This window comes from Podarcis liolepis (assembly GCF_965112155.1).
Source record: "Podarcis liolepis genome assembly, chromosome: 11".
In the NCBI taxonomy this organism is placed as follows: Eukaryota; Metazoa; Chordata; class Lepidosauria; order Squamata; family Lacertidae; genus Podarcis; species Podarcis liolepis.
In genome coordinates this window covers 19,848,261-20,136,618 of record NC_139565.1, presented here as the reverse complement: position 1 = coordinate 20,136,618, position 288,358 = coordinate 19,848,261, and the positions used below count along the sequence as shown (strand labels likewise).

The window sequence follows — 288,358 nt, the reverse complement described above, 5'->3', positions numbered from 1 at the left end:
TTCTTTTAAAGTCAAAGCAGTCTAAATCAAGTTTGCCAAGTAAATTCCAATTTCTTTTGAACTCCTTTCAATGCTTCCGTTTTAAAAGAGTCTTTGCTTGATACTTTAGGCAGAGCCGGAAGACTGACTTCCTTTTTAACGTCTCCCGCTTTCAGCCGAATTTCACCAATTTAGTTCTGATTTAAAGCTTTAAATTTCTTACTCACGAGTAAGTTGTTTCGATCCAATTGTTGAAGGAAGAAAGGTCAGCGCTAGTCAGCAGCAGCCGCGCGGCTTCGCTTCCGCGGAAAGAGCGATGGATTCACAGCACCGCTACCCCCTCCACGTTCCGATACCCCTTACGGGGTCTCTTCTGCGTATCCGAGGTCGCTTCTGGTGCCCGCCGAACCCCACGGCCACGAGCTCACTCTACCCGTGGTTTATCTGGATGGGTCGTCGCTGTGCCGCAGCGCACGACCCTTTTCCGCGGAGCCCCTCTTCAGCAGCTGAAGAGGACCGCCATTGCTGAGCGCGCCGCCTCCGGAAGTCCCGAGGAGTCTGAACTTTGGAATTCCCATGTTTTGGAGGGAGGCGGCAAAACATGTCACTGACTGCTACATCTGCGCTGTTGATGTGACTGGGATCAACAGAAAGAACCGGAGCAGCCTCAAGTATCCTGATCTTCAATCAGCACAACATCCTGTAGCTCATTGTGATGAAATTCCAGTGCCTGTCTTCGGAGAACTTCCTGACATTAGTGACGAAGATGCCTCCAGTGTTGAAGGACATGAAGAAGAAGAAGTGGTTCTTGAAGATGATGCTCCACATCCATTTTCCCAAAAGGAGTGGAATGATCTAGTTCACAACCTCAGCTTGTCAAAGGACTCTGTCGAACTGTTGGCATCCAGATTGAAGGAAAAAAACCTCCTCTCTGACAGTGCTCGCACCAGCTTCTTCCGCAACAGGCATCAAGAGTACCTCCGTTTTTTCTCGGAAGAGAAGGACTTGGTGTACTGTGCAGATATTGCGCAGCTTCTGCTCAAGCTTGGAGTGCCACAGTACGAACCCAGAGATTGGAGACTGTTCATTGACAGCAGCAAGCTATCACTGAAATGTGTTCTGTTACACAACGGCAATCAGTTTGCCTCTATACCCCTGGCTCACTCGACTACACTGAAGGAGAACTACGAAGCGGAGAAAATTGGTTATGATCAGCATAAGTCGTTTATTTGTGTTGACCTGAAGATGGTGAACTTTTTGTTGGGACAACAGTCTGGCTTCACCAAGTACCCATGTTTTCTGTGCATGTGGGATAGTAGGGACCGTGCTCAGCATTACACGAAGAAGGACTGGCCTGTGCGGGAGGAATTGGTGCCTTGCAAAGAAAGGAACGTCATCAACGACCCTCTGGTGGACAGAGACAGAATACTCTTCCCACTGCTGCACATGAAGCTTGGCTTAATCAAGCAGTTCACCAAGGCTCTGGACAAGGATGGTGACTGCTTCACTTACTTGTGCCAGGCTTTTCCAGGATTGACCATGGAGAAGTTGAAAGCTGGCATCTTTGACGGTCCTCAGATCCGTCAGCTCATCAGAGATCCAGAGTTCGGAAACTCAATGAACGAAGTGGAACTGGAAGTGTGGAAGGCATTTGTTCTGGTAGTGAAGAACTTTCTTGGCAACAGTAAGGCCAGAAACTACGCAGAACTTGTCAACAACATGCTGACTGCTTTCAGAAACCTGGGCTGCAACATGAGCGTCAAGATGCACTACCTATTTTCACATATGGACCGGTTTCCTGAGAACCTGGGTTCAATGAGTGACGAGCAGGGGGAGAGATTCCATCAGGACATGAAAGAGATGGAGACCAGGTATCAGGGTCGCTGGGACACAGTCATGATGGCTGACTACTGTTGGACTCTGAAGAGAGACCTCCCTGCCGCTGAGCATTCCAGGAGTTCCAAGAAACAGAAGTTCAAGCCCTGAAGTTTGAAAAATGGTGAAGCAACATGCAATTTACGTGTACTTACCTTTATCAATGCCCACCATTCAGTTTACAGTAAACCTGACCTGATGGAGAGAAACGGATACCATTTCCTGATTCAGCAGTGCAAAAATACCCTAAATCAGTTGTAGAAATCTAGACAACATTCGAAAAGTAAAAAATTGTTGCCCAGTGTTATAATGTAATATGATGGTGTTAGCCCCTGTTTTCTCTTGCCTAGAAGTCTAGGCTCCAGCCTAACCTGGTTACTTCATGGAAGCAGGGTTCTTTGTGTTCAAAAGGATTGTGAAGTAGAATAAACGTATCCTTAAAGGGATTCCCTTCACAGAGATTTCTCAGCCTTCCTTATCTCCTGTAATCTGTTCTGCCTCTGTCTTTATGTTGTTCTTATCTTCAGAATATTGCCAATAAGCTGAAAGCCACTCTGAGAGAGATTTTTGAGAGCTACATTAAGGGACAGGAATTGGAACTTGGAGCTGCTGTGCTTTCACATTTCTGAAATATAATACAAGCAAACCAATAAAAAGACACCTGGCTATTTCAGTATCACGTGTTAGCTCTGCAGTTTGATGGATTCCTGCACTCCAGTATTAAATCTCAACATAACTGTGTAATAATAACCAGTTTATCACTTAGACCTTTGTGTATTCCATTCACTACCCTGTCCTAGTCTGGTTTTTCTTTGACATATATAGCAACTGAATAAAACTATGAAACATGTACAGCAAAACTAGTTTCTTTCTGTATGTAATGTCCACTTCATGAATCTCTGGTAATCTTCTCTACGGTGCCCCTGTGAAACATAACAACTTGGTTCTTGGTTTCGCTTTTTTAGAAATTGGGGATGAGGACTGGGGATGAATAGAGAACATATTACATTGGTGTACAAAAAAAATATACTTCAGAGTTTAAAAGAATATAATGCTTTGATTGTAGGGTACTAAGCATTAAGGGATAAAAATGTAAAACAATAAACATCAGAATAAGCAGAAGCACAAAAACAAAACAAAACAAAAGAAAAGAAAACAAACTTCAGAGCAAATCAAGCAGTTTTAAAGCAGAGGATTGTTTCCTGACCTTTGGTTTCATTCGCAAATTATGTTTTTCAAAGGATCTTGCCCATTTTCCTGCTTGTATATGAGATATTAGAGATGCGGGTGGCGCTGTGGTCTAAACCACTGAGGCTCTTGGGCTTGTCAATCAGAAGGTTGGCAGTTTGAATCCCCGTGACAGTTTCTCTGTCCCAGCTCCTGCCAACCTAGCAATTTGAAAGCATGCCAGTGCAAGCAGATATATAGGTACCACTGCAGCGGGAAGGTAAACGGCTTTCCCATGTGCTCTGATTTCTGTCATGGTGTTCCGTTGTGCCAGAAGCTGTTTAGTCATGCTGGCCACATGACCCAGAAAGCTGTCTGTGGACAAATGCTGGCTCCCTCGGCCTGAAAGCGAGATGAGTGCCACTCCCCATAGTAGCCTTTGGCTGTGGTTTAGGGTTTATGATAAAGAAATTTATGACATTACTGGAAATATGTTGTTGTTGTTTTGCTTAGTGGATACAATAACAGTTGGCTTAATTAGCAAATGTTTCCCAAGAAAATCCACAACCAGCCTACTATACACAAGCAACTAACCATTGCCTATGGCATGGGTTGTCAATGTGGTGCCTACATTGGACTACAAAATTTGGACTACAATTTTTTTTGAACTACAATTCTGCCTGGGCTTGATGGGAATTGTATTCCAACAAGTCTGAAGGACACCATGTTGACTAGCTCTACCTCCTTGCTCCCCATTCAAAACACTGACAGGTTTTCCATTTCTCTGCAGACCAGGTTATGGTGCCTCTTTCTCTGTTCTCTGAAAACAGCATAACAACATCGAGTGCTACGAGTCACTACTTTTATTGTCATGGAACTACAGTAACTGTTAGGAAATCTGTCGCTTTAGTAGGGACACTTATCAACAACTGTGAATATGTGTTTTTCACGCCTGCAAACTAAAGTCACCAAATTTGCAGAACCCCTTGTTTTCTCAGGTACATTTCTCATCCCGAACCCACTCACTGCATTCATGCGTCCTTCAAAAATGAATTATTCTTCGCGCAATAACATTAGTTATTTCTGGCCTCCAACAAGGTCTGCTGGTGGCTGTGGGAAAAGAGCATAGATAAGCAAGTTTCTCTCTGATGAGAGACTCTGACATAAGTAGACATAACAACTGCAATCTTTCTTTTTTTTTTTAAGCCATTACTTACTATAAATGAAATGTGATAGTGTTGCAGATAACCTATCTCAGGGTCATGTCATACATTATGATTTTAACAGGTACACCTGGCTGAGCAGAGGTAAATGAAGAAAGCTTGAGACTGCTGTATCAACTCTGTTGTAAGAGCAGATCCAATGAGCTCTTATTTTCCACCAACTGTTTCCTGGTAGAAGCTATTCTACCTAGCCGATGAGCCAAGGGAGAGATGGAGCACTGGGGGAGAATTCAGGCTTGGGAAATATTTTCCTATAATTATAGGAATACTGTCTCATTTTCTACTGTTCCTTTCTCACTGTAATACCTGTTGCATTATGGAACTGTGGCTTTTGGACACGGGTGGCGCTGTGGATTAAACCACAGAGCCTAGGGCTTGCTGATCAGAAGGTTGGCGGTTCGAATCCCTGTGACAGGGTGAGCTCCCATTGCTCGATCCCTGCTCCTGCCAGTTTGAAAGCACACATTGCAAAGTAGATAAACAGGTACCGCTCCGGCGGGAAGGTAAACGGCATTTCCGTGCGCTGCTCTGGTTCACCAGAAATGGCTTAGTCGTGCTGGCCACATGACCCGGAAGCTGGACGCCGGCTCCCTTGGCCAATAAAGCGAGATGAGCGCCGCAACCACAGAGTTGGCCACGACTGGACCTAACGGTCAGTGGTCCCTTTACCTAGCATGTCGAGCTAAATTTCATTCACACTGCTGGGCATGGTCTGACATGGCAATGAACATGACTGATCACATCCCTATTCTTTCCACACCTATGTGCTTCTGTTTCCCCATACTTCTCCCATGCAAATTCCATCACTTTACCCCTGTATTTTTCTAGGTTAATTGGGTTGCAAACATGTATTTTTTTCTGGAACCAATTAGCACAAAGATGAGCCCTAAATTTCCAGCAGATTTCCAGAAGTAGTTTTTGCATCCTATGAAAGGTCTATGAATTCCAAAAATTGCTATTTGCAAAAAGTTACCTTAAAAGGGGGGGGGGGGAGGAGACCCTTCGACTGGCAACTTAATTCTACTTATTTATTCATAAAAAATTATACCACACCATTCCAATTTGCATCACCTCAAAGCAACCATATTATAAAAAGCCACTAATAAATTAAAGGCATAGAAATCTGGCTCATACTTGCTAAAATGAGGGCCTATTGCATGAAAAAAAGATTGCCCTGAAAGACAGATGGTTTTCAGAACAAGAAAGCTTTAATTAATGGATGTAAAACAGTAAGATATATTGAAGCACACCAAAAGCATTTTCATTGAAAGCCCTTTTGTACAACTATTCAAAATTTGCAATAGGAATACATGCCCATTGAACTTCTGAATAGATAATGCATAGGGCTGTGCTGCAAAACTATATTTCGTCAGTTTGATTTGCTCCCCTCCCCCTTGACCTTGCGTATTTGGGTGTATGTGGAGATAAAGGAAGAGTGAGTGTCAGCATCTGTTTTGGCTGAGAGCTGTGAAATGCAGAACAGAATCTGGCATTGACCATGAAATGAGTTCACATGGAGCTGAGGGCTTCAGGGGGTCAGTATAATTGGTCATCAAAATCCAGTGACATATTTGCTGGCATTAGCCACTCACAGCACGCATCAGAGCGAACCGGGCTTGTCAGTCGCGGAAGGACGAATGACCAAGAACTACCTTGTGGGCTTGAAATGTTAAAGCAAATTAGATGTGATGGAGAAGCAGGCCGTGCTCTTGACACCCTGAACTGATGGAGACTAATTATTTCAAACACAGAATACAGCACAAAGCAATACATAGCAGTTCCAAAAATTGGGAGTCCTTATACAGTAGGTTCTCCACAGACAGGTTTGTGAAGCTGGTGGAGGGAGAGCTTTATTTTCTTCTTAAAAGAAGGGAGACCAGCTTTCATCGAAGGTATTTTCCTTTATAACCCCATTTGCAACTCCTCTGAGCCCAGTTAGTCATTCTGAACTAGTTATATAACAAACATTATTGAATTACATTTCAACAGGTAGCTCCACCTGGGATTTCCAGTGATATGATATCACTAGACACGTGGCTACTAATAGAAAAAGAATTTTTATTGAATTTGTATGTAGCCATTTTACTGTATTTTTAATTAAAAAATAAACAAGACCAATTATTTTAAAGGGTTCTATTTATTATTATTTTATTATGGCTTCCCAGTTTTTAAAAGTTATGTCAGTGGTTCGTTTTCTGTAAACACCAAACTGATTATTACTATTATTATTATTGATGTAGTCACAAGCTGCTGCTGTTAATTGTACATGCGCAAGCAGGGGTCAATCTACAGCAGTGTTTCCCAAACTTGGGTCGCCAACAGTTTTTGGACTACAACCCATCATCCCTAGCTAGGAGGACCAGTGGTCAGGGATGATGGGAACTGTAGTCCGAAAACAGCTGAAGACCCAAGTTTGGGAAACACTGATCTACGAAAATGAACCAGTAGGAAAGGTAAGGTCTGCAAAATGGATGGCGCTAAATAAGCAATTCATTCCTGTCTGGAAGCAAAAAAGTGAGTGTAAAATAGTGAAAATGCGACTAATGAATATAAATAACCAAATAAATACAATTAAAACTAGAGAGAAAGCCGTTGCTTGACACACAGTCAACAAAGGGGCATATCCCCCGCCCAAAATAGATGGATGGGTCTGGCGTAGAATGCTTCTAATTAATCAATATAATTAGGCCTTTCATATGACTACTTCTTTTAAAACCTCACAAGCCAGAAGAGGCACGCTCATTGTTAATCTTAATTATTGTTAGTACATTACAGAATAATTGAAAACTTCTTTGACCCTGCTATTCTCGTTTTCTCAAATATTTATCTTCATAAATGCCAACGGGGTCTTTTGCTCAGGTTAGAAAATCCTATTAAAATGCTGTGCATGGGTTTCGTGACTCGATGCTACAGTCATACCTCATGTTACGTCCACTTCAGGTTGCGTGTTTTCGTCTTGCGTCCCGCTGCAACTGGGAAGTACTGGAATGGGTTACTTCCGGGTTTCGCCGCTCGCGCATGAAGCACCAAATCGCGCCAGATGCGGGGCTTCGAGTTGCGGGCTTTTCACGTTATGGACGGGCCTCTGGAACGAGTGCCGTCCGTAACATGAGGTACCACTGTACTTCCAACCTAGCTCCACTCAAATCTATCCACAAGCAACTAGGTAAATCTCAACAAACAAATGTTTGAAGCGAAAAGAATGCAGTATACGATTGTGGAAGCCATAGAAGATGACCTTCATCTGCTTAATTTTTTCCCCCAAATGTGTTGGGGACGTAGGAATCATGTAGTATTGTAGAAGCGGGGAAAGCATATGCTCCTAATCTATTTTATAAATGCAAGGAAGGGGAAGTGTATGTGAGCAAGTCACAGCAAGTTTGCTTCATTATACAAATAGCACAAGCTGTAATATTGTTCTAAGGTAAAGGTAAAAGGTAAAGGACCCCTGGACGGTTAAGTCCAGTCAAAGGCGACTATGGGGTTGCAGCGCTCATCTCGCTTTCAGGCTGAGGGAGCCAGCATTTGTCCACAGACAGCTTTCCGGGTCATGTGGCCAGCAGGACTAAACCACTTCTGGCACAATAGGACACCATGAGAGAAACTAGAGTGCATGGAAATGCTGTTTACCTTCCCGCTGCTGTGGTACCTATTTATCTACTTGCACTGGTGTGCTTTCCAACTGCTAGGTTGGCAGGAGCTGGGACAGAGCAACAGGAGCTCACTCCGTCATGGGGATTCAAACTGTTGACCTTTTGATCAGCAAGCCCAAGAGGCTCAGTGGTTTAGACCACAGCGCCACCCATGCCCCTTTACCAATATTGTTCTAAGACACGGGAAACATGTGGCATGTAGTCAGGTCCAAAGCCCTTTCTTCCTAGAACAGCCATTGGTCAGGCAGCAGAAGGAGACAGGCACTGGGGTGGGCAAAACTGTAAACTTCCATTTATTTCATTTTCCCACTCTTAACTTCAGTTCTCCACATTCATTTGTGAATTTTTGTTGGAAAATGGTTCTCATGAAAATTCAGCAGCATTTTAGCACATTTTTCTCCTAATGTACACATTTTTGTATTTGTTTTTTTCTTAATGTATGTAATTTTGCAAGGCCATTTTCTCTTATGCAATGCTTTGTATGTTATTTTCATGAATATATGCCTCTATATGCAGATTTTATGCTCGGCTACGTGCATTTTGGTACACACTACTTGGCTGGAGAATTGCAATGCAAAATTAAGAGAAATGCAGATCTTTGGCTGTCTCAGTTCTCTTACCGTTTCATGAAGTGTGAATTGGGTAAGCTCACCTTTATTATGAGAATAGAATCAGATTCCTTCCCCATATCTACAAAGCACTTGCCACCCATATGACTGTAACTTGACTTCTTAGCTCTAAGGATCTTTTTTTCCAGAAAGGCAAGCCCAGCTATGATGTATCCTCTTACCTGGAACCATTAAAAAGATTAGAAAGTAATTTTGACCATTTGGGGGCTGCTAGGGACAAGTACGCAGATATTACAAAATACAAACCAACCCATAATTCCATCGTTTAAGAATTGCTTGAACTTCAGTGCATTTGTTTTGAATTAAATGCCACTGATACTTCCCTGCAGTAGCATTTTCGTATGCCACATTGCCCTGTGGATGGTAAGTGACCTGAAACTAATAAGGTAACTCACGAAAGCTGACTTTCAGTTACTTTGAACAGTAAACACATTTTAGGTTGTTGGCACAACAGCCAGGCAGTGATCCTAAACATGATTGATTCTTAGTGCAGAAGAGACATAATTTTAATTTTTAAACTGATATTGTTAAAATCTTGTTGTGTGTGTGTGTGTATATATATATATATATATATATATATATATATATATATATGTATATGTGTGTGTGTGTGTGTGTGAGAGAGAGAGAGAGAGAGAGAGAGAGTGAGACCCCTTTTTTACACTGGAGTCTCACTTTCCAGATGTTAAATGCATTTCTAAACGTGCTCATCAAAATATCCATGAATTATAAATAATTATTTTAATTTTGCAGCTCATAACTCCCGGTTGTCTGGTAGTTTTGGAATCACTAATTCATTAATACTAGAACGCATATGCCACAAATTTCAGTAACATAATACGTAGCCTAGCAATTCTGTGTTTAAAAATTCATTAAATGCATTTTTAGATTGGAGCAAAATTGGTTTAGCATCCAGCAACAGGGGCTTAATCTGAAAAGAAAGCTTTTCATTTTCTGGGTTGTGCATCGGCAGCGATTGTGAATAACCAATAACATCAAGCAGATAGAGCCAAATGTTGGTCTTGGCTAAATTTGGGCCTCGAATATAGTGATGGAATGATACTAATTATGTTGCAGGGCAAACACAATAGAATAGCTGCTGCCAATTTAATGTTGAAACACATGCAAAAATACAAATGTAATCATAATTTAATAAATAGAGAAAATGCCCATGAGGAAGATAGATGGAGGGAACTTTCCCAGATCCCTAGTCCATCATCTAAACCGTAATGAGGATGGAATAAGTCCAAGGCTAGAACTGTCCTAGCTTGCCCTACAGCTGTGGCCTGGATAATGAACAACAAAGGAAGGAGGGGACAGTTCCCATTCTTATATTCAACAGACTATGAGATAGGGAGCTGCCTTACAATGATGTCAGGCAATTTGCCTATTAGTCTCAGCATTTTTACTGGTAGGCAGTGCTTGTCCAGGGTTTCAGACAGGAGTCCTTCCATACCCGACCTGGAGATTGCAAAGACTGAACCTGAAACTTCCTGCATGTAGAATATTCACTCTACAACCAAGCTTCTCCTTAATAAATTGTGTGTGGTCTGTATTTCAAGGATAATACCATTCTGCTAAGTGCATGTACACACACACATGCTGTCAGATGGCTGTTGCGGTTGCTCGAGAGTAACCAGGCAGGACTCCAACCTGTCTTTTAGGCTTTATTTTGGTGCAAACTATTTACAGTGAAGCTCATGTCTGGCTCAATTGCTTGCAGAATCCGGGAGTGGCCGTCTTTTGGACCTCCCCCAACATAAGAGTTTCATTACCGCCAGCTTTCTCTTCCCCTCTTTGCACCTTAGACTACTGCGCAGGATGGGCGATGGCAAGGGCGTGTTTCCCTCCTGTCCAGATTCCCCAGGAGCGGTGTTAAGGCTTCCACTAGCATCCTCTGGTCCTTGCACCTCTTCCCCACTGGAGGTGGGGCTTTCCTCCTCCCCGGAAGAGGAACTGCTTCGCATGATTTTCGGAGGCTCCCTGTAACACAACTGCCCTTCTATTTCTCATCTCTGAGCTGATGGCAGTTCCCTGACACACACACACACACACACACACACACACACACACACACACACACTGGATCACATCAAAATACAGCATAATGAGAGAAGACCCTTGAAATCAAAGGACTTATGCTTGCCATGGCTAACGTAAGTCCATTTATTTCCATGGGTCTGCTCTGCATATGACTTAGTTGCATACTACCCTAAATCTTCATCACAGAGAGTACACAACCCATCAACCCACCTACAAATGCAATGTTATGGTTGCGCTGGTGCTAAAGCTTTCTATGGCTGTGGAGAGGGACCCTGTTTGGGTTTTTTTGTATGTTGTATGAAAAAACAACATGTGTGATTGGTTTCTTTTTCTATGGTATAATGTAACTGCATTTCTGTTTTTAAATGTTAGTCATTTGGAGACTATTTTAGGAAACAAGGTATTATCATCATCGGCCTCGGTTCAGTATATCTGAAGGAGCGTCTCCACCCCCATCGTTCTACCCAGACACTGAGGTCCAGCGCCGAGGGCCTTCTGGCAGTTCCCTTGTTGTGAGAAGCCAAGTTACAGGGAACCAGGCAGAGGGCCTTCTCAGTAGTGACACCCATCCTGTGGAACGTCCTCCCACCAGATGTCAAAGAGAACAACAACTACCAGACTTTTAGAAGACATCTGAAGGCAGCCCTGTTTAGGGAAGCTTTTAATGTTTGATGCATTACTGTATTTTAATATTTTGTTGGAAGCTGACCAGAGTGGCTGGGGAAGCCCAGCCAGATGGGCGGGGTATAAATAAATCATCATCATCATCATCATATTTTATCAAGACATTGCATATGTGTTGTGAATATCTTCTAATGCACTTTTTTCTTATCAGTTCTTAAAGATAATTTAAATAAAGATAAATATGGAAGTAAATGTGTTTACCTCTCTTTACATTGCTTACATTGCTAGATTCAGATATGATTGTAAGTTCGGCAGTTTGAGTCTGCGCAACGAGGTGAGCTCCCATTGCTCTGTCCCAGCTCCTGTCAACCTAGCAGTTTGAAAGCATATCAGCGTGAGTAGATAAATAGGTACCGCTGTGTCACTTCAGTCTGCAATCCGCTGTGGATTTTGCCAACAAATCATAAAAGTGAAACTGGCAAAAGATTTTCAAACGCTGTTACTTTCAACATGAGAGACTTAAAAACATGCTTAACTTTTTTCATTGATTTGCTATAAAATAAAATTTAACATGAACAGCTTTTAGAAATGTTCTCAGCAAAGTTTTCTTTGTCCTTTACACAATGGGTCATTGTGAATGAGAAACTGCAAACCAAAGTATGAGCTTTGTTTCAACCATATAGGTTAAATACTCTTAACTTGAAGTTTGATTCTAGAATTGGGTTTCTCACAAGTTCAAAGGTGAAGAGACATGAGAACTCACCTGTGTAGAAATTTGCTTGTAGCCAGTTTCCACACAGGAGTGATACTGTCAGTCACATCAGCTAATAGCAGAATATCCCAAAATTGAATAGGAAAATACTGTGGTTTTCAGGTGAATGGTAGAGATTGCATTCATATATATTCTTATAAACCTTTTCGTTTGGCTCAGTAAACTAGGAGAATAGATTTTATACCCTACTTTGTTTGTTTGTTTTGTATGGTGCTTATCCCTTTGTTAGGTTTCTGTTATGCCACTGTGCAGTTCTTGGAGTCACAAGACTCTGTTGACATTCCAGATTGTTGGAAGTCTCACGGGAGATGGATGGTGAAGTTACTGGTTTCCTGTTTCTGTGTCCTGTTGTTTTCTGTCTCTCACAGAGAGCAGACGCATATTCTTTTCTGTCTTGCATAGTTAGAAATAAAGTAGCAATGTAGCACATATTTCTGGCTCCTTCTGCTGCTGTCTGAGTACTCTGCGCAATGGAAAATGTGCCTGAAGTCTCATTCAAAGGCTTAGGTCATTAATCACCGTTGGAGGAGAGCCTGGATGGGGTTCCGAAGATATGGCCAGAGGAGTAGCTATTACAGCTTGGTCGTACGGTGGCTCTGACACCCTTATGGGTGTGTGTTTGTGTGTTTATATATATGAATTCATATGACTTCATATATTCATATATATTCATATATGAATTCATATATATGAATGGGTGAAAGGGTTGAGTACATTAGGTCACAACAGTTTATTGGGTGATAGCTGAAGCAAATGTTGAACAACCATCGTCTGACAAGAGGCGTAGTAATAGCGCATCATTTAATATCACAAAGTCAGAAAAAAGTTACCTTCTCGAGCCACTTCTGCCTGGTTTTAGCTTAAAGGTTATGTCGAAATCAGGTGAGTCAGCAAAATGGAAAATAAGTTCCGACACAAGCAAATGGAAATTCATCCATACATTTGGGCAGAATCTCCCAAACTAACATACTGTTAAGAAAGTTGGGTGCCACCCCTAATCTTTGCCTAGTGATTGCAAGATTCTAGGGGGGTTCCGGGTGCTCATCAGGGTCTGTGTTCCTTTCAGAATCAAGATGCAGCAGAATCTAAATGCAGGGTGTCCGAATGGAGTCCAAGGCATCTCTTTCGGCTGGCCAAAGATGGATCTCTCTCTCTGTTCTCCAGCTATCCCAAGCCTTGTGCCACAGGCCCCCAAACTCTTCATAACCAGTTACCCTGGCAACCTCCCAAATCTCCTGTCTCTCTTCACACCTCAGGGCAGGGGGGACGCCAGTTCTCTTGCATTGCCAATGACCCTCAGTAGCTCTGTATTGTTTCTTAATGACCCAAGCTCAGCCGGGTCTTTTGCATAGGCTAGACCAGAAATTCCTGAGCAGCTTGCATTTCCCCTTTGTATCCCTAATAATCAAAATCCTACCATTTATTAATTTATAGGGTTTGGGATCGTGTGTTCCTCCCCCCAGTCCCCCCCCCCAAGATCTTTATTGAAACGTAACATATATACATAATAACCAAAATCCCCAATGATTCCCTCACATAAAATATAATATCTAAATTACAACAGCTGCATAATTATACACTTAATTATAAAACCCACCACCAACCCTCTACTTCCCTCCACAGCAATTTGAATTCTTTATATTTCTACCTCCCCCCCCCCTGCATTCTATAATAAATTATTTTTGTTTAATTCTGATTTTTCCTTCTTTCTTTATTGGTTTTGTTATTGCTTACATTTTTTATTCTAAGCCTATTAGCATGTCATTTTTAGAACAATATTTTGACATATAAACTTCGAAATACTTACAACAATACTATAAGGGGATCTGCTGGTGATGACAAACCAGTCTTGGGATCACAGTAGTGAAAATTCCCTGTTAGAGACTGCTGACATTCAATGAAACAGAGCGGAAAACTCCCGCAGAACGACACAGCCATTCTGTCCACATACTATCTCAGTGAGGACCACAACACTCTGAATGGTTACTAAACAACATTTCAGTCATCCCCTCTTTGTTTAGTTGACATTAACACTGATATAATTAACTCTTAACTTACAAACTGAATGATCCCCACTGTTGCACTTTCAGCAGGTTGTTCACATTACAATAAAATATCACAAGTTCAGCGTGCCATTAAAACACAGCGTATCAAATAAAACAAAGGAATGCAGAAAGTCGTAATGCACAATAAAACAGCTACCCTGAAGAAAGTGCACCAGCAGCCAAGACTTCAGTTCTATAAATCAACCACCCCCTAAGCAAAAAAGAAGAAAGTCCTATTTTGTTCAGTGGGATTTACTCCCAGAAAGGCTGCCTGGGATTTCAGCCTAGGAATATTTTTGTACACTGAAGAAAGGGAAGGGATAACTTGACAGATTAATAGGTGATCCTCACTTTGTAAGTAATCAGGGAACTCATTACTCATTACTTTATATTTCCTATCTGATGTATGCATTATTTAACTAGCATTTCTGTGAATAATTCTACATGCTAAAACTGATTCCCATTGTGAAAGAAAAGTTCATATTTATTTTGTGTACATCAACATATTTAACATTTATTTAACGGCTTAATATAAATTCACAGAAGGCAAAGAAGTCATAATGTATTAACATATGGAAATGCTCAACTTTTTTTCTGAGATGAAGTAAGGACAGCTTGTGATTTAAGAATGTTCAATTCACAAGATGAACTCAAATTATCTGCAACAAAAATGCTTAGGTTCTTACCTTAAATCAAATTAATGCAAGGAGAAAAGAGTGCTATTATTTTAATATATCTTTTGCACTGGAAGAAAGTGTGCATATTGAGCGAGGAAAAGTTTTTAAAGTTCAGCAATACTGGTATGATTGAATTTCATTGTTAATGGAATTTTCTTCTAGTAAATTAAACAGAAATTGCTGAATTAAAATGACTTTTTGTCCTTTATTTTCATATTTCTTTCTTGCTTGGCATACATCATACATCGGGAAAGCTAAAAATAAAAATGTTTCTAATCAGTTGCTGAGCGTTCTTGCCTTTTCCTTATTGAACAAAGATATGAGCAACAGGGGCAGAATCCATAAGTATTTAACATTATTTCCAAGACTTTTCTCTCTCCTCAATCCCATTTTGGGCTTAGAAATATACTTTTTCACTTCCCTTTCTTCCCTAGGATCATATTTTCATGCATATAAATGTTGAGTCATCACAGCATCTCCTGACAGGTGGTAGTTGTATAATAAATTGGCACTCCTTGCAACTGCCTTCATAAAATAAGTTAGAAGTAAAAACTGAAAATGCAAGGTCACAAAAGAGATGTGTTTCAGCTGTCTTTGAAAAACACGAGAGCCAAAAACAGACAAAAAGTAATGCTGTTTCTCAGTCCACAAATGTGGCTAGGTAACAGCAATATCTACTCAAGGGTTAAAGAAAAACATACTTCTGAACCCAAAACACTATCTAAAGCGCAGGTATCAGTTTGTTACACATGAGGGCAATGGAACCCTTTTGGGAATGGGTGCCCTCACCCAGGTGGTGACAGTGGTCCAAAGTGCTGAAGGAGGATATTGGCAGCATGGCACTGTCTCACACTTCCTCTTTCATCTCTGTGCCCTTTTCAAGGCTCAGGTTAATTGTATTGGATCTGACTTCTATCCAGGTACTAAAACTGTGTCTTTCTGTCTCTTAGGAGGGCTGTGTCATTGAAATTCTACTCAATGTTGATCCAGAGTAGATTCCAATGTATAGTTAGCAGAGTAACAACTTAAACACATTGCAGGATTCCCAAAAAGCAGACCAGAGGCAATTAATATTTCATCCAGCAGAGCTTTACTGCTACTGAAGGCAAATGAGCATAATGGTCACAAATCCAATACATTCAGGACTGGCACTGTCCCTAAGAAATCCAGTTGCAGCAGACTTAACTTAAACTTACAATAACTTATAATCAGTCTAAATCCTTAACGCTAAGCATACTGTGTACAGAACACCACACCAGAAGGAAAAGATATAGAAAAGAATGTGAAACCCAGGCTCCTTCTGGCCCCACTTTTATAGTCAGCATGACCTTGACAGAAAGAGATAACAGAACCAGTTTAAACCAGCTGTACTCAGCTTCTCTGAAGGATCCCACCCATCCATCAGGAACCTTCTGCTTGCTTCTTTTACACAGAGAAGCTTCCAGAACCCTCTTGAATTAAATAGAATAGGAAAGATCGCTACACATCAGATCAATACTTTCTGCACTTAGAAATGCAAACTGTGAGGCTTATCCAGGTGAGTGACTCACTCAAAAACCCAAATGTCCCAATGGGCCTAAAGTGATTGTCCGCTCCTGATCTAGAAAATACCTGCCCCTTGGTAATACAGTGGTACCTTGGGTTACATACGCTTCAGGTTACATACGCTTCAGGTTACAGACTCTGCTAACCCAGAAATAGTGTTTCAGGTTAAGAACTTTGTTTCAGGATAAGAACAGAAATCGTGCTCTGGCGGTGCGGCAGCAGCAGGAGGCCCCATTAGCTAAAGTGATGCTTCAGTTAAGAACAGTTTCAGGTTAAGAACGGACCTCTGGAACGAATTAAGTACTTAAGCTGAGGTACCACTGTACAAAAGTTTGTCATGCTTGATCTAGGACCTACCCAAAATAACAAATTAAAAAGTGCATGGAGCTACATTTGGAAACTGCTTGCTACAGGCCTCTTGTTCCATTCCATTGAAGGGATTTCTAGCACTCAGCACAGGGTTTTTCCAAGAGCTGCAACTTACGTATTGTAACTCCAGCTTCTTTCCACCTGAACAATTCCTTCTTTCTGGTTACCTTCCAGTTTTATTTTACACTGGAAATTGCTAATAATATGGCATGGATGTAAACATTGCAGGCTGTTTCACGCGAGACAGGAATAGGAAAGATTGCATTTTTTTCAACATTCAACCTCATATTCTCTCCGCAACTGAGGTGAAGCTCAGTTAATAAGTCTGAGAGAGCTCCTAGCTGTGCTGGTAAACCTTTGCTGTTGTTGGAGGATATCACAGAATTATAGAGTTGGTGTCAGGAGCTCATCCTACACTTGAGTAGGACCCTGGAAGAGATACATGCCCGACTGGCATGTTCTCTCCCTCCTGGTCGATTGTTCGGGAGCTTCAAAAGCTTTCTTCAGCCCGAACATCACAGTGACTGATGCCAACAGACATCAGCACACTTAGGGATCCGCAGAGTCTTCGCAGCTCGTGTAACAGACCTCAGCAACTCAGCATTTTGGCTAATCTACTTTATTTACAGTGGTGCCTCGCAAGACGAAAAGAATCCGTTCCGTGATTCTCTTCGTCTAGCGGTTTTTTTCGTTTTGCGAAGCAAGCCCATTGACGGATTAGCGGATTAGCGCTATTAGCGGCTTTTAGTGGCTTATCTGCTGATCGGATCAGCTGATAAGCAGCTTAGCGGCTTAGAAAAAGGGGGGAAGGGAAAAAACCCCGCAGGAACTCGCAAGGCATTGTCGTCTTGCGAAGCAAGCCCATAGGAAAATCATCTTGCGAAGCACCTCCAAAACGGAAAACCCTTTCGTCTAGCGAGTTTTCTGTCTTGCAAGGCATTCGTCTTGCGGGGCACCACTGTACATATAAACACACACGGAGCACTGCAACATGGTTCCCTCTCTCTCTAGCATCAGACAGCAAAGGGAAAAAGAACAAAGGACAATAGTCCCACTTCATGGAACACAGTAACACAAACACCCTGTCTCTGTCACTTTCCACTTTGTGGAGTCAAAACATACACTGTCATGTGACAGACAACAATCCCATGACTGCAACACAGAGCAGGAATTCTAACAGTTGGAAGGGACCCGAAGGGTCATTGAGTCCAACCCCCTGCAATGCAGGAATCTCAGCTAAAGCATCCATGACAGATGGCCATCCAACCCCTGCTTAAAAACCTCTAAGGAAGGAAAGTTCACAACCTTTCCAGGGAGACGGTTTCACTGTTGAACAGCAATTACAGTCAGAAAGTTCTTCGTGATGTTTAGTCAGAATCCCCTTTCTTATAGCATGAAGCCATTGGTTTCAATCCTATCCTCCAGAGCAGGAGAAAACAAACTTGTCCCCTCTTCCATGTGACAGACCTTGAGATATTTGACGTTGGTTGTCCTATCTCTTCTCAGTTTCCTCTTTTCCAGGCTAAACATACCCAGCTTCTTCAACCATCTCAATGGAGATGGACTGTGAAGATTATTGGTGATTCTGAATGGCTAAACAACCTGAATTAGTCCAGGGGTATCCAATGTTCTGCCTTTTAGAGGTTGCTGAACTGTGACCCCCATCCTCTTTGATCATTGGTCATGCTGGCCATTGTTGATGGGAGTTCTAGTACAACAACATCTAGAGTGCACCACATTGGTTTCTGCTTTGAAAATTTCTTTAGGCTTCAAAAGAAGGGTACAGTAGCTGCTTTCAGACAACCGCAAATGGACTTGTAGAAAAAGAACTGAGCTTCACCTAACTTTTGCTATTTTAACGTCTCAGTGTGATATCTCAAACAGCACAGGCATGGTGCCAAGTTGCTGCAGTGTGTGGGAAGAGAATCAGACCAACAGATTGTCGCAGTTATCAATATAGCCGATAGGAAAAGCTGAGCAAATCCCAATGTTCTGCTGTAATATTCTTGCACAAAGGAGGTCAGCACTGTGGCTTAATCAATAAATGGCACTTAAACCCAACTGTGGCACTTCAAAACTCAGTTGCATCCATTTAAGTTAATTCTGTGTGCTCATCTGGTCAAAGTCAGGGCACACCCATATGGCTGTACAGTGCACATACGTAGACTCAATATTTGAGATTGGTTTCCTTCCCTGGAGACTTTCCACATAAGTCAAGCTTCAAGGCAAGCAAGCAAGCAAGCAAGCAAGTGTTATGTACTGAGTTGAATGGGATACGGTGGTCTGATTGGTCCTAGAACAAAAGGATTCAGAATGCAGCAGCCTGATTGGTCCTAGAACAATAGGATTCAGAATGCAGCAGCCTGATTGGTCCTAGAACAATAGGATTCAGAATGCAGCAGCCTGATTGGTCCTAGAACAATAGGATTCAGAATGCAGCAGCCTGATTGGTCCTAGAACAATAGGATTCAGAATGCAGCAGCCTGATTGGTACTAGAACAATAGGATCCAGAATGCAGCAGTCTGATTGGTCCACAGGAGCCACCCAATCCAGCTCCAGGTGGAAGTGAATCCACAACCTGATTGGCCTACAGGAGAATCGCGGAATTAGCCAACCACGTGGGGCCCATTGTGTAAATAATGTATATAAAGCAGACATTCTGGGGGAACTTCCATTCTTCCTCACCACTATGAGCTGAATAAAGAGCATGAAATCCACTCTTGACTCCGAGTATATTTAAGAAAGAGTTTGGATTTGATATCCCGCCTTTCACTCCCTTTAAGGAGTCTCAAAGCGGCTAACATTCTCCTTTCCCTTCCTCCCCCACAACAAACACTCTGTGAGGTGAGTGGGGCTGAGAGACTTCACAGAAGTGTGACTGGCCCAAGGTCACCCAGCAGCTGCATGTGGAGGAGCAGAGACGCGAACCCGGTTCCCCAGATAACGAGACTACCACTCTTAACCACTACACCATACTGGCTCTCCGAAAGAAAGAAAGAAAGAAAGAAAGAAAGAAAGAAAGAAAGAAAGAAAGAAAGAAAGAAACTAGCTGTCTGCATGGCTAGCTCCCTATAGTAAGCATGAAATTGTCCTGAGGGAACAGACTCCTGTGTTATTTTGCCGAAGAACCTGTATAATTCATCCAATACTGGGCAACAAACATCAACTCTTCTTGTTTGGTTCAGTTCATAATGGTCCTTTCTTCAAGGTCAGAAGCTGTCATAAGCTGTATGCACACAATAGCCTTTTCCACACATTCAACTGACGGCTATAGTTCTGGGACATACCTGTGGGTGGAGTTTCCCTCCCTCTTTTATGTGTTTAACAAAAGAGGCAGAATGAATAAAAATGAATTGCTGGAAGGTACTTGATCCATGTTAGCTGAAAGACTGGTATACTTAGAATCATAGAGTCATAGACTTGTGGACTCATAGGACTCAGCGAGACTGGTAAAGAAAAAGCGATTTATATGCGTTGCATATGCGATATAACATTGTGCCACCAGATGGCAATGTGGGGTCCCGTTTTTCTCTACCTGTTTTCCCTGTTTAAATTTACAACGCTTTAGACTGAAACGCTTCTTTGATGTGTCTAGATCCAGCCATAGAGTCATAGAATTGTAGATTTGGAAGGGACTCCAAGGATCATCTAGTCCAACCCCCTGGAATGCAGGAATCTCAGCTCAAGCATCCATGACAGATGGCCACCCAACCTCTGCTTAAAAACTTCCAAGGAGAGTCCACTATCTTCTGAGGAAGTCTCTTCCACTGTAGAACAGAATCTCCTTTCTTGTAACTTGAATCTATGTTGTTTTATGTACAAGTGAAACCTTAAAAGGTAAAGGGACCCCTGAACATTAGGTCCAGTCGTGACCGACTCTGGGGTTGCGGCGCTCATCTCACTTTACTGGCCAAGGGAGCTGGCGTACAGCTTCTGGGTCATATGGCCAGCATGACTAAGCCGCTTCTGGCGAACCAGAGCAGCGCACAGAAACGCTGTTTACCTTCCCGCCGGAGCGGTACCTATTTATCTACTTGCACTTTGAGGTGCTTTCGAACTGCTAGGTTGGCAGGAGCAGGGACCGAGCAACGGGAGCTCAGCCTGCCGCGGGGTTTCGAACCGCCGACCTTCTGATCGGCAAGTCCTAGGCTCTGTGGTTTAACCCACAGCGACACCCGCATCCCTAGGTGAAACCTTACCTTTATGTCATTTAAACATCACATAGGATCTAAATAGTTTTCTGAGGGAGTCTGAATCTTTATGATGACTGTAAGAAAAGACTGTACTTAACATACCATACAAACACTTAGCAGTAGCAATGACTTTCCCCCATAAATTTTCGTGTGTATTGTGGTTTGTTTGTTTTTGAAAGGGTGATGAGTGAGAACAGATTTCAAGATACTTTTAATTTAGGCATTCTGGTATTGTGACTGGTTACATTCCAGCCCAATGGGCCTAAATATTAAGATCCATGCACCTTGAATTTGATGAGCTGCTTCAGTTGCCGAGCAACTAGTTTCATGAGTGTGGCAATTCCGCTGTCCGTCTAATATTGAAGACTGGAGAGCACTGTTATCTCGAGAGTGAGTGACAAATATAGGAAGGAATACAGGAATACATATAATGGCATATGGGATGCCTTCCTAGAATACTTTGATTACAACAATATTGCCACCAAACATCAACTGCTGAGACTTGATGCTCTGACTTGATGCTCACACAGAAAAACATATTCTTATTCATCCCATCCTGTCCATTTCATGTTTCCCTTTTATCTTCACTGTCTTAGGATTTGCATATGCTCCCATTTACTCTGCATCTTGTGCCCTCCCATTGCTGGTTTGGAACAAGATGTAGACATGATGTTAGCTTAAATCCACACCTATTCTGTACATACTCTGTTGTTTTTCCAGGAAACACAGTGGTATCTTGGTTGTTGAACTTAATCTGTTCTGGGAGTCCGTTCAACTCCCGGAACCGTTTGAAAACCAAGGAGCGGCTTCCGATTGGCTGCAGGACTTTCCTGCACTCAATCGGAAGCCGCAGAAGCCGCATTGGACGTTTGGCTTCCAAAAAATGTTTGCAAACTGGAACACTCACTTCCGGGTTTGTGGCGTTCGGGAACCGATTTCTTCAGGAGCAAAGCCATTTGACAACCAAGGTACCACTGTACCACATTTTGATGAGCTTTCCCCTAAACCATGTACAATCCAAATGGAGAAAAAGAACAGCCTAGCTGTGTTTTATGCTGGTAATGTGTGCATAGCCTTATTCCTAATCTTCATACATATATGTTTGATTGCAAACAGAGCAATCAAAGGTTTCCAGTAATTCTTCAGAGTGCCAAGATTGTAAATTTATTAATTTAGTACTTTTCTCCCCAATAGCTTTGTGCCATTCAAAGAGATGATAATATATCTATTTTTTAAAAAAATCATTTACAGAGGCAGTGCTTTAGGTTCAGTGGGTGGGTATCAGGACCTGCTTTTCCTAAGCCTACCTAGGGGTGGGTTAGAGGCTATCAGAAAGGTCAATATACCTGTAGAAAAGCCTCTTCAGTGGAAATGTATAAAGAGAAACTCTGCTTCCTAGGATCCACTTGTTTTTGCCCATGGATGCAAAGGAGCAGCTGTAGTAGCTTAAGGCAGCAGAGATGCGTCTAAAAATAACACAAGCATCCTGGCTGTGTTCTTGTCAATGTCTTCATAAAGCACATCCCCCCCAACACTTTATATAAACTCAAAGAAGCAGGCAGGGAGAAGAGAGAAGGTTGTTGATCATTTCTTCACTTTTCCCAAACTGCTTGTAAAATTGTTCAGAATGTCCTGTTTAATCACCGTAATCAGTGTAATATATATGCCAGCTTTATAGGGGGAAATACACAGATGTTTCCTAGTAGGGCATCACCACCATTGTGCCAAGTGGTTTAATCGGGTTCTTCCTCTTCACAGTGGCATCTTTTACTTGTGGCAACAGACAAATGACCTGCCATCAATTTGCTCTGCCGGGAAAAGGTTTTTGCCACCTTTGGCCCCCAAAGTGATTTCTAGAGCAAGCATAAGACTATGCAACAATGCTTCCAAACCCACTTCTTTACCTAGGTATAACCTGCTTAGGAGACATAGAATGTTTGCTTATATTTTGATGTAATGGAAAGTGAATGTAACTCAACCTTGTACTGTTATTTATTTTCCTCTTCACCCCACCCTCTCCCCTCATTTATGCATTATTTTTTGGGATTGTTAGCAGTTGGGTTGTAATTGGGACCTCTCTGTTTTATTCTTTGTACAGTGGTACCTCGGGTTAAGTACTTAATTCATTCCGGAGGTCCGTTCTTAACCTGACACTGTTATTAACCTGAAGCACCACTTTGGCTAATGGGGCCTCCTGCTGCTGCCGCAGCACGATTTCTGTTCTCATCCTGAAGCAAAGTTCTTAACCTGAAGCACTATTTCTGGGTTAGCGGAGTCTGTAACCTGAAGCGTATGTAACCCGAGGTACCACTGTATAGCTGTTAGGATGTTGTCAGTGGCTACCGGCTGGTTGCCCAGGAAAATATAAAGGCAAGGAAAAGTTTCTTACCGTCCTTTTTTTATTTCAAACTTTACAGAGAGAGGCTATAGAACCCAGCTTCTTGGATAATGGCGTCCCTAGTGAATCTCCACCCCCCCCTTCTATCCCACTTCATCATCTTCTCTACGGATGCTGCTGTGCTCTCTGTCTCTGAGAGCTTTGCTCCCTACTTTTAAGGTTCACCGGGTTCTGGGAGACGGTGAGTCTGCAAAGCTTTCTAATGACAAGATGTCAGCCAGCTGCTGCTCTGGCTCTCCCATTATTTCCAAACTTTCCCCCTCGTCTGTCTCTGGGCTGTGACCTCCCTCAAACCCCTGTTGTAAATGGATACTGTCTTCCTCTTCCTCCTTCCTGGAAAGGTCAGGATGGGGAGATTATCTCTACCACTCCTCCTGCTCCTCTGACCAGCCCCTGACATCAGCTTGTATTAATTTTAAGCACTATAGTATCATATGCCCATGACTTCTGTGAAATGCTTGCATCATGTAACTGTAGTAAGAAATGCCACAACCCCACAACTGGATCTTCATCACATCATCATCATCATTTTATACACTGCCCATCTGGCTGGATTTCCCCAGTCATTCTGGCTTTGGGAGACTATTTTTAGGGATGGATAAAGCTCCCATCTGACACCTCAGAGAGCTGCTGTCAGCCAAAGGGTACAATACTGTGCCAGATGGACAAACACAGTATAAGAGTTCCTAATTCACAGTTGTGTATGGCTCCTAGCTCAGTCTGCTCATTCACACAGATGCCTGTAACTTTTCAGAGACAGTAGCGCACTGGTCTGTGTAACCCATATTTTATCCATTCCAGTTAGGCTACAGTGACTTCAGTGGGGTTTATGTGCCCAAAGATAAATCCTCGTGTTGCATCATTCATACTATATCTTCCAGCTAATAGTCTGAATGTGTGGAACTGCCTCATAATGAGGCAGATTGTCATAATGAGGCAAATGACATGGGCAGAGTCAGATCCTGACATAGCTACAAACCCTGAGGGAATTACCCATGTAGTGGCGAGGATGATGTGAAGAAACTTTATGCCAACCTTTTTCAACATGATGCCTTCCAGACATGCTGATTGCGGCAAATGGGTGCTGTAGTCAAAGGGATGTGGTCAGCACAAGCGGAAGGGGAGGAAATCTGAAGGAGAATGAGAGAGAGAGAGAGAGAGAGAGAGAGAGAGAGAGAGAGAGAGAGAGAGAGAAATCCCCTCTTCCCACCCAACCTTCAGAAGAAGCTGGTTGGACTTTGTATTCAGTAGTGCAGCTAGGTAATGTTTGATGTTACTCCGTGGTCTTATGGAAAGGTCTCTGTTGGTGGCTCCCCATAGCTCAGATGCATGATTCATAACAGCTAGAAGCCATACATTCAGTACTGTGAAATTATTTCTCCCAGTGTTAGAATGCATCACTCTATGCTACTTCATTTGCCATTTTACCATCCATTCACTCAGTACAGAGAGGAGCTCTTCGCAATCTCTTTTTGTTTTAATGATCCTGAAAAAATTAGCATTGTCGGCAAACTTGGCCACTGTCAGGGAACTGTCATCAGCTCAGAGGCGAGAGGTGGAAGGGCGGCTGGGTTACAGGAAGCCTCCAAAGATCGTGGGAAACAGCACTTCCTCCGCAGAGGAGGGAAGCCCCTCCTCTAGTAAGGAAGAGATGCTGGGCTCGGAGGATGCAAAAGAGACAAGACACCGTGCATGAGCAAAGCGGGGGGAGGGGGAGGGGGAAGGCAGGTCCCCCTTTACCCACGCCCTCTCTGCACAGTAGGTTTACGCGCAGAGAGGGGAGGCGTCGGATGGGGGTCAAGAGACTACTCTGCTGGGGAAAGTATAAGGACCGCTCACTCTCAGATTCTGCTAGTGACTGAGCAAGACATGGAATTGAGACGTTCTGCACTGTAAATGTTTTTGCACCAATAATAAAGCCTTTGAAAAAGACCAGTGGGGATCTTGCCTGTTCGCTCTCGAGCAACCACGCCAGTATGCATAACAGCCACCTCATTGCTCATTCCTAAATCTAGATCCTTTATAAACAATTTAAAAAGAATTTTCCAGTACCGGTCCTCGAAGGACTGAATTTTCTACATCTCTGAATCCACAGAAATGCCTATTTTATTGCTACTCTTTGATTTCTGCAACATGACCAATTCATGATTCACAAGAGAATCACGGCAACCAGTGTCAACCCAGGTGGGCATTGGCATGTCCATTATGACCCAGGTACAGATGCTAGTAAGCTCTGTTTACTGCTGACCCCAATATGAGCTGCTTTTTGGATGATCATTTGGATTCCCTGTAGGCGATGGGGCTATGGTCTTTGGCCCCCTGCTCCAACCCTAGCTGCAACACTCTTTAGGGAAGCAAGAGGCTGAGAGGTCCAGCAGACCGGGCAACTATCCTTGCCCTGGGCAAGGGACCAGGCATCACTATTGGTCAGTTGGTCTCACACCCAGGAGAACACCCTCTAAATTCCTGCCACCATTGGCCAATTTGGTGGTAGAAGGATGATCTGGCCTGCAATAGGCTGGTTCCCAGAGGAGGCCTGGGGCCTGTCTGCAAAGCTACCCAAGAAGGGCAAATGGGCTTCTCCTACCAGCACACAACAGAACTGAAGCCTAGCTTGGTTTTTTTTTGTAAACATGTGCTATTTAATGCATTTTAGGACTGTAAAAAAAAAAGTAATTAGAACTGGTGCATTTCCATGCTGCCCGCCTTATTTAGGGATGTGCATATTCTAACAGATTTTTTTTAATAAAAAAGAGGCAAACAATAGCAAGGTCCACAGCCTACCTACTACATTTTCATCTGTTCTGATCTAAAGCGTGAAATCAGTCAGAGTTCTGATTAATTTAAGCATGCTTGGAAGGTGATCCTGATTGGTTTTCAAAAATTAACCGCTCTGGGATTGTCAAGCGGAAGGCTATAAAGCTTTCACTTGGTAATCACTGTATATGATACTTTAATGTGTGAGCTTGGGGAGATAAGAGTAGCTGAGGTGCAGGATGTGTCTCCACCCGTTCAAGTTTTATTTCTCATTTTACTGCTGCAGATGCCTCACAATATCTAAACAACTGACAAGTTCTGTTATCAGCTAAGCTGAAATTAGAGCTGCAAGCATTTTTAAGGCGAGAAAACCACACTTTGTTCTCAACTTGCAAAGTGCAAGTGCCTTCACGATCAGTCAGATAACTGTTTTGGGGAGGAGTTTGCAGTCAACCATGTCGACCCTTTCCTTTCTATGGCAATGGTGAAATTAACATTAAGATAACATTAGCTTATCTTAAAGTGTCAGAAAAGAGCTTGGTATTTGTTATTATCTGTGCTTCTGAGAATGTTGCTTTTTCCTGGGAGATAACACATTTCCTTTTATTTATGGCTCCACATGGGGTGTTTTACAGTTGCTATGCATTGTTCAAGTTCAGGATACTACCACCTCCTTTTTATGACATTCTCTCTCATGTGAAGTTTCAGAAGTGGTGAGTCTAGTGGCATTTTCCATCACATGTTACCCAAGCTGTCTTGCAAACATGTGATGTTAGCTGCAAAGATTCCCAAAAAGTTCCAGCTAGCGAAGAATGAAAAACAAAAGTCAAATGCACTTGATGAAATACGAAGTAGTTTAAAAGAAAATGTGAAGACGTTTGGATTATTTAGATTAATGTTTTGAAGGGTAAAACTACTTTAGTTGAGATTCACTTACATCTAGAACATTTGAAAGCCAGTAATTACTCTTAAAGTATCTAGTATAGTTCAAAAATTGTCGCACTGTTTTGCCTTCAGTGTAATCTTGTTATGCAGAAGAGATATTTCTCTTTAGACCATGGGTAGGCAAACTAAGGCCCAGGGGCCGGATGCGGCCCAATCACCTTCTAAATCTGGCCTGCGGACTGTCTGGGAATCAGCGTGTTTTTACCTGAATAGAATGTCCCCTTTTATGTAAAATATGCATCTCTGGGTTATTTGTGGGGCCTGCCTGGTGTTTTTACATGAGTAGAATGTGTGCTTTTATTTAAAATGCATCTCTGGGTTATTTGTGGGGCATAGGAATTCATTCATCCCCCCCCCTCCAAATATAGTCCGGCCCCCCACAAGGTCTGAGGGACAGTGGACCAGCCCCCTGCTGAAAAAGTTTGCTGACCCGTGCTTTAGACTGTGCGGCATTATAGAACCAATCCAAAATGCCAGTTTGTCAGGATCTCAGTTAAGCGATCCTGCCTCTTTTGCTTTGTATCTACCGGTAATTCTAATTTAACAGTAATGAAAATGGTGGGGGAAGAACAGGACAAATGAATTCATAGGATAGGCTAAGACTAGGTGGCTGGCTCAAGGTTGTCACCAGGGAGATTTGTGCTTGCATGGCGATTTGAAGATGGGGCTCATCTGTCCAAGTCTGGCTTTGCAACTGGTGCTCCACACTGACTCTCTACAGAGCCACAGGTTTCTCAGAAAGAGTGCTGTGCAAAATTCCTCTGCACTAGAAATCACTAGAGCACACATTGCTGAGTCATGAAGCAAAGATGTATAGGTCCTGTCTATAAGTGTATGAAAGATTTGTGACTCTATCCTGCAGGGACCAAGTTCCAAACCATCTGGTCATGACAAAGAAGCCAAATAGCCGTGACTATTACAGAGACACAAACATATGTATCCTAGTGATGATCTCTAAATCTGAAAGCCAGTTTTAAAGCATGGATGCAGATGCTTATTTGGCATTAATCTAAACTGCAAGGCAAAACAAAATGTGTTTTTGTATATGTCTTGCTTCAATGGTCCTGTTTTGCTAAACAGCATAATAAAAACAGCACACACTGTGAAATGATTTCACTGTCTTGGGCCTGATTGGTGTCTGATTGACAAGGATATTACTTGGAGGTCATGTTGTGCTGACCCAGAATTTCAGTGTCCGCTACCTACAGTCCCAAGATGCGTGGCTTAAGGGTTCTCAGATGTCCTTCCTCCTGTTACAGCATTCTCTGACACCATAGGTTCAGAGTGTCAGTGGCTGCTTAATGTGTTTGAAAGGGGGACTAACGGATTCATTCAGTTTTGTTTCGAGCCACTTGGCAAGCAATGGTTTCTTTTTTCAGAACCCCCCCCCCAAAAAAAAAAACATATTTGGGTTGAACTTGCTTATGCATGACATTTTCACCTGGGATTTTATATATGTTGATTGTTTTCATAAGGCATCAAGGTGCTTTACCAAACAGCTTCCAATGTTTATTCCTAGTAGCATAAGTAAAAGCAGATCACAGGCTTTTTAATGCAAAGCATTGCTTTCAACGAGGGACGTGGGTGGCGCTGTGGGTTAAAACACAGAGCCTAGGACTTGCCGATCAGAAGGTCGGCGGTTCGAATCCCTGCAACGGGGTGAGCTCCCGTTGCTCGGTCCCAGCTCCTGCCAACCTAGCAGTTCGAAAGCACACTAAAAAGTGCAAGTAGATAAATAGGTACCACTCTGGCGGGAAGGTAAACGGCGTTTCCGTGCACTGCTCATGATCCGGAAGCGAGATGAGCGCCACAACCCCAGAGTCAGTCACGACTGGACCTAATGGTCAGGGGTTCCTTTACCTTTACCTTTACTATTGCTTTCAACAAATATTGCTAGTGACTGTGCTGTGATGTGTGTGCTTGTGCATGTATGGCTCTCAGAAATGAACTTTCACAGCTTGGATGACAATCTTCTTCTTCTTCTTTGGTGATCACTCGTAGCCGAGTAAGGTTGCCTTCCATAAACACAGTTTTAACAATGAGTCTGTAAGTGACTGTGGAGGCCAATTCTGGATCCACACGTCCTTCCACAGTGGGGACATTTGTTTCCAGGTAGGAGTTGATCATGGTGTGGGTATGCCAAGCGTGCCTTCCTCTTAGCACATTTCTCCCTTCCGTCCTGAGTTCCAGTGTCTTCAAAGCCCATGACACCTTTGGTAATAGCTGTTCTCCAATTGGAGCGCTCACGGGCAAGTGTTTCCCAATTGTTAGTGTTTATACTACATTTTTTTAGATTTGCCTTGAGACAGTCCTTAAACCTCTTTTGTTGACCACCAGCATTGCGCTTTCCATTTTTAAGTTCGGAATAGAGTAGTTGCTTTCAAAGACGATAATCAGGCATCCACACAACATTTCCAGTCCAACGAAGTTGATGTTGAAGAATCATTGCTTCGACACTGGTGATCTTTGCTTCTTCCAATACACTGGTATTAGTTCACCTGTCTTCCCATTTGATTTGCATTTTTTTGTGGAGACACTGTTGATGGAATCTTTCAAGGAGTTGGATAACAATGGGCCATTATCAACTAAGTCAAAACCCTTCCAAAATTTTGAATGAGCCTAGCCTAGTGCTAGCAGTCTCTCCCCTGTTTTTTGAGAGAGAGGTTCTTTTATGTGGGAGGCGTGTGTACAGTAGCAAAAATCTCATTTAAAGCCTAGGTTGTTGTACAGAGCATTCAGTGGGGCAGTCCAGGAAATGGAAGGTTCCTGTGTACAGGAGACTGGACAATTTCCTGTTCTGGATGGGGTTGCACTCTTTCAGAGCAACAACAGGTTTGGAATTTAGGGTTGCTCCAGGATTCACATGGAAGTTCAAGTGGCCTCAGTGGCTAGGAGTGCCTTTTATCTACTTTTTACCATATGTGGTGGGAATGTAAAAAAGTGAAGGACTTCTGGGAAATGATTTATAATGAATTGAAAAGAAATGTTGAAATATACATTTGTTAAAAAACCAGAAGCCCTTCTATTGGGTATTGTGGATACAGAAATTCAGATGAATGATAAAAAAATGTTTTTATATGTGATAACTGCAGCAAGGATATTGTTAGCCCAAAGATGGAAGCAAGAAGAAATGCCAGTTAAAGAAGACTGGCAAGAGAAATTGATGAACTTTGCAGAGATGGCGAGATTAATTGGGAAAATTCGAAACCAGCAGGACCAGACTTTCCTAAAGGAATGGAAGAAGTTTTCAATATATTTGGAAAGCAACTGTAACCAATTGACATTGCTTGTAGGGTTAAAAAGAGTTTTGTAAGGAGTAGATAAAAGTAGATAAAAAGGAGTAGATAAAAGTAGATAAAATAAATTATTGTGAAAAGAATTAAGAATAGGTATTAAGATTTGAATTTATAGCAATAACTATCGTAACAAAATGCATAATTAGAAAAGATTTTAGAAAACCATCAGTTGAGGTTGAAGGAAGTCTTAGGCTGTGATAGCCAAAGATTTTGAAATGATGTTTAAAAGAATGATATGCTGGAAAAATATGTGCAAAAACCAATAAAAAATTATTATAAAAGAGGAGTGCATTTTACCAGCTATGGCCAAGGGATGATGATGATGATTTATTACTTATATCCTGCCCATCTGGCTGGGCCTCCCCAGCCACTCTGGGCAGCTCCCGACAGAATATTAAAAACACAATAAAACATCAAACATTAAAAACTTCCTTAAACAGTACTGCCTTCAGATGTCTTCTAAAAGTCAAATAGTTGTTTATTTCCTTAACATCTGACGGGAGGGCGTTCCACAGGGTAGGCGCCACTACCGAGAAGGCCCTCTGCCTGGTTCCCTCTAACCTCTTTTTTTTTTTTATAAAATTTTTATTGGTTTTACAAATTTTTTAAGAAAGACAAACAAACACTTAAAATGACAAACATACACGTATAGTTTCAAACCTATTTTCATAAACCTCTTTTCTTGGACTTCCCCATACCCCCCCTCTCTGCATCCCAATGTCCATAATTCAACTAGCAACTCCCAATTGTTACTTTCCAATCTCTATCATGTTAGTCCTCTTTTATATTCTAACCTTATATCCCTGTACCCCTTTGTTTCTGGAAACCACAACATTTTAACATTCATTAAGTTTATAATAGTCCTTAAGATAGCTTTTAAATTTTCTCCATTCTTCTTCCACCGTCTCTTTTCGTTGGTCACGGATTCTGCCTGTCATCTCGGCCAATGTCATATAGTCCATCACTTTCATCTGCCATTCTTCCAGAGTGGGTAAATCTTGCGTCTTCCAATACTTTGCGATGAGTATTCTTGCTGCTGTTGTAGCATACATGAAAAAAGTTCTATCCTTCTTTGTCACCAATTGGCCGACAATGCCCAGGAGAAAGGCCTCTGGTTTTTTAGGGAAGGTACATTTAAGTACCTTTTTCATTTCATTATAGATCATCTCCCAGAAGGCCTTAATCCTCGGGCATGTCCACCAAAGGTGGTAAAAGGTACCTTCAGTCTCTTTACACTTCCAACATTTGTTATCGGGCAAATGATAAATTTTTGCCAGCTTGACTGGGGTCATGTACCACCTATAAACCATTTTCATGATGTTTTCCTTTAAGGCATTACATGCCGTAAACTTAATACCGGTGTTCCATAACCATTCCCAGTCAGCTGACATAATGTTATGTCCAACATCCTGTGCCCACTTAATCATAGCCGATTTAACTATTTCATCCTGTGTATTCCATTTCAGCAACAAGTTATACATTCTAGATAAATTCTTAGTGTTGGGTTCTAACAGTTCGGTTTCTAATTTTGATTTTTCCACCTGGAAACCGATTTTCCTGTCCTGTTTGAAAAATTCCACTATTTGACGATATTGAAACCAATTTTGTACTTTATGTTTCATTTTCTCATGACTTTGTAGTTTGAACTTATCTCCATCCTGTTCTAAAATTTCCCAATACTTTGGCCATCCGACCTCCATATTGAGTTTCTTTACTGCTTTAGCCTCCACTGGTGACACCCATCTAGGGGTTTTATTTTCCAATAGATCTTTATATCTTATCCAAACATTAAACAAAGCTTTTCTGACAATGTGATTTTTAAAGGCACTATTAACTTTGTCATACCAAAGATATGCATGCCAACCAAAAGCATTATTAAAACCTTCCAGATCCAAGATGTCCGTGTTCTCGAGGAGCATCCATTCTTTCAGCCAGCAAAAAGCTGCTGCCTCATAGTACAGTTTTAAGTCCGGCAGGGCAAAACCCCCTCTTTCTTTAGCGTCTGTCAATATTTTAAATTTAATTCTGGGCTTTTTGCCCTGCCAGACAAATTTCGAAATGTCTTTCTGCCACCTCTTGAAACATTCCATCTTGTCAAGAATCTGCAAGGTCTGAAACAAAAATAGCATTCTAGGCAATACATTCATTTTAATCACAGCAATCCGGCCTAACATTGACAGTTTCAAATTTGACCATATTTCTAGATCTTTTTTAATTTCTGACCAGCATTTTTCATAGTTGTCCTTGTACAAATTCACATTCTTAGATGTTAAGTAAACCCCTAGGTATTTCACCTTCTTGACCACTGTCAAACCTGTCTCCTCTTGAAATTTCTCCTTTTCCATATCTGTTAAGTTTTTCCCTAAAACTTTAGTTTTTTGCTTATTCAACTTAAATCCAGCTACCTGGCCAAACTGTTGTATTATTTCTAAAACCTTTTTTGTACTAGTGTTTGGCTCTTGCAAAGTCAGTACTAAGTCATCTGCAAACGCTCTTAACTTATAATGTTTAGCTCCGACCTGCACTCCTTTAACCTGCTGGTCATTTCTTATCATGTTCAGCAACACCTCCAGGTGTTGCTGGAGGGGTTCCCTCTAACCTCATTTCTTGCAGTGAAGGCCCTTGGAGTTGGACCTCAGTGTCCGGGCTGAACGATGGGAGTGGAGATAGTTTGGGGTGGATAGTTTGGCCCTGGTGATCCTGCATTGGTAATTTCCTCCCTCCCTTCCCAACAGGTGGGCGGGGTTTGCGACACTGAGTGGGCTTACCTGGTCTGGTGCCTCCCACCTGGGTTAGGGTGGCTATCATCCTGCCCCTGGCCTGGGAGGACAATGGACGGCTGGTGGGGGGTGGGGCAAAGGCCAGGGGAAAGAGGCTGACCCCTTCAGCCAAAGCTCACTTTGTTTTCTCCTCTTGTAGGTTCAGGACGTGTTCCGGTGAGCAGCCAGGTTGAGGTAAGTTTCTTTTGTTTGTTGGGCTACAGGCTGCTTGCCAGCCCTTTTTTATTGTTTTTCAGCAGCGTCGGCGCTGGGGAGGGGGCACACGGCCCCTCCACTGCTGCCGCTCACCGTGGGGCGACTCACTACCACACAGCGATGTCTGCGGGGCCCGTTAAAGGGTTGATTGCGGGAGTCCCTGGCCCTAGAGTGGCAGCATGTAGGTCAAACTCCCAGCTGAGGGAAGGTTGGAGGGCTCACTGTGTAAGTTTGTGTTTTACAGTTCTCTCCCACTGCACCTCAGTGCCCTGCACATCCTCAGTCCCGGACAGACTGAGAGGGTTACATGCCTATGCCAAGTTTCTCACATTCTGAAGTTAAATAAAGTTGTGGCCTATTTGAACCCATACTTCAGTCTCTGGTCTCATTCTTTGGGGGGTAGGCTCCATGGACAGGGTTCAGCGCGTGTGCTCGCAACTTGAAGATTCGATTATTGCAATGTGTCCTTGGGCCAGGTCTGGAGTCTCCAGCTGGTGTAAAACGCTGCAGCTGGACTGTGGGAAAATTTAAAGAGCAGATAAGAATGCTACATTTCCCACTCTCTCTTCTTGCCCCTTCTTGCACTGAATGCAGAAATATCCGCTGAGCATTTTCAGGTTGGGGGAGTTCTAAAGAGCAAAATGTTTCTTTGGTGCTGACCTTTGAAGCTCTAAATGGCCTCGGTCCTGTACACAGTACCTGAAGGAGCGTCTCCACCCCCATCGTTCAGCCCGGACACTGAGATCCAGCGCCAAGGGCCTTCTGGCAGTTCCCTCATTGCGAGAAGTGAGGTTACAGGGAACCAGACTGAGGGTCTTCTCGGTAGTGGCGCCCACCCTGTGGAACACCCTCCCTTCAGACGTGAAGGAAATAAGCAGCTATCTTCTCTTTAAAAGACATCTGAAGGCAGCCCTGTTCAGGGAAGTTTTTAATATTTAACGCTGTACTGTTTTTAACACTTGACTGGGAGCCACCCAGAGTGGCTGGGGAGACTCAGCCAGATGGGCGAGGTATAAATAATAAATTATTATTATTACTATTATTATTAATATATCATTGCTGAGGAGCCATTAATCAACTGCCTTGAGTTTGCATCTCCTATTGTGAAGGAACAGGACCAATTGATCTATGTTGTCCATAGTTTGGTTTGCTTATTATGGGGTCGATTGGTTTTTGGATGGGTTAAAATCAAATGTCAAAAGTTTTGCTAAAGTTCTAAAGCCTAATGAAAAAGACACCACAGAGTCTGGTCTAGAGGGAGAATGTGTTTCATTTCTGCAGAAGGAAAACTTAGTAGAGGGGAAAGGTGAGATTTCTTGTTTTGTTTGGTTATAAAAACTCAGGCTTTTGAAAGGAGATATTAAATTCTATGCTGGATCAGAGATGCTGCTGACTGCTGGAGGTCCTGGAATATCTGGTTTGAAGACATCACTTTAAAGAACTTGAAATAAGGGACAGTCTAGAAAGGAATAGCTGGGTGCATTTATCCTGGTTATTTTCTTACTCTTTTGCTCTTGCGGTTTTGTGTGAATTGTTGCAATGTACAATCCAACTCATGTTCAAAGTTCATAGCCTGCTGCCTGAGCTCACGCACGGCCAAGAACAGCACTATAGGGCTTGAAGAGGGCATGGATATCAGTGATCTGACAGTCCAGGTCCCTAAGGTGTCACATATAATGTAATATAAAAATTGATCCCCTTAACAATACTCCAGCTCTACATTTCCATAGAACATCCTTTGCCAACCCAGATGTTCCTTCCAGATGTTTTGGGTCGCAACTTCCATTAGCCATGCTACGTGGACCTGATGGGAGTGTAGTCTAAAACATCTGGAGGCAGTGGTGGACTTTGGCCTCTCAGATTTCAGTGGTCCCATGTTGTTGTTGTTGTTTAGTCCTTTAGTCGTGTCCGACTCTTCATGACCCCATGGACCAGAACACGCCAGGCACTCCTGTCTTCCACTGCCTCCCGCAGTTTGGTCAAACTCATGCTGGTAGCTTCAAGAACACAGTCCAACCATCTCGTCCTCTGCCGTCCCCTTCTCCTTGTGCCCTCAATCTTTCCCAACATCAGGGTCTTTCCCAGGGAGTCTTCTCTTCTCATGAGGTGGCCAAAGTATTGGAGCCTCAGCTTCACGATCTGTCCTTCCAGTGAGCACTCAGGGCTGATTTCCTTCAGAAAGGATCGGTTTGATCTTCTTCCAGTCCATGGGACTCTCAAGAGTCTCCTCCAGCACCATAATTCAAAAGCATCAATTCTTCGGTGATCAGCCTTCTTTATGGTCCAGCTCTCACTTCCATACATCACTACTGGGGAAACCATAGCTTTAACTATACGGACCTTTGTTGGCATGGTGATGTCTCTGCTTTTTAAGATGCTGTCTAGGTTTGCCATTGCTTTTCTCCCAAGAAACAGGCATGCCCCCCGCTTCTGTTGCTCCATTATACGGCATTGATGTGGTGCGACTGAACCGGTTGTGTTACCCTAAAGCAGCCTGTGGAGGGGATCAGGGTGGTGAAGGTTGCTAAAGAGAAATGCAGGAAAATTAGGTAGCAGGCAAAGATGCTTATGAGGCAACAACCTTTTGTGATCTTGCTTTCTATCACATTTTTAGTGACTTGCTTTAGGATCAATGGCACAGATTTGCTACATTTGGCCAATTAATTAGAGATACCTGGCATTTCAGATATGTGGTGAGTCATCAGTGTACCTTTTCTTCTCTTGTGAATTGTATGTACATTTGGGTTGTGAAAAATAACATGTCAAGCAGCTTTTTGTGGCTCAACTACATAAATAAGCAGCAAGGGTATGATAATGAAAATGCTGGCACAACCATCTAATAAATCTACAGGCACTCATTATCGTAATAGTCTTTGGATGAAAAAGAAACTTTATTTCCCAAAGACTGCATGTTTCAGTTGTGTTGAATGATTTGAAAATATTTATGCAAATCACTCGGCTATGCATATAATTTCATTCCAAATTTTAAAAGTTCCAAATTTTATTCCTTTATCTTGTCTTTCAGTGGATAATTACTTGTATTTAAAAGTTACTTGTGCTCTTGATCCATCCATAATCATCTCAGATCTGAAAGGCAGTTAAAAATGTGTTTTTAAAAACTGCTTATTAACATATAAATTATATGAATAAAAACATTTATTCCTAAATGGATTGGAAGAGTGAAGTTGCAATTTAATTTAATTTTTTATTATTTCACCATCTAGATTACTTTTAGGATTTAAGGGCTGGAGTTTAACCATGAAGAATGGTGACAAGAATGTGTAATCTCTTTCCTACAACAACAGCTGCTTCATGATTGAATGTAAATTTTTCAAAAAAAAAACACCATTGTCCAAGAATGATTACAAAATAAGGTCAGTGTAAGGGGGTGGTTGTGTGAGCTATCAGGTGATCGCCTGGTGGATAGGCTAAAGGATGTTAATGCATTATTTCCTTTTTACATTTCTCTTTGGAATCTTTCGTTCCTAGCTTCTGAATCGGGAACCAACTGTAGAGGATATTTGGTCCTCTTTCTACAGATAATTTCCACAGTACTTGACAGGGAGCTTCATTTTACTTCATAAATGCATCGCCTCCCCTAGAATACTGTTATACTCATGGACAGCCACCAACTGTCAGGCTGCTGCCAGCGACTCCCATGGCCGGTTGCCCAGGAACGTACAAAGACAAGGAATGTTCTTATCGTCTGCTTTTTATTCAGTATTTACAGAGAGGCTTTAGAACCCAGCATCTTGGATAATGGTGCTGTCCCGAGTGTCTCTCCCACTTCCTCATTCATCCTCATCTCTACTGGCGCTGCTAGGTGCCCTCTGTCTTTGAGCTCTTTGCTCTCCTACTTTCAAGGCTCGCCGGGTTCTGGGAAACTGTGGGTCTGGAATGCTTTCTAAAGACACTGTGCCTGTCAGCTGTTGCCACCCTGGGAACCAGGGTGCTTCCTCTTCCTCCTCCTCCTCTCCATTATTTCCCAGCTTTCCCCCTCATCTGCCTCTGAGCTGTGATCTCCCTCAGACCCTTGTTGTAATTCTGAACTGTCTTCCTCTTCTCTGGAAGGGTCAGACTGGGGAGGTGGTCTCCACCATTCCTCTTCTGCCCAGTCCCTGACACCAACTATTCCTTTGTTATGGAAATTGCTGGTTGATAGTCCAGAATGTTCTTTTGATGGCAGCTAATGATCAGGAAATTTTTCCATTACAATGAACGAAAACACATGCACCTGAAAGATACATCTGGTGCAACATGTAGTCTCAAACCCCTAGAACGTCAGTGGAGAACCTTCAGCCTACCAGTGTGTCTAGGCCTGCAAGATCCCCCCATTTAACCTGTGAGGACATTTTGGCCAGGCCAAATCTACCTCTCCTGAAATGTCCTGGGAACACATTGAGGAAACGAGAGGGCTTAGGAACATAGGAAACTGCCATAAACCAAGTTAGACCACTGGTCCACCTTCCTTAGTATCTACACTGACTTCCAGAAGTTATCCACAATTTCAGATGGGGCTGTCTCCTAGTCCTACTTGGGGACACCAGGAACTGAACCTAGGACATTTTGCATGCAAAATGTGGTCTATCACTGAGTTAAGGCTCTCTCCTGAATCATTAAAACGGGGGGTACTTTGGGGGACAGTCTGCAAAAACTTTTTGTTTCTGCTCAGCTTTTGTTTCAGGCCAGGTACTTGTATAAATGAGAATGAAAGTCACAATGACAGATTCCTCTCTCTCATCGGCTAATACTTGGGCTTCATGATTTATCACTGCAGGAAGAAGATGTAGTTTCCTTTAAGAAGAGGAGATAGAAAGGAGACAAAGACCAAACAAAGCAACAGAAGCCATCTGGATTCTGTTTATCATTTACCCAACATATGACCTTGGGAAAACCACAACTGTGATAAATTACTGTTATGTATTCAGTGGTCTGTGTTTGCCTGAGCTTGAGTCTGGACTAAAGAGTCTGAGCCCCTGTGTTCTGATTCAATACATGATATCCAACCACAGGACATTTCAGGATTGAGGCCTCTGTCATTGACCCTTAAACTCTGAGTCATGATTCGCAGCTTGGAAGTTTAGACAGCCAATCATGTTGGGAGTGGGAGTGGCCAAGGCCTTCAGAAATTTATATAAGCAGTTGCTTTGCCCCTGTTGTCTAGTTCTGTTGGTTCAATAAAGGTTCTTGCTGTTATCACTGTGTCTTGCCTTGTGGGAACCCACCTACACTTCACTACTACTACTCTCTGTTAGCAAAAGTTATCTTTCTGTTGTAGAATAATAGAATAATAGAACTGTAGAGTTGGCAGGGACCCCTGAGGGTTATTCAGTCCATCCTTTGCAATCCCCAGTGGTCACCCAGTGCAAATCTCTGGCTCCAATCACAGCAAGCTTCTCCAGCAAATGCACGGAATAACTTTCCTGCGTACTGTATCAGTGGTCAAAGACTTACCCTTATTGACTTTAAATTCTTCTGTAAGCCTGTGCTACGATTTCTCAGTACCACAATGGAGGAGGCAAGTGGAATTGCCATTTCGCTAACTGCTGTACGCAGATGGTGTAATCTTTTTACACATATAAATTTATCACAGTCATTGGGTAATAGGAAAACATTAGACAATGGCAATTCTCATATTCAAGGGTAAAAGCATAACCAAATGCTACATTATCACAAAGTACAACTATACCATTCGAAAATGACATTTGACCCTGAATGACAGGACAATTGGCAAGAAAGGAAGTGTGCTGGAAGGACGCAAGAAAAAACAATGTAAGTCCATGCCTGGTGACTGGCGGAAGTATGTAGAACTGGAGCCTTAGAAGTTCAGATAAGCTTTTGATTGTCGTGGGATATCCTGCTTAGTTTCTCACTGTGTTTTAAGGTCATACTGTGACCTGAAACAGGAATTGACATTCAAACCAAGAGCCATGCCTTGGACCAATTTTTACAAGTAGATTGCAATCCTTAACATGTCCACTAGTGGGTAAGCTCCATTGAACACAGGAACATAAGAAGATGATTTCTATTTTTGAGTAAATGTTCATAGGACTGAACTGAGATAATACATGAATTTGGATAGAACCTGTATATATCTTCTGTGCTGGGTTTACATCTTGTAGTTATTCTTGCCTGACAACACTACCCAGCTCCCAACAATCCTGGTTAACTCAATACTGTATATTAGAAATCCCGAATACTTACTTGTGATGTTTGGGTGGACATCTGTGCCAGGCAGAAAATGAGATGGTTAGCATGCCTTATCTAGCAAGGGAAGATGGAACCTGATCTTAACATATGGACTTCATTTTTGGATGGGGATTTACATGCAGAGCAGAATATCTGTATCCAGAAATCATTGTTTCATATTGTTGAGGTGCTACATACAGTCTCAAACAAAAGGTTAAGGTCGTCAGCATGAGCAGTGCCAGTTACTGTTTGGGGTTAATGGAAATCTGATCTCTCTCTCTCTCTCTCTCTCTCACACACACACACACACACACACACACACACACACACCCCACCTCTATGGTAAAGGAGGGTAGGAGACTGGTGTATGGGAAACAAAAATGCAGGGCTTCACTCTTCCCAAACAAGTGATCACTGCTTTAATGGCATTACACATGGATTTCTTAATCAATGCATACAGTAAAGGTAAAGGGACCCCTGACCATTAGGTCCAGTCATGACCAACTCTGGGGTTGTGGCGCTCATCTCGCTTTATTGGCCGAGGGAGCCGGCGTACAGCTTCTGGGTCATGTGGCCAGCATGACTAAGCCGCTTCTGGCGAACCAGAGCAGTGCACGGAAACGCCGTTTACCTTCCCGCTGGAGCTGTACCTATTTATCTACTTGCACTTTGATGTGTTTTCGAACTGCTAGGTTGGCAGCCTTTGGTACTAAAATCTGGGACAACAAAATCAGTCCAAGCATGGGACAGCTTCACATTTTTGCTTACTCACAGTTACAGGAACAGAAAATTCTGCTTTTGTAATCTTCTATCAGATATATGGAAGGTCAGTATGGTTATTTCCCACAGAATTGCATCATCTGTATGCGCTAGTAAAGTTCCTCTTGCTTCATTGGCATAAAATGGCAAATTAAGCTTCCGTTTCTTTGTTGTGCAAAAATTTCCCATAAAGCTGCATTTGCCATTCAGGCTGGTAAATGCTGTTCATAATAAGCAAAACTAATGAAGTTAAACTTTTAACAGTTGGCTATACATTAGCAAGAGTGACTGAGCAAAATGAAGCTGGGATGCATTGTGTTCAAAAAGCGTTGGAGGGCAAAGTCTTTCAGAGCACTGCTAAGAGTTATTGACTCGTCTTGCTCCATCTGAATTACCATACAGTGTGTTTTGTTCAGTCAAGGAAGAATTAATTAAAGCATTTTTATAGAGAGGCTTTTATATAGTGTAAAAGTACTCCCCATTTTATGCTCTACATTCATACTGCAACAGCATGACAGTCACCAGTGCTTCCCCCCCCCAGGGGGTACTTTAAGGGTACGCAGTATCAGCACCTCTTTTTTGTTGTTAAAAAGTGTGGCACGTACGGTAACAACTTCATGATGGGTACCGGCACCTATTTTTCTAGAAAAAAAGTCACCCAGAACAAACTTATAACACAGTTGCTAACCTTTAAGGCACCTGTGCATTGATGGCAGCCTATAAACAACGTAATTTTCTCCAATATAAACTCAGAAAAGGGCTGTTTGTGTCAAATGCTGAAGAGTAAACAAGGCATGTAAGCTGAGCTCTGATGTACGTGGCTCCCAGTACGTTTCCGAGCACAATTCAAAGTGTTGGTGCCTTTAAAGCCCTAAACGGCCTCGGTCCAGTATACCTGAAGGAGCGTCTCCACCCCTATCATTCAGCCCGGACACTGAGGTCTAGCTCCGAGGGCCTTCTGGCGGTTCCCTCATTGCGAGAACTGAGGTTACAGGGAACCAGGCGGAGGGCCTTCTTGGTAGTGGCGCCCACCCTGTGGAACGCCCTCCCATCAGATGTCAAGGAAATAAACAACTATCCTATTTTTAATAGACATCTGAAGTCAGTCCTGTTTAGGGAACTTTTTAATATTTAATGCTGTATTGTTTTTAACACTCGATTGGAAGCCACCTAGAGTGTCTGGGGAAACTCAGCCAGATGGGCGAGGTATAAATATTATTATTATTATTATTATTATTATTATTATTATTATTATTATTATTATGTTATAACTGTGCTACAAAATTCTGATGAAATCCTTTGATAGTCAAGGATGGCGACTTTTACTATGAAGCCTGGCGACCCCTAAATCTCCAGTTACTATTAAAGTGTTTGGATTTGTTTTTTGTTTTTTTGCTGTGAAATTCAACTCACTAAAGAATTGGCTTGGCCTTTGCCTTTTCTATAGACAATAACACCTTTTCAAATAAAGTGATTTGAGCATACAACTATAAAAAGTTAATCTCTAACACTTCAGTTTCTGGCTAAAGTAGTCACCCGTGTAAAAGAAATCCCCATAAACCATTTTACACTATTCCTTTTGCCATTTTATTTCCATGGGACTTCTTCTGGCAATATACCAGATGAATGGTGCCCAGTTTTCAAAGGAGAAGTGGAGGCAAAGAATGAGCTCAGGCATGATAAATGAGGAAGATAGTTAGAAGCCAGCACCTGGCAGTGTTAAACAGACTATAAAACAGCTGCTTCATCACAGTGACTTTATCAGCTTGCATGTGTATCTCAGGGGTTGGATGAGCTTAGTTCTCTATTGGAGGGATCTATTTTTCCTTTGCTTTGGCCTCCTACAGGTGGTATGGACCAAAACCCAAAGACTTGGCAGAAGGGATGGTTTCTCCCGTATCAGTTACTACCCTCCAACATCAATAACAACAGCAATCAACAATCAACATAAAAAATAATAACAATATTTTCTTCCAGGGATTGTGAATTTTGGTGTGTTATATGCCATTAATTTATAGACTCTTGATTACATTAAGAAAAATAAATGTTATTTAAAAAATCTTCCCACTTGTTAACAAGCACCATCAAACACATTATCTTTTTTTCCTGTTTACCTTAGCCTTTGACACCAGTGTTTTGTTTATTTGTTTTATTGCATTTCTATCCCACAATTTTTCTCCAAGGAGCTCAAATTGGCAATCAAACACATTATCAAGGAAAGGTCACAGACACTCCCATCTGCTGAGCTTGCCTTAGTGAAAGAAAACAAGCAAAGACTTTGCCTTTTGGCTTTAATAATAATTTAAATTCAAATGCAAATTGGAGAGAAATTAATAAAAACACTAGACAATATATTTTAAAATGTTGACATCAAAGCTCCTGCTATTTTTGAAAACACTAATTAACGGTGCTAAGTTAAAGTTTCCCTTTATCCTGCTATATATTGCCTTATCATCTTGCTCTTTTAAAGTCTTTTGAAGATAAATTATTCCAACCTGCAAGAAACCAGCACCTAATTATTATCCTCAGAGATTCTACCCAATCATATATTAGTGACTGCTGTTTTCAAGTGAAGGACTGGAACAGAAATTCAGCACTGAAATAGAGACAAATAGATTGGGATTATCAAGATAAAAGTGATATTAGTGTTATGTAATACTCTTGAGGGACCTTTCCTGTTCTTTGCAAACTGGCTAGCATTTCGCAGCTTTGAATTTTGGCTAATCAGTTGCTTGGGGGTAGCTGTCAAGCCTGCTGGGTTTGGCTGTCCTCAAGAGTTCCTGTAAGGAACTTCCAAGTACAACTGATCGCTGCAGAAAGTGAGATTTGCAGCCAGCACCAATCAGTTGAGTGCAAATCAAGCACAAAGAAGAAGAAGAAGAGTTTGGATTTGATATCCCACTTTATCACTACCCGAAGGAGTCTCAAATCGACTAACATTCTCCTTTCCCTTCCTCCCCCACAACAAACACTTTGTGAGGTGAGTGGGGCTGAGAGACTTCAGAGAAGTGTGACTAGTCCAAGGTCACCGAGCAGCTGCATGTGGAGGAGTGGAGATGCGAACCCGGTTCACCAGATTACGAGTCTACCACTCTTAACCACTACACCACACTGGCTGGAAGATAGCAAAGAATTGGGAGCACACTTACAACAGTTGCAGTTGGGTCACCTGTCTTTACGGTGACATCAAATGATTGACATTTAGGTGGCCCCACCCACTTGTCAACATGTCACATGGATTGTGTGGGAGATCAGGATACAGCCCACTGACCAGATCCTGTTCTCTATCCCTGGTGTGGAACAAGAATAGCAGGATTTATGTGCAGCAAATGCTATCTTATTTATTTGTCAGGTTTTGCCAACTTCATAAACAACATTTCGAATGTAGCTTGTAAACATAGCATCAGTTCAATATAGCCTTAATAACAACAGATGCTACTAGATGAAAAGATTAAAATTGTGTGGTGGTATTCAAGTACATTTTTGCACTAGTGCAAGGTTGCACGTGGAGATCCCCCACCCCAATTCTCCCCTGTGTGCACAATGTTCCATCCCCAAATCTTTTCTAGATTTTTGGGGAACCCCTAGAACAGACTGAGGAGGCACATGGGTGAGGAGTATACCATCCCATTGTGAGAACTATGAATACAACCAGGGGTGGGTGACCTGCTCAGAGATTATTTTTGTGATGTGGAGATTTGATGTGGAGATTTATTATTGAACTGTACTTATTGCATGAACCAGGACTCAGCTCCAGTACCTCTCAGGTGGGCTCCATTGCCATTGTAAGAGAGGTTCATGGCGAGCTTCTAGAAAAATAGCAATGGCATCAATGATAGCATATTTGCAGCAATCAAGTAGATGCCACCTTCCCCATGTATTTTGCATCTGTCAACTGTCACCTTGAAAATGCCTCTGGAGAATCAGACGTGCACGCATTTGAGCATGAGATGCAGAATTATCTTATCATGAAAATAGACACCAAATTTCATCTCAGTGTCTCAGTTCAAGGCTGATGCTAAATTACAAGTGAGCAAGAAGAGAATGTTAAGTAGATGACTTAAAGCAGACATGGCTAAACTTGGCCCTCCAGCTGTTTTGGGACTACAATTCCCATCATCCCTGGCCACTGGTCCTGTTAGCTAGGGATGATGGGAGTTGTAGTTCCAAAACAGCTGGAGGGACAAGTTTGGCCAGGCCTGAATTAAAGCAAAGGCCTCCCTTCACTTGGCCAAAAATAGAAACATAATAGAAGGAGCATCAGATAGCCAACTGTGGGGAAAGCAGACAGCGTCCCCCATGGGCAGTACTGGAGAAGTAAGAAAGAGATGGTTCTGCTCAAGCCCCCACATGAAAAAAGTTAAAGTGTATGTGTTCCTAATTTGTTGAAAGCAGGACATCTACTTGAAAGCTTTACTCCCTTACTTGTTATCCAAGAACAGTATGAAATCTTTGTTGTTCTTGCATCCCCCCCCAAAAAGGTCTGGTGTGTTTGTGTGTGTAGAAACATTAGCTATGTAGGTTTAGGTTTATTTTTGTTCAGTGTGTGGCAAAATTGCCATTTGCTTTCTTTTTAGTACTTCCTTCATTATTCTGGTAATGATGATGATGATGAATTTATTTCTTGTACCCCGCCCAATTTACTGGGTTGCCCCAGCTGCCCTGGGTGGCTTCCAACAGAATACAAAAACACCGTGAAATATCAGACATTAAAAACTTCCTGATGCAGGGATGCCTTCAGATGTCTATGGACATTTGTTTACAGTGGTACCTCGGGTTACAGATGCTTCAGGTTACAGATGCTTCAGGTTTCAGACTCCGCTAACCCAGAAATAGTACCTTGGGTTAAGAACTTTGCTTCAGGGTGAGAACAGAAATTGCGTGGCGGTGGTGCGGCGGCCCCATTACCTAAAGTGGTGTCTCAGGTTAAGAACAGTTTCAGGTTAAGAACGGACCTCCAGAAAGAATTAAGTTCTTAACCCGAGGGACCACAGTGGTTGTTTATCTCTTTGACATCTGATGGGAGGGCCTTCCACAGGTCAAGCACCCCAACCGTTTTATACAATGGGAAGTAATTTTACAGAAATCAACACTCCCGCTCTTGAGTTATGTTCAAGGCTAAGATGGAATCATTACCTCCAGACTAGCAAAGCATACGATCATACAAACAGGGAAGTATCAAAATTCATAGACTAGTGGGATGCTACTAATACAAGGATGGCTTCTTCACCATACTGTGCCAGTTTTTCAGATTGAAGAAATTGCACAGCAAGCTAAAGGGAACAACAGGATTATCTTTTTTTTTTGCCCAGGGTGTTCAAATACCTAAGTGGAGAACACAAAATTGTTTGGCGGAATTGGCACTACTGCAGGTGCCACATAATACCTATTCTACATTCATAAGAACTTGATTAGTGTGGCAGAAAATACACTTTGGAATGTCCTGATTACTGAGATCAAGCAGGTGCCTTCACTGCCCTGAGATCTTTGGATGAAGGGCGGTATATAATTATAATAAAAAATAAAGTAATGTTGGGCATAGATGGTATGTTGTCTTGCCAAAGGCAAGGTGGTTCTTTAAAAATGAGATTCAGAAGCAATGCAAAATACACAAGTGAGTGAGAAGATTAGAGATTTTATTCTAAAACAGCAAGCAGTGTATACATACCAAGCAAGCACTTCAACCTGCCACTTGGAAGCCCTCAAGAAGCAACAAAGTGACTCCTCTAGGTAGCCTCAGTTTGCACAGCCCTGCAGCCGATCAGTCCATGCACAAGCTTCAAAGAAACTCTGCCCAAACCATTTGATTTTATAGATAGACTATGTGGCTTCCAAGACTGGCTACGTGCAGGTCATCCACTAGCCACCCCCTCCCAATGCCTCACTTTCTCAAAACAATGTCCAACATCAAAGAAGTTACCCAGCATTATTCTCCACAACTGATGAGCCATCTCTATGTGTGTGGCTTTACCACCTCCCAACATTCTCAAAACATCTACGACTATTCTCACACCATCAAGAAACTTAAGTGAGTGTCTGGAAGCGGTTGGAGGATGGATGGCGGCTAACAGATTGAGGTTGAATCCTGACAAGACAGAAGTACTGTTTTGGGGGGACAGGAGGAGAGCAGGTGTGGAGGATTCCCTGGTCCTGAATGGGGTAACTGTGCCCCTGAAGGACCAGGTGCGCAGCCTGGGAGTCATTTTGGACTCACAGCTGTCCATGGAGGCACAGGTCAAATCTGTATCCAGGGCAGCTGTTTACCAGCTCCATCTGGTACGTAGGCTGAGACCCTATCTGTCTGCAGACTATCTCACCAGAGTGGTACATGCTCTGGTTATCTCCCGCTTGGACTACTGCAATGCGCTCTACGTGGGGCTACCTTTGAAGGTGACCCAGAAACTACAACTAATCCAGAATGCGGCAGCTAGACTGGTGACTGGGAGCGGCCGCCGAGACCATATAACACCGGTCTTGAAAGACCTACATTGGCTCCCAGTACGTTTCCGAGCACAATTCAAAGTGTTGGTGCTGACCTTTAAAGCCCTAAACGGCCTTGGTCCAGTATATCTGAAGGAGCGTCTCCACCCCCATCATTCTGCCCGGACACTGAGGTCCAGCTCCGAGGGCCTTTTGGCAGTTCCCTCACTGCGAGAGGCCAAGTTACAGGGAACCAGGCAGAGGGCCTTCTCGGTAGTGGCGCCCGCCCTGTGGAACGCCCTCCCATCAGATGTCAAAGCGATAAACATCTACCTGACATTCAGAAGACATCTGAAGGCAGCCCTGTTCAGGGAAGTTTTTAATATGTGACATTTTAGTGTACCTTTCATCTTCGTTGGAAGCCGCCCAGAGTGGCTGGGGAAACCCAGCCAGATGGGCGGGGTACAAATAATAAATTATTATTATTATTATTATTATTATTATTATTATTATTATTATTATAACAAGAGCGAGGGAGGGGGAAGGAACAGAGGCAGGAAGGACTCTGTGGCAGATCACTAACTCCTCAATACATTTTCTTTTCTGGATGCATTTACCAAACAGGTGTAGGTGATACTGAGCTTGATGAGTCACTGCTCTGATTTAGTGTATGGCAGTGCCCTATGACCAGTTGCCCTACATCAGGGATCCCCAACCTGCAGCCCATGGACCGGAAGCAGCTCATGGAGACCATTTATCAGCCCATGAGCTGCCCCCAAACCGAGCCGCCCACTCAGCGAGTCCCCCACGCGCTGTGCTAAACCGGTGCAGCGCGGCATGGGGACTCTCTTCCATGGTTCCGGTAATCGTTTCTGCACATGCCCAGACAATGGAAATCATGTCTGTACATGTCCGCAGTGCAGAAAATTGATTCCGTGCATGCCCAGATGCCAAAAATCACTTCTGAGCAGGTGCAATTTTCGGTGTCTGGGCATGTGCAGAAGCAATTTCCAGCGCCGCAGACATGCGCAGGCATGACTTCTGGCGTTGCGCTGCACCGGCCCGGCCCACGGGGGATTTCTGTGGGAGTGATCCGGCCCATGCCAGGTAAGCCATGTTGACCCCGGCCCTGCATGCATAATCATACTACTTATAAACTCATAGAGCATATTTTGCCACAGTTTCAAACACTGTCTCTTTTTTGATTTGTTTTGAATTTCTTCACCTCTTTCTCTTTATCTCTCTACAGAAAAAAATTAATAACATATTAATATTAAAAAATGAACTGAATACACACTTCCTTTGAAAGTGAGTATTAGGCTTCCGTAACAGTTCCCATCATGTGGTGCTTCTCAGTTGATGTAGAAAGGATTCCTTTTAGACAGGAAGTTTGAAAACTACTGTCCTAAAAGTGTAACAGCAGCTTCTGAAAGAAAATCGAGGGGTCTTTTGCCTCAAGGACTTCTGGAACTGTTAGAAATAATGAATGCTATTTACTTCACCGTGAATTTTGGCATATTCTTAAGGTCTAAAGAAGAAACCTGTGAATTACATAAAAAACTTTCAATAAATATCTATTAATGACTAGAAATTGTGGAATAAGATGATACTATGTCTATCCATTCTCTCAAGGTCTAAAGCAAGTAAAAACATTTATAATAAAATTATATTATACCAATTAAATGTCTAAGCAGCATTTTAAATTGAATGTGGAAAAGCATTCCTGCATTAAGAATGTAATTATACATGTATTCTGAGGTAATTTGACTTAGTGACTTTGCTTATCTCTTGCATTCATTCTAAATCTCAATAAGTGCTTTTTAGTGATCAATATTTAATTAACTTACAATAAAGCTGCTTTTTAAGATGCAAATTAAATACTTGTTTGAGACACTTTAGGAAGAATAATGGATGTGCTAAATGAGGAGGGCGGTGGTGGAGGGAGGAACTGTATAATTGCCAACTAAGACATGTTACTTCTTCACCAATGATGTCAACAGGATTGATACTTGCCATCGAAGCAAGTCATCAAGATCAGCAGATAGCTTGAAATGCCCCCAAGGAGTTTAGTTAGGCAGGCTAGTATCCTGGGAGGGTTTCTATGCATGGTTAAGGGACAAGCACGTATTTATTTATTTTACAGAAGCAGTTATACATCATTATCTCCTAAAATATCTGATTGGCGCATAACAATATGTGTACAATAAAACACCATTAAAAACAGGTAGGTAGCAGAACATTCAGTACAGGATCTCAAAGCGGCTGTCTTATTACAAAATAACTTCAGAAATAGTCTTGAAAGAGAAGTTGATGAATTACAACTCATTACCATACTGATGCGGGTGGTGCTGTGGTCTAAACCACTGAGCCTCTTGAGCTTGCCGATCAAAAGGTCGGCGGTTCGAATCCCCGCGACGTTGTGAGCTCCCGCTGCTCGGTCCCTGCTCCTACCAACCTAGCAGTTCGAAAGCATGCCAAAAAAGTGCAAGTAGATAAATTGGTGCAGGAAGGTAAACGGTGTTTCCATGTGCTGCTCTGGTTTCGCCAGAAGCAGCTTAGTCATGCTGGCCACATGACCCGGAAAAACTGTCTGCGGACAAACGCCAGCACCCTCGGCTTGTAAAGCGAGATGAGTGCCGCAACCCCAGAGTTGTCTGCGATTGGACTTGACTGTCAGGGGCCTTTTACCTTTACCTTTTTTACTAAACTGAAAACCAGGGAGAGACCTGGTCTGAATAGAGATATTGGATTCTTGTCTTATTACATATGTGGCAGCTATTTTTGGTCATCTGCATACTGTCACTTGCTTTTTCCTGTAGGACTAATTGCAGTCGTCAACAGTCGTCAACGGGTTTACCATACCCATTGAGTCAATCACCCATCTCCTACGACCCTTCTGAGAAAAACCCCACCCTCCCACTATATATAAGGGTCTGGTGACTTCTGTTTCAGTGTATCTGAAGAGGTGTGCATGCACACGAAAGCTCACACCAATAACAAACTTAGTTGGTCTCTAAGGTGCTACTGGACAATTTTTATTTTTATTTTTTATTTCGACAATTAAAAACAGTACAAAATCATTATTAATCAATGTTGGCCAGTCAAGAAAGTTTTTTGTCTGTGTGTTCTCAGAGTACAATACAGTATTCTCTTCATATCTTTGGTCTTCCTGCTGTTTATGCCCTGTTATCTAGGGACCCACATTGTTGCTTACACTTCATCCTGTGCTACAGATTGTGAGAAAGCTCAGCTGCAGCAATTTCTCTTCCCTGGACCAGGCCGTTAGTTGCCCGAACAGTGACTCACAGAATTGGGCCCCAAATGGTTTACAAAACCGTATCATGGTGTGAGAAATTGTTATTTAAAACTGAACCCTATCTTTCCCAGATGAAGAACGCCGTGCAAGATTACACATATTCCTTTGACTCCAAGGGAATGCTGATCTCTATCTTTATCTGTCATTGTGCTACTAAATCCTCTAATAATCTCAAATACACAATGCATACCAAGTTAAAGTAGAGCTATCGGGAGGTGTGGGAGGAAGTATCCATCTTTTCAATGGATACATGTAATTTTTGCTTTCCTCTTGCAGTAGGATGTTTTCGTTTCCCTTGGTTTTACATTTCTTATCATGCTTCGGAAAAACATACCCACTGGAAAACATTACATGTAAAGTAGAGCATCTGCCTTGACATATAAATTGTTGATTATAAATAGAAGAACATATGTGCGGGAGAGAAATTGTGAGCTGCAGTATATTTCTTAGATATTTGTCGACACCCTTAATATATAAATGTATATAGTTCCTGCTAGAGATAGGAGCAGGCTGTACAAGACGGGCAAGAAGGACTTCAAGTGTGCAAGGTCTAGTTTGTTCCCCACCCCCAGGATGCCAAGGGTACCAGCTGGAGCAGCCAACTGTGAAATAGTGACCTCAAAAGAGGCCTTACATGACTCAGGACCACAATGCCTCTCCCCATATAAACCATCCTGAACTCTGCGTTCATCATCTGTTTGCGTGTGTCCTTCATGAAAGGTCCAGAAGATGGCAACACCATAATGGGCCTTCTCTGTAGTGGCTCCCCATTTGTGGAATGCGGTCCCAAGGGAGGTTCGCCCAGCGCCTTCATTATATATATTTTTGGCACCTGGTGAAAATGTTCCTCTTCAACCAGGCCTTGGACTGGTTGACATCTGATGCCCTTTTAAAATGTGTCGTGGAAGCAGGGCTTATTGGGTTGTTTTTATTCTACAGCCTTTTCAATGATGGAGGGGGAGGTTGTTTTGCTGTTTCGCTTTACTTATTTCCTTGTTTTTATCTTGTATTTTATCCTGCGAATCACCCTGAGATCCTATGATGTATATAAAATAAGCAGATAAACAAATAATACACTTAAAATGAAGAAAGATAGCACTTCTGAATATGTCAATTCCTTTTCCAATCTTAAATTTGGGTTGCCACAGTTCCAGTTTTCCAGTTTTTCTTTCAAGGGTTCTCATGAAAATTCGTCAGCATTTTAGTGTGAATTTTTCCTAATATACACATTTCCCCTCCTGTAATTTGGCTAAATATACACATTTTTGCAAAGCCATATTCCCTCATATAATGTATGTCATTTTTACTGATATATGCATGTATATCAATATTTTACTGTAATACATGAACATAAGAATAGCCATGCTGGATCAGGCCAGCGGTTCATCTTAGACCAGCATCCTGTTCTCACAGTGGCCAACTTGAAACCTACGGGAAGCATCTAACCAGGACCTGAGAGTAACAGCATTGTTTCCTGTGGTTTCCAGCAACTGGTATTCAGAAGCATTGATGCCTCCAATAGTGGAACTTAAACATAGCCATCATGGTTGGTAAGCCACTGATAACCAAATCCATGGGTAGGCAAACTAAGGCCTGGGGGCCGGATCCAGCCCAATCACCTTCTAAATCTGGCCCGGGAATCAGCATGTTTTTACATGAGTAGAATGTGTGCTTTTATTTAAAATGCATCTCTGGGTTATTTGTGGGGTATAGCAATTTGTTCATATTTTTTTCCATAATATAGTCTGGCCCCCCACAAGGTCTGAGGCACAGTGGACCAGCCCCCTACTGAAAAAGTTTGCTGACCCTTGACCAAATCCATTGATGTGGATTTTGCATTGCAAAATTCAGAGAAGCGTAAATTTTGAAGGATGACTTTGTTTCAATTTTCAGTGTTTTGGAAAATTCCAGATGACATTGGTTTGCATTTTAATGTGAACTGAAATAAATTTCTCCTCCATCCTTACTTCTGAGAGCATCTCAGTCCAGGAATTTGTTTTCAATATCAGATCAGAGCACATAGACTTTTCACCTGAAAATCTGTTCCTGGTTTCCCCAGCAGTGCCCTTCATTTCAGCAGCCCAATTTGGGGAAACGCTGCTATTATTAAATGATTGGGAGTAAAAAATACTTGGTGATCAACTATAAATCATCTTGCTGCTTGCTCCTGCTGTCTTCATGCTGCCAGAGAGATGGAGAGGTGGGGGCCATAAATCCAGTTCTTCATACTCTCACATGGGATGGGTGGTTGTGAAAACCAATTGAACCAGTCTACTGCATGCCCATATTCATTCATTCATTCATTTCCATCAATAACAAGTTGAGGAGGGAAGAAAACAAAATACATAGGGTACATGTTTATACACAATGTTAGCCACAATCCTTATCTATTTTTAAAAGGAAATCCTGTGTTTAGATGCATTTCTCTCCAAAACCAGTTTTGATCCGAATTGAGAAAAAGAATGACCTAGCTGCATTTTAAGCCAGCAATGTATGTACAACGTTTGTTGGCATTTTTATAAAGGAGAAAATTATCAGGTGGGAGTTGAATGGGGGTGAGATGGAAAACTACGCTTGCTAACTTCTTACGTTGTTGAGTTTCTGTTCATAGCATGGACAGGTCACTTTTCTCTTGCTCGTTCATTACTCTTATGGCCAGTAATTTATGCTGGATAACAAAATTTAAAGCTTTCATAACTACCAGGTACACAGTATTTTCCCATAGACTTTTAATTCTTTTATCTCTACATCATGTTTTATTTCTAGGGCTTTTAGAAGGTTGAAAGATTTAAAGGTTCTGTGAAGGTAAATGTTGCCCATCTCATAACACTACACTAATATAATATACTCGGCCATTAAGGGAGTGAGAACGTCCCATTAAGCTTAATTGGAATTAAGTGAGCACAGCCAACATCAGATCAGCTAAATATCTGCACTCACTACACTCTTCAGGCATGCCTTCCCAAATGGGCAGGGGACTATCCTTGCCCTGCTTAACTTATATTAGTTTCAATGGAGCCCGATCCAAAAGCGAACTGGGTGGACTGGACCCATGAACAACAGAATAATACAGAGATTAAAAATGAGAACAAAAATTGCTCCAAAATTTGAGCAGAACAAATTGTATCAGCCATTCTATACACCCATTTATGCTGTGCATTAAGGACTTTCTTTCTTTCTTTCTTTCTTTCTTTCTTTCTTTCTTTCTTTCTTTCTTTCTTTCTCTCACTCTCTCTCTCCCCCCCCCCACAAAAAGAGAGAATGAGAACATGCCTCCTAGCCTTGCTCTAAACATCACTCATCTGAGCATAGGAATCAACTCCTACCAGCCAAGGTCCCTTCAGGCCCCCCCCCCCAATAAAATATTTGAGGTGGCCGGGCCCTCCCAAAGTTAAAGGGCATTGTCATTCAAAATATGCCTGTGGACCCCTTCATGTGTTCGATGATGCAGGGTGGGGATTACCTGGCCCCTCCCAATATTTTATTCAGGTTGGTACCCCTGCTGCCGACTATCCCCACAATTGTCTGCATATTGGGTGCAAGTCTGAATGACGATTTGGTTCTACATGTGTGGCAGTGTCTTTAACATGATCAATATCTGATTAGGACATGGGTGAGGAGCTTTTTTCAGCTCAAGGGCGGCATTGCCTTCTGGGTAAAAGAAGGCAAAAGAGGGAGGAGAATGTAAATTCTAATGTTGTATAGTGGGCTAGTTTCTTCATCCTCTCCTCTATTCCCCCACCCCAGGCAAGCAAGACACATTATTGCAGCCTGGCAAAAACATTCAGGGTGAGGAGCAGGGGGCAGAAAGGGGAGTGGCCTAGGGAGAGTTTCAAAGGCTGAATAGGCATTTGGCTCCAGGCTTGAGGTTCCCCACTCCTGGGTTAGGAGTAGGATAGGCCTGGGTGATGTATCAATGCACTGTCCAGGACCAGTTTGAGGGCCAAAGTGCAATGGCGCCTTCACCTAAGCGGTATATCGCAGGTAAAAATGTTGTTGTACTCTGGCCTTCAAACCGAGGGAGGAACGAGTCGCAAGGTGCTGGAGCCAGTGCAGCTCATTCTCTCTCTCACACACACACACACACACACATATATATATATATATAGTGCTCAATATATATATATATATATAGTGCTATATATATATATATAGTGCTCAACTGCTGCTTTTTAATGTAGTTAATAGTTTAATATTTGTCTTTTGATCAAATGAAATCCACAACAGTTAACAACAGAAGTAGAACAAAATATAAAGCAATTTAAACAATTTAATTCAGCAGGAGAGTAGCATCCCCATAATGAGAACATGAAATGAACTTTTATCTGGCGCCCCAAAAAGTGAATCAGTTGTCAGGCGAACCTATCTGGGGAAACTTGTTTCACATTCAGGTGCCCACAAGCAAAATAAATAATGTGTTTGTCTCTTATGCTGAAGGCAGTTATATCTTCAACACGGCTGGTGACTTGTAATGATGATGAATCGATGCAGAATTGTAGACATTTATGTAGCCACCTGCAGACAGATGCCTACATTCAAACAAAGAACAAAGTAAGGACTTTTGTTCTCTTAAAAAAAATGAAGACAGAACACAGGTGATATAAGATGTGTCACCTTTTTCAGTTGACAAAGTCTTACCACATGCCAGGTAGGAAATTGTTCCTTTTATTACAGCTGTGCAAGAGGAATGGCACGAGCTCTTCCTTTGTTTGCTGTCATTCTGCAGTGATATTTTTGAAACATCTGTGCTCAGGTGGAGAGCAAAGCCTATACCAGGTTTTTTTGGGTGAGTTATGGGTGTCGGTTGGGAGTCTTCAAGCCGTGCAGGCAAACTTTCCTTTCAGTAGGCTAAAGAATCCAGCCAAAATGGATCAAAATCTATCTCTAACAGTATAGCTTTATACTTTATGTATGTCCAGAGAACTAAGTCTGGCAAAATTCAACATGATTTGTATTCAAGGGGTTTAAATTCGGAGCCTTAAGGAAGCCCAACTCAGGTGTTCCCATGTGGTTTCGAAGCAAACTGTGTTTTACCATTGAAGCAAAGTGTGCACCCACAGCCAACCAACATACCAGCAAAGGAGAAATCAGGAACTCACTATAAGCTCCCTGTTGTTCTTTGTAGGCAACAGCCTGACCCACACCTAATGTCAGGTGTAAAGCTGATGGGGTGATGTGCAGAGAATGGTCTCGCAGTTTAGTGGGGGACCCCTGCTGGGCAAATTGCAACCCAAAGGTTGAAGTTCTACCACCCTGTATTTTAACTCGCTACAGATCTCCATTCTAAAAAAACAAAATGGCTTCAATTGCTGCTGTATTCTTTTTTACAAAAAATATTTTTATTAACCAATTTCAACATAACAATTTGTCAATCCTCGTAATCAATTACATTATTTCCCCCTTTTATTCCCCTCCCTGCCCCCCACCAAAGACTTCCCTCAGCTCCCATCCCTGATTTTTTTTTTTTACATATCTTGTTTTCTGCATGTTATTGTTTAGTCGTGTCCGACTCTTCATGACCCCATGGACCAGAGCACCCCAAGCACTCCTGTCTTCCACTGCCTCCTGCAGTTTAGTTTAGCTGGTAGCTTCGACAACACTGTCCAACCATCTCATCCTCTGTCGTCTCCTTCTCCTTGTGCCCTCCATCTTTCCCAACATCAGTGTTTTTTCCAGGGAGTCTTCTCTTCTCATGAGGTGGCCAAAGTATTGGAGTCTCAGCTTCAGGATCTGTCCTTCCAGTGAGCACTCAGGGCTGATTTCCTTAAGAATGGATGCGTTTGATCTTCTTGCAGTCCATGGGACTCTCAAGAGTCACCTCCAGCACCATAATTCAAAATATCGTTGCCTTGTCTATTGTGATGGATTTAGAGGTTGCTCGTGCGTAAGTTGCCGCCACTCCTGGCGAGGTTACCTGGTTAAACCCTTTCTGACTGAACAGCCTCCAGCATCGTGACTGTCTCAGTCGCTGGCAGAATCCGTCAGTGGGCGTTTCTTAAACTTCTTTCAGCACAAAAGTTCCTTGACGCCTAGTCTCCGCCTAGACTCCCTGCGCGGAAGCCTTCTGCGCAGGGAGGGTGTGGGCAGCGGAGGACCCGTACTCTCTCCGCTGGTCTCCGGTGAGGAGTCTTGGAGCCTCCTCTCCGATTCCCCCATCTGCCCCCCTTCTCTACTGGTGTTACGCTGATTTCCTTCCCCAGCGGACGGGCTGCCTCTCTCCCTACTGGGACCCTCTCCGCCATCCCTCTGGAGCCTTCCCTCCGCCTCTAGCTCCGATGGCAGTTCCCTGACATCTATCATAGGTTCAACTAATAAATTTGTGAATGTTTATTCAAAACCTGCCAAAGAGTCCAGTTCATTTTGTTGTCTTTCTAGATAGTTTGTAAAAAGTTCCCATTCTTCATTGATGTCACAGTTGTCCTTTTCATGCAGTTTATATGTCATTTTGGCCAGTTCTGCAGAACTCATCCATTCTTCTTGCCACTGTTCTTTTGTTGGGAGTTCCTCATTCTTCCATCCTTGTGCTAACAAAATTCTTGCCGCTGTTGTAGCAATTGCTGCTGTATTCTTTTGACCCCCCCACCACTTTCTTCTGCTGTCCTTTCGAATGCCAGCTCCAATTGCTCCTCCGTCATATCAGAGAGAATGGCTGAGTGCTAGCACAAGAAATGCTGAGATAATTGTGTTCTTTCCTCAGCCTGGTCAATCTTTTTTCTTTTCACTTTAAAGATAAGCAGTGCCGCTCATCGCTCTAATCAGGTTTAGGGCCTCCGTATCAACCTTCAGCAATTTTCTGTCCTTAAATCAACACATCAATTCTATTCTAAAATATTGTCATTTTTGTTCAGCATTGCCCAAAGTTGCCAATATACTATTTCTTGTCATTAGCTACTATCAGGGCACTGATCTATCCCTTTCTGGGCTTCTAATGAGTCCAAACTACTCTTTCTTATCTTTTCTCCCTAAATTGTGTCCAAAATACAGAGGCTTACTTAATTTGCTTCGCTTGTGATCGCATCTCCCCTTTGAGTCTTTTTTCCTCTTTTCCTGTTTTCTACCATATTCAAATTAGAATTTTAACCTCTAATACCTCTGAGAAATTTTCCTTCTGTCTACCCCCTGTCTTATGTCAGTTTTCTCCAGTTCCCTCTAGATGTTCCTGGACTATGAATCTCTTCAGCCCCAGTCAGCACTGCCAATGATCAGTGATGATGGTAGTCCAACAACACATGAGGGTACCAGGTTCATGAAGCCTGTTTTATGCTATTATTCTGCGCACAGGAGTATAAATCTTGAAAAGGTTTGTGTGAGAGGCAGCGATTCCTGAGATATGCTAGTTCCAGGACATTAAGGACTGTAAAGACCAAAGGCAGCATCTTGCATTGAGCCAGGAAATAAATTGGAAGCTGATGAAGGTGGCATGAAATTGCCTTAATGTTGTCCATCCTGACAAGCTTTTAATAGCCTCAGAAGCGACATTCTTATTTTGCCTCTCATTCAAACCAATTAGAAAAGAAATTTCAAATGAAACAGCTACTGTAGAGCCAAAAAAAAAAAAAAAAACAAGTAAAATTTTTTAAAAGATGAACTCCCTCCCGCTTCTCCTTGGCCTGCGTAGAAAAAAATTGAGAAAAATGATACATATCAGACCCTATAATAACCCTGCTAATAAGCTCCCACTGCCACAATTTAACTTGAAAATAAACACATAATCTCACTTCTTTTTCTAGTGCTTCTGCTAATATAGTGTAGGCGTGAGATTCACACCTGACATAGCATGAAAGCAAGAACCAAATGAATGTATTTATTATAAGGAATAATGCATGTACAAATGGGCTTAATTTAAAGATATTTAGATAATACAGGCCTTTTTTTTCAGCTGGAACTCACCAGAACTTAGTGCTAGCAGCTCTTAGGTGGATGCCATTGCCAATATAAGTTCTTTGTGAGGACTAGTGTGGTGAGTTCTGGTACCTCTTTTTCTAAAAAAATATCACTGGGATAATATAATGTTGTGAGATAAAATGTTACACTTTCAAATGCTTTACCTGATTTGAACTGCTTCAAACTAAGAAACGTGGGAGTCATTTTTGTCTAGTTAGCACCTTTCATCATTTCTCATAAAATATCAGGGTAGTTTACAACATGAAAACATAACATGACTGCAGAATCAGGCAGTTGAGCAGGGTTGAGATAGAAAAAAAACAAACAAAAAGGAAAGGGAAACTAAGGTCACATTCACAATATACATTTAAAGCGCTATGAGACCATGCTATAGGTAAAGGACCCCTGGACGGTTAAGTCCAGTCAAAGGCGACTATGGGGTGTGGCGTCCATCTCACTTTCAGGCCAAGGAAGCCAGTGTTTGTCTGCAGACAGCTTTCTGGGTCATGTGGCCAGCATGACTAAACCACTTCTGGTGCAACAGAACACCGTGACAGAAGCCAGAGTGTATGGAAATGCCATTTACTTTCCCGCCACAGCGGTACCTATTTATCTACTTGCACTGGCATGCTTTCGAACTGCTAGGTTGGCAGAAGCTGGGACAGAGCAACAGGAGCTCAGCTCATCGTGTGGATTCGAACCGCCGACCTTCTGATCAGCAAGCCCAAGAGGCTCGGTGGTTTAGACCGCATCCCTTTACCATGTTATACAGGCATGGCTTTCCCCAAATAATTCTGGCAGCTGTGATTTGTTAAGGGTGTGGAGACTTGTTGGCAGACGCCTGATTCCCCTCCCAGAGCTACAATTCCCAGAGTTCCCTGGTGTCAGGGTCTGGGCAGAGGAGGAGGAGTGGTGGAGACCGCCTCCCCATCCTAACCCTTCCAGGAAGGAGAAAGACAGTTTGGATTTACAACAGGGGTTTGCGGGAGGTCACAGCTCAGAGGCAGATGAGGGGGAAAGTTGGGAAATAATGGGAGAGGAGGAGCAGGCAGAGCCGGATCAGCAACTGGCTGACACATTCTCACTAGAAAGCATTCCAGACCCACCATCTTCCATAACTTCCATAACTTTTGTTGTTTCATCGTTTAATCGTGTCCGACTCTTCGTGACCCTATGGACGCCAGGCACTTCTGTCTTCCACTGGCTCCTGCAGTTTGGTCAAACTCATGCTGGTAGCTTCGAGAACACTGTCCAACTATCTCGTCCTCTGTCGTTCCCTTCTCCTTGTGCCCTCCATCTTTCCCAACATCAGGGTCTTTTCCAGGGAGTCTTCTCTTCTCATGAGGTGGCCAAAGTATTGGAGCCTCAGCTTCAGGATCTGTCCTTCCAGTGAGCACTCAGGGATGATTTCCTTCAGAATGGATAGGTTTGATCTTCTTGCAGTCCATGGGACTGGTCTTCCATAACTAGGCAAGCCTTAAAAGCAGGAGAGCAAAGAACTCGAAGACAGAGGGCACTTAGCGGCACCCGCAGAAGAGGTGATGATGAAGATGAATGAGGAAGTGGGAGAGAAGGGGGGTAGAGATTCACTTGGGACAGCGCCATTATCCAAGCGGCTGGGTTCTATGGCCTCTCTCTGTAAACTTTGAAATAACCAAAGGACCCTAAGAAACTTTTCCTTGTCTTTCTGCTTTCCTGGGCAACCAGCCGGGAGCCGCTGACAGCATCCTGACACCTGGGGGATAGGGACTGGTGGTTAAACCACACTGAGAATTATAGCTCCCCACCCTATAGAATGGCTTTGTGAATGTGGCATTGCGTTTAGGAAGTTGAATCTAACCCTCGATAAATATCACTGCATGGAAAGTGTGCAGCTATGGTAGAGAGAGATGCCTTCTGTTCTCAAGACAAAGCTGGAGGACACAACAAATTACAAGTGTTGCATTGATATTTGTCAGATACAGCACAGTCGCTTCATCATCTTTTTATCCAAGGATTGAGCATGCCAAGGAGAAAGCTTATAGGTTTTATGGAATTCGTTAACTGCATTTATTTATGAGACCCTACACTTCACCAACTGATACTTGCCAGGAAAACCAGAACCTGACTTCAACCAAACTAGAGGAGATCCCATTTATGCAATTGCAGGGGGGGGGCACAAATAGATGCTGGTGTGTGTGTGTGTGTGTGTGTGTGTGTGTGTGGAGTAGCTAGAAGGGTTTTAACCCTTTGTTCCTGACTGTGATTCCTGATCCAGATTGGGGGCTCTGTGTCTCCTGTTTGCTTTGGAATTAAAACATCTTCGGCACAAAGGACTAAGACTCTTTCCACCCCTCAAGTCCAGATTTGGGCTGTGTTTCCTGTGCCTGGCATTTGCTTTTTAAATACCTATGTCATCAGGCATCTTGGCTAGTTTTCCTCTTAGTATCATTTTCACACACACACAGAGAGAGAAAGCTCATGACATCATACTACATAAACTTCCTTTATCCCAAATGGCATTTTAAAGAATCTCTATACAGTGGTACCTTGGGTTAAGTACTTAATTCGTTCTGGAGGTCCGTACTTAACCTGAAACTGTTCTTAACCTGAAGCACCACTTTAGCTAATGGGGCCTCCTGCTGCTGCCATGCCGCCGGAGCACGATTTCTGTTCTCATCCTGAAGCAAAGTTCTTAGCCTGAAGCACTATTTCTGGGTTAGCGGAGTCTGTAACCTGAAGCGCATGTAACCTGAAGTGTATGTAACCTGAGGTACCACTGTACTCAGATGCTGTTCTCTCAGTCTTTCTTCACCCTTTCCATACACTTTGCAAGAAAAAAAGAAGGCTGTAATTAGCTCCTGAGCAGCTGTGAACTCCACACGAACACACAAAACTACTCTAGTCAGACAAACTTAGGAAAACATGACAGGGACGCTTTGTGCTGTTCCTAGTTCCAGTTGCCCATTTGCCTGCTGAGGTGAGAGCTGCTTACATCCTCCCTGCAGGAACCTCGGAATTTGGATGCAGCCCACCTTACTATCGACTGCTATGCCAGACTTTTCTGCTGAACGATACCGAGGAGAAAAGCCCCACAGTGAAGCCAATCTTCTCAACTCACAGAAAACTCTCCGATCTTTGCTCAGGCCATAAAACAGATGTGCCACTTTCTCTGTTCTGTCCCCAGAACATCAAGAGGAAGGTCTAAAGGCAGATGAGCCTCTGAATTGTTAATAACACACATGCACAAACACAAACTGATGAAAACATTTTTTGTTTTTGTTTTGCTTAGGCAAGTCTATCAAGACTTGTAATATTGACCCGTAACTTTATTTTATTGTGTACATTTTTAAAGAAACCTGCTGATTCTACTTATGTTTTGAATTTTTTAAAGTCAGCTTTTTAACATCTGATTTTATCGGTACTTTTAATGTATATTTTATAATGTTTTGCATAAGCTGCTTAGAGCTTTGGATGACTAAGCAGTAGATAAATCCTGTTAAATATCGTATGTTTTGCTTTATAAGACTCACTTTTTCCCTCCCAAAAAGTAAGGGGAAATGTGTGTGTGTCTTCTGGAGCAAATACAGGCTTCGCAGCTATCCCAGAAGCCAGAACAGCAAGAGGGATCACTGCGCAGCGATCCCTCTTGCTGTTCTGGCTTCTGAGATTCAGAATATTATTTTTTCTTGTTTTCCTCCTCCAAAAACTAGGTGCGTCTTGTGGTCTGGTGCATCTTATAGAGCGAAAAATACAGTAATTGCCATCCCTTTAAAGCCTTGTTCTATTCCCAATAAGCATGGGACGCCTTTGCCCGGTGGCGCTGTGGCTCATAGATTGCAGCAAAATACTGGACAAGGTTTTGCCCGATGTCTTGTTTGTGTGATGGGCTAATGGGGGAAAAATTGTCCCATGAGCCCTTGCAAAACCTATATAAGGCTCCTTCTGCTGGAGCTCAGCGCCATTTTGCCTTGAGAGCTTGCCACCCGCCAACCATTGGGTTAGAGCCTTCACAGAGCAATTCTGGGTTGCTGGTTGACAGGGCCGGAAAGGATTCCCCCCTCCCAACCTTATTGGCACTTGGTTGGGGTCCCCCCCCACTTTCCCTCAGTGAAACGATGGCCTTCCTTTGTTAGGTGGAAGAACATTGTTAGCATGAGGATGGAATTGGCATTGGGAAGGATCAACATGGTATAGGGGGAAGGGGCTTCCATTAGGGACCTGAGGGGATGATTGACCACGACAAACCCAAGCTCAGGTTCAGTATCTGCCAGGCTGAAATCTGCACCTTGGTCCCCAGTGAGACCTTGCTTGCTTGGCTTGCACTGTAACAAAGATCAGCACTGGCCATAGGAGCCAACTCCTAAGGGCCACAGGGCTTTTGGCCTCCACAATCAAATATTTGAGGGGCCCCTACAAAGTTGATGGGCATTCCCATTCAAATGGTAATAATAATAATAATAATAATAATAATAATAATAATAATAATAATAATAATAATAATTTATTATTTATACCCCGCCCATCTGGTGGGTTTCCTCAGCCACTCTGGGCAGCTTCCAGCTGAACATTAAAAACAATACAGCATCAGACATTAAAAACTTCCCTTAACAGTTATCTTTTAAAAGTAAAATAGTTGTTTATTGCTGGGAGGGCGTTCCACAGTGCAGGTGTCACTACCAAGAAGGCCCTCTGCTTGGTTCCCTGTAACTTCACTTCTCTCAGTGAGGGAACTGCCAGAAGGCCCTCGGAGCTGGACCTCAGTGTCCGGGCTGGATGATGGGGGTGGAGACGCTCCTTCTGGTATACTGGGCAGAGGCCGTTTAGAGCTTTAAAGGTCAGCACCAACACCGGTGTGTGCACTGCGTCATGAGATCGATTATGCGGGGCTGAACTTACCTGGGCCCCCACAATTTTCTATTCAAGTTGGCACCCCGGCACTGGCTGACTCCCATGGTACAGGTTTGGGGCAGTCCAGATCTATTCCATTTACATACAGCCTGGATAGCTGAGTTGGTTAGAGTATGGTGCTGATAACGCCAAGGTTGCAGGTTCAATGGGACAGCTGCATATTCCTGCCTTGCTGGGGGTTGGACTAGATGATTCCCAGGGTCCCTTCCAACTCTACAATTCTATAAGTTTATGATCAGTGTGGGGCTTGTGGAATGATGAACTGATCCTGGGACCCAATGCCATTCCAATCCTTACCCTGCTTGCTACTGTCAATAAAGATTTGGCCTGCTTTTATCCCAGTCTGGTTATTTTTGCTGCTCCAACGGGTCACATAATGCTCCTGCCTGGGCAGTTATGGATTATGAAATGGGAGTGTAGGCCCAGCTTCAGGTTAAATGAATGGGGAAATTTAGACACAGCTTCTCAGACACTGGAGATATAAGAACAGAACCCTCCTTTCCAAACAAGCCATGGATTTAATAACCATTCATTCTTTGTTTTAAAATGGGTGCTAGGAAAAGAACCCCAGTGCCTATCATTTCCTTTAAAAAATAATATCAACGCTTGTTCAACTTCACAGGACAAAGATTTTTGAATCATGAGTCAGAATACCAGTTTGAACAACTGTGTGAGAGAACTGTTCTCTTGCATTCTGTTTCTGGCCCTAGTTGGTCACTGTGGGAAGCAGAAAGCTGGACTAGATAGGCCTTTGATCTGTTCCAGTAGGGTTCTTATCTTATTATGAGTCTTCTGTTTCACAAGTCAGTAACTGCAGGCTAGGGGCTGGAAGCAGCAGGTCTTTCCCCTTCAGCAAAATTTAGCTCAAAGTGAAACCACGGAGTGACAGTTTTAACAGCCCAGTGAAATCCACACACTGAAAGTAAGCGATCAGAACTTCATACGTGCAGCTAAGCCTCTGAACGAAATAGGATTCTCAGTGTATTAGTGAAGCCCAAATATTCAATGGAATATCTGCTAGAACTTCTGTTAGAGTCTCAGTCAAAGCATTAAGCCAGTTCAATGCCTAGAAGAATGTGAAGCAGTTCATCACAGTGTTCAGTTGCAACTGTAGGCAAATTTCACCTTCGACGTCAGCAGTCAAACTAGAGTTGAAAAGAGACCCTGAAGTTGGGCAATGTTAATCTGAGCTCTGCTGTGTGGGGTTTGGAGGAAACCGTGCAATGGTTCTGCCCTAAAACTTAGAAGCAGCAGAAGTTAGGAAGCTTCAGTATCTGTATTTATTTGTGAACAACAGATCGACAACTTAGCATAGCGGGTAGGATTTGCTACATAGGTAAAAACCAAGGTTTCTTCCAATCAATTTCAACTGAACTGTAGGTACCAGGGAAAGCAGTTTCCATTACAGACCAGGCATCTTTCCTTAAGTGACAGGTGACACACACTACATAAGGAATCAGTTACAGATAGGTAGCCGTGTTGGTCTGCCATAGTCAAAATAAAAATTCCTTCCAGTAGCACCTTAAAGACCAACTAAGTTAGTTCTTGGTATGAGCTTTCGTGTGCATGCACACTTCTTCAGATACACTGAAACAGAAGTTGCCAGATCCTTCTATATAGTGAGAAGGTGGGGAGGGGTATTACTCAGAAGGGTGGTGGGAATGGGTGATTGGCAGATAGCTGAGATGAGCCTATTGACGACTCTTAACGACTGCAATAGGTCTTACAGGAAAAGGCAAGGGGTGAGAAGGTGAAAAATGGCTTAGTCATGTATAATGAGATAAGAATCCAATGTCTTTGTTCAGACCAGGTCTCTCCATGGTTTTAAGTTTGGTAATGAGTTGCAATTCAGCAGCTTCTCTTTCCAGTCTATTTCTGAAATTCCTTTGTAGTAAAACAGCTACTTTGAGATCTTGTATAGAATGTCCTGGGAGAGGAATCAGTAGCTTGAGCAAACAGTGGAGCAGTCCTGTTTGATCAAAACGGATGACAAGTTCATCTACGTGCCACTTTTGTGGAAGCTGCTTGGAACTTTTGCTGACTCTTAGGAACAGTCATGAGACCTTGGCGCTGGGGTGATGATAAGATTAAAGACAACATTACGTCATCAGCATAAATAGGATGTTGCTTGCCTTTTGAAAGGATGAATGAATGAAACTTTATTTGCCATTGGCCATAGCAACGAAAGAAGATTGTGGTGCTCATGAACACAAAGGGAAGAACAACAGCTTCACAATATATGTAGGGTTATAAACATTGTCTGAATGTTTCAAAGGAATGTTCTGGTAAAGCAGGGGTCCCAAGTGTTCTTTTATCCAGATAAGTGATGGCAATCCATGGTTATATCTCATGTACCTAAACTAATGCTAAGCACATGCAATTCCATTCTCCTGATCCAATTCATGGACAATTTAAAAGGTGTTCAAAGAATCATTTGTCCGCTTGCTCGCTCTACCTGCTCCCTTCTTCACATGTTCTCATCCAGTTGAAGACCATAGTATGCTAGACTACAGCTCTGCTTGCATAACTATGAATCCCCCCCCCCACCCCAGTGCTTAGTGTACTAGGAAACTTAGGAATTAGGATATGCTATGGAACTAGGTTCGTTAGATGAAGTTAGAAAGAGGAAAAAAATTCAATTATGAGAGGAAGTCTGATTGATTGCATTGCCAGTGAAATGATATTATTCATAGTATTCAATAAATAGAGTCATACCTTGGATCTCAAACGCCTTGGCTCCTGAACAAATCGGCTCCCAAACGATCGAAACCCAGAAGTGAGTGTTCGGGTTTTCAAACGTTCTTTTGGAAGCTGAACATCCGACGGGGCTTTTGTGGCTTCCAATTGGCTGCAGGCGCTTCCCAGAGCCAACCAGAAGCTGTGCTTTGGTTTTCAAACATTTTGAAAGTCAAACGGACTTCTGGAAGGGATTCCATTTGACTTTCAAGGTACAAGGGTATACTATATTGCTATGTTGCTTTAAGATTCTTTATTTTCTACAAATTTTATAATATCATTACCGTCTGTATTTTGATATCTCATAATAAAATTATCTTCTATATACTGATATCTCACCACATTTTTATATTCTACGTTGGATTGCAGCTTCCATCATCACAGATCATAGACCATCTTGGCTGAAGGTATTGCAAGTTGGTGTCCAGCAACTTCTGATGGTTCCTCATACCCAATTTATTCCCTATCCCAATGAGTTGCTGAGCAAATTCAAACCCAAGTTAAATAACCCAATTAACTGGCTGCATTGGGCAAGAATTGGTGAGAAGACACTAAAATGGATTGGCCCCCCAAATTAACTGCAACTCCACATCACAATTGCTGGTGATTATTATTCTCTGCATTTTGCATCTTCTGATATACCAGTCATCTGTGCTTGGGTTCACTGTTGATAGTTTGGTCTCCACTTGCACTGCGCTGTCTTTGCGGAGGCTGACAACTTCCCCTGTATGCTTTCGAGCATGTATCTCCAGAGGTTTTCAGGTACAGTGGAACTCTGATAGGAACTGGTCTTTTCCCCAGCTCATTGGAACTCAGTTCCAGCACCTCTCAGGTGGGCGCCATTGCCATTGTAAGAAAACAAGGTACGCGTTTATGGTGAGTTCCAGCACCTCTTTTTTTCTAGAAAAAGAGCACCGGATAGGAGCATACTTTTAAATCTGCTGGGAAATAACGGGAAATTTCCAGTCTATCAGATGGAAGAATTTCTAGAATCTGACTATAGAAACATTACAGGCAAGGATTACTGGCATTCATTAAAGTTTTATATGTGGTTTAACTGCAATATAAACATTTGGTTCATGTTCTTATAAAGACTCTTCCATCTATTCCTTTTGTTCTATTCTAAAGAAGCATGGCTTGTCAGTGAGAGATTGTTCATATTACAGTGTAAGACTTAGGGTGCATTCAAATGTGGGGTTTATTGTGTTACGTTTCCTGATTGTAATGATTTTAATGATGACACATTTTTCTGACATTCCTTTCATACTATTGCATTGTGGAACTGTGGCTTTTTGACCTATATACTGTCATGTCCCATGGACTGCAAGAAGATCAAACCTCTCCATTCTGAACGAAATCAGCCCTGAGTGCTCACTGGATGTGGAGATATGCTTCAGAGATCCAGACCACGGGGAGCTCCAAAAAATTAATAAATATAATTTGGACTATAATTTGGTCTTTTTTATTTTAGTTTTTTATTTTAATTGGAGTATTATAATTGGATATATTAATTGGATGTTTTTTATTAGAAAATTAATTAAAATGTGTTTTTTTTTAAAAAATAAAGTGGTAGGATGCTGTTTTAAATGCATCATGCAGATGGGGCCTCAGACAGACAGAAGCAGAACATGTGCTGCTGAACACACTTTGCCAATTGAGGTGAAGAAGGAAGGGGAGGGGATTTTTTTGGCTCTGTTCTGTCTTTGCCTTAGGCTTAAGCACCTATCAGGATACATAGTTCTGGGTTGGGGAGCAGGAATTGATTTCTTGGAGACACCAGTTTAAATTTCAACAACACTGAAGCCCAGCCCATGCAGTGAAAATTTAGGATATTGTTTCAAATCTAATTATAATTTGTGTCACTAAAAAGAAATGAAAACTCTTGCTGTCTCCTTTGAATTATAATCACTGCTATAAATCTATCAAGTGTGCCGTATGTCAAATATGCAGCGACAGAAACAACTAAACGCAAATTATAGTATTTTCCTTCCCTCCTGATTCCAGAAAGAACAGTTTATGTTTTTGTGTTTTAAAAAAAGAAAGCTGTGGCGGTACATTTTTGAGTTATGAAATGGAGGCTGTTAATAATGAATGAGATGCATGTTGGATAGTCACAGTGAGAATAACTGTACTAAGTGTGAAGCTCTTTAAACAATTTATAAACATGCAACCCAATTAGAAGCATGTTCACTCTGAATTCAACCATGCAGGGGCCTTAGAAGTGCAGCTTTAGAGATCCTTCATCATTTTTTTGGGATGGGGGGGGATAGGTGAGTATAGACACAGCCTGTATGGCTAGATAAAGGTAAAGGGACCCCTGACCATTAGGTACACTCAGCCCGACTCTGAGGTTGCGGCGCTCATCTCGCTTTATTGGCCAAGGGAGCCGGCGTACAGCTTCCGGGTCATGTGGCCAGCATGACTAAGCTGCTTCTGGCGAACCAGAGCAGCGCACGGAAACAGCATTTACCTTCCTGCTGGAGTGGTACCTATTTATCTACTTGCACTTTGACATGCTTTCGAACTGCTTGGTTGGCAGGAGCGGGGACCGAGCAATGGGAGCTCACCCCATCACAGGGATTCGAACCACCGACCTTCTGATCAGCAAGTCCTAGGCTCTGTGGTTTAACCCACAGCGCCACCCACGTCCCTATAGGTGAGTATAGACACAGCCTGTATGGCTAGTTATAGGGATACTGTTCTAAGAACATAAGACAAACCTGCTGGATCAGACCAATGGCCTGTGAGGAGAACCAGCTACCTGTCCTCACAGTGGCCAAGTGTATGCTGTGAGAAGCTTGTATGCTGGACATGAGGGCGACACCTGTCTTTCCCAGTTGCTGATATCCAGAGGCAAACTGCATCTGGCAATGGAAGTAGGACATAGCCATTTTGACGAGTGGCTGTTGCTGTTAACCTCTATAGTACTGTGAGCACTGTCATGAAATTCTACTCAATATTGATCCAGACTAGACTCCAATGTATAGTTAGCAGAGTAACAACTTAAACACATTGCAGGATTCCCCCCCAAAATAGACCAGAGGCAATTGTATTTCATCCAGCAGCGTTTTACTGCTACGGAAGGCAAATAAACATAATGGTCACAAATCCAATACATTCAGGATTGGCACTGTCCATAAGAAATCCAGGTGCAGCAGACCTAAACTTACGATAACTTATAATAAGTCTAAACCTTAACACTATATACAGAACACCACACCAGAATGAAGAAAGATAGAAAAAGAAAGTGAAACCCAGGCTCCTTCTGGCCCTAGCTTTATAGTCAGCATGACCTTGACAGAAAGAGATAACAGAACCAGTTTAAACCAGCTGTACTCAGCTTCTCTGAAGGAATAACCCAAACATCATGAACCTTCTGCTTGTTTCTTTCACACAGAGAAGCTTCCAGAACCCTCTTGAATTAATTAGAATAGAGCAGCAGGAACTCATCCCATTGCGGGGATTTGAACTGCTAACTTCAGATCGGCAAGCCCAAGAGCTCATTGGTTTAGACGACAGCGCCACCCTATTAGTAGCTATTGAAAGCCTTTTCCTGTATGAATTTCTCTAGCCCTCTTTGGAAATCATTATGTTTCTATTTGTACAGGAACAGGAGAGAATGTTTCAGTCCTGAACACAATTTTGAACAAGAACACTAAAAGAAATAAAGATATAACCTCTTTCTTGACTTCTGGGCTGCTCTGAGGTCAGGCTTTCTCAAACAAATTCCGTTAACTGGGTAGACAGAATGCAGACCCTGTGGGTGAAATATTTGTGTGTTCCATTAATTCGTATGATTTGCCTCAGTGTATGATTTTAAATGATGCTCTGTAACTTTTTTCTTCCTTAGGGGGATGGATAATTAAGACAAATGCTATATAGCATTCTATTAATTTTCTTTCACACTATTGGAGAATATTCCCTGATAAACAACAATACAATCTCTGCGGAATGATGAAGGGCATCACCTCAATAAGCAAAAGGCTCTGTAAAGTTAATGCAATGATGGATACAAGAGATAAAATTAGAAGGGGCACACTATGAGAGAGGAAATGACTTACAAGTAAAGTCATTGGGCTAAGCTAGGTCGTTATCCTGATTGTATTTATGTGGGAGGATCAGTAAAATCAGTGGGACTTGTCTGCATGAAATTGCCCTAAATGAGAAACTGCTTATGGTTGTAAGCACTCTGATACATGAGAAATGCCTGGGTATATTGGGTCCCATTACTGATGTGAATGCAGGATAAAGGCAAAGGGACCCCTGACCGTTAGATCCAGTCATGGCAGACTCTGGGGTTGCGGCGCTCATCTCGCTTTATTGGCCAAGGGAGCTGGTGTACAGCTTCCGGGCCATGTGGCCAGCATGACTAAGCCACTTCTGGTGAACCAGAGCAGCGCACGGAAACGCCGTTTACCTTCCCGCCGGAGCGGTACCTATTTATCTACTTGCACTTTGATGTGCTTTCGAATTGCTAGATTGGCAGGAGCAGGGACCGAGCAACGGGAGCTCATGCCGTCGCGGGGATTCGAACCACCGACCTTCTGATCGGCAAGTCCTAGGCTCTGTGGTTTAACCCACAGCACCACCCCATGTACAAAAGAGACTCATCGATGCATCTAGGCATCTTGGATGTGGGCAAATACCTCTAAAATTGCATTGCAAAACAGAAGGCTTAATCTTGCTTGTTCATAGTCCGCCTCCTCCGTACCAAGCTAAGATGATTCTCACTGATGCCCATCTCCTCTATTAGGGGCACCATCATTTTTTTTTGGGGGGGGCGTTGCTCTCTTGGCCTCCCAGCACTGCACATTGCTACCACTTAGAGAGGCAGGGACAAGTTTCAACTTGTGCCATTTCCCCATTTTACAAAAGCATATTTTAGATGTGCATCATCTCCCAATCTTGGACAATTCCTCTCATACGCCTTCTTTTTTTTCTTTTTTACTTCCATGGCTTTGCAAAATGAATGAGAGAACAAGAAAAGTTGTGATTTGTTTGTTTGCAAACAGCATCTTGCCAAAGTGTTAGCGTAAGACCATTTTCTCCTTTAATGTGTGAAAAGGAAAAGGGAACATTTCCCTCCATTGTATTTAAACTATGGGGATAAGCAGCATCGTTCAAAACCCGTTCCTACCTGAAGATGATGTCACTGCTAGGCAGACACTGAATTAGACGGCTTCTGATCATGTCATGCAGGATAATGTTCAGCTCAGGCTGACAGTGACATAATGAGAGATGAACAAAACTAGAAATACTCTGGTTATCAGGCGTAGCTTATCTTCTTTATTTTACTGTATATGAAAGCAGCCTTGCTTTGACTGGCACCTCATCCCTCTACATTCTGTAAAATCAGAGTCTTAGTTGCATTTCCCCCCAGCGTATCTTCAAGCCATCATTCTTTTCATGAGATAGCTTGCTTATTGGGATTTTTTAAAATCACAGCTAGAGCTCTTTCATGATGTGCATGGAGTATCTGTCAGTGGAAAGCAAGCTGACTGTGATAAGCACAACACACAGTGATAGCATTTGCTGCTGGAGGAGCTGAGGTGGATCCCTTAAATCTCACCCCAGCCTCAGTCTTTTCACTTCACGTTGAGAACGTGCCCCTTTAACCTCTCTTTCCCGCTACATAGGAAATGTGGGCAAAGTTGACCTATTTCTACAATGTGTTTCCTGAAGTGCAGCAATGCAAGTGGTCATGGCTGGTTTTATAGGAGTCTGACTTTTGCTTCACCTCTAGTTGCAGGCTTGTTCTGATGTGGTGGAGTAAAAGCTGGAGATGGACAAATCAATTTTGGCTTCTCTCGGTTTCTCATTTTTCCACTCTTAAATTCAGTTCTCCGTATCAGTTTGCACTAAAAAAGAAAAGAAAAAAGTCTGCATGAAAATTCACCAGCATTTTATTGTGAATTTCTCCTGATACACATATTTTATATGAAATTTTGCCAAATATACACCTTTTTGCAAGGGAATTTTTTTTTATATCATGCATATTTTGTACGACATTTTCACTAATATATGCACACTTTAGTATACAGTGTGAATCAGTTACTCGCTCAAAAATGGAAAGAAGCAGAAGTCCCAGCAAAGGAAGAATGGATACAAAAACTTATGGAATATGCAGAAATGGAGAAACTTACGGGAAGAATAAGGAATCAAGATAAGGAATCAAGATAATAAACTTTTTATAAAAGAATGGAAATGGTTTATTGAATGTTTACAGATAAATTGTAAACAGATAAGAACATTGGCAGGATTATTCCTCCATCCCTAGTGAAAGCCTTACTTGAATTTATCCCTCCATGCATTATTATGCCACTACTTATTCCTTCTGTCAGGGAACTGACATCGGAGCAGAGGGGGGAGGCGAGGCTTCCAGACTCTGCAGGAGAGGGAACGAGTAAGGGTAGAGAGAGAACGTCATCTGGGGAAGAATGTCCAGGTGACACCAGGAAGAAGGGAGAGGGAGAAAGCATCTCGGAGGAGAGGCTCTGAGACTCTGGCAGTGAAGTCAGTGAGGAGGGTGGGGGAGCACCACTAGGCACGCCCACTCTGCGCAAAAGGGTAACGCGCAGAGAGGCGAGGCGAAGGTTGTCCGTTAAGGAATTCTTATGCTGGAGGAAATTTAGGAGACGCCCACTGACGGATTCGTCGAGCGACTGAGCAGCAGCAGCACCCAGGCTGCTCAGTCAGGGAAAGACACAACCGCCCCTAAGCAGTTTGGAACAGCTAGAGGTTTACACACAAGCAACCCCAATTCCCGTGACACCTTCCTTCTTTGTTTGTTTAGATAAGTTAATGGTTAATCTGTTCTTGTTGTCTTCCAAGTTCTCTCACCCCTCCCAATAAAAACTAATAATGTTGTTGCTTCAAAGACAGAAGCAAAACCAATATCTCCCTTTTAAAATACAAAACATAGGGAAGCCCAGGGATACCAATCCTACTGCAGGTGATCACTTAGGCATCGTCAAAAAAGAAGACACAGATTTGCATGAAATTTGCATATTCATTTATATCTATAGATGCAAATTTAGAGATTATTTCTATAATTCAAATAAAAATACTATACTTCTCACCTAGTGAGGAAGACTGTGGACAGGTGAATTGTCTGTGTGCTTGCTCAGTCAGCTGTACAGGTGCTAACAAATGATGGAAATATTTAACGCTTTAAAAAATAATAATACACTGCTCTGCTTTAACAGCAGCAACAAAATCACCCAGGATTTTCAGGGCTTTGCTGGAACCATTTAGACAGCTTCGCTTCTTGCAAAGCCCATTGATTTAGAGTAGAGAAATGCAAATACATAGCTAACCATATAGATACAGTGCACAGAAAAGCAGAGAGTACAGAAAAACCGAAGAACATGAGGTTTTGGAGGGGGCCTCACCCAACTTGGGGCACTTTGTTGACATTGTGACTCAACTTGGGGAGGAGTAAAAACAATCCCAAATCTCTCCACTTCACATTATATTCAGCCCCAGCTCAGAGTGGTTTCACATTTTTTTATCAACTACTTGGGTTTCGATGTACAAAAACTATAACAGTGTCATATTGGTTGGATTTGATTGTTTTATTATAATTTACCGTATTTTTTGCTCTATAAGACTCACTTCTTCCCTCCTAAAAAGTAAAGGGAAATGTGTGTGCGTCTTATGGAGCGAATGCAGGCTGCGCGGCTATCACAGAAGCCAGAACAGCAAGAGGGATCGCTGCTTTCACTGCACAGCAATCCCTCTTGCTGTTCTGGCTTCTGAGATTCAGAATATATTTTTTTCTTGTTTTCCTCCTCCAAAAACTAAGTGCGTTTTATGGTCTGGTGCGTCTTATAGAGCGAAAAATACAGTAGTTTGTTATAATCCTGCTAAGCCACAGTGAATGGGTGACCTACAAACTTTATGTCTGTACAAACCAAATGAATAAATTTGAAAGCATGGAACGTGCAAATCTGCTTCTTTGAACTGCATTATTCTCATCCACAAATTCAAAATTGATTTTCTGCATATTGTCTTAGTTCTATGTGAGATACAGCCACTACAAAAAAGACAGTTCTGCCACTGCAGATCACTAGCATGTTGTTGTTTTTTTGTAGACAGGGCCACGTTACAGCAATGCCAAACAATGAATGAAAAACACCATAACCGAGATGGGTGCATCGCTATCAGTGCTGCTTGCAAGGCACTGTGCCAAAAACAGACCTGAGAAGCCATGCTAACCTCTTTGCAGTGCAGGCACAGCAGGTAATAGAACTGATTCATTGAAAGACGCTTCATTCCTCTTTTGTTTTTCGATAAATTGAAATATCCCTTAAGTAATGCTTACCTCTTCTTCTGTAAATAGAACTGCCACCCTTTAACTGCTCACCAGTCTTCCTCCAGGCCTGCAATTCCAATCTAACTGCCTAGAAAGGTTATTAGAGGGGTATAAAATGAGGTCGATCACTTCATAACAGAATTGGAAGGAAAGGCGCATGATCAGTTTGTGAGATTAAGGGCCAAACTAGACATGGCATTATTTGTGTTGTTTGGCTTTGTGTGGTTGCTGGTTTTTTTAAAAAGCCAGAAAAAGAGCTGCAATGTCGGGGGTGGGAGACTGGACTGGGATTGCAGCATGCAGGCCATAGGACTTTTAACTCTTTGCCGATGACAAAAATCCATTCTGAATCTTGTTCCCCATCCTGTATATGGGAAGAATGGTGTGTTGTGCTTTAAAAGAAACAGTGTGCTTAAGTGAGTTTAATCAGAGATTAAATAATACAGGACATTCAGTACAGGATCTCAAAGCAGCTGCCTTATTACAAAATAATTTCAGAAATAGACTTGAAAGAGAAGTTGCTGAATTACAACTTATCACTAAACTGAAAACTATGGAGAGACCTGGTCTTAATAGAGATATTGGATTCCTGTCTCATTACATATGCTAATCATCAACGTACTATCCCTTGCTTTTTCCTGTAGGACTAATTGCAGTCGTTAATAGTCGTCAACAGGTTTGCCATACCCATTGAGTCAATCACCCATCTCCTACTACCCTCCTGAGGAAAACCCCACCCCACCCCACCCTCCCACTATATATAAGGGTCTGGTGACTTCTGTTTCAGTGTATCTGAAGAGGTGTGCATGCACATGAAAGCTTATTCCCAGAAGGTGCTGCTGGAAATTTTAATTTTTTTTATTATATTTTGACTGCCTCAGACCAACACGGCTACCTACCTGAATCCAGAGATTAAAAAGTTTTGAATAGAAGGTATTCTTTAAAGTTTTTGCAATCTCTGCAGGAAACCATCTTTAAGACAGGATTTGGGCACAGCTGGTTAGGACAGTGACAGTAGATCCCACACATTGCTGGAGATGTGGCTCTTGCAAACCTGACATGTTATAAAGCATTTCATAGTGCAGCTGACTGGTTGCGTGATTTTGGCAGGTAGAAAACAGCGCACTTCCTGCATTGAAAAAGTACATGTGGTATTCACACTGGGGAGGAGCTGTGCTTGTTCCATCCCAAGCTTCCCATATTGGAGGATCCCTTCATTGTGGCCTCCTACATAGAAGACTCCTTGTGATTGGGAACCTTGATAATACAGGGTTCCTGATTTTGGGTAAGCTTGTAAGCATGTTCAGCTGAATGAACTTAGAAGCCCTCAACCGACCACTCCATTCAGTGTGGGAAGGTTTTGGGTGAGCATGCCTGCTGTGTACGTTGGAGTCGTCATGTCATGTACTTCCTCTGTCCCCAGCTTGTTTGTTCTTTGAAGAATTGAAAGGGACAAAGATCTAATATCACTTTAGTTTCTATCAGTATGGAATGGCTCCTGAAATCCGTGAATGTTTACAGTTAGCCCATAGATCCTAAGATAGCTTGAGCATAATTGTTTAATCTTGGAAGCTAAAATATCACACTTGCCAGATGGCTCCCTTACAATCTCTGCCCTTTGAAATGATTTGCAAATTTTAATTAGAATGATTTAATTTTAAATCATGTCAAGCACAATTGGTCTGAAGCTTGTCTCTTGACAAACAAACCCCCTCTGATACGTTTGCGTCCATCACAACTCATGAAAACTCCCCAAGTAGCTTGGCCACCCACCTAAAAGCACTATTTATGAAAAATTGTCCTAGGCAAATATATATATAGTGCATGCTGTAAATAATGACCTTAGAGTCAAACTCCCCATGTTCAGGAAATGACCCCATGGACTCTGATGAGGTGATGGAGTGGGGGAAGGGAATTATCTTTAACACCAACCTGAGATGGCCGCACTTCCCAGAAGCCTTAGTGACTGAAGATTCCATCCTGTCACCCCCTCCCTTGTCTGAGGAGATAGCACTGCCATTGCTTCAGAGTCCAACAACTCTATGGTGGACTCATAGTTTTCTCAGTATTATTGTCCCAGAGTGGCTGAGGCAACCCAGTCAGAAGCGTGGGGTATATGTAAGAAATTGTTGCTGTTGCCAATTATTGTAGCAAACAGTTACTAAAGGAGGCAAGGCCCTTTTAATCTCAAGAGGCTTCTCCCAGTTGAAGGAGAGCTAGCCACCCAGACTGAGGTACCATGCTAGTTAAGCCTCAGTGGAGGCTTCTCTGGTGCTGAAACAACAGCCCGCTTTTATGTGACTGTCCTACAGGCGAGGTCCATTTGGAGCTGTCCAGGGTGCTTCCTTGAACTGGGACTTGAACTGGGATGTGGGTGGCGCTGTGGGTTAAACCACAGAGCCTAGGGCTTGCCGATCTGAAGGCCAGCCGTTCGAATCCCTGCGACAGGGTGAGCTCCCATTGCTTGGTCCCCGCTCCTGCCAACCAAGCAGTTTGAAAGCATGTCAAAGTGCAAGTAGATAAATAGGTACCACTCCAGCAGGAAGGTAAATGCTGTTTCCGTGCACTGCTCTGGTTCGCCAGAAGCGGCTTAGTCATGCTGGCCACATGACCCGGAAGCTGTCTGTGGACAAACACCGGCTCCCTCGGCCAGTAAAGCTGCAACCCTAGAGTCGTCCGCGACTGGACCTAATGGTTAGGGGTCCCTTTACCTACAGGCTGAGGTCCATTTGGAGCTGTCCAGGGTGCTGCCTTGAACTGGAATTTGAACCTCTGGCAAAGCTTGAACCACAGTCTGCAATACAACCCTGTACAAATTCATAATAACTGAAGTTCAGACCTGGCACCACCATAATGCATGGCTGGACAAATGCTAGGTCCTACACTGCTGGTTATGCTTTTGGGGGACCCACTTTTGCCTAAACCATTATTTCCTGTACTCCCTGTACTCCCAGATGCAGCAACCACCCTTATTTCCCTGTTGAGTTCAGTTAGGATTTAATAAGAGGTAAGTGTGCTTAGGATTGCAGCCTGCAGCTAGCAGATAGAGATTTGCCTAATATAAGAGCACCTTAGAGGTGGGCAGGTGGGGAATATATATATATATATATATATATATATATATATATATATATATATATATTTCTAAACATTGGACCCATAAAACAAATGTGATATTTTGAATCTGAATTTTGTGATGTAGACATTTACATGAAAATGATCTTCCTTGTAATTTATTTACTCTTCTTGAAAAGCCAGCAATATAACTGGGATAAAAAAAATGACAACAGTTTCTTTTCTGCTTCCCTTCTGTGCAGCATGGGACATTTTTTTCCCAGAGCCAATTTGCTTTGGATGAGTGAGCACATATGATGTGTTTACACTAACCTGTTTATTTATAAGTGTATGAGCAGTCAGAATAGGAGTACAAGAAAGAAAGGAATTCTAGATTCATGGAACCAGCAGCATCCTTGAAAAAGGAAGCACTCAGTTATCCACACTGCATAATATATGGACTTTGCTGCCATAAGATATGGTGATGATCATACTAAACACTGATGAATTTTCATAAGGACCTTAAAAAAATAAAAAAAGCAATCTGATTTGGAGAACTGAGAGGAGAAAACCCTTCAGAGTTGCATTTGCTTTCTGTCTCTGTTGTTTGCTCCCAGTGCCACCCCCTCTTGCTTTCTCAGCAGGAGGAGAAAGCTTACCTGCTGGGGGAAATGAACAAAACACACCACATTCACATTCTGCTCAGTTGGAGGCAGAGGTTGTGGTAGGAAATTATGGAGCCAGCAAGAAAAGCTAGACTTGAAGGGCTTCAGTCATTCAAAGCTGATTCGTCAGGTCGTTCAGGTTTAAAGGAAGCCTTGGGATGTCCTTTCAGCTCTCTTTGCATGTTACAGCTGTCTTTGCTTTCAGTCCAAGTCAGAGTTGAAAGCAATATCTGCAGGACAAGGAATATGTCCTGAACCTTGGCAGCAGAAAGCTGATCTAATAGAGAGGAACTGCAGTGCTATTTACTTATGCTGGCTCAATCACTGCCTTTACGACCCTCAGAAGACAGTGGGCAGCAGTTTAGAGGGGTAGCATTGCCCAGCAGCATCCTAATGCATTTTCTGAAGTCTACCGCAGGGAACCAAGGGGCTTTGGAAGTTGTGGGGTTTCAGGTGGTTTGAGCTACTGGCCAAGTGCAACACTGGATTTTTCTCCAAGGGATCCATCAATTTGGAACTAATTGTAGTTGCTAAATTTCTTATGCCCGCACCTCTGGGTCCATGTCAGCATAAAGTCCTCTGAATCATTGCTTTCAGGAGGGGGAGATAATAACATTAAGAACCTGATTCTACTTGTAGTAGACGTGGTTTGAATACACATCAACTGGGTTCTCACTTAACCTGAAAGCATAGTTTAGTGTGACAAGCACAGGCTTTGGAATCTATGTGTTCCCCTCCATTCTTCTCCCTTAGCAGATCTCTCCCGCCTGTTTTCAACTAACAAGTTACTTGTTAGGTCCAAACTGAGAACTGTGATTAGTGTTAACTATGATTTAGGAGTGTTTAATCATAGTTTGTGTTTTACTATCGCAAGTAACTGCAGTTAGTTTAAGATAGAAGTAGATGCTGCTTAATTCCTGACAGCCGTGACAGAGGAACGGGGTAGGAGGTAAGAGTATATTGTTCCAAGGCTTGCTGCTACTTATGTATGTAGCACTCAACTACAGTGGTACCTCAGGTTAAGTACTTAATTCATTCCGGAGGTCCGTACTTAACCTGAAACTGTTCTTAACCTGAAGCACCACTTTAGCTAATGGGGCCTCCTGCTGCCGCCGCACTGCCAGAGCACAATTTCTGTTCTCATCCTGAAGCAAAGTTCTTAACCTGAAGCACTATTTCTGAGTTAGCAGAGTCTGTAACCTGAAGCGTATGTAACCTGAAGTGTATGTAACCTGAGGTACCACTATATGAGCCTGTCTTTAAAAAAAAAATTGCTTTGGATGACAGTGAACATTCAGACTACTTCCACCATACATTACAGCCATATTCACACTTTACTTTGATGAAATAATCATGTAGGATATGGAGAAGGAGTGCATTTTTTGCCCCACCCCCTTTAGTCCTGTTAAGGATAATTATTTAATTTCCTGAAATGGGAATGTTTACTTCTGTTAAATTACTGTGTACTTTTAACATGGGCTTTCTCCCCCCTCTGGCAGTAGCTCTCATATGATTGGCTGATTGTACGTCACATGAGAGAGGCATTCCATTCTGTTGTGACTGTTATTCCAGTTACTGTCATTTTTAACTGCTTTTTGTTTTCCTCTCTCTGTGTGTAAGGGAGAATGGCTGCTGAGAGAGGCTTCTCTGGATACTGCTGAGGATACTGTCACTGTGATCTGTCTGAAGTGAAACTGACAGAGGAAGTTCCATAAATGTTAATAGGGAGAAACCTGTGCAGGAGCTCTCTATAATGAACGAAGAGAATATTGCTGAAGTGAAAGTATATATAAAAAATAATTCATAAGAAACTCTAGTGCCTGAGTGAGATAAAACTCCGGTGCAAGTCTCAACACAGTTTTGTTTATAAGTCTAAGTAAGAAGACCTCAATATACAATTCAAGTGAGACTGTACCCATGTTTGAATAAGCATGAGATTGCAAATATTTTTTTTTCAATTAAATGTTTATGATAATTAAGTTCTTTTAAATATAAAGAGTCTGGACATTGTATAGTCTTTACAAAGAAGCTATCAACCTAGAAGAGTTATTTAGCTTCCTAGCTATAAGATACTCTGCTACTTTGCATATCATCAAAATTTATTTTACATACATAACAAGTCCCACTCTCAATATCACTTCAATAACTATGTGATGTGCCCAGTCAAGAAAGACCAGCACACTTGCACAACCAGATGTCCTGAGTTGTGTGGAGCCCCTTCTCATGAGCAGGATCTCAAATCATAGAACCTATTGACCTTTCTTTACAGGAAATTATGCACAGCACATTGCTGTTGAAAGAAGAAGATGTGATATTGGGATGAAAAGTGTGGCTCAACCAGACAAGTAGTGAGTGAGCAGGGCTTTTGCTTCTCTGGCTTTGCTCTAATATGAGAGGATAAAGTGCACATTCTCCCCATTTTCTGTCTCCCTCACTTAGAAAAAGATTCTGTAAAGATAAACTCAGTAATGGAGACATTTTAAAAATCTCGCTTGGGGAGAAAAGAAGAAGAGGTTTTCCTCTCAAAATACCAGGCAAAGTTCTGAGGGAATATTTAATCTTTAGAGCGTGAGAGAATGCCTTTGTCTTTCAGAACAATCTTTGCTACGAACCTGCTACAGTTAACCGCCGCGGCATGGCTTCTTCACCATGGTGCAATACAGTACGGGCACAAAGGTTTTGCAGAAATTTGTAATTCCATTCCCTGAAGTGGTCCAACAAACACTACAAAGATTTCTTTATCACAAAGCTCACAAAAATGGTAGGGAGCTGTCTTGATCCATTTCCAAAGAAGTAAAAATAAAAAATCCCCAAACCACAATATGGTAATACTCACTACTTTATGACACTGTAGTGAGTCTTAAAATGGGCATTAACGGCTTTGGTTTCCTTTCATGATGAATACAGTTTGGTAAGGTACACAGAAAATGAATGATAGATAATAAAGAATAAAGAAAGAAGTCTGGATTCTACATACAAATGGTCCTTATTGGATTAGTAGGTGAGCCAATCTGAATGTTCATGTTAAGATTTTTTTATGTGCTGCTAACCAAGTTGTTAGGGACGCGGGTGGTGCTGTGGGTTAAACCACAGAGCCTAGGGCTTGCTGATCAGAAGGTCGGTGGTTCAAATCCTCACAATGGGGTGAGCTCCCGTTGCTTGGTCCCTGCTCCTGCCAACCTAGCAGTTCGAAAGCACGTCAAAGTGCAAGTAGATAAATAGGTACTGCTCTGGCAGGAAGATAAATGGTGTTTCCGTACGCTGCTCTGGTTCACCAGAAGCGGCTTAGTCATGCTGGCCACATGACCCTGAAGCTGTACGCTGGCTCCCTTGGCCAATAAAGCGAGATGAGCGCCGCAACCCCAGAATCCTCCATGTGTATGGCTAATGTGTGGAGGGTATGAAAAGAAAGAGCTACACATAAGCAGTTGCTGATACATAGCCACTGTGGGGCAGGGACTGCACATGGCACAACATTGAGCAGTAGGCCCAGGAGGTGTAGCCCCAGTGCTATTTTTCTAAAAAAAAAAGAGGTGCCACAACTCATCATGTCAAGGTCCATCAGCCCCACTTGACATCCCTGCCCCCAACCTACTAAGGTGCTTCCTCTGACAGCATCAAGAAACAACTTCCAAGATGGCCCTGGGAACATGATCATGAGACAAGCACCCCAGAGAATGTGTGCCATTGCATGCCCAAGGGCAACTTTTTGCTTCTCCTCAACCACCGCAAGAGTTTGAAACCTAAGAATTTAGAGATCAGAGTTGCATATCTGGAGCAGTGTGTTCAAATTTTGCTATCCCTGAATTGATCCCTAATTCACTACCTGACAGGGACTGGGCAGAGGAGGAATGGTGGAGACTGCCTCCCCAGCCTGACCCTTCTAGAGAAGAAGAAGACAGTTCACAACTGCATCAGGGGTTTGAGGGAGATCACAGCTCAGAGGCAGATGAGGGGAAAGCTGGGAAATAATGGGAGAGGAGGGGGGAAAGGAAGCACCAGGGTGGCAACAGCTGATGGACACAGTGTCTTTAGAAAGCATTCCAGACCCACCATATCCCAGAACCCGGCGAGCCTTGAAAGTAGGAGAGCAAAGATCTCAAAGGCAGAGGGCACATAGCAGCACCTGTAGAGGTGATGATGAATGAGGAAGTGGGAGAAAAAAGGGGTGGACAATGCCATTATTCCAAGAGGCTGAAGTCCAAGCCTCTCTCTGTAAATACAGAATAAAAAGCAGGTGGTAAGGACTTTTCCTTGTCTTATCCGTTCTTGACAACCTGTCGTGGGGGTTGTTTCCTCTGCTGCCTGACACTACCCAAGGCAGAGTCTTCGTGGTCAGGATTTTACCTGGGCTTCTTGGCACATTGTTTACCTGCCTGCTGTGATTGACAGAAAACTCCAGTGGTTACTGAGAAGAGATTAGGTGAAAGAAAACTACCAGCCTCCCTCCATATCTGGTCACTGCGTTGGAGATCCAGAGCCACTAGTGTCTTCAATACAGCCAAATTGTTCTTTAGATGCCAGGAAGTATTAGTGTGTAATGAAAGAGCTTTATTATTAAGAGCACAAGAAGAACTTGGCTCTTATATATTTGGCTCAGCTTGTCCAGAATCCTGTTCTCACAGTAGCCAGCCAGATCCCTATGGGAAGCCTGTACACAGGATCTGAGCACAGCAGTGCTGTCTCCTACTTGCAGTTTCCAGCAGCTGGTATTCAGTGATGGACCATCTCCAGCAGTGGAGGTAGAACATAGCCATCATGGCTGGCAACCATTGAAAGCCTTATCCCCCACGAGTTGGTCTTGATTAACACGCGCACTTGTTGTTGTGATGGGAATTCCATTAAAAGCACTGGAGAGTTTTGTCGTTCTGTGTTTTCTCAATTAACGGAGCCTAAAATAATAACAATTAGCATGTGGACATCTGCAGAACATTTTGAGGTCAAAAAGGAGTCCTCATCCTCGTTAAGGTTGGGAACCACTGGCCTTAAAACAATTTCCCCATATGTTCCCTCAAGGGAAAAGTCCTTTTCATAATGAAGAGAAATGTTCTTTCTCAGAGAATTAATTTTTCACCACAGTGATCAAATTGTTGCTGATCGTGGCAGGAGGCTGAATAATTGTTGCTGAGGCAGATATAGTGGAACTGTCATCTTACTTGCTGTCACCTCTTCTCTTCATAAGTTCCATGTTCCACTTAGCTAATAAATTACTGTCTCCCTGAAATAATATGCTGTAATAATGCCACATCATTTTTACAAATTGAAATTCTTCCCATAAATTCTTGCATAGGAGATGCTTGCGTTTGCCTTCAGCTTTTTCTCCCTGCTTGCCTTCATATATATATATATATATAAAATTCGACTCCGACTTAATTTAAGAACAAGTTCCCTGATAAATGCCTATTATGCCTTAATGTTTTGCTTGCATTCCTAATTTATTTTTCCTATCAGCATAGGTATACATATTTGTTCCTCTTCCGTGGGTAGAATGCAATTATAATTTTAAAGTCATGGGCATTCAAAACGCACTGATTTCCATGATTAAAATGAACAAATGGCTTCTCCTCTGCAATGGAACCAGGCACTTTCAATCTAATGCAAACATTAATGATTTGGCTTTCTTGATTAATGGTTTTTATCAGGTTAGCCGACGGCATAAATGTGAACAAACGGTTTCCAACACAAATGAGTAGAGAGTTCTTAGGAAGCACTTAGAAGAAGTATGAAGAACATGTGACAAGGACTTTTCATTGACCTTAACCTGACAGTGCTTTCCTTATTTATTTATTTATTTGGTGCTAAAAATGTGTAAAGCACTTTTCATACACAACAACAGATCTCTTCTCAAGGGATTCAGTATCTGAGGGGATCAGAGGTTAAGAAGGGCAGAAAGGAAGGGCTCAAATAAATGTCATAAGTCCATTTCCTGCGGAATCAATAGTTCTTCTAATACAACATCACATAGCCCTTCCCAGCTCCTTGTTCTCAATCCAAGCACTGAGAGAATAGCCCCCCCTTTAGATGTTGTCTTAAGTTCAAGGGGGATACAGTATCTGTGCCTTTCCTGATGTGTCTAGGCCACAACTTCCATCATTCCTGACCATTGGCCATTCTGACTTGGGATGATGGGAGCTGGAGTCAAGCCGCATCTGGGGGTTGACAGATTCCCCACAGCTGTCCGACATCAACCAGGGCATGGTTCATTACCCCTTTGATTCCTCCTTTCGGCTTGATTCAAAATCAGTTTGGCGAATTTTAAGTTTTCTCTGCAGTTGTTTTGAAGAAGGTCACCTGTTTTCTGAGACTTTCTGTCCTAGCTGAAAATGTTGGTACATGTGTGCCAACACACTTTAGCCTCTGGGGGACTTTGTTCTCGATCACCATCTGTGATGGGGAGCGACTCCAAAATTCAATCAACATCACTTATATATCACATTTCCTGTCTTCATGACCTCAGATAGCTGTGGACTTTTTTGTTTTGACTCCACATTTGTTTGTTTGTTTTGATTTTAAAAAACCCCTTCATTTAGAGTGTGAGTTTTCAACTCCTTCCTTCAAAAGCATATATTTATGATACTGAGTTAGGCCAGAGGGCACAGCTCAGGGGAATTCCTGCACCTAGGTTGCAAGGGCACCGTGGAAGCCCTGATCTTTTCTGAACAATGTTTGGGAAGATACACAAAATGAATGAAATACAGTTTAGGCAGTGTCCCTTGTACCACGTGACTGCCCTACCCACTAGCTACTTAGACTGTGGAAAGGCTGGCAAACGGTTCCTTTACTCCCAAGTCTTGGGAATAAACAAGATGAGGGAACATAGTTTAAAAACCACCAATTTCCCTCAGTTTGGGCTGCACTGTGTACTGTGACCAGAACTGTGTCTAAAAGCAGAGGTACACTTTTGATTGATGTGCATTTTCTGAGCTGTTCATCGAAATGTTCTCCCACGCTGAAAATGCAACATTTGACACAAAAATTCAAACTCGTGAAAATTCAGCCCAACCGAATTGCTACCATGCTCACTAAGTAAAAGACTGCTTGGTTGGGTTGCTGCATCACAAATATCATAGCAAACAACAAGATTCACCGAGAATAAAGGTTAACATTGAAGAACTCCTACGAAGTCAAGGCCTGATCACTGATTATACATTTAGAGAATCTCATTTTACATTCTGAACCTGAGGAACAGCTTCTGAGAGAAATGGCACTCATGTTGTAATATATCCAAGCAGTACATGTTGGACATGTTTATATTCTGCACCAACTTCAACAAAATCATTAGAAAGTAAACATCTGCCCTACTCAAGGCTCTGCTGAGGGAAAGCAATTGTGTTGTATTGACACTAGTGTGTGGAATATTGGAATATTTTTTTCTCCACACACGTCTCTTCTATGAAAGCAGGCAGAAGTGAGCATATGGTTTTACTTCTTATAAATCTTTGCTCAAATGCCTAGTTAGGTCATCCATACCAAAACAAATGGCTCACTGAAAACACTAAAATAAATGTAGCCTATGTAGTTTTGCTCGGGGAGATATTTCTGAATTCATACAGTTTGCTTTTCCCTCCAGGATCCTTTTTATCATTTCAGACACTGTAAGTATTTGAACATGCTGTAAAGACAGACCTGCAAAGGGAAGATTTCCATCCAAGTGAACCAGATAAAGTATGGAAGGAATTGTTTTGAAAAGGGTAATACTGGAAAAAAATCAAACCAAATCCTTGCGAAATGTAATATTTTACGAACATTAAATGAAACCATTGACAGCTATACAACTGTTATCAGTCACAAACCTTAGTACAGCTTTCAAATACACATATAGACTTTGATCCACAGGCCAAAAATCATCCCAGCATGTCTATACTTTAAAGAAGAAATATATATTGAAAGAAATATTTTCCAGAGAAGCTACATGGTATGTCTAAGAATTTGTTGGGGGGGGGGAGGAGTCGCTACTTGGTGGTACTGAAGAGAAACAGATGTCCATTCATTACATACCTATTGTTGACATTTCCATGTTATCTCACTTATTTGTCCATTCCCAGTCCTTCCCACATCCTCAGGGGGAAACCATGGGAAACTTGGGACTGGTGCTGCCTAGGCAGGTTCCATCGCCACTAGGAGTTCTCTGTTTCAGAGTATTTTAAGCAGGTCCATCTCAGGGCAGCCTACAAAATTAAAAACGAAACAAAAACCCTAGCACATGGCATCCTTCTAAGGGGAAGGCATTCCATAGCTGGTGTGGTACCACAGAGATGTCCCCATCCCATGTCACCACCTGTTGTCACCACAGATCTAAGGCTAATATTGCCTACAGGCACTGATGCAGTACCTGATTGTGATGGTTATGAGAAATAGGCAGGGCAAGATGAGGCAACCTGCTCGGATGGCATGATCCACATGGGCCACAAATCTTGATGTACAGTAGATCTTTGCATCCCACCTCTTGTTCCTGATGTAGATCTTCAGTCACCCCATCTTCTCTGGTGAGGAGAGGAGCACCATACTGGTGATACTGTGTTCCAAATTCCTTGATGACCTCCACCAGCAGCTTTGCGCAACAGGGTAATAGGACAGAAATAGTACAAAAATAGTCTATCGGTGCCTCTGAATTAGTGTACAAGGGACAAACAAAGAATACAAGAAGCTCTGGATTCTATTCTATATCATATATCATATATCATATATCATATATCATATATCATATATCATATATCATATATCATATATCATATATCATATATCATATATCATATATCATATATCATATATCATATATCATATATCATATATCATATATCATATATCATATATCATATATCATATGGAAATATTACTAAAAAGTAATGCTTTGTCTGAAATACCTTTGCACCTGGAATATTATAAATATGTAATACTATGTATGTGATCATTTTTCCTTGCTTAGAGTTGATTTGGAAATAATGGAGAGGGAAGGAGGGAGAGAGATATATATATTAAACAGCCTTGGACCTGCTGACATTAAGAATTGTTTCCTCTCAAACGAATACAAGAAGCTCAATCTAAAAGTGCTCTTGAACTTAATGGTAATGGTGCAAAGGCAGTTAAACAGGTTGAGTATTTCTGAACAGAATTATTGTTCTGCTTTCAAAAAGCACAATTAAGGATATGATGCTTGATGCAGGCAGGCAAGATATAAATTTTAATAATATTAAGGATATAATCAAAATTTATAGATACTTTTTTTTAAGAATCAAGCTGGAAAATAGAAAATGAAGGAGAAAATGAATGTAAAATAATCTGCAGCACAAAACCTGCTGCTGCCTGCATAGTGCATTTATGACCTATTTTTAGACATGCACTGCTTTTGAAGTGATTCAGCATGTTCTTGGCCTAACCCTTGATGGTTTCTACACATTTAAAAGCCCATTAGGTCCTACCATTTTCACTTTAGCAGAATTAAACAAGTTCAAGCTTGGGCTTAATATACTGTTCTCTGAATTCTGTGGGACGTATGCCTGGCTCAGCTGAAATAATTTTAAATGACAGAATCATTTCTACAGAAGCAATAGGAGGGGTGGGGAATGTTCCTTGAGTATTGCTTCAAACTAATTCTTCAGAAAGTTCTTGTTATTTTGTTTGTGTGATTCGTGAACAAAATAGTTGTGGAGTTATCAGTACATTATTGTCTTTCGTATAATGGAGCTATTTCTTTTTCTGAAACTATTCTTAGCTCAGCTAGTAACTGATAGTGCACTGCAATAGTTTGAAATCCTCAGAGGGAGGAATAAAGAGCTCTATCCCAGAGCTCATTTTACAACCCAATCAACAGACCATTTAATTTCAATTACTTGTGTTTAGGATTATTTAAACCCATTAAAGTCAATGGGACTTACTTCCCATCCTCCAGTTGTAATCCTAAAATTTAGCAAATGTACCGTATTTTTTGCACCATAGGACGCACTTTTTCCCTCCTAAAAAGCAAGGGAAAATGTGTGTGCGTCCTATGGAGCGAATGCAGGGGGGGAGGCAGGCGGGAAAAGCCCCCAAGAGCCGCACACAAGCTCCGTGCGCTCTTGCGGGCTTTTCCACAGGAGGGAGAAGGGACTGACTGGCCGCATCAGTCCCTTCTCCCACCTCCCAGAAAAGCCAGGAGAAGCCGCGCAGCCCCTTTAAAGAGCTCACGGCTTCTGCGGGCTTTTGCGAGAGGTGAGGGAATCCCCCCACCTCCCAGGAAAGCCAGGAGAAGCCGTGCAGCCCTTTTAAAGTGCGCGCGGCTTCTGCTGGTTTTGCGGGAGGTGGGGGAATTCCCCCACCTCCCAGAGAAGCCAGGAAAGCCCTGCGCAGCGTCTCCCGGCTAGGAGACGCTGCGCGGGGCTAAAGGGGAAGGCAAAACAGCGAGCGGGATCCATCCCGCTCGCTGCCTTGCCTTCTTCCATAGCTGCGCACAACCCCTCCGCAAGGAGACGCTGCGCGGGGCTAAAGGGGAAGGCAAAACAGCGAGCAGGATCCACCCCGCTCGCTGCCTTGCCTTCTTCCATAGCTGCGCGCAACCCCTCCACAAGGAGATGCTGCGCGGGGCTAAAGGGGAAGGCAAAACAGCGAGCGGGATCCACCCCGCTCGCTGCCGCGCCTTCTTCCATAGCTGCGCACAACCCCTCCGCAAGGAGACGCTGCGCGGGGCTAAAGGGGAAGGCAAAACAGCGAGCGGGATCCACCCCGCTCGCTGCCTTGCCTTCTTCCATAGCTGCACGCAACCCCTCCGGCTGCTCTTTGGGGCTGGGGGGGGAATATTTTTTTCTTGATTTCCCCCCCTAAAAACTGGGTGCGCCCTATGGTCCGGTGCGCCCTATGGTGCGAAAAATACGGTATATCTGTTAGCCAAAAACTGAAAGGCTGTCTGGTGAAAGTATCTGTATTGTCATAATGTTAGTTCATTTGCATAAGTAGAAAGCAGAATACTGTATTTGTAAAAATCCATAGAAGAAACCAGTATATAATTCTCTCTCTCTCTCTCTCTGTGCGTGTGTGTGCGTATCCCTGTCTGGTAGAGGATGTGTAGTTTAACCTACAGCTTTTATTCTTGTTTTTTTTAATCTTTATTGCTTTGTTAATGCTGTTTGATTATTTTATTGTTTTAATTTATTGTTTCCCTCTCTGAGATCTTCGGGCGAAGGGTGAGTTAAAATATTATTTATTTGCTTATTAAGAGTCTCCAAAAGCCTCTCTTCACCTGATACATTTTTTTCTATAGTTTGAGATATGTCTGCCCCATGTGTATTTTCTACTCCACTCATAATTTTGTTCTTCTGAAGACTGAAGCTGCAACTCAACCCCAATGACTTTGAAGTAAGCCCCACTGAATTAAATGAGACTTACTCCTGAGTAGGCATGGTTAAGATTGTGCTGTTAGCAGATGAAATAACAGTGTAGTATGATCAATATTTCACTTTGCCTGTATTAAGATATTTCACACTTTAAGATCTTGTTCCAAAGACTTGCAGGGAAAGAATATGACAAAAGGTTTTAACTTTTATGTGCAAGACAACCCATCATTAATTCCAGATTAAAAGGGGGGAAAGAGTGGGGGAACATGCTATTTTCCATCAGGAAAGATATTTATATCTTCCCCTTTCCTTTGTTAGGATCACAGCTAACCAGTCCATATATTTTTATTAGCATTCATATGCAAAGGCTTCTTTATGCAGTCAGCCGCCCTTGTGTTTATTTTTATAGCTTCAGGGTGGGCTTCCCTTCACCCTATAACATGCATAACTGCTTCCTACTGCCTTGGGCATCACTTCCTAGAAAAGTATGCTAAAAAATTGATTGTGGTTCAGTATAGAGAAATTAAAAATGAGAGATGCTTTGAAATGCAAGGTGCAGGTGGAGCTAGACACGTTTAGTCTAAAAAATGTATCAGACATTATATATGCATTATGGAAAATTCTAGACATTGGACTGGTCCAGGAGAATGGGGTGCACGTATGCTTGGCCTTTGCAGGAAATACAACAGAACATGTAGTCAGGAATCACCATGGGATGCGGGTGGCGCTGTAGGTTAAACCACAGAGTCTAGGACTTGCCGATCAGAAGGTCAGCGGTTCGAATCCCCGTGACAGGGTGAGCTCCCGTTGCTCGGTCCCTGCTCCTGCCAACCTAGCAGTTCAAAAGCACCCCAAAGTGCAAGTAAATAAATAGGTACTGCTCTGGCGGGAAGGTAAATGGCATTTCCGTGCGCTGCTCTGGTTTCATCAGAAGGGGCTTGGTCCTGCTGGCCACATGACCCAGAAGCTGTACGCCGGCTCCCTCGGCCAATAAAGTGAGATGAGCGCCGCAACCCCAGAGTCGGTCACGACTGGACCTAATGGTCAGGGGTCCCTTTACCTTTAAGAATGAAAAATGGAGTGGAATGGGTCCAATTGGTTTGAATTTCATTCATTCAAGGAATAATACAGGGCAAAACAAAAGTGGATGAAATGGAATATCATTTGGAACTTTCATTCATATCTACTTGGGATTCTCATTCAAGCCAATTTAGGAATCCCATTCATCCCCCCCCCCAATTATGCGATTCTTGGGTGGAGAGGACTTACTAGCTCTGAGAGAAGTCTTCTTGGTAACTGTTTCAATGGCTACTAGCCATGATGTCAATAGCTACCTAGCCAGGAGAGGGCTATTGATGGCTACCTCCCCCAATGACTGTGCTCTGGCTCCACAAGTGGATGCAGCAAAGCTTCTGAATATCCACAGGAGGTGAAAATGCCCTTGTGGTCATATCCTGCTTGCTGGTTTCCTAGAGGCAACTGTCCAGTTACTGTGAGAACAGGATGCTGAAACAGATGGGCTATAGGCCTGATCCAGCAGGCGCTTCTTATGTTTTTATTTGTCAGGATGGTTTTCTTTATGCACAAAGCTCAAGACCTAATGTTGTTCTAAGGTAGTGTGGTGGCCATCACCAAGCATGCCACAGGTTCAGGGTAGGAGAGGGTCAGGGAAGCTGCTGACCACTCTCCTCCTGCCATCCGCCACCGGGTCCGCCTGGCTTTCAGTTTGAACTTAGCCTGATCTTTTATTCCCCTTCCTTCCCTCCCCCTTCCCTTTTTATGACGATTACCAGCTCTGGGATCCCACAGCTAATTCTCCCCTGGTCTCCTCGCTGGCCCAAACTGGACTAATTTAGCCAGCTACCCCTGGTGATCATCTAATGTTTATTGGATGGATTTCCCCCCTGAATTGATTTCTGAATTTATTGTTATTCAGGTTTTATAGTGTATTTTAGTCTTTTGTTGTTGTTGTTAATTAAGTTTTTTAAATTTGTTGTTAGCCGCCCTGAGCCTGGCTTTCTGAACCAGGAAGGGCGGGGTATAAATAAATAAATAAATAAATAAATAAATAAATAAATAATAATCATTATTATTATGGCTGGGCCATGGCTGAGGAGAGTGGGCAGCAGCTTTGCCACCCATTCTCCCTTTGCTCTCCGCCACCAGGTCAGACCTGACCCGGCAGCGGAGGCAGATCTGCTGCAGCTGGGCACACCTCACTGCGGCCGAGGTGGGATGTTCTCCGCCGCTGCTGGGTGCAAGGTGTGGCACAGGCGAAGAGCGTGGGCAGCACTCACCTGCTCTCCTCCCCCGGGTCAGGTCTGACCTGGGTGGCAGAGCTACACCAGGCACAAGCACTACAGCCAAGGTGCAGCTCCTTCTGGTATGGAGCCTGTCAGGGACTGGGCAGAGAAAGAGTGGTGGAGACCGCCTCCCCAGCCTGAACCTTCCAGAGAAGAAGAAGACAGTTCAGAATTACAACAGGGGTTTGAGGGACATCACAGCTCAGAGGCAGATGAGGGGAAAAGCTAGGAAATAATGGGAGAGGAGGAGGAAGAATCACCAGAGGGGGGACAGCTGATGGACACAGTGTCTTTAGAAAGCATTCCAGACCCCGCCTCTCCCAGAACCTGGCAGGCATTGAAAGTAAGAGAGCAGAGAGCTCAGAGGCAAGAGAGCACATCTCAGCATCTTTAGCGATGACACATAATGGAAGAGTGGAAGGGGGTGGAGACTCACTCAGAGCAATGCCCTTACTCCAAGTGGCTGCATTTCTAAGCCTCTCTCTGTGAATATTGAATAAAAAGCATTGGTAGGAACTTTCCTTGTCTTATCCATTCCTGGCAACCTACTGTGGGGTTGGATCCTCTGACACCTGACAGAGCCAGGATCCGATGAAGGAGCCTGCTGTGGGGCACCTGTTTGTGACCCTTCTCAGAATTGCACCTGGGGCCATGGCCCCCCACGGCACCCCCCCCCATGCTATGCCTCTGCCACCTCCCCAAATGACTAAAATAGAACAATAAACACCACCTACTGTTAGAAACTGAATGATACCTCTTTATTGAAAGCTCACTTCAAAGTGCCTATTACGCATATATATTTTTAAACAGATAAGATTGGCAAACCCCTTGAAAAACTGACAGGTTGAAAGTATATATGATACTGTAAGTAGATTCCAGCACCTCAGCAATAAAACAAACTTTGCATGTGTAGTGTGTGTTTTGTGAAGAAAAAAGGAGGGGAAAACACAAGATGAAACAGGCTCAATTTTAAATTTCATTATACAAATAATATTTTTGATAGAAAAAAATCTCTACTGGGGATGCTTAATTTAGTATATCTCCAGCCACACACCACGAAACCAACTACCTAGAGCACAGCAATGTGAAAAATGAGAGAGAGATTAAAGCAAGTTTGCATCCTTAAGGTTTTGTTTACTCACCGTAGGAAGACAATGTTATCAGTTAATAATAGCAGGATGTATATAAACCAGGATGGTAAAAAGTGGGAACGTGATTTTTAGGTCATTAAAATGGCTTTTGTTAATAAATGTGTGGGATTTTGTGTACAAAACAAATTAACTAGCTGTTAACTTGATGCTCTTTGGATTCAACCTAAAGTTTATACTTGTTTCTGTGAAAACATGTTCACTAGCTCCTGCCAGTTTCAGAACATGAAAACACTGGCAGCAATATAGCACATTTTTTACTGGGGTAACAACTTGGTTTTTGTATTTGAATAAAATACATTAAATTATACCTTCAGGGGAATGGAAGAACATGATTTATACTTTATAAAAACAGAATATTGCATGACTCAGACATTCACAGCCCCATGAAATAGGCTTGACATATTTCAAAAAGTAAAAACCAGGAAAACCCAAAAGTTGTTCAGTTTTTTTTAGACAAAGCCCCAAGTTGTTGAGTATTTTTTTTGATTTTACAAAAACACTGTGATTTTGGAAACACCCCCTCCCACCTGGGTGTCAATTCTGCAGACCTACATGAAATATTTTGTAACTTTCCAGCTTACCAAAATGCCTGTAAGAGGAATGAATATTTTTAGAATCCAAAAGACTTAGGCTTCGTGCTACTGGCAGGTACTCTTCTAGTTTGGAACATCTTCTGAAGGGAGCAACTTTCAAAAAGCCTATGTACCAACTTCTCTGGGGCACTGATTTTCTGGCAATAAGCAATAAGCATTTCCCCTCAAGTAGTCTTTGCAAACAGACTCCCTTCACCAATCTGGTACGCACCAGATGTGTTGCATTATAATGCCCACCAGCCTAATCCATGAGAGCTGTAGTCCAAAACATCTGGAGGGCACCAGGTTGACTAAGGCTGTGTAAGCCCTGAGGCAATTACAGAAGAAACAGGAGTAACACGTCATTTCATGGATGTCCAAAGCCACAACTGTTAACACTGAAAAACAGGGTTGTGTTTACACTGAAAATTTTTCCATTTACTCCAGTATTGTGTCTCAGTTGTTTTTGCTGGCCCATGTAGGACCAGCATGGATAGTTGCCCTGGTGAATATTTGATGTTTTCTCCCTTATGGTCTTGATCTATGGGCTACCACTAAAACGAGGCTGCATTTTAAGCTGTATTCTAACCTATATTTTAATCAACTGCTTTTAAAAAAATGTTTTTATTGTATTTTATATTTGGTGTTAGCCGCCCTGAGCCCGGTCTTGGCCGGGGAGGGCTGGGTATAAATAAAAATATGTTGTTGTTGTTGTTGTTGTTGTTGTTGTTGTTGTTGTTTTAGGTAATTCCTCTATAAGAAGGACTTCATAGCAGCCATCTTTTTGCTTTTGGTAATTTGTTCTGTCTGCATCATAGCACTTTTCAGGCATTCAGTACCCATGGATAGCAAAGATATGAAGGGTCTATCAAGGATGTGCAACTCCATCCTCACCCATGAATGCTAGCCATGTCCCCTGACATGGGAACCAGGCAGAGGGCCTTCTCGGTAGTGGCGCCCTCCCTGTGGAACGCCCTCCCACCAGATGTCAAAGAGAACAACAACTACCAGACTTTTAGAAGACATCTGAAGGCAGCCCTGTTTAGGGAAGTTTTTAATGTTTGATGTATTTTAATATTCTTTTGGAAGCCGCCCAGAGTGGCTGGGGAAACCCAGCCAGATGGGCGGGGTATAAATAATAAATTATTATTATTATTATTATTACTGACATCAATCTGAAGGTGAGAACATAAAACATAGAGATGAAAGGGACCACAAGGGTCATCTAGTTCAACCCCCTGCAATACAGGATTCTTTTGTCCAATGTGGGGCTCAGACCCATGGCCTTGAGATTGAGAGAGTATGCTTATATATGTATGGGACTCACTCTATGGGGGTAGAAGGAACCTTCGCCCATGGAAGTTTTTGTCACTATAGAGGGAGTCCTATGTGCGTACATAGTACGCCTTCAGGCTGATGTCAATCATACCTCAGCCAGGGAGCATGGCAGGCACATGAGTTAGTAGCAAGACTAGCCTGTGCATTCTCAATAAATCCTTCAGTGAACTGGGCTCTCGTTTGGCTGCGGGGGGAAAAAATCTTGTTTGCTAGGCTACCTGAGAATAACAGGCCAAGGCTCAAAATGATATGGGGTCAGTGCTAATCCAAAGTGTAGAGGTACTCTTATGTTCAATCGAATTTAGTTGCACATTTTTCTTTCTTAGGCCAGAGGGACTATAAGACATGAAAAATACATTTCCCACTCCATATACAAGAGTACAAGTAAATGAAGCTGAGACTTCCAGAGATCTGGAGAACAGGAAAGCAGGTCTCTGTGGCTCAATGAATGGCTTTTTAAATGAAAAGTTGAGTACCACACACTGGCACCAAACATGAAACAGGTTGGGAATACAGGCTGTCAGAATTTCGTAATGACTATTTGGAACCATGGATGCTTAAAGTCTTGCCAAAGGCAGCATTTTTTACCTGCTGTTCTAGTGAAGACATGGTATGGGATTGGGATTCTGCATTTTAAGCATCAGCGTTTGTTTTTTGTTGGGATAGTATGCTTCGTAGCAAAACCTATTTGGTGTTTTGCAACTTTCTGACTAGTTGCAGGACCTTAGCCAGAACTAGCAGAGTAAACTCAGAATCAACGGAAGCAATTGGCAACTTGGCTGCAGACAGGATAGACGAAGCAGGAACCAGGAACTTGTAGTTAGGTGTTTATTATGTACAGTGGATTATTTACAGGAACAGAACACGGATCTTTTGCTAGCTCTCTCTGACACAACTCACAACTCCTACACTGACACACAGAACTCTGAACCTCTGAACTACAAACACATTCCAGTTAGTAGGCCATTAATTATCACTCCCTTGAGAGAGCTTGACCAATCAGGGAGCTGTCTGCATGTCTCTGTTATCACCAGGCAGACTTACTCCTTCAGATTGCCTTCTGGCTGTCTGCCAAACCTTAATTGACTCTGTGTGAGTAGCTGCACGTACACAGATTCCCAACAGGCTGGTCCAAGTATGGCAAGGTATATCTTCAGTTTCACTGCACTGCTGCTTCAAGTGATACTATAGGAGGCAGTGCCCAACATTAGGGTGGATGCTGAAGACCTAAGGCCAGCTGGTTTGCAAGTACAGTGGTAGCTCGGGTTACAAACATCTCAGGTTACAAACACTTCGCATTACAGACTCCACTAACCCATAAGTAGTACCTCAGGTTGAGAAGTTTACCTCAGGATGAGAACAGAAATCATGTGCCAGCAGTGCGGCGGCAACAGAAAGCCCCACTAGCTAAAGTGGTACCTCAGGTTGAGAACAGTTTCAGTTTAAGAACAGATCTCCAGAACAGATTAAGTTCGTAACTAGAGGTACCACTGTAATTAGTAATCCAAGACTAAATGGGGTATGGTAAGGGAGAAACAAAAGTGCCGTCCTGTGAAGACTATAATTTATTAGCAGGGAAATGTAATTAGTCGAATACGGCTACTTCCGTCCCAATTTGGTTTCTAATTAACCTGCAGAAAACCACTTCAGGATTTTAAAAAGAAAGTACTTAATTAAAGCATCTTCGGATGTCAGGTGATATTTCAAAGTTTGCTGAGACCTTCTCTTCCAAGTGACACAATCCAAAGTTCTGTTGTGGGCAACAGAGCTGCTATGAGTGCAGTTTTGGATGGTGTAAATTGGGGCTTAGCTTTGATAATGTTTGTGGCAGATCCACTCTTTGATTCAGGACAAGATTTCAGAATGCCCTCATCACAAACTCTTCCACCTCCAGGACGTATACAGTACTTAGACCAGGGGCTTTTTGGAGCTAAATGGCTTGTTTTGAATTTTGAGGAACTGCTGGGAGCGCCAGTCATAAAATGGCTGCCATTGGGGTGTACCATAACACAAAACCAGACCCTGCGAATGTGCCTATTTTCCAGGGACAGTCCCAGATTTACAGCAGCCATCCTGGTTCCTAATTTGATCCTGGAATGTCCCACTTTTCCTTTAGACGTCCCTATTTTTATCGGAGAAATGTTACAGGTTATGGAACAGGACGTCCCTATTTTCATTGGAGAAATGTTGGAGGGCATGCAAAATTTGAGAAGTGAGGCTTTTCTCAAAATAGTATTTCCATAGGAGGAAATGCTTAACATGTTGAATTTATGCCTAGAAAATAAGACAGAAAGAGAAGTGCATTATAGGGGGAGACGACGCAGCAGCTCTTTAGGACTCCAGGGATTCCTATTCCCTGCTGTCCAAACAACTCACTCATCTATCTCAGCCCTAGTGTCACTCATTGGCTAACAGCACTGACAGCTGGGAGCAGCTGGGAGCAGAAATCACTTAGAAGACTACTTGCACATTTTGCTGAATAATTTTATTTCTAGGAGAATTACTCATGGGCACCAGATTGGTGACCCCTGACAAATAGGACTCTGGAATGAAGAGCTGATGTCTGTTTATGGTTGTATGCAAGGAAGAATCTATACAGCTCTATATCTATTAAACCTAATCTGAATCCAGATTCATATTTCCAAAGCTCTCAGGCCTATGAAGAACACAACCGTGTTCTATTTTGTTTCCAATATACCCTCTGTCTACTGGTTCCTAACTATGGCGCCTGTAAAGTTTTGAGTGGTGGATTTAGAAACTGCTGATCAGAGCTGCCTCTGATCTTTTCTGCCAAGAGTAAGCTTTTGTGTGGCCCCACAGCCTATTAACGCGAGCATTTAAATCAAGTGAATATGTGTTTCTTTAGGGTTTATGCAGTCCCACAGCAAGACTGATGCATTTCACTTGGAAGCAAAACGAAACCTATTTGTCAGGGCAGTAGGATATATGAGGACGAGTCTTACAACTTTGTATGGCCCAGGGAATTGCTTGAGGCTGAGTATTTAGAATGAGGTGGTGCTTAGACCTAATTTATCCAACTGCAAACACTTTAAAGTGCCACCTGCATGAACACTGCCCAAGTCTTAATTGGAATTGTCTATAATAACTTGCAATAATAGCTTCTGCTCTTATAACTTGCCATCAGTTAGGGTGAGCTGCTGCTAGGATATGTTATTATTCAGGACTCCACCGTGGTTTGACAATTTCAAGCAGTACACAGATGACTGCCAGATGTTTAGTAAGGTGGCACTGTAATACTTCAGTGATATAAGAGAATTGTTTGTGTCTCCCCCACCCCACCCCAGAAAGAGTTGCTTTTGTCTAGAGGTTTTGCAACACAGCCGCAGAACATTGCTTCAGGGTTAACGCTTAACACAGAGATGATTCATTTTCCATCTCCATAAACTGGAAAAAGAAAATCCCAGTGTTTGTAAAATGTTAGACGTGTTCCAAAAACAGTGATTTGTTTATTAAATGGCTCCCTTGCTTTTTCTCTTAGCGTATAGACATGAGTCTTTGCCTCAATAAGTGCTTCGAGAATTCAGCTAAAAATCTTTATTTTTATTTGTTTCTCTCTATGTATGTGTTGCATTTATGTATAGCTGTCTGTGATGCTTTTCATGGATAAATGAGGAGGGGGAGTAGAGCAGTGTGTGTGTGTGTGTGTGTGTGTGTGTGTGTGTGTCTGTGTCTGTGTACAATTTCTGGCAAATGGCCTGTGTGGGATTTTCATAACCTTCTTGCCTGTAATATACTACCTTGCTTGTCCTTTGGCAAGCTATGTCTGGCTTTATATTTTGAATTATAGGAGTTCTGCTTTACCTGATATTTGTAGTTATTGTAGCGTAACCATGACAACAACAAAAATGCAGCTGTCAATCTTTTAGACTGCTTAATTTCTGTGTAAAATTGTAAAGGCCTCTACCATAAAAAGGCCACTTACAACCAGCTACCACAGATAAGCTCACACAAATCAAACCATTGTGCTACGCACAAACACCAAGATGACCCTCCTGCCGCAAATAAAACCCCTGAGCGAAGAAGATTTCACAAGCAAATGAATCAATGGACAAGCTACAGACTAACAGACTTGCCCAGGGTCATAATCGAATCAAATCTGGTGGGGAATATTCTTTTCTGATCCTAAAACTTGATCATGAACAAAAGGCATTGCTGGCAGCCTCTTGGCAGGCTTAGTGGAGTTAATCCACTTTTGTCAGTGTAGACACAATGCCCCAGCTTTGGCACCACCTTGCCTTGCTCCCACTCTTTCCTGGGAGCTTGACTCTGTGGCGCCACCCTGCTGGCTGCTTCTGGTAGCATTGTGAAAGAAACCTTGTGCCAGGAATCCTCAAACTATTATGTGTTACACTAACAACAAAGACCAAGGGGATATTTGGCTCTTCAAATCACAGTTTAGGGGCTTTAGAGAAGTTAAGACCAGTTTGACACACGCTAAATTTGTTTCTGACCATCAGTTTTGAAAATTGTTTTTAGCCTGTGGCCATCACAATGTAACTCACAAAAACAAACAAGACAATTCAGGAATACATTTTCAGCAATGCAAATTCTCCAAATTTGCAAGTTCTCCAAATTATTAATAGGTCACATAGCATCTGGTGCCTTCGTTACATAACTTTAGGCACCAGGCATAAACATTCCTCTACTTCCATACCTTTGGCTAATTAAACAATCCCCTTTAACCCAGGAAGATATTGTTTTTATTTTCTACTATGTTATGTTTTGTGTTTTTATATTATAAACTGCTCTGTGATCCTTGGATGAAGTATAGTATGCTATAACTTTTTTTTTTATTAAAAAATTAAAATATATTTTATATGAAAAACCCTTGACAGTTGACATAGTTTGGGGGCAAAAAAGTAGCCTGTAACTTTCTCACTGCTAGTGTATATCAAGATACCGTATAGGTAACAAAGTTGTCCACACTGGCCAGTGACCATCAAATCTTGATATCATCTGGATTGACCTTCTAGAAGATTCAGAAGTGAACAGCCAAATCTATCTCTAGGCAAATTCTGTAAAGGTCAATATAGGATATTTAGCACAATGCCTTCAGTCTGGCTATGTGAATATCTTCTATCCATGTTCAGTGGGTATAATTTGAAAGCTAAAATGAGTAACTACATGTCTAACGGGGTGGGGGGAGTTAATTCTTGTAGATAAGCAGCTCTTTTATGGTCATGTTTCATGTTACTAACTCAAACTGAATTCTTCATACTGTATATTCAAAGTTCATTTAGGTATCTTAAGCAAGAATCTTCTGGTCAGAAATGTCTTGAGATGACAGGGTAAATGGAATACCTCCGTATCAAATTGTTATACCATTTTGCCCAGCTTTTTCTATTCTATGGGTCTAAAAACACAGTTTTACTAAATAGTTAATTGTGAGAGTTTTCCCCAGGACAAAACCATGGATTAAAGATGGGAAACCTACTTCACTTCTAAGTAATTTTTAATCATATACTGTGTGGGACTCCAAGCAGTGTATATAAAATTTTATTTTGGATTATATCCAGTTTGTCTCTACCATCTACCCCAGATTGCTGTTCCATGTAACAAACAAGACATACTTTCAGCAACAAACACTTTTACCGCCAGTTTCAACAAATGACTATGGCCTTAAATGAAATAAAGTCCTTATAGCTCCCAGTGAATGGGTAGACAAAATTTTAATGGTCTCAACCTGTGTGTGTCATAGAATATTTTTAATGATTTTGAGACAGGTCACAAAGCTTTGCATTGTATTTAATACAGTTGTTGGAACTTCTAAAATCTTAAATGTTTTTCCTAAAACGTAAACAATGAAACACTTTCCAACTTTCCATTTTATATCATATGGTTCCAGTTATTTCCCTGTTCTCACTCTTGCTCTTTCATACAAGTTGTTTTTTGTTTGTTTGATTTGTTTTTGTTTTTAGATTTAATAACAATCTTGAGAATCTGTTGGCTTTTATCCAAATTAGTTCCATATGCACCGTGGTTCAATTCTTAATTGGATGACCAAATACACTTAGTGAATTCTATCAACAGTTACATGTGGTTGAATTCCCAGCTCTATTCCCATGGGAACATCTTCCATATGGTCCGTTCCATGCCATATTGGCAATGTCCACCAATTGGTAATAAGGAGAGGCACAGCCTGTTTTGTTGTTTAGTCTGTCTTTTCACTGTTATCCAAAGCTTTGATGCTGGATGTTTGACAGTAAAGTTATAGTCCATATGTGTGGGCTACATCTTCTACATGCCTTATGAATATGAACATGTCATTGGTCCATGAATTGCCTTGTTTTCTTATTGCTTATATCTGTGAGAACCAAGATTCTATGAAGATTTCAAACTGATTCTCATTGTCACTTTGTTTGTGATGGTCTGTCTGTCAGTAGTAGTAATAATAATAATAATAATAATCCCTCATGTGGATTAACCTATGCCTGGGTTTCGTAAGTTTCAGGTTGTGATGGACAGAGCCTTCTATCCCCACAGCATCTTTTAAAGGTTCCACCTGACCTGTACACAGTTGCTTCACTATTGATAAACTTCAGCCCAAGCAAAACCCGAACTGGAAAAAAATAGGCACTCATCACTCATAGAATGGCTATTAAGATGAGCCCTTAATGATTTTAAAACACAAAAGGAATCAGGTGATATGTGAAGAAACACTATTAGAGAAAGATGATGAGAAACTAGTAGACAGCTCTCCATAACAGCAAATTGCCTGCCATGTTCTCCCTTCTACAAGCTAATCTGAGATAAGAATCTGATTACCTGTGTCTACCAAAGAGCAAATTTATGGACTACCGTATTTGCAAGTTCATCCAGTTTCAGTGCTTAAGGTCAATATATAGCCAAAGAAAACTTTGAACAATTTTGCATTCCCACCATTTGGATTAACTCTGTTATTGGTGTTCATATTTGCTCTGTTTCTGAGTCACTCTGAAGTACAGTGGTACCTCAGGTTACATACGCTTCAGGTTACATACGTTTCAGGTTACAGACTCTGCTAACTCAGAAATAGTACCTCGGGTTAAGAACTTTGCTTCAAGATGAGAACCGAAATCGTGCTTTGGTGGTGCGGCGGCAGCAGGAGGCCCCATTAGCTAAAGTGGTGCTTCAGGTTAAGAACAGTTTCAGGTTAAGAACAGACCTCCGGAACGAATTAATTACGTAACCAGAGGTACCACTGTACTTTATTTCTGAGGAACTCTATATAAAGCTAAGACATCAGTTCCCCCTTCACTCTTATGAAAATCTAAGAATGAATACACACACACACTTACACTTTTTGGCAGAAGCAAATGAAATTTGCAGGCACAGGAGCCCCTGGAGAGTAGATTCAGCCTGTCAAATTGCCTTTTCAAGGGTGAGGAACAAGGGGTTGTCGACATTTTATTTTTAGCCTCAACATACAGTGGTACCTCAGGTTAAGAACTTAATTCATTCTGGAGGTCTGTTCTTAACCTGAAACTGTTCTTAACCTGAGGTACCACTTTAGCTAATGGGGCCTCCCGCTGCCGTCGCAGGATTTCTGTTCTCATCCTGAAGCAAAGTTTTTAACCCAAGGTACTATTTCTGGGTTAGCGGAGTCTGTAACCTGAAGCATCTGTAACCTGAAGCGTCTGTAACCCGAGGTACCACTGTAACTAAGGGGCTGCTGAGTGGTAGGTATTCTTGATTGTACATTTTTTTAAAAGTTTGCAGCTTAGCCTTCTTAGTTTCCACATGACCCGGAAAGCTGTCTCTGGACAAACGCAGGCTCCCTCAGCCTGAAAAGTGAGATGAGTTTCATACCCCATAATTGCCTTTGACTGGACCTAACTGTCCAGGGGTCCTTTACCTTTTACCTACCTACCTTTGTTTGGAGAAGCCGTAAGACTAACCCTTAAGTAATGCTACTACTGGAACAAAAGTTTGCCATCCATGGCGTTTGGGCTCTAAATAGGTCAAATAAGCTTGATGGCTTGAAAAGGTCAGAAGGCAGGCAGAGAGAGAAAGCAAGAGAAAGGCGTGCTCCAGAGTTTTCATGCTGGGATGCACAGCTAGCGAGAGTGTCCCTCACTGACCAACACACATGGAAGTCAATCAATTCAAACTACAACGTTCTGGCCTTGTATGCCTAAGCTTTGTGCACGCAAAGATTTCAGAGCCAAGGTACTAGGGACATACTTAAAACAACCGTGAGGCAAAGCTCCTCAGCAACACTGGATCTGAAGTGAAAATTGTCCTTCCAAATTTATTCAGGTGAAATAAATTGTGTGAAGTGTTTATTGTATTTCACTTCTCTCGTGGGAGCTGTAGCTTGAGATTTATGCTTGAAGTACTATGTGCCTTCAGTAATGCTAACGTGGCAGATGGAGCAAAAAGCCAGGAACCTGTGAATACCACAGGAACGATTAATTAAATAAAGCTCTCTACTCAGTCTTTTGCCTAACCTGCGAAATGCATATTTTAGTCATTCTTACCATTTGTGTTTGCTTGGCAACTGGATTGCTGTGCTTGGAGACTTTATCTTCTCTTGGGCCTCCGTCCTCTGATGGAAACAAGCTTTTCATTTTGACATCACTGTTGGCTGCTGGGGGAATTATTATGACTTTAACTTTTATATGGTGCCTTTCAGAGGTCTCATAGTGCTAAAAATTACAAGTCGACGGCCAAATATTGCAGCTGTGCAATAATTTCCCTGCGCATGAATATTATAAAAGCAATGGAATTGCTACATCAAGAAATATTCTGTGTTTATTAATACAAATTATTTATATTCATGCCAATAGGCATGCAAAATAAATAAAAATGTTGGCACCCTTTTCGGCTGTCTGTGGGGATGCGGAAGCAACACTATGGTTGTTATGGATGCAGAAATGACATCTCCTGCTTTTCAGTTCATTTCTTAAGGTTAGAAAAGAACAAAAGATATGTGACTATTACAATGTTCTGGCTATTCCTTAGCGGTCAGAATTGTGCTAAATGAATATGTGAACTATAGTTTGTAAATAATAATAATATGAAATCCATTCACCACCCTAAGTAACAGTGGTACCTTGGTTTTTGAATGTAATCTGTTCCGGAAGACCGTTCGAATTCCGAAACGTTTGAAAACTGAGGCACAAAAGGCAGTCTGCTTATTTAATTTAGAAACACTCAGCAGAAGCCGTTTGACTTCCAAAGCACGTTTGAAAACAGAAGCATTTACTTCCAGGTTTTCAGCGTTCGAGTTCCAAAACGTTCGTCAACGGAGATGTTCAAAAACTGAGGTACCACTGTACTAGGGTAGAGTGTCATAAAGATGCACATATTAGTGAAAAAACATACAAAGTTGCATTATATTAGGGAAAACAGGCATTGTAAAAATGTGTCTATTGGGCAAAACTGGGTACAAAAATGTGTATACAGTATTAAGAAAAATTCACACTATAAACATTGTAGCTGTTGTATAAGGAATTATTACTAAAATTGGATTATAACTGAGTTAAATAATAGTTTAGAAGCAGAATTAAAGAAAATTATTAAACCTTGAAATCCAGCTAACGGGGGGGGGGGGGGGGCGGATCTAAATTGTGTAATTGCTATTTGATTGATTTGTGTTTGAATTGGTATTGTAATTTGGTATTGATATAATAAGGCTTATATTGGATTTTTGTAATTGAAAACTAATAAAAATTATTACAAAAAAGAAAAATTCACACTAGTGTAATGATTAATTTTATTGAGGGCTTTAAAAATATGGAAATATGCAGAATTAAACTCAAGACTGGGGGGGGGGGGAGAAATGGAGAGAGACTGAAATTGACATATGTGCCCATTCCTAGTATGAGCCAATGTTAAGTCCTAGTTAAATTCATTTAAATGGGGTAGTTAAGTGTGTGCTTAAATATATCCCACAGAAGCCAGTGAGGCTTACAAATGGATTGTGCTCATTTTACTTCTGGAAATATGGACTTCAGCTGTCTCATACTGTGGTCTAAATTTGATTCATTAGGAGTCACTGTAAGCCAGTGCACCATAAAATAAACTCTGTGGAAACCAGACCAACAGTGCATTATCAACTTAATAGACCATAATATTGGGGGTGGGGTGTGGGAAGCTTTCTTAAAAAAAAAAAGGTACTGCTTTGTAATTATGGAGATAACATTGAATGCAACTTCAGATAAGTGCTAGCATCATTAAGAAACTATTCCAAAAGTGCACTTTTTAATTAATCTGCCATTTATTCTACTGAACTGTGATGAAGCATTACATTTTGTGAAACCCTGGGAGAAAAGAAATGTGACTACTTTGTCCAGTTGCAGAACACCTTTCAATCCAGCAGATGTAAGAGAAGAAGCCAGGGGCATAGCGTGGGTTACCGGTGCCCGGAGCAGGGCAAGTATTATCCTCCTCTAGTGGACTGGGCAGCGATCAGTCCCTTCGCCAACCAGTGTCTAATCAAGGGAGTCTCTCCTTGCATACTAGACACAACCTGGGAGCAGAGATAAGGCAGAGAAACACAAAGCCAGGAGCCTCGCCCTCCTGTCCTAGCAGCAAGGTGCTCTGGGTAACACACGTGGCTCCAGCTGTGCTTTTCCACCTTCCTCTTCCTTCCTCTTCCTTCCTCCCTCCTCAGTGAGTGGCGTGGCGGCAGCCGCGCCCCTTCCCCTCCCTATCTCTCAGTCAGCCCGGGGGGAAGGGGGCATGAGCAGGTGTCCCTTGACCCACCACAAGGAGAAGGAGGTGCCACCATTGTCCCAGCCCCAAAGGCCTGGCTTGCCTCCCCACAGCTCTGGCTATGATGAGGGAGTCTGTCATGGAGGCGCCTGGTTGCGCCTCCTCAGAACTTTGCACCTGGGGCCATGGCCCCCCTGCCCCCCTACGCTACGCCAATGGGAGAAGGTGGTGACTGGGAGAGGCCACCGAGACCACATAACACCAGTCTTGAAAGACCTACATTGAAAGCCCAGTATGTTTCCGAGCACAATTCAAAGTGTTGGTGCTGACCTTTGAAGCCCTAAACGGCCTCGGCCCAGTAGATCTGAAGGAGCGTCTCCACCCCCATCATTCTACCCGGACACTGAGATCCAGCGCTGAGGGCCTTCTGGCGGTTCCCTCGTTGCAAGAAGCCAAGTTACAGGGAACCAGGCAGAGGGCCTTCTCGATAGTGGCACCTGCCCTGTGGAACGCCCTCCCATCAGATGTCAAAGAGAAGAATAACTATCTGACTTTTAGAAGACATCTGAAGGGCCACTACCAAGAAGGCCCTCTACCTGGTTCCCTTGCTTCTTGCAGTGAGAGAACCGCCAGAAGGCCCTCGGTGCTGGACCTCAGTGTCCGGGCTGAACGATGGGGGTGGAGACGCTCCTTCAGGTATACTGGGCCGAGGCTGTTTACTCTCATTTTCCTACTCACATTGAAATACTGCCCCTCAATTAGGCCAAACTTAGATTCACAAAATGTTTAGGGGTATGCGTACCCCTGCATCCCCCCAGAAAAAAAGCACAGTTTCTAGGGAAAATAGAGGTGCTGGAACTCACCATGAACACCTCCCTTGTCTTCTTATACAGTGGTACCTCGGGTTACGAACTTAATTTGATCCGGAGGTCCGTTCTTAACCCGAAACCATTCTTAACCTGAGGCGCACTTTCGCTAATGGGGCCTCCCGCTGCCGCCGCACTGTCAGTGCGCAATTTCCGTTCTCATCCTGGGGCAAAGTTTGTAACCCGAGGTACTACTTACGGGTTAGCAGAGTTTGTAACCCGAAGCGTTTGTATCCCAAGGTGTTTGTAAACTCAGGTACCACTGTAATGGTAATGGCACCCACCTGAGAGGTACAGAAATTGAGTTTCGGCAAGTTCGGGCTGAAAAAAAGCCCTGGGTGTTTGCATCTTTTACATGTAAAAGAACTGTTCTGGAAAGTATGTGTCTTTATGACCAATAGGCATTCCTAATCATAATATGTTTATAGCTCCAGCATATGTGCAGTCATTTAAAAAAGATGCTCCACACAGTAATTATTATTTAGCTTGACAGAAAATATTTTTGAATTAGAACACCTGAATGACTGAGTGGGAGGGGAAGCACCTTTTTAGGTCATGTTGCTCTAAGCCCTTCTTCTTTAGGCCATGCAAACAGCAAATGATATTTGCCTTTCTGAAGAACAAAATGTTGAACACGCAGAACGGAATGCTGCCTGTTTAGCAAGGAAGGTGTTAAGCAGCAATGGGGAACCTGTGGCCCTCCAGATATTTTTGGACTTCAAATCCCATCAGCCAGGATGGCCAGCAGTCAGGGTTGATGGAAATTGTTGTCCAGCAATATCCGGAGAGCCACAATTTTCCACATCCGTGGTGTTAAGGATGGCAAAGCTCATTAGTCAAAAGATCACAGACTTGTAGAGTTGGAAGGGACCACAAAGGCCATTTAGGCCAAGATGATGGCCACTGAAACACAGGCTGTGTGCACATCATAACACACCCCCCCACCCGGTATCAAGGGAATTGTAGTTTACCATTCACATAGCTACAATTCCCAGCACTCAAATAAGAATAAGAATAAGAATAAGAATATTTTATTATTTATACCCCGCCCATCTGGCTGGGTTTCCTCAATCACTCTGGGCGGCTCTGAACAGAATATTAAAAACTTGATAAAACATCAAACATTAAAAAGTTCCCTAAATAGGGCTGCCTTCAATGTCATCTAAAAGTCAGATAGTTGTTTATTTCCTTGACATCTGATGGGAGGGCGTTCCACAGGGTGGGCGCCACCACCGAGAAGGCCCTCTGCCTGGTTCCCTGTAACCTCATTTCTTGCAGTGAGGGAACTGCCAGAAGGCCCTCGGTGCTGGACCTCAGTGTCCGGGGTGAATGATGGGGGTGGAGATGCTCCTTCAGGTATACTGGGCCGAGGCCGTTTAGGGCTTTAAAGGTCATCACCAACACTTTGAATTGTGCTCAGAAATGTACTGGGAGCCAATGTAGGTCTTTTAGGACTGGCATTATATGGTCTCGGCAGCCACTCCTAGTCACCAGTCTAGCTGCAGCATTCTGGATTCATTTTGGTTTCCGAGTCACCTTCAAAAGTAGCCCCTGTCGGACACATTGTAGTTCAGTGGTGCCTCGCAAGACGAAAAGAATCCGTTCTGTGATTCTCTTCGTCTAGCGGTTTTTTCGTCTTGCGAAGCAAGCCCATTGACGGATTAGCGGATTAGCGCTATTAGCTGCTTTTAGCGGCTTATCGGATCAGCTGATAAGCATCTTAGCGGCTTAGAAAAGGGGGGGGAGGAAAAAAACCCCGCAGGAACTCGCAAGACATTTTCGTCTTGCGAAGCAAGCCCATAGGAGATTCGTTTTGTGAAGCACCTCCAAAACGGAAAACCCTTTCGTCTAGCGAGTTTTCTGTCTTGCGAGGCATTCGTCTTGCGGGGCACCACTGTAGTCCAAGCAGGAGATAACCAGAGCATGCAAGACCACTCTGGTGAGACAGTCTGCGGGCAGATAGGGTCTCAGTCTGCGTACCAGATGGTAGACAGCTACCCTGGACACAGAATTGACCTGCGCCTCCATGGACGACAAACTACAGTTCCCAGGAATCTTTGAGGGAGGGTGTGAATGTGCTTGAAATCTATGGTGCATGCAACCATTTTTCAATGTGCTTAAGGCCATCAAAAACACATACCGTATTTTTCGCTCTATAAGACGCACCAGACCACAAGAGACACCTAGTTTTTGGAGGAGGAAAACAAGAAAAAAAATATTCTGAATCTCAGAAGCCAGAACAGCAAGAGGAATCGCTGCGCAGTGAAAGCAGCAATCCCTCTTGCTGTTCTGGCTTCTGGGATAGCTGCGCACCCTGCATTCGCTCCATAAGACGCACACAACATTTCCCCTTACTTTTTAGGAGGGAAAAAGTGAGTCTTATAGAGCAAAAAATACGGTAATTCAGGTTCCTGTAACTGCATTGGGCCGTGACCACTGTTGTTAATATCCTCACTGCTGGTCTGCTTGTGAGACATTGGAAGTCATAATATTATTATGTAAAGAAGACTGAAAAGATACAGAATGCTGAATAGATCAGTCCTTTGGTAAACCAAACCCAGCAAAGATTTTGTGTACATTCCTAATGCAGCTGCTGCAAACTGTGTGAGAGACTTTTGATGAGAAAACCACCCAAGGCCAGTACAACAGTTTATGGAATCTAGTTTTACTCCACAACGACCAGTGTTTATTTACAGTGTGTGCCTGCTGTGAAGATGTGTGTTTACTTCATGCTGCTGATTTGGTTGGGGAAACAAGGCCTTATTTAAAGAACAGTAATTAAAATGAAGAGTTTTTTTTAAAAGAGAAAAAGAAAAACATAAGCAGCTACAGAAGCTAATCAATTTTCATTCTGAACAGAGCCAGATTCTGTCAGTTTGAGCTAATATGACCCCCTCACACACCACAGAAATTCACACCAATGACTTCAGCATCATCGCTTGAAATTTATGACTCTGTATTATAGTGGGGTTTGTCCAGGGCTTGTCTCTACTCCAGATAATTCAGCTAGTGCAGAGCTAGTTTGCAGGGTGTGCACAGCCTCTGTGTCTGGCCATCTGTTGGAATCTGAATTGGATTTGAATTCCCTGTTTGTCTGGCAATAGCCAATCTCATGCCAAAAGGCTTGCTGAAACACACACACGCACGCACGCACACACACACGTATGGTTTCTCCTGACCTTACCTGCATGGAGACATGCAAAATCAGGCATTTCTGCTGGACCGAAACAGCTGAGTTGCATGAGCTCATGCTTCATATTTGTCCAACTCAATAAACAGCAATAACAAAATGAGGAAGAAATAGGCTTGCCTGGTACATTAATACAGCATGACAGCTGCTTCTGGCGAACCAGAGCATCGCACGGAAATGCCATTTACCGCCCAAGCAGTACCTATTTATCTACTTGCACTTTGATGTGCTTTCGAACTGCTAGGTCGGCAGAAGCTGGGATCGAGCAATGGGAGCTCACCCCATTGTGGGGATTCAAACCACCGACCTTCTGATTGGCAAGCCCTAGGCTCTGTTTTCAGACAATGGTAGGGCAATTGCTATGCATGCAGTAGATCCTAATTTCAATCCTGGTCACCTCCAGTTTAAAGAATCAGGTAGAGGTAATGGGGAAAGTCTCTGCCCAAGACCCCAAAGAATCACTGCCAGTCATAACAATGGTAGACTAGATGGACAAATAGTCTGACCTAGTATAAGACAGCTGCTTATGCAGCCCTTCGGATACCTGACCTCTTGCCAAGCAGAGAAGTGGAGATAGAAAGATAAAGATAAAGATAAAGATAAAGATAGAGAGAGAGAGAGAGAGAGAGAGAGAGAGAGAGAGAAAATGTTCTCTCCTGCTGCCACCAGTAGATGGGAGCATTGAGCTGGGTGGGTGGTTGAGAGAGAAGGAAACTCATGGGTCCATGAGTAGAGATAGGGTGGGCAAGGTAGGCGAGCGAGTATGTGGTGATGGGGAGGGAGCATGAACTGCCTCTGGCTCACTCCACAAGTTGCCCAGTTTTTCTGGGGCTTCGGTGCATTCTCAGAACATAAAAATGTGGTCAAAAGCCACAGCACTTGGGGAATTTCATCCATCACTACCTAATACCAGCTTTAGTCAGGACTTCAAAAAGATCCTCATATGTTATGATCTCAAAGCAAGGGCAAACCTTAACTTAACACATTCTTCTTTGGGTAAACTTCCATAGCAATGTCTTTTTATTTTACTCTCATTTCACTTCCTTATTTGTGGGAAGTTTTTTATTTATTTAACCCGAAAGCAGAAATAGGGAATGGATTATAATTTCTCTCATTCTTTCCCATTGACCAAGCTGCCTGAGCATTTGGAATCCACCCCCTAGATTACAGCATCCTGGAATTATATATGAAAATACCATAATCCTAATGGATCTCTATTCCCATACTCTAAATAGCTTGCTCCTCTTCAAGGTCAAAGAGTATGGTCAACCCTCAAAGAAGTCTTCTCTTCTCTTTTCTTTCTTTTTACAAACAAATACCTGGTGAGTCTTTTTTGAGTTTGCAGAAATCACTCTCTTGACTAGGCATGCCTTTGCTTCACCTCTTTGCTATTAGAGGAAGTGATGGTGATGGTTAAGAAGCACAACATCATGATCATTCTGATAGCTGAGGGTCCAAGAAGACTATGTGAAGATGGGTATCATATCATCTCTTAAATGTCTTCTACAGATGAATATGTCCATCTCCTTCAACCTTTCCTCATATTCTCCAGTCCTTCACATCTTCTTTTCCCTCTTCTGGACCCTTTCCCAGATGGCCAGCATCCTTATTGATACTGCAGTGTCCAAACCTGGACACAGAACTGGCAAATATACAGGGTAAGTATGATTTTTCCTCATCAGGAATTAGTGTTGCCTGCACATAAAAACATTCTACTGTAGCTTTAATGGATGGTTAAAACAACGATCTGAAATGGGATGGCTATAGATCCGTTCTTAGATCTATCTTTTCTTAGCTTGTCAGAATGGGAAAATAATGGCAGCCAATGCATTATTTTGAGGGCATCTGTAACATCTGCTTCTGCTCCCTGTCAAAGAAAAGACACAGGATAAATGGATGACACATAAAATTGTTAAGGCAATTTATATTCAGTGTGAAACAGTGCCTTACTTTCTTCTTTTGTTCATGAAGAGACCTTTTATAGTTAATTCAATCAACTTTTTAAAATGTGGCTCCATTCTCCCTGATTCAGCAGTGTTCTGAATGTTCTGAGCTCTAGGATTCTCTTGACACAACTATTCATTTACAAGGACTTCCCTAATCATTTCATGGATGGCCCATCTCCACACATGCAAATAGCCTGGTTCCTGGAAAGAATCCCAGAGTAATAATGTGAATAATGTGTTTCAATTATAATAATGGTCACTGATGTATACTGACTTTTGTATTGATTTCTGACATCTGTATCGATCTCTTTACACAGTTATGGAGTATGGCTCAACTTCAAGATTTATATTGTATTCTTGGTGGGTTCTAGCAGTCTAAAGAAGTGCAACACTGGCATTATTTATTTTATTCCATGAAAAGATGGATTTCAGGAGCGGGGGTGGGGATTTTAAAGTTCCAGCGTTGGATCTGCTTCATGCATGGAAATGAATGAAAAAGGCTATTTCCTCTGAGCCAATATAAGAGAGTCTCTAGATCTGGAAGAATGACTTTTCGGGTATATATTTTTTATAAGAAAACGAGGAAGAGGACTCTTGAGAGATGAGTGGGAAGGTTATACCAGATGCACGGAGTCTGCCTGTCCCATAACTTGCCCAGACATCATTTAAAGGTCTTTGATCACACAGACATCGCTGTGGAAAACGTTTTCAGTCATTACTAGACATGTGACTCATTATTGTGTATCTGTTCATCCACTGTTCGTTGGATCTTCTGTTGATTCCGTTCCATAGACATTCATTTTTATAACTTCTTGGCCATTCCATACCTGTTTACTGAGGCTTCTGGGAATGCCGTAAAGTAATTGGTTTCATATTCTGTAGCTGGTGTATCATTTTGCAGTGGATACAAATGCTTCTCCTGTAATATGTTCTTTGCTTATGGTGCTTAACTAATCTTCTTCAAGTACCAAATTGTCCTCAGGTGTATTCTCTGTATCCACACTAGATGTGTGTCTGTGATCTTCAGGCTGAAGCACTTTGTTCTTCTTACACCCAAAGGAGAAGCTACCCCAAAAAATTAATGGTTAATTTACTCACACAAGTAATTAATGGCTTTGGTAATAAATAAATGTCCTTCCATTTCCCTTCCTGCTTCCCCTACTCTGTGAAACTCATAGATGCTTCTGCAGTCTTAGCCATGTCTACTCTGAAGTAAGTCCTACTGAGTTCACTGGGACTTACTCCCAGGTAGGTGGGTCTAGAATCATAGCCTTGTAAAAACGAAGGGAGACTTGATATAAGAAAAACCTAGATGCATGGAACAGCAGGCATTGATTCAACGCTGAAATGAACGATCACCTCAAGGGGCTCCTGATGTCCGGAAATATTTGTTGCCAGCACCAGCAGGGACATAAACCTAGGCAGAGATTTGGAGGACTGTTTGACTTGGTAATGTAACGTGCAATCTTATGAGTTTAATGGGACTTCCTCCTAAATATATTGCAGCAGTTTTGGTCAGGCTATACATTTCTCATGGGGGAACTCCAAAAAGGGGAAATTGTGCTGTGTTAGGGTTGTTGTTAGGGACACAGGTGGCGCTGTGGGTTAATACACAGAGCCTAGGACTTGCCGATCAGAAGGTCGGCGGTTTGAATCCCCGCGACGGGGTGAGCTCCCGTTGCTCGGTCCCTGCTCCTGCCAACCTAGCAATTCGAAAGCACGCCAAAGTGCAAGTAGATAAATAGGTACCACTCCGGCGGGAAAGTAAACGGCGTTTCCGTGCGCTGCTCTGGTTTGCCAGAAGCAGCTTAGTCATGCTGGCCACATGACCCAGAAGCTGTACGCCGGCTCCCTCGGCCAATAAAGCGAGATGAGCGCCTCAACCCCAGAGTTGGCCACGACTGGACCTAATGGTCAGGGGTCCCTTTAACTTTAGGGTTGTTGTTGCTGAACCCTGTTATCTCCCAGCAGTGGTGTAGCATAGAGAGTGGGTGGGTGGGGGGCTACAGGGATGGTTGCCCCAGGTGCAAAATTTCAATACCCAGTGCTGCCTCAATACAGCTGCACACTTCGGTCCGGGGCTCTGTTGAAAACAGCTTCCCCATGAGAACAGGAAGTGACCTCTCCAGACAACTTCTTTTCTGATCTCTGCACCTGTGATCTCCTGGATACCATTAGGCAGTTTAATGTGCATGGATACTCTGTCCATTTCGCTCCTTCCCACCACCATTCCCATAAGGCTCCGTCACTGTCTCCCAGTTTTATACATACACCATACCAGACTACAAAATATACCACTTTAGCAACTGGGAGGAAAATATTGAGGAAGCTCTTTCCCTTTCCCCAGTCTCACTTTCTCTGTTCTCCTCCTGCTTATCACTGCGGGTATAAGTAATAAACCATTGTGTTGCTCATTTCTTCATTAACTGGTAGCCTAGGAGGAAAAGTATTGTTATAGAAAAAAACTTGCTCCTTTTTCCGTTATGTGGTATCCAAGAGCGCGTATAGAGTCCTTAAGTAGGTTCCCTGTCGGTAGGAGAAAATAACGGAGGCCAACCAGAGAATATTGAGAAGCAAAGCAGCTAGTAAGCCTGATCTTTATTAAACTGTTGCAACAGGGTGTTCACTCACCACACGCAGGAGGGAGGAGGGACCCAGAACAATGGTGTGCAAGCCCTTATATAGACTTTGAAATTGCCCACCCTGTAGCTCAAAACCACCCCCAAAACATCATACATACATCACAGAAGGAGGCGCGTCTACAGCAGAAATATATCACAGGACGTGGTCCACAGCAGAAGTCCTGTTTGCCAGGATACTTGATAATGGTCACTGATTGCTTTACCTGGGCAGCCTGGCCATTCTTTTGTGAAGGTAAATGCTTTAGTTCCTGAATCCAGGTCACAGGCTCACCCTATTCATACATAAATACGCCCTTAAGACAGGATTTGTAAGGAAAGAGACAGTGGGAAGGCTTTCCCCATTTTCCTCCCTACTGCAGAGGAATATTTGAGGTCACTGGGAGAGTCAAAATGGTTTCAGGATTGTTCTCCTGTGCTATTTCAGACACATGGTTTAAATACTTATGTATGTGTTTGCCTTGTAAATTTATGAACATTTATTTTATATATTTGAGACCTTAAATTCTTATAACAGTACTGAATACCTGTAATCACCTAGTCCTCCTACTCCTGATAATTACCGTATTTTTCGCTCTATAACACGCACCTGACCATAGCACGCACATAGTTTTTAGAGGAGGAAGACAAGAAAAAAAATATTCTAAACAAAACAGTGGATGTATGATTTTTGTGGTTCATGCTGTGGCCACAGACATGTGATCTGACGGTGAGTTTGGGGTAGCCCAATGCAAAAATCCTGAGGATCCATGTGGGTCCATGCTTTGTAACCACGTTTTTGCACCATTGCGGCCCCATGAAACAGTGGGTGCGTGTGTGTTTTTTGTGCAGGCTGTAGCCATGGACATGCTATGTGATCTGATAGTGAATTTGGGGTGACCGAGTGCAAAAATCCTGAGGATCCATGTGGATCCGTGCTTTGTAACCACGTTTTAAGTGGGGAGGGAAGGAAAAGCACTCAAGGGACAAGGAGCACACGTGGGGGGGGGGCGTGGAGAAGGATGCTGCTAATAATGCAGGAGAGGCTCCTCTCCGGCTTTGCTCCTTTAGAACAAGCAGGCTCTGCGTCTCTCCCTCCTCCCCAGCAAGGAAACCACGATAGTAACCACTCTGAGACAAATCAAGAAAAAGTGCGACCAACACTCTCCCCCAACAAGCACAGTGAGGTCAAAACACACACACACACAGAGAGAGAGAACTGGCCCTAAAGTTGCAGGGCGCTGGAAGTCGCAGGGGCGCTGGGGGAGTGAATGGGAAGCAAGAGAAGGAGAACGATCCCTCACACACACACAGACACACAGAGTGTCAATTCTAAAGTCACAGGGAGAGTGAATGGGAAGCAAGAGAAGGAGAACGATCCCTCACACACACACAGACACACAGAGTGTCAATTCTAAAGTCACAGGGAGAGTGAATGGGAAGCAAGAGAAGGAGAACGATCCCTCACACACACACAGACACACAGAGTGTCAATTCTAAAGTCACAGGGAGAGTGAATGGGAAGCAAGAGAAGGAGAACGATCCCTCACACACACACAGACACACACACACACACACAGAGTGTCAATTCTAAAGTCGCAGGGAGAGTGAAGGGGAAGCAGAGAAGGAGAACGATCTCTCTCACACACAGAGAGACACAGAGTGTGGATTCTAAAGTCGCAGGGGCGCAGGGAGAGTGAAGGGGAAGCAGAGAAGGAGAACGATCTCTCTCTCTCACACACAGAGACACAGAGTGTGGATTCTAAAGTCGCAGGGGCGAAGGGAGAGTGAAGGGGAAGCAGAGAAGGAGAACGATCTCTCTCTCTCACACACAGAGACACAGAGTGTCGATTCTAAAGTCGCAGGGGCGCAGGGAGAGTGAAGGGGAAGCAGAGAAGGAGAACGATCTCTCTCTCTCACACACAGAGACACAGAGTGTGGATTCTAAAGTCGCAGGGGCGAAGGGAGAGTGAAGGGGAAGCAGAGAAGGAGAACGATCTCTCTCTCACACACACAGAGACACAGAGTGTGGATTCTAAAGTCGCAGGGGCGAAGGGAGAGTGAAGGGGAAGCAGAGAAGGAGAACGATCTCTCTCTCTCACACACAGAGACACAGAGTGTCGATTCTAAAGTCGCAGGGGCGCAGGGAGAGTGAAGGGGAAGCAGAGAAGGAGAACGATCTCTCTCTCTCACACACAGAGACACAGAGTGTGGATTCTAAAGTCGCAGGGGCGAAGGGAGAGTGAAGGGGAAGCAGAGAAGGAGAACGATCTCTCTCTCTCACACAGAGAGACACAGAGTGTCGATTCTAAAGTCGCAGGGGCGCAGGGAGAGTGAAGGGGAAGCAGGAGGAGGAGAACGATAGATCAAGCACACACACACACAGCCCCTACAGTGGCTAATCCAAAATCGGACAGCAAAAAACTGCAGGCAGGGACAGAGAGCAGGGGTTGTTTTAAAGCAGCCAACTCCCGCTCTGCTTCTCTCCCTCCTTCCCGGCTCCGCTAGCTGACAGGAGCCGCTTACACCCGCTTTGCTGTTTCAAAGCGAGCCATGGACTGCTCACGACTGCAGCAGATTCCCCCGCCATCTGTAGGCATTCGCTCCATAACACGCACAGACATTTCCCCTTACTTTCTAGGAGGAAAAATCTGCGTGTTATGGAGCGAAATTTACGGTACTTTGGCAGGCAACATGTATAACTGAGGTTGCAAACCTGTCTCTGCTGTTTGTTTCTCTCCTCTTCAGTGCAATAGACTGCGACTTCCTTGCTTCAGTCTGGAGAATGGAATGTTTAGCCAGGAAATTTTAATGATCATTGGCAGACTACCTTAGCATTTGCTTAAGTTGTTCCTGCTTGCAGCAGAAAAGGGTTGTCCCACCCGCTCTAATCCTGCTATCTCTAACCATGTTTATTTCACAGGGTACTGTATTTTTCTGTGTATAAGACTAGGTTTCCCCCCTAAAAAATAATGTCCAAAATTTGGGGGCATCTTATACACTGATAGAACTCTCCCCCATTTTCTTAAATCGGAGTCCCCCCAAATAGGGGGTGTCTTATACATTGGGGCATCTTATAGATGGAAAAATACGGTATTTCAGGGGCCATGACCAAATTTCAAGCAGTTGCCTGGTGGGGTGTGGAGGGAGGCGGAAAGGTTTCTGTCTCCCTCCAGCTGTCTTCTCTCTGCACTCTACACAGGCACAGGAACTCTGCCAATAGTGAATGCTGATTGACAGGAGACCTCTGCAATACAGTGCATGGCACATCACACAAACTCATTTGAATGAGAATTCAGTGTTGAGTTGTAGTGTCCAAGGACAAATAGCTTAAATAAATAAAAGATCTGTGCAAAGCTCCACAAGCCCCATCTCTGCCCTTTCTATCTGTCCCAAACAGTCCTAGAAATGCAGCCTGGAAGTTAAAAGAGCAGGAATGTAGGAAGAAACAAGCAAAGAAAGAAAGAAACTCAAAAGCGTGGGTACACACACACACACACACACACACACACACACACACACTGTCCTGGAGCTACAGTGATAAAATAAGAGATATACAAGGCAGAAGACAGATAAGAAACACAACAATGAAGACAGAATAGATTGGCTAATGGTTCCATCAACACCCCACTGAGAAGTTCAAAGGAAAGGTATAGACATTTCAGCAGTGCTTCAGTTCAGATGTAAGGAAGAAGGAAGAAAAAAACCACAAAAGCAAAACAAGCCAACCTACGGAAAGCAGGCAGCTTTTGTGAAAACAGTAATGGAATTTTAGGGGTTTCTTTGTTTTTGTTTTAAGCAAACCAAGGTACAACAAAATTCCATGATCACTTCAGTAAACAGTGACAGGGATGAACTGTGAAAGGTTTTGGTACCAAGTTTAAAAATAGAAAAAATTTCACCATCATGACTAATCATCACCATTCTGCATCAATATACACATCTTGTCAGCTGTACTATTTTACTGGCAACACTTTTAAAATGTCTTCCTCCGCTGCTGCCCCACCTTTTACAGGATGTATGCTTCTGATCTGGGGTGCCAAATTGAATAAGATATTGTGGGGTCCCAGGTAAGCCCTGCCCTGCATAATTGATCACATGACTGAATGGGGATGCCCATCAACTTTGTGGGGGCCTGGCCCTCTCAAATATTTTATGCTCCTATGCTTCTGGTGGTTGGTTGGTTGTTGGCATCCGTCTGCCTTCAGGAGTAATCCCACCCCCCAAGGAAAAATTCATACCCACCGCCTTGCAGGGCATCTTCGGGAGAAGAAACGGCTAAGGAGTAACTTCTGCACAAATATGGAGTGGAGTCCCTAAGACTTTTGGATGGTGTCTTGTATGCCTCCATCTGGCAACTCCTGCAGCCAAGCTGGTGTGCTTCAGTACTGCACAGCTTAAGCAGGAGAGTGGTCATTCAGCAATGTGATATTACATTTAAAAAGATTATTATTTATCGTTCAGCTGCTTGGGACTATACTGTTGCAGCTGGAATGGACAGCAGTGTGGCTTCCCTCTTTCCAACTCTAGCATGGTTAAGTTTCTTGCTTTATTGTAATGCTGTCCTGTTTGCTCCTTGTGATAGGAATGCACATTGCTGGAAGAAAGAAAAAACATTTGGGGCACAGATGGCTTGGTTGTCTGGGAAATCCCCATCACCTTGCTTGCTAACTGTTGAGTTGTCTGTTTCAACAGCATTCTCAATACATTTACTTTAGACGCTTTGGTGGCAATTCACTTTCAATAAAGTCAGCTTTCCCCTGTTGATTCGAATATTTCTGGATTGCACCCATTACATTTACCATTTCATCTCATGCTGAGATTGTTCAATGCCAGCTTAAGTAGTTGTTTGAATTATATGAGGTTCATTTTGTTCGGAATACGAGGACACCTGTCCATAATTCAACCTGATTTTACCCTTGCTTTTCATTCCCAATAATAGAGCACCATTATATGTGAATTGCTCTTTTTTATTATCAGATTCTAGTCTCCCGCAGGGTGTACCTGTTAGTTACACAGGCAAAAAGCACAACAACCCCAGTTTCAATTCATGTTTGAATGCAGACTAGGTTTCTGCCCTCCTGTATATTGAAAGGTCTTGTTCACCAATCTAAGTCTACCTGTTATTCTAAGCACAATTGGTTGAAAGTAATATCTATTAAGGGACGCGGGTGGAGCTGTGGGTAAAACCTCAGCGCCTAGGGCTTGCCGATCGCATGGTCGGTGGTTCGAATCCCCGCGGCGGGGTGAGCTCCTGTCTTTCAGTCCCAGCCCCTGCCCACCTAGCAGTTCGAAAGCACCCCTAAGTGCAAGTAGATAAATAGGTACCGCTTTATAGCGGAAAGGTAAACGGCGTTTCCGTGTGCTGCGCTGGTGCCGGCTCGCCAGAGCAGCTTCGTCACACTGGCCACGTGACCCGGAAGTGTCTCCGGACAGCGCTGGCCCCCGGCCTCTTAAGTGAGATGGGCGCACAACCCTAGAGTCAGACATGACTGGCCCGTATGGGCAGGGGTACCTTTACCTAATATCTATTAACACCAGTAGGATTGACTTCCAAATAACATTGCTCCCCTAGAAGGCTGACAAACCCCATAGACCCTAGCCATTTGTTATACTGCCTGGGACTGATGGGACCTGGAGTCCAGCAGTGTCTCAAAGGTCAAAAGTTTCCCACCCTTGGTATAAGTAGATTGTCTATTCCTTCCATCTGTTTCATCTCACCATTGCATAGCATGACTAGGACTCCAACAGGATCATCACTGGAAAATCCCCCAGAGCATTCAGGAACATATTCATTTCCATCAGTCTCCAAGGATGGCGCATTGAAATGGGTCCAGCACCCTTACAGCGGGAAGTGCCATCACCAGCCCAAACATAGCCAGATAATGGTCTGACCATGACAAGCAAGTGCATTGCATGCTGACAGTGTGTCCTGCCTGGTATGCTAGCCCAATAGCCATCTGAGAGAAACTCAAGGTTGTCACGGAGGCCATGCAGTTTCGAGCTAGCCTGACAGCAGCCTTCATGTGGATATTGATGTCACCCAGGATTATTGTTTTACGGTCCTCCAACAATACCTCAGAGACTACCTCGGCCAGGCTGATCAGAGATGCTGCTGGGCAGCAGGGTGGTTGGTAGACCAACAGCATCCCCAGTCTATCTCTGTCAGGGACTGGGCAGAAGAGGAGGACATTGGAGAGGGGGGTGATGTCAGGCGCTTGGCAGAGGAGAAGGAGTGGTGGAGACCACCTCGTCATCTTGACCCTTCTGGGGAGGAGGAGGAGGAAGAAGACAGTATAGATTTACAACAGTGGTTTGTGGGAGGTCACAGCAGATGAGGGGGAAAGTTAGGAAATCATGGGAGATGAGGAGTAGTCAGAGCTGGAGCAGCAACTGGCTGACACGTTGTCACTAGAAAGCATTCCAGACCTACCATCTCCAAGAACCTGGTGAGCCTTAAAAGTAGGAGAGCAAAGAGCTCAGAGACAGGGGACACATAGCAGCACCCGTAGAGGAGGTGATGATGATGATGAAGTGGGAGAGAAGGGGGGTGGAGATTCACTCAGGACAATGCCATTATCCAAGAGGCTGGGTTCTATGGCATCGCCCTGTAATGTTTGAAATAAAAAAGGACTGTAAGAAACTTTCCCCTGTCTTTATACTTTGCTGGGCAACCAGCCGAGAGCCGCCGGCAACACCCTGACAGTCTCTCTGGCCCAACACCACGTACAGGCCCTCTAAGCCCATCCCACTTATATCTGAGATTTACCACACATGTAGACCACACTTATGCATATGGAGGTACACAGAATGCATACCCCACACTCATTACCACCACAGCACTGGGCTGAGAGAAGAATTAAAAACCTCTCCTCTCAACCTAGTGCTAAGATGGAGATTTCAAGTGGAAGACTGAAGTATTCAAATGTTGGTGAATTATTGTAGAATGCAAGAGATTGATGAAGTTTGATTACTGGAGTAATCATTTACTAGCATGCTGCTTAGCAGATAGATAAATCCCCTTAAATGTACTTTAAGCATGTCCCCATTTTATTCTTTATTAGTAGATGTCTTATTTTCTTGAAAGTGACTAATGTAACATGTCATGTTGCCCATTTATTACATGTCAACCACTACTAATCTCATAGCTTAAAGACAGCAGAAAATTGTTTTGAAATCACTGACAATGGAGAACAGTTTACAATTTCATGCTCAGACTAATTAAATCAAGAGAGAGTCAACACAATAGAATATTTTAGTGCGCGTGCTCTTTTATGTTGCTATTAGCACTTGTGTCTGTCTAAATGTGAACAAGGACCACATATGACTTACTATCAGTACTGATTGGTTTGCTTTCGGTGGGCAAGATATTCTTGTTTGGTTTGGTTTTGAAAAAGCACTTCAATTTAGCCACTTTCGTTATTCATCCATTTTCCAAGCACTTATATCCTTTTATATTGGGATATCCAAAGTGGCAATACAAGTACACAAGAACATGATTGTGCACAAATGCCAAATATTCTACTTCCAAAAACCCAGAACATCCAAAAGGTGTCAGAAATACAGATTGTGCATTCAATGAAGTGGACTATAACCTCAGAAAGCTTGTATTATAAAGTATGGTCACATTTAAGGCATTACAGTACCTTTCGTTACACATGTTTTAGCACGTGAGAGGGATATGTTTATTAGAAGGTTGAGAAATGACTTATATTGGTATATAAACTGGGAAACTGGGACCCTCCAGATGTTGTTGGTCTTTGACATTCATTAGCTTCAGCCATTCCTGAATACCGATGTACAGTGGTACCTCGCAAGACGTGTGCCTCGCAAGATGAAAAACGCGCAAGACGAAAGAGTTTTCCGTTTTTTGAGTCGTTCCGCAAGACAAATTTCCCTATGGGCTTGCTTCACAAGACGAAACGTCTTGCGAGTTCTTGTGAGTTTGTTTCCTTTTCTTAAAGCCGCTAAGCCACTAATAGCCGCTAAGCCGCTAATCACCGCTAAGCCGCTAATAGCCGTGCATCGCAAGACGAAAAAACCGCAAGACGAAGAGACTCGCGGAACGGATTAATTTCGTCTTGCGAGGCACCACTGTATTTAAAAATGGCACGACATTCGTTTGGGTGCTTATAACTGTGTAACAGTGGGATGGAGTAAAAAGGTAAAGGGCATTTAATGTCCCTTCCAGCTCCATGATTCTATGATCCCCCCAGCTCTGATCTAAGTTTCATCTGATCTAAGTTGGGAAATATTTTTTCTCGCCTGACAAGCTTGATCAGAGAGATGCTCGTTTGTCAATCTGACCAGATTCCTCTTCTCAAAAGAAAAGAATTTGTTGAAAGGGAATGTTAATGAATAGCTCTATTGAGATGGTTATCCTTTGGGAACAAGCGTGAATCATGTTTATAGTTAACGGCCAAGGAAAATTCTGTTTCATCATCAGGTCGGTTCTTTACTGTATGCCACTGGGAAAAAGAAAACAACCAAGACTAAACATTTGGTTCCATTTCATCAGGTATGAATAAATGAAAGATTTCTAATGGCTTATCAAAAATAGCCAGTACCAATTCATTTTCATCCCTTCCAACATTTGTTAAAGGGCCTAAAGGTGTTTCTTTAATTCCCCCCGAAGTCTGCAGTGATCCCAAAAGAGCTCCAGATCCTGTTTTATTTTAATCATCATGATGGTGGAGGGAAAACACAAAGTACCGTCTTTTTCTGTCTATAAGACCCTGGGGGACCCTGATTTAAGAAAATGGGGGAGATGTATCCGTGTATACGACGCCCCCAAATATTTGACATTATTTTTAAGGAAAAAAACCTAGTCTTATACACGGAAAAATATGGTATGTCTTACCTAGCTGTAATCTGGCTGATACTTTGTCAACTGCAAGCGATACTTCAAATGGGATGTTTAATGCAGACCTTCTTCCTTGTCCAATAGGCTCTCAGCATTGCAGGCCACTAACGCTCTGCTAAATAAAATGGTTACTAGAGTGTTCCACATTTGTATGCTTGTGGTTGTATTTAAAAGGTAGCAACTTTTGCTTAACAACGTTGCAAGCTTATTGACCTTTTAAATCCTGAAAATGATACACTGGGCAATAGATATTGGTCATAATATCAACATGGAAGCATGGTAACCATTGTGGAATATGGATATAAAATTTACAGCATGTTATGGTCTAAGAGAAAATTATATGAAAATAATATATCAATGGTAAATACCGAGTAAATTGGCAAAAATGTATAAATCTAAAACAAATAAGTGTTGGAAATGTAAAGAGAAAGAAGGTTCTTTTTATCACATGTGGTGGTCTTGTAGGAAGTTTAAAGCTTACTGGGAAATGATATATAATGAATTGAAAATGATGTTTAAATAACGTTTGTAAAAACACAGAAGCCTTTCTTTTGGGAATTAGAAGCACAGTACTACCTAAACTGTATAGAAACTTATTCATGTATATGACTACAGAGGCGAGAATATTACTTGCCCCAAAATGGAAAGAAGCAGAAGTCCCAGCAAAGGGAAAAAGGATACAAAAACTTATGGAATATGCAGAAATGGCAAAACGTACCAGAAGAATAAGAAATCAAGATAACAAACTTTTTATAAAAGGATGGAAATGGTTTGTTGGATATTTACAGATAAATTGTAAACAGATAAGAACATTGGCAGGATTACTGTAATAATACTGTAATAATACTTATACTGTTTTATAAGAGTATATATTTAAAGTAGATGAATAAATGAACAAATTAAGTTAATTTGGATATGCAGAAGATAGTAAAAATAAATTTAAGGAACCATAGAAAGAGGGGGAAGAAGTCAAGTTTTGAAATGTTAAAATGATTGTACTGTCATATTCAACTTTAATGTAAAACTTCAAAGATGATTTGAAAATGATTGTAAAATTAGTGAAAAGCATAAATTTAATTTAAAAATATATCTGAAAACATAGTTTTAGTGCCTTGTACCCTCTATGCTGAACAAAACATCTCCTTCTGAAAGAGAAATGACCTATTTTTATTTTTTAAGCAGCAGTTCATCTGAAAAGCACCTGGGGTCTGCATTCTGATATTCAACGTGGAACAAAGGCTTTCTGAAGTGCAGCAAGCGGCTCAGATCCTGTACCTCCTGCATGCCCAAGTTATTACTATAATATTACATTTCTCTGAGTTAAACATGTTACAGAAATGATATATGCAGTGCCTATAGAATGTACAACAACTGTGTTCAAAATTATCACCCTGGTACGTTAATGGAAAGGAGCTCTGACTGATTTCAGTGATGCCAATTCTCATGAGAATTTGGACATCTTCATTGCTGAAACGTTCTATTTGTACATGATTCATCTGATAGCTACTGCTCTGTCTGCCCTTGGGCACGGATAGGACCTGGCGCCAGACCAAGACGCAGAGCATCAGTTATGCCCTTGCATCAGAGTTTAGACCCTTATTCCCCTCTCAGTTGGCTGCTGGGCTTGCAAAGTGGTTCATAGGAGTGGTCCATTAGATAGCATCTATTATTAATTGCTCACATGTTCCGAAAGGTAGCAAAGCAACCAATTCATTCCTTATTTGTTTTTCTGAGTAGTAAAACATGACTAAGATTAGCAGATTTTCTTTCGTGTATCACATTATTGCTTGCATAAAAGAAAATCGCCTGGAATCAGGAACGATTTTAACAATATTATTTTTTGAACGGCATGTTTGAAACATGTAGAATTTAATCGAGCCAAACCTAGCATTGTTAAGCCCATTGAGGTCAATGGAGGAGCGTGAAATAATAATTGATGTCAATTTTAATAACTGACATTGAAATTTGCTTTACCTAGGCAGAGGGCCTTCTCGGTTGTTGCGCCTTCCCTGTGGAATGCTCTCCCATCATACGTCAAGGAAACAAATATCTGAATTTTGGAAGACGTTTGAAGGCAGCCCCATATAGGGAAGTTTTTAATGTTTGATGTCATGTTGTGTTTTAATTTGTTGGAAGCCGCCCAGAGTGGCTGGCGTAACCCAATCAGATGGATGGGATATAAGTTGTTGTTGTTGTTGTTGTTGTTGTTGTTGTTGTTGTTGTTGTTGTTATAACTGGACTGTGCCTACTTGTATCTTCTGTGCAAATTACAGCTGCACTAATTGGAAATGTATTAGCTTGTCCCTAGCAATTGTATTTGCTTATTTGATTGCCTTAAGAATTTTCAGGTTTATTAACTTCTATTTTAAGTCTTCAGTAAATACATTGTCTTTTGATAATGAATCCTTAAAATACAACATATATATTAGCAACAGTTCTATTAACTATAAGTTGATTTCAACGTTATGCCACTTTTAAAATAAATATGCTGTAATTTGTAACTCTTAGCTATACTGGAGAATTGTTACTGAGTGGAAATGGAAATACTTTCCAATTGTTGCCTAAAATACTTCAAGGGGGATTTTGGTTGTAAGATGTGGAACAAAATGAAGAATCAACAAAACTGAAAACATCATAGTTTCACACCATCCCCATCGTGAGGGGGAAAAATAATTACAAAGTCATTATCTAGTGATATTTTAAGTTCAGTTTAGTATGGAAGTAACTTCATTAACTGTGAAGCAATAAGAAAAGCTTTTGTAGAGTGTAGACCTGGGGTCACTAATGGTGCAATGGCACCTTTGAGGACTTCCCTTAGTGCCTATGAAGCCTCTGGGTCCCTCCTCACTGAAGGAATCACAAGGTGGCGAGGTCTGATAATTCCTTGCTCCCATTGAAAGTTACCTAGAGCTAGAAGGGGAAACTGGAAGAGAAACATATTCCATTTCCCCTTTCAGCTCTATGTCCTTTTCCAGACTCAGGTTGCCACCTGAAGAGCTAAACAAAAAATGGAGAAACTGAGGGAGTAAAAGGGCAAGGTGAATGATCTGGAAGTCTTGTGGAGGGGGTGGGGAAAGTGACCAAGTGGGATGACACAGAGTCAGGGGAGAAAGAGAGAATGGAGTGCGGGAGAGAGATTAAAGAATATGCCATGGGCAGATAAGCACACAAGTCAGATCAAGTAAAACTTGAAATTGTATAGCCACCATCAAACCAAAGACCACGTCTCTCAGTATTGACTACCAGATCACAAAACAAACAAGCAAAAACAAATGAACCATAGATCTGAGGCACAGTTCCATATGGATCCTCATATTTCTTTACTAAGACTTCCCACAAAACCATCACCAAATCATAGGTCAGTTTTCTGTGTCCTGTGATCTGTTGGTGGTTTTGGTGACATCCTATGTAAAATAATTAAGGATTTGTGTATGCATACAGATGCCTTTGGGAAGAGCCAAGCTGTCTGATCATGTTACAGAAAATTGTGTTAGATATTTTATTCTGGCCTGATTTGGCACTTGATCGCTGCGTTCTAAATCTTGATCTAATTATAAAACATCCATATCGCTTAATTTTGAAAATGAGAAGACAGGACCTTGATTCTAGAAGCATGACTTCACAATCGCACTGTCTATTCCAGAAGCTCCACATAGCTCCATTGGCGTTTTCTGCTTGTAGTTTTGTAGTGAACAGTCTCAGCGTTCCATACCAAGGAAATATGTAAGGGTCCAATGCTGAAAAAACAGATTGGCAGTGAACAAACCACCAGTAGGCGAGAGGCGTCTTGTTCTTGGGTGCTCTCCCACAGTGAGAGCCACTACCAAAAGTGAGAAGTCATCTGAATATATGACTGCAGTCAGGTGGCACTTTATTCCATATTCCAGACCCTTCAAGTGTCCCTATTTTCCAGGGACAGTCCCAGATTTACAAAAGCTGTCCTGGTTTCTAATTTGATCCTGGAATGTCCCGCTTTTCCTTACAACATCCCTATTTTCATCAGAGAAATGTTGGATGGTATGGCATCATGCAACTCCCAAGGCAAGGAGATAAGTATGCAATCTTTAGAAGACACTTGAAAGCAGCCCTGTATAGGGAAGGATTTATTATCAATGTTTCATGCTTTATTACATTTTAATATATGTTGGAAGCCACCCAGAGTGGCTGGGGCTACTGGTTTCTCTTCAGATCGTATAAATCTTTCGCCTTTTACTAATTTCTGTTTTAACTGCTTCCAGAAAAATATCCATTTGCAACCCTGTAAACCTGGGAAATTGTGGGTGTTTTGTGGGATGAAATTGGGATGGCAAGCCAGCATACAGTTTGCTCCTGCTATTTTAATATTTAGTGCAACATGGCAGTGTATCAATCAAAAAGCCGCAGTTCCATAACACAACAGGTGCTTGTGTAAAAGGAACATCAGAAATTGGGACAGAAGTGCTAGCATTATCATCTGAAAAACTTAATACAGTAAACGCCAAATTTGAATGCCTGAATGGGTCAGGAATCGGCAGCATAAGAGGTTGCTACCTGATCAGCCAGTTTTCACTATTGTCTAAAGTATCTCCCATGATACTCTTTCCAAGCAAAACAGTTTTGGAGAATATGCAAGGGTTGGGGAACCAGACCGACATGGGACACTGACCACCCAATCCTCTGCATGTTTACTCAGAAGTAAGCACCTGAGGTTAATAGATGTAACATCAGTTAACCATGCCTAGCATAACAGCATGGGATAATTGGGTTGTTGTTGTTTTTTAAAAAAGATGCAGTGGATGCATTTGGATTTGGAAAATCTGTGTTCAATAGTTCCCCAGCTAGGAATTTCACTGGAAGTACATTTTGCTCTTAGAAGCTTAATTCTTAGAAATGGGACTTCTTCTTCTTCTTTGGTGATCACTCGTAACCGAGTAAGATTGCCTTCCATGAACACGGTCTTAACAGTGAGTCCATAAGTGACTGTGGAGGCCAATTCTGAATCCACACGTCCTTCTACAGTGGGGACATAGGTTTCCAGGTGGGAATTGATCACGGTGGGGGTTTGCCAAGCATGCCTTCCTCTTAGCATGTTTCTCTCTTTCGTCCTGAATTCGAGCATCTTCAAAGCCCATGACACCTTCGGTAAAGGCTGTTCTCCAACTGGAGCACTCACAGTCTAGTGTTTCCCAATTGTCAGTGTTTATACTACATTTTCTTAGATTTGTCTTGAGAGAGTCTTTAAACCTCTTTTGTTGACCACCAGCACTACGCTTTCCATTTTTAAGTTCAGAATAGAATAGCTGCCTTGGAAGACGATAATCAGGCATCCGCACAACATGAGCAGTCTAACGAAGTTGATGTTGGAGAATCATTGCTTTGACACTGGTGATCTTTGCTTCTTCCAGTACACTGGCATTAGTTCGCCTCAGTTCACAAGTGATGTGTAAAGTTTTTCGGAGACACCATTGATGGAATCTTTTGAGGAATTGGAGATGGTGTTTAGAAGTGGTCCATGTTTCACAAGCATATAGCAAGGTTGGTAGTACAATAGCTTTGTAAACAAACATTTTTTTCCATGCAAATGTCCCGGTCTTCAAACACTCAGCGCTTCAATTAGGAGAAAGCTGCACTCGCAGAGCTCAGGCAATGCTGGATTTTGGCATCAATGTCAGCCCTTGTGGAAGGAAAACTGCCCAGGTAGGAGAAGTGAACAACACTTTCTAACATTACACCATTGAGTTGGATTTGTGGCACTGCGGAGGGGTTGTTTTGTGCTTGTTGGTGCAGCACTTTGGTTTTTTGGATGTTGAGCAATAGGCCAAGCTTTTCATAAGCTTCTGCAAAGATATTTAGGATGGTTTGGAGATCATCCTTTGAGTGTGCACACACTACATTGTCATCAGCATATTGAAGCACTATGATGGAAGTTATGGTAACCTTACTCTTTGTTTTCAGCCTACTCAGATTTAAGTGCTTTCCATCTCTTTGATGTATGATTTCTACTCCGGTGGGGAGTGTGACAAAAAAGTTGGTTTTGCTGGACAGGTTGGATCAGCAAGTGTTTCTTTTTTCCCTTTCTTTCCCTGCCAGCAAATGGTTAACAATCGGCAGCCTCTGATTGGCTGTGGTTCCAGGAGGGAGAGTTTAAAGAAGAGGATTTGAAGGGAGACGGTTGAGTTGTGGGAGGTGGGCTGGAATTGAGGTTGAAGAGGTTGGTCTGTTATTGCTTAAAGTACCTCAGGAGCAGGATTGTTAAAGGGGGTGTATAACTGAAATAAAGTATCACCATATGAAGGAACCAATGGCCTAAGAACTGATGAAGAATATAAACAATATTAAAATAGAAAAGTATAAAGAATTAAGTAGAATTTTTTTTATTAAAATGGTATAGAATTCTGGCACAAATGGCGTATATAGTTTAGTCCCAAATGCTGGCATTGTGGTCAGGAAAAAGGACTATATTCACACATGTGGTGGGAATGTAGAATATTGGCAAAAGATTATAAAGGTAATTTCTGGATTATTTCAAATAAACATAGAAGTTAATATGGATTTGTTATTTTGGGGAATACTGGGAAATAACAAAGTAAAAAGTAATAAGCAAGAGTTGTACAAGATTATGATTTTAGCTGGAATGGCAGTTATTGCTTTGGGATGGAAAGAAAAGGCCAAATGGAATATGGAAAAATGGAATGATTATGTTTTTGAATACGTACAATCAGAAATATTCGCACAGATAGTGGCAGAGGATAGATGAGAAAATAAATGCCAAAGAATCACAAATAAATGGGCATTTTCAGGAACTGGATAGAAAGAGGGGAAGCCAACCCTAACATACAAGCTCGAATGAACAGACTGTGTACATGGATAAAGATATGAAGAAGGAAGGCCTGACTGGTGGGGGGGGGGGGGAGGGTTGGAGTGGGGAGGGAGGGGGAAGGAAAAGTAAAAAAAAAGTAAAAGTAAACTGGATGGTATTTTGAAGTGATTTTGTTATGTAAGCCTTTTTTCAGAAACCATATATATTAATGTTATGTAGTTATGCATTGTAGTATGAATGAATTTTGTTTTGTATTCTTTGTTTTATAGAATACATATAATAATGTTATGTTATTAAGCAAATTTAATAAAACAGTAAAATAATAAAAAAATGAAAGGACCATATGAAGGAAGCACACCTATAATGCAAAAACAACTGAGGATGAATTTAATTGAAATTGCACTGTATTCCTGAAGTAACCTAAGCTGAATCCATTTGTGTTATTTACATTCTTGCCTTAAATAAATCTTTATTGTTTATTTAAAGAAAACTGGTCTGAGATTCCAACTTACTAGTTACCCCCTCACAAAGGTCTAAAAATTTAAGGGGAAAGAGAAAGAGACCTTCAGGTAAAGAGTTGTTCAGTAAGGTGGGGGCAATTTATCTAAGTGAGAGCGGGCCCAACGGCGTGTGGGGAAAAAGTGCCGACACGCCTGTCACAGGGAGTTTCCCTTCGACAAAGTGTAGGATTATGGCAATGAAAATAATAAGTAGAGTTGGGGCAATAACACCACCCTGTTTAACACCTGGTCCCACTGTGAGTGCCCAATACATGCATTTGTTTCTTTGGTTATAAACTTCCACAGAGAACTAATTGACAGCTAGCCTGTGGATCCCAGTGCTTGACTCTCAGGTTGTTGCTACATTACAACCCTGAGGAGGATGGCGAGAGATATAGGTCATGGTGGCATGGTGGCAATCTTAACCTAGTCTGTGGGAGTCTTTGAGGCAATATTCAAACTGGCAAGTCCCTAACCGCAATACCAGCAGTTTCTTGCTCTGCCCCCTGCAACAATCACATCATTTTCTGGAGTCAAGTATTTCCAGTTTCTACTCAGCATCCATCACCAGGCTTCTGTGTTGCAAAAAAAGCCACATCTGATGTGTCACCTGCCAGAATGTTATTTGTAGAAATGTATCAAATGCCTGCCAGTAGGCGTATGTTCCTTCACTGACATGTAGCTGTGTTTGTGAGCTTTATGATGCTCATCAAAAGAATTTCTATATGCTGCCCAGTGCTGCTTCCCCTAACTTTGTCATATAAATCAAAGACATTGGCAACAGAATCGAGACAAGTGCTGAATATGACTCATGCTCAGCAGAAGTGTGGGAACTTGGGCCATGCTTTTCTTGAGGTTCCTCGCATACCCTTGGCTGCCGAAGCAGCTCTTCTCATCACACGCCCCTGCAGGAACCTTAACTAAGCATCCTCTTTCCGCATGTGGGCTCTGGAAGATGGATGTTTGGTGGCTGCTTCTGGGGGAGGAGGTAGCAGGGGAAAGACTAGTTTAATCTCATTCCAAATGCAGAACCCACCGCTTGACTATTTAAGTTAGTTGCCTGACCGATTTGAAGAGGGAAGGCTAGGTTGTTCCCAGCCATTAACTGGTTTACATGGTCTGCAGCAGAGGACTCCCATCTTTTCTCTTACATGCAGAAACCTGCAGCTCAAAGCTGTTAGTGTAGTAGCGAAAATGGTAGTTCTACCATTTTAAGGTGTGTGGTTTTTTTTAAATTTGAGACAGGGGCATTTATTCTACTTTTAAAAATTAGGTATCAAAGGAGAGGGGAGTCAAAATAAGAAACCTTCTAAGTCCGAGATGGGGAGTCTGTTTCCCTCCAGTTGACTCCAGCTCTCATCAACTGCATCCAGCAGAGCCAATGATCGGGGGGATAGGAGCTGGACTCCAACAACTTCTGGACATAGCTGTCAACCGTCCCTTATTTGGTGGGAAAGTCCCTTATCCCAGCGCTGTGTCCTGCTGCTGTCCCTTATTGATGATGTCCCTTAAATTTCCCGGGTTTCAAAGGAAGCAGCTCCTCTCCCTCCCTCCCTGCCGGCCAGGGAGGAGGGAGGCTCCAACTGTGTTGCTTGGCTGCGTTGCTCACCCAATAAGGAGTCTAAGAACGACTGGGGGGGGTGGCGCTTGCATGCTTTGTGCCAATCAAATTGGCCGCATTGCCTGGGGACTCACCTTTGCTCAGCGCTTCCCAGCGGAGAAGTGACGGTGGTTTTCCTTGCTGCATCCCCTTTGCCGGGTTGCTGAGCTGTGGGAACCACCACTTGAGGCTTCGTTTGGCTGCTGATTGACTAAAATCCCTTATTTTGGCTGCTGATCCCTTATTTTCGAGGCTGCTGATCCCTTATTTTCAAATCTGTAAGTTGACAGCTATGCTTCTGGAGGACCACGGGTTCCTCCATCCACAGGTTCCCCATCCAGGCAGGGCCTGACAGGCCTCATAAGGACTGCTGCCGTTGCTCCTGCCGCCCAGGAAAACTCCCCTGCTTGAGTGTCTGAGGGCCCTGGTCCTGCCTCTTTCCACCTGCCCCAGGGCAGGCCCTGACAGGCCTCATAATAACTGTTGCTGTGGCTGCTGTCCAGGAAGGACTGGGGTATTTTGGGGGGGGGGAGTTTTGTCTAGCGTTTTTGCTGTTGTTACTGACATTAACTGATATTACTGATGTCAACTTTTTGTATCTTTATTTTTATGTGGAAATGGTTCAGTTTGGTTATGTAGTTTGTAATGTGTTTTTATTTACTTTTATGACTACTTTGCTATGTTTGCAATCATGCAAATCTTTTCATATTGTAAGCCACCTTGAGCATTGTTTTATCTGTGGAAAGGTGGCATATAAATAATAATAAAAAGATAATGATGATCCACGTTCCAAGTTCTTGTAGTTAATAGGATGCTTCTGGTTTTAATTAGACCATTAGAATATCAGCTTCTGGTCCACCTGCCTTGCCCTCTAACCTTCATAAGGGAGATGTTTCAAGAGAGGAATGGGACTCTCTGCTGACCAGGCAAAGGCTTGTTGCTGCTGTGTATGCATCTTCCGATGAACTGAATGGAAGACTATGAGTTATGGGAGTAGAGAAAGAGTGTGTGTGAATTATTTTGTTAATGTGGTTAATACTATTTTGTAGATTATGAGTGATGTAATGCTTTGTAAATTTTAGAATATGACTTTTCTTGTGGTTGTGCTGTTTAGCTTATTTTTTAAGTTGTTTTGTTAGTAGTGTTTTATAGAAGGCAGTTGCTTTACTGGTGATTTGCCATTGTTTTGCTGATGATTTGTTAATAATTTTATATGATTTATGCTGCAATACAATAGTGGCAATACTATGCCACTATTTGTTGTCTGTAAGTCACTTTGTGATTCATGTGAGTGAAAAGTGGCTGAGAAATATAATAAATGAAATTGAATGAATGAATTACAGTGATTTAATTTTCATTTATTGTGATTCTTCGAAGAATGCAATGAACATTTGTAGGAGCCAACTTGAAGAAGAAGAGTTTGGATTTGATATCCCGCTTTATCACTATCCTAAGGAGTCTCAGAGTGGCTAACATCCTCCTTTCCCTTCCTCCCCCACAACAAACACTCTGTGAGGTGAGTGGGGCTGAGAGACTTCAGAGAAGTGTAACTAGCCCAAGGTCACCCAGCAGCTGCATGTGGAGGAGCAGCGACAATTGTCTTCCTCTTGAAGTATATATTTATTTTCCACGCACATTTATATCCCACTTTTTATATCAAGGCTCTATAAATATTGTTTCCAGGAGATGTTCAGTCACTGACCAGATAGAGACCTGGTTCGCATCAGTAAAGCAGTGGCCTCATGCACCTTCAGACTAGTTTCCCTGTGAATTTGACCAGTGGTGTAGCGTGGGTTGTCAGCACCCGGGGCAAGGCAAGTAATTTGCGCCCCTAACCTGTGGATTTGCGCCCCCTAACCCGTGGATTTGCGCCCCCTAACCCCCAGATGTTGCGTGCGGCCGGCCCCCCCTGCACCCCCCACGCTACGCCACTGAATTTGACACAGTCTGTTTCTGATTGTTTTCTACCTCTGAAATCTTGTAATTTAAATAGCATTTTTTCTCTCTCAGAGGAATTTCCAGTCAGATTGACAACACTATGATCCTAGAGTATTTGCATGTAAATCATAATGATACCAGCTATATTCACGAGACAACAGGAAATGGATAAACTTCACCAAATGTGTATGTGTTGTTGTTTTTTTAAGGTGAACAACATGGATTGAATTCACTGGTGACTTTACCTCAACCACCTTAACTCTTCTTGCACAAATTAGGGCACCCCTACTTATGAGAGCCTTTTGCATCATATCCAGTGCTGTTCTGGAGGGTTCTCCAGCTATCAGGGCCAGATTTTCAGGAGGCACAAAGTCTTTGTAGGTAGGAAAGATCACAAAAAATTGTGCTTTCTGCTAAGGCAAAGCCACCTTTGCAGACATGCCCATGGAAATGTTCTGTTGGGAAGAAAAATAGTCCTCCACAGCAAATATTAATGCAGGAGGTATCTAATCTGGAAATGTTAAGCTTACAAGGTATGCTGACTAGTGAAATTGTCCATAAATTGTTTCAACATCTTAAATAAATTAGGCAGTTAATTTTTTATTATGAAATTTTAATAGGGAATCACAAGTTTATTAGATTATTGGACTTTATGGCTCCTGTTATGGTCAATAGAGAACTGAATGGCCTAATTCAGTTTCAGGATAAAGAAGAGAATTTATCTCTTACATCTTTTTTGTCACCTATTAAAAACTACTGAATAGGAACACTGTCTCAGATTTGTTGCATCTTGGGTGTGGAAGGCATTATAGCAATCGTTCATCAAAGCAAAATCAGATTCAAATTCCTCCCAAGGTATGCCATAAAATTGCAGTGATTGATGCCTTTCTTCAAATAGATTCAGGCACACAGGAAAGGGTTGACCCTGGTGCTCTGTTAATATCTGTAAGTAAGATGCAAACTCCCCAGGAAGCCCCTGGCTCGGCAACATTGATTGGAAATAATTACAGAGGTAAACAGATCCAGCAGGTACATTATTCTAAGGATGAATTTAATCAAGCTAATACAAAGAAGACGTTGGGAGGATAGTGAGGATAAGAAGCAGTTAGTCCCAAATGAAGCACAATTTTTGACAAAATGGGAGAAATATGTTAATCTGGCCTTATCTATGAGTCTCCAAAGAGGAGATTATATATACCTGTAACAATGCAACAAGAATGAGTATTGTTTGTTGCCAATGAGAAGCTGCTGTGAAAATAACAACTGGGCTTTCAAAATTATAGAATTATATCATTAAATGAGTGAGGGTTTCCAAGAAAGGATGGAGGACTCAAAAGACAGATCATCACCCCCCTAGATCTAAGGAAATTGGGTGCATTACAATTTGGAACATTCGGAATTTATACTTGCTAATCTTTTTGTGCCCACATACTGCAGATTTTTTCAAAGTGTAAATTTTCCTTTCTGTCAACTCTATGCCTCCTGTCAGGAGAGTCGACTTGGCCCCGCGACCGTGGGTGCCTGGGGCCATAAGTGCCATGCAATGTACATGGCACTATGGCACTGACACCGGAATTTGTGGGTGCTCGGGCACCCAGGGAGTTGGCACCTATTCCTTCTTTTAAGAGAAAGTTTTGACTTAGTATGCCTCTGATCTGGATTTAAGGCAGGCATTGGCAAACCCGGCCCTCCAGATGTTTTGGGACTACAACTCCCATCATCCCTGACCCCTGGTCCTGTTAGCTAGGGATGATGGGAGTTGTAGTCCCAAAACATTTGGAGGGCCAAGTTTGCCTACTCCTGGTTTAAAGCATTTTTCTTACTGCTCCTGTTACTGCTTCCCCTCCTCAGACTTGGATGTAAGTTAAGCACAAGAAGAGGTAGCCAAATCTTTTTGACCATTTGCAGTCCAAATACGAGTCCTTTCTCTTTCTCAGCTTTTTATTTTATTTTATAGAGCCCTAGAGGAGGGAATTTCATTTGTAGCTTTCTTATCAGGGGCTTACTTTCTCTCTCTGACAGAGCCAATGTCCCTTGGCTATTTACGTTTCAGAGTTTCATCCTAAACAGATGCAGTTGCCGCCATTGCTGCCATCACTTCACAGCCAACTTGGCACTAAAGCTTCCAGTTCTATGGGGAAAGCAGGACACAAGTGGTATGGTAGGTTTACCAATTTTTGAACCAGGCACTGTGTCTCTTTCCCAGGAATTTCCAATATAGCAATCAGCAGGAGTGACGTAAGGTCATTGTTAAAGGAGTTGAACATTTATAAGCACCCCAATAAAAATTGCATCCTTCCAACTGGATATTCCAGGACTGGTAGTCCCAGTCCCATGTGGGAAAACTTACCCCACCTGTGGCCTTTCCTCCCTGTGTTCCAAGGTAAATTGGGGGCAGAGGCTGTTAGAATTCTTGCTCCATGACTGCGGTCATAGGATTTTTGTCTTTCACATGACGGTATATGTTTTGACTCCACAGAGTGGGAAGTGATGGAGACAGGATGTTTGTGTTACTGTGTTCCGTGAAGTGGGACTATTGTCCTTTGTTCTTTTTCTCTTTGATGTCTGATGCTAGAAAGAGAGGGAGCCATGTTGCAGAGCTCTGAGTGTGTTTATATGTAAATAAAGTAGATTAGCCAAAATGCTGAGTTGCTGAGGTCTGTCACGCAAGGTGTGCAGATCTCTAAGTGTGCCAATGTCGGTTGGCATCAGTCGCTGTGATGTTCGAGCTGAAGAAAACTTATGAAGCTCCCGAACGATTGACCAGGAGAGAGGGAACATGCCAGTCGGGCATGTGTCTCTACCAGGGTCCTACTCAAGTGTAGGCTGAATTCCTGACAGAGGCGACAAGGACTAACAGAACTGAGGTGAGCTCAGCTTTACAAAGTGTTTGCTTCTGTCCTGCTGCCTAGCATTCTTTCAGGGGTGCTCTCATTTTTGAGAGGTAGCCTTTCTCAAATATGCATGTCAATTCACCTAACCATTTCTGCATATCAATCCTCACTTAAAGGCTCAGGAGCAGGCCAGGTCAACCCCCCCCCCCCAATCCAACTGGTAACTGCAGAAAGCATACAACTAGGGTGGTAGTTCTCTAATAACTACCCATAGCCATCACACCATTCCATTTGAATATGGAATCTGTTCCATACATTGAAAGCACTCATACCAGTTTAACAGTCATGGCTTCCCTTCCCCCAAAGACTCCCGAGTGCTGGCAGTTTTTAGGAGGCCCCTATGCAGAAACCTGCAGCTACAACATACCCTCCAACATTTCTCCGATGAAAATAGGGATATCCTATTCAACCTGTCTAACTGGGTTGCCCCAGCCACTCTGGGCAGCTTCCAACATATACAATCATACCTTGGGTTAAATATGATTCAGGTCGAGTGTTTTCAGGTTATGCTCTGTGGCGACCCAGAAGTAATGGAACACATTACCGTATTTTTCGCCCCATAAGACGCACCGGCCCATAAGACGCACCTAGATTTTTGGGGGGGAAATAAAGGGGAAAAAATATTTCCCCCCCAGGTGCGCTGCGCTACACCAGGAGCTTGGGGCGTGCGGAGCTCAGCGCGCCCCAAGCTTCTGCGTGCCGGCAAGGTCTCCGCTAGCGTGGGAGAGCCGGGCGCCTCTCCCAGGGCTAGCGGACCCCTGCGCTAATCCAGAAGCTTGGGGCAAGCTGAGGTCAGCGCGCCCCAAGCTTCTGCGTGCCGGCAAGCAGTCCGCTAGCCCTGGGAGAGCCGCGGGGCTCTCCCAGGGCTAGCGGATCGCTGCGCTACACCAGGAGCTTGGGGCGTGCTGAGCTCAGCGCGCCCCAAGCTTCTGCGTGCGCGCAAGCAGTCCGCTAGCCTTGGGAGAGCCGCGGGGCTCTCCCAGGGCTAGCGGATCGCTGCGCTACACCAGGAGCTTGGGGCGTGCTGAGCTCAGCGCGCCCCAAGCTTCTAGGTGCGCGCAAGCAGTCCGCTGCCGCCCCAAGCCTCGCGCACCCGGCAGGAGGTCCCTGCCGGGTGCGCGAGGCTTGCAGACACTCGCCCGAAGCAGGGGGAGCCCTCCCGAGGGCTCCCCATGCTTCGGGCGACAGGCTGCCGCCCCAAGCCTCGCGCACCCGGTGGGACCTCCTGCCGGGTGCGCGAGGCTTGCAGACACTCGCCCGAAGCAGGGGGAGCCCTCCCGAGGGCTCCTCGTGCTTTGGGCGACAGGCTGCCGCCCCAAGCCTCGCGCACCCGGTGGGCCCTCCTGCCGGGCGCGCGAGGCTTGCAGGCATTCGCCCCATAAGACGCACCCCGATTTCCCCTTCATTTTTGGAGGGGAAAAAGTGCGTCTTATGGGGCGAAAAATACGGTACTTCCGAGTTTCGCCACTTGCGCATGCGCAGACGCTAAAAATGACATCGTGCGCATGCGCAGACACAGGTTGCATTCGCTTCAGGATGCAAATGGGGCTCCGGAACGGATCCCATTCACATCCAGAGGTACCACTGTATAAAAAAATAATAAACATGATTATTTTTTTAAAAAAACCTTCCCTATATAGGGCTGCCTTCAAATGTCTTCTAATAGTTCTCTAGTTACTTAAATCCTTGGCTTGAGGGTCACATAACTCCATACCCTCCAACATTTCTGCGATGAAAATAGGAACATCCTAAGGAAAAGCGGGACATTCCGGGATCAAATCAGAAACCAGGGCAGCTTCTGTAAATCTGGGGACTCAGCTAGACTGCTGAAGAAAAGGTGATTTGTTTGTATGTGCAATATAACATTTTGCCACCAGGTGTGGAATCCCGTTTTTCTCTACCTGTTTTCCCTGTTTAAATTTACAACGCTTCTGCTTAAGAAACAAGAAGTGTTTCATGCATTATTCCTATTATCCTCTCCTAAAGCTTACCCCCTTATCTGTGGGCCCTTAGGCTGCGAGGCAAAAATTCTAGAGGAGCCTGCCAGGCTAAGGCTTAATAGATTTCAGATTTACCTAGCTCTGGTGCCAGTAACCTCACTACCTAGTTTCTGGATTAGATAATGCACTACTTCGAAGTGTTCCTGAACCTTATAAAGGAATGGACACTAAACTAATTCAGATTTGGTGTAACTGAATTGGCACTGGGGCAAGATGATTTGTGCAGGCCCTTGTAAGACAAAATGGCACATGGATGCATCTACACATTTTTAGAGGCAGTTAAATAGAATATGCTCTGCAATCAACTGCCAATGAACATTGTGAAACACATTTTTAGAGGACATAGCGTTCTCCCCCTACCCAATCACTGCCTAAATTTTGTGGCTGAAACCACATCACTATGCCAGTTTCCAGTAAGTATGACAAACTGCTCTAATTAAGCCCATTTAAAATAACAGCTTTATGGAAAACATATGTGAAACCAAATGTGTTTTTAAATTAATTTTCAATTGCTCTTTTGTGCAAATGAGAGAGTTTCAATCAATGCAAATACGATTCAAGAGAACTGGAACACTGAGGACTTACTTGTTTGCAGCACAAATAAACAAAAATGGATGGGCAATGCAAGAACAGTGTAAGATGTTATTAATTCAAAAATCAAAAACTATTCTAACTACAGTACTTTGCAATTAATTTAGGAGAGGGGGAAAAGCTTGGCAACATAATATATGAAACTGTTCAATCTGCAGCACTCAATTGCAATGTTTAAAACTGTGATTTGGCTGGAATTATGGGAGAACTTGCTTATTTAAATGTTCTCTTGTTGACGTTTAGGTCCTCTGTTCTCTATTTGGGATTGCAAAATCGCAGGAGCCCTAATCCCTATTCAAGAATTCTAAATCCCTCATGCAATGAGGCAGTGTGAGGTTAAATTTGCTAGCTCTACTTTCCTCCAACCTGTGCTATCTCCATTACCCTATGTGAGTTTTAGGGGTAACATCTGGAGGAGGGAGGCTTTTCTACTCATGTAGGCTCCCTGTGCATTTTAGAACCCCAGTTTTCCAGGGTTCTAAATCACACAGGGAGCCTAAATGAGGTTCCAAACGTGTGGAGAGCAATGGTGCTAGTGAGAGAGGAGGGGGAAGAGAGCAAGCATGCTCATCCCCGTCTCCCCATTATATGAAGGATTTAGAATGTGTGCACTTGAAAACATTGGCAGCATTAAGATAAATTCAACAGTGTAAGTAAGTTTTGATGGAAGTAATAATGGAATACTGAATGGTTTAGTTTATACAGTACAAACTATGCAGGGATTTATGCTATGCAAAATGAACAATGGAAAGAGAAGAAGGGAAGTCATAAATATTAAGGTTGTTTAAATGAATACTCTAAATAGTAAAACAGAAAATTTAATAAAAAATTTAATAAAAAATTATATATATATATATATATATATATATATATATATATATATATGTAGAATGTGTGTGTTGCACTGTTAATTAAGTGGAAGTTGCATAGCTGGAGAAGTTGGTGTCTTGTGCTCTCTTGGGTTTACACTTGCTAGGCAATTGTCTGCATCAATTTGTACCAGTTGAAGTTTCTGAACCGTCTTCAGTGGCAACTCCACAGAGAATGCATTGCAGCTTTCAGTCTGTGAAAATGCAATGGCGCAGATGAAAGTTGCAGAGTCCCTGCTCTCCAAGAAAGGGCACAGCTGATGTATCACATGTAATTGCAAAGTGCACTCCTAGCAGCAGCTATTACCTGCTTATCCAGGAGCAAAGTTGTGTAAAATAGCACACCTACGTAGCTGTGAACCCCATTGGCTACAGAGAAAGAAAACTCAGCCAGAATAGGCAAACTCGCCTTTTTGATATGTAGACTTAAAGCTATTTAATAACCTATCCTGCTGCTTCAAAGCTTTAGTTTCAATGAACTAGGGAGCTCACTGATACTTCAGTGATGGGAGACGGATGGTGAGATTTACCTAACATACCCCTATGTGCCCCCCCCATACTACACAATTTCTCCTTCAGGGGTATTGCAACACCACCAGGAACCAGCCACAGGGCCTCTCTCTTACTAGAGTCTATCATCACATTCATATTCCATTAATTAGTCCTCATCCTGCCCACCACTGCATCCAGGCACTGAGCCAAGATTTGGATGGCTACATCCGATTTAGATGTAACAGAGAAATGGAATTGAGTATCATCAGTACACTGATGACAACATGCTCCAAATCCCTTAAAGCCTTGAACTGTCCCATCTGAGGTAGCCTTGGCATAGATATTGAAGTCCCCTAGAACAACTCTCCTGTGGTTCTCCAACATTATGATTGAGATCACCTCAGCTTGCTCAGTCAGGGAGTTTGCTGGGCAGCATGGTGGGTGGTACATCAGCAACATCCCTAATCTGTCTCTGACCCAACTCCAGATGAAAGTCCTCAACCCCCACCCTGGCTAGGGAAATGCAAACTGTATGGACCATGGAACCATCCTCTCCTCTTCCAGCCAATGTTGGAGGAAGCCTTGGGTGGTGGAGCTGGGTCTTCCTAAAACGTTGGCTTTCTTATCCTTGATCAAGTTTTAGATGTGTGTGGTCAAATTATGAGCTAACCTAGTTAAGTAGCAGCACTTCCAGGTCAGAAGACTTGGTGATAGAATAGCTGGATCCCTTAAGGGTGGGTGAAGAGCCAGAGGAGGAGATGGCCCAAAAATATCTAGGTCCTCTTTTTATAGACGACTTGCCTCCATCCAATGCCTTATTGCCACCTGCCTAGAATTTGCTATGAGGTATCCTCACCTTTTCTCCTCCGTCACAACTTCCGGGGCACATGTTTGCTCAACAAGCTACCCACGCAGCAATCAAGCAACTACACCTCACTGATACTTCTGAACACATCCTCACATAAAACCACAGGAGTTTCAGGCAACTCCTTTAACACCCCCCCATACAATCAGGCTCTTCACAATCACAACGCACACCACATCTCCTCAGCTACAACCAGTCGATAAATCACCCACTAACTACATAAAAATACAACAAACCTGTTAACATCAACAGCACACTCCAGATAATGGAATAGTTTTATAATTCTCTAGGCCCCAGAACATCCCACTCAAACTATTCAAGCAACAACAAACAGCATAAAACTCCCCCAACTCTCTCTCAGGATCCATACCTTTTAGAACCAGCCAAGTTCTTGTCTTGGTTGGCTCTCCACCAGGTACCTCCAGCTCTCATTAGGGGTATCAACCCACATCCAACTCACTGGGCTCTCATTCAGGGCAACCCATAACATCAACATATGGGGTGTATCTCCATCCTCATGGTTTCCCAAACGATTGACCCAAACAAGTGACTAATCTTTGCTGTCACCTTCACCTCATTATTCCTTCATTATTATCATCATCCCCTTATTATTAATTCAATTTATATACCATCTTTTATCAAAAGATCCCTGGGTGGTGTACAACACTGAAAACACACCACAGAACATCATTGATAAAAACATAATAAAAAGCATACTGACAGACAGCCTAATAATAAAGTAGTCATCATAATAACAGCCCTCTCCACCACACTGCTACAAGCCATAGATTATTTAATAGCCATAGTAAAGGTAAAGGGACCCCTGACCATTAGGTCCAGTTGTGATCGACTCTGGGGTTGCGGCGCTTATCTCGCTTTATTGGCCGAGGGAGGCAGCGTACAGCTTACGGGTCATGTGGCCGGCATGACTAAGCCGCTTCTGGCGAACCAGAGCAGTGCATGGAAATGCCGTTTACCTTCCCGCCGGAGCGGTACCTATTTATCTACTTACACTTTGACATGCTTTTGAACTGCTAGGTTGGCAGGAGCAGGGACCGAGCAACGGGAGCTCACCCTGTAGGCCTGAGTAAAGAGGAATATTTGCCTGGTTCCTAAAGGTATGTAACGTTGGCACCAGGTGAGCCTCTCTGAGGAGAGCAATCCACAATCGGGGAGCGACAAGAGTTAAGACTTACCTGTGAAACAGGAATTTGCATTCTTTTTTCTCTTTTTTTGTTTTTATTTTGGTTTAGACCTGTTTGCTTTTTATTGTAATGTATTATGAAGAGCCTTAATAAAAAGCTGATTGAAAAGAAAATACATTATTTGAAATCAGCCATGGAAGTACTCTGAAAATGCTTTTTAGTCCTTCCATTTCTTATTTTTTTAAAAAAAACTGCTCCTGCTTTTTAGATCTTTGCACTGCAACGATTACTCTTTGTTTTACTTTGCTTTAATTTTGTGTCTGCTTTAATTTGCACTTCAATTTTACATTGTGATCTGTTGTAATTTTCTTCTATTTTATGCTTTTAACCTCTGTTCTGTGAGGCACTCAGAGAGCTTCAGCTCTTGGGTGGTATAGAAAGGTTATTAGTTCATATAATAAAATAAATCTGGACTGTGCTTTGCTTCCAAAGAACTATCGTGAATGCTGAGACTCCAAAAGAGATTGCACAGATAAGCTCTCCGAGATCTTAAAGGGGAAGGAGATCTGCCCTTAAATGACATACAGCAAAACTAATTATAAAGGAATAAGTCCAGCTTTATGTAATCACTCAAGAGTCTGTTTAGACTTTGTTGCAGGGGAAATTAGTCATCTGTTCAGAGATGCCAATTTTCTGTGGGCTATATACATTTGAAATGTATATCAAAATGTGTCCTACATTTCAGAGGGAGGCCATGCATTTTGAAATTCATTTTATTTATTTTGTATAGATGCTAATCTAGTCAATAGTACAATAAACCCAAAAGTCCCATCACAAAAAAGTTATCGCAAATGCCTTAAGATATGTCTTGCAGCAGTATTCATTGTTGGCCCCCTATTTTAAGATTCCATTTCAAATACATTTTGTTGAGATTGATCCATATCATGAACAGAAGCCGGAGACAACTGTTGTACTATCACACCTAAGTACAGGAAAGGTGAGCTGGTCTTGAAACAGGTTTCTGCACTAGGATCCAATTTCTGCATCCATCCACAAACAAAGGTGATGAATGGGAACAACAAAAGCTCCTTATTGGCTGTTAAAGGGGTGGGGCCACTGAGTCAAAGCATTTCATACCCCATCCCCAGAACAGATTACTGACTCATCTGTTAAAGGGAATATCTCGTGTGCAGCAGCTCATGCACATGCAAGAGTTGGGGAAGAGAGACTTTTCATTAGGAGTCAATAATTTGTTATGAATATCTACTTATTTATTTCACAAGGTGCTCAGAGGTCCTGGCATATTTTGCGATATAAATATTTGTCAAATCTGATTTGTAAATCCTGAATAAACTCTTCAGTGATGATGTGACAGCAACCTGGTATCTCAGGACAAATTAATGAAGCAAAAAGAGGGAATTACTGATTTTGGAGATTTTCTGCAGTAAAATAATGGGCTCAATATAGAGAAAATATTCTTATGTTTGATCCATCTGGATATGGGTTGATCAAAGGTCAGATCGTCAGAAAGCACAGCCCTTATCAAGTGCGGTCAACTAATTTAGCTTGTATCACTATCAAGCATTTTAAACTTTTATTTTAAAAATTCTTAAATTTTTAAAAACATCTTTATTGAAAGTTCAGAAAGTACATAACTATATATGCACCAGACGTGGTGAGATGTAAATAAAAGAGAGAGAAAGAAAAAGAGAAACAGAACCTGTGTAGAAGGGAAAATAAAGGTGGAGGGGGGGAAACCCAAAACTGTATATTCTATAAGGTTGTTATTGTAATTCACCAGCTCTTAACCTAATACGGTATTTGTAAGAATGGATTCCAATTATCATTCAATTTGTCCATGGCAAGTCTGCGTTTATAGGCAACTTAACATACAGTATATAATTTTGATTAGGTCTCCTTTAGGCACCAGTGAGATTAGCTGGGCAAACCCAAATGAACTTTAATCCTATTACAGTGTCACAGTTGCTAATATGTCCTCTCTCCAATAGTGGACAAACAGCGAGGACGGGCACACACAAAAATCAAATTAAAACAGGTCGGAAATTATTTAACAGCTCTGAGACAAACTGAGCATAATCATAAATGTGTGGTCTGTAGTTTATGAGGATTGATCACATTTACAGTGCCGTTCTATACACGTCTACTCAGAAATAAGACCCACTGGGGACAGACCATCCTGTTTTGCCACCTGAGGCGAAATGGGAAGGTGCCACCACTACCCCTCAGCTGAAACCTTGCTTACCAAGGTCACATGACAGTGGCTGCTTCTGGAGAGATCATGGGGGAGCTTGTGGGGATCTCATGAGAGTTCTGTGAGATCTCACAAGACCTTGGTGGAAGCCACTGCTGCTACTTCTCCTTGCTTCTCCAACAGTGGTGGTAGGGGCAGGAAGGGCATTCACAGGGGCATTGCCCCATGGGATTCTGACACTCAGTACGGCTGCCTCAGCCCACCTCATGAGCAGGCTGGTCCTGTGACCCACTGAGTTCAATGGAGCATAGTCCCAGGCATCATCATCATCATTTTATTATTATTTATAGCCCGCCCATCTGGCTGGGTTTCCTCAGCCATTCTGGACAGCTTACAGTGCATAAAAAAATGTAAAACAGTAGACATCAAAAAATTTCCCGATACAAGGCTGCCTTCAGATGTCTTCTAAAAGTCAGATAGTTACTCATCTCCTTGACATTTGATGGGAGGCCATTCCACAGGGTGCCACTACTGAGAAGGCCCTCTGCCTAGTTCCCCATAACCTCACTTCTTGCAGTGAGGAAACCACCAGAAGGCCCTCGGAACTGGACCTCAGTATCCAGGCTGAACGATGGAGGTGGAGATGTTCCTTCAAGTATACTGGGCCGAGGCCGTTTAGGGCTTTAAAGGTCAGCACCAACACTTTGATTTGTGCTTGGAAACATACTGGGAGCCAATGTAGGTCTTTCAGGACCGGTGTTATATGTTCTTGGCTGCTGCTCCCAGTCACCAGTCTAGCTGCCGTGTTCTGGATTAGTTGTAGTTTCCGAGTTACCTTCAAAGGTAGCCCCATATAGAGCACATTGCAGTAGTCCAAGCGGGAGATAACGAGAACATGCACCACTCTGGTGAGACAGTCTGCAGGCAGGTAGGGTCTCAGCCTGCGTACCAGATGGAGCTGGTAGACAGCTGCCCTGGACACAGGCAAGTTGATATAAGACTCCAGACTTAGCATGGTATTTACATTTTATCCGACAAATGAAATATACTGCAAGAATATTTCACTTTCCCCTGCCTGTTATAGGTGGTATACATATTAAAGCTTGCAAATCACATGGGAGACATATTCCTAAACAGCCTGGATGGAACAGATAAGTTCCATTGAGTCATTTCTTTACAAGCAAATTTGCGTATGTTTGTGTCTTCGTGATGAAAGATGCATCAAATGCAAACTACTCATAAAACATCTCTTCCTGTTAGGTAAGACAATCTCACCATTGATGTCATGATTCTTGTTCTTGGCAAACATTATTCTCATGAAGATGTGGGACGGATGCAAGACGTTGTTCCTTCAGATCCATTTTGCTGATGATTTCTTCAAACATCAGCTCCTGGAGATGATATGAACAAGTCTGACAAGGTTTGATAACCTGAAGGTGAGAGCAGTGGGGTGTAGATATACATGCCCTGCAAATCACTTCTGAGATTGGATTCGTCCATATTTCAAAAAGAACTGCTTTCCATATTCGGCTTTGATCTCTTTGCACTTCTTACTTTCGTTACGATTTCCACATCATCCTTCTTCATGAACTGGATATAGACTATGTACCGTACAGAAGAAATGATACCAATGTTAAATGTTGACAGCTGCATATCTGTTATTCAGAAGTGGGATAAACCTTTCCCCAGTTTTATTCTACACCAACTTTCTAAACAATTTGGGGTCTGCATCTCCTTCAAAGCCTTAGGCAGATGTAATGGTTCCTCAGATCCAGAACTGAAGAGTGCCATTACGATTTGCTTAACAGGCAAAATTTCACCATCACCATTCTCTGAGAGAAGTGAAGCTACAAACTGTACATCCCGCACTGCTCCAATGACACTCTTAATGTACAAGAGGCACCATGCCGAGGGACAACAGCAGGAAATGGCTATTGCCCTCATACTCCTCTTTGAAACTTCCCATAGGTATTTTATCAACCATTGTAGAAAACAGGATGCTGAACTCAATGGACATTTGGGTGTATCTAGCAGGAGCCATCTTCTGTTCTTTTTTTCTTTCAAGATATTAAACTGGGATGAAGATAAATGTTTGTAACTACTACAGGTCAGGGTTGCAGTCCACCAGGATTTTCTGTGGGAAGAGTAGTTTGATCTGCCAAAGAAAAATGGCAAATGCAACAGCACCACAGTCGTATTAGGGCCAAACTAAAAAGTTCATGGATGCAATGAATGTGTACACTGTTTCATTGTGTAATTATTAGTTTTTTGAATAAAAAAATTCCCCTCTCAAAGGCTGCCATTTGTATTGCAGTGAAGCATCGCCTGAAATGCCAATAGCAATGCCTCAGGGTGGATTTTTGTGGTGACCAAGATAAATTCAACAAACAATCGTAATAATCAAGGGTCTGGAAACCGAGCCTTATGAGGAACAGTTGAGGGAACTGGGTATGTTTAGCCAGGAAAAAAGAGGAGTCTGAGAGAAGATATGATAGCCATCTTCAAATATCCCAAGGGTTGTCATGTGGAAGATGGAACAAGCTTGCTTTCTCCTGCACTGGACAGTAGGGGCTGAACCAATGGATTCAAGTCGCAAGAAAGGAGATTTCAACTAAACATCAAGAAGAACTTTCTGACAGTAAGAGCTGTTTGGCAGTGGAATGGACCCCCTCAGGAGGATGTGGACTCTGCTTCTTTGGATGTTTTTAAGCAGATGATGGATGCTTTAGTCAAGATTCCTGCCTTGCAATTGGTTTGACTAGATGACCATGGAGTCCCTTCTAACTCTACAATTCTATGATTCTATGGAACTTTCCATTGAATGTATGTCCCTTGGGAGAGGCTGCTGTCCATCAGATCTCAACAGGTGAACTTAGGAAGCTGCCTTATACTGAGTGTTATCATTGGCCTATCTAGCCTAGTATCGTCTACACTTATTGGCAGCAGCATCCTAGGGTTTCAGACAATGAGTAGGTTGGTTACCATCCCGCAATTATAGTTTTAACTAAAAGTTAGGGATATGCATTACCCCTGCTGCAGAACTGAAAAACAAAGTATGTCCAGGACCAAAGAGACTCTTATGATTTGTGGGGCTATTTTGACATCTACCACTTTATAGTACATTAAATTCCATTAACTTTATGAGTTTCTGCTCCTGCATTAATGTCAGTGATACTTCTGCACTTGCTCACCCTCTATTCATCTCATGTTGAGAGGGAGAGAGAAATAGTTCCTCATTGCTAAAGAGCTTATTAGGAATGAGGGTGGGCCAACAACCATGAGATCCAGCTATTTATGTCCAGATAGGAAAAATTATTGCTGCCACAGAAATGTTCTCAGAACCATTCTGTGTTGGTTTAAAATGGAAGGCCATAACCTCAAATACTAACACAACGAGACGGAACGTTAACCAAATCTGTTTTTAGCAACATGAACAACATTGATAAAAATGCAGGGCACCTCCGTAGCATCAAAGTGCCTCACATCTTCATAGATAAAACAGTGTTTACTTATGGCAAGTGTGAATGTAATAACATTAGTAGAAGCATTAGTCTTGGTAAATTCTGCGTTTAAAATGCATATAAATAAGGATTTGAATTTATTAATTTTGGTCCCAATACAAATCCCTCATTTTCATGTGATGGGCAGATAAATTGTGCCCATAGGAGTAGTTAAGTTCAAATTCCCTGCAGTGATACATTATAGAACATAAATGTATCCCTTTTACTAAATGACATCTTCAGGACTAGGCCTACCATGAGTCAGAGTGAGGTGGTGGCCTTTGGCGAAGGTTAGTGTCAGGTTTCAGGGAATCCTATCCCTCCTACGGTGGGATGCCAAGAAGCAGATAAACAAGAAGAGTTCTTACCCACTAGTTTATTCAGTATTCACAGAGAAAGACAAAGGAATGCGGTCTCTCTTAGATAACAGCCCACCAGGTAAAGTTCCACCCCCTCAGCCCAGTGCTGGATTTACGTATATGCTAAACAAGCTATAGTTTAGGGCCCCACTCTCTTGGGGGCCCCCAAAAAAATTAAAGGGGGAAAAACTGTATGTATACTTCCAAAATGTAAGATAAAAAACAAATAAAATGAAGAAGTGTGCATGCACACAAAAGCTTATACCTAAAACTACTCAGTTGGTCTCCAAGGTGCTACATTATAATTTTAAAATTCTTTTGGAAGGATTCTTTTAAAGTCTTTCTTAGGTGTTATGTACTGAGTTGAATAGGATCCAAACTGCAGCAGTCTGATTGGTCCTAGAACAATAGGATCCAAACTGCACCAGTCTGATTGGTCCTAGAACAATAGGATTCAGAATGCAGCAGTCTGATTGGTCCTAGAACAATGCAGCAGTATGATTGGTTGGCAGGAACCACCCAATCCTGCTCCAGATAGAAGTGAATCCACAACCTGATTGGCTTACAGTAGAATTCCGGAATTAGCCAATCATGTGCAGCCCATTGTGTAAATAATGTATATAAAGCAGATACTTTGAGGGGACTTTCATTCATTCCTCCTCACCACTATGAGCTGAATAAAGAGCATGAAATCACTTTGCGACTCTGAGTATATTTCAGATCATATAACTTTTTTTAAGACTTGATTCTTTTAAGGGAGTTTTTAGATTTTTTTAGAAGTGTCTTTTTAACTATCTTTTTAAAGAATTTATAAAATTTATTTTGACTAAGGCTGACCAACATGGCTACCTACTTGAATCTAGTAAGATGGCTTTAGATACCTATTAGGTCCATAAATTACCATATAGCATATATTCAACACAAAAAACAGCAACAATTTGTTGCTGACAAAGGACAGCTGGACATATAAAGGGCCCCATTACCTTCAGTAGCTTAGGGCCTCATCAAAACTAAATCTGGCCCTGCCTCAGTCCCTCCTATTCTACATCACCCCTGTGCTGGATGATCTGTGCTTTCTGCCTCTGAGCTTTCTGTTCTACCTCTCTCAATGCATGCCGGGTTCTGGGAGGGGGGGGTCAGGAACGCTTTCTAGAGACATTGAGTCTGTTGTCTGTCTCTCCCCGGTGCTTCTTCTTCTTCCTGCTGCTCTCTCAATATTTCCCAGCTTCCCTCTTCTGCAGCCTCTGAACCATGACCTTCTGCAAACCACTGTTCTAAATCTATACTGTCCTCCTCTTCTCGGGAAGTTGCAGGAAGGGGAGGGGGCAGTCCCCACCATTCCTCCTCAGTCCAGCCCCTGAAAGTCAGGGAGCAGACATTAGATGTTGTCCTGTCCTGTGCCCCTCAGTGAGCTAACCTACTGCCTTCAGGTGCAGTAGGAGGTTCTGTCCTGGCAGCCGTGTTGAAGCAAGATTTAACTGCCTGACCAGCATGTGGAGTTTAGTAGACTTTGCTGAAAGGCATATTCAACTGTTGCTGGTCTTGTTCCTACTTGTAAAATGTAAATAATGGTCTCCATAGATCAGGGCTGGAGAACCTATGAGCTTCCAGATGTTGTTGGACTCCAAGTCTTATTAACCACAGCCAGCATGGTCGGTGGTCAGAAATAATGGAATATCAGGAGAGCCTCAGGTTTCTCATCCTTGTCACATGGGAATGGCATATAAACTGTATAGTACTTTGCATACTGAGGGTTTAATAAAGACAATTAAGCTTCCATATAGAGGTTTACTACTACAGATAGGCTTGGAAGAGATGATCCTTGGGGCCCCTTCCGACTCTACAATTCTATGGTTCTGTTAAATGGAAAACAGCCCTGAGTGCTCACTGGAAGGACAGATCGTGAAGCTGAGGCTCCAATACTTTGGCCTCCTCATGAGAAGAGAAGACTCCCTGGAAAAGACCCTGATGTTGGGAAAGATGGAGGGTACAAGGAGAAGGGGACGAAAGAGGATGAGATGGTTGGACAGTGTTCTTGAAGCTACCAGCATGAGTTTGACCAAACTGCGGGAGGCAGTGGAAGACAGGAGTGCCTGGCGTGCTCTGGTCCATGGGGTCATGAAGAGTCAGGCATGACTAAATGACTAAACAACAACATGAAATGGGTGATTTAGATATCATAAATGGGTTGTTGGCAACAAGCTTTTAGAAGCTTCGAGATTTCCTGTGCAATGGGTAAATCTGGGTTAAATGAAATGCAGGGTGGGTTTCGTTGCCAGTGCTGTTGCGTGAGAGAGCAACAAGCATGAGCAGCACTGATCCCACCATAAACGCCCATCTGGAAACACTTTGCAAGACGCGATGTGATGCGCATTCTCAGAGAAGGGGATTTCCATTCATTAGTCGTCATTTGCAGAAAGTGGCCCTTACAGGAATTCCTGTGAATTTTGCATGACATCTTTAAAAATGATTTAGATGTTGGGAACTCATAGAAAAAGAAGCTGAATGGAAGTGAATGGAAAGTGTATGTTCGAATCCTTTTCTTATGTTGTGCATACTGCTGCCACGAGCTGTTCTAACAGTGAATGATGCAAAAGGAACTAAATACAAGAGATGGCATGTTTATCGACCGTGTTTGTTTTTAAGTAGAACAAACACTGTTTCCCCTCTCTTCTCTCAATAATGATTCAACGTTTTACCTTTTCTTCCCACATCCTTTTCCTGTTTTTACCCATTCAATCCTTTTTTCCCCTCCGCCTGCCCTGATTGTGCTGGTTTTGGATGGAATCCAGGCTGGGTTTCTCTGCAGAGCTCCAGATGTTTGCAATAATGTATGACTGAAGTGAATGCCAGTGGTAAAAGGATATTTTTTCACAGGAAATAGTTTGCATCTGACACCAACCAATTTCTCTTTGGGGAGAAAAAGAAGACGTTTGCTAGCTGACAGTTATGCAGTAAACAAAAACAAACCAGTGGCAAGATGTTTAGGAGATGTTTCTGTCAATTAAGGTCCTTTTAAAATTAATACACACACATACACAATCCACTGAGAAATTCTCCTACGTGGGCTCCATTGTAATAAAAGGGAACCTTGCACAGCCGCCACTCATTTTAATGCAGCTTGTGTAGTTTTTTCCCCATGAATTTGTTCAAAGGCCCACCTAATTCATCATTCTGTTTCCTATAGCAGTGAACCAGCTGCCCTCAGGAAGTCCACAAACAGGAAATAAAGGCAATAGTCCTTTCCTAGTTGCCTCCATCCCAAGAACCATGATCATGCCTGTGAACATAAAGGTTGCAGTTAGTCATCATTGCTATAAAAATAATAATAATGGTTTCACTTATCTCTTCCTGCTCCCAAGTTACATGCAGTATAGCCTGTGGGTATCTCCAGATTTCATCCTTGTTTGCTTGCACATTGGGGAGGCTAGATTATGTCCACTCTTTATTGAACATTCGTTCTAATTTGTTTGTGGCAAGTTTATATGACAATGAGCATTCATCCGGATTTGCTTGTGGAGGGGCTATACACTCTCCTGTCAATCGACCTTCAGTCTCATACTTTTTAATGCATTTTCTCATCACTTTCCGAGCTGCAAAAAATCCAAGTTTTGTAAAGTGCAATTTGTGTTGGGTGGGTCACTTTAATCAACCTTAAATGTGCAGACCTCCATTTCCAGCATGCAACTTCCAGGTAAGTGTGCAAAGGGTTGCAGGATACATGTACACCCCCCACACAAATATCTCCTTTGTCAATATCTAAGTACAATAAACAAGTACAATAAAGTTCCAATAAATAAGTGCAAGGCTGTCCCAATACATTTTGGTGCCAAAGGTGGAATAGCAAATTCTTGCCCCTCCCCGCTCCCATTGCATACTACCAAAGGGCTCCGCCAAGTTATTTAGCAAGTGAGGCACAAAATCCTTCATGAATTTGTCACCAAAACCAAGAATTCAAAAATAATAAATTTAAAAGTAACAAGTTTGCTGATAAATCAAGTGCCAGAGGTGGCTTCCTCACACCACCTAATGGCCATCTCTGAATAAGAGGATTTGGATGGGGCATAAATAGGTACCTGTTGTGTCAACACAAAGCAGGATATTTTGCCAAATTTCCAAGCAGATGTTTCAGTGTATATTTTATGATAGAGTATTAAGATTTTAAAAGCTGGGAAATAACAGAGTTAATCTATTCATGGTCCTTCAGGCTCCAACATAAGCTATTTAAAACCTGACACTTTTAGAAACTCAGGGATATTTATGTTTTACTAATATATTAGGCTGATGCTCTGTGTCGAGTTGTCAAGACTTCCCGTCAATGAACTGTTGATAAGGCATTCTTCTGGGCTTGTCTTTGGATGCTTATAATTCTTTAAGGCTACCACAATGAAACACTTATTTTTATATCTTGCGGACTCTTATGTGAGTTCAAGTGCTTTGTGTCTCCAACATTTATTTAGATGTTTTAACATACCGCCTTTTGCGCACGCTCAGGGTGGTTTACAGTAAAGTCAAAACAGGATTTTTAATTTTTTTTTTTACAAAATAACAGATCCCTTAACATGTAACCAAATAAAGCTACAAATGAGAAGATCACACAGGTAAAGGTAAAGAACCCCTGGATGGTTAAGTCCAGTCAAACTTGACTATGGGGTTGTGGCGCTCATCTCGCTTCAGGCCGAGGGAGCTAGTGTTTGTCTGCAAACATCTTGAAAAAAACTGCTAGGCTGGCAGAAGCTGGAACAGAGCAAAGGGAGCTCACCCCGTTGCATGGACTCGAAATGCCAACCTTCTGATTGGCAAGCCCAAGAGGCTCAGTGGTTTAGATCACAGCGCCACCCCCTCCCTACAGAAAATCACATAAGCATATGAAGAACAACAATAGTGAAATATCATACAATTTTTGCTGCCCAATGCCTGAGAAAACAAAAATGTCTTTACCTTGTGGTGAAATTATGCCAAAGTGCCAAACAGGCATCCTTGGGGCATGCATTCAATTAAAAAAGGGCTATTCTGCCATTGCCACCCTCTGGTACTCCCGCTGGAAAAGGGACGTGGGTGGCACTGTGATCTAAACCACTGAGCCTCTTGGGCATGCCGATCAGAAGGTCGGTGGTTTGAATCCCCGCGACGGGGTGAGCTCCCGTTGCTCTGTCCCAGCTCCTGCCAACCTAGCAGCTCAAAGGCACGCCAGTGCAAGTAGATAAATAGGTACCGCTACTGCAGGAAGGTAAACAGTGTTTCTGTGCACTCTGGCTTCCATCACAGTGTCCCGTTGTACCAGAAGCGGTTTAGTCATGCTGGCCACATGACCCGGAAAGCTGTCGGTGGATCTCGGCCTGAAAGTGAGATGAGCGCCACAACCCCATGGTCGCCTTTGACTGAACTGTCCAGGGATCCTTTACCCTTTTTTTTTTTTACCTACTCCCCCTGTATTTTGTGATTTTACCTTTGTCCTAAGGTGAAGCTGTGTCCTTTTCAAATAGCATTTGGAAAAGGAAACCCGTTTGCTGCTATTAGTAAAAAAAATATTTCCCACTTTTCCCCATGTAGGTCTCAAAGAAGCCTTTTTAAAACAAAAATTACCCTCCTTCATTTTAAATAATGTAAGATCCATTTTGGTTCAGTGTTTACCTAATGGTGCTAAATAGCTCAAGAATATAAGAATCATCCATTGGCAAGTTTTATACAGTCCATTCGAGATCTTTCTTCTGTTTCAAATTGTGGAATTTTATTGATTTGTTTTATTGTAAATTTTTACTGCATAAAAAACTCTACCTTCTGCTAGGATGAGTGGGTCTTTCAGCAGAGTCAAGAAATAGCTAGAAAAGTGTGGTAAAATAAGTAAATGGCTGCTTCCACCCCTTATACGAAAATTTATACTAATAATTCTAAACCAATCAGGGCTTATTTTCAGTTGGAACTCACCAGAACTCAGTTCTGGCACCTCTGAAGTGGGTGCCATTGCCATTATAAGAGAACAAGGGAGGCATTCATGATGAGTTCCAGCACCTCTTTTTCGAGAGAAATAGCACTGAATACAATATATATCATGATTAATTGTGAAGTCCTGTGCACTGCTCCAAAGCATTTTAAAAATAATTATTTTATTTTAAAATCACCCACATAGAAAACAGGGAGTTTGGGTTGCTTACGCACATGCAGGTTTCAGAAAAAGTTTCTGGCAGCGACATGACTCATTAGCATTGCTGCAAGATGCAGTATTGATTCTGGCTTTGTAAAAGTGACAACTAAGAAGCTACTGAAACAAACACTTCATCAGCTGGGTTGCTTTACCAGTGTCTCAAACATCCAATTACTGATGAGCAGGAACTTTGCTTAGCTTAGCTCCTGTAAGCTAATGAGATCACAGCTGTTAACGGTATGTTGTGTACAAGATATACTTAACGAGTGTTCATTAAACAGATTTTTTGGGTGAGCTTTTTGCTACATTTAGGAACCCAATAATGAAATTGCCGGATCAGGCCTAAGGCCTACCTAGTCCAACATTGTCTTGTGATTCAAATCTAATGGGATTCAGAGACATGCTGCCTCTGACACACAGCCAGAATACACCCCTTATAGCTAGTAGCCGTTGACTTACCCGCCATGAATTTCCCTAATCCTCTTTTAAAGCCATACAAGTTTAAAGCTGCCACTACAACTTGTGGGGGCCAATCACAAAGTTAAACTTTGTGATGTACTTTCTTTTGCCTGTTCTGACTCTCCTGTCGCCTTTTGCGAGACAATCTGCACGAAGGCAGTTTGGATCATGGCCGTTTTGTCCTTTAAAGATCTTTCGAGCGCATCAGGAAAAAATGTCAACGAATCAACCGGTATTTTTCAATGTCTGTTTTGTGTTCAAATTGCTACTCGGAATTTCAACATGGAATTATAGGTTGCCTCAGAAATATGCACATCTGTCTTTGTATGTGTGTGTATACCACTCTATAATGACGGGAGTCATCTAATGAAATATATTAGTCAGTAGGAGAATTGCACCCAATTATTCATACTTTCTTGGGAAAGAGCCATACTGAAGCAGCAGCAAAATCCTATACATATCTATTCAGAAGTAAGCTCTACTGAGTTCAGTAGGACTTACTTCTAACTAAGTGCAAAGAATTGAAGCCTTTGTGGGATTTACTTCTGATTTAGGGTTGCCATACGCCTGGATTTTCAATGATGGAATTAGTGTCTGAGGGGGATTTCGGGGCAACTGGATGCAGTCAGAACGACTATAGTTGTTTAAAGATGACCGCGAATACAGCGTAGCAAATTTACTAACTCTTACTGAGAACCAAAATTATGCAATTGTAACCTTTTTTAAAAAATACACGAGCCCCAGCAGACATGCGGAAGAGTCTTTTACAGTCAATTTTACTACAAATCAATACAAGCCACTGATCTCCAAAACACCTCTTTGGATTGTGCAAGAGTAAAAAAAACAACTAGAATTTGGCAATAAATGTTTAATGTTGATAATATTTTAGTAATTTGCTCTTTGCATCCGGTAAGGTGCTGGTTACTGAGCCGTCTTGCCTAAACAGAACTATTCTGTTAGGAACATAGGAAGCTTATTTGGTATTCTCAACATTGAAAAGTAGTGACTCTTCTGTGCGTCTTCAGAAATTCAGAGGGGATGGTAGTGGTGGGAGCTTTGGTGACGTGACAGCATTGGACCAAGGACCTTCTGCCTACAAGTGATTTGTTCTACCACTGAGCTAAGACCCTTCTCCAGGATTTTGTGATGAAGCTGAATACAATCATTTATAATGTAATTCTCTGACAACTGCACACACATCTTGTTATGTCTGGAGAAAAGGTTGAACCCCACAGAGGATTCTACCTTAATAAATGATCCCAACCTCCCATTTCCTTGAATTTCTGAAGTCCTGATACTTTTAAGATAGAAGCAAACTTCCCCATTGCATTTTCTTATCTTTCTATAACAGCTGTTTCATTTCATTTATCCAGGTCCTATTTCCTTGTGGTATTTTTCCAGTTTCCTGGAAGCTGTTGTCCTGTTCTCCACTTGTATCCCTCCTCTTTGCACACACAGATTCCTAGTTTCCCCTTCTGTAGTTCTCATCAGAGCACTTCAGATGTTCCTCACAGTTTTTCGGTGGCATCTCATTTGCCATTCCTTCGTTATATAGCACCATTTTTTATATTACCCATTTTTAACATTGACCAACTTTTTCTTATCTCTCCTCCACTTATAGTTCACATATAGCAGTGGTTCCCAACCTTTTTTTGGCCATGCCCCACCTAGGCATCTCTAAAATCCTGATGCCCACCCCCCCGTGACATACAATTCTTATTATTCAAAAAGTGAACCCCTATTCATGTGGAGGAAGCCTAAAAGGCCATTAACTGTTAATAACTCATTCTCGAATTGTCTCCCTTAAAAATCAAACTGCCCTCCTGTGGGGTGTGTGCCCCACATTGGGAACCTCGGACATATAGGAATTAACGTCACAGGGGCTTTCACGTGGCTACTATCAAGACTAGAGTTACTATTTTGATGCCTTCACAGCAGCCAATATTTCCTTGTAAATTCCACCGAAAAGGCTCCTTATAGGAATCCAAAATGTCATTTGTGACCTACAGAATGTGATTGGCCAGCCTTCAAGACTGGCAGGGGTGCCAACCTGAATAAAATATTGGGGTGGGGGGCAGGTAAGCCCCACCCTGCATAATCGATCACACAAACCATTTGAATGGCAATGCTCATCAACTGGGTGTGGTGGTGGCGCCCCTCAAATATATTTTTGGGGGGTGAAGACCCCTCAGAGTTGGCTCTTATGGTCCATGGGCATAGCCAGGATTTATGTTGTGTGGCAGGGCAGGACAACCCACCTGTCGTCATCCTCTTCCTGGCTTTGTCTAGCATATTCAGTATGAAACGTCTCAAGAAAAGCTGAATTACCCTGAGTGCTCAGAAAAAAAATCTGTCAAAATCTTTCTACAACTTCTGCTTTTAGTTAAGAATGCTTATTTATTTACTTGATTTTGTGGGAGGGGGCAACTTGTCCTCCTGCCCACGCCTGGGTCTTCTTTATCACGCCCTGTTCCTGAATTTCTTTGCAAATCATGGCTGTAGGCAGGATTTTTTTTTTTGGGGGGAGGCTTTATGTTGGGGGGTTGGTGAGTGCAGAACCGAGTTACCTGTGACACAATTGGGTTAGTTAAGTACTGTATTTTTATTTATTTGCTTGATGGGAGGCAGCTGCACCCCCCCCCCCGCCCCGGTTACGCCCTTGTTGCAAGTGTTGTTCCTCCCTTCCCCTTTTCTAAGGGAAATAATAATAATAATAATAATAATAATAATAATAGCCAGTGGGATCCCCCGCAGAGCTGTTGACTCGCGATCCCGGCATTGGCATCGAGAGAAGTTTTAGAGGCAGTTCTTCCCGCGATCTGGCCGCCCCTCCGGGGGAAACGGAGAAGCGTGGCGCCAAATTTGGGCGACGAGTCCAACATTTCCCCTCTCCGCCTTCTTCCCCCTTTCTCCGCCGCGAGAGAAACGCGGGAAGGGAGCCTGCGATCTCCTCCGCCCCGATCCACTCGCAAGATGCTCTCAGCCAATGGATCTAAGCGGGGAGCGCGCGCAACGAGCAAGCGAGACCGGAGCGATCCCCTCCCCCTAAAAAACAAACAAACCAAAACACGCGGGCGGGAAGCAGCGGGTCTTGCGCAGGGACGATCGCCGCCTCCTTCCTCCTCCGCCTCCCTTGGCTCCTTACGCACTTACACCTCTCCCCGCGTCGCCAGAGGAAATGAACAGTCTCCCGAGGCCTCTCCAGAGTGACTCTGGGCGAAACCATCCCGTCGCAAGGGGCGGGTGGGTTCTAGAGCCGACACACGCGCGCGCAACCCCCCCACCCCCGTTTCCCCTCAGAGGCGGGAGGCAGTTTGAGAAAGAGCCACGCTCGGGTTTTTTTTTCCTCCCCCCGCGCCACGCGCTCCGTGCAACATCCCGTCCAGAGCCGCTCGCTCGCCGTCGAGAGGATTAGGCGGGATTTGTGGGCTGAAGGCATGTGGCGAGGGCTCTGAGGGGGGTGGGAAAAAAGCCCCGCGGGGTTGTTGTTTTCCCCTTCTTCCCCGCCCGCCTCCTGGGCGAGCGGAGCGCCCTGCATGTCTGTGTCGCTCGGCGAGGGAGGGAAGCAGGCAGCAGGCAGGCGCAGGCGCAGCGCCCGCCCGTCCGCTCGCCTGCCTGCAGCCCGGGCTCCCTCGCTCACTAGTGCAGTTGCCGGGGCGTTGATGGCAGCGGCGGAGCGCGCCCGGAGCACGACGGTGGCGCCGCCGCCTTGGGGCCCCGAGCCCAACATGGGCAGCCGGCACGGAGGCAGTAGCAGCAGCAGCGGCGGCAGCTCCGGGGCCCCTCAGCGGCGGGACGGCGACGGGCGCCGTGGCCCCTCGAGGGCCAGCCAGCTCTCCTGACCTGCCTGCCTGCCGCGCTCTCCCCCTCCTTCCCCGGCGCTCCCCGCCGAAGAATGTCCGCCAAGTCCAAGGGGACCACCTCCTCCTCCGCCACCTCGTCGTCCGTGTCGTCTCCGGCCGAAGGGCTGCCGGCAGCCTCCAAAGCCAAGGTGAAGGAGCAGATCAAGATCATCGTGGACGATTTGGAATTAGTCCTGGGGGACCTGAAGGACGTGGCTAAGGAGCTGAAGGAGGTGAGAGCGAAAGAGTGGGGGAGAGAGGGGAAAAAAAGAGAGAATAAACACCACCACCCCCTCCGATCCGATCTGTGTGCCTGCGGACCGAAGGCGGCAGAGGATCGGGCAGAGTCCGGCCCCTCCCCCCCCCCAGGCGGGACCGGCCCAACTCTTGGGCAACTGTGACAGGCGGCAGGAAGAGCCGCCGTCTCCTAAGCCGGCGTGGACCGGACTGCGCCAGACTTGTTACACTTTCGAGTCTTGCCTGGCCACCACGAGCGATCAACTAGTGGCTCCGTCTTTGGGAGCGACGGGGTGGCTGTGTGTGGGGTGGGGTGGGGATGGAGAAGCCCAGCCAGTCGCTTCCTATCCTGCCTCCGCGGGGCTCGGGGTGCCGGATCGCCTTGCGCCAAGAAAGCTACCTCTCTTTGATCTTACTAACCCTCCGTGGCTGGGGGGGGGGGGTGTGTGTGATCGAGACGGGGCGGCGCGCAGGCTTTGGGGTTGCCCACCTCTTTGGGATGACTTATGAACAGCCGAGAGGACTCCCCAAACCCATCCCCGGGCGCGGATGGGAGTAGCTTGGGACGTGGGGGGAGAGGAAGAGGCTGCGATGCTTTGCCCGGCGCCACCCACCCACCCCTATTCCGCCCACTCCAGAGTTTGGTTTGTAAGTGGCGGGGAGGAGGGGGCAGGAGGAGGAGTTGTGCCTCTCCATCTTTCCGCGTAAAGGTCTGTGTGGGCATTCCTCCCCTCCCTCCCTCTCTCTCCTGCTTCCCCTCCCCACTCCAGATCTTGGGCTCCAGATTTAGCGTTTAGTCATTGCATTAACTAAGGAGATGCTTCCTTCCCTGACAGCAGCGACGCCGCTTCACGCCTTTGGTTCCCCTCCCCTCTTTTTTCCCGAGGGTGGTTATTTCTGTGCTTTCTTCTGCCGGCTGTTATTTTTAGGAGGTTGGGGCGACGTCGCCGCTTGGAGCTTGTCAAAGTAAAGTTCCTGCGTAGAGCAAAAGGGGAGATTCCTTGCAGGGAGAGAAGGGGGCAGGGAAAGCTGGCTGTCTAGGCCTGGGAGGGATTCTGCTGGGTTTTGGATACTCCTGCTTCCTTCCCAGATCCCACGGCCTCGACACAGATGGTGTCTTCTGTGCAGGAATTGACTGTGGTGATCCTCAGTGCCTTAAGGATCCGCAATCCTTACATTGCAGGCACAAGGCAGAACTCGTCTGTTTAGTCTGATGACTCCATCAACACTGTGATCTAAATACATTTGTATTTCCTTTTTCATTGCAAACATAGTTTCATCGGCATCATTTCCCCAAACTTCATGTAGTAGAATGGTTGGATGTGATCTTCATAGAATTTGAAGGTGGTGGCTGCTTTTCTTTCTAAAATGGACTTTTATAAGACTTGGACCTTTTGTTTTCGTACTGATGGTTACAGGTTGTGACAGATGATGGTGTTTTTAGTTCAGTGGAATCAGAAGAAATCTCCATGTACTTATATATTTTTTATCAACAACTGTCAAAATTCAGCAGGCTGCATCCCCTTGTCTTCATCAGAGAAATATGTAGAGGGTGAGCAGGGATCTTGGTAGCTCCGAGAGAAAGGTTGTGGAGAGCAGGAGGCTGTTAGTTCCTATTCCTCTTGTTTGATGCTATAAACTTGGAGTTCAGCATCCTGAAGCTGGTAACTGAGTTGGACAGGTCTGAATTACAAGAGTGAATTAAAAAATGAGTTGCTGGTACAACTTGAGAATTATTAGGCAGAGGCTATAACCCGTATTAGGAAGTCGGTCCCAGTTATTGGGATTTCCTTCTTAGTAAACATATATAGGATTGGACTCTCAAGGTATCAGGGGTGGAGAATGGACCAGTTTTGCAAACACCAAGAGACACTTCCCACATTTGGAAATACAATTGCCAGAAATGTCTGGGTTTTCCTTTTCAGGCCTGAAACACAGCCAGTGCACAAAATATCTATTTGTCTCATATGGTTTAGGAACCAATGTAAATATTTCCTTAGCCAGTGGCAAATGTCAGCTCCTATAGCTTAATTTGCAGGCAGAATGCAATTACTGTGTTGGATGCTCTGAAGTAGCAAAACATTGCAATTCAAATAACACAACTTATCTGTCCATTTTGGAGATTCCTCAGATCTTTATTAGTTGTGTGTGTGTGTGTGCGTGTGGCACAACTGGTGGACAGATGGTGGGATTAGAAGCTGAAATTCAAGTCTGAAGCACGTGTGTGTTGCTTTGTAATCCTGTACATTACATTATACAAGACCCTCTCTCTCCTGCCCCCGTTTCCTAATTTCATAGAGGTTTAACAAGATTTTTTTCCCCCTAAGGGAAACAAATTGATGAGAAACAAATTTTCATTTCCTGGAGAAAGCTGTATGAAGGATCAGAAATATCCTTTTTTTATCCTACCAACTCCACTTTCGCTACATTTCTCCTTGCAGATATGCCAATAGCCTGTTATCTTAATGTGCATATTCTGCCTTCCAAGTATTTGTGGGCGTTTGGTATTTTTAAACAGACACAGGTATACAATCTGTGGCACTGGAGCCTCATATTCCCCCCTCCAACCTCATTTTATATCTTCTGAAGCTGTTCTTTCTTTCATTCTGTCCCATCAGAATTCCCTTCTTCCTTCTTGCTCATTTCCTTCTTATTTTTCCTTGCCTTTGAGCATGGTTCCCTCCCCCTCTTCTCCTCCAGAACAACTGAACAGACTAGTGTTTTGTTTGAGAAATATACATTGATATAGATTGAGCTGCATTGGTTTGTTGATCAGAACTGGATGAATAGGCAGTCCACAAATGAATGGTATAAATAAATAAGCAAATAATACTAATAAAAGCACTCTGAACATTGAATGGAAAGTAACTACATCCCATGCAGTGGGACTTCCTTCTAAGCAGACCTGAACAGAATTGGGAATTCTAATCTGAGGTAGCCATGGTGAAAATCAAAGAAGGCCAATATTTTTTCTGGGTTAGTTAATCCAGAACACTTTTGTCTGAGGCTCCATTTATCACTTGAGTTTGGCTCCACCCTTTTATGGCATGCAGACCTTGACATATTTTCCCTGATGGAATGGGGCCCTTGATAGGCAAAAAACGATTGCCCTCCCCTTGGCTTACAGTAACAAGATTCTCTTTAAGGAGTCAGTGGCTTTTACAATAGTTCATAGTATTTTAGGATCCGGGAAGAGTGCCTTATTTTCTCCGACTTGGTTCTGTTTCTGGAAGTGGAACTCTTGGTTTTAGGTAAGCAGATTTGTTTAATATCATTGGCTGCGTCTCTGAGAACAACAACAATGAACAATAATTTGTGGCCTTTGCTGCTTGCTGCCAAGAGTAATTGTTTATGGCTGCAATAGTTTCATGGAAGAAGTGAAGCTACAGCGCCTGTTAGGAAAGGCTACAGCTTGTAATGACAACTTTATGCACCTAAAGCAGCATGTTTTCCTTTTTTTAAAAAAATGCTAGTTACTGTGAGAAGATAAAGAACACTGTTCATTAGTTCACAGCTCATGTCTTGTCTTATGTTTTCTTTGAAATCCTGAAGTGCCTGACTAATTTTCCTTTTTTTAAAAAAAACCAACAACACCCTCTTGCTGCACAAGCAAGACAGCAACAGAAGTGTGGTCTTAACTTCCAGATTTTGCATTTACATATTATATTTTATTTACAGTCCACTTTCCTCCATGGAAGTCAGGGACACAGTGTTTGTAAAGTGTCCAGGTGACCTCCCATCTCGGCAACAAACCCAGATTAGTTTAGCTTCAGTAAGATTGTAGCATAACTGTGCCTTCAGGCCATGCCCCAAAAGCTGGATTTGGAAGTGAAAAAACACATCTTTTACTCTTTTAAAAAATAGGCTGCCCTTCTGTTTTGTTCAAGAGGTTGAGTTGGATCAGGGGAGTCTTCTCCCAATGAAGGAAGTACTTTTGGAGCCACCCACTGGAAATCAAGATTCTGTGGGAGTGGGTAATCAACCAAGTCGTACACTGAAATTAATTAAAAGCTCAGTTAGTCTTGTCCATTAACTTCAGTGGATCTGAATAAATACTGTTCAGTTCAGGCATAGAACATCATCAGGGTATTTTGCTTCTCTCTGTAATGATAGCATCTCTGCCTAACACAGTTGAGAGGAATCAGGATCAGCCCATTCAGGGCCATAGTTCATAGAGAAGACATCCCTACGTTATTGAGAGTTTGAGACCCATTGGATACCTGTACCTGGTTTAGCTGGCCAGTTGAAGCCGTTCTCAAGGTGTGGTCACTGTCACATGCTGTAAGCTTCTAGGAGCCATAGGTGAGAGCTGAGTGCAGGATGGAGACCAAAGGTGGACAAACTACTCCAGAAGGAGCACAATAGGTACTACCTCTAACACCCCTAACATCCCTGGTTGTGGTACCACTTAGCAAAGTAGTGTTGTTGCGAGGGATAAGGATCAGCCAGACGCAGCAATGGAGAATAAGAAGGTGAAGTTTATTGCCAGGCAATAAGGACCCAGTTGGAATCTCTTCCAAAGAACTGGGACCCTGATTGACAGAAATACAGGGGTCTTTATACCTGAGCAAATCACAGCAAATCATAGATCATAAGACAATCATGAAGGACTCATAACTTGGTCAGCAAAATATCAGCCAATCAGCAAGCAGTTGTCACGCTCCTAGCTACTGGTATAGCACTGGTCCAGCACAGGGTTCAAGTTCCGCTTTCCAATGCTCCCAGTGACGCTCAGTCTAACCTTTCCCCTAGTTATGACAGGACAGGGAGCTTGGACATTTTGTGGTTTTGCTCTTCCTGTTCTGTGGATTAATTTAGCCTGTTCCTGATGGGGAATTTGTACCAGAATCTCTGATTCATGTCTTGTCCGGGGTTCACAGATGTTTCTAGGGGAAAGGTCAGTTCCTACTTGCTGTTCCAAGCAGTTTGCATTTTTAGCTAAGGCACAGCTTCCCTTTTGATTCAAGTGGATTTATAAAATACTGTAATCCTTGATTCGTGTAAGCATATATATTGAATATATTGATTATTGATAACTGGTTATATGGATAATATAGGGGTAGCCCTTCCTTCCTTGCCTCAGTGTAGCAACAGTTGTGACAGAGTGAGCTTCAGGCAAAGTAACACCAGAAATTTAGACATCTGGTTGGAAGAGAGCTGTGTGTGCTGCCTGGTTCTGCAACATAGGAGTGATGTTGGCTGCCCTTGTAGGGAAGTCTTCTGAATCTGAAGAGCTCAGCAAAGCCATGACAGATGAAATGGAGACTTCCTTAATCCAGATTGCCATGTAAACTTGACAGTGGGGTTGGGGCCTGGCATGACGGTGGCCTCATACTTCTGGCCAATTAAGAACTGACATACATTAAGACCATTTGCACATTAAAATATTGATGTGCACATTCTGTATATAGCTTAACTCCATTATACTCATTTATTGATTTATTATATGTTCCTATGAATGTAATGGACTTAATTCCTTGTCTTTAGGATTCTAGCTTAAAGGCACTTGGCTTCTGAATCCAAACCTAAATCAACAAGAGAATGCTTAGGGGATTTTTATGTTTTTTAAAAGCATATTGAGTCACCATAATTCAGGCATTTACTTTGTTTTGTTTTTCTGTTGATGTGCATTGCAGCTGGACAGATGTTCATCTTTAGCTTCAAAATAATTCCCTCTGCTTTTCCCTTCTAAAAATGTGTTAGCTGTACAGTGATACCTTGGGTTAAGTACTTAATTCGTTCCGGAGGTCCGTACTTAACCTGAAACTGTTCTTAACCTGAAGCACCACTTTAGCTAATGGGGCCTCCTGCTGCTGCCGCGCCGCCGGAGCACAATTTCTGTTCTCATCCTGAAGCAAAGTTCTTAACCTGGGTTAGCGGAGTCTGTAACCTGAAGCGTATGTAACCTGAAGCGTATGTAACCTGAGGTACCACTGTACTTTTAAAGTGGAAACATGTCTGGTTCCACTGAACAATTTTGAAAATGGTACCTACCTACCCATGAATACATACAGGAAGTATGGTTTCCTTTTTGCTTTTCCATGTGGTAAAGAAGTGAACTGACACCCTTTTAAAAAGGTCATTTGATTTTGATGGCACATTGCATATTCATGTTAGAGGATAAGGAGGGATCATAGAATTATAGAATCATAGAACTGTAGCATTGGAAGAGACCCGGAGGGTCATTCTGTTCAACCCCCTGCTATGCAGGAATCTCAACTAAAGCATCCATGACAGATGGCCATCCAACCTCTGATTAAAAACCTCCAAGGAAGGAAAGTCTGCTTCCTTCCACAGCAACCCTGAACATAGATTAATAGCTAGGAAAAGGGGATCTGAAGACCTTGGGATGCAAATGGCACAATTGTACTGCCAGGAAGCATTCCACAAGAAGAAGGAAGGGATTTACTGGGACCCAGGATGTGAGCAGATAATTAGGAAGGCAGACAGCCATTTCAACCGATCATTTTATTAGAAATGTAAGAAACTGTCTTATACTAAGTCAGACTGTTCGTTCTCCTAATTATTGTCAGCACTGACTAACAGTGGCTCTTCGGTGTTTTAAGTCCTTCCCAGCTCTACCTGAAGATGCCAGGAACTGATATAGAGACATTTCTACCTGAAGATGCCAGGAACTGATCTAGAGACATTTCTGCTGTAGACAAGAGGGGTGTACAGGCCAGGGGAGCAGCAGAATGTTTAATCCCCAAGCTACAGAAAGATGTTCACAATTTACTGCAGAGCTTTCCAAACTGTGTGTCATGAAATGTTAGTGTGTCGGTTGCAGTATGTAGGTTTGTCGCTCCTCTCACTCTTCCTGGGGCTGGAAAGGGCTGTGTGTCTAAAATGATGCATGTCCAAAAAGTGTGTCACCAACATGAAAAGTTTGGAGAGTTCTGATTTACAGGAGAGCCATGGCACAGTTTAAACATAGTTGCACAAAAAGGAATCTTGATACTGTAACTTATAATTGCATGTATAAAGTGTTGCTTCCAACTACATTCTGACTGTTACTAAGACTGTCATAAACCTAATTGAACTCAATCGCATTGACTTCTAAGTTGCAGTGTAAACCACTGATGAGAAACCTGTGGCCCTCCAGATGGTGTTGAACTTCATTTTGCATCAGCCCCCAGCAGTATGGGGAGTGATTAGGAATTATGAGACCTGTGGCAATATCTGGTGGGCCATAGGTAACCCATATCTCTTGAATGCCAATAGGATAATCTGAGTTGGGATATGGTGTAGCAGTTTGAAAAAGGTTTAAATCTCAAACAGATAGATGCCAATGCTTCGGGAAGTACTTGTCTTTGAAGGTTTGCTCCTAGAAAGGTCATGTATAGGGCAGAGAACACTTCTGAGAAACAAGGCCTATTGAGGAGGCTGAGTCTTAACTGTGGTGTCTATGAGGAACTGGACATAGAGGAAAGGGTTAAATTTCCTTCATGAGCACAAATAACCACATGTATGAGATAAGTCAACAGGCGCAAGGTCAGCCAAGCCAGTTGCTATGGCAACGGCCCAGTGCCATAGTTGGAAGCACTGATTGCTCACCCCCCCACACCCACTCAACTGTACTGGACTGCAACACAACACTCCTCAATAAACAGGGAATGGGAATTCCACCATGTGACCTGTTTTCCTGCAGCCTTCAGTCTACAACTGAGGATGTCAATCAAACTCTACATAAATCCCAGATTAAAAATTATTGTAAAAAATAAAAGAAAACTGTTGTGAAAGAAGACATTTTGTGAGAATCTACTGCAAGAAAAAGGAAAAATGTATATAAGATCTTAGGATCTTAACCCTTCAGTCTCCATTCCCTATTGAGACTAACCTTAAATATTGAACTGAATTCCACTATTCACCCTCTTCCACTTCATCCAATAGCTCTGTTTCCTCTCTCTGTGTTCAATTTTACATGGCAGGCTCCCTGTAATAACACTCAGTGTTTTTGTTCTTGCGCTTTAAATTCTATGTGCAGTCTTAAGTACATAATAATAGTTAATAGGATCTGTGTATATCTTCAAATATGAGCTAAATCAGTGACAAAGATAAAGAGTATTATGTAACTTTGTCAAAATGGAACAGTAGGAAGTTTCCATTCTGAGTTATAACTTTAGCTTTTTCAGAATTCATTGTGAATTTGCTTGACCTATTCTGTAATATGCTGTTTAGGTTTTTCCACTTTGAAACATAATTCTATCTGTCACTTGTCATTTTCCAACCCATTTCAAAAATACTTGATGGTGAAAATTAGGCTGGGCCGCATGAAGAAGTATTGGACTGATTATGCTTTCTCTATTAGGCATTTAATCTCTAAAGAGATCTGGAGTTTGTGCATGCTAAATCTCCTAGAAATCTATGTTCTCCATCAGAGGAATTAAATATAGAACGTTGTGTAAGTTCAGTTCAAAGCTCAACCATCAAAGTGTTCTGTTGGTGAAGTCTCCGGTAACGTCAGTATTGTGCTTTCTTGAAACATTTGATCTCTGTCCCATGCTGTCTGAATTGCCAAGAGCAGTGGCTTTCAAAGGTTGTTGTGATGGGCCTCCCTTAGTCGGCACTTCCAGCTGAAAATAGTTTAGAGATTTTCTAAATCAGTGTCATAGTGCAGCAGCCCCATGCTGTGTAAACTTCTTAGAGTCATAGAATTGTAGACTTGGAAGGGACCGCGAGGGTCATCTAGTCCAGCCCCCTGCAATGCAGGAATGTTTGCCCAATGTGGGGCTCAAACCCATGACCCTCAGATCTCATGCTCTACTGAGTGAGCTGTCCCAGCTTCTGCTGGCTTAGACACTTGGAGGTGCCACTAGTGCAGGGGTTGGCAAGGTTCACCTTACCTGGGCCCGTTCACTCCAGCAGAGATCCCTCTGTGGGCTGGATTGCATGCGTGCGTGAGCGAGCATGCCTGCGATTTCTGGCGTTTGCGCAGATGCAGTTTCCAGCGCAGTGGAAGTGAGGCCCTGCACCACGCTGGTTTAGCACATTGTGTGGGTAGCTAATGTATTTTTAATCTTTGTTGGAAGCCGCCCAGAGTGGCTGGGGAAACCCAGCCAGATGGACGGGGTACAAATAATAAATTATTATTATATTATCACCAAGCAGGCGGTTCGGTTTGGGGGCGGCTCGTGGGCCAGTTAAACAACCTCCGTGGGCTGCTTGTGGTTAGGTTAGGTTAGGTTGCCGACCCCTGCACTAGTGTGACTCTGTCTCAAGCCCAGTGGCAGCTCTGTTGTCCTGTCACTAAGTGTTTTGCATATGGGCTGCACTGCCCAAGGCTTGGCCCGTTCATAGAAAATGAAATTTCTTATCACATGAGTGGGGAAGCTCTGGCCTACGAGCCTGATTCATCCAGCTCTGGCATGTGTGGCTGTTTTATTTTCCAGCCATGCCTACTTGCCCACACCTAATGTCATGCCTCCAGCTGTCAAAAGTTGGTTTGTGTTGGGTGAGAGGAGCTATGGATCTAGTCCATCAGGCAGATCCATTTCCCCATCCCTGCCTTAGCTTGCAGACCTTCACATTACCATGGTTTGGGCATTAGAAAGGTCACTAGAAAAGTCACTGTCCATGGAACAATTCTGTACTTCTAGTTCCTGAGAAGAGGGACATGGGTGGTGCTGTGGTCTAAACCACTGAGCTTCTTGTGCTTGCCGATCAGAAGGTCAGCGGTTCGAATCCTCGTGACGGGGTGAGCTCCCGTTGCTCGGTCCCAGCTCCTGCCAACCTAGCAGTTTGAAAGCACGCCAGTGCAAGTAGATAAATAGGTACAGCTCCAGTGGGAAGATAAACAGTGTTTCCATGCGCTGCTCTGGTTTTGGTGTTCCGTTGCGCCAGAAGTGGCTTAGTCTTGCTGGCCACATGACCCGGAAGAACTGTCTGCAAACAAATGCCGGCTCCCTCGGCCTGTAAAGTGAGATGAACGCCACAACCCCAGAGTCGTCTGCGACTGGACTTAACTGTCAGGGGTCCTTTACCTTTTTTAGTTTCTGAGAACAGGGAAACTCTGACCTGTTTCACCAATAAACACCCAAGGTTTGTTAGAGAAAGGTGGAGTTAGGGCTCATTTTGTGGAGGGAGTAAGATGGTGCATACCATCTTCTCATCCAGTTAAGATACATTCTCAACCTCCAAGGTTCAGAACAAGGTTAGATGGTTTTGGTGCTTGGCAAAAATGCACAATTTCCCCATGCACATTTTTGCTGCTTGTGCAGATTGAATATGTACTTCAGATACTTTAGAAATATGAGCTTGTGGAAAGGACTGAATGAATTAAACAAAATAAAGTGAAATCATAGTACAGACTTGTGTTTAGTCTACTGACATTGTCATTTTCCAGGCTTTCTTCTTTCCATACAGAATTTGCTGAGAGTGTCATGCGTATTTCGGTTTTTCCATGGCAAATACTTCTGTGGATATCAAACCTCATCAGCCTGAACAAATTCTTGAAAGTTATTTGTGAAATATTTGCTTAACTTGTAATAAGCAAATGAATGAGATTTAGCTTTTTATCAAAAGGGAGCAGACATGGTAGCTGTTGCCAATAATTTACAGAGATTGATCCAAAATAGAGGATATCTAGACTGTATGGTATGCAAGAAAAATAATGGCTACTGTGCATAATTATTTTGGCTTCATGCAAGCATTGCCTACGCTTGCAATTTGTTCAGTTGACTGGCTGCCATTAAACCTGTGGTTTCTGTGCATCACTGAATTTTCCATTTCCTCCTCAAACTTGCTATATTTTGATTGATTTAGTGAATATTTTTCTATGTCTTAAGCTACTGGCTCTTCCACTTCAGTAGCGACTTAAAATGGGAAATGCTGACATTGACTGAGAGACAGGAACAGGTTGTATCTCACATGAAAAATAAAACAAATCAGTATATGTTGTTCTGGTGTGGGTTCTTCCAATGTCCAATACTTTTTATATAGACCAAATAAAATCCATTTAAATGGGTCAAAACCTTGAACCCAGATAAATAATGGAAAAATAGGTGGGGGATAGGAAAGTCTGGGATGGTAAAGCAATGAGAGGAAATGGTGGTCATTTCTCAGCAGCTGTAGTTCCTACTAGTTGTGATCACCAGCTGCAGGGTGGCGTCCTTCAGGGGAAGATAACATGGTTGGTTAGAGCATGGTGCTGACAACACCAAGGTTGCAGGTTCAATCCCCATATGGGACAGCGGCATATTCCTGCATTCCAGGGGGGTTGGACTAGATGAGCTTCGGGGTCCCTTCCAGCTGTATAATCCTATTATTCTAATGATCTTTTAAAGATAGGATGTGTTCATACTAGCACCCAATAGGGTGATTTCACCCATGGGGCTGAAATCACAGTGCTTGGCACTGGGAAATGATACATGAGGTCTTAGGATGGGATAATATGAATAGAGATATGGATGACACATTTTCTGGCTCAGAAAAGATGCCACAGGAGCGGATAGTGCTCATCTACATCAGGGGTTGCCAGCATAGCACCCATAGGCTCTCGTGTGCCTGCCAGTGCCTCCTATGGTACCTACAAAAGGTCTCAATCAATATTCCATCAAAAATCCACAATGCATGAGAGACTGTTTGGTCTTCCTGCTCAATTCCTGTTTGCATTCCCTCTCCTACATTGAAGGCACCCACAAAACCTGCCAACCTTTTATCGGATGCCAGGATTGTACATTTTGTTTTACGATGCCCTCCACGACAGCTTTTTGGTGACTGGTGCCCACTGTACTCTTTAAAAAGAATCCAAATTTGCCCACTGTTTCAGAAAGGTTGGCAATAATTGCCCTAAATTCTTCACATCTACAAATCTGAGCTACAGAAGAATTCCATTTCCCCCCAAGCCCACTTCCCTCCTGGTTTTCCTGGCTCCTGCAACTCTGGCAACAGCAAGCACCCTTTCCTGGTATGTGATGTGCTGTCATGCATTGCACCAGATTTTTTTTTCTCAGGAGCTAGGAACATCCCCATTAGTAATTTGAAAAACTACCTTTCCAGTGTCCACTTGTAGCTAGTGTGCTGTGTGGTGGACATAGCCGTGCGTCAGGCACTGGAGAAGGGGTGAGATCTGCTGCCACTATTAAAGCCAGGAGCCACAAAAACATGTGGGTTAGGGGTTTGTGAGGGTAGGGAGCAGGAAGGGACCTGGGGGCTCCAAATCGTGTAGTACGATGACAGGGGCTGCACCAGGGTTAGAAATTCAGATATATAAGCTGGGTGGCAAATGGCTCCTTAAACCAGGGTTGCAATCGCCAAAACGGAATGGCTAATTGCAGTTTATTTGCCAGGTGGCTCAAAAGTCGCCTTGGTTCCTGAAATCCATTCTGATTGTGCAGTTAAAATATAACAGTATTCTACAGGTTGGGACGCGGGTGGCGCTGTGGGTAAAACCTCAGTGCCTAGGACTTGCCGATCGTATGGGCGGCGGTTTGAATCCCCGCGGCGGGGTGAGCTCCCGTCGTTCGGTCCCAGCTCCTGCCCACCTAGCAGTTCGAAAGCACTCTTAAGTGCAAGTAGATAAATAGGTACCACTTTATAGCGGGAAGGTAAATGGCGTTTCCGTGTGCTGCGCTGGTGCTGGCTCACCAGCTGCAGCTTTGTCACGCTGGCCACGTGACCCGGAAGTGTCTTCGGATGGCTCCGGCTCACGGCCTCTAGAGCGAGATGAGCACACAACCCCAGAGTTGGACACGACTGGCCCGTACGGGCAGGGGTACCTTTACCTTTACCTTTATTCTACAAGTTGTGTTGCTGGTGTGTGAAAACTGTCTAGATCCAAGGACCCCTAGGTACGCACCTCCAGATGGCAGAGATGGCAGGTGCCATCCTGGCATCTTCACTTGGCTGCAAGTGGCCAATAGCTAGGTGCAAAATGTGCCTGGCACATTTTGAATGCTGCACTGATTCAGAGTCAATCTTACTTGAGCCATGTGTGGGGTAACTGCAATATGAAGAGCAAGTGGAGTTAATTTTTTTTAAAAAATGTTCCCCTAGTTACATTACGGAAGAGTTGGGCTAGCGATTATCTGGATGCTGTAAAATAGATATTGCCTTATCCTGCAAGCTGATGTTCTGCTATACTTGCTGTGATGCATGCCATCAAGCGACCCAGCATTGCCTGTGATTTACCTTTGCAGTTGCATGGTTTCTGGTGAAGATGACATTCTACGCAAAACAGTTGTTTATTGTGGAAGAGGAGATGGGTCAGAATGCAAGAGCACACATTTATATCACTATGGCTGCTCACAGCATAATCAAAGATCTTACAGTATACTCTTGTTCTTACTGTGTATCATCTACAACAACAGTTAGTAACAGGTCATAAGTCTGTCATAATATGTGCCTTTTCCCCAGGTATTTTATGGAAGAAAGATTTTGTGGAACAAATGTATTGGCAATCTGGATGCAACCTGCAGACCATACATTGCTTACCCTTAATGTGCAGAAATCCATGCTTCAAGTTCAGGAAGTAGTAGTTACACTGTATCATCCTGATTCTTCACTGATGTAGGCTTTGTGGACAAGTTTGAATTGGGATTTTTTTTTCTGATGCCCCAGAGAATGATCTAATTTAGCGTGTTTATTTTACATGTGTTTAGTAGACAAAATAAAAAACTTTGAAATTGCCAAGCTTTTCATCCTACATCACTTCTGATCTTGCAGCAAATCCAAATGTAAACCCAAAGTAGAACCGAGATGCTTTGGCATCAAATTTACACCTAATCGAGAGATTAGTTTACTTTTAGTTTGCACTTTATACTTGGTATTATGTAGTTTTAAGTGCACCGTTACCTTGAGATGTTTGGTTTGAAAGGCAGGAATAAATAATATAATGTTCAGGAGACGTGTGATCACACTTCTGTCTTATACACTTACATTCTGTATTCCAGTACTCTGTGGTTTTAAGAAGTAACTTTTGTCACCGCGTTCTTAGCAGCCATTTTTATTTCTTTATAGCTCATCTGGAACTGTCTCCAGTTGAAACTGATTGAAATGCAGATTATAACAGGCACGTTTTCTGCCTTTCAAGTGGATCCAGTGATGATTGGTAGTTAACTCCAATGAGGATTGTGTTTGTCATTAGCCTAGCTGTTTAAAACCCAATACAGTGGTACCTCGGGTTAAGAGGTAATTCGTTCTGGAGGTCCGTTCTTAACCTGAAACTGTTCTTAACCTGAAGCACCACTTTAGCTAATGGGGTCTCCCACTGCTGTTGCGCCGCCGGAGCACAATTTCTGTTCTCATCCTGAAGCAAAGTTCTTAACCCGAGGTACTACTGTAGTGAATTTTGTATGTGTGTAAAGATGTTGCTAATGATTACGCTTATGCACAGCCCAAGGAAGCTCATTTTTATATTCTAAGATCAATTACATGCAAAGTTTCATGATGGACTCTTGACTCCTTGTGACCTTTGTCTGAAGGACACCTCATTCTTATATGTGGTGATGTTAAAATTACCTTTCTTTTCCGCATTCCTCTACTTCTTATTAAGACGTCATTTTCTTCCTGTTCCATCAGCTAATATTATTTTTGACAGGCACCTGGAGAGCAAATACTTCCTGGGTTTTGTTGAGACCCACACATCTCATCTTGTGAAATATCTTCCGACCTCTCTTTGGACGCTTAGGGACAGCTTCATTATATGTGGAAGCATGCTAAGAGGGCAGTAGTATGAAATTCTTCCAGGTGTGCAGCAATATTAACATAAAACAGAGATCACAAACAGGCTCTGACCTCCTCATTCATATTTATGATGATCGTAAGCACATGTGTTGCTAAAGTGAAGCTGAGCGAAATCGTTTTGCCCCTTCTGTGCTTCAGTCTTCAAGGGATTTTAGTTCCACTATCATGCTATTTTGAAAGGAAAGGACCAGCGTATGTGTTTGGTGTGGCCCATGAGCATCATGTATCCTGACAGAATGGTGCATGCTGTCACGTTCGTGTTAGCTGTTTTGTTTTCTAAACATTTGTGTCAGTTGCAGTCAAGCCTTTTGTGCAACTCTAGAGCACCTCCAAGTGTAGTATGTTGTTCAACTGTGAGCTAATTAGAGCATATATAAATTCTGGTTTTCAAACAAAGCAATACTGCAGTGGCAAGACATCCTTCTGAGCTGAAATGTGCTGTGTTCATGCAGCCTGGCAGCTTCCAGCAGAGAACCAACATAAACAGTAGCAAAGCATAGGTATGACAGCATTCCCACCCGTAGAATACTGCTTACGTTATAAACCTTACCAGCGAATCATGTGTTCTCACAGTTGCCAGGGTTGAAGGGAATTAGAGATCTAGCAGCACAAATATGCTTAGACTTGTGTGATAATTGGTGATATTTAAGTATGCAACAGAGAAAGCTGTGGTTTAATGGTTTACATGTGTAGGCATGGGCAATAAATTGGCTGCTCATTTGCTGCTGCTGTTTGCATTTCAGCAGGCCTGAAAGGAAGAGTTTTCATTTTGCGTGTTTATTTTAAACTCAGCAAATGGCATAACTAACAAGTAAAGGTTAAATGATATTTATTTAATGAAAGATTTCTGTTCCACTCTTATAATGCTCATATATAAATGGTACATGTGTATATTTAACCACCCATTTGAGTGTTACACTTACACATTGCCAGCATGCTGGTGTTTGAAATATATTGCTTTTTTATTTTAAAAAGTTAACAAATACGTAGTTTCCAACCCAAAATACTTCCCCACCTCCAGTATAAGTACACCCAGTACTGTTTGCAATATTTTGTTTACACTATTGGTTCTGTCATTTATGTGCTGTTTATCTCATGACATGTAGGTCTAGGAGGTATGAAAGTCACTTTCACTTATCTCTGGATAAGGAGAGGCATATTGAATGGGTTTGGCAATTCTATCCATGAAGAACAAAGGGCTGTATATTATGGTGTTTTGTATGGTCATCATCTTGTTGGGGATCATCCAATCTTGTCAGAGCACATCCCACACTCTTTGGTGTAGGACAGTGTTTCGCAAACACGGGTATCCAGCTGCTTCTGGACTACAATTCCCATCATCCCTGACCATTGGTCTCGCTAGCTAGGGATGATGGGAGTCGTAGTCCAAAAACACCTGGAGACCCAAATTTGGGAAACACTGGTGTAGGACTTAGCTTCTAAGCAAGTCACAGCTGTCCAGACCTATTCCCTCAAAATTTTCTGTGTAACTTTGTAAAGCTTACCCTTCTTCACTTTATGAATAACACAAGTTTCTGTTCCATGGGTTTCTATTGCAACACTGCTATATTTCAAGTATTTTAAGAGACAATATTACTGCCACAGAATAACTGCATAGCAATAATGTCGGTCAAACCCTCAAGACTAGGGTCCTTAGGGTAGACTCAGGCAGAATATGGCAATCCTGTATTTTCTTAATCATACCCATTTTTGTTTAAGATCATTAAGCATTGTTCTGTGGATATAGCAGAATGAAATGCTGTTATCTTTTGGACACTGTCTTAACCCCTGCTTGGCAGGGGGTTGGACTTGATGGCCCTTGTGGTCTTTTCCAACTCTATGATTCTATGATTCTAACTATTATGATATCTCTAGAATGATTGTTGGACAATGTTAACTGATGTGCCAACATTAAATTGGTAATAAATTTTGGATTGGATCTATACCAAGGTGTGCTTAGTTCCCATGGAACTTAATTAGGCTTATGTCATAACTAACTTACTGAAGTCTGGATCCAACATACTATGTTTCACGTCTGTTTTATTTTTTATATTATGAGATATTTCCCAATGCAGTTACCATTGATGAAAGCTTGTAGGTTCTCCAGAGTTGGGCATGCTTCGGCCTATTGATCTTCAATAGGCCTAGCGTGCCTAATTCTCTGTTGGATCATGGCTTCAGTATCTTATCTTCTACTCAGCTTTTAGGTGATGGCTCTCTTGCCTAGGCTTGAGAGTTCAGGCAGAGAAGGTGAGAAGACACAGACTAGCAGGCATGCCGGCCATTTTCATAGAAAGGGCTTAGCAGCCCTGAAATAATGCAAACTTCCCATCTGATTGGTTTAAGGGTTTCACATGATCCCACTTATGATATTTTGGAATGGTGCATGACATGATCTTTTAATCCAGGCTGTAAACCCTCAACACTTTACAGGGTGCCTTGGGTCTTCTAATGAGATAAAATGTCAATGTGGCTGCATGCAGGAGAATAATTGCCAACTTTTGGCAGTTGCACAGCTGCTAATTATTTTTAATAGAACCTAGAGGAGAGGCTTTTCTACTCAGCATTTGTGTACAATTGTTACCGATTTTTGCTCTAAACCTTGTTTAAGTATTGCTGTCCAACTGTCAGTGAACTCTCTGGACACCAGAAGGGAATTTTTACAAATATAAGTTGACTGACCTTAGGCTAATTCAAACCTTAGTGGATAATCATGGCTTGCATCTACCTTTTGAATAATCGGAATAGAAGCATCCTCTTCTGCTGCTGAAAAAAGCAAAGCAAAGCTACAAATTATTGCAGTAATGATATATCTACAGGGGTTGCTGTACAAACTTCCTTCCAATTTGACCTTGTTAATATGAATGAAGTACTCCCAAAATAGATATGTGTGTTTATTCTTTATTTTCTTCCTGTGATTACATTGATATTATTTTGGAGAAAAAGAGAGATTTGAATATGTGATAAAATTACAAATAACAATTTGCTGTTTTGCAGCATTGGCCTTTGTAGTAGTTCATGTAGTTGATCATTGATTATTATTAGTCATTTTTCATTAATTGTCTATCCAAATATTTTAAAGATCTGATCTTTGTAATAACAGAGAGTTCTGCTTTCTAAGGCTGAAAATCACCTTTGTGTCTATTATTAGAAGTATTTATGTACCACTTATTTCAAACTCTAAACAGTTTTCAACTTGGTTAAAACATCTTGGATAAACAGCAACTACAAAAAATATCAGAGGACTTTCACATTCTATAAAACACAATTAACAACAGAAAAGGGCATCAAAATAAACATTGCACATAAAGGTCTGCTGGAAAAATACAAGGAAAATTCATAGTAAACAACTTCACGAAATACCATCTAAACAGGAAATACAATATTAGAAATGAAAATTAAATAAAAGGTACAAATGCCACATTTTAAAATAACATGATTGACAATTAGGCAAAAGAAAACCAAGTTACTCTTCCAACCTCCCTATGCCAATTAATCATCCAATTGAACACATCAATCCAATTAAATTCCAAGCCCTCTATGCAACAATAAACACAGCTTACTAAAGCCAAAAGTACATTCAGTTCAGTTCCACACAAGTACAGGCTTATATGATCAGTGCATGCTATCTACAGTAGCAGGCTATGAAGGGTATAGAAACTACTTTGTCCAGCTTTCTAACAGTGTCATTCTAAACAATGACAGTTTACCCCCCCCCCCACACACCCCAAAAAGCAGAAAAAATACTAAAAACATGAGTGACTCATATCAGTACTTCTTACTCCCCTTTTCTCTCATCCAAGGAACCAAAAACTATCAGAATAAGACAGACTTAGCCATCCTTTGACCCACTGAAGCTAGTGGGACTTAAGTTACTAATTTGTCCCATTGATTTTTATGACTTTTATTGATTGAGTCTGGAACCAACTTACCATTTCCAGTTAAAACACAGTTTCTTCTCTTTTTCTTTATTTTTTTAAAGAAGGAAGTTGCGGTCTGGGTACAACAATTTGTGATATGGTTTCACATTGTGGTTTGGAATCCACAATTTAATCACAGTTCCACACTTTGGAAGAAACTGGCAACTGTGCTTTAAGATAACCACAATGCAAGCCCTGAAGCCTTGCATGCAAGGAGAGGAGTGGGAGAGAGTGCAGAGGTACAGCACTCTTTCTAGCCTTGACTTGTGACATCTGAAATGGCACTTTGTTATTCAGGATTAGGGAAAGGATCAGATTCCCGCAATGCGCAAATGCACCTTTCCGCACGGATGTTGCAGTCGTGTCTTCTTTCTATAGTTGCCTTAAGCCAAGTACAAAATATCGTTTGGAGCAGTCTTAAATTTATAAGGTGAAGGGACCCCTAACCATTAGGTCCAGTCGTGACCGACTCTGGGGTTGCGGCACTCATCTCGCTTTATTGGCCGCTTCCGGGTCATGTGGCCAGCATGACTAAGCCACTTCTGGCGAACCAGAGCAGTGCACGGAAACGCCGCTTACCTTCCCGCCGGAGCGGCACCTATTTATCTACTTGCACTTTGACGTGCTTTTGAACTGCTAGGTTGGCAGGAGCAGGGACTGAGCAACGGGAGCTCACCCCGTCGCAGGGATTCAAACCGCCGACCTTCTGATCAGCAAGTCCTAGGCTCAGTGGTTTAACCCACAGCGCCACCCGCGTCCCTAAATTTATAGGCACTACTTAATTTCTGGTTCTATTTTTTCTTGGTACGACAAACTTTGTTTCTGATGTTCTGGCTCATTGTTTTCAAGGAGTGGACATCGGTTGGAAAAGTAACAAGTTTAGCTGTTGCTCTCATGTAACATGAGGCCTTTGGAATGTAGTATGTGATCTTTGCAGGAGACTTCATATGGAAAACAATGAAGAAACTTAATAGCGTTGCACTGTTTTTAATCATGGGTGTGTGTGTGTGTGTGTGTGTGTGACACTTGAACTTGAGTCCATGTGATTTTCAAATGCATCATTAAAGCACTAGTATGCTATGTGTAGGATAAGTAAATTATTTTAGGTCTAAATCAGTGCCAGATAGATAATTCATTGCTTAATGAAATTGATAGTTTCTAAATTGGAGATGATAATCTACAATGTGTGACTCTCCAAATATATCTTTCATTGTTCTTGTGTTATTCCAGTTAGTCCATTTTTCTCTGAAGGGAAACTGTGTTACATTTCACTTTACTAGGAAATGAGATACCTTTCTAGATTTCCATGCCTTTCCATTACCAATATTTTTTTAAACTCCTCCGAAAGATTGGATTTCTAGTAGCATGGTTTGCTCATCCTTTGAAAAAAGAAATCTAATAAAAAGTAATGTGATGGCTACGGTAATTCTAAATGGAAGGGCTAGACTAGAAAGAGATTTTGCTTGTGACTTGAGTGACAGAGAGGTGGTAGAACCCATTTTCTAGTGATGAAGAAATTAGATTAAGGGAATAATACAATATTGCCATTTTGTAAGATTTAATAATCTCTTAGTTACTGAATAATGTGCAAAGCAAAAATCTAATGAGAGAATGTTCATCGCACCATAGGAAAGAGCAAGAAACCTCAAATTGGTCACATTTATTTCCAATAAAAGTTTTTTTTTAAAAAAAGGCCTTTATTGACCCAGTTTGAAGATAACAGTCTGCTCTGAAAGACACCGTTGTCAGCAGCTGAAGACTGAGAAGCATCAGGAGAGGAAAAACTACAGCTAAAGCAAAATATCCTAAAAGCTCAATGCATAGATTTTAGAAATATACAAGAAATGACAGTTATGAGCCCTTACATGGTTTTGAAGCCACTTAACTTGTAAAATGTGCAGAATGTACATTATTTTGAACAGCACGTGCTTTCCTTCTATTCATTAACATTTTGTATCTTTGGAAAATGGCTGTTTATTTGTTGGATCTTTATGGGATATGCAGTTCTTGGTTAACTTTGAGAAGGGGGATGAAATGTCTATAGGAATCATGGTATAGATCAACAGGGAAATATCAGAACTCAGGGAACGAAGAATTAGCAGACTAGTACCCTGTTTGGGATGCTTTAAGTCTGTAATATATAATATTTTCTGCCCATTCCCCTCCACCTGAAATCTCAAGCAATGACCTGATTTGGAAGGGGCACTGAGACAGATTAATTGTGGACCTTCCATCCTATTTTGCAGGCCAGTTGAAAAAATAAGACATGCTGGGTCTTTAATTGTTGTTATTAATAGATATTTTGTTTATGTGTATGCCTGATTCAATTTATCTTCTTTGAATTAAATAAATTGTATAAACCTTGCCCACTGATATGTCAAACACTTTGTTTTGTTAGTTTCCCTTTCCAAGGCATAGGATTTAATGGTAAAAAGTTTTGTTCAGTTTGTTTATGGATTAACTTTGTGACTGACACAGCTTGATGTGACTTATCACAACGTGATTTCTCATATCAAGAAAGCTAAGAAAACAGAAGCAGAGTTACGGAAGTTAAATCCTGAGAAAACTACTGTTAAAGGCCGACCGACGAGAAAAACAATCTTGCTTATATGGACAAATGACTCCTTTCTGCCTGTGTTTACTCCCTAAGCAGAAAAGGGGTACATACCAACAACTTGGAAGGTAATAAACACTTTGCAGAGTCCCCCCCCCCACTACCCAAAGAAAGCACAGAGCTTATTGCTTGGGCCCATATCTTGTCTTTGTTTCAAACAGCTTCTTAGGAGAAATGACAGAATGACACTGTCATGGTAGGGACTGGCAGTCCATGGACTTGATCTCCTGCCCTGGATCTCATATAGCATTTGATCTGAAGGACCCATATTCTGTTCCCACAACTTCGTAAACCATGCAAGCACTTTTCTGGAACCCTGAGTTTCATGTTGCAGCCTTTATGGAAAGATAAAGAGTATGTGTGAAACACTTCAAGGATAATTTTCACTATAATAGTGCACATATAAAAAAAGAGAGAAGTTTTTATTGGTGTGGGGGGAAAGGGGTGAGAATCGCACACTCATACCTTCTGTGTAAACTGATGTGTGTTGGGAACTGAAAGGGAGCTGTGAAATCTAAATAGCAAATGGCAAATGGAGGGATTCCCTGAAGTAGCTGAAATGTGTAGATGAGCCCCTTTTTAAATTTTGTAATAAATAAGTTAATAAAGTTTTGCTTTACAAACAAGAAGACTGAGAATGACCTTCCATTGGAAGGCCATTGAATCCTTTGAATGTCTTGCCATGTTGTCAACAGTAGGTATTAAAACGTGCTGTTTACAAGAATGTAGGGAATGTCGATCTTTTGATTGAAGTGTTAGAACACACACACACATGTATATGTATATATGAATTTCCCTTAGAAAACGTTAGACCCGTAGCTTCAGAATATTTTAAGAAAATGGAAGTACTTGGAACAACTATAGCTTTTTATGCTTCATTTGGAATGTCAGGATTTGAACCCGGCACCTTCCACTTGCAAAGAGATGCTTGTACCGCAAAAGCTGCAGCCTTTCCTTAATAAAGAAGAGGATGACCTCTAGAGTGGCTGCTGCTGAATGCCTTACTTAAAACACACACACACACACACACACACACTGGCAAATCCCCCAGGTTAAACATCTTCTTTTGTAATTAACACTTCAGGTTCTGGGTGGCCCTGATGGCAGTGAAGACAAACCGGATCATTCACAGTGTGTATCGATTTCCAGCTGAAATTGTGTACACATTCCAGGATGCTGTCCAGCTAGTTAGCTGATAAACATGAACGGAAATATTGATATTAAAGGCTGAGATGTTTCATTATTGCACGAAACTGATGTTGCCACCATTAATTCCATAGCTAAATTCGTTGCACATTTGCTACTTGTCATGGGAATGGGGGTGCTTGTGTGTAAACCTCCAAACTGCTTGGGGTGGTTGCGTCTTTCCCTGGCTGAGCAGCCCTTTTGCGCTGCTGCTCAGTCGCTGCCAGAATCCGTCAGTGGGTGTCTCCTAAATTTCCTCCAGCATAAGAATTCCTTAACGGACAACCTTCGCCTCACCTCTCTGCGCGGAAGCCTTCTGCGCAGCATGGGCGTGCCAAGCGGTGGTCCTCCACCCTCCTCACTGATTTCACTGGAAGAGTCTCGGAGCCTCCCCTCCGAAGTGCTCTCTGCCTCTCCCTTCTTCCTGGTGTCACCTGGACTTCTTTCCCCAGAGGACGTTCTCTCTCTTCCCTTACTAGTTCCCTCTCCTGCAGAATCTGGGAGCCTAGCCTCTCCACTCTGCTCCAATGTCAATTCCCTGACACTACTTTATTATCTGTTTTAGGGAAGGTATTGGAGAATAACTGAAATACCTTCAGATTCAGGTACAGGTATAGGTAAACTCAGCCCTCCAGATGTTTTGGGACTAAAACTCCCATCATCCCTAGCTAATAGGACCAGTGGTCAGGGATGATGGGAGTTGTAGTCCCAAAACATCTGGAGGGCTGAGTTTGCCTATGCCTGTTAAGGTAGGTAGCCGTGTTGGTCTGATGCAGTCAAAATAAATTTAAAAATTGTCCAGTGGCACCTTAGAGACCAACTAAGTTTGTTCTTGGTATAAGCTTTTGTGTGCATGCACACTTCTTCAGATGCCTTCATTTTGCTTTTTAGAAAGTCAATTCTTTAATATTAATCATTAGTGTGTTCCTTGATAAAGTATTAAAAATACATATAATATAAAAATAGCTAGAAAATTCAGAACATCTTTTGGGGACACTAGGAATATGTGGTGGTGGAGGTTGCAGAACATTACTGAGACATGATGTTGTTTAAGCAACAGCTACTCTTAATGGGACACGGGTGGCGCTGTGGTCTAAACCACAGAGCCTAGGGCTTGCTGATTAGAAGCTTGGCGGTTCGAATTTCCATGACAGAGTGAGCTCCCGTTGCTCTGACCCTGCTCGTGCCAACCTAGCAGTTTGAAAACACATCAAAGTGCAAGTAGATAAATAGGTACCGCTCTTGCGGGAAGGTAAATGGCGTTTCCGTGCGCTGCTCTGGTTTGCCAGAAGTGGCTTACTCATGCTGGCCACATGACCCGGAAGCTGTACACCGGCTCCCTCGGCCAATAAAGCAAGATGAGCGCCGCAACCCCAGAGTCATCTGCGACTGGACCTAACGGTGAGGGGTCCCTTTACCTTTACTCTTAATGGCACCTCACTTTATGGTTTTCCAGAATAGCAAGTGTTGCCTCTTTGTCTTCCATTCTCTGCTTGAATCAGGAAAGGGTGCTTGGATATCAAGACCAGAACTCATCAGGGGGAGGAAGAATGTCTCTCACAACCACATTCACTTCCTGATCTGCTTCAAGAGAAGAAAGAGGGAGACTAGGACTTCCTTAGCAGCAAGAGGACTTCCTTCTTTCTTTGTACAGTCCTCCCCAGGCTGATTCCAGAAATAGAGAGCTAAGGGACGTAGAAAGGGCTTTAATAGCTAGAGACAAGAGGGGACCCCTCTGAAGGCCAGATTTAATCCATGGCCCACCAGAGCCAACCCCTTTATGGTGTAAAATGTGTTGCCATAGTCTAACTGTTATAACCACAGAACACAGAGAAGGTTTTCAGTTTAGCTCTTAGTCTAACAAGTCAGAATAAGGTCCTCAGAGAGATCATAGCCTTTCTTGGTGGGAAATAGGATTCCAGTTGTAATGCACGCCACATAAATTATATTGAATATGCTTGAATCAGTACATGGGGCAAATTACTTTTTTCTGACTTGGTTTTCCTTAATGACATAGGGTGGTCCACCAGTCAAACATCCTGTTCTCATGTGGCCAACTGAACAAAATAGCACGTTTCTCACTTGTTATGCCCAACAACTGACATTCAGAGGCATATAGCCTCTAACATTATTTTGACTTCAGTGCTTCATCCAGGGAAAGCAAACATGGGCTATTATATGTCCTAAGAGGGGAAGAAACACCACTACTTCTTCCTATCAGATAAGCCAGATGAAATTCATTAAAATGACATGACCCACAAAAAAAGCCAAGCCAGTCACCTTTGAGACCTCCTTTCCCAGAATCCTAAGATATGTATAAGAAGCGAAAGGGAAGAGGGTATTTGCTTTCATGCTGGGGAGAAGATGCAAGCTGAGTCTTGTTATTGAGGCTTTCTGGAAAACCCTAACGTGTGAGAGCAACCACCCCTTTCCCATTCTCTGTGGAGGGAAGGAAAGGTGGTTTCTCTCCTGGGTTTGTGCAGGCAGATTCTTTGTGTTCCTGTCATCTTCTTCAGATGCCCCAGAGGCTCATGCTGGAAGCACTGGGGTGCCCACTATGGGGGACAGGACACTTGCCACTGCTGACCAGAAGCAAGCGCTTATAAGAACACTGGTTAGCAGTATTCAGAATCTGGTGTGATTTGACAACCAGTAGGACTCTGGGGAAGTCAATCGTTAGATTTAATTAATGTGATACACCATTTTTCTGTGGCAATATCTCTCTCACACATGCTCAAACCTAGAAACACACACACTAATGTTTTTACCAGCTGGAGATGACTTTGCTAATTTTGCACTGCCAGAACAAATGTAATGAAAAGTAAAGTATCTCATGAATGTTTAAGAGTTGCTTCAAGAGATTTGTTCAGTTCCACAGTACAGAACATGACATATACTCATATTAATAATAAACATGTGAATATTAAATTTTGTGCATGTATTTCACCTTCTGTTTCTGCAGCAGTGGGGCTGTCACATAACACAACTGCATCCCCAGGGGTTGCACCCTAATTTGCTGCCTGTATTTACTGAATGCCTAGTTATCTTTTTAATGCAGGGTCTCTGTGATGGTATGCATGCTTCAAATAGACGTGTCCAGTCTAAAGTACTGCTCTAGCAGTGTTAGAAACTCAGCTGTATAAGCTAGAAACTCAGCTATATAAACAGTCAGGATCCAAGGATCCCCAGGCATGCATCTCCATCCTGGCACCTGGGCATCTTCACTTGGTCGCAAGCGGCTGATAAAGGTAAAGGTAAAGGGACCCCTAACCATTAGGTCCAGTCGTGACCGACTCTGGGGTTGTGGCACTCATCTCGCTTTATTGGCTGAGGGAGCTGGCGTACAGCTTACGGGTCATGTGGCCAGCATGACTAAGCCGCTTCTGATGAACCAGAGCAGCGCACGGAAACGCTGTTTACCTTCCCGCCGGAGCGGTACCTATTTATCTACTTGCACTTTGACGTGCTTTCAAACTGCTAGGTTGGCAGGAGCAGGGACTGATCAACGGGAGCTCACCCCGTCACGGGGATTCGAACTGCCAACCTTCTGATCGGCAAGTCCTAGGCTCTGTGGTTTAACCCACAGCGCCACCCGCGTCCTATGTGCAAAATGTTCCTGGCGAATTTCAAAAACTGCCACCTAGTGATGATGCAGTTCAGCCATGTTGCACCTTGGTTTAATTGGAACTGTTAGAACAATAGGTGCAGCCACTACCATTACATGCAGTGAGTTACAAGATTCCTTTAAAAAGGATGAGGAAAAACTGATTTTACCATGTTGAAGTTAGGGCTGGACCCCGCCTACCCACCCCCAATGCCTTTTGATTAATTTTGTGGGGTTTTTCAAGGTAGCCTTACAAATAAGCTTATGTGATCCTCCCCTGGGACACTGGTGTTGCCATGGTAGAAGACCTGATGGTGGAAACATCAATGCTTGGTGTCATTTTTCCTTCTTCAGCTGTGCAGCACCAATGTGCAACATTGGGCTCACAGCAGCACAGCCGAAATAAACATCATTGGGTTAAGCAGTGATGGAGATGGATTGCCACTGCCAGGACCTCAAAGTGATGGTGATGTGTGAAGAAGGGGAGCTTCAGTGCCAAATGCTGAGTTGAAAATGTTAGGTTCAGAATATTTGACTCAGCTTTACTTTTAATATCAATGATTTGTGTATATCGATTTGAACAAATGCATTGAAATGTTTTCAAAAAGATGTCAGCTGTTTACATGTTTTCCTTGGCACGGTCCTAAAGCTTTAATATCAAATTGGCTGTTGGAGCAGCATGAGTAAGCATTAAGTCTCACAGCAACTGTCAGTAGGGTGTATATATCTGAGTCCTGGGTGCTGAATTCATGAATTTGGTTCCAGCAATCCAGACAATCACAATCTGAAAGCATATTTTGTTATATTGATTCCAGTTAAGCAGTTGCATTTGAGAACATGGATTAATGAATATAAAACCCCCCACTAATATCTTTTTATCTTTACCTTAAATCTAATATCTTTTTATCTTTATCTTTTATCTTGGAGAATCTGACAGCAATGACTATGTGCAGACATGTGTTCACAGCCAACAGTAAGAAATTATGTTAGAGGACAAGTTCACATACAATGCCAACCCAATCCTTGGCTAACATGAATGAGCAAATGTGGTTGTTTTGAACCACAGGTTGTAACAGCAGTGCTCCTCCCACTGTCCTGATGTTCTACTCAAAACTAAGCCTTGGTTTGTTTTAGGATTATTTCTGAACCTGGGGCGATGGTTTGTCTCCCCCAGACAATCCAGTACCGGCAAACAAAGAACATTGGCTTCAACTCATGGTTTTCTGCAGCGAGGCAAGCCATGGGCCCAGGTTTAGAAGTGAGCCAAATCATGATTTAGCCCTGAATAGTGAAGTAGCAACAGAAACAGAGAAGCAGCAGTTCAGTTATGATATTTGGTCTTGGAACTTGTTCATTTGTGCTAAATCATTATGTATGTCAGCTTGTATGAAACATATACAAAATTACAGTACCTTTGCAGTGAAGTGTTGATAGAGGACATTAAAAAATTGCTGAAGAACCAAAACCCATTTTCATTTACATTTTGTCGTTGATTCGTTTTTGGGGTTCCACTGGACCTTACAAAGGGTTTGCTTGTGGAATAGAGATTACAGCAGAATGCTGTAGGAACCATAAAAAAATGTTTGGGAGGAAAAATGTTGTGCAGGCTGTATTTTCTTTGCTGTTGCCTATTTGCAAACCCACAATCTAGCCCCTCTTTGTGCTGCTGTGATGCTAGGGACTATTCAACTGCTCAGAAGAAGGCTGATAGCATCTGGGTTAAGAGTAAAGACTTTAACAAAGGAAGTGTGGCTGATTTGGCTAAGGAAAAGTCAGACAGGTCTAAATATAGGAGGGGAGGTGTGCTCTTGGCAGGATTACAGGAAATGGCTGAGTTGTACTGGTTTGTTCAGTTGAATCAGATAGTATGTCATGACAGCTTATGTAGTAGCTTGCTGGATGGCTGCCATGTCAATCAGCAGCCAAATGACTCCATAGTGGACACATAGCATCCCCTTTGCCTCTGTGTGCAACATCCTCTGGAAAGATATTATTATAATTATAATTATAATTATTATTATTATTATTATTATTATTATTATTATTATTATTATTATTATTTATATACCACCCTACATCCAGAGGGCGGTTTGCAGAATACAAGACCACAACATATACAATCAAAACAAAATCAACAACCCAATAACACCCCCTTCCAAAAAAAAAGGAACCACAATTTAAAAGGACATACGACAACCAAAGGCCTGGTTAAAAAGGAGCGCTTTTGCCTGGTGCCTAAAGGTGTATAATGAAGGTGCCAGGGAAACTTCCCTGGGGAGAGCATTCCACAGAGGGTGAGCCATTGCAGAGAAGGCCCCGTTCTCAAGTTGCCACCCTCCAGATCTCTCGAGGAGGCACACAGAGAAGGGTCCCAGAAGATGATCTCAGGGTTTGGGTAGGTTCATATGGAAAGAAGCGGTCCTTGAGGTACTGTGGTTCCAAGCTGTTTAAGACTTTATAGATCAACACCAGCACTTTGAATTGGGCCCCCAAACTAATTGGTAGGCAGTGCAGTCAGACCAGGATCGGTGTAATATGTCTGGTGAGCAACCTGGCCACTGAATTCTGTGCTAGCTGAAATTTCCGAACTGTCTTCAGAGGCAGCCCTATGTATAACACATTGCAGTAATCTAACCTTGAAGTTACCAGAGCATAGACAACAATAGTTAGGCTATCCCTGTCCAGATAGGGCGGTAGCTGGGCTACCAGCCGAAGCTGATGGAAGGCATTCTGGTCCACTGAGGCCATCTGAGCCTTCAGCAACAGCAAAGGATTCAGGAATACCCCCAAGCTACAAGCCTGCTCCTTCAGAGGAAGTGTAACCCCATCAAAAGCAGGCGATCTTCCACTCATTTAGTCTAGGGAACCACCCACTAACAGTGCCTCAGTCTTATCTGGATTGAGCTTTAGTTTGTTGGCTCTCATTCAGTCCATTACTGAGGCAAGACACACTGGTCCAGCACTTCTACTGCCTTACCTGCAGATGTAAAAGAGAAATAGAGCTGAGTGTCATCATAGATAGATTAGAGCCATCTATGGAAGCCAAAGAAAGGAACAGATATTCTGGGAAGCTCTACAGCTGATGTAGAGCTAATAGTTGAGAGTGTAAGCTGGGAGCTTTTCTCCACAAAATCTAGTTTTCCTTTCTAGATGTCTAGGGAGGAAGAAACATGGTCACAGGAAGGGGCTGTATCAGACCTTGATGTGAGTCCTCACAGGGTTTATTCTTCCTGCCTGTTCTATTATTCTTTTTAGATTTTGTGACACATTAAAGAAGATGCTTTACTTTGTCCTTGGAAGACCACCATAGCTTAGGAACAAGCATCCTCCACAACAGTCCTTCAAAGTTGCCCTCCTGTTGATTCTTGTCCGTACCTGTAAACCTGATATGAGGCAGACTTCCTTTCTGCATTGATATTACTACCAAGAAGGACCCGTCATGGGGAGCGCACAGTGGCGGCAGCCCCATTAGAGTTCACAAGCTGGTTGATATTGGGGCATACACTCGTTTAGGTACTGGTGGTATTGTGTGGATGTACGCGAACAAAGCATGGCAATTAGATTCCAGATACTTTGCATGGAAGCACTCCAACTGTCTCTTATGACTCCATCATGAAGCTCAATTCTTTCTTTTGCTAATAGGAGACTCTGTAAGTAGGCCTGGAATAAGATGCTGTGACCATGACTGAGTTGCTGGAGTTTCTGCTTTAAGTGTGCACCTTCCTGGGTCATAGTGCACCCATGTTGCCAGAAACATGGTAAGAGAAATGAACCTGGAGTTATTCAGGGTATGGCTCCATACTTTGCTCTCAAGGCTAAGGCTTTTGACGATGCACCTGCTTACGACGACCTCTTGATCGGAGTCTTCTGTTTTAATTGCTGTGTTGTTTTAATGGGAATGTTTTATTGCATATTTTAATTACAGAGGGTTATATTTTAATGCTGCGTAATTGGTTTTTCCTCTTTGTAAACCACTTAGAAGCCTATTTCGACATTAAGTGGTAGATTACTTTCAGGATAATGATAGTAATAATCCTATGCGTATTTACTTGGGAGTAAGACCTACTGTGCAGGATTCAATTATTGGGCTTTGTGATATTCACTGACTGGCTGGTGTAGACTGCTTTTTCTGTCTGATCTAGGGTGAGAAGTTATATGTACCTACATTTTGCATATCTCTTTACCAACAAAACTGGATCAATAATGTAACCGCTTCTTTTGTGCATACTATGCTTATAGACAAGAAAAGCCAAACATCCCCTGAATCAAAAGTTTATTTTAAAAATAAAAACAGAAGCCTCTTGTTACATTTCATGAATTATAACTGGGAAATTATACACCCCCCTATACCATTTAAACAGCAAAATGTTTTCTGAAGTTACCAAACGGCACAATTAGTAGCTATGCATGTTCTTACTAATAACTGACACAGAGTATAGTTGTTAAAACTTCCATTTTTATCATCCACCTGCCAGGATCCTTCTGTCATACCCAACTTGATCGCAGTATCTCTGTACTCAAAGAATAATTATTGAACCATTCACCCTCACACTTGCCTTGCTTGTCTTCAGAAATCGAGGAACTAGCGTGACAAGAATTTTAAAACCATTATTTTCAGTGTGAGTAAATGACAGAAGATGACTGTCAACCTGTGCGGAGCTGACACAGATGTAAGAGGAATGAAAGTATTTGTACCTGAATGCCTTTGTGTTGCTGTGATTGTGGAGTGGGGAAGAAAATATAAAGCAAGTTCATCCTTAACCATGACAGAGCTTGGGTCTCGGCTGGGAAAATCTAGAGTTTTAAAATGTCAGTTGATATAGATGGTGAAGACGGACCATCTTAGGTCATGTGTTGGAAGAGGTTTGAACACACATTTGCTTTATTCTGAGGTACTTAGTCCTCTTCAGGTGTACTGCAATCACATGAGGGAGGCAGGGCATTAATGCCACCTCTACCCCTATTCCTGTTCTTCCTGCCCTCTCGGTGTTGAAGGGTGATCTTCTGAAGGACGAAGCCTCTTGTATTCATGGAGACTCCTCATGCATTTTAGAACCCCAGGTCTCCACATGTCCAGGAAGCTCTTTTTGTCAAGGGTTTCCCTCAAGTTTTAACAATCAACTGCCATTAAACACAACTAAGGTAGATGTAAAAGAGGGCAAACAACCACTGGAAGTGCTCTATCAACAGATTAGAAATAAGGACAGTTACCACCAGCTCAGTGTTTTGTTTTGTTTTTTAGACCATTATCAGCATATGAGTACACCCTAAAGCTGTGAGATCTGGTATCACTAGAGGCAGCTTTCATTTATAAATGAGGACCGTTTCACATATAAACATCATTCATCTCATGGCTTCATCCTTGATGTGTGAACTGATTCAACCGAAAACCACCTTATTTCAAGTTACGTGAAAGTCCTATGCTTTGTATTTGATTTGTGATGAAATTGTGTGTGAAGCTTGCATATAACATAATCACCCTGATGCTTTATATGAGGCTCAGTGATGATGTACAAGTGACAAAATGGTTGTCTTGGTGATTTTAGAGCATCAAAACCCTGACAAGCTACCCCTGAGGAAAAGTGAATAGTGCGTGGGTATGTTTTTATTGTTTTTGTTGTTATTATTATTAAAAAATGCCTTGTTTTCATTCTGGTCAGGCTCACTAGAACACAATGAGAAAAGATAGTTCACAGCTAGTGTTATGTCTAGTTTTAACTGAGGAGATAAACCAGTATTTGGTCTGTACTAATTCAGAATGAATATGGGATCTCACATGATTAAATGACTCTCCTGATAAAGAAAAAACTCTCCAATTAGCACATCAGAGGGAATTTTAGACTAGAACCCCTTTCCTCAATATGATAGGGTTTCTTTTTGATGTGAATGAACAATTACTTACATGAGCCTTCTCCACTCAGCCCTCCCCATCCCAGATACAGGTTCACTTCCACTGTGAAAATTAGGCCTAAACAAACTGAAGTCCTGTTAGTGACTTCAAATATGTTACTGACATCTGTATTAAAATGCTTCTTCTAATTCTTGTATTCAAATCCTTTGAATTTATGAGTTAATCAAAAGCTGTTTTACCTGGTTAACATTGCTGTAGTACTTTGAATATGGGAATTCATCAGAAGTAGTATTATTCTCCTTTTTCAGAATCAGAAAAGGATGTTAAATTTTTCATGAACATCTTCCCCAGCGTTTTAAACCTAGCCTCAGATGAAACACTTCAGAAGGCAAGATGTCTTACACATGCAGATTACTTATCAAGATGACAATTGTGCCATGGTTGCTAATTATTTATTTTATATTGGCAGCCAGTGCAGTTCCCTCAGCACCAGTGCTATATGCTGATGAAAGGCAGCACCAGACACAAACTGCGGCCCCACGAGCCATAGCAATAGGAATGTGCACGGGCCACATGATATGATTCAGATGTGTATTCTTCATTTTGGAAAGAAAGAAAAAATCTGTCTGATTTCCTCTGTGGTCTGTCTGATTAGAGTCATGTTTTGGATCTGAAGCAGCTTCATTAAAACCAGACTTTGTTTCCCACCATCCACAATATATGAACTATCAGGTCCCCGTGTTTGACAAAAGTGGATGAAATTTGAAGGCATAGCAGCCTCTTCAAAGTGAGTTAAGACTGACAAATTACAGTCAAACACGTCCAGGAGTTTTGGGCCTGGACACCTTTTTTCATTTATTTAAGGAAATGTGTGTTAAATTTAACAGGAGAACTGGATGAAATTTGCAGCCATGGTTACTTCTTCTAAAGCCACGAGCCCTACTAGATTTCAGAAGGTTAGCTGCAGTGGTTTCGCTACAAGGGCAGCCATTACAGTTTAGGGCATGTAAAAAAAGTACAGTGGTACCTCAGAACTTGAACGTAATCCGTTCTGGAAGACTGTTTGACTTCCAAAACGTTTGAGTTCTGAGGCACGGCTTCTGATTGGCCGACAGCTAGGTTTCTGCACAGCGGAAGCTACGTCAGATGTTTGTGTTCCAATGAAAGTTCGAAAACTGGAGCACTTCCTTCCGGGTTTTCAGCATTCGGGAGCCGAAACATTTGAGAACGGAGCTGTTCAAGTTCCGAGGTACCACTGTATTAATTTTCCTCTACCATAGTGGTTTGTGAATAATTGGTCTGAAAGCTGCAGACATGACAGATGTGTCACAGGTAACAAACCTGTCTAACTGCAGTCAAATAGGTCCAACAGCTTTTGTGCTATGTACCTTTTAAACCTAAATGTGATTCATCCTCCATGTGGTTTTCTTTGTAATTAGCCCTCCACGGTCAGTTGCTAAGGAGCTCTCTTTCTCCCCTTCCCTCCTTCTACTTTTCCCTTATCATTCTAAGTTCCAATTCTGGAATGGTCCACCCTTCCTTCACTCCACCCTGGCATTTCCCTTATGGTAGATAGTGAGATCATTTTTCTCTGGTAAGACACAATACATAGTATATGCACTTTATGCCTATATGTTTGTCCAAGTAACAAAACACTATGAAGTGTTCTTTATGGTCCTGATTTCACTTGCCCCTGCTTCACTCTGATGAGGCACTGATCCGCCTGCTTGTGCTTGGGATTTGGAGTTTGAACAGAATAAATGCACACCCCTAGTGAGGAGAGCTATGGTTCCCCCCCCCAAAAAAAAGACAATGTTGGAAACTGCATTGGGGGTGAATGCATGATGTTGGGCAATAATAGCTAAAATTCACATAAGATGTGAACCGAGCTATTCTGTATATATTTTCGCCCAACAGGATTTGGGAAGGGCAAGATTATATTTTACTTACACTTCTCTCTTCTTTATTTCTTTTGGGCTGGTTTATGTGGGCTGATTGCCACATAAAATATACTCTGAGGGCATCAGTGGAAGTTGAAGATTTGTGTGCGTGTTGTAGCAAATGGCAATCATTCTTGTGTCCTTGCCTTCTAAGGAAATCTGCTAAATAATCTAAGTAGACCATACTGTTATTTCGCTGTCCAGTTGTTGCATTATATTTTTAGTGAAGTGTCACGTTTCTCCTGAAATAAAAATAACCAAGTTTAGTTGTTGCTCGGTTTTTATTGGAAGGTTCAGTGGAGACAGCTGAGAGACTAGATGTATGTCACGCAGGAGAAGGTGAACAAATAGTGCTGGGAGGTTTTGATTAAATCCCCAAGATAAGAGGATCCCACACAGGAGGATAATTTTAACAAATCAGCTAAAATAATTCACATGTCATGCTGTGTCCGTGTGTATTAACTCAGATGCCCAGCAAAAACAAAACAAAACAGGCTTAACCAGATCCCTCAGCTTTTCAAATATATTTGTTGACTTTATTTGAGAAAACAACTATGACTCTCCCATAATTTCTTCTGGAGTTTTCTCCCAGGTGCCCCTCCACTTAGACTAAGTTTGTAATAGGCCCATTACAAATTTTGGATCTGAACATATTTAACTCCTTGGGTAGATCCTAAGTTGTACCTTTTTATTTAGTGTGGGGCTACAAAGCACAATTCTTTTTTTAAAAAAAACAACAACCAAGTAAATCAAATGATCAAGTATAAAAAGAAGTGCATTTTGTAAAAAGGAAGAGGAAAAAAGAAAGGGAAGAAAGCAACAAATGAACTTTTGCTGGTTACTTTGCTGGTTACAGTTACCTACTTGGGCTGAGTTGAGTTTCAACTAGCTGAGGTATTGTGAAAATAAGAGTTATCCTAAGAATGTGTACCCAGAAACAAAAATATTTGTGCAGGACTTTCAGAAGAGTAGTCTATTTGCGTACACAGTAGGGGCACCTTTGCTCTGTTTAGAAAAGGAGTGACTAAGATGCGTCCCTGTAGCCATACCTGTGCCAGCAGCCTCTGTCATCATGATCAGTGGTCTGGGGTGCTGGGAGCTGTAGTCCAACAACAACTGGAAGGCCACAGTTAAACCACCCCAGTTTAGAATGCACAGTTTGGCAGAGAAAGTTTCAGGGAAGACAAAATGGAGAATTATTAGGAACCAAAAAGATTGTGAGGGCAACGATAGTACTGTTGCTTCTCCCACCACTGACAGCTTTATCAGTGATATGAAGAGAACTTCTGCTGGAGGTCAAGGGAGACACACTTGAATTCAAGGTTTCATCCTCATCGGCCAAACAAATAATTGCTTCAGTACTACTTCCCTCTCACAATATCACACAGAACAGACACCTCATCTGTTCCAGATATTGTATTCTCAACATCTTGGTTTTACCTGAATCCATCTTCAGTTTGTTGACTCTCGTCCATGTAATGGTATATCCATGCAGTGTAATAGATACAGTACTTCTGATGATATTTATCCAGTTTTAAAACTTGTGGGGGAGGGTTGGAATGGAAAAAATGAGGAAATGTTTAACTTCTCCCAGAGCTTTAACACTTTGCCAGAAATGAATTTAAGATGCCTAAAGAAAAAGGCTTTGAGAGGTGTTACAATCCTGAAATGAAAACATAAAATGCAATAATTTAGACAGACAGGTCAGCTGAATTTCAATAGCTCATTATTCCTGAACTCAGGATTACCTGGGTCAAAAGCACTTGCTACTCTGAAATGGATGATATTTATTTCTTTGCCATTATTCTGAAGATAACGTGCTTTTTGGTGATAACATAAGAGAAACTGGTCCATGCTGTTTTTCAATTAGTTTTCACTTAAGCTAGTGGAAAACAAACACAGAAAATAAATCACTGTCATTTAAACTGAGCTAATTTATTCATTTTAAAATAAATATATGTATAAGACATAACAGATGCATAGTAGGCTCACTGAATAGCTGAACAATTCATAGGCTGGCAAGCATAGTAAAACATTGTATATAACTGTTAGCATGTATATTTTGTAGTATGCTATGCTCTGTGATTAATTTAACTACCATGTGTTAAATTCACATTAAGCTACATTTTCATCACAAGATCGTTTATTGAATGTGCTTAATGCAAAGCTTCTAAACTTTGCTTTTGAATCACTACTTTATTATACAGTTTGTTGAGTGCAGGAATATTAGCTGAAAAGCATCAAACAAGGATAGCTTAGAGTAGGGAAAAGGAACTTCTTCTTTTCAATATTTACACTGCAGTTTGTCACACATTCCATCGCGAACATCTCCATGGATTCAGATTTAATTCAATGACCCCCTCCTGAAGATATCCCCATTGGAACAGAGATAAGAGTGTTTTAGCGACTTAATACTCAGAGCAACAGAGCTTGCAGATGTGTTAAGCCAATGTGTCTCACACAAAAATGCAATTAGGGTAACACCCAGCTGCTCATTAAGTTGACAATACTGAGATCACCATGTATCTTTTTCCAGAGGGCGTAGCCATGTTAGATCAGTGTTTCCCAACCGGTGTTCCGCGGCACACTAGTGTGCCGTGAGACACCGGCTGGTGTGCCGTGGGAGGAAGGCGGGCGAGTCGGGCGGTGAGAGGCGGCGGCGGCGGCGAGGATCCGCGTCGAGCCGGGGGCGGCTCCGCGGTGGTGGTGCCGAGCGGCGGGGCAGCGCGCGCAAAAGGGAGGATCGCGAGACAGCGGAGGAGGAGGAGGCCGGCATGTCCGGGCAGCAGCAGCAACAACAGCAGCAGCAACTCCCGCCGCCGCCCCCTCCTCCGCCCGCTATCGCCGCCGCCGCCTCAGCTGCCCTCGCTCTGCTGCCTCCTCCCACCCCGGCAAGGGGGAGGGAAAAAACTTTCGCTTTTGTGCGTCCCTCCCGGCGTGACGCTGCGCGCTGACGTCACGGGGCGGGGCTTTAATGGTGGTGTGCCGCGAGATTTTTTTCCGGCTAACAGGTGTGCCGTTGCCCAAAAACGTTTGGGAAACACTGTGTTAGATGGTTGCCGCAAACCAACAAAAAGTCTATGGGGCCAGCTTTCATGGACTAGAGCCCACTTATTCCTCTTACGCCATGAAAAGATTCTTTAAGTTTAGCAGAATACCATTCATTGTGTCAGCAAATCATACATAACTTGGAGCTCTTAGTTATTTCATTTAAATTGTGAGTAACCTTAAAATTATGTTTTGCGTTTCAGTTTCAACTGAATGGATTTTAAAGCAGGTCTTCTGACTGGACTTACTACAAACACCCTAGACAGGGGAAATGTCTAGGAATGGCACTGTGAGCTTGTGCTCTGCAATTTTCCAGCACAATAAAGTCTTCGTTTGCAGCAGCTCCAGGGAATCTCAGTACTTTATGAAGTAAGAATATTGAGGGGTCCCTTCAAGGGGTTCAGCTTATTAAGGAAGACTGGACCTTTGGAGAGAGCGTACCTTTTAAAGCTCAAACTGGTCAGGAAATGAACAGAGACCAGACCAGGATATACGAAAGCAAAGCGGCTATAAGCCTGATCTTTATTAAAGCTGTTGCAACAGGGTGCTTCCGTCACATGCAGGAGAGAGTAGGAGGACCCCGGACAAAGGTGTGCAAGCCCTTATATAGACTTATACGTAGCTCAAGACCACCCCCAGAAACATCATACATACATCACAGAAGGGGTGTAGCCCAAGACCACCCCCTTAATATCATCAGAGAAGGGGCAGACTACAACAGAAATCTGAGTGCATTGTTTTTTCTCCTGTCTGCTAGGTTACTTGATGATGATGATGATGGTGGTGATTATTTTATTATTTATACCCTGCCTATCTGGCTGGGTTTCCCCAGCCACTTTGGGTGGCTTCCAACAAAATATTAAAATACAATAGTCTGTTAAACATTAAAAGCTTCCCTAAACAGGGCTGCCTTCAGACGTCTTCTAAAAGTCTGGTAGTTGTTTTTCTCTTTGACATCTGGTGGAAGGGCGTTCCACAGGGCGGGTGCCACTACTGAGAAGGCCCTCTGCCTGGTTCCCTATAACCTGGCTTCTCACAGCGAGGGAACCACCAGAAGGCCCTTAGTGCTGGACCTCAGTGTCCAGGCAGAACGATGGGGGTGGAGATGCTCCTTTATGTATACTGGACTGAGGCCGTTTGGATTGGATTACCTGGGCATCCTGGCCACTCTTTTGTTATGATAGCTACTCGACTCCTGAATCCAGGTCACAGGTCACAGGCTCACCCTGTTGATATCTTAAATGTGCCCTTGAGATAGGATTTGTGAGCAAAGAGACAGGGGAGGCTCCCCATTTCCTTCGACCTTGCAGAGAAATATTTGAGGTCAATTTGGAAGAGAGAAAATGGTTTCAGGACTTTTCTGTGGGTTTCAGACATGTGTTTTACATATTTGTATGTGTTTGCTTGGTACATTTATGAACATCTATTTTATATATATATAAGACATTAAAATTCTTACAACACTTTATATGACTGTGATTCTCCTATTAACCCCCAAAATCAAAATAAAAAACTCAAATCCTTTAAATCCACATGTCGTTTTCCAGACTATTTTAGACCAGATAAGGAGGCAACCCGATCTTTTCCACCTCTGGATTATAATAGGCATTGCTCTAGCATTTGGACAGAGGGTATGAAAGGGTCACAAGTGCAGCTAATATAATAATGGCCTCAAGTTGTCACTATAAAGAGAAATCATGCTCACTGAAGAATGAATAGCTTTGCATGCAAACGGGGACACTATAATATCTGGAATAGCAAGAACCTTCCAAGAAATGGATTTGAAAGCGCCTGCAGTAGTTTTCTGGTCTGTTGGAAGACACAATCCCTTTCACTGGGATGGTGAAATAATTTGTGGGCTCCAAGAGACAGTCTGTGACAATTGTAGAACAAGGTAGCCAAACTATCAGAGGCAGGGTGGATGAGTCTGCCATTCATTGTCTCAGTGCAAATCAACTAGTTCCCTGGACTCTCATATTTCTGTTTGCTTGGCAGCTGTTCACAGATGTCATAAATCAACACTGAGGTCCCTGCAATAGAATAGTTCTGGCTAGTGCTAAACAATGAGTTCTAGTCTCTGGAAATTTATTTGCAGGCCTGTTTTTTTTTTTTTTTTACTTGCAAGTTGTTACCAGCAGATAGCATTGATTGCCCCTTCTTTGATTTGGCAAGTTTAGCATAAAAGTCTATGGGATATTGATGAGACCTATATATATCATGCACTTAAAGGGAATTGAAAAGCAATCAGTTGCTCTCATTTACAAGCCAGACATTATTTGATTTTTTTCTCCTCTCCTCATCATCCAATTCTTCACATGCCAGAGGGTTCTAGAATATTGGCTAGATCTTGTTTCATAGAAATGTTGTTGGTCGGAGTTCATAGCTCACAACAGCTAGACTTGGGACTGGACCAGCACATGTTGTTTGAAACTTCGGAGGGAGATCTCCAAGAACAGGAAGATCTCACAAAATATGAAGGGGAGTATTTCTTTACAGGATGACTCAGCAGAATTTGGGTGAGGAACTTTGGAGAAGAGGAAGCTTACCCTTAAGCTTCAATAGATTTTGCAATCTGCTATCCAGACAGGAAGTAAATGGCAAGCTTGTGCAATGTACAGTAGAATAGGTCACTTTATAATATCACATCTATCAATCACACTTAAGTTATCCTACAAGGCACATTTTGTGATGCAAACAAAAGACTAAAAATCAGAGCTAACGTGAGCAATATAGTTATTGTTACAGCATTTAGGCATCTGAAGGCAGCCCTCTTTAGGGAAGCTTTTAATATTTGATGAATTATTGTATTTTAATGTTTTGCTGGAAGCTGTCCAGAGTGGCTGGGCAAACCCAGCCAGATGGACGGGGGTATAAATAATAATAATAATAATAATAATAATAATAATTATTATTATTATTATTATTATTATTTCCCTATCTTATTTATTATAAATCCATCTTGATCTAGGGTTATAGTACATTTATACAAGGTTTCTTCTGGCCAATAAATTATTGGTCTATGAGCCGATTAAAAAAGCTAGACCATGATTATATGCTTCTGAGTTAATATTATTTATTTATTTATTTATTTAGGGACGCGGGTGGCGCTGTGGGTTAAACCACAGAGCCTAGGACTTGCCGATCAGAAGGTCGGTGGTTCAAATCCCCGTGACAGGGTGAGCTCCCGTTGCTTGGTCCCTGCTCCTGCCACCCTAGCAGTTTGAAAGCATGTCAAAGTGCAAGTAGATAAATAGGTACCGCTCCGGTGGGAAGGTAAACGGCGTTTCTGTGTGCTGCTCTGGTTCACCAGAAGTGGCTTAGTCATGCTGGCCACATGACCCGGAAGCTGTATGCCGGCTCTTTCGGCTCATAAAGCAAGATGAGCGCCGCAACCCCAGAGTCGGTCACGACTGGACCTAATAGTCAGGGGTCCCTTTACCTTTATTTATTTATTTATTTAGGTTTCCCTGGCCACTCTGGGCAGCTTCCAACAAAATATTAAAAATACTATAAAACATCACACATTAAAAACTTCTCTAAATGGGGCTGTCTTCAGATGTCTTCTAAAAGTCAGATAGTTGTTTATTTCCTTGACAAGGGCTTCCTCCTGCTTTGTCATAATATTGAAGAGAGAAATCTCCTGCAGGCCACTTCAGTTTTCAGAAATACTGTTTTGGGTCCTAATATAAGTTACCTTAAAGTTCACCCCCATCTGATTAGGGGCAATTACCCTCTTTTCCCAGTAGCTCTGTGTGTCTGATCCAACATTATTTAGGAGGGGTCCCAATCCACCAAAGAGGCTGGTTGTGGGACATTTTTCCCAGCAGGGGAAGAGCGGGCAGGAAACTTTCCTTCCATGAACTTCCTTAACTCAGGATCCAAACCATTATGTCTGTCTGTGTTTGTGCCTGAAGGGGTAATTGTCACTTGAGTGTCTGCAGGCACAGTCTGCACAGATTGAGACGTGTTCTGGCCATGCATATTTTGGAGAGGGTCACTTGGAGAATTCCCATCTCTAAATCTTTACATTGCAGCTGTTGACTGTGGATTCGAAGCAACTGATGGACCTTTAAAAAGTAACATGGGAAGAGGCTTTTAACATTTTTCCACTATGAAAAAAAATAGCCTAGAGAAGCAATGCCATTTGAAGGTGAGGCCTGCACATTCTTCCTGTACAACTCATGTATTTAATGAGTCTGCCCCATAGAAGCCCAGCTGATACTTGCCATCACATGTGGGGAATAATAATAATAATAATAATAATAATAATAATAGTAATAATAATAATAATGCCACTCTGGGTAGCTCCCAACAGAATATTAATAATAATAATAAAACGATAAAACATCAAACATAACAAACAATATAAACTTCCTTAAACAGGGCTGTCTTCAGATGTCTTCTAAAAGTCATATAGTTGTCTATTTCCTTGACATCTGATGGGAGGGCGTTCCACAGGGCGGGTGCCACTACCCAGAAGGCCCTCTGCCTGTTCTTTGTAGCTTCACTTCTAGCAGTGAGGGAACTGCTAGAAGGCCCTTGGAGCTGGACGTCAGTGTCTGGTCTGAATGATGGGGGTGGAGATGCTCCTTCAGGTATACTGGGCTGAGTATAAGGAATGAATATTATTGACAATAAACAGGGGCTAGCAAACTATTTCAGCAGGGTGCCAGTCCACTTTCCCTCAGACATTGTGGGGGGCCGGATTATATTTTGGGGGAAAAAATGAATGAATTCCTAAAGGTAAAGGGACCCCTGACCATTAGGTCCAGTCGTGGCCGACTGGGGTTACGGCATCCTCTCGCTTTATTGGCTGAGGGAGCTGGTGTACAGCTTCCGGGTCATGTGGCCAGAATGACTAAGCCGCTTCTGGCGAACCAGAGCAGCGCACGGAAACGCTGTTTACCTTCCCGCTGGAGTGGTACCTATTTATCTACTTGCACTTTGACATGCTTTTGAACTGCTAGGTTGGCAGGAGCAGGGACCGAGCAATGGGAGCTCACCCCATCGCAAGGATTCAAACTGCCGACCTTCTGATCAGCAAGTCCTAGGCTCTGTGGTTTAACCCACAGTGCCACCTGTGTCCTATGCCCCACAAATAACCTAGAGATGCATTTTAAATGAAATCACGCATTCTAGTCATGTAAAAACACGCTGATTCCCTGTACCGTTCGTGGGCCGGATTTAGAAGGCAATTGGGCCAGATCCAGCCCCCAGGCCTTAGTTTGCCTACCCATGACATTGAAGATGGAAAAAAGGCAAAGTGTGGAAATATCGATAGGAGCTTCTTTTGAGTGTGTAGACACATCTCTTTTGCACCCTTATGGAAACGGTCATTACTATGTCAAGTTAGTACTATGGATGCTTTAGCTGAGATTCGTGCATTTGCAGGGCTAGATGACGCTTGGGGTCATTTGCAACTCTACAATTCTATTATTCCAAGCCCAGTCTTTAAAATTAAATTACAGATAGGTAGCCGTGTTGGTCTGCCATAGTCAAAAATAAAAAAATTCCTTCCAGTAGCACCTTAAAGACCAACTAAGTTAGTTCTTGGTATGTGCTTTCGTGTGCATGCACACTTCTTCAGATACACACTGTTAAAATTAAAGTAACGGCTGTGCATCAGAGTTTCCAGTCAATGGCAAAAAGAGCTTTAAGTTCTATACACACTTATCTGTAAATATTGAAATAAGTGGGACTTGCTCTCAAGAAAACACACAGAGGATTGGTTTGCCAGACTGTGTGTTGGTAGGTCTGCATTTTACATCTGCTCTGTAGTACCTGGAAAGGCCCCAATGGCTTAATTTGTTTTCCTGATGCGCCAGCTATTAAACCTTTTAAATTACTGTTGAGCCAAAAATGTATCACAGTTATATCATTCGAATGTGGGCTATGATCCAAAATAGTATATGTTCTGTGCATGCAGAGTTTTTTTTTTTTTAATACTGTCCGTTTATTTTTCTGAAGTCATTTCTTAAATGTTGTTCCTTTAGAATTTCTGAATATTTTTTTTTTAAAAAACCTTCCCTAAGTTTAAACAAAGATTTTGCAGTAGAATTTAATGGGAACCCATAGGGAGGTGTTGTGGATTGGTATGCTATGGCAATAGAACACTTTAATGTAAATTAATTTAATAGAAATTTAATTCCACTGGTACAGAGTTATTTCTCTCCGATTTGCCCAGTACGAATTTCTGCTGGATGGTGAATTATTGCTGGCTGCTCTTTCATATCCTGGTTGCGAGGGGGGGAAAGATCATTTGGTTGCCCACATTCTTGTACATGCTGAGCCGAGAGAAATATGGATGTGTACCATCATACAGAAGCTGGAACATTATTTTTCAAAGGCTGCAAAGAGCAGCAATGAAAGTACTTCCTCCCTCTGTGGAAAGCTCATGAAAGCCCTTTCACTACAGAGGTGGAACTGATAACATGTTTTCAATTTCAGCTCTTCGATTAAGGGGCTTCTCTGTGTTGAAAAGAATGCGTGAGATAGACTGTTGCTGTTTCAGTCTTTGCAGGGAATTTGTGGTATGAGCAACTAAACATTTTGTGCATGTGAATTGTCACTAGGCATGCTCGGCCCCTATTCTGCAATGCATGTCTGCTGTGTAAAACTGTACAGTCGTACCTTGGTTATTGAACGGAATCTGTTCCGGAAGTCTGTTCAACTTTCGAAAACATTCAAAAACCAAAGCGTGGCTTCCGATTGACTGCAGGAGCTTCCTGCACTCAATCGGAAGCCACGAAAGCTGCGTCGGACGTTTGGGTTCCAAAAAATGTTCTCAAACTGGAACACTTACTTCCAAGGTTTGCTGCCTTCGGGAGCCAAAATGTTTGAGTTCCAAGGCGTTCCAGAACCAAGGTATGACTGTACTTGTGTGTTTATGTGTACTGAATAAGTGCACAATTGTAGTTTGGAAATTAAGGATATAAGAGCTATTCCATGGGCTTTCCATGCATAACTGTGCATAGGCATAAATGGAGGAAACACCATACTTTGAAATGAATGTTTGTTTATATTTTTCTTTTCTTTTTTCTGTTGATTACTTATGTTACATAGTTTTAAAAACCAATAAAGCATTTAAAAACAGCGACAACAATGGAATCACAGGCAGGAAATGAAAGGGAATGAGGACCTACCACACAGTACCATACCATCTAATTGTGATGGTAGTAGAATCCTGAGCAATGAAAATTGCCTCAAGCAAAATTGCAATAGGGAATGGGATAGTTTGAAGCATCCTCAAAGTTAATCAAAGTTCTGTTTTGATGAGTAGAATCCACTACTGTGTGGAGAATTGCAATGCTTATTTTTATGTTTAGATTTAGGTCATTAAAATTCAAAATGTAAATATATTGCTATATTTTGCATTTTCTTCACATTGGTGTTTGCATATGAGCATGCAATATAAGACAGACTTAAGTTCTGGTATCTTATTTATTTATTTTAACCCCTAGACTTGAAATCTATAGCAGAATGTGTCAAAGTATTCTTAAAGTGGCCAATGAATAATACATTTTAGTTAAAGAAACGATTGCAAAGTCAGGTGTAAATCCACTGGATTATGGCAAATGGATAACTGGAGAATTTAGCAGTGGATGTTTGCGTAAGGGAATGATGATCTAGTTGGGTTAATCAGGCACAAAATCAAGAACATGGGGAAGATCACAGATTTTGGTTCAAAAGACAAGAAATTGAACATGTACACATAACATAAAGGTAAAGGGAACCCTGACCATTAGGTCCAGTCGTGACCGACTCTGGGGTTGCGGCGTTCATCTCGCTTTATTGGCCGAGGGAGCCGGCGTACAGCTTCCGGGTCATGTGGCCAGCATGACTAAGCCGCTTCTGGCAAACCAGAACAGTGCACGGAAATGCCGCTTACCTTCCTGCTGGAGTGGTACCTATTTATCTACTTGCACTTTGACATGCTTTCAAACTGCTAGGTTGGCAGGACCAGGGACCGAGCAACGGGAGCTCACCCCGTCATGGGGATTCGAACAGCCGACCTTCTGATCGGCAAGTCCTAGGCTCTGTGGTTTAACCCACAGCGCCACCGCATCCCTCTACACATAACATAATATAGAGTAAAAAGAGAGTGGTGTGCATCATCTGCGCTGAAACAGTGTTCGAAACTCCCATCATTCTAGGCGCATTTTGCGACAAGGAATTTCATTAGTGTGAGCAGTTTCCGAGCTCTGGGCGCAGTATTGTGCCTTTGATTTCAGATTAAAATTGCAGAGTGGAAAGAAAGGAGGACCTTTTTCTGCCTCCCCGCTTCCAGCCACCCTCTGAAGACTGGAGAAGAGACCCTCTTAAGTATATTAGGGGGGCAGGCAGGGGAAGCATGGCTTTGTTTTTTGCAGTCTTCAAATGAGGACTAGGCTATGTGGAAAATGAATATAAGATATTATCTGCAGTTCATTCATTTTCAGCTTTGTAGTCTTGTTGTAGAAAAGTGCGCCTAGACATTCTGTTATTGTGCCCATAACCTAGGTTTAAGGTGCCATTTAGCTCCTAGCTTTCATATATCAGTTTCCAAAATCGGGAAACAGTGCCAGTTCCTTGCCCCTAATCACATACCATTGCCCTTAATCTGGATTGCCAATGGCTTCTCCACATTTAGAGTTGTCATCATAAGGCAGGAACAGGGCATCTGTGGTGTTACAGATATTGCTGGACTTTCAACTCCCATTGGCCCTAGTCAGCATGGCCATGGATCTAGAACTGGCCTCCACAGTCACTTACGGACTCACTGTTAAAACCATGTTCTTGGAAGACAATCTTACTCGGCTATGTGTGATCGCCAAAGAAGAAGAAAGAAGACCATTGATTAGGAATGATGGGACTTGCTTGCTATAAAGGAATGTGCCTCATTCGACACTTTCTTAGGTCTGTCAGATGAATCATTAGGCCTGGCATCACAACGTCTCTAGAGTAGAGTAGTGGTGGAGAATAGGGCTTCTTGCTCTTTCACGTGCATTCAGTTTGCCCTTCAAGTGACCCCTTCTTCCTCCAGTGAGTAGTGTTCTGTCTTTGGTGTGATTGGGAGCATGAGTCTCGGCCTCACACTCTTTCCACCCTGCCCATTACCCTTGTTTATTTTAATGCGAAATCCTCATGACCCTGCATAATGGAAGTGGCTAGAAAGTAGCTTCTATACTGCGAGGTCACTGAGCGGTGCTAAATCAATGTGACACCTCATGCGTTGCCCTTTGAGAGCATGGGGGCAGGAGCAGCAAAGCAGATTTCAAGCATGAGACGAAATATATTCATACAGAAGACATCTGAAAAGATTCTGTGATTCTACTTTCTTGCTGATAGCAGGACCCATGAAAGGCTTTGAGGTGACTTCAGGAAAACTGTTTAATTAGCAATGGGCTGCAATCCTGTACTCTCCAGCCCATGGGCCAGGACTGGCCCATGAGGGGGTCTGGTTTGGCCTGTGAGGTCATTTTCTACAAACCACAGCCATCTGCTTATCAGCTGAGGTCAGCTGCTGGGCAGGAGGATAGGGCTAAATCCTGCGTTTGGCTGCACATCTGGTTCCCAACAGAGAACAGGCTCACACAGCCAAGGCGATGGGATTTCATCTCCACTCATCAGCTGATAAGCAGGGGTTAAATGTTGCTCAGTTCAAACAGGCCCACAGGGGGAAGTCTGGCAGTTCTGGTTTTTGGAGTCTCAGTACACTTCCTTCCCCTTCTCCCCCTTTGCCAGAGTCAGGGCAGAATGACTTTGAGAAGAGAACAGGGAAGAGAAGGAAGAGGGAGTAAGACTGAAATAAACTCCCTCCCCAAAGCTGTTGGCTTGCGCCATCCTGCCCTTGGCAAACAGTGCACATTTTTTCCTTCCTCCTCTTTTGCCTGTCAACAGCTTTCCTTCAGAAAGCTGTCCCTTGGTCAGGGCAGAACGACTGTGAGAAGAGGAGGAGGAGAAGAGAGAGGAGAAGCTGGACTCACTCGCTTCCTCTTTCTGCTTCTAGCCTGGCAAGGGAGAAAAAGAGAATCAAAGGAGCCAGACGCAAGCCCAACGGCACGGAGGAAGAAGAGAGCTCATTCTTACTCTCTGCTCCTCCTTTCCCCTTCTTGTCTTCTCACCGTCACCCTACCAAGACCGTGGTGCAAGGAGAGGAGGGAAAGAAAGCACCATTGGCAAAGGGTTTTCAAACAGGATTGTGCTGAAGTCCCGGGACTTCAAAGCACAGCATCCCCTGATGCCAGGTGATTATCAGGTGAGTCTCAGGTGGACAGCACTTCTCACCTGTCACATTTGGCCCACCGGGGTGGGTGGGGAGATAATGATCTGCCGCCCATCCCACCAGAAAAGGTTGCTCACCCCGATTATGCCTGGTTTCCTGGAAGCAAGCCCGTTTGAACTCATTGATATTAACTTTTGAGTAGGCACACAAACATTTCACATTGTAAAAGACTTCAGACGTCTTAAAGAAATCTCCACCCCTGTTGCTACAAATGGCAACCGTACTCGAATTTTTCAACGTTATCGCTTCCCTGGTGCCACATTTCTTGAAGTGGCTGTGGCGGCGAGTGGAGTTGGTGGCCTCTCTGAAAAGGGAGGCCAGGCATTTGACTTCTAGCGGCTGGTGCTTCAGTAAGTGTGGCTGGCACTGAGCTGTTCAAGCATGCCTTTGTCTTCTCTGGTCTCTTCCGTTTCACAGTCTTTCTACTTTTTATTCAGTATAGGCATTGCTGGTCCTTGTATAGGACCTTGTAGGAATTTCTTTGGCCATCAGCTGATCTTGCTGTTTCTTTGTTTTGTTTTTGCTCCTCTCTATTGATTTGGTGGCAGGTGTACTTAGAGAGTGGCAGCGATTAAACAGGATAATTGGCCACACTGTTTGGTAGGTGTGTGGTATTATCAGGTAAGGCTGAAGGACGCTAGCCCAGAGTTTCCCAAGTTTTTTGGGCCACCCTCCACTTGGTTCCATAAAATCATCCCCAATACCCCCAACACCCACTGAATAAATTGTTCAGAATAGTTTTACATGAGCCATTAAGGAAGACAATAGCACAATAAAATTCAAAACAGTAACAATTAATTGCACATTTATTCAAAATCCAATTAAAACTGTGTAAGTTTAATTAATTCAACAAAACTGATGAAGTTGATCCACTGGGACCAGCTTTTCAAAGTCTGATAGTCATTTAGCAAGAGTCTTAGATGCCACATTTAGCAACTACTTCACTGTTCAGTGAATTCTTAATGTGATGGATGGGCTTGATGAAGTGATACCATAGATATTCAGTTCAAAAGAGAAAAAAAATACACTTGCTTCTTTATAGCTATAGGTTTCCCAGAAGAAGAAAAAAACCTAACTTATTAGGCATGAGTGTAAAGCACTGCTGCACACAAAAATAAATATATGCTCTGATCTAACCTTGTAGCTAAAAAAAGAATATGCAGCAAAGAATATTGCATGAAAAATATTTTTTACACATTCTTACTAATGAAAACATAAGGCAGATGTATGAAAGTGCTGCCTTGGGCCAAATAATTGGGGGGGGGGGCAGTCACATTGCCTGTGCCTGCAACATCACACATGCAACATGTGTGTGGCGTTGGGAGGAAGTGCATGATTAGGAGAAGGCCTTGCCTGTCCCGCTGCAGCTCCCCCCTCTCGCCCTCTGGAAGAACCTACTGTATTTTTTGCTCTATAAGACTCACTTTTTCCTTCCTAAAAAGTAAGGGGAAATGTGTGTGCGTCTTATGGAGCGAATGCAGGCTGCATAGCTATCACAGAAGCCAGAAGAGCAAGAGGGATTGCTGCTTTCACTGCGCAGCGATCCCTCTTGCTGTTTTGGCTTCTGAGATTCAGAATATTTTTTTATCTTGTTTTTCTCCTCCAAAAACTAGGTGTGTCTTGTGGTCTGGTGCGTCTTATAGAGCGAAAAATACAGTACCTTTGATGATTCACCACACTTGGTTTGGCGATTCAACCTCCTCCAACCCCTTGATAATGGGCGGGGGCCCTGAGCCCCCTGCTAAGGAATATCGAGGGAGCTGATGACACCTCTGCCCCCTAGGAGTTGGCACACCTGAACTAGCTTATGAGAAAATCAATAGTCCCATCTCCAGCAATCGGAGAGTCCCCCATCTCCAGAGGCCAGCAAACTTTTTCAGCAGGGGGCTGGTCCACTGTCCCTCAGACCTTGTGGGGGGGACTATATTTTTTTTTGGGGGGGGAATGAACAAACTCCTATGCCCCACAAATAACCCAGAGATGCATTTTAAATAAAAGCACACATTCTACTCATGTAAAAACACGCTGATTCCCGGACTGTCTGGGATTTAGAGGACAAACTGTAACAGCTGACCAGAGCTGTGGAGCCCCAGGCGGGTGTGAAACAGGAAGTCCTCCTTACTCACTTGGAAGAGTGGAGCAGATGGAATGCTCCCTTTCACCCTTGGCTCATCCACAGTGTGTTATAAGCAGTTGCTATCTCAAGCCATGGTTCTATATTGTAGATCTGCTCTTGTTAAAATAATAGAAGTGACCCAGAACAATCAACCTTGTACCATACCTCCTTATTCCTCTTTGTGGGCACAGTGTTCTGGTTAATACATTATTGTCCACGGGTAATAACTATTGTCCAAAAAATAAAAATAAAAAGTGGAGAAAGAAAATAATATGCTTTTTTTCTCCCTTTCTTTTTTATGCAGGGAAGTTTTAACTAAAATCATTCTTGTTTGCAATTATTTTCAAGATAGACTAGTTTGTCATGCTTGGATAACGAAGATGATTTATTATTTAAAACACTGAATATTTATAGAAGCTTTTATTGTAAACAAGACATGTAGACATTATTCATAGCTTTGTAGTTTACTGCTTAAGCAGAAAATCTGAAAAATATCCTCCCCATCTCCAAAGAAAAATATTCATGTATATTTATAGGGAATGGAATGTTGTTCACTAAGTTTCCAGTATGCAAAGCCTAATGTCTCAAGAAATAATAGCAGTTCGGCTTGGGCTCAAGGACATTTCCCATCAAAGTCGTATAATAAATTTACCCTTTTGCTGAATATTCTATCCATTTGAATATACAATAATTGCCAAAGGCTCATTTCTTGGGGAAAAGACTATTAGGCTTTCATCACTGCACAAGCTAAGGGGCTGCTGGTTTTTCAGGGTTATTGATGGCACAGCATGAAAAGAAATGAAAACTTTTGAAAAAATGGATCTTATTTTGGAACAGTGTTTTTTCTTTTAGCAAATATGTTTATTCTGTCTCTAAAGCCTTTAAACATTACTGTGCAGAAGCAGCAGCAAATTGTGTAAAAACTAACAAAGGGATCCCATTGCTTTAAACACAGAATTGGCTTATTTCACATGGGGGGGGGGACAAAATCATCTTAGGGGAAAACATGTTACATAATTTCCAGGAACAGAGAGTAGTACAATATAATTCGCGAGAGGCAGAAAACACAGGCCATTGTTTTTTTGTGAAGATAAAGATTGTACGATAGCCACCATTATGGACTTCTGAGTACCACTTACTAAGACAGCTGCTATGCCGTTCTTAATCACAGTTTGTAGGAACAATGGAAGCTGCCTTATACAGTGGTACCTCAGGTTACATACGCTTCAGGTTACATACGCTTAAGGTTACACACTCCGCTAACCCAGAAATAGTGCTTCAGGTTAAGAACTTTGCTTCAGGATAAGAACATAAATCGGGCTCCAGCGGTGCGGCAGCAGCAGGAGGCCCCATTAGGTAAAGTGGTGCTTCAGGTTAAGAACAGTTTCAGGTTAAGAACGGACCTCCGGAACGATTTAAGTACTTAACCTGAGGTACCACTGTACTGAGTCAGACCATTGGTCCTTCCAGATCAGCAGTGACTCTTTTGGGGTTTCAAGCAGAGAGTTTCTCCCAGTTTCTTCCTACAAACCAGATGCTCTACTACTAAGCTATGGCCATTTCCTCCAGAGTGTTGCTTGAAGACGCACTAGCTATTATGATCAAACCTCCTGGGTACCATTCAAAACATTTATGGCATTTGCTTGGTGCAGGATCGTGTTCGAAATTAGCCAGGCGCCAGGTATATCTTTCACCTATCAGTCACTTGTGACCAAGTGAAGATGCCTGGGTGTCAGGAGGACTCCTGACATCTCCACCATCTGGGGATCATTGGATCTGGACTGTTTTCACGCACTAATACCACATCCTGTAGAATTCTATCAGTTACGGTATATTTTATCTGCACAACCAGAATGAATTTCAGGAACCAAAATGCTTTTTTCTGTGCAGCCTGAGCAGGAGCAGTGAACCATGTTATATTTAACGGTTGTAGCTTCTTTTCACTTACCGCTCCCCATGGCCATGCTCACAGTTGTAAACAATATTCTTACGTTACAAAGAATGGTCCGTGCCACCATTAAGAAAAAGAGATAGGAGCAGGCTAATATGTACTGTATGTAGACTATCCCTGGATTAAATGACTTTGATTTTTTAAGTTCTCAAACTTCTTAACCTAGCTCAAGATTGTCATCTGAACTAGCTATATGTTTAATGGATAATCACAGTCAGTCCATCATTTGTTTTTTTTAAGATATTTATTAATATTTTCAAAAGATTACAAAGTAAAAAGAAAAAAGAAAAATACAAAATAAAAATAGTTAAAAACAATTCAGTCTTTCCATCACATATTTTTCATCTGCTTATTTCCCGGACCTCCTCACGCCTCCCTTTTCTGTATTCCAGCTCAAATTGTTAGTTCAGCAAATCCCTCCCCTCTTCATTCATCTTAGTCTTCAAATTTAAAATATTGTAACATTAAATTTTTACCTATTAATGGCCATTTTCTCATATTCCCTTATAACATTACAGCTAGAAACCACTTAGTTTCTATCCAACATCATTCTAACATTCATTAATTTTACAATATTTCTGTAAATAGTCTTTAAACTTTTTCCAATCTTCTTCCACCGACTCTTCTCCCTGGTCACAGTCGGTCCATCATTTGAAAAATAAGACTTTAGAGCTGTCTTGCCCCAAAATGGCAACTAAACATTCCTTCTTGGCAACTGTAACCTTGGTTTAAGGAGCCATTTGGCACCTACCGTATTTTTCACTCTTTAAGACGCACCAGACCACAAGACGCACCTAGTTTTTGGAGGAGGAAAACAAGAAAAAATATATTCTGAATCTCAGAAGCCAAAACAGCAAGAGGGATCGCTGCGCAGTGAAAGTAGCGATCCCTCTTGTTGTTCTGGCTTCTGGGATAGCTGTGCAGCCTGCATTCGCCCCATAAGACGCACACACATTTCCCCTTACTTTTTAGGAGGGAAAAAGTGAGTTTTATAGAGCAAAAAATACGGTAGCTTTTATATCTGAGTTTCTAACACTGGTGCAGGACCCTGCCTCCATTTGTCTTTTTACAGACTGATGATGAGTGCCTTCCTGAGAGATGCATAGACAGAAAGAATTTTATTTATTTCTTATTAGAGGCAGACATTAGCAGTACGGCTAGGTGATATCTGGTTTTCAACATTGTGATATATCACCAGCTGAACATTGCAATATACTGATATATCACAGTGTCTGAAATCAGGATGGACCTATGTATAGGCATTAATGGGATGCGGGTGGTGCTGTGGGTTAAACCACACAGCCTAGGACTTGCCGATCAGAAGGTCGGTGGTTCAAATCCCCACAATGGGGTGAGCTCCTGTTGCTCGGTCCCTGCTCCTGCCAACCTAGCAGTTTGAAAGCATGTCAAAGTGCAAGTAAATAAATAGGTAGCACTCCGGTGGGAAGGTAAACAGCGTTTCCGTGCGTTACTCTGGTTTGCCAGAAGTGGCTTAGTCATGCTGGTCACATACGCCAGCTCCCTCGGCCAATAAAGCGAGATGATCGCCGCAATCCCAGAGTCGGCCATGACTGGACCTAATGGTCAGGGGTCCCTTTACCTTTATGCAGAGGCATTGGCTGGCGTCACGTTTTTTCCTGCATTGTGATATTTCCTGTGATTTGCTGCTCCCTACAGGAAGCAGGGGAGAGCTGAGCTGGCAGAGTTAACAGGGTCTGCAGCAATTGAGAGAAGCTGAAATCAGATGCAGCCACCTAGACCCATGAGACCAAAAACTATGGATGGGGACTAGGGGTGGGCGATATATCAATATTTTGTCTTTTATTGGTATGAACTTCAGACCACGATAAAGGTTTCATCCCCACCCCATAATATATCAAGATTGCACTGCCCAGCTGGCCTTGAAGACCCGGCAGGCTGGAAGCAGCACTTTACTGCAAAGTAAATGGTCATTTCCTGCCTGCCCTATCTGCAAGGCATAAAGCCCTGCCGCCTCTCAGCTGGCGTTGCAGAGTAAAGGGCTTTACTTTTCAGTAAAAGCTGCTGGTGCAGGCCCTGTGCCTCTTGCTAGAGACAGACCTAGCATAACAATAAGCTTCCCTGCCAAGGCAGGGAGATTCCGATCAGCAAAGATACGATATCAGGCTAAGCACGATATCAGGGTCTCTACTCTGCCTAGCAAGAGACGCAGTGTGTGCCTTAAAGCCCGTGGATCTTATTGGCAGAAAAAGAAACTTTATTTGCTGATTGGAATCTTCGTTCTAGGTGATTCTGATCAGCAAACCAAGTTTCTTCTTCATGATAAGATCAATGTGGCTTGGCTCCTGCTTATGTTCAGGCAGGGAAGCAACAATTTACTTTTGCAGTAAAGGGCTTTATGCATTTGGAAATGAAGGTGCATTTGGAAATGATGCTGATGACTGAGCTGCTTGCTGTCAGTTCAAATTTTAATTGCTGGTTTTAGATATATTGTGATGTATTTTAAATATTGTTTTTAACCGGTTTGTTTTTATTATTTTTTATTCTGTGACTGATGCTTTTAAATGTTGTAAGCTGCCTTGAATTCCGACTCAGCAGGATATAAATATATTACATAATAAATAAATAAAACAGTATCAGAGGCAGTGGGGTGGAATCCATGTACATTATTTTGAGTTTCTTGGAGGATTAACACTATACAGATCTAGTAAGTAACACATAATTTTACATCTCTTTTTTATTGGTGTGGCTCAATATTAAGAACACATATTTTTCAATGTGTTCTTTTAAAAACACAAAATATATAAGAAAAATACCTACACTAAATTATAGAGTGGTAGTGAGTAGACCTACATAGATGCAGAGCTACATACACGCGAGAATGAATTTAAATGGGAACAAATGTAAGGTTATAGACTTAGGCAGGAAAAACCAGCTGCACAAATATAAGATGGGGGACACCTGGTTTGCCAGTAGTACATGTGAAAAGGATCTAGGGGTCTTAGTAGACCACAGGTTTAACATGAACCAACAGTGTGGTGCAGCAGCAGGAAAGCTATTCTGGGCTGCATCAACAGAAATATAGTGTCATAAACCCTGCTCAATTCTGCCTTGGTCAGACCATACCTGGAATACTGTGTCAAGTTCTGGGTGCCACAATTTAAGAAGGATATTATCAAGCTGGAATGTGTGCAGAGGAGGACAGCCAAGATGATCATGGGTCAGGAAACCCAGACTTATGAGCAACAGTTGAGGGAGCTGGGTATGTTTAGCCTGGAAAAGAGGAGACTGAGAGGAGACGTGATAGCTGTTATGTACTGAAGTTCTCACCCTGGGCCAGCAGGAGAATACTGTAGATAGTTCAGGTCTACATATGCAAATAAAGGATTGAAAGTGACGTTCAGAGATTGGACAGTTACAGAAAATGGTTACTGTTGCATTCCAGTGGAGCTCTATATAAGCAGGCTGGCTGAACCCTTCAGTTCAGATCTGTTCAGGCCTGTGAATAAACAAGAGCTGTTTGAAGAATCGCTGTGTCGTCTGATATGTTCACCCACAACTTAACAATAGCCACCTTCAAATATATGATGGGGTGTCACATGGAAGATGGAGGCTCCGGAGGGTGCAGGACCTGAATGAATGCCTTCAGGTAACAAGAAAGGAGATTCTGACTTAACAACAGGAAGAACATTCTGACAGTTAAGAGCTGTTCAACAGTTGAAAGGACTCCCTTGGTCGGTGGTACACTCTCCTTCCTTGGAGGTTTTTAAGCAGAGGTTGGATGGCCATCTGTAACCAAGTTTTCTGGTGCCAAGTTGGCACCTAGATTGTCTACTTGACTTCTAACACCAATCTACACCAGTTCCCAATTTTTTACAGGGCCAAGTTCAAGGTGTTACTGTGAGTATATAAAGCCCTTAACAGAACAGTAATATATTCTCCAGAAATCTTTAATGGTTTGGTTAAGCATGCTACCACTGAGTAAATTTTCATTTAATTATATGCATCAAATTTAGATTCCATCCCCCCCCCCAGTATTTTCCCAGATTATTATAAGCTCCAACCTTATTTCAGACATTGTGATATAGCAAGATATCATAATGTTTAGCTGGTGATATATCGTGATATTGAAAACAAGATATTGCCTATCGCCAATGGGGACCTCAGCACACATGCAAGTCCCATTCCATTGTTAAACTTTTATGTGTTTAGCAGAGATAAGGCAGGGTTCCCAGTTATAAGAAGACTTATAAGCACTCTCAGATGAACGTTCTTAAGACATCCTAATGAGAAGCCTCCATGTCTGGAGACATCGCTGCCTAGTGTATACTTGCGAGCCCTTCTCTCCTTCATATTTTTTTTAGCTCTAGTGTGTTCAGACAAGTGCCTGAAATGCTCTTCAAAAGAAGCACAGGAAGAAGAGTTTCAGTCATCAAAGTGGTGAAGTACCTATAAGTATCTTTTGTTTCTACAGGGTATTCCTTTGGAGCAAACTTAGCAACTCAGTAGCAAAACTAGAGAATGGCATAGGAATACAGTACTGTTTTCATTGTGTCGCTGTCAAAAAACAAAGGCTGTATGTGTGTGGTGCTTCTTTTTTTTCAACTGCTAATAATGTTTTTAATGATACATTTCAGTGACTTTGGGGGATGAGGTGGATGGGATAGTAATTCTTGGGATACAGATGGAGAGCCAGGCAAGTCACTGAAGGTTCTAGACAAGGTCATCATCTTCCAACTATGGGGGGGGGGGGATGCATTGATTAGTTTCCTTTTGTTACTTTTATTGTTTTCCTCCACTTCTGCAACCCATAGCAATTTAACCACTTATACCTGTATGCCATTGCTATCTGTCTCTGTCTGTCAGTGGTAACTCATACTTTATCATCAAACATCAATGTCGTGCTCATGCATAGAGTATAACAGAGATGGATTGATCCATTTTGGATGACAAATTGTGACTAGCGTGTAATCAAGGGGTGATAATAGTGGGTCAGAATATGTCGACAATGCTGATAATGAGTCTCAGGTTGTCAGCCTGCGAATATATAAAGCATGCTCTTAAAGCCAATGCAAACTATAAATTAGGTTTTAAGGTGACTCTTTAAACACAAATGTGAATGCTTTTGCCAAAACAGTGACCTATTTCAAAACTTTGTGGGCTGTTTCCTTGCTTCTTTCTAAAGCTAGGATATGCTTACATTGTCTATTGTTAATTATAAAAGTGCTGTATCAACACATGACCGTTTACATTTATTCAGTTTAAAAAGAAAATTCTATTGTGGGAATTCAGCTTGTTTCCTGCCGCTGTTGGCACTAAATAAGTAGGTGGAGGACTTTTTTTTTGTTTCCTACACAATTACATGAGTTTTGTTTGTTTGTTTATTTTTAAAGAAGCTAAAACAACTTGGCCAAAGGGAAGCTAACTTTGAATAACATTCCCTGCATTGATTGGAAGTTTTTTTTTTTAAGTTGCACAATATTTCACTTTGCAAATGATCTAATTTCCCCTTAATGATGGCTTTAGAAGTAGAGAATGGTCTGCAGCAATGCTAATAATGTTTGACCAAGAAACATACCAGGAGGTGTTTAATGGAAGAGTTGATGTCATGTTCTGCGGATTGAATAGCATCACCCCTGTTTGTGGCAAAGATACCCCTGTCTCCTGTGCTAATCTTTGGCTAGACTATCAGTGATTAGAATAAGGACCAATGTCCTCCAAATGTTTAGCCCAGGAGTGGCTCACCTAGTGTGGTAGGACTACAGCAGTGGCCTTCCAGCAATGGAAGTGGCTGCCACTTTCCAGGAAGCTTAGTGATGAGACAGTGGTAAGGTCAGGCCTTTACACATGCACCAGCAGAGCCAGTCTGGTGCTTCTAGCAGTTCACTCACACAGCCTCCACCCTGCATTGACTCCAGTGCCAGAAGACTATTGCTGAAGCTCCACCCCATTGGTCAATCCATTCCTGGGTTAGCCTGTGATTGACAGAAGCACCCCCAGGCCTACGGTTGGTGACTTTTGTAGGGCTATCTGATGATATTAGACTGGTTATGTGTCCTGCTTTACACAGAACAGAGGATTATAAGGTATCTGAAGGGCTATTGGGGGATGCTCGTTTATTTTAAGGGTTGTCTGGTCAAAGTCCCATTTAAAGATCAAGGAAGAGTAGAGGTCTTGAAGTTGCCCATGAAGACTTTAGCAACCTGGACAACAGACCAATCAGGCTGACAAGCCACCTGGTCACCGTCTTCCTAACTGTGGTGAGATGTGTTGCATTGCTATTTAAGTTAGAACAATAATTTCTAAACTTGCATCTGTACATATAAATTAGCGTGTGCAGATTTTATCACCCTTGTCTTCATTCCCCCTCTTGTTTTGAATGATGCATTTCCTCTTTTCTAGTGATCTGTAAGGGGCCACCCTAGATTGCTACTGACTCAGCCAGGTAGCCAAGTGAATTAATCTGCCTTAGGCTTGCAGGGGTGGTGTGTCTCGTTTCGTTGCTTGAGGTGAAATGGGAAATGCAGCGCTTCCTAACCTGGCCTCACTGCCGCACCAGCTCCCGGGCCGTAACTCTTGCGTCACCTCTGCCAGCAGAGAAGTGGCTCCAGCATAGACACCAATTTAAGGCCATATTCAGATCTCATGAGATCTCTTGGGCTACCTAAGACCTCAACAGGATCTTCCCAGAAATTGGCGTTGATGTCCACGCCACTTCTCCACCACCAGCGGAGGCGGTGAGGGGTCCACAAGGGCACTGACACAGGGGCTGAGGTGGCTCCTTCACCGCTATTCATGGGTGTACGGTTCCTGTTAGGCAGCACCGTGAGTGGGAATAGAAAACAGCAGGAATCGGTGCAGCAGAAAGACTTGCTAAACTATTTGCCATAGCAAAATGTCTCGGGGCAGCACAGTTCATATCTGAGCAGGGACTTCAATCTGGGTGTTACTTGTTCAAATACAAACTTCCTTTGCTCAGACCCACCAATCCACACTGGTTCTAGTTAGACATGGCCTGAGCTAATGCAGCCATGGTCCTTGCATAAGGCTTTCGGAAATAGATACAGATTTTATTCCATAGTGTTGTTTGGTACTTTTATCCCAGCTGTCTGCAATGATCTGACATTGCATTTGCTAAATACAAGGATCACTTCAATGGAAAAGAGCTGAGTCATTTCTACCAAGTTCTAATGTGAGAAATGGAAACTTTGTAATGAATTGCACAAAAAGTAATTTTGCCAGTAATGCAAAAGTACAGTCATATCTTCGAAGTCATACCGAATCTCTTCTGGAAGTCCGTTCGACTTCCAAAATGTTTGGAAACCAAGGCGTGGCTTCCAATTGGCTGCAGGAAGCTCCTACAGCCAATCAGAACCCGCAGAACCTGCATCAGACGTTCGGGTTCCAAAGAACATTTGCAAACTGGAACACTCACTTCCAGGTTTGTGGTGTTCGGAAACAAAAACATTTGACTTGCAAGGCATTTGACATCCGAGCTATATTCCTGTTCTGTGGTGCCTCTGTGGTGTTTATATATAAAAAAATAAGATGTATGTAATTTTCCCAATAGCTGTAAGAACCTCATTCTAAGAAATACACAATATTGCTGTTCGGTATCAGAAATTTATTCTGGCTACATACTATCTCTGAAAGAATTTCTGTCTCAGAGGACTTATACGACAGTTCATTTCTCAGTGTTTGATGCTGTGTACAGGCTGTACTACAAACCGGCCTTTTGTAAATTGCTAATAGCAAGGCCACATCATAGATGAGGCACAATGTCTGAGATCAGCTTTTTATGGCGGAATTAAATGTTTAGGAATAGGTGTTGTAGGCATAGAGAATGTGTCTCTAGAAACAGATGCTGAATAATTCACAGAGGCTTCAGAATTTTTGTGGGATATTGCTAATAATTGTTCAGTAACTTTCTGCCCCTATGTAAACAAAAAATACATTAAGATGGCATAGTGAAATATGCTGTTAATTATTTCACAGGACATATGCAAACCCTGTGGGTTGCTTGTTGACTTAAAATAAGACTTCTTTGTTTGTTCATTGTCAGTAGTATTGCAACTTCTCTTCCCAGAACAGCATAGACTCGAAAGTTACTGTACACTGATCTCAGTATCATTGTGAAGAGTTTATATTCAAATATAATGTTTTTAAAGAATGAAAAGCGTAGGGTAGATGCTAGAGATTAATGATGATTACATTCAGAAAAATTATATGAACGATACAAATAGTATGTTGGAAATTGCTCACTCATGTCTAGGATGGCTGGCCCCTGACCAGTTTCTTAAGGGTTCAAACCTCATGAAAGATGAGATTTAAGTAGGTCTTATACTGTGAAGGTGACTTTGATCAGTGGAAGGTGGTCATGGTAGCAAGAAGATGATTTATATGTTCATTTATATATTTAAAACTGCTAAATATTTGCAGTTTTAGTTAACATTAAGAACCCGTAGAGATACGTAGAGAGCCAGTGTGGTGTAGTGGTTAAGAGTGGTAGACTTGTAATCTGGTGAACTGGGTTTGATTCCCTGCTCCTCCACATGCAGCTGCTGGGTGACCTTGGGCCAGTCACACTTCTTTGAAGTCTCTCAGCCCCACTCACCTCACAGAGTGTTTGTTGTGGGGGAGGAAGGGAAAGGAGAATGTTAGCTGCTTTGAGACTCCTTCCGGTAGTGATAAAGCGTGATATCAAATCCAAACTCTTCTTCTTCTTCTTCTACTTATGACATTCTTGCCATCTAAATTTATTCCTTAATTACCTGGTCTACTTTCCAGAGAGACACCAAGGTGTTAGTGATCTCCCATTGATCCATTGTTAATTTCTGGCTGTGGATCAGAGAGATGCTCCTGTACAATCTGCTATAGTTTTCAATTTGTATTTATGCACACTGACGCCCACTGCTCAAATGTGCATTAATGATATCATATCACAGCAAGTATTCTGACACAATTCCATGATTGCATCATTGGCGGATTTTGGGCTTTCACATTTCAGCGATGCCTTTTGCAGTGCCAAGAATTGGCGTCCCCTGCCTTTTGCTTTCTGTTCTAAGTCATTGTTGCACTGTCCCCTGCGACACCCTCTTGACTTCACCCAGTGCGGGTGAACCAGTTGCGGTCCCCTAATTATACCTCTGACTGCATGCGTTTTACACTTGTGCAAATTGCACACGCTCCACTTCTGAAATTGGTTTTAGAAATTCTCCAAGTTAAACTGGAACACGGAATGTTGGTTACAGCAAACACACAAAATAATAATAGAATGGGGAAATGCATTCATCAATAAAACCAATGCATCCCCCATACTTCCTCTGAATTGGCAGAATCAAAGTTCCAATCCAGATTCAGTGTGGCTCAAGCTTAAGTATAGCTAACACAAAATTTCGCAGAACATGATCCAAATTGATCTATGACACAGAGGATGCTCTGGAAGTATTTTAGTAGACTATTAGAGTTCAGTAGTCTTTAATATTTCATTTATAAAAAAGCAGTATCTCTCCTGCATCTAAGACTGAAGAGAGTCAAATAAGAACTTATTTTTACCAGAGGTCTGAAACCTCTCTGTTTCTCACAGACTGAAATAACTCTTTTGCTTTCTGGAAATGTGGTTTTATGTGTCTTCAAACCAATTCAGCTGCGTTTAGCAGCTATTTAGTCATAGATGCAGATGCAAGTGATAAGCCAATCTTGTGACTTAAATAAAAGTGATATAAATAAGGAAAACATTGCATACTACAATGTACAACAAGATCTGTGTAGCATTTAATATGAAATACAATGGGTTGGGATGATGATGAAGATGATAATTTTTAAAAAATTGTATACCACCCTTCATTTGAAAATCACAGGGTGGTTTACAACAGAAGATGAAAACAATGTCAGTGTACAAGGAGTTGGATCTAGACTTCCATTTTCCATTAGTGGAAAGGCTCCTTCAGTTCACAGAAGGCTTTGAGTCCTGTTGGTGGAGGAGAAAGTACCTTCTGTTGATCCACACTGCAGCTCCCAGCTCCACTTCTCATACTGTTCTGGAGGGTCCCCTCCACTTCCCTTCTTGGTTCCCCCTTTGCCTGTGGAAACATCCCCTGAACCCAACTCTTCTTGGGTATGCTTCCACTGCTGGATCAATGCCAGGCTCTTAATTTCTGAAACATTCTTGTATATTTACTAATTTATACTTATAAATACAGTTACTTATTTATATAAATATATTGTTACTTATTTATTTCAGAATAAAATTGGCTATCATGGTTATCAGTCAAATAAGCAAACAGTTTCTCCACTTGAGATTTTCTATACTTTGGCAGTACAAATGGATTCTTCCTTGAAATGTGTGTGAATTTCTTTTGAAGTGAATTTTGGGTGGTTGAGTTTTCAGGAGATCTTGTGTACCTGTGAATGGCTGCTGGATTGAGTTGATACTGTAGCCTGCTCATTCATTACCCTTTCACCAAAGGTGACCCTTAATAGTGCGTCTTCCCAGTGATTCCAAAATTTTTTGTACACTGTAGGTTTGGCAAGTCACCAAAAGTGAATTACAAAACCAATGTTGGCAAGAAAAGCTCTTGTTCTGTGGTACAGTCAAGCTGGGATTCTTGGTTGACCTGAGAGGTTGTGATAAAGGTCAAAAACGAGACCTACTAACCATAATTACTTCAGCCTTGAGTAGATACAACTACAAGCAGTTTTCTTGCATCTATGACAAGACCACAACCGGGCACTCATTTAAAGGCAGTGAAACTAAAGGATAGTGAAACTAAAGTATTAAGATTATAACCATAATAAAACTAACCTATAATTTTAGTGCTTGATAGTTATAGATATAACTGGCTTGATAGTTTGTACAGTGGTACCTTGGTTCTCAAACTTAATACGTTCTGGAAGTCCATTCCAAAACCAAAGCATTCCAAAACCAAGGCACGCTATCCCATAGAAAGTAATGCAAAATGTTTTAATCCGTTCCAGACTTTTAAAAACAACCCCTAAAAGAGCAATTTGACACAAATTTTACTATCTAACAAGACCATTAATCCATAAAATGAAAGAAATAAACAATGTACTGCAGCCACACAATCAATCAATCAGTAGCTGAACTGGGTTCCACACAGTCACAAAAACAACAAAAAAGAGCCGTAAAAACACAAACACAGAATAAATAGCAAAAGCAGACAGACCTCAGCATAACACTCAAAATGAAACTGTGGCACTCAAAATGGAAGTGTAGCACTCAAATCATCAGCGTAACACTCAAAATGGAAGTGTGGTACTCAAATCATAAGTGTGACACTCAAAATGCAGCACGTTTGGCTTCTGAAAACAGTTTGCAAACCGGAACACTTACTTCCAGGTTTGCAGTGTTTGGGTTCCAAGTTGTTTGAGTACCAAGGCATTTGAGAACTAAGGTACCAGTGTACTTGGTTTCTGACAACTGCCCGAGCATATATGATAATGGATTATTAATTATAGACCATTTTAGGTAGGCTCATGTCACTTCTGTTGTGAGGAAATTCTCCTTTGCAATTATGGACAGTACTGCTAGGCTCTAACAATAGGGTAAGATTGCTTGACTGGGGACTTTCATACATTGCTCATACTGTAGTCATTAAGTCAAGGTTGGGGAAGCATTTGCAACCTGAGGACCAGATGTGAACCTGGCCAGCCTTCCAGGAACTGCATTCCTGGGGGTGGTAGGATAAAACCAGCCAGACAACCAACCAAAGAGAATAATGGATGGGTTGAAGCACTTGAAGTCTGGACATGACCCAGCTGTTTTGCCCATTGGTAGCTAAATGCCTATTTGTAATGATGTTGCCAGAAAGGGCACAGAGATGGAGAGTAGGGGTATCTTACTGGTAATATACCTACGTGAAACATTGAATACTTGAAGCTTTCAGAAATATGGGCCATAATTCCAGAGTGATTCTCAATCTCTAATCACTGTATGGCTAATTATCTCTGGTAGGGGAGTAAGACAAGAGTTTTGTTGGAGCTGCCATGAGGATGGTAAGAGCTGGGCATGTGGTGAACACTTCAAGGAGTGTTGAAAGTAGAGATTTAGATAACCAATGAAGAATCGAAGTTGGGGCTACAGACTAGATCCTAGTGAGTATGAGATAAAGTTGATGAACGATGATATATGGCCAAGCCAAGCATCTTCATCATCATCATCAGTATGCACTGCTTACTAATCGATATAATGGTCAAGGGTGGAAGCATTCCAGAGAGTGGGTGCAACTCTGATCATGAGCCATGTTGATGGGGATGGATGAGAGTCCAACAATAGCTGGAGTGCCACAGGTTCCCCACCAGCAGTGACTGGTAATTGATTGATTTATTATCCATTTAAAAATACATAATTCCTATCCATTCCATATTTGCTATACTGTGAAGCTATTTCTTTGCTTCTGTCAAAAGAATACTAAATATAGATTTATTTACTTATAGTCAAAACACCATTCCCCTTAGAATGAAAGCGCTTTCTAAGGTCTATATTTTGGGTCAGTCAATATTTGTTCAACACAGCTAATATTTGGTTTCCATGAGATGGCAAACTGGAGAATTGTAGGCACGTTTGTATGTAGAAGCAACCTCATTTTTCTTGAAATAAGCCAACACATTGAAGTGAATAGACTTCAGAATCTAAATTTGGGAAGCTTTGGGTCAAATCCAGTTTTTGTCACTAAGATTATAGAAATGGGGCAATTAAGATGCTACAGGAACCACATTGGATACTGGAAATACTTTGTAAAGTTAATACCAAGTTAGAAACTTATGGACTGAGGCCAGCAGTTACAAGTCAATTTAAAAATGGGGAAGGCATGATTCTAAGCATGCTTCATGTTTACTTGTAATTGCTGGGGACAATGTTCTACTTCACCACCCTTTGCACAGATGTGTGTTTCTGTTTCCCCATGATTCATCCATGAAAACAACACGAAACAACTGTATACTGGTATAACACCCCAAATATCACCACTTTTTCTCCCGTGATTTTCCAAGTTAAGGGGGCTGCAGGTTGATTTCCCCCCCTCTAGAATCAAAAAAGATGGAAAATGGACACTAAAAATTCACTATATTCCATTTGTTTTCTGGTAGTGGCTTTTTCATAATGTGAAAGCACAAATGTAATGTGAAAATTAACAGGGAAGTGTCAGGGAAATGGAATATGCTGTCATGTGAATGCAACTAGAGAAGGCAAATGACTTGGCCAAGTTGTGGTTGAATAAAAGGGGCTATGGCATGGGTATTACCGCTCAGACCTAAAAAAGAATAAGAATGACTGTGTAGCAAAGGAGGATGGCCTTTGAGTCCTCTACATAGTGCTTCTTCCCTGGACATTCCACTTTCCTGATTTTAACTTCTTGCAGAAATCAGACTTCTATGTTCCATTTCAATATCACTGTTACAATGAGATGTGAGCCAGCACGCTGTGAAATGTTTTTACTAAGGAATTTTGATCAGAGAATTTGCAGAAAGCCAGTCAGAGCTCTAGGACCATGTTCTAAACAACCATCTCGGCTTACAGAAACTGTGATATTTCCAAAGTAACAGCAACGTGGATTTATAGCCAAAGAAATTAGTTACAAACTGTGCACCATAATAATGTCTCAAGGCTATCTCTCTATGCTTGTGTCTGCATAGGACAGTGATATAAATTAAGCACTGATCAGTAAACAATACCTTTGGGCTGCATTTGTATTTCTTGGTTAAAACTCAGCATGCAAATAAAGCACAATAAATTCAGAAGCTAACATTCTGAGCACCCCGTCGTCATTGCTGTTTTGCCTTGCTGGTGACGGAAGAAACTGGGGTCCAGGGATGGGAAATACAGGGAACGTCCTTGAATACACACATTTGTATGCATGCGCCTCTACCAACCATATTTAGCCAGTTGAGTAACAAAGGCTACATTTCTCTATGCATTTACTAAGGGGCAATCCCCATTGGATACAATGGTACTAACTTTGGAGTAAATATCCATAGGATTACTATGTAAATGCTTCAACAGATGCTGTTAGACTCAACTGTGGGGTAGACATTACCATTAAATCATTTTATAAATGTCTGCAAACTACAGTCGTACCTTGGAAGTCGAATGGAATCCATTCCGGAAGTCTGTTCGACTTCCAAAATGTTTGGAAACCAATGCGTGGCTTCTGATTGGCTGCAGGAAGCTCCAACCAATTGGAAGCCGCAGAAGCCCCATCGGACATTCCGGTTCCAAAGAACGTTCACAAACTGGAATACTCACTTCTGGGTTTGTGGCGTTTGGGAGCCAAAACGTCCGAGTACCAAGGCATTCGGGATCCAAAGTACAACTGTATATAGAAAGAACACAGCATGCAGTGGTAAGCTTCACACATTTTGTTAGTTATCATTCTTATTTTGGATCAGTGCTAAAGGATAAATCAGTGTGGAACCTGATGACCTCTGGATGTTGAATGGTTGTAACTCCTGCCAATAATAATAATAATAATAATAATAATAATAATAATAATAATAATAATAATAATAATATTTATACCCCACCCTTCCTGGTTTAAAAACCGGGCTCAGGGCGGCTAACAACAAATATAAAACATTGACTAAAATGCGACAAAACTAGCATAAAATAGCATAAAATACAACATAAAATCAGTATCAATATCAATAAAATTAAAAAATTCAGGGGTCATTTTTTTCGGGGGGGGGGGAATGGCCACTGGTATACTGGCTGATGAGATTTGGAGCCCAACAACATCTGGAGAACCACAGGTTCTTCATCCCGTAAAAAAGAGAAGAGAAATTTTCTGTCCAGCATTCCTTAATTAAGCTGCAGAAATTTTTATCACTAATTTATTCACACTAGGTCAAACAGCAAACTATGTATGTGGAGCAGTACCAGATTTGCAGCAGCAAGGTTTCTTAAAAATGTGAATTTAACCGGTTGAGCATTTTTAGTGAACTTCTTCATTACACTTTTCAGTAACTGTCAACAAAATCAACAGCAACAAAATGTCAAAACAACTGAAATTACCCATGAGATTACCCTCCACCTTCCTAGGATGTTTTCAGTACAGTTCTCAAGCTGCGAAAACACTGGCTCTTTGCTTTAGGCAAAGCCACTGTGATAGTGGCAGGAATGTTGAGTTTCGACATGTGCATCCCAGGTAACTTTAAAATCCCTGTTCAGCCATAAAGTTCTTGGAGTCATATTCTCTCTGCATAGCCTATCATACAGGGTTGCTATAAGGATAAAAAAATTGAATGCAAGCTGCTTGAGTACTTGTAGGTTGGGCAGTATAAATGTCGAATAAACTATTTTCACAAGGAAATTAACAGTAGAATGTAGATCTGCAGTGTAAATGGATGAAATACATTCCATACTTTTTCATTATCTTGCTATTGATGAAAAACAATTCTTGCATATAAATAGGGGAAGGGAAGTTGGTGATACTTTATGCACTGCAACATTTTCAGTTCAAGGGAAATTTATTTACGGTAGATAACCCTGAAAATCAACGTCTATTACTGTATATTTTTAATGATGATGATGATGATGATAATCCCACCAACCACACATGGTTGATTTAGTATACTTTGGGGGTCAACATCTGAACAGAAGCTCATTCAAAGGTTGATTTACAGAGCATACAACTAATTCAGAAAGCAAATGTAAATTTAAGAAGGACCATTGCTTTCAGCAGTGATGAATACTAAGTAACACTATTTCAAGAAGCAATCAAGGTCCCTAACCAATTTTTCTATCTTGGTTTTGTTTTCCCTCTATAGAAAATTTCTGGTTAAGTTTTCTGAGATATCCCCTATCATCCATGTGTAAAATGAACAATCATTTAGAAGTAAAATAGGAGCTAATACCACATTGCTGGTGTTCAAAAGGATTCTGACTGCAATGTGCAAAGGATTCCTTGTAATTGGTTTTTCTTCTGCAATACATAATGACATAAATCAGACTTTAGAGTTTATTTCTGAAACTAAAACCCATGAAGTAATATGGAAATAATATCTGCTTGCCTGATGGAATGATCTCCCCTGTTCTTCCCCTGCACATTTTTCTGAGGGTTCCTCTGATCTAAGAGAAGGAATTTAGGGGAAGTGCAATGAGAGGAGCAGGAGGGAAGCCCTGGTGCTACCAAGATTCCATGTGCTGGCTTCTACTAGTTACATCTGGCCTGGAATGTGTCAGAAGAAAATGTATTTTAAATGTATTTTGAAACAAAATACTGAGGAATTCTAAAATACAAATTCAAGGCACAATATAGCACCATAAAGAACACAAAGATAATGGAACACCCAGAGGAAATGTGAGTTGCAAGGGTTTCAAAGAAGCAGCTTATTGCAATATATGTATGGAATAATGATCTGTGGCTAGAGATGTACTGTATTTTTCGCTCTATAAGACGCACCAGACCACAAGACGCACCTAGTTTTTGGAGAAGGAAAACAAGAAAAAAATATCCTGAATCTCAGAAGCCAGAACAGCAAGAGGGATCGCTGCGCAGTGAAAGCAGCAATCCCTCTTGCTGTTCTGGCTTCTGGGATAGCTGCGCAGCCTGCATTCGCTCCATAAGACGCACACACATTTCCCCTTACTTTTTAGGAGGGAAAAAGTGAGTCATAGAGCAAAAAATACGGTATTTTTTGTTCTGCCCTGTGTTCACCACATGCAGCGCTGTTTCCATTCCATTGCAGTTCGTCTTCCACCAAGGAGGATCTTCACTTCCCGCTGCAGCAAAATTGCATAAATTAAGTTGCCATCACATTATTCCACCCCATTTATTTCAATGCAGGGAAAATACAATGCAAATTAGCAAAGGAAGATGTAATCAATTATGCATTGTTTGCAGACACCAAGAGTGCATAAGGATTGTATTTGCTGGATTGTGTTATGTTTTGGACAATGGACGAATAAGCAAACATTGGCAATTTCCTCCCATTGCCATTTTCATCAGAATTCTTCAATATCCCTCACTGTAGCATAGGCTCGGCTCTATAAAAAAATTGCCCTGACAATCCACAGAGCTGAGGATGCAATCTGGGCAAAGTGCTTGTCAGACCCGTGGAAGAGATGTGAGCATATGCTTAATTTCCCCCTTGAAATGAATAAAACTGACAAGCGTTTAACTTTGCCTGGGTTGTACCCTAAATTACTAATGACTACATTTGGTTTTAATGTGGAGGGCTTGTATAAGAGATATTTGCCAGTATGATGTAATGGTCAGATTAGCACTAGGGAACGGGAACTTCAGGCACACAGTCGCGAAGCTGATTGAATGACCTTGAGCTATTCTCTCTCAGCCTAGCCTACCCCAAAGGGTTGGTGTATAGACGAAACACATGAGGGGACAGAGTCATAGATGCCGCTTTGAGTTCTTTAGAGGAAAAGTGACCTATAAATGTAAAAAAGAAATACACTGTGCACATCTAAGGGGTTTTCCTTCTATTGGAATTCTGAGCTCAGATGATGGCACTTTTCGTATGTTTTTTTGTCATTAATAAGACTTTCTATAATCTGTTCTAGCTGGTGGCGTTATTGTATTTCACTCTTCATGAATATTTCTGTCAAATACCAATTGAATTTTGTCATCTTATCTTTTGTAATTAATTGCCTTGGCTGCTGTTATGGATTCTTTGCTCTTATCCATTTCAAAGCTAATAGTTCACTTCAAGTTTGACCTGCCAATGTAAGCTCTCATTTTGTTGTAATCTTGCCTTTTCCCTTTGCTCTGATAGCTGTCTTGACATTCAGGGACGTATGGAGTGGCAGCAGGAGAGCTCGGTCCCCAGAGAGACGAGGCAGAATATGATTAACTTTACATTTTATTCCTAGGATATTAATTCAGGCTTCTCAGGTAGAACATTTTTTTAATGTTAAAGTCATTTGCCTAGGAAGTTTTGCTAGAAGTTTTCCAGGAGGAAGGAACACAGCTGCCTTCAAGCATGCAAGAGCTGCCCTTGCATGTTTTCAAATTGCTGCGGCAAACTTCATTGGGAGTGCAGTCTGAAAGCACAGCCTCCTTTTTGTGAGCTACTTCTATGTTCACAGTTGAGAGATTTCCCCCTGTTGTTTTCTTGTCTCCTGCCTGATGTTGTTTAACTCCTAGTTACAGCCTTGTTAAAGGTGTTTAACTGTGATGCTTTTACAAGGATCTTTTTAGTTCTTGGTACCATTTCAAGAATGATTTAAAGTCTCGCCTTCTTTTTGGTTTCCTCTCCCTCTAGCAATTGTTTGGGTTGTGTTCAGTATAGCACTAAAGCTTAGTCTCCATCAGCGCAGCAGACATTTGAAACCAAGCTCACCACAACAGAGATTAAAGCAAAACATTTTAACAGGATGTTTACATCACGGGCATGGCAGAGGAGGAGGTGCAGTGGTGGAGACTGCCTCCCTATCCTGACCCTTCCAGGGAGAAGGAAGACAGTATAAATTGACAATAGTGGTTTGTGGAAGGTCAGAGGCAGATGAGGGGGGAAGTTGGGAAATAATGGGAGAGGAGGAACAGGCAGAGCAGGATCAGCAACTGGCTGACACATTGTTGCTAGAAAGCATTCCAGACCCACCATCTCCCAGAACCCGGTGAGCCTTAAAAGTAGGAGAGCAAAGAGCTCAAAGACAGGGGGCACTTAGTGGCACCCATAGAGGAGGTGATGATGGTGACGAATGAGGAAGTGGGAGAGAAAGGTGTGTGTGGAGATCCACTTGGGACAATGCCCTTATCCAAGAGGTTGAGCTCTCTCTGTAAAGTTTGAAATAAAAAAGGAGTGTAAGAACCTTTTCTTGTCTTTATACTTTCCTGGGCTACCAGCCGGGAGCCTCTGGCAACACCCTGACTATTTAAAATCTAGCAAAGAAGAAGCAATGCTTTCTGGGCCGAGTTCCAAAAGGATGGGGGCACCCCCCCCCAAAAAAAGGCACAAGGTTTATTGCGCCCACAAGTCTATTAAAGCTTGCAAGCAGGTCTTCAGATGCTGGTCTTAAGGTTCAGGTGGGTTCATAGTGGTGCAGGTGGTCCTTCTATCAGCTTGGTCCCAAATCATGCAGGGCTTTAAAGGTCACCACCAGCACTTTCAGTTGAGCTCAGGATTTATATGACGGAGTCAAGGAATGAATAGGCAGCTGATGCAGTTAGTACTGTACCGGTGTTACAAACTGTGAAGGTCTGGCATGCACAGGTGTAACAGCAACTGCATTTCTGCATTAGCTGAAGTTTCCAAACAAAAACAGCTCCATGTATGGTGCATTGCAGTAGTCTAGCCGGGGTATGACCAGGGCATGTGTCACTGAAGCAAGGTGGAAAACTCTATGCACACTTTCCAGGGTTTGTTCCCAGTGACTCCTGTTTTATACTGAACTCTGAGATGTACGGTACACAGGGACCACATCCTCTTAACTCATCTTGATTTTGTGCTAATTGTGAGTTTTCTCCTTGAGTAAGGGAGCTCTACTAGAACAAAATGTTTGCAAATTCCCTTTAAGAATATTTTAAATTCATAAATATGACACTGTTCATTTGTGAAGCACAGCTCTTGCATATTAATTTTTTCACATCTGCACATTGCTGTTGAGTTAGACGTTTAATTTATATTTAGTTCCTGTAAAATGGTTTTCTCCATGAGAGAAAGTAATTAGTTTTGAGTGCCATAATAGTTGGAGGGAATTTCCAAAGAATTATGAACAGTTTCTGTGGTGGAGATAGAAGTATGGACCGGATATTCCTAGGAACAGGAATACGCTAATGAATGAAAGTGTAAACCAATTAAAATGTAAGTTTCCTTATGTGATCAGCACCATGCATAAGGTGTATAATCAAATGAAATGCATTAGAACTGAAGCAATGCACACTTCAGTAAAATTATTTCTGTGGTGACTCTTGGTTTCAGGCTGATCTATCATATCCCCCCCTAGTTGCCCAACACATTCTCATTGAGGTTAGATTAAAATATATCTAAATGATTGAGCTACATTAAATTATAATCCATAGCTATGTGGCAGCTTTCCTTGTAGTACCCTTTGGCTTAGTGATATTCCTGTTCTTTTGAAATTGACTTTACAATGTTACATCGAGATCTCATTACTGCTTTTGTGAATGATAAATATTTCTTAGGTGTAGCTGAGCTTTCTCTAGGATGCATATCATAGTTGCATTAATAGGAACATGCATTTTACTGTAGTTGTCAGTGTAACTCTGATAGGATTCATGTGGAATTAGCCTTTAGGACTGCAACCAAAGAGTCATTTCTTGCAAGAATGCAAGTAGAATTGAAGAGGCCATTTTCTCTCTCTCTCTGTGTGTGTGTGTGTGTGTGCCCGCACACACTGACCATGGCTTGGATCCAAACTTCGCATCCTTTGGTGGGAACATCCTAACAGTCAGCTAGTGTAGATCCACTTAGTTGACACTCCCTCTGGCCAATGGAAAGGAGGCTGCTTTGCCAATTCCCCCTCCCTCTGCAGCCCCTTGCAACCTCACAAAGTCTGCTGAGAGCATTAGGCAGCCCTCCAGAATAGTGTGGGATGGGAACTGTGGGCTACAGGGGAGAATTGCAAAAGCTGTCACTTGTGGGTTCTCCCTGCCCTTGCGGCTAGAAGAAGCCCTTCCATTCATAGATGTCAAAGTCTGGATTCAACTCAGTATTTGACTGGTCGGTTGTCCAGTTCACCCACCCTTCTCTGGAAATTGCAGAACCACAGGCTCATCCATCTTGTACTGCCTGATGTATTCCACTAGTACTTCCAAAATAAGCAGCAAGACAGCAAGTAGCTCCAGTTCAGCTCTTTAAACTAACTGCTGGCAGAATAACCTGCGCTGAAACTTCCAAGACAGCAATGAAGCCATTAATGTGGTTGAACTTCCTACTACGAAATGAGATTTTGTTTATACAAATGGGATCCCTGTGCAGTGTTTCTGAATTGCCCAAAGCATTATGGACAAGTTATTATATTGCTTTTCCCATGGTGCTCCAGTTTAATTAGCCATTTTCCTCGCCGTGTCAACAATCTCTCTCACACATCAGGCTCTCAAGAGGCTCAGTATTTCTCGCCTGTTGCCACTCTGAAATTTAAAGTATCTTTCATCCTATTTGGCCACAAATACAAGCAGGCTGTTAATCTTTTAGCAGCCCTTTGCATAGAACTATCATGCTGTCTTAGGAGCCAAAGGTAGAATGGAATAGAATTAGGTAGTGATAATAACTAGATGCTTTTTGTTGGTCACCTGAGAAAGTCTCTGACTAGTCTCTGCTTCACTAGTTGCAGGAATACTTTGTATTTGATATGCTAATTCTAGAGAGTCTGGTGTAATCGCCAAAGCTGCTTGTATAGCATTAGAAAGCAAGAAAATTATCTGTAATAACCTGCATTCTCTGTCCTTTGAAGAATAGAATTGCATCACTTTGAAGCTTGGTGAATTAGTGAGCAATGCAGCATGCCTGCTTTCAACACATGGTAATGTAAATCATTTTGAAGCACTCTGTGGATTATTATTATGTTCCTACTTACCTATATGAATGCGGAGTGTGTGTTGCACTATGTTGTAATATGAAAAATTGTAATGTCCCTTTCATGTTACCAGCATAGTTATTTGGTTCTGTTATAGCAATGGGCTGAATAAACTGTTAATGCAGATGTCTTGGGTGCTAGAGTTATCAGCAAATTGACATGTTCAGATCTTTCTACATGCAACTAGTTCTGGGCAACAAAGGAAAAGCTCCATGAAAAGAACATTAATTTCCTTCCCTTGCTGTTGTTTAGTCGTTTAGTCATGTCTGACTCTTCGTGACCCCATGGGCCAGAGCGTGCCAGGCACTCCTGTCTTCCACTGCCTCCCGCAGTTTGGTCAAACTCATGCTGGTAGCTTCAACAACACTGTCCAACCATCTCGTCCTCTGTCGTCCCCTTCTCCTTGTGTCCTCCATCTTTCCTAACATCAGGGTCTTTTCCAGGGAGTCTTCTCTTCTCATGGTGCATCCTAAAGAAGCGAATTTCACTGTTGCTTATGCTGAAGCTCACCGGGTTGTACCTGCCATAGAAACATTGCTGCAAAGTGCCTTTAAAATAGCATTTTAAAATATATACTACCGGCCTTTTACTTCCAGAGACAGTGTTGGATAAATGGTAGTAACAAAAACAATAAAGAGAAAAGAGGTAGGGGGAAATTCACATTTAAATTTAGTTAAGCAAGGGATGAGGGTTGTTTTATTCACAGTATTAATTGAGACTTAGCTGGAATTAGGGGCAGAGAAGCACAGATGGAACTGAGGTGATCTGACAAGCTAAGTGTCTGAGTCAATGGATAATGGGCTATAACTTAGAATTTCATTAAATAACACTCTCCCAGGTGCTTTTTAAAATAGCTTCTGGACTCTTCACCTGACCCATATTTCTTTTTTGGTGGCAGTCCATTGTCTATTGACCTTGAAGTGAACAATGCATTCCCCTTGTTATTAGCTCCATCTTCTCTGATAGTAGTGTCTCAGATAAAATGAGAAATTAATAGCTTTCCTTGTGGGGAGGGAAGGGTTGAATAATCAGTTGATATTCTCTCTAGTTCTGAGGAGTGTGTCCATTATGAGTTGCATTCAACAAACTTGTGCCATTTCTTCACGGACCTCCAACTGCACAATATGGCCCAAAATCTGTTCTGCAGGGTCTTCCAAACCTTCCAAAGCAAAATGGGGAGACAGGGAAAGGTATAAGAAATCCTCTTGTGCAGGTGGAAGTCTCTGCCCTAATGGGATAACTTCACTGGATACATATGGTATAGTTTACTCCTTTAAAAAAAAAGGTAAAGGACCCTTGATAGTTAAGTCCAGTCGCAGATGACTCTGGGGTTGCGGAGCTCATCTTGCTTTACAGGCTGAGGGAGCCGGCATTTGTCCGCAGACACGTGGCCAACATGACTAAGCCGCTTCTGGCGAAACCAGAGCAGCACACGAAAACACTGTTTACCTTCCTGCTGGAGCAGTACCTATTTATCTACAGTGGTACCTCGAGTAACAAACACCTCAGGTTACAAATGCTTCAGGTTACAAACTCCGTTAACCTGGAAGAGTTACCTCGAGTTGAGAACTTTGCCCCAGGATGAGAACAGAAATCGTGTACTAGCGGCACAGCAGCAGCAAGAGGCCCCATTAGCAAAAGCACGCCTCTAGTTAAGAACATTTTCAGGTTAAGAACGGACCTCAGGAACGAATTAAGTTTGTAACTAGAGGTACCACTGTACTTGCATTTTTGGTGTGCATTTGAACTGCTAGGTTGGCGGGAGCTGGGACAGAGCAATGGGAGCTCAACCTGTTGCAGGGATTCAAACCGCCGACCTTCTGATCGGCAAGCCCAAGAGGCTCAGTGGTTTAGACCACAGCGCCATCCGCATCCCTAGTATACTCCTAAGGACAGTACTATTCTAAGAATTCTAACAATTAGTTTTTGCACCCCTATCCCCCACCCTTGGAATTGCACGGTTGTTTTTTGTTTTCTATACACAGCTATCTAGAGAGCATTTGTGGCTTTAAAGGCAGTGCCCTGTAGATATGAAGAAATCTTTTAAAGTATTTTCCCCCTGAAGTTCTTTGATGTTAGCTGATGTAAGTATCACTCTTTTCTTTCATACTGGCCTATTCATTATTCACATAGTAAATATTTGATTTTCCCTAGCTGAGCTTTTCCATCTGTATACGTTGAAAATCTCTACACTTTTTTTTTAAAAAAACCCTCTACATGAATAATAATTACATGAACTCAGGTAAAAAGCTCAGCTTTTTTATTGTCCAAGGAAAAAGATGTCTATTGAATAATGTTCTGAAAAAATCCTATAGTTCTGACTTGTTTGAAAGCCACTTATACTTGGTTAATTCTCTTCCATTTTTGGACTAGGAAGGTATAATCTAACATTCAGTTATATGTTACTCAAACTTTTTAGTCCACTGTTGCATGGTAGACTGAATATTAGACTTCTGTGCCTAATATTTTGAGATGAAGTTTGAAAGTGAGTTAAAAATGTGTTTGAGTATATTTGTGTGCTGTATCATGTTTGTGTCAGACCATTTAAGTACAGTTTTTATCATGATGTAACTTTTGAAAGTGGAAAATGCCTCTCTTATGGGTTTGTTTTTATCGCTTAAATACTATACGGAAACATTTGCTCCTTTGCTCAGTGTAAGTGAAGTCCATGGTCAAACTGTAACTACTTGTATCCAAAGCATATTATATATCAAACAAGCAAATTAAAAATAGTTTATTTCCAACCTCTCCAAACTCCAGCAAAATCAAACAAACAGATAAATAAGAACATACCCTCGCAATGCTGACACAAAAGCTCTGCACGTACACTAAGCAAAAGAATGAAAAATCACTACCCTGTTCTTTCTCCCCCCCTCCCTACAACCTCATAATGTCTATGACAGCAGCGTCTCACACCAAATGTAACTGACATGTAGTAAAGACCCAATCAACTCCGGTTGACAGCCCTTGAAACGCGACTGTCTTAGTCACTGGCAGAATCCGTCAGTGGGCGGGACCTAAATTTGCGCCAACATAGGAGTTGTTTGACTCCAAGTCTCCGCCTAGATTCCCTGCATGGAAGCCTTCTGCGCGGCGTGGGCGTGCCAAGCGGAGGTCCTGTGCTCTCTCCGCTGATTTCACTGGAAGAGTCTCTGAGCCTCCCCTCCGCCTTGCTCTCGGCTTCCCCTTTCTCCCTGGTGTCCCCTGGATTTCTTTCCCCCGTGGGAACCCCCTCTCTCTCCTTGCTAGTTCCCTCCCCTGCATCACTGGAGCGACTTTCCTCTCCTCTTCCTTCTGATGGCAGTTCCCTGACAGCTGCCCATCTGGCTGAGTTTCCCCAGCCACTCTGGGCGGCTCCCAACAGATTAAAAACAGAATAAAAAAATCAAACATTAAAAACTTCCCTAAACAGGGCCGACTTCAGATGTCTTCTAAAAGTCAGATAGTTGTTTATTTCCTTGACATCTGATGGGAGGGCATTCCACAGGACGGGCGCCACCACCAAGAAGGCCCTCTGCCTGGTTCCCTGTAACATCGCATCTCGCAGTGAAGGAACCACAACAAAAACCACAAAAATCTTTCAGTTAAACAACTGTATATAAAAAAAGCTTATTTCCTTAGTTTGTCCTCAGATTCTAGCAAAGAAATCGTTGCTTTTGCCTCGGTCACTTTTTTTTTAGTCTGGAGAAACCAAATCAAAAGCATACTGGCTGCAGTCTTGTGAAAAGGGCAAGAAAAGAAAAGGGCTCAGGAGGGCTAAGGAAAGCTCAAGATGGCCCACCTCCCCACTTGTCCTGCAGGCACATGCCACATCACCTGCAATGCCCCCTGTTACATATTGAAGTTCTCACCCTGGGCCAGCAAGGGGATACTGTAGTTAGTTCAGGTCCACATATGCAAATAAGGGCTCAAAAGTGACGTTCAGTGATTTCGCTCGGTGTTTCAGCTCAGTGATTCAGCTCCGCTCAGAGGGTGGCTGCATCTGGCTGTGCTCTGTTGTCCATCCATCCCACCTTTGTCGCCAGTGTTAAGTTGTGGGTGAACATATCAGACAACACAGCTATTCTTCAAACAGCTCTTGTTTATTCACAGGCTAGAACTGAACTGAAGGGTTCAGTCAGCCTGCTTATATAGAGCTCCACTAGAACGCAACAGTAACCATTTTCTGTAACTATCCAATCACTGAACGTCACTTTCGATCCCTTATTTGCATATGTGAACCTGAACTATCTACAGTATCCCCCTGCTGGCCCAGGGTGAGAACTTCAGTACATAACACCCCACCTTGCAAAGATGCTGCTCACCAGCAGCTTCTCACCACTAATCAGAATGGTTTAGTGTTGAGTTAGTTTTAATTTTCTGTATTATGTGGCCGAATATATGCAGTGTGCATGTACAATGACATGTTTTAGAATGAACTTTCTTTCTCAAAGCAATACCTAAAATATATGGAGCATTTAAACATTCAAAAAATTACCATAGATTTTTGCTTTACCATTTTACCATTGATGCATCAGCTCCTTAGATTTTATACATGTTGCAATTAAGTGCAAAGGTGCAGGCCAAAGTAGTGTTAAGCACCTTCTCGGTTATAAGTGCACCCACTAAATAGTTAAGACGAACCTAGCTTTCCATTGGTATTAAATTGCGTTCCAAATGTGGTTTCCAAGCAATGTCAGATTCATTGATCTATACATCAGTGTCACTCGAGTCAGCACACTTCAGAAGATATACAACAGATATTATCTCCAACCTTTTAAAGCTAAGTTGCATTATCCTTTGTTTTATATTTATTTGCCTCCAAGATTCATGCATTAAGGGGTTGGTATTTATTCCTTAATACTACATAGCACTTACATCTCAGGCACAAATGCAAATATAAATGTAGAAGTTATCTCATAAAAACCACCAGTCATTCCTAGACAAACACTTAATCTACTCTGCATTCTATTGCTCTATTTTTCATCTTGTGCCAGTATACTCATTGCCACAGTTGCAATCTCAGGTGAATTATTGCACAAACTCGGTTGCCCTGGATATGTGTGTAGGAGCACAGAACCAGAGGTGGGCTGCACTAACGCCCCACTTTGTCTCACCTTCCCCCCCCCCCCATTGCAATACTTTCTGCCTGTCTAGTTGCTTTCATGTCAGCAAATGACACACACACTACAAGATGCCATAAGGAGAAAATATATGGACTTGCGAAGAAGAGATGGCCAAAAAAATCTACTTTGAAATATCCCATGCTGCACAATAATATGAAACAACTGGGGGGGGGGGGGAATGTTTCTTGGGAGGCATGATAACGATCTTTAAGATAAAGGATTATTCTCAAGAGTAAATGAGTAACTGACAGTAATCATCGCTTAGTTTCCTGTGAGCTCTTCTTACAGTAATGTTTGATAGTAGGGATAAAAAGGTAAAGGTAAAGGTACCCCTGCCCGTACGGGCCAGTCGTGTCCGACTCTAGGGTTGTGCGCCCATCTCACTGAAGAGGCCGGGGGCCAGCGCTGTCCGAAGACACTTCCGGGTCACATGGCCAGCGTGACGAAGCTGCTCTGGCGAACCGGCACCAGAGCAGCACACGGAAACGCCCTTTACCTTCCCGCTATAAAGCGGTACCTATTTATCTACTTGCACTTAAGGGTGCTTTCGAACTGCTAGGTGGGCAGGAGCTGGGACCGAAAGACGGGAGCTCTCCCCGCCACAGGGATTCGAACCGCCGACCATGCGATCGGCAAGCCCTAGGCACTGAAGTTTTACCCACAGCGCCACCCGCGTCCCGATAGTATGGATACTCGAGTACAAAAAACATGTGCTGCTTATCAAGCATAATAGCTGCTTGAGTATATTGAGTAAATGGCCTCAGTCCACTATACCTGAAGGAGTATCTCCACCCCCATCGTTCAGCCCGGACACTGAGGTCCAGCTCCGAGGACCTTCTGGCGGTTCCCTCACTGTGAGAACCAGGCAGAGGGCCTTTTTGGTAGTGGCACCCGCCCTGTGGAACGCTCACCCATCAGATGTCAAGGAAATAAACAACTATCTGACTTTTAGAAGACATCTGAAGGCAGTCTTGTTTAGGGAAGTTTTACATTCAAAAAGTGCTCACCATCTCTGGATAGCAGGGCTGGGAAGGACGCCTAATAGAGATATTAGGCAGCTACTACCACCTGAGTAGGCAACACAGGGCTAAATTTGCCAATGATACAAATCAATACAAGGCAGATCCATATCCTTGACAGACAATATTCTGCTTCTGTTGAAGCTGCAATGATGCTTTTGAACATTTAACTGGATTTGGAGGTTCCATATATCAAGCCTGCAGTGTCACATCCAGATTGATTTAAGGGCATGTTTGCTCAATGAATATTAGCACTGAGGTTTTTCCCCCTGTCTACATCAGATTGCAAAAAATGGAGTTTGTCAAGAACTGGCAGGCAACAATACGTGACTGATGTACTGCATTTGGCTTGGTAGGTCGCTCACTGTGCAGACCCGACTTGTAATGTGATTTGTCAATCAAAGCTGGGCCTTCTGGAGCTTGGTTTGATTGGGTCTAGTTTGCGAACCCAAAAGCACACAAATGAAAAATAAGTTGCATTGGATGGAATTTGCATATTAAACATCATCAGCGTTGTGGCTGTGATTGCATACACGCAGCATTTTGTTCTAGTATCAAAATGGAGACTGAGTAGTTGTTTTGTCCACACACAGTCTGGATCTGTTTCGTATTGCTTGTCCCTGAAATGCATTTCTTGAGAAACTGGGTTCATTTCTGAAATATACTCGGAGTCCTGCAGTGATTTCATGCTCTCTATTGCAGCTTGTAAAACAGTGATTGAATTTCCCCCCAAACCTCCAGCTTTTATATACATTCTTTACACAATGAGTCCCGTCTGACTGACTGATTCTGCTTCCGTCCTGGAGCCTGATTGGGCTGCTACTGCAGGCCAATCAGTTGTTGCATTCTACGATCCTACCAGCCTAATAAGCTGATTAACTTCCTCCTGGGGTCTGATTGGGCTGCCGCTGCAAGCCAATCAGTTGTTGCATTCTAGGATCCTACTTGCCTATTGTTCTAGGATTAAAGCTTAGTACATAAAATATTTCAAAAATAAAAGCTCATTTCAGATTGACTATGAATTATGCTGTATGTCCATCTGGAAGCAGATGCAGGTGATTTTGGCAATGGAGATGGTGGTAAATCCCCATTTGCCCAGTGATGTTATGGGTGAGGCCATATATCAAGATTGAGATTTCCACTTTCTCCTTCATTCAGCTGGGATATTTTCAGGGAAGAAAAGGCATGGAAAAGGGGAGTGTTTTCAAATGAGTGTCAGGTAACCTCACCCACTGTTGTGGATGGCAGGGTCTTGAATGAATCTAGATTGTAAGTGGCATGTTGAGAATTAGCATGAACAATTGCAGGTGGAAAAAATATATACTTTTGTGCTACAGAAGGCTTAGCATGTGTTAAACTGCTGTGGTCCTTGATCACATGTACTACTTGCAGACTTAACCCAGGGTAATTGTTGCTTATTTCTGTTATTTCCACCCCTCCTCCCAATAAAATGAATTTTAAGTGATTTCATAAGATATAATCAGTGTAACCTTAACAATGGCTCTGTTGTACCCTTCATTGAGCTAAATTATTGGATACTTTAGACCAGGCATGTCCAAAGTACCGGTCCGCCAGTTGGTTTATTCCTGCCCTTGTGGCAGTTTACTTCCTGGGGGAAAATCCTAAAAAAGCTCAACAACTTCAATCCTAAAAAAAAGGTCACATATGTTCACTTCATCAAATCTGGTCCTCTTTGAAAAAGTTTAGGCACCCCTGCTTTAGACATTTTCAGTTCATGCAAATAGTGTCAACGCTTACCTATGGTTAGAAATTGGAACAAATGCAACACACACCTGTCAAAAATAACTGTTTCAAGGTATCATATCAGTTATCTCAAAAAGGCATTGTGTTAACGAAAACCACATTATTGGATTTTGGTATACAAAAAAGGCTTTAGTAGGTGACCTTTATAACCTGACATACTGTAGTAATTTATGAACGGGTGTGAACTGTACACTGTGGCAAACTATAAATATGCGAGTTTTGAATTTAATTATGGAAATTAAGTTAAATTAGAGGATGCAGTAGTGAAAACAAAACAGAGGCGACACATAGAACAATAACTAAAAACAAAGGGGAGGGAATCCACTTATCTATAATTCTCACATCTTCTGATTTGGGGAATGCATCTAGGAAGTGGTCTGTTTAGAAGCAAAAATTGTGAAATATATGTACAGCCATATTTTTCTGCAATTGCATAAGAAACTACAGTGACCCTGAGAACTTGAAATGTAATCCTTTTTCTATGCTCTGAGAGAATATGAAAGAGCTGATAAATGAGGGGGGGGGGGACTTTAAACATTCCCCTTTCTTTGTACTCAAATAGCTGTAAACCAATCTTTAATCTTTTTAATATTTTCTTTCTTTTCTCCTTTTAAAAAAAGACTTGGTTAACATTCTCTGCAGAGATGGAAAACAGCAAAAGGATAATTGCTTGAAATTATTTGCACATACATTTTGACTTTCTCTGGCAGCTTTTTCTGAGCATCCCTCCCCCCTTTCCCCATGTTGCCTATTTTTCAGCCAGCTTAGCAAAAGAATTTGGCCACAATCACCTGGGATGCTTCACCTTCTTGGAGCGGAGTCATGCAAGAGTATGTGCTCTGAATGCACAGTATTCCAGTCTCAGCTCCTGCTATCTCCAGCCAAAAAAATTTTAGCAGCAGGGAATGGGCAATTGCTCTGCCTAAAATCAGGGACAGATTCTGCCCTTCAGATGACACAGTACTGGGCTAGGTGGTTTAAAAGGATCACTTGGGATATGGAAGCATAGAAACAGAAGGAAAAGCCTCAAAATGATGCCTAAAGTAGGAATGTATAGAAGATACAATAGACTTAGCATATTTTGGAGGAAACAACAGTGGTGAGTGTTTGAGGGAGGAAGGGAGAGAGCCTGTCATCAGTAATGGACTGCACGAGGGTGAATAATTGAAACTTAATCCAGATGAGACAGAGGTGCTCTTCTTGGTCAGCTGGAAGCAGAACAGGGAATAGGGATTTAGCCTTTGCTGGATGAGGTAGCACTCTCCCTGAAGACACAAGTTCACGTTTTGGGCATGCTCCTGGTTTCTGAGGAATTTAAATAAGTGCACAGAATATTATTTTCACATTAAACAGAATTTAGAACACAAAGAACCACTATTCTATGAAACTGTGTCTTGCCTATGAAACTGCATGTTCAGTTTTTATGCCTTATACTAGCCAACCCCCCACCCCCGCCAACCTGGTGCCCTCCAAACGTTCTTGGACTCCAGCTCCATCATCACTGACCATTGGGCATGCTGGCCGGGCCTGGTGGAATAGGTAGTCCAACAAATCCTGGAGGACACCAGGCTGTGGAAACCTTCCTTGAACATTTGAGTGAAGGCAAAGATGATGGCGAGCAGGCTTGCCTTTCCTTTACCCCCCCCCCCCAGTTTTTATTACAATTTGTGTTTGGTTTCCGTGCAGGTGGTTGACCAGATTGACACCCTGACTTCAGACTTGCAGCTGGAGGATGAGATGACAGACAGCTCAAAAACGGACACGTTGAACAGCAGCTCAAGTAGCACAACAGCATCCAGTTTGGAGAAAGTCAAAGTCCGAGCCAACGCGCCCCTCATCAAGCCCCCGGCCCACCCGTCTGCCATTCTCACCGTGCTGCGGAAGCCGAACCCACCGCCCCCTCCTCCGCGGCTGACTCCAGTCCGGTGCGAAGACCCTCATAGGCCAGTTATCCCTGCCAACCCTGTAAAGACTAATGGGACTCTACTACGAAACGGAGGCTTGCCGGGTGGACCGAATAAAATTCCCAATGGGGATATATGTTGTATACCGAATAGTAACGTGGACAAAGTTCCGATTCAGCCACTGATGCACAGGTCTGAGAAAGACAGGTGCCCGCAGCCTGGAACGCGGGAACGGGTACGATTTAATGAAAAAGTCCAGTACCATGGCTATTGTGCAGACTGTGACGTTCGGTATAATATTAAAAACAGGGAGGTTCACTTGCACAGCGAACCTGCCCACACGCTGGGAAAGCTTCCTCACCAATGCCCTCCTTTGCCACCACCACCTCCTCCGCTTCCTCCTTTTCCTTTAGAAAATGGAGGGGTGGGAATAAGCCCCAGTAGTAGCTTTCCTCCTCTCAGACCTGCAACTGTGCCTCCACAAACTGCACCAAAACCCCAGAAGACCATCTTGAGGAAATCGACCACTACAACAGTGTGATGTATCCCACTTGGAAAACTCTCTTATTTTTTTCCTTATGTATAAAACATGAAAAAGGTAATGAGCACTTTCTACTCAAGCAATAAAAAGCCCAAATATATTACACCCTTTCTTCGATGAAGTGGCATAAAAATCACATGGTGAGTACAGATAAACCTGGTGTCCAATCCACAAACACATTTCATGGTTGAAAATTATCATTGTGTAAGTGATCACTGGTATTTATTTATTTATTTATTTATTTATTTATTATTTTTATTTACAGAGGAACTGCTTTAGGTGTGGCCTAAAGAGGCAATTAAATGTTCATTTGGGAAACCATAGATGTGCAGCAGCAATTAATAGTGAAGTCAAATGTGGTTTGGAAAATACAATAATTTCCACTGCCCAGTAGGTTTTACAGCACTGGCAGTGACCATTTTGTGTGGAGGTTCTGTTCCTGACCACCGCATGTGTTGGCAGAAAGCCCGCTCCGTCCCATTACACCCCCCCCATTTTGCCCCCATTCTTCCTCTTCAGAGTCCCTAAAACCTATGCATCGGCGGTCGCACTTCAATTGGGCATGCCTAAAATGCTCACCAACTCTATGTGATTCTTTCGAAATGCATTTTCTAGGAATATATGATTACACAGAATGATCTGAAACGGCAGAGATCTTGGATCAATAGGGAATTTGTAGTGGAAGCAAAATATATATATATATAAAATGTCCTAGATTATTATACTGCATGCCCTTTTTGCCCCAAGAAAATGCAGGCTGTTATTTGACAACGCAAATGTTCTTTGTGAGAACTTCAAAGTGCCCCAAAGTAGCAAAAAAGGTAAAGGACCCCATGACAGTAAAGTCCAGTCAAAGGCGGCACTTTTCTCACTTTTCAGGCCAAGGGAGCTGGCTTTTGTCCACAGACAGCTTTCCAGGTCATGTGGCCAGCATGACTAAACCGCTTCTGGCGTAACAGGACACTGTGATGGAAGCCAGAGTGCATGGAAACACTGTTTACCTTCCCGCCGCAGCGGTACCTATTTATCTGTTCGCACTGGCATGCTTTCGAACTGCTAGGTTGGCAGGAGCTGGGACAGAGCAACATGAGCTTACCCCGTTGTGGGGATTCGAACCGCCGACCTTCTGATCGGCAAGCCCAAGTGGCTCCGTGGTTTAGACCACAGCGCCACCCGCGTCCCTACCAAAGTAGCAACTGCAGGTTAACAATATTTCCGTCAAGAGAAAATGTGGCAGGAACACTTTTCTCAGCATCTATTTCCTCCCCCACGCCACGCCACCCACCAAAAATGGATCAAATGTTATTTGTTAATGATAGGTCATATGCTAAGTCATATTCAGTTTCTTGCTCATGTTTTCCTTCTGTGAAACAATAATCCTGTTGACAGCAGTAGGAATTTTTGCAGAGGTTATCGGGTCAGGTGCTGAAACAATTGAAGAATTCTTTGAAAAGATTGAAAACTTCCCAGAAACAAAATATTAGCATTCACAGACTCACACTTTCTCTATCACTGCCCCTTGTTTATATTTGGTTGAATGGCTGTTATTGGGAAAAATTGTCTGATGTTTAAAAATGGTTGCAGAGTCAATAATACTTACTTTAAGTATGAAGGTTATGAGGCAAAGGTGATTGATCAATCAGTGAAGTGTTCCTGCAGTGAGCCTTTTGTTTAGAAACGTGCTTGCAATTTTTGATGAATTATACAGAGCATCCTAGGAATTGGTTATACACAATTTTGCCATCATTGAAGGCTGATACATCCCAAAGGTTTAACTTGAAAATCAGTTGAAGAAGATTAGCATTGGTCTGCTCTTGGAAAGTAAAAGTTTAGCCATTTCATTAGCTTGAATTCTAACTTGTGTGAGCACATGGACTTTTGCACTTCTCCCTTTCACGCAACAGACACCTGTTGAAATTCTCTTTTTCGCACAACTATTCAAGGTACAGCAGCCCTGTGTTCTTTTTCACCTGGCCCAGAATGGGGGAGTGATCAGACACCAACACCCCTTTTTGCTAATGGACGTACGGTCCACTTCTGCAATAGGGCACCTTTACATCCAAGCCATTACAGTTGCAATCTTTAATAATAATAAAAAATATTAAACCGAAACAGTGATTCCACTGTTATCTGTTCTTTGCAACCTTGGTCCAACTATTAATCCAAACAATGATACAATGATAACCAGGCCACAATCAGGCTAAGTCAAAGCACTGTTAAGACCAATTGATTTCAACGTTGGGGGGGGGGGAGATGAGCACTTGCTTACTATAAGAATATTTAGAACACAGACCAGCCAAAAGCATTTGCATTCAAAATGCTTAGTGCAAAGGAAAGTTACATTTTATTGAGGTAAAATGTTTCGGCTGACTACAGTACTTATTAGTTTATACAGTCATACCTTGGATCCTGAACGCCTTGCGAGTCAAACATTTTGGCTCCTGAACGCCGCAAACCTGGAAGTGAGTGTTCCGGTTTGTGAACATTCTTTGGAAGCTGAACGTCTGACGAGGCTTCTGCTGCTTCTGATTAGCTGCAGGAGCTTCCTGCAGCCAATCGGAAGTCACACTTTGGTTTCTGAACGTTTTGGAAGTTGAACAGACTTCTGGAATGGATTCCGATTCCAAGATATGACTGTTTAATCCTCAGTCGCTAAAGCAAGTCATGCATACTTTTGTAGGGGAGACCAAGTTGTTCACCCAACCTGCCACTAAAAACTTGCTTAGGTTGCAGAATTGCAGGCACTCACCTGAGAGTAAGTCCCATTCAGCCAGGCTTACATCTAAGTAGACATGCACAGGATTCCATTGTTAAACTCTTAGGATCAAATGCACATAGCTGTGTCAATGAATTAATTTGGGAATGCACAAAAACAAAACCCAATAACTCTTGGAGAGGTCATGTTCTAGCGCTATTGCTAGTTCAGTGATCTGCCTGCTCTTGTCAATGTTTGTGTATAACTTGCTATGGCGTTTCAAGTGCTGAGGGTGACTCTGAGGGCAACAGCACTGATTGCTCACTGCTGTGGTGGCAGAAAATCTTTTGTAAGACCTTAAAATCTCGTTGAAGGCACATGAGCATTCACATTAGAATTCTACGGTCTCAGGTGTTTGGCCAGTACAATATCTCATAGATTCAGGATATAATTTTTTTAAAAAATGTTAAAGGGTGCCAGGAAACCATGTACAGTGGTACCTTGGTTCTCAAACACCTTGGTACTCAAACAACCTGGAACCCAAACACTGGAAACCTGGAAGTAAGTGTTCTGGTTTGCGAACGTTTTTCGGAAGCCGAACTTCCTCCGTTTTGAGTGTTACGCTTTTGATTTGATTGCCAGACTTTTTGAGTGCCAGACTTCCATTTTGAGTGTTATGCTGAGGTCTGTCTGTTTTTGCTATTTATTTTGAGGTTTTGTTTTTGTGGCTTTTTTGTTTTGTTTTTGTGACTTGTGTGGAACCCAGTTCAGCTACTGATTGATTGATTGATTGATTGACTGTGTGACTGCAGTACATTGTTTATTGCTTTCATTTTGTGGATCAGTGGTCTCGTTAGGTAGCAAAATTCATGTGAAATTGCTGTTTTAGAGGTTGTTTTTAAAAGTCTAGAACGGATTAATCCATTTTGCATTAGTTTCTATGGGAAAATAAGCCTTGGTTTTGGAACACTTTGGTTTTGGAATGGACTTCCGGAATAGATTAAGTTTGAGAACCAAGGTACCACTGTAATAATCTCTTAACTATATCAACATTACTGCAACTAAGACTGTGACTGTAGCTAGGAATGTCAGCAAAGTTCTCCCAAGTCAGCCTTCTAAACTGACTTTGGGGGCTCTTAAAATACCATCTCAAATAAGATGCAAGCGTTTAAAATTTCAAATTTCTTCCTGACTATTTGATTCAGTTGTGAGCTATATATAACATTTTGCATATCGTTTCCCTTCCATCCTAGTTTAAACCTGTTGTTAAGGTACCTTTAGCATTGTTTGTGATTACAAGGACGACTTCCTGAATGTATTCTTTTTTTTACATGTAATATTTTATTGATTTTGTTAAAAAGCAAAAACATAAGAAAAAGAAAGAAAACAAAGAGTAAAAAATGTATATAAAATGTTATTGCATAGTTCCAAAGTGATCATAAAGTATCGATTCATATAAACATTCCTTTTACACACAACGTGTATATATATATACACACACACATACACATATATAAAACGTATTTTGTACCTGTGAGTCCCATCAGTGTGCTGTAGTGGTTAAGAGTGGTAGTCTCATAATCTGGGGAACCGGGTTCGCGTCTCCGCTCCTCCACATGCAGCTGCTGGGTGACCTTGGGCCAGTCACACTTCTTTGAAGTCTCTCAGTCCCACTCACCTCACAGAGTGTTTGTTGTGGGAGAGGAAGGGAAAGGAGAATGTTAGCCGCTTTGAGACTCCGTAAAAAAAGGGAGTGAAAGGCGGGATATCAAATCAAAGAGCAAAAGCAAAGGTTATGTTACTGTTTTATTCCTGGATATTAATGGAGAGTAGCAAGCCAAATATAATTCAGAACAATTCAGATTTGGAGGTTATTTTACAGGCTGAATCAGGGGAAAACAGGGTCAAACTTACAGACTTTTGAGTCCCACTGATTTTCAGGGAGAGATATTGTCAGGGAACTGCCATCGGAGGAACAGGTGGTGGAAGGGCTCACGGAGGCTGGTAGAGACTCATCAGCTGAAGCAGGAACCAGCAGGGGGAGAGGTGGATCTCTGAGGGAAAGCGAGCAGGAGGGAGGGCTCAGGGACACGTCCAGCGAGAACAGTGGGGGGGGTATCTGAAGCTCCCATAGGGAGACCCACTCCTCGCCGGAAACTGTCACGCCGCGAGTCCAGAAGACGTGTTTCCGTTAAGGAGCTTTTATGCTGGAAACGATTCCGAAAGCAACCACTGTCGGAATCTGCAAGTGACTAGAGCAGCCATGTCTGAGGGGCTCCGTCACAGACAGAGGTTTGTGAACTTGCACAGACTCTGAGGGACTACGCTTTTACGCACAAGCAGCTCATCATCCCATCACAGATATAAATATTTGAGTTTCTTTCTTTTTCTTCTTTTTCTCTTTTGCATTGAGAGCTTGACTGGATCATGTCAAGAGTTTATAATGAATCTGCAGAACTTTAACTCTAAATTGAAGGGCATTTCCATAGCATCCACCTGTGACTGAGAAAGAAATGCAAGAACGTGTTCTTTTAAATGTTTGAGTTAGAATGAATAAAATTAATGCAGCAACATCTTCTCAAAGATATACAAAAAGATAGTTACTTACGCTTAAGTGCATCATTTAGAGCACATTAAATTTGGGGAGGATGGAATTAGGTTTCTATATATAGAGCCATGCATTGATTGTAACCTACACTCATTATATATTGGAGTCTTCAATTTTGAGAGCATATTAGAACAGAATTTGCAGTTGCATAATTTAATAGAGAGGCCTCAGTGTCACTGTGATTAAGTGCACAATGGTGTAGCTCATAAAAATTGCAATAACATCTTTATCATAGTGTGTATCAGATAGTGATGGGTGAACTCCATTGGCTTGCTTTAGAATAAACTCAAGGTTCATAAGCAACAATTCAGAAGAAGCTCATCTTTTCCAAGAGTTTTCTCCCATATCTTGCCGCAAACATGCACATTACTGCATTGATTTGGGAGACGGCAGTTTGTTTTGGTATCATGTTCATGATTTTTGCAAAAGCGGAAAGTGCAACATCGTGGCTCAGACATTCTCTCAGTTTGTTTGTTCGTGTAAATGATATGTGCATTGAAAAAGTTAATGTAGCATTGAAGTATAAAAGCAGGATTATTATTATCTTTAAAAAACCTTCTGCATGCATTTACACCAGCTGGTTTTGTGCCTTTATGGCTAGCCTGTTGCCTTCTCCAGACAACAACCTACTTCATGTGTGTAAGGTTGACAGAAATGCTGGCATGTTTTCATGTACACACAATATATAATTTTGAAAGCTGTTGATAACCTATACAGTCAAACCTCGGGTCCTGAACACCTCTGTTTTGGAATGTTTCGGTTCCCGAACGCTGAAAACCCAGAAGTAAATGCTCTGGTTTTCGAATGTTTTTTGGAAGCCAAACATCCGATGCAGCTTCCACTTGAGTGCAGAAAGCTCCTTCAACCAATCAGAAGCCGTGCTTCGGTTGTCAAACATTTCAGAAGCCAAGCGGGCTTCCAGAATGGATTATGTTCAACAACCAAGATTTGACTGTATTCAAAATATGGCATACACTTTCCTTCTAAGGAATTCCACAACTGGCATTTCTCAAGTCAACACATCATTTTTCCTTCCTCAGTACAATTACCTTAATGCTGAAGAGAGAATATCTATAAAGAAAAAATGTTAACTAACTGGTTTTTCTCCATTTCCATTTTTAAACATTTGATTTGTGTTCAGGATCTTAATAAGATTGTCCTGTTTGATCAATGGAAATGTCAGGATGTCATTGCTAGAAAGCAATGCCTTATCAGCCAATAGGAATGTACAAAACTGCTTCATTGGTTCATCCACCATGGTTAGCAAGAATCCCAGTCTTACCTGGGAGATTCCTGGTAATTATCTATGATTTTTCTTCCGTACTTGGCTTTGTTGTTCCCTTCAGCTCCTTCAGCAGCAACAGCTGTCATCGTTCTTGCTTGACTCATTTTTATTTGGTCCTCTTGTTTGTCTTGGCTATGGGAGAGGGATTACCTGCTCCAAAACCAGAAGGACAAGCATTAGAGTGAAGGCAGATCCACACCACACATTTAAGCATATGCCATACCCCAGGCAATCCCAGGAACTGCAGTTTCACCCTCACAGAGCTGAAGTTCCAAGAAACTTGCCAAGCTACAGTTCCCATGATTCTCTTGGAGAAGCCATGTTCTTTAAATATGCATCAAATGTGCTTTTAATATATGGTGTGGATCTGCCCGTGGTCACTGGGACTTGTTTGGTGTTAGGTACCTGTGGATCATTAAGAGCAAGGGTTAGCTCCTTGTGATTAACTTTTGATTGCCTTTTTATTTCATTAAAAAGCAGCAGTGTTGAGGGGGGGGAATCCAGATTGGGAATGTGAGAGGAAGAGGACTTTAACCTTTTACCCCTCCCGTGCACTGTGATCTGGATCAGATGGCTTGTGGCTGCCATTCATTCCTTCATTGATTTTATTTTATGTAGCCTCTCAGAATTCAGGCTAATGGGAATATATTAAACTGAAAGTATTTGCTCAACTCTGACCTGTAATCTGCAGGGAACCAACCTTTCAACGTGTTTCACTCCCCTTTGTTTTTTGTCTGGAATCCCAGATCGTTCTGATGATCAAATATGATTGCTGATCTCAATGTTGTCTCTTTTATTCTAGGCATCAATTAACGGTATCTTACTCTACTCTCCTCACATGTACTCAGGACCTTGCTGCCAGAATCACTGACTTCCCTTGTGACTCTGATCATGTAATGTTTCTCCTAAAATGCCTGCACTGGCTTTCTGTCCACTCCTGCCTTTACTTCCAAAGCCCTCCCTTACCATTCCCGATATATCCCTGTCTGGGATCTTCACTCCTTTGGCTCCACCACCCTTAATTATCCAGATCCTTCTAAAGACTCTGCCCATTCTCCCTTGCTTGTCCAGAGACCTATACAGTAAGTGCCTTCCAAAACACACTTCTCTTACTTTATTCAAACCACTCATAAAAACCTCACCTTTTCCACAAAGCCTCCCGTAGCCTACCTGCAAGTCAACCTGTAACTTAAGCCTAAGCACTTTGCTTCCCTGCTTCCTGTTGACCTCTACTTCCACTTCCTTCCTCTTTCTGTGTCAGGTTGAAGAATGTAAGATGCTTCTTTACACTGTAAAGCACCAAGCCCCATGCATACCGATGATGCCATATAGGCAAACAGATAAATATAATAACATATGGTTCACTGTCGTGCCACAGTACTTGCGAAAAATTTTGGAGCGTTATATTCAGCAATGCCAGCTACCACGGGATCCCGTGTGTGACTCTGTTGCTACTACAAAATTGTTCTGCAGGATATAATTAGTGCCTCATGTTTGGCCAGTCAGCTCTGCAGTCCACTACACAAAAGAAGTTGAGCGCTGGCATCTGCTTCTCTCCTTAGCATGGATGCTGACACTATCTGGCATCTCCATTTGGAAAGTAACTCACACAGCCTGCATTTTTTGAATACCAAAGTTCCATCAGATGTGAATAATTTTCACATCACTGCCAGCGATGTTGAGCTTGAGCCAAATAGTCAGGGACAAAATCTGCTTGGTTCTAGAAAATGGTACGGTTGGCAAACCATACAGAATATTCCTCATGCCCCATTGTGTCTCAGAAAGAAAAAACGAGAAAGAGTAGGACAGATTCCTAGAACGTAATTATTATTTCAGCTCTGCTCTACTGCTTGAGATCATTCCATCCATGTTCACTGTCCTTTGCTTTGTAACTGTTTTATCATTTATATTTATCCTAAAATTTCTACCTCTCAACTCTCTTTCAATAAAGATGTTAAAAAGAAGCTAACAACAACAAACCAAAATATTAGATTCCTGAGGCAATTCATAGTGGGATGTAAACATGTCAAGAGTTCACTAATATGACTTCCTCAAGATAAGAAAAGAATGCGCCTTTAATTTTTATTAACCAATTCGTTTGATACAAAACATTCAGAAACACTGACAAACTGCCTTTTGCTTTTTAATCTGCATGGAAAGGAGGTGGGGTGATCTTAAAGCTATTTGCTTTTTGTGTGCGTGCACATAACCATTAGATACTGGCAACATTTTCATTACTGGAAATGTCTGGAGGCAGCATACATTGTTGATAACAAATTCTTACCAAGCTGCACTGCTGTGGATATAAAAGCTGCCATGTGTGCTTATTTATTAGAGCATAGGATTGCTTGCCACGCTCATATACTCATTTCCCTGGAGAATGGAAACAGGTTGTTGCATTAATAATAAAAAAGAAAGCATAATTGTGTCGTAACAGAGGGTATAGTTGGACAGAGGAATGTATCTAGATGTGACTTCGACAACAAAACAAGGGCATTAAATAGCTGTTAACTGGGAGGTAACTGGTTTAACATTATGAAAGTGCAGAGAAGCGCTTCCATTGCAGGGAAATGCAGGCAAACTGCTACTCCCAGTTGCATCGCAATACAATATTGTTGCTACACGCTGTGAATTCTGATGTTGCACCACCATGTAGCTTGTGGTGGATTTGACTGGATGATGAACCATATCAGATTGGGATAGTGGGCAAAGAAGCCATTTCGCCCAAGGATGAACAGCAATAAATAGTCTGGGGTTTTGTACAAGGGAATAGCCAGGATCTGAAAGAACGTAGACTTGATCCATTGTGATGAATCCCTAGGTGCTAATATAACTCAAAACTTCCACCTATAGTGTCTGGGATTTCATACTCCTGGTGAGAAAATATTGGGGTTCTGTCTGCATTCCACATTCCTAGCTTAGTGCTCCCACTCAAGGTCATCTAGTGAGAACTGTCTCTATCTGTGGTTGTTGCCTTCTCTCTTTTTTCTTCTCCTTCTTCTTCACTTTTTCCAGATAAACTACTTTTTCATACTTGGCCTCATTGGTTTAAGGAGCAATTCCCCACATAAATCCTGCCCACACGCTAAGACTGATAAATATTTGTGGATAACTCCCAGTGTCTCTTGTCACACAGATGATTATTAACTTTGTGTTGCTTCCACATCCTTTCATTAGTTTTACACTGTGTATTATCATCAGCATGAATAGCTAACAAAATGACCAGTGGAGCAGTACAAGTCTTATTCAGCACATCATATCAGTCTGAATATGAAATCAAAACATGAAAGGTACTTCAAGATGGAAAAACTAATATTCCTGCTGACAGTTCCAAGAGTTATATTAAATTTTTACAAAACTTTTGAATATGAACTTATTTTACGTATTACATACAAAATAGGTTGGGCCTGCAACTAAATGTTGCAGTGTGCAGTGCTGTCTTTTTCTGAGATATTCCATTCTCTTCCCTTCCCCTTGATTTTCTGTTTCCCCAGAATGGTCTAGTTCTTCTTCAATGTCCATTGATCATGCTCAGTTCTCATTTTGGGTTTTCCCCAAAGATTTAAAAAAATCAGCAAACTCCATGTCTGCTGATATCTCTGTGATATCTTTCTCTCTCATTGAGAGAGTGGTTTAAAAAAAATTTAAGTTCCAAAACTATATCCAAACTGGTTGAATGGCAACAAAATGGCAAATGAATTTCAGTGTAATTCAGTATTACATTACAATGGCACTTGCAATATGTGAAACTTCCACTAGGTTCCATTCCCTTTTATTTCCTTAAACAAGATGGGTGATGAGAATTTTATCATGAAGTTGCACTCCTGACTTCTGTGGTATGTGGCTTCAGTTGTGGTTTGTTGTATTAGGGTCTTTCTTTCTTTTTTATTAAACTTGGTTTTGTGTGATTTTTGCGAAGGTTTCTTCTACAATGGAACATGGAGAAGGGAGAAGCTACATTAAAACAATATCTTGAAACACTAATAGAAATAAAAACTCAATGTACAGTTTGTGTTCTTGTAATGAATCAAAGAGATCAGTGCTTGCCTGTCTTGCTTCAGGCAACAGCTGTTATTTATTTCTGGTGGAAATTAGAAAATAGCAGCCACATTCTATTCCAAGTTTATTTAAACTATTGCTGGGGTTGGGGTGGCAGGAGGAAGCATGTGGCACATTAGATTTGTGCCAGTGAGTTTGTGTTAATGCAATACACTTTTTGTACAGTATCTTACAAGCACATGTCCTAAACAATATTGGAGTTTTCAGATTTGTTTTAATTTTTGATTGATCACTTAATTTATGGTGGGCTAGAATGCTTGCTTTATGATGAGTCATGATGCATGTGGAAATTGAACTAGGCAAATTTAACTTGAATGAAAAATTGTGTGCATTATTTCATACTGGCAAATCGATCTCCTACATACTTGTTGAAAACAAACAGAATTCATCCTTTTCTCAGAGATAAATAAGCCATTGTGGATGAGAGGCCAAAAATGTTGTATTACCAAATTAGACCATTGATCATGTCAGCATAGCTGATGTATATTATTAATATAAGCCAGAAAATGATCATTGTTTAATAAATAACTTTTCTATTTTTTTCCTTTTAACAAGAAACTTGACCTTTGACTCGAAGCTGTAATTTTCCTGTGTTTCATGCTTATAAATGCACCCTATATGTAGAAACAGAGAAGATGTATAAACAATGAGGGTGGCACCCAACAAAGTCTTCAGATCAGTGGAGTTTAGCTATTCATATTTACTCTGGTTGAGGGACGCGGGTGGCGCTGTGGGTTAAACCACAGAGCCTAGGACTTGCCAATCAAAAGGTCGGCGGTTCGAATCCCCGCAACAGGGTGAGCTCCCGTTGCTCAGTCCTGCTCCTGCCAACCTAGCAGTTCGAAAGCATGTCAAAGTGCAAGTAGATAAATAGGTACCGCTCCAGCGGGAAGGTAAACGGTGTTTCTGTGCACTGCTCTGGTTCGCCAGAAGCGGATTAGTCATGCTGGCCACATGACCTGGAACCTGTACGCTGGCTCCCTCGGCCAATAAAGCGAGATGAGCGCCGCAACCCCAGAGTCGGTCACGACTGGACCTAACGGTCAGGGGTCCCTTTACCTTTACCTATTTACTCTGGTTATGACTCTGATGCAGTCCTGCAACTGGATTAATAATTGTATTTACTAAGTCTGTAATCATGGATTTTTTTCAGCCTGAACTCGCTGGGACTCAGTTCCGGCACTTCTCAGGTGAGCACCATTGCCATTCTAAGAGAACAAAGGAGGTGTTCATGGTGATTTCTGTCACCTCTTTTCTAGAAAAATAGCACTGCCTGTAACTATTTCACTAAAAGAATGCAGGTCTGTAGCAAGCAGGTACTCTTGATTCTGCCTTCCTTGTGAATATTTGGGGGATTCTTATGTTGAAGATGGACAAACCTTTTCGGAAGCTCCCCTGAGTTCCCCTTAAAGAGCTTTAAACAGTTAGCACCCGCATATAGATGAGGCGCATCCTGAATTAACAAAATACTTAATCACCCCAGGCTAAGAATGGGACAGGAATCAGACAAAAGCAAATCCCTGTGCAGAATTTCCTGATCCCAGTCATCCCAACCAAGGCGTGGCTTGGCTTGGACATCCACTTGGAAATCCACACAGAGAAGTTATGCCTTATTTACTTACAGTTAAGAGCCACCATTTCTAAAGATCTCTAGGCTTCAATTCTAGTTGTTCTCTCTGTTTCATTTCGAGCTCGGGTATTTAAGCATAATGCAAAATTTAACTCAGTAGTAGTATATTCATAACTTGACCAAAAACATATTCTTTTAACTCAAGTACTAAGAAATAATAAATGTTTTTTTACACACAGCTACAAATATTGTATGCAGTTCATGCTGATTACATACCCCATTAAGAGATGTATTTAACAAGAATATTTCAGGTGGAAGACCCAAGTTATTAATATTGTGCTTGTTGACAAGCCTTACTATGTAGATAGTAGGCAAACTAAGGCCCGGGGGCCAGATCCGGCCCAATCGCCTTCTATATCTGGCCGGCAGGCGGTCCGACAATCAGTGTGTTTTTACATGAGTAGAATGTGTCCTTTTATTTAAAATGCATCTCTGGGTTGTTTGTGGGGCATAGGAATTTGTTCACCCCCCCCAAAAAAAATATAGTCTGGCCCCCCACAAGGTCTGAGGGACAGTGGACCGGCCCCCTGCTGAAAAAGTTTGCTGACCCCTGGTCTAACCTTTTAACATCCTGAGATCTGTGTGATAGCAGTAGCAAAGAATCTGGCAGTGGGAACCAAGACGGACTCTTTATTTTGGTAGCATTGCCTGATAAGCAAAACTTGTTTTCAACTTGCTACGATTTCATCACTTCTGTTGGGGGATTGTATTATCTTCTCATCTGTTTCTGATAGCTTGATATGTGCGTTGCATCACTCATAATAGTCTGAGCCCTATGTTTTGCAAAGTGGCAGAAGTATTTGTGCTGATATAAGTATGTGACAGCTAAAGATTGATATGTGTTGTGAGTTTTGTTTTTTGAGTGCATCAAAATGGATGCAAACCAGAAAAAACCTTCTCTGCGAAGCTCTTTAGAAAATCACGCAAATCCATCTACAATGATAGATCATTAACAGATACTTAAATGGGTGACATCATTTTGCTTGTTTTATCTGCAACAACAACAGATTAATTATACCCCACCCATTTGTCTAGGTTTTCCCAGCCACTCTGATTGGTTCCCAACAGAATATTAAAAATATTTAAAATGTGATAAAAAAAATCAAACATTAAAAACAGGGCTGCTTTCAGATATCTTCTAAAAGTCAGATACCGTATTTTCCTGTATATAAGACACCCTCATGTATAAGACGCCTCCTATTTTTGGGGACTCAGATTTAAGAAAACGGAGGGAGATGTATCCGTATATAAGATGTCCCCTAATTTTTGACATTATTTTTTAGGGGGGGGGACCTAGTCTTATACACGGAAAAATATGGTAGTTGTTTATTTCCTTGACATCTGATGGGAGGGCCTTCCACAGGGCGGGCGCCGCTACTGAGAAGGCCCTCTGCCTGGTTCCCTGTAACTTCGCCTCTTGCAGTGAGGGAACCGCCAGAAGGCTCTCAGAAGTGGACCTCAGTGTCAGGCCTGAATGATGGGCGTGGAGATGCTCCTTCAGGTATACTGGGCTGAGGCTGTTTAGGGCTTTAAAGGTCAGCACCAACTCTTTGAACTGTGCTCAGAAAGGTCTCATTGTGAGCTTTATAGTGTAATGAGTCCTGAAAAGACATATTGGAGGGTGTGGTCAGAAGAGGAGGAGGAGATATGGGAGTGGGAGGAGTCCAACCCAGGGAACATTCCTGGCGGGCAGGTGAATGGGAATCTGGGACCCCAGGAGAAGTCTGAACCAGCAGCTTGGGAAATGGAGATCTGGATGCTGAGGAGGAGCCATGTAGGTTGTTAGGAGAACAGCCTACCCCCTTTAACTCCAACAATATTATTCAATGACCCACTTTAAAAACACTTACATTATCATATTTAACATGATGTGCAATATAGCTAATGGGATCCCCCCAAGTAGCATCAGATTCTCTGGACTATTGATTTTGGAGATTTTGGAAGGCGATTTATTATTAACTTGTTTATTTGGGGCGGGGCAGGTGGAGTGACAGAAGAAAGTGTGGGTAACCTAATGTTCCCACTGTAGTATTATCAACTCCCCAGGAGTTAATTAGCTCTTTTGATTTGAAAAAAAAATATTTTTTTGTAATGAAAATCTGTTACAATCATTTTCAGTTAACAGATGAGGAAATATTTCTGAGACTAACAGTAACAGCACAATCCAAAGTCAAGGTCCCCTGGGATGGGTGAGTTTGGAATAGGTGACTATTTGGCTGAGCCAGGTGAGGCTAAGGCTGTGTTGGCTGAAGTCCCTTATCCCAGCTCAGCCAAAGCTGTCTGAACTGATGCTGGGGTAAGCACCACAAAAAGGGGTATTCTGGGGACAGGACAGGGGTAGACTTAAGCTTATTCCAAACCTCTTTCAGCTTGGTCATGTGACCTAGCAACCCAGCTGAACTTACAATGGCAAGATGGAAGGGTCCAGAGGCCCCGCTCCTTCATGGAGTTAAGCCCGTGTAAATTTTGCCAGCCTCTTATACCTGGGGTTTCTCTGCCCATGCCAGATACGGACCTCTAACCAGGGGCTCTGAGAACCTTAGTTAATTAGACCATTCTGACTCTCAGATTATTCAGAGTTATAATGGTCATCTTCAAATATCTAAAGGGATGTCACGTGGAAGATGGAGCCAGCTGGAGGGTAGGGCCTGAACCAATGGATTCAAGAAACAAGAAAGGAGGTTCTGTCTGCTAGCGCATTTGCAAAGCTAAGCAAGGTCCGATAAGGTTTCAAAATGGATGGGGAATTGCATGTTGAGATCCTGAACTGCAGGAGGTTGATGACCCATGAGGTCCCTTCCGACTCTACCATTCTATGACTCTATGTCACCTTGTCTGATGAAGCATGTTGGGCTTTTAAAATCGCTTGCCCAAAGAAGTGGTAACTTGTGCATTTTCATAGTGGTTGGGAATAATAGAACAGGATTAAATACCAAATATATTCTTCTACCACTGTCCTTTTAGGAAGCTTGTGACCACAGATCCCAGCCTACAGACCCCTTCATTCAAACTATTCCTGTCTAATTGACATCCTCTCAAGAGCCACTGTTTGCCAGAGTAAAGGACCCTGGTTTTCTGAATCCATGTGGAAAGGCAAATTCAAATTGAGCTCCATGCCTGCTGGCTTCCATTGCCTCTCTCTAGGGTTGCACACATTTAGGCAGCCTTTCATTGCAATACAAAAGAGAAAGGCAGTGTTTAGGGAAGCTGGAGACAGAAAGGCTCATATAAACACTGAGATTCCCGAGGAGTGGGATAAATGTGTAATTTGTGCAACATTAGGGTGGTACAAAGCAGCTGCTTAAAAGCTACTTAACTGTGAACATGTCTGCCATTGATTCATTGTAGAACATAGGAAATTGCTGATCCCTCTCCCATATCTTTTGCATAGATTATGTCCTAGGCTTCTGTACCAAGCGGCAATGTTTGTTAAATGTAGTTCTACTTAGCTTTAACTCACTAGAGGAAACCGGTTGTTGTCTACTAGGGGCTAATTACAACATGTATCTAGCTTCTAACATAGAATCTGGCACAATGTGGTGGCAGATGGCAGCTAATCTAGGGCAAATGCTTGAAGTGATGCTTTTGCAAGCCCTAAGTGTCTGCAAAGGAATTTTCAGAACTCATTTCCATGAGAAAAGAGCATCTCAAATGCTCATCTCTCAAAAGTTGCTTCAGTGTGTTTTTTCATGGCAGAGAAGCGGGTTGCTCCAACAAATTGTGCTAGGAAATTTAGTTTCTTGGCTTAAAAATGGAAAATGAAAGCTGTAAAAAAATCAACATGGCATACATGTATAAATACAGCACTTCATAATTGATTTCCAAGGCACTGTTACTTTGGGGAAAGTTTGAGCAGCTTGATTTTGTTGATACCCTCAGGCCTGGTGTCTGTGGTTTCTGTCAATATAGTGTCCCTGCTGATCTGCCAACAAGATAGCTGTTCTAGGAGGATACAGTGGTTTCATAGCTTGACTTCCTGCTGCTTTTGCTGAACTTACCAAACAAGACGAAATTACAGACTGTGCTGGTGACATCAGTAGGAAAATGGACAAGCTCAGGAACCATTAACTATGGCAGAAGAGTGGAAAAGAAACACTCAAGCAATACACACTTCATGTGATCGCTTTTATTAGTAAAATAGAGCACGTTATATCTGAACAACAGAATGAACCGAATACTGGCAAATTTCGCTCATAAGAAACGTAAAATTTCAACACATTTATTGTAGGAAGTTGGAAAAGTGCATCACTATTTGTATGTTGGCTTTGGGCTTGTTAGAAATATAGAGAAAGTGCTGAACCAGAACAAATGAAGTTTATTTACCAGTAGGCTAGAACAGATTTGTGTCACATATTTTTAAAATAAAGAAAATAAGTTTGGAGAGATGGAAGCATCATATTGGGCTGCTTTTCATCTTTGACCTGCAATGATATTCTCAGACTAATACTGAAGGGTGAGGAACTGTCATTTACATAACTTACTTTGTAAGGCTTTTGAACAAAAACATATCCACAGAGTCTTGGTTGTACCAAATAATCATTTATGCATTTTAGAGCTAATCTAGTCATACCTTTTCCCCAAGCAATGACAATTGAAAATGACGTTCCTTTCATTGATAATAGTGTATAAGCCAGATAGTCAACCTGGCAGCATGAATTTTATACTTTAGAATAATGGCAAGCAATATATGGAATATAAGCAGGTCTTTGAATACATTATTTTGTTAAATGGCTGTTGATTGTCCATGTTGTATGTAGTAATACAGTATAATATTAGTTACCAATACAGAAAGTACATTGAATGGGACAATGATATTTTTGGATCTATGTTCTGCAGAAGAATCATATGCATATCTTCTCAGAAGTAAGTCTCCCTGATGTCAGTGGAACACTTCCAGATGAGTAGAAAATTGCAACTTAAAAACCCCACACACCTTTAACCCTCTTTTTGTTTGATATGTTGATGAAAAATTGCTTAATTAAGTGACTACCATATAAAGGCATAACACAAACTTGGTCTGCATGTAACCGAAAATCCATGATCTTTCCTGTCTCCTAAATGAAGAATCCTCTGTCACTCAAAAATTTGTACACACTCCATCAGCAGGGCATGAACGGATTAAACTGATGCACTCTTCTTCCTCCTGCATAGAAAATACTTAGTAAATTATACTCATGGACCACCAAAGTCTGAGAACAGGGTGATTAAGCGCAGTTTTGCAGAATGAAACACCAAGCTTTACTGAGCAAAGCAATAACTGTTGCTGAATGGCAATAAGCCTTTCCAGCTGTTTTTCTTTTCTACATTAGATTCTCCTATTTCCTAATAAGCTATTTACAATCATTCACAAGTTTCATAGGCTGGGTAAATTGGAAATGGAAATTGGATATCTTGTCTCTCAATTTTGGCCAGCCTTAATCCAGATTAGGAAATTTGTGATGGAATTGGCAGGTTAACCCTTCTCCCATGTTATTTTTCCAATGAAAATTGCCCCTTCCCAAAAATGGCATTTGTCTTGTTAAGGAAAAGACAGAGACGTACAGGTGATCAGAATGTATAAGTTATTATACTCCATATCCCATCCATTGCAGTAAGAACTTATCTTTAAGTAAATATTGCTGCCATAAAATTTGTTGTTGGCTGTTATTTTCATTGTGGTTTATTACACCAAAAAGGTTTACTTTTCAAACAATTTCCCATAACATTATTTCACATTTGCAGGGATCTTGTACTGTGTATCCTTTTAATATAACTGTTACAAATGTATTCCTAGAGATGGATCAGATCTTATAGTTCTGTTCATCTGCCATCAGAGTATGCATTTTATATATGGCCCAGTTCTCCTTTGAGAAATGGAAATGCATAAATATGATGAGATAGTCAAAGTACTATCACACAGAATATTCAGACTAGATGAGAGTGTGCAGATTTTAATACTGGATGAGCAATAAGAGATAGATCAGGTGCTTTAGGCAAGTAGCAATGCAAATAGCTTAAAATTACATAAGAGAGCTGCAGTCTGATTGCTTCCCAAGTTGAAACCTTTTTGTAGTAATTTAAAATTACATGAAATTTGGTTTTCATTACTTCCTAAGTTCAAGTCACCTTTCAAGGATGAAGGAAGTTTCCAGCAAGTGGTCTCAAAGTCGTCTAACATAAATTCTCAGAGAATTGGCTTCTGTGGCAAGTTTTCTCAACTGATCTGTACTGCTTGCTGTTTGGGTCTGTGAGCGGGGGGCGGGGGGGGGGTAAGGGCATAGATGGTGAATCATAGAATTGTAGAGTTGGAAGGTACCCCAAAGGTCATGTAGTCCAACCCCCTGCAATGCAGGAATCTCAGCTAAATCATCCATGACAGATGGTCATCCAAACCCTGCTTAAAAACCTCCATGGAAGCAGGGGCCACAACCTCCCAAGGGAGACCATTCCACTGTTGAACAGCTCTTACTGTCAGAAAGTTCTTTCTGGCGTTTAGTCGGAATCTCCCTTCTTGTTACTTGAAGCCATTGGTTCAAGTCCTTTGGAAGCCTTAAGATAAATGTGTCTGTGAATGGTGAACATCAGGGTGTGTATCCCAGTGGTGTGCCTTCAGCTTGTGGGGCACTGGGACATGTGGACAGTGCAAATGTGTCTGAACACTTTGCTCCCTCTTCCCTTCCTAGATCCAGTGTGGTGTAGTGGTTAAGAGCGGTAGACTTGTAATCTGGTGAACTGGGTTCGCTTCCCCGCTCCTCCACATGCAAGCTGCTGGGTGACCTTGGGCTAGTCACACTTCTTTGAAGTCTCTCAGCCTCACTCACCTCACAGAGTGTTTGTTGTGGGGGAGGAAGGGAAAGGAGATTGTTAGCCGCTTTGAGACTCCTCTGGGTAGTGATAAAGCGGGATATCAAATCCAAACTCTTCTTCTTCTTCCCCCTCCCCAGAGCATTATCCCTTATCAGAGATAGTGTTGGTGCTGAATATTTGGTATCATAGAAGACTTTAATGCTTGTCTTTCAGAGATAGAGAGAAAGAATACAGTGTTCTTTCTGTTTTCTAGCTTGCCATCTTTCACTTTGACAGGCCCAGACTATTTGATGCTTCTGGCAGTAATTCAGGAATTTGCTTTTTGTTGCTTATTCAGAACAGCGTAATTGAAATGAGTGTTGAAGAAAACATTCCTAGCAGCAGTAAAATATCTCTTTTCAGTTTCATTCTGATAAAGTTGAATATACAGTGGTACCTCTAGTTACAAACTGAATTCATTCCAGAGGTCCGTTCTTAACCTGAAACTGTTCTTAACTAGAGGCGTGCTAATAGGGCCTCTTGCTGCCGCTGCACCGCCGGCACACAATTTCCGTTCTCATCCTGGGGCAAAGTTCTCAACTTGAGGTAACTCTTCCAGGTTAACTCGAGGTAACTCTTCCAGGTTAGCAGAGATTGTAACCTGAAGCGTTTGTAACCTGAGGCGTTTGTAACTCGTTGTACCACTGCATATGGAATTCATGGTAAGTGTTTTATATTTTCTCTCTCTCATACACACACACACACACACACATATATATATATAGAGAGAGAGAGAAATGACAACTCAATCCATTGTGAGTTTACTCAGAAACAAATCCCATTGTATTTGGATAAGCGTTCACAGGACTGTAGCATGAATCAATCAAGGTGTATAAGCAAAATATAATATCTGTTACATAATTTGGACATTACAAAATTCATTTGTTATGAGATAATTTGTTAATTGTAGCTGATAACAGACAACATAATCTAGGTCAGTTTGAATAATTTGACACCAGCATGAAATAACTGGTTCCTCTTACGGATACTTAAAGATATGGGTCCAGAATTATTATCTGCAAAGGAGCTCTTTATGTGTTTCTATTTGGAATAAATATTCCCTATTCATGCTCTTACCTACAGCTATCTTCCATTTTCTTTGGTAGCATACATCACTGTATGTCACGCTGAAGGCATTCTGGTTCCATGTTGCATATACATGTATGGGGACCCCCATGGAGATTAGAGTTAGCTCCACCTTGCTGCTATTCCAGTTGTCCTCCAACCCCTGAAGGATGACCATCTGAAGCAAGCAGCCTCTTGTATTTGTGAAAACTCCCCATGTGCTTTAGAGCTCCCATTCTGCATATGGGGTGGAACCCCCATGAGCACAGGAGACCCCCTACTTCAAAAGTTTCCTTTCCATTGATTGGAGACCATTTTCTTTTAACAGAGAGGAAGGTATCCTTGCATATCCATGCACGTAAGGAGCCTTTCTGCTACATATTAAACCAGTTGCCATTTCTGGCCACCCCTGGTACAGTGCATTAAAGTAATCTAATCTAGATTTTTACCAGGGCCTGTAAACCTATGGCCAGGTCCTGCCTCTCCCCCCCCCCCCGATGCCCATTATTAGGGAGCAAAACTTGTTGATACAAGGTGCTGCAAACCTTACCGTGCTATATTAATCCATAGCACCACTTTCAGTGATGGCAACTGAAGAAAACAGTGAAACTTTTAAAAATTGAGTGAGTTAATTGGCATCTCTAGAGGAGATGGTTATTCCTAAGCGTTTGAACTCTTAAAGGTAAGAACATACATACATAATTTTATGTTTATGTTGCGCTTCCATAGTTCAAACCACGCTCAAGGCAGCTTACGACATGAAGGAAATACGTAACTGCAACATAACAAAAGTAGCCGTAAACAATAAATAAAGAATTTTAAAAACGCACAATGAAACTGGATAAACTTTGAGGACAAACTGGCATCTTGAACTGAGCCTGGAAACAAATTGCGGTCCTGTGCAGCTGATTTGAAATCAGTGTGATGTCCTCAAAGCACCAGTTGCAGTACACTTTTCAAGGTCAGTGTTACGCAGAGGATATTAGAATGGCTTGGAGAAACCTGAGCATATGTAACTGTGGCAAGACCAGCCATCTTAATCTGCAGTGAGTACACTAGCCAAACCTGAGCAAAAGGTCTCCTAACCACAGCAGAATCCAGGAAGACATTCACGCTATATCCCTGCTTCTTCAAAAGTACCATCCTCATCCAGAGCAGGATGCACCCCTATTCCAGAGTCAGCAGTCCTTACTGCCAAAAATCCTGTTTGGAGCAAGCTTTCTTAGTATATCTTCAACTCTCAGTTTCAGATAGTGATTCAGGACTACTGCATTTCTCCTGGAATCAGATGGAAAGGGGGGGGGGGGCTGGATGTTGACAGCAGACTGATAAGCAGGGGGACAGGACGGGATAATAACTTACAGATACTGGTAGCTTTTTGTTTCTGGCTGATTGTTCACATTGTCAACGCTTCTTGCTACATTTGCGAAAGACTGTTACATGGCTTACAATGATAAAATAATACCAAACAATTTATCACTGAGCCATCACAGAGGTTTCTGAGCCCTGTCCTGGTCACTTATTGCAGATGTAAACACCCACATGTTCTTAAAGCTGTGTTGGAAGAACAAATGTTCGTGTTAACTGATGTAGACAGTGCTTTATTCTTTAATTTTTTTTTAGGGATACTCTCATTTTCCTAATCACATTGAAATACTGCCCTTCAATGAGGCCAAACTTAGATTCAGAAAATGTTTAGGAGTATGTGTACCCCTCCATCATCATCGTCCTCCCCCCTCCCCCCCGAAAAAAGCACTGTCCGTAGAAATAACAAGACCTCCTTTTCCATGCCAGAGATCTTGCATACAACTACATTTCTTTTGTGATAAATGAATAGGCTCCAAGCTTTCGATGACAACTGTCTTTGATTTTACTTAAGCAGAGTTGGCAGTATTGTTTTGAGAAACACCTACTTATCTTAAATCAAGCCACAGTTTTCACCTGCTTAAGTAATATTGAAATGTATTGTATCCACTTTTTAAAAAATGTGACCGCCATAATAGAAGTTGCAGAAGAGAAAAAAGTTAAGTACTTCAGTGGATGGTGGACTTACGTTCAGAATAAAAAAAATAGCAATTCATGATGTGAAAGTTGTTCCAAGACTAAGCTTGAGAGCTTTTTTGTAGTTGCTTCTCCATATGAAGAAATAATTTAAGAAATAGACTTGTATTCTCTTCCACCACCATTGGAGGTATCCCACTGAGAATAAGGGAAAGACATATAGTTCAACATCGTTGAAACTCAGCAGCACTGGGAGGAGGAATGCCAGCATGGAAGACAACCTTTGAAATCCAATTTGCCACCTTGAGTTTCATCAGGGAAGTTACAAATGCAATAAGCAGATAATTTTCTCCCCTACAGAATCCAATCTAAAGGTTGATTCATATATATTCACAGTATCTTAGGAGACCTCATAAAAGACACAACCTTTATTTTTTCCCCTCCGCATTTTCATGCTTGCCTTATTGAGCTTGATTATTCATCAAATTTTTCAGGTTTTTTCTTTACGCACGTTGTCTGAAAAACGGGGGTGAGGGAATACATGGAAATGGCTAATGGAAATTATGTGGACTTCCTCATAAAGTATGTTTAATTGTTAACTATGGATTTTAGATTGCTCTGTTTTTCTGGGTTAATTCATTTTAGGAGAAAGCATGAATGATAGGCTTCAGTTTAGTAAATCCAGACACACCAGGGGATTGGTCATCCACAATCACCGTCATTCTTAGTTATCCGCTTGGGTATACAGCCTGTGATCAAAAAACCAAATGCCTTCCTACCTTATTGCTGATGTGTGTTTTACTGCTCTTGAAGACATCATCAAATCATTAGTGAAAGATAACTTGATACTGTCAGTGTTGTGTATAGCAAGACCCTCCGCCCTATCTTGAAAGAGAAGTTTAGTTTTTACTAGCAGGTTGAGGAATGTCAAACCAAAGCTTCCCTTCCCAGAAGTGAGCTAGATTGTCTTGCCCAGACTGGCACCAAAGGATCATTTGTTATAGGAATGGCTGGCATGTAAATACGTTAGGCAGTGCTGTGATATAGCAAAGTAATCTGGGTTTCTCAACCACCTTACATGCACGCAGCCATATTTGGTTTTTCTGTGATCAGCAAACTTCCTTACCTGTTCCCTTGACCCAGACACCAAAAACTCCTAACGTCTATATCCAGCATTTTTCATTCAATAGAAGTAGGCAAGAGCAGCCAATCTTTATTAGGCAATGCATACAATATTTGCTGTAATTGATTAAAATCTATTGAGTGGGTAGACAAAAGGTAAATCTCTTGGTGATTGTGAAATAGATGGGCAAGAATTTCTGCCTCCCAGAACAAAATGCCCCCCCCAACACATTCTGTTGCTGAAATGATGAAGGCTGGGTTAACAAATAATGTATTTTTATTTGGAAGGACCATGAACTCCTGGGCTTTTACACCAGATCCTCATTTGTGGATCTCATGGTTTTAGGTTTTTTTCCTTTTTTCACCTCCAAAGTAGATCCCACAATTCTGAAGTCCGTTTACCAGCGCATTCGGTGACTCAAATCCACCTGTTTCATCACAGCATCTCCTTCCTAACTCATTATCTGAGCAATTTATCACTAGCAAAGTCAGACTTCCCTGTTTCCAGCTTGTAGGCTGTGCACCTTGCTAGCTCATTTTGTTCCTTCAGGCTTGCTTGCTCCCTGGCATGATGCCCTGCCTGATCAGGCACATTTTCTGTTCATATTGTAGGAGCAGATCAACTGACTTATGCTCCTGACAGTAGATTATAAACCTCAACAGGAAATTTATTTCTTTATGTTTGCTTTGGATTATAATCATTCACTTGCGTTCTGGCTGCATTCAGCATTTGAGTCTACAAGTCTTATGACAGACCTGACTCTTACTATTTTCTGCGTACGTGCATGCATGTTAAAACATACACTTTTAAACTTTTTTTAAAAAATAAAATACATGGCTTTAGGAAAAGATGCATACAGATGTATTAACAATGCATGCTTTTCAGAGACCCCATCAATAATTTCCCTTCATACATGAGTGCCTCCATTGTTTTCAAAGGATGCAGTCAGATGCTGTGGACCTACTCACAGTTGTGTGCAGGCAAATCTATTGAAGTCACTGAACGCACCCATGTATAACAGATCATCAAAAACTGGTGATACTTATAAGGAGCAGAATCAAAGGCTGAGGTGCTAACAAATATCAAGGGAGTTTATAGACATATGGAAAAACCCATAGCCCCAAATCCTTTGGAAAAACAAAACAAAACACCTTACTGATGCTCTTAATTTTTAGCTTTCCTTGTTTGTTGAGCAAGTTCTTTCCAATGCAAGCCTACGAACAAACCATTCCTGGATGTAAGGAAATGTAACAAAATGCATTGCTTGACAGTCCATACTGTTAGTTCAGTGTAGTAGCTTCTTCTATGCTACCGCATTGATTTTTGCCATCTAACCTTCTTTGTTAATCAGATCCTCTGCCAGCATTCTCTGACAGGTTCAGCAATCTGTCTCATGCAGAGAATGAAATGCTTTGTGAGGACTTTGAAGCAGCAAGAGTACCATCTGTGGCTTGGTTGAAAAGCCTTAAATACATTTCTATGGGGAGGAACTCTCGCTCATACCGAAGCACTGAAAGGGCTCTCGGACCTTATAATATGCAAACAGCAGGATTCACTCTTCATACTATTCTGTTCTAAATAGCTACTGTAAGGCTAGAAAGCCCGTGACCCTCCGATATCATTGGATTAAACCCCAACATCTCTGGCCATTGGCTATGTCAGCTGGGGCTGATGGGAGTTGGGGAGTTCAATAACATGTGGAGGGCCACAGGAGGGTTCCCATCCCAGCCTTACAGAATGCAATATATAGAACATCTAGTCCAGCCTACTGCTATTCAAGTCCCCATTTTTATTAAAATCCCATTCATCAGAGCACCAAGTAGGGAAGTGGCCAGGAAGCTGCTACATATTCATGTGGGTGCTCAAAGCGATGAGTGGAAAATTGGTTATTTCCTCAGAACCAATAGAAACTTCACTAATCCTATTACAAAGCCCAAGAGCTTGTGAACAGTAGGCATCAGAAATGTATCAGCTGAATAAAACAGGTAATGTTCGGAAGCTTTTCAATACTTACACTGAGCACATTCCTTGAATAAAGAGCTTCCATTTATCCTTCAACTATTAAGTGTCCCTGCCATGCTACAGTCATAGTAGCAAAGATTCCCCCCCCCCCCAATCGCTTAAGCTTGAACCAGGGTAGTAGTGAACTGGGGGCGGGGTCACATCCAATCAGGACAATCTTGTTTGGGCAAAACTGGGCGGATCATAGAGGTGGAGTTTGAGAGCCACCCGCTTCTTTTCCTTTCTAACCAGAAACATTCCTATTCTAAAACAAATGGTAATTCTTTAAATAGAAGCTGTTATCTTATAGACTGAAAAGCTGTTTTTTGGGAGGAGCAAATCTATGGCAGTACTTCGACTGATACTGATTTTGTTATTTGTATTCTTCCTTCTTCTTCTCCTAACATGTATGAGCTCCCCAAAGCAAACAAGGCAACAATACCATGACTATAATTAATCAATTAATTAATTAATTTGAAAGGGTAAAGTCAATTATAAAAAATACATCCCCATGTAATTAAAATACACAATAAAACTATTTCATCAAAACATTAAAGGTATCAATAATTAAAATGTACAATGAAACAAGCCCATTAAAACAGCATAACTATAAAAAAAGCAATTAAAACCATTCGATAGGGAGACCGGGGAAATGCTTGTCTAAGCAACTGCGTCTTCGGGATCCAGTAGAAGGCGAGTGGCGCCTCTTGTTTATCAGCAGGGAGAGCATTCCACAACATGGGTGCCACTAGGTGAAAAAGCTTTTCTCCATGTTACCATATGCCGATAATCACCAGGAAAATGGCAAAACTATCCAGATTCCATTTGCTGGTATTGATGCTCTTACCGGGCAGTGGGTGTTTAAAGCTAGATATGCAAATAGCAAGATCTTAAAACTGCCTGAGTGGCTAATTTGCAACCAGTGCACTGGGGTGATGTGTGCCTGATAAGGAGCACTACTCACTACGTAAGTTGCAGTGTTCTGCACCAATGTACATAGGCAATGAAGGCCCTTCACTCAGTGCAGTTAGGGCATTGCCCATCTGCCAAAACTCCGCAAAGTACAGTCCCTTCTCTGTTCTTTGCATTACAAACTAAAATGTGCATTTGGATGGACTGAACTGTTTTGTTCCTTTTTAAAACAAACTTTGCAAGCAGAGTGGGGGCAACCCCGTCCGATGGGCAGCATATAAATAATAAAATTATGATTATTCTTATAAGCAGTGGTGGTTGCTGACACAGTCCTATTTGATTTTGTTCGTAAACCCCACTGTGTTCTGTGGGGATTATCCTGAAGACAAGCGTAGGAATTTATAGCTTACTTAGGCACTAACTACCACTGCAACAGTTAAAGGTAAAGGTAAAGGGACTCCTGACCATGAGGTCCAGTCGTAGCCGACACTGGGGTTGTGGTGCTCATCTTGCTTTACTGGCCGAGGGAGCCAGCGTACAGCTTCCGGGTCATGTGGCCAGCATGACTAAGCCACTTCTGGCAAACCAGAGCAGCGCACGGGAACGCCGTTTACCTTCCCGCCGGAGCGGTACCTATTTATTTAATTGCACTTTGATGTGCTTTTGAACTGCTAGGTTGGCAGGAGCAGGGACCAAGCAATGGAAGCTCACCCCATCGTGGGGATTCGAACCACCGACCTTCTGATCGGCAAGTCCTAGGCTTAGTGGTTTAACCCACAGCGCCACCCGCGTCCCCACTGCAACAGTTAAGCGATCACTATTTCTTTGCAAGAGTGGAGGGTAGGAATAGAAACAGAAGAGGTAGAGGCCACACAACATTTTTCCTATCAGATAAGCAGCCGTGAAAGTGGGGACTCCTGAAGCAAAGTAAGACGCAATCTAGTTTAGCTAAGTACTATTTTGTAAAACTGCCATGCTTATATATTCATATATCTTTGCAAGGGAGGAGGATAGAGAGAAAACTGGAACCAGGCCACACATCCATTTCCTCATTGGCCCCATTCCCATGACCTCCCAGTAATCCCACTAGATCTAGTGAGCACTAACCAAAATTGGGATGGGGTTAACCCACTTAAGTAATCCTGCATTTGTTTGCACTGAATCCCTGAAAGGCTTAGGTTCAACAAAGGCAGATTTCCTTATCATCTGGAAGGTAGGCTCCACTCAGAAGGGTTTCAAACAGTCTGGACAACTTTCTAACAGCACATTTTAAAAAGGAAGTCTAACAATATAGCTTTTGTTGGAAACTAAAACTTTGCAAAAGCAATCTTCTCTCCTTGCACTGCTGCATGTTGCTAGAGCAGTTTCTATCTTGCTTAGTGCTTAAATGATGTGTATTCTTCTTGGAGACGAGAGAAAAGAATTGGCAGAAATTGGGGAGAATGAGATAAATGTTGGGCTCTGAGGTAAACAACATTTATGGGCTTCCACCTACCATTTGTCTTCACTGAAGTGTTGCTCTGGGTAGATGAATATAGAAGACGAAATTGTCAATTGCCTTTCCCTGTCCAGCTGCAATTCAAAGCATTTGACTTAGGATATATGTAATTTTGACTTCTGGTTCATATCTACACTGAGCTTTGAAGATTTCATAGGCTACAACCCTGTACCTGCTGATCTGGATGTCTGTTTAGACATATATAGGATTGCACTGTTAGAGGACCTTGTCAAGTCACTCCCTCCCAGCCTAACCATCAATTATGGGTTGTTGTGGGATTATAAAACTCTTGAGTTTCTTTGAAACAAGCTATGCATAGATCCAGTTTAGTATAATGATGCCTGTCGGCTGTACAAATTCTAGGTTGCAAAATTATCGGTGTTCTTGGATTATGCAAAATGACCTTCTTTCCAGGCTTTGGTATAGTATATTTAATAGCCTTTGATACTAGTGGCTACTCTCCCAGCACTCAAATTTGTGCTACAAAACTTGCCCATCTGCCTTAGTGGGGCCTGAAGAAATACATTTTGCAATTCACATTTGATACGAGAGCAAGATGACTTGTTCGTTCTTTTCAGTACAGTTCTGATTTCATTTCACTTCTGAACACTCTGGGAATGGGAAAATAGCAGTCAGAGCTGTGTGTTCTTATGTGGCAGCCCAATTCTTAACTGCACACCCAGTTTTTGCACTTACAATATGGAAGGATTATACTAAGGTTCTTTGGTCTGTTTGAAACCCTGGAGTCCTTTGGGAGGGAAGGTGGGATAGAAATTCAATAAATGGTCAGTCATACAGTGCCACGATACTGCAGGCTTCATAGTAGAGGATATCTTGGGGCAACATGTTGGTTCCAGCCTGTTTATGAATTCACACATTCACATGTGTTCAGTCGTACAAGGATAAGGCAGAACTGATAGAGGCAAGTTGGTTTATTTAAAAGAGAACAAAATGTTATTTTCTATACTTAAGAGGATTGGAATTTGCTTAAATCTGAAATACTACAAAGAGCACTGTTGTGACTCTTGGATCAACCTTCTATTCAGAGGGGATGCCGTTAAGCGGAAAGCAAATTAGTTTTAGTTCTTGTTGCTGCCAAATCAATTTTAAATGTGTGAGGCAGAAAAAACCCCACAGACCTAGTTGTCCATAGTTCATCGGGTTTTTTTACCCAATGGCATCTCTCTTATGACTACTATTGACCACAAAACACTAGGAAAGTTTGAGTGATTCTTTTTTACCCATCCCAAAACTGTCATGGAGATATTACTGCACCACTTCTGAAATTTAGCAGGATGCACCCTGAAAATGTCATCTAATTCTGATCGGGAGGAAAAAAAAATCACAATCCTTCCTTAAAAGGAAAAAACAAAGAAAGTAAGTTGTAAAGCTCCAAAAGAGTTCTCAAACTTTCTTCAGCAGGGCTACATACCAACATAATTGCAGTGTCATATCATTATTTTTTAATGTATGTTTAAAACTACATCCATCTGTTCAAAAGTTCCTTGCGGAATTGGATGATGCTGCAATAATTAATGCCCGCATGTATTCCTATTATGTCAATTTAATCACGAGTTTGTGGCGGGAAACTTCACCAATTACTGTATGCATCGTTCTGAAAATTTGTCTTGAGTTGAGAATCCTAGTCCCTGTTTTATTGAAGGGGGAAATGTTGCTATGTAACACCCCTGTTCGAGACAAAGAACCAAAATAGCTTCAGGGAAGTGCTATGGATTCTCTCTTGGCTCCTTGCATCAACAGAATTTTTAACTAAGATCCAATTACAGAATATTCATTATTGATGATAATAAGTGAGCTGTAAAGAACACACATTTACTTTCTGGTCCCAGACAGTTGCAAGTTTCCGCAGCCTTTCAAAACTTGTAAACTCAGCATCTTTCACGTCAGCCTAGAATGCACCCAGGTCGGCAGGTTGTCAGTGCTGTGGCATGTGCGTGTTTGTTTCGTTTCTCCCAGCCATCACAGATGTACGTGAATCCCTGCTCTCGAGTTTAATTCTTTGATAGTCTCTGTTTGTTGGCACAAAATTCAGTGGTAGAAAACATATAAGTGCAAGGTTTATTAATCCCTGACATTTCTATTTTACGGATAGCAGGTAGCACAACTGGTCAAGGCCTGTCTCTTAAGTCCTTCAAAAGCTGCTACTAGCTAGATTCATCAATAGTGTACGATAGAAGTGCCAGATAAAAGACCGATTTAACAGTAGGCAGGGCAGTTTGTTTGCTGCTTGTTTGACGGGGTTGGTGCCAGACAGTGCCAAGGTTGGAGCTGCATGTTGGCACTGGCGGAGGAAGAGGGGGGCGGGGGAGTGCACCACCCCTGGCAGTGCAATCCCGCTGGGCACCACGCGCCCACAGGTGGTGCGCCACGCCCCGGGATGCACGGCACACCCCTGGGACGTGCAAAATGCCCCCGGGACGCACACCAGCCTGTTCTCCACCCCCTGGTGCCAGAGTATGAAGCCTGCCATTACACGTTGGTGCAACTGTGTGCCCACAAGCTCATCCCATCTCAACCCTTTTCAGGTAAGCAGCCACAGCACAGGTGTTGGGAAGGTGGCTCCATAAGTCTGCCCCATCACACACTCAGACACCGTCATCTCGCTCAGCACCCTGTTTCCCACAGTTTCCAACCTGATGTCTGTGGGAAGCTGACATATTGGCTGTGAGTCATGGAAGACCTGCTCCCTGCCTTGCTGGCCTTTTCCCACCTGGCCTGGGATAGTGGGACCCTGATTGACTCCTGCTACAAAAGCTGAAGCTCCTGAACACTCTTGGGCTGGGGTATTGGTCAGGCGATTTTGTTCAGGGTGGGCTGTTGCTGTGATCAGTATTCATTTTTAGTATCAGAAGGTTGTGGACTCTCCTTCCTTGGAGGTTTTTAAGCAGAGGTTGGGTGGCCATCTATCATGGATGCTTTAGCTGAGTTTCCTGCATTGCAGAGGGTTGCACTAAGAAGATGACCCTGGGATTCCTTCCAGCTCTGTGATTTAGGTGTAATTTTTAAAAATTTGATTGCATACTTTTTGATGTTTTATTATTGTTCATGACTACTTTTGTTATGTTTTGAATTAATGCCTTTTTTTGGTAAGCTGCCTTGATCATGGTTTTAACTGTGGAAAGGCAATATACAAATAAAATGATATACAGTGGTACCTCGGGTTAAATACTTAATTCGTTCCGGAGGTCCGCTCTTAACCTGAAACTGTTCTTAACCTGAAGCACCACTTTAGCTAATGGGGCCTCCTGCTGCTGCCGCGCCACCGGAGCACGATTTCTGTTCTCATCCTGAAGCAAAGTTCTTAACCTGAAGCACCATTTCTGGGTTAGGGGAGTCTGTAACCTGAAGCGTATGTAACCTGAAGCGTATGTAACCCGAGGTACCACTGTATGTATGTATGCATGACAAGCAGGACATGAAGGCACTGGTCGTCTCTCTCTATGCTCACTAAAAATCTTCCTGTGCACAATTTTAAAAAAACATGTTGAAATTGGACATGCCATATTCAGGGTTGGGAAGATCTTGGAAGGAGTTTATCTCAGCTGTCCAGCTGGTTGTGACTGTAAAATGGGGAACCCACGTGTACTACAGGTGATCACACGGTTTTTGAAGCTAGTCCTGATTCAGCAGACCATAGCTTTCCTCGTGGTGTGTGCAGAGCATTATCATAGAAAGAGGCTGAGAAAAAGAATGGGCTACTCCAATGGATTATTTAATAGAAGGATTTTTTGAAATATTTATATTTAACAGTGTACCAAGGCTTCTGTTTGAAGTACAACTTCCTTTGAAATGGGGCTTGACTTTCCAATGACTCTCCTTAAAAATAAAAGGCCTAAGGATTAATTTTATATGTAAGGATTCTTTCAGGGCCTGGACAGGGTACTGAAGCAGTAGCAGGTACTGTAGCTGTATTCACAGCTGCGTTTAATTAAAATTTGGTCTGAAGTATGGGGCATGGCATCAGGCCTTGGCTGAAAAGCTGCTACTGGTAAGTCAATGATAAGTCTGTGATGAATAAGTGATTAGCCACTGAGCTCTTGGTAGAGACTGGATTTGAGATGGCATGTCAGATCACCCCAAGTGTGAAGTGGAAATGAGAACGGTCTTGCGGGTACCTGCTTTATAAATTCTCAAGTTGTGCAACTTTAATACAAGCATGTATAGTGTGAAGCTGTGCACTCCGGCCATGAATGCTCTCTTTAGGCAAGCGCTAGTCATGTTTGCTGACTGACTCGTGTAACGTCTGACAACCCACGTATAAATAAATTTAATATGTGGAAAACCCCGTCGGGTTGAAATCCTGTCCCCGATTACCTGGAAGTAGGTTTCATGGAATTCAGTGGGACTTACCTTTTGAACAGCCATTCATAGAATTGCACTGTACATTTCTAAAATACCACCTGATTTTTGCCTGAAACAAACAGATGTGACTCATGATTTCGCTGGAATGGTATTTTACTGATAAAGCCAAGATTCTAGCCATAGGAGCCATCTCCTAGGGGCTGAGGTCCCTTGACTTCCCCATAAAAGATTTGAGGGGGCTGGCCTCTCCACAGTAGATGGGCATCACCATTCAAATAGTGTGTATGTGCCACATCATGTGATTGATAATGGGGGGCGAGGCTTACCTGCCCCCAAATATTTTATTCAAGTTGGCACCTCTGAGTCTAGCAGTGTTTATTTATTTCATACATTTTTTTACTGCTGGGGGGGGGGAATCATTGGTTTAGTATGCATCTTAATCCCATTGAAATCAAGTTTCCATGTTACTTTGTCCACAATAAAGATCAGCTGTTCAGCGTGCTTCAGAGAAGAGAAAGGTATGCTCTGAGGGACATTATTGGGGTAGAAACATTTTTCGGGATCTGGAGTCAGAAACAGGTTTGATCTCCAGGATTCCAGCTCTTTTGTTTTGGCCCATAGAACTCAACAGGAGGCATTGAGACAAAGCTGGCACCTTTTTAGTGGGGCAGAACACTGGCAACTGCCAAGTAGATGGTTGGATCAACAGATTCACAAGTTTGAGCATTCAGAGCTGCATGAGCACCAAGAAGGGATGGTATTTTAACTGGCTATATGTGTGCATATACATATAATATGTGTTTTGTAACCTGCCACTCTTTTGTTTCTTTGTTCCCTTGCAGCTCCTTCGGGCTAGAAGGAATGTCAACCTTTGGAGGCATGTTAATCAATTTCTCCCATGACAGTTTCGACACAGCAACTTCTTTCAGGCCATATTTAATCGTAACAACAGGGAGCCTTCTTAGAGCACGGGAGCCCTTGAGCCAGAGCACAACTGATCACTGGAGTAATCTGCATTAAATCACCGGACTCATATCCAGCAGCTATGAGCTGAGCCCTAACAAAAGCCACAGCCTTAAGTACCATTCACTCTTGGCACAGGAAGAAAAAGGAGTAACGATCTCACCCCATCAAAGAAACAGCCATCTCCAGATCCTGCTCCGAATGGATTTCGATGCAAAGAAATTGAGAACAGCCAGTTCGTAATCACATGGTCCAGCAAGTGTCCAGTTTTTTAAGATTTAAATATATGTAGCTGAATGAAAGGATGAAGCACTTAAACGACTCAAGAGCAATCAGTGCATTTAGTCCCAATGAAAGATTTGTCATCGTGGGTGGAAAGAGAAGGCCGTTGTTGTCCCTTGTGCAAATTCAAAGCCATAGATGAAGAAAGGACGAATGCTTCGAAGATGCTTGGAAAGATGTTGTTTCCTGTCCTCTGCCAAAATAATTCAGTTGTTACAGATCGCATCTCAATGCACTTCTAATATTTGCACTGTCACTTCCATTCAGGGGAATGATGTGTAGGCCATCATTTGCACAGATGGCCTCATGAAATTTCTGCCCGCAGGAAGGTGTACCTTGAGGGGCTTCTACAGGAGATTAAAAGCCCATCATCAAAAGTGAAGAAAAGTTAATGCCCTTCTATCCCGTCACATTTGGAATCTTTCTCACAAGGCAAATTGTTGCTCCTCAAGCCTGAGATATAAAAAATAATAATAGAAAAAGCATCAACAGGCTAACATGGATTTTAGAACAGATCTAATTTTTAATACATTTTTGTATCATTGTAACAGCAAAGAAATTGACCTATACTGCTCACATTGACGGTACCCTCCGAGTTAATAGGATAAATGAAAGAGAAAAAAACATTTCTACTACGTATTTGACACATAACATTTTTATAGCCAATTATCTGTCCTTCATGGAAAATGTACCAGCTAAACAGGCATTTTCAGTTTATTTTTCTAAATAAATGTGGTGTTTGTATCATTTGCAATCACTTATTTTTGCTGATTCCCATTATTTGTCCATGTTGTGCCCCTTCCAATCTCCTTCACCAAAAAGGGAGTTTTAAAGACAAGAACCAAAACACTTGTTTTGCCATGTTAAATCATAATGATTTGCAGACTGAAAGCTTTAATATAAAATGTTGTTTGTAGAATTATAAAGTATATTTCTACTGGAAAATATGTATGGATATCCAGAAAGGCTGTATTTTAATTTTTAATCTCAACACATAGGTTATTTTTAATATTCCCAAGGAAGTACTTAGTTAATGTAGTTTGCTTGAAAGTTATAGCAGATAATTTTGATTCAGGAGTGGACAGCGTCTTTGGCAACGGTGAGCTTGCTTGTACACAGTGCAGAATATGATCCAGTTTGTGGCCTCTGCATGTACGAAAGGACTATTGGGGGTCATACATAATGCAGTCAGCAGGAATGCCCAGCCCCTTACATAGTGCCTCTGCTCCATGTTTGTCCTAGATTTGCACCTGTACAGCAGGGCAGTGGGAGACACCCTCCAAAGCATTATAGCAGGGCATCTAATCTGCCCTTAGTACAAGCCACACTGCGTGGACTAGGATGGAGCTGGAATGGGATGTGAAGGATCAGCTGTGAAGTATCCTCCTAAGCCCTGTAACTGCATGCTGTCTGGTTGGTTGATCAGAATTGCCAGCATGCCCTAACCTACCCATCAATTTCCCAGTGCCCAGAATGTTTGCTGGAACAATCAGGAGCTGCAACACAGTTCCATTATCCGCATATCATTTTCAGAAATAGAATCAATGCCAATCCATACTGGTCATGTTACATTGATTGCAGTTGCTCGGAAGTTGTTGCGAAAAAAGCTTAATTCAACCTGATGGAACACTTTCACAAGTGATACTCTTTCTTCTCTTACGTGTCACTCCTGAATGTTGTCAGTGCAATCTAGAAAGTCAAAGAGAGGTCAATTCATTCTTATCTATGTTGCCCTTCATTTGATATACATACACATGAAGTTCAAATGCCAGTTCTTAAGACCAAATTTCTTAGAACTTAATTTGGATACAAAGATTAGCGATTCTTCCCACAAGTATTTTATTCCTTAAAATACACATATTTTGAGCCTTTAATATTTGTTGCCATCATGATCTTCTCTTCACCACAATGAGGGCTAAAACCTTACTTGGTTTTTTTTACATGCAATCTGAGAATCTCAGGATTCTAACAACTGACCACAAGTTGCAAAAATATAATATGGGGCTTTTTATGCAACTATATGACTGACCATACGTTGCTCATCCCTGCTTTAGATTCTGGAAGCTAAAACAATTTGTAAGGAGGCTTGATTCTTAAATTACACACGACACATTATATCACATGACTTTTGCATTGCCTTGCATAAATTTATTTATTTCCAAACTGTTACAATATGGTTCTGTTAAAGATGCCGTTGCTGAATTGGGGGATCAAAAAGTGAGAAATTGCTTGATAATCTCATCCATAATCTGCAAACAGAAAGAGTCGCTGTATCCATCCAGTGCAGTATTTTGTTATTATCAGTTCATAGATTCCTTTGATGCTCAAGTTGTTTTGAATAAAATTATATATTTTCCTTTTTCCTGAGTTCTCTATACTGTGTATAATTTTACGCACTCACCAACAGAAAAAAGGAGGCACCGAGAGAGTCTTTTGAGATACCAATCTCTTACTTCGCCAGTTCGCCTGCAAGAAGGATGTGAGGAATGCAGAAATATGATGTGGTACAGGCCATCTTGGATTCAAGGTGTACATATTTCGATGCTTCTCCGGGGGGTGGGGGTGTTAAAATCCCAGCCCATTGAAAGTTTGCACATCAGAATACGTGTTAAAATAAAATCTTTTTTCTCAACATGTCAACATTCAGGGAGGATTATTATTTTTATATAAAACAAGTGAAGCATTCAGGTAATCTATGGTCTGAAGTGGCAGTTTGGGATACACTGTACCACATGCCATCAGCATTGCTGATTGAATCCAAACCTATCCAAAAAGAAGAATACCAACTCCTATCTCAATTAGCGTTTATTCACCACCATCTAGTCTTAACATTGACTTCAGACACCAGTTCATAGTTCCGCAACCACAGCTGATCACTCGTCCCCTTCAGCGTGATCCATTGGAAATAAGAGCTAGTCCCAGAGGCTATTTCCTTACCAGGGTAACCTCTCATTTTCAGATGAGAGGAGTGCCTTTGCTTGCTCAACATGCCACAGAAAATGCGGGCTGTGGTGCAAATAAATCAAGTTGGACTAAATACTGCCTGCTAGCTGTTAGTTGACCATCCCTGTAAAAATCGCTGTAGCAGAATGGAGAAGTTCAACTGAGCACAAATCCTGTATTTTAAACTCACTTCAAGTCGTTTACATGGAAGAAAAACTAGGTGGTGGTTGTTTTTAGCCAAGATGGTCAACTAGCTGCTAGCGCTTAACCTGGTCTTGATTTTAACAAAAAAATTGGATCTAGCTCATTTCCATTATTTGGGTGAATTTTTTGCATGCTAGTTTGTCCAAGTGATGTTTCCATCACATTGGCCGCAATTCAATGAACTCTTACAGTTAAGATACCCATAGCTGGAATCTATAATGTCCCCCTGGAGGAGAGGGCTCTCCAAAATTGCAGGGGAGCAATTGAGAAGACCACGTTTGTACCTGCACATGCTAATAGTAGGTGGGGCAAAACCAAAATGAGTGGAGTTTGCAACATTGCATAGCCCTCTCTCTTCCACAGGATGCAAAAGAGGAAGTGATTCTTAAAGAGGTGGTCGAGAGAGCAATAATGAGACCACAACGTCTAGTGGGACCACAGATTCCCCACCGCTTGTATAGGAAATTGTATCAAGTATCCACATTCACTTTATAATATAACTGCGTAGAAGTAGAGGGGAAATTGCTATCAAGCGGATCACCTATCCACCCCAAGGCATCTAGACTTAAACTCGAACTTCAAAATATGTTGAGAAGACTACACAGAATCAATGCACTGCTCTAGATTAAACCAGAATACTGGCCTAATGGTTTTTGGAAGCATGTTCAATTCTAATTTGAAATTAAATGCAAGCAACTTTAGAAAGACATTTGAATTTGAATCACAGCAATATCTTCCTGCTATTTACATTTCTTCATTCTTGCTATGCTTCAAAATACTTAGAATTATATATATTCTTTAAGAGAAGATCAACATGAGCCTTTATGACCAATATCTGCTCGCAGTAAGTAAATTCATTGAAGCCTCTTTGTTTTTTGACATCTGCACATTTCACTGAGATTTGTGTGACTTGAAAATTGTTCCAATCAAGCATATTCAGCTCTAACACTAAATTAAACCTGAGTTCTGAGCATAATGATGCAAGCAGGTCTATAAGACTTTGGAATAAAAACTATTAATAGGATACCGGTAATGCAGTTAATTACATTCATTTAGGTTAATATGCTATGGGTTTTCAGATTTCCCCTTGGGAAAGCAGCTTAACGCAGGAATATTTTGCTACGTAAATTTAAGCCTATACCAGATTATTTAATTTTTAAAGACCCTTAAAATGCACTGTGATCTCTAATGTAATTTGTGCAAATTTCACATATTAAGCAGAATTAAATCCTGGTTTATCAACCATATAAACAACTGGGACCTGCAACCAATCACAACTCACTGATGAGTGCATTTGTGTGATACACAAAATTTGTATTTGCTGAGTTCATGTAGTGCATTTTTAGGTACACACTTAAAATTATGACTAAAAGATGTGTGGGCTGCTGATAAGTAAGGAATTTTGTTAGCTATTTATTGAAACAAATCAAACTTAGAATTCTTTGTTTTGGCTGGATTAAGCCCCTAAGGATGTAGACCAGCGTTTCCCAACCAGGATCTATATGGCCCCCGAGGGCCTCCAGGATATTCTATGGGGGCTGTCAGGGAACTGACATCGGAGCGAGAGGCGAAGGGGAGGCTCCCAGATGATGCTGGCAAAGGACCCAGCAGCAGGGGGAGAAACAGCTCAGTAGAGGGGGAAGCTAATCAGCGCAACACCAGGGAGAAAGGGGGGCAGATGGGGGAATCGGAGAGAGGGCTCCAGGACTCTTCACTGGACATCTTTGAGGAGAGCCCAGGTCCTCCGCTGCCCACGCCTTCCCTGCGCAGAAGACTCCCGCGCAGTGAGAGGAGGAGGAGGAGACTGGGTGTCAAACAACTTTTATGTTGGAAGAGGTTCAAGAAACGCCCACTGACGGATTCTGCCAGTGACTGAGGCAGCCACGATGAGAAGGGACTGTGCAGTCAGAAAGGTTTAACAAGGCAAATTAACCGAGAAAGGCACCAGTTTACGCACGAGTAACCCATACCTATTACAGGGGCCATAGGTGAAAACTGTGTAAATGGGAGGCCACAGCACGAGACGGGGGGGGCACAGAAGGAAGTGAGAAGTGAAGAAAACAGAAGGGGCTGAGAAAAGAAAAGAAAACAGGTAAGAGAATGCTGCAGACCATTTTTGGATAAAGAGTACAATATCTAAAAAGTTTCCACAGCTTTGGGATAAAGCAACATTATTTTTCATGGCATTTCCTACTTCATATTTCATAGAATCAGGATTCAGTCGTGTGAATTATTTACTCAGCCTAACGCGGAATCGCCTTAACATAATGGACAGAGGTGCTCTTCGGTTATCCCTCACGGCAAAAGAACCGGATATATATACAGTGGTGCCTCGCAAGACGAAATGAATCCGTTCCACGAGTCTCTTCGTCTTGCGGTTTTTTCGTCTTGCGAAGCACGGCTATTAGCGGCTTAGCGGCTATTAGCGGCTTAGCGGCTATTAACGGCTTAGCAGCTATTAACGGCTTAGCGGCTTTCAGAAAAAGGAAACAAACTCGCAAGAACTCGCAAGACGTTTCGTCTTGCGAAGCAAGCCCATAGGGAGATTCGTCTTGCGGAACGACTAAAAAAACGGAAAACTCTTTCGTCTTGCGCGTTTTTGTCTTGCGAGGCATTCGTCTTGCGAGGTACCACTGTATATATATATATATAAGCTTGTTTCAGGTCATCAAGCACAAGAATCACATTGATCGAGAAATACTTAATGTATAAGTTTTTGTGCGATTGCATTTTGTATAAATTGCAAAAAATTATAAATAAAATATGTTCCATTTATCAACAAAACATTTAAATGGCTACCTTTCTGCCCGTAGGACAGGGGGGCCACAGTCAGAAAAAGGTTGAGAAACACTGGTGTAGAGTACATATTTTTAAAAAAGAAGAAGTAAAGGCATTCACTTGAAAATGGCCTGGAGTGTTGACATTAGCAGAAAAAAATTATCATGTTTACAGTTATGAAACTATAGTAAAAGAACATTGCCTAGAGGGACCAGTACCCCCAGTTCATTCTGGTTTATATCACATATTCTGGCAACCTGAGAACAGAAGAGCAAGGGCCTCTATGGTTGCTACAGAAGTGCTAATGTAATTATGAGTGCTTTCGTGGCATATGATGATTTGGAAATATTTTGGAAGCGCTCTATATCTGGATGACACCAAATTAGCTATTTTTCAAGTATGCTAAATGGTCGCTCCTATGGAATTTTCTTAATAGGGTACATTCCATTTTTCTGTGTGCTGAAGGATTTGTCATGCACGGTAATCGTAGTGTTCAAATAGGACACACTTCTTACTTCTTTCGCCAAAGTGACAGATGAACCAAAATACCGTACAGTATCATGAAATTAGGATTAATGGCATTAATTGTACTAAGGATTTCATTGGTGCTAAGCTGCTTTCAGTTTCAGATAGAAAGAACAGTATATACCATATTTGTCGCTCTATAAGACGCACCAGACCACAAGAGGCACCTAGTTTTTGGAGGAGGAAAACAAGAAAAAAATATTCTGAATCTCAGAAGCCAGAACAGCAAGAGGGATCGCTGCTCAGTGAAAGCAGCAATCCCTCTTGCTCTTCTGGCTTCTGTGATAGCTGCACAGCCTGCATTCCCTCCATAAGACGCACAGACATTTCCCCTTACTTTTTAGGAGAGGAAAAGTGAGTCTTAAAGAGCAAAAAATACGGTATACAAAAGGAGCATTGTGCTCTTATATCAGGAGTATCAATGTAGTGCCTTCTTGATGCTACTACAGTAGTACCTCAGAAGTCAAATGGAATCCGTTCCGGAAGTCCGTTTGACTTCCAAAATATTCGGAAACCAAGGTGTGGCTTCTGATTGGCTGCAGGAAGCTCCTGCAGCCAATTGTAAGCCACGTCGGACATTCGAGTTCGAAATAAGGTTCACAAACCGGAACACTCACTTTTGCGGCGTTCGGGAGCCAAAACCTTCGACTCACAAGGCATTCAGGAGCCAAGGTACAACTGTACTCCCATAATTCCTCCCCATTGGTTGGTGCTTATAGAAGTTGTTGTTCACAACAACTAGATGACACTATGTTGGTGACTCACATATTAGTTATGAAATTTCATTATAGGTCAAATAGTTCACATCATGGTATGCATGTATGCATCAATAAAGGTCATGATCTTCAGGCCCAACAATAGTCAGACCAAGTAATCCATTTTTTTAAGAATGTAGAAGCAACTGAAGCTTTCTTTGCTGACCAAGTATCTTTATCCCATTTCTGATCTGCCATCAGATCAGAGATGGCTTTCTAAAGACAGGTCAGTGCAAACAGGGTCAACTACAATTACTTCTGCAAAGATTTCCATAAGTAAAATAAAGTATTTTAATCCATTTCAGATTGGGTTAGCTAAACCTTGGATTAAGGGCAGGGGAAACACTGTACACGCAAGTTTAAACAATTTTATTCAGGATCAGATTAATATCAGTCTGAAATCTTTCTGACAATGTTTTGAAGGGATTTGTGACTATTGTTACAGCTTTCAAGGCTGTAAGTCAAAAGGAATTCTATGGAAGTTAATCTTTAATCACGTGTAGTGTTTTACACAGTAAAAATATACACTAATGCCATGCCAAATCCAGGAAATAACAAGAAAATTAAGAAGGCAATGCAGTTAACAAAGGAAATAACATATACACAATTCTTCCAACTAAGTATGTTCCTGTGTCAGAGCAAGACAGAAAAATGGTCCCATTCTAAGGGTTTGGAACATAAATTTAATCTGGTAGATGTGAAAAGCAGACTTTAGAAAGAATGGCATAGACTTCACATTAACAACTGCAAGTTTGTAGTAATATTATATTATATTATATTATATTATATTATATTATATTATATTATAATATTATAATATTATAATATTATAATATTATATTATATTATATTATATTATATTATATTATATTATATTATATTATATTATATTATATTATATTATATTATATTATATTATATTATATTATATTATTATAATAATACAGTGGTACCTTGGTTTAAGAACAGCTTAGTTTATGAACAACTTGGATTAAGAATGCTGCAAACCCAGAAGTACAGTGGTACCTCTGGTTATGAACTTAATTTGTTCCGGAGGTCCGTTTTTAACCTTAAACCGTTCTTAGCCTGAGGTACCACTTTAGCTAATGGGACCTCCTGCTGCTGCTGCGTCGGCAGCGCACATTTTCTGTTCTCATCCTGGGGCAAAGTTCTTAACGCGAGGTACTACTTCCAGGTTAGCGAAGTTTGTAACCCAAGATGTTTGTAACCCGAGGTACCACTGTAGGTGTTTTGGTTTGTGAACTTTGCCTTGGAAGCAGAACATGTTCCGCTTCCTGTTGAGTGTGTTCCATTTGTAAATTGAGTCCCCTGCTGCTATGGGAAAGCATGTCTTGGTTTAAAAACGCTTTGGTTTAAGAACGGACCTCCGGAATGGATACAAAGTACCACTGTATTATATTATAAACACAAAATACATAATGAAAATAAAACAAGAACCCAATAATCCCCCATTCTCCAACACATTTTTAAAAGGCATCGGATGTCAATCAGCCAGAGACATTTTTGCCTGGCGCCTAAAAGTGTATAATGAAGGTGCCATGTAAACCTCCCTGGTCTTCATCAATATTCCTTGCAGCAATGTGTATGAGAAGTCCATGCGCTAGTCTCAGAATGGAGTGTACCTAGAGCCATTGCTGAATGATTCAGAGCCGTAAGGGGTGGTGTTGATCCTGGGATGTCCAGCTTCTCCTTAGGACGTCCCTATTTTCATCAGAGAAATGTTGGAGGGTGTGGTAGGATATCCTTATTTTGACCCCCAAGCCAAGGAGATGAACCATCTTCTGCAGAAACTGCTGCTTGCCTTCTATCACTGTGCCATTGAGAGCGTGCTCACTTATGGCTTATGTGTGTGGTACGGAAGCTGTACTACCCGGGACAGGTTGGGGTTGTGCAGAGTTGTTAAGGCAGCAGAGAGCATTGTTGGCTGCCCACTCTCCACCTTAGAGCAGATTTATGCCACAAGGTGCCATAGGAAGGCACTGGACATAGTAAAAGATCCATCGCATCCTGGTCACTGTCTCTTCGAGCTCCTGCCGTCGGGACGGAGATACAGGACGATGAAGACAAGAACAAGCCGTCTTAAGAACAGCTTCTTCCCCAGAGCGATCTCGGCCCTGAATGGGAAGCCTGGACTTTGAAAGTCATCTAATCTTCCTTGCTGTTTTATACTGTATTGTTTTAATTAGTGTTTTTATAGTTGATTTGATTTTGTGTGGAGTGCCCTACCTGGGTGGATGGAGCAGCCAAGTAATTTCGTTGTCCCCGAGAGGGGGCAATGACAATAAAGATATTATTATTACTATTATTATTATTATTATTATTATTATTATTATTATTATTATTATTCATATCCATAGCAATTAATATCCAGAGGCATACTGCTTGATCATTCATTTTGAATAGTTCGGGAGAAAAATGAAAAAGGGTTCTTGGTCTTCAAGACTGGATCAACTGTAGAAGCAAACTCAAGTACTACTTCTAAGTAGGGGTGGGGACAGGGCTGTCTTCAGCATATGCGGTGCCAGGGTGCAAAAGTCCAACCGGCGTGCACACACACACACACACACACACACCGGCTTCTGGATGGAGCTGCTGTGGCCGGAGCTCGGTCAGATGCTAGGTGTTGGTGAAAGAGATGGAGGTTACAAATCAAATAAAATGGCCAGGGACTCCGCCGAGCTGATTTCTTTGTCACCTGCATTGCCCTCCCTGGTGTGATGGCCTGGGATTCGGACTCAGAGGCTGAACCTGAGGGATCCCAGCCTGCACAGGATTCCCTACCTCCAGAACCACCTGAGCTGGGGCTGGGGCCTGAGCCTGAAGGGTCCTCACCTGTGCTGGATCCTCAGGTGCAGGCATCAGCTGAGTCTGCTCTGGCTCCTGAGGTGATGGAGGACCCATTGCCTGCAGGTGCTCCACTCTCAGCCACGTCAGGGGAAGCTGAGGTTGCCTCTGGGTCCGGTAACCCTCCAGCCTCTCCTGAGCTGCAGAGGCTCGGGGCAGAGAGGCGGAGAGAACTAAGTTCCCGCAGGAGGAGTGCTCGCCTCCAGGCCAGGAGAAGCAAGTCACCTGTGGACCGGGGCTGCCCTATGCCTCAGGGCAGATAAAAGCCAGCCAGCCCCAGTCCCAAGTTGCGGGAGCAACATTGTTGGTAGCCAGTTCCTGCCTGCACCTTGTCCTTCTTTTCTGCCGGAGCTCCTGACCTCACCCAACTCCATGCCTTGGACCCAGCTTCAGCTTTGACGGACTGCCTCCATACTGCACCCTCGACCTCGACCTCGGACTGGACGCAGACTTCACCTCACGGTTAACCCACAGAAGCAGCACACCTCCTCACATGTTGCCCTCTGTCTCCAGCAAGGCACCTAAAATTTGGAAGGCAGAGAAAAGGAAGGAGGGAAGTTTAGGCTGGTGGCTGCTGGGCACCCAAGTGGCAAGCCTCTGCAGGCGGCTTGTGAAAGCCTGTCCGGGGACCCAGAGCACCCACTCGCTTTAGTCCCACGGCGCCATGGCACCTTAAGACTTTGATGACGACTCTGTCATCAGACGCTGGGCAGGAGGGCAGGGGGTTGGGGTGGAGAGCCGCCTGCAGCAGAAAAGCCCCCCACAGCGCTCTGAACGGTGGGGGGAGCTCTTCCCCGGACTCGGGCCCCAGTCTCTCGACCTGGCGCCCCTGAGCCGCACCCCTAGCGCCTATGGGTAAGATGGCCCTGAGTGAGGAAACCATGGTCCTCCAAACATTGCTGAACTGAAACTCCTATCAGCCCCAGCAAGCATGGCCAGCATCCAGGACTGATGAGTGTTGAGCAACATTTGGAGGGGCAAAGGTCCGTCGTCCGCCCAGCCCCCCTGGCCCAGTTCATCAAGGAAACACTGCAGACCTAAGTCTGAGAAAAATAAATAACCTGGAATTGAGCTCTGGGGGATATAAAGAGAGGAACGGGGGTGGGGGTGGGGACAAGAGAAATAGGGGAAAGAATGAGATGTGAACAGAGTTGCCAGAACCTCAGCCAATGGTAGGCCCAATCAGATGTGCACGAAAAAGAGACTCAGAGCACCACGAATGTGCTCTCAGCGCTCTCTGGATTGGGCACATGTTTACAACGCTGCTCCCTATGCCATACAGCAGCAGCAGCTTCTAAATTGTTAGCCCTGCAAACAATGGGAGGTTCTGCTTTAAGCAAAGGAGCACAGCCCACTCTACTAAGTGGGGGAGCTTCCAGTCTCACTGGGTCATCCACAAGTCCAAGGATAGCAGTGGCACATCCTCTGCTCAGAAGGGCTCTGGCCCAGCAGACTTGTCTGGCAATACTTTTGGGGTGCCTCTGTGTGGCGGTTCTCTTCTAGTTCGGTGTCCTTGACTTATGGCGACTCGAACTCACCGCTCAGTGGAATTCGAGAGGTGCCAATATGCCACCTCACTGTTCTCTAAAAATCAGAGTACAGTGGTACCTCAGGTTAAGAACTTAATTCGTTCCAGAGGTCTGTTCTTAACCTGAAACTGTTCTTAACCTGAAGCACCACTTTAGCTAGTGGGGCCTCCAGCTGCCGCTGCACCACAACTGCACGATTTCTGTTCTCATCCTGAAGCAAAGTTCTTAACCTGAGGTAATATTTCTGGGTTAGCAGAGTCTGTAACCTGAAGCGTATGTAACCCAAGGTACCACTGTATTCATCTGAACAAGTGGTGGGGCTCAGTTCTTTCAGTGATCACCATTTTATTTTATTTTCTGAATTCCCCTGAGTTTATCCTAGCCTGAGAAGATGTCAGCATGTAGTAAGCTGTGAGACAACGCTACGTTTCTGAGCATGTGCTATAGCCTTGCCAACTCATGTGGGCTGGAAACGTGATGTTGGAATGAAGGACCCCTTTCTCTTATTTGCATGTGCTTTGAAATCCAGAAAGAACAAGGTTTAGGTCTGACTCCTTTATTTAACGTTTGATTAATTTAATCCAAGCAAGTTTTATTTTTTATTTTCAGAAAGGGCCACGACAAGCAAGCCACGACAGCTTATGTAAAATCCCAGCCATCTGCTAAAACTCTCAAAACACCACTAGATTAAAAAGAAACTGCTAGTAAATTAGAAAATAAAAGAAGGATATAAGTAATCTCTGTCCATTTAAATAGATGTAGTTCTGGTTTCTTTCAGAAACTTTAAAGAGATTTAAATTTTAACTGGTGTTTATAGTTTACATGTAATGACTGAATTTTAATGTGAAGATACATTGGCAATTAATTGCCATAGCATTCCCCTCCTCACATATACTTTGAGATATTTCCCACTTTGTTGAACTTAATCCCATCCAGCTGGTGTATGAAATAAATAAGCTGGCGGCTTTCCAGTCTCATGGTATTATATTGACATAAAAAAATCAATCTTCCCAGTTCAATTACTATATTTATTCTGGTAAATATTACCCAATCTTTTATCAAGAAGCTGAGCTGCTGTGGTTTGAAAAACAATTACTGAATAAGAAGCGATCTCAGAGTATAATATTTGTGCGTGCTATTTTCCCCCCTGCCAACACAAACAAATCAGGTAATTAATTCATCACTATGAGGAATTAAAAGTCTTGATGCTTTTTAATGTCATTGTTGCATGTTTTTGATAAATGTCAGTAAAAATGACACCCCTTGACACTCCTCTGTCATTTTTTCGGTACTTTCAAGGCAAAGTAGAGAAATTACCTGCCAGGTTTATATCACAGTGGTCTTATTAGTTCACTCTATGAGCCCTCCTTAGATGTTCAATGCAAATGTCTGAAGACAGCAGAAATGAGCCATGCTTACAAAAACTCTGTCCCCACAGGAGACCTTCCAATGTTAAAAGAGAAGACCTGAAGGAAGCTCCTAGCTGCATCCAAATGCACATAGTTAGAAGCCTCCACAATTAGGAACCTTGAATTATCCAGGCTTTGCACAGGCATCTAAGCTGCTTGCACACTCAAAATTTGTTTAGATTTAGCCCTCCAGACTTGGCATCCCCCAGACCCTGCCAACATGGCCAATGGGAGTTGTAGTCCAGGACATTTGGAGAGAACTCTGTTGGAGAAGACAACTTACAACAAGAGGCAGCTTCCTCAGTGTAAGTTAGCAGTGAATTGTCCTCCTAAGAGAGCTGAGAAAACATGTCCTTCTGAATGTCTGGTGCAGTCTGCAGGCATGAAGTTATAGAGGGTTCCTGCCCAATTTAGTTGTGTTGAAGAGGGA

General features: G+C 42.3%; 1 protein-coding gene across 5 annotated transcripts; it reads left to right on the top strand.

The window, feature by feature from the left end:
* The first annotated feature begins 125,927 nt into the window (after positions 1-125,927).
* On the top strand, positions 125,928-277,282 carry PRR16 (proline rich 16). 5 transcript variants are annotated; one of them, XM_083464630.1, is made up of 3 exons: positions 125,928-126,034; positions 240,892-241,790; positions 274,518-277,282. In XM_083464630.1, exon 2 carries the CDS (start codon positions 240,943-240,945, stop codon positions 241,648-241,650), a length of 708 nt encoding a protein of 235 aa, XP_083320756.1. In that variant the 5' UTR covers positions 125,928-126,034; positions 240,892-240,942; the 3' UTR covers positions 241,651-241,790; positions 274,518-277,282. The 5 variants fall into 5 exon arrangements, with proteins under 5 accessions (XP_083320756.1, XP_083320753.1, XP_083320754.1 ...); XM_083464627.1 differs by lacking the exon at positions 125,928-126,034 and adding an exon at positions 157,860-158,648; XM_083464628.1 differs by lacking the exon at positions 125,928-126,034 and adding an exon at positions 157,872-158,648 and having other exon boundaries at positions 240,892-241,707.
* Positions 277,283-288,358: the final 11,076 nt, after the last annotated feature.

Coding starts and splice junctions, on each gene's coding strand:
- PRR16 (XM_083464627.1), top strand. CDS start 158,469: ATGTCCGCCAAGTCCAAGGGGACCACCTCCTCCTCCGCCACCTCGTCG. Junction 158,649..240,891: donor TGGCTAAGGAGCTGAAGGAG/GTGAGAGCGAAA, acceptor GTTTCCGTGCAG/GTGGTTGACCAGATTGACAC.